Source organism: Arvicola amphibius, chromosome X (genome assembly GCF_903992535.2).
Source record: "Arvicola amphibius chromosome X, mArvAmp1.2, whole genome shotgun sequence".
Classification (NCBI taxonomy): Eukaryota; Metazoa; Chordata; class Mammalia; order Rodentia; family Cricetidae; genus Arvicola; species Arvicola amphibius.
The window spans coordinates 6122337-6389676 of NC_052065.1; the positions used below are offsets into that span (position 1 = coordinate 6122337).

Genomic DNA, 267340 nt, shown 5'->3' on the forward strand with positions numbered 1-267340 from the left:
TACCTGATGGGTACTGGGGTCTGCATTTAGAAAACGGCAGTGTGTGTAGGTCAGTCATTGTGTGGATTCAAGAACAATTACTACAGCAGAGATGATTTACGTTCTTGTGAGGGCAGAGGGAGAGAGGCTCTGGGTTACTTGCTAATTCAGTGGATATTTCCAGACGATCCTGTTAGCCCAGCCTTTAGTTCCAGGAGGACACAGGTTCCTTTTAATGAGGCAGTCATTTGAAAGGTAAATACATGGACGTGAAGGTGCCTTTTATAACACCAGCTTGTAAAATGTCTGAGTTCTCTATGAGATCTTGAAGTGAGAATTCAATTGCTAGAACTTGTTACACTGTGACCTGTCTCTTGCATTTGAGCTTCAACATACCGCCCTGTTTTTCTGTAATGCTTATTCTGCTGTAGACTGGAGTAAAACTGCTACTAATGGTTTAAAGAAGCAGACTGTAAACCAAGGAGTATCCAGCTCTTCAAATTCCTTACAGTCAAGCTGTAACTCCACTAACTCCACCACACTACTAGTGAATAATGATTGCTCAGTGCACGCAAGCGGGAATGGTATGTATGTCTGTCTCAATTTAGTTTTTCTCAAGCCAGTGGGTTTTTTTCTTTTTTTTGAAGTAGTTCTTTTTGGAAAACAAACTGAATGAGTACACTTATGACTAGTGGATCAAAATGGAGTTTTCCATATAAGCCAGGACATTTATAAATCCAAATTTATTTATTTTGAAGCTAATACAAGAATGACTTTTTAAAGAAGATGTAGAAATCTTTCTAAAGTTTCCCTTACTGGGAATTGACCATAACCTGAAAGGTTTTATATTCAAATCCTAAGTTAAATATTGCCCAAAGACTTCAGTGCTGCAGTATTTCTGTAAGAGCAGTACCTAAATTACCAAGCAATATGATTTTTAAAAATCACATCGATTAATCATGCAGATCCTTAGCACTTTGAAACCTTCCTGGGTTTGGGGTTTGTTTTTTGTTTTTTTGTGGTTTTTTTGCTTTTTATGTTTGTTAATCCTTTCCAACAAAGTGACTGCCTTATGACAGCACCCGCGTCCCCAAGAATATATCAAATGCTGGAAGATGAATTGTGAGCAATATTGGTCACTATCTGTGTTACCCAGATATGAACAGATTATTACAGTTAATGCTTCTTTCACTCATTAAGTCCAAAATTTCTAGCTAAAACTTCATTACATTTTCTTTTTCTCCAAGACTGGGCTGTTCATTACTCATAAAGCTTATCATGCTTATTTTTTCTTTCTTCTGCTTCTTAATATAGCTTTTGCATTTTTATTAAACACTTATGATATGCCAGTATATTTTATCTTTCCAGTGGAAGTCACCCTTTAGCCATTGTCTGAAGACATTAGTTCTTTCCCTTACTAATTCAAATCAGTTTGTGAGTAGATTCATGTCTGTACCAAATAGTTTTTTAGTCTCATAAAGATGAGGGATTCTGATAGTTTGATTTTAAAAAGTATAACTGAGGGTTGGCTGGGGATATGACTTCCCTGGTGCTGCACAAGGGTGAGGACCAGACCCCTAGAACTCATTGAAAAGCCCGGTGGGTGTGACAGCCCTGCTGAAATCCTAGAACACAAGAGACAGATGGAGACAGGAAACACCCAAGCAAATTGGCTGGCTAGACCAGCTGAAACAGTGAGCTCCAGTTTCAATGAGAAAGCCTGCCTCAACATAGAGTGGAAGGCTGTAGCATGATCAATAAAACCCAGAGACAGATATTGGGGTTCCACCTAAAGGTCAGAAGAGCAAAACAGCCAGCCACTCGCTCTTACTTCAACCTCAGTCTGAAATGGTGATCCTGCCTCCAGGAATCTCAGAATGAGACTGTGTCTGAGAGCTGTCTCCTCCCATTTTATATTCCTATCTAGGGATTAAAGGTGTGCACCACTACTGCCTGGTTTCTGTGGCAAACTGGTATGGCTACTAGGATGAAAGGTGTGTGTCACCACTGCCTGGTCTGTAAGGCTGACCAGTGCTGTTTTACTCTCTGAACTTCAGGCAAGCTTTATTTATTAAAATACAAATGAAATAGCATTACAGAAAGAATCCAGGAAGACACTCTCCATCAACCCCAGGAGTCCACATGCATGCATGCACACATTGCATGTGCGTTTCTGCACTTGCATGTGCTTATATACATGCTAGCATGCATGTGCATACATGCCACATATGCATTTTTACATAAAGAAAACACAACAAGATTCCTTGACATCAAGACCTCTCAATCTCAGGTGACATTTGGGGCTAGATAATTCTTTTTAAAAAATATTTATTTATTTATTATGGATACAATATTCTATCTGTGTGTATGCCTGCAGGCCAGAAGAGGACACCAGACCTCATTACAGATGGTTGTGAGCCACCATGTGGTTGCTGGGAATCAAACTCGGGTCCTTTGAAAGAGCAGGCAATGCTCTTAACCGCTGAGCCATCTCTCCAGCCCCCTAGATAATTCTTTTTAAAGAATCGCAAGATGCTCAACAGCATCCCTAGCTTCTCTGCCCACCAAAACCAGCAGTGCCCTGCCCCAAGTTGTGGCAATCAAAAATGCTCCCAGACACTGTCCACTGTGGGGGATAGGTGATAAATTGTCCTTCTTTGAGAACCATTGCTGTAAAAGATAAGAAATTGCTGCCATGTGGCTTTATATCGTCACTGTCAATGCCAAGAGTAAAGTTCTGGGCCCAATGCCAACTTGCCATATCAGGAATGATGCATTGGAGGTCCCTGGAGTAAAGACAGGGAGATGAAGGCTGCTTAATAAGAGTGAGAGAGCAGGTTGAAAGAGCAGAATGAAAGGATCAAGCTAGACCGTCTACAAATCTTAGACTCCTGTGTGTTCAGGGCTCTTGATCTATCCCTAGTTTTCCATTTTCTGAAAAGAGCTCAGAGGTGAAGCTTTATCTGCCTAGCCCCCCCCCCCACCAATACTATCATTCTTCAGGGACTCAGATCTCATAGAAGCAGCCTATCCTGACACAGATAGTTTTGATGTCAGACAGTGGCGGGGGAGGGAGCTTTATAGTCAACAGAATAGCTACGGGTTTCAGAAAGGATAATACGCTTGTCAGATGAACATGTCTGGCTTGTCAGCCCTCACACGAGATGAGGAATGGCACTGAGAATTTCAAAAAGTAACTGGCAGCTGGGTGCTTTATTATACTGGGACAAATTGTTCCTGCAACCAAAATGTCCTCAAACCAAGATGCCTAAGTCAGAACAGCTGCCTCAGACAGTCACATGCCCTTTTTGAGCCGTGGCGCAGATGGAGTTGTGCTATCCGTATCCACTGTCTTGTTCGCATGAATGTGACATATTTCTGTTCCGAACTGCCTTAGAGCCATATAATTTAGTACGCGGGGCTACAAGATCACCCTTTGAAAGCAACCTTCTCAAGTGTTCAGTCCGTCACTTTTGAGCCATAGAAGCTCAGGCAGAGCATTTAACGTCTACAAATTTGGTCATATCGTCTGTGAAATGGGGATAATAAATAACACCCATCCCTTAGCACTAACTATAAGTGAGACAATATGTATAATATGTTCAGTGCTATGCTCACCATTATTGTGATTATATTGTGAAATTATCAGTGGGCTTATTATTCAACTTTGCACATGGCTTCTCAGTGATACAGTGATCAGAAGGATGGTGCTAAGTAGCTAAAAGCTCGTGGGTGTTGTGTCCCGAGGATCTGAGAGTGCTGATGGAACTCACAGCTACCACTAAATACCCTGCTGTCCTCTGGCTGGACTCTTAGGTTGGAATCCATGGCTTTTTCTTGGGACATAGTTCTACTGGGATAGTCAGAAGACATATTCCACAATGGTTGAGAGAGATAATTTCTTCTTGCCATGACTGCTTGTAGCTGGTTCTTTAGGCTTATCTACTAATACAAAGTTTCATTTCGGAAGAATTATAGGGGACCAGGAGCCTATAAGAGTGCCTATAGGATGTCTGCTAATCTTAAATATTACTTACTGTAGGTTATTTTATACACAGTTTGATTCAGTGTGTTCAATTAGAGTTAGAAAATGGAGCTTTGAAAATAAAAAAAATGTCTTCCCACTTTGACTGTTTCTCTTTTTTTAAACTGCCATAGGAATTTTGTTTCTGATCAACCTCAAATTGTTGTGCTTACTGTCACTGACCTTAGAGAAGGAATAAAAACAAAATATGAAAACATAGGATGGGTATTTTTTTAAAGATTCATTTCCGGTATGCCTATTTAATATTGAGGTGGAGGTGATGCTTGCTTGTGCTTTAGCGTGTTCTCTGGCTACTTCGTGACACCAACTTTGATATTCCTTATCCAGGCAATGCATCTACAGAGAGGAATGGGGTTTCTTTCAGCGTTCAGAATGGAGACGTATGCCTTCACGATCTCACTGGGAAACAGCACATGTTTAGTGACAAAGAAGATTCCTGCAATGGTAAAGGTCGGATGGCCCTCAGAAGGACTTCAAAGCGGGGAAGCCTACACTTTATTGAGCAAATGTGATTCTCCTCTTCTAAAATCAAAGCATGATGCTGAGGGTGTGAAGTGTCCAGTTTTCCATTTACCCAATGTGAGATGTATGAAAGTCAGCTTGTTTTCTACTCAGCAGCCTCTAAAGAAACATAAGCTAATTGAGGCAATGATTTATTATTGAAAGAAGAAACCGTGGCATACTTATGGTCTTTAGACGTTTGCAGTTTGGTTTCTTACCTTTCATTTGGAAGAAGATTGGTGTTAAAAACCACAGAATAAGATCTAGAAAAAATAAAACGAATGTTCATTTCCTGTCACATTTTAAAGAGGGTGTTATCCTTGATAACATCCTAGAAAAAATGTTTACTTCAGTCTGTCGGTGAGTTTAGTTGTGCATGCCTTTTTTGTATATAAGCTTAGTGACTCCCATGTCAAAAATCTTATCTCTACCTTTTTTATATTTATTTTCTACTGTGTAAATGTATTCTTTTGTAGAATCATGGTTGTGTCTAATGTGAGGACTTACCAATTCAGTGAATTCTAACCCTCCTTTGGGAGATCATAGAGGATGTGAAATTCAGAAATGTTGCTGAAATCAAGACATAATGATAAAGGCAGACTGAACAGTTATAAACAGACAGTGCCACAGTTAGCTCAGAGAGTGCCTTTGAGCAATCAAGAAAAGGTACCCGCACTGGACAGACACAGCCTTATGAGCTTATGGTTTGGGAAGCAGTGGGGTCACATATTAACCCTTATCATCCTCTTGGGTACATCCTTATGCAGAGGGTGACTTGTGTGACCACGTTTGATCAGATCACAGAATCTGCATTAAGACGTTTAGATGAATGCCATGGTCATAGAGGATTACAACTGTAATCTAAACCATGTCAGGAAGATTGTGAAGGTGGAAAATATATACACTGCCACTTCTCAAATACCCAGAGCCTTGACAATGAGGGGATCAGAGTAGGATTACTTTTCAAGAGTGTATGTATGGCAAACAAATCAGTCCTTCAAAAGACAAACTGCATGGTATGCAATTGTTACAACTGCTACATTCTGGTCCAGTCGCATTTGTATGTATTTTTAAACACATGTCAAGTCTTGAAGAGTGTACAGTGACAAGGGGGGGGCAGCTACTGGGAATAGTGAACTATCCTGTGATATTGTGTGTATATATACATATGTATGTGTATATATCCAACTCTGATTGTTCCTAGTTACAGAGGGTCTATCCTGCTTCTCATCTCTACCTGCTTGAGAGATACCTCAAGCACAGTAAGTTCTTATTAGGGACATTTCAAATCCCTTTAGTTAGGTCTTTCACTAAGGCTCCCTTGCATATACTTCAAGAAAATGCTGCATCCCAGACTAACCATAGTAGGAATAGACATTTCTCTGTGTGTGCTCATTTGTCTTTGCAAAATTTCCTCTCTGAATTATTTAATTATTTTGTATTTATATGTTACAATCGACAAAAAATGTTAAAAATCAATGAAATAAATTTGCAATTAAGACCTTTAAGCTTGGTTTGCATTCTCCCCTCCCCTCCCCTCCCCTCCCTGGCAGCATGGCAAAGAAGTGGTAGGACAAACCTTCTGAAGATCTGGACTGTGAAGTTAGAAAAGGACTTGTCCTGCTTCGTGAGAGCAGTTTCCAAGGGTTATTTTGTATCATATCTTACTCTTTCAAAAGCTTCGTGTTGCCATCGAGCTGTAGGAAATGCACAAAACTCGGTTCAGATCCCATCCAAAGGTCTTCTTCCTCAGCCTCAAACAAGGGCATTTCAAGAAAGCGGAAAGATTTAAGAGGCTTTGAGTCTCTAGTTAGCTTGTGGAAGCCACGAATGGGGAGCAGAGCGCTGGCTGCATCTAGACAAGAATTGTCTGTGCAAGCTCTCCTTCCAGGCTCCTCAGGCCCTACAAGGAAACCAAGTTCCAAATTGATTGGGAAGGTGATGAGACACTCTCGATTGGAGGGTGGGGGTGAGAGTGGATGAGACCTCAGGAGTCAATCTCCTGAAACAACGTACATACCAGGGTGCACCCAAAAGGCACAGTGTCAAAGGTCCTTGAGTTCCTACCATCCTTGGTCTTTGTATTATGCTTCATGCCTGGTCCTTAAGCTAAATTCTCTTGGGTTTTCATTTGTTCGTAAGTTCAGAGAAATAACACGACAAGACAGAGACAAATGTTTCTGAGAAGCATCTTCCTCCAGTTTTAAAATCGGTCCTGAAAATTGAGTCTGCGGTGAGGGAGACAGAGGAGCTGCTATTGCTCAGGGAATGTCAAAGCAGTGCCCAGCGCTGGAAGTGTTTCCTCCGTTTACTAGAGAAATTTCCCCCAGAAAACACTGCAATCACTGGTTCTACATAGGAACTTTGCTGACTTTAATAAGCAGCACTGTAATTGTTCTCAACAGAAATGGTACAACTGTTCCACTTGGTGACTTGGGTTGTATCTAACAAGGTCACCTTGGAGGCAGGTGTCTTTTGAAGGGTATTTCAATGGAGAGCTCAACTTACTGAATGACACACACACCAAGCAGTCTTGTTTAGTGTGATATTTTTGTCTCCAGAACAGCAAAGAAAGACTATTCAGTTTGCTTCTATCTCAGCTCCTCCTTGGAGTTTGGGGGACAGAAAACAGGAAAACCTGAATAAGTACAATTAAAAACCTAATATTGGGACTGGAAAGGTGGCTCAGAACTTAAGAGCACTTGTTGCTCTCACAGAGGACCTGAGTTTGGTTCCCAGGGCCCTCATGGCAGCTCACACCCATCTGTAACTCCACTCCCAGGAGATCTGACCTCTTCTGACTTTTATAGGCACTAGACACAAACAGTACACATACATACATGTAGGGAAAACAGTCATACATAGCAAATAAAATGAATATTTTTAAAGGAACATAAAATTGAGTCAAGAATTCTTAGCAGTATATTCATTTTTCTTCCATATAAATTTCCAGATATAACCTGAAGAAATCAAAGCAAGCCTGGAGGTGGTGGTGCACGCCTTTAATCACTGCACTTGGGAGGCAGAGGCAGGTGGATCTCTATGAGTTCGAGGCCAGCCTGGTCTACAAGAGCTAGTTGCAGGACAGGCACCAAAGCTACAGAGAAACTTTGTCTCAAAAAAAAAAAAAGAAAGAAAAAAAGAGAAATCAAAGCAGATAAAATTAAATGTATTCTTATGAAACAAATAGCATTTAAAATATTTTATTGTTTGAGAATTTCATATAGTATATTTTATCATACTTATCTATATACAACCGTATAGTCTCAAATTCAGGACCCTCCAGACTTAGAATCCAGAGATCTGGGATTAAAAGTGTATATCACTGCTCCTGATTTTAAAATGTATAATATATATGTTCTTCACTGTGAAGAAACGCTATAGTCCCTGGTGTGTCTGCTCCATAACTCTCCATTTTATATAGCTGCAATAAGCTGGAACAGAGACAAATTTAGCAGTCTCTACACTATAGTAATATAAAAGTAGAATAATTCCAGGCCAACTAAACTCAATTGTTATAGAAATAACTTAATTTGGCTAATTGGTTAGCTTCAGCAAGTTGATTAAGAACGGAGCCTCTCTGGTCAGAGATGGGGTGCTTTAGAGTCAAAAGACATGAAATCTCCACTCTGGATGCTGACCTCTAAAAGAGATTCTTAAGCAACTCCAATGAGAACAAAAACCTTCTTTAAAAAAAAAGCAATGAAAAGCAATGAAGCCAGCTTTTAGAGACAAAAGAATATATGAAATCTCCAGTAAAGCTACCCGTGAAGATTACTAAAGGGATTCAATTGTGATAACGTAATGTTTAAATCTTATCTACTCCAGAGACCACAACAAATCCTGCATGGAAGTACAGGAGTATGAATGTACTGCTTCATAATTCAGCAAATAAAGAGGAGTTGAGAAAGGGGAACGGAGGGTAGGAGGTATCAGGGGAACTGCTCACCATACAACAAATACATGCGCCAAGGCTTGAAAACAACATTTAAAAGTCTCCGAGCTAGATGTGGTGGTGCATGCTTATTATCCCAGCAATTCGGATGCTGAGGAAAGGAATATTGCTATGAGTTTGTGGCCAGTCTTGGATATATACTGCAGTGGAGTCCAGCCTGGAATACATGACATGACTACTACGAGGCTGTCCCAGGAAAAAGTATATATGAGCTGATGAAGGGTTAACTTTTAATTAAGGACTCATCGTAAGGGGACTCAAATAAGCAGGACTAATTTTTATTCGATCAATATTGAGCCCTAAACACGTGTTCAATCAACACTGTTCCAGGCATGGTGGGAGATACCAGGCTATCCATAATCCAGTTAGAAAAATAAGCCTCGGTTGAAAACGTAAAAAAAAAAAAAAAAAAAAAAAAAAGATAATACATTATTTCCAAATGGTGATGAAAATAGTTTATTTAAGTCCTAGTCAATGAGCCAAGCGTGAGCCAAATGCTCTTGACCTCATCACTCTACCAGGTATGAGGGCTATCCCAACAGATAAAAATGCTACATTTCAAACAACCAGAACTGGAATAAAGTGCAGTTTGAACTGACTCTTTTGTCTTATCTTTACTAAAGAAATTGCTGCAGGAATCCAGAAAATGGGGAAAGCTAATAATAGGAACAAGGGTCTGACGTAGTCCTTAAGGCAAAGATAGGTTTCAGGCAATGAAGTGAGTCAACGTGGAGAATAGCAAAGTGCTTGTAGAAGCAATTACATTAGAATAGCTGTCCAGTCGAATTCAAATGTGGGCCAGATTTTGATGGACAACGGACACTAGGTAAAGAATGTAGCCTGCAGTTAGTTAGTGACCTTGACAACTAATAACAGCCAAGTTTCAAATTGTACTGCTGTAAAAGAGCTGAGCGACTCTCCCCAGAGGCCAAGGGTGCCAGGAGTGTATATGGGGGACGCTCTTCAGGCCTCCCCCCACTTTTATTTTCTTCCTTTCTGTGCTCCACTTCTGGATACAGTTCTCAGGTGAGGCTTAGGCCAGGACGGGTCTACAAGGGTGGATCATCAGAAGGATGCCAAGGTCTCGGATGGGTTTGGCGGCCCGCTCAGACCTTGCCTCTGCTGTTCTCTGCCTGGGTACAGGTTCTCCGAATCTCCCGCCGGCTGCCTCATTTTCCTTTCTCCTTCAGGCGGCGACAAGCAGGATTCCTTGCTCCCGAGGAGGCGGGCCAGGGGCGGGGCTGCGAGCAGAGGGTGCCACCTCCTAATGCGTGCCCTTCGGGCGGGACAGCACGAGTTCACCTTCGTGGCGCAAGCCTCTCTGAGGGGTAGCCGTGACACCCAGGTGGCCACGACCGAGGGGCGCTGTTCCTTTACCCTCAGATGGGGTTGAAGGCCGGTTGAGGTAGGAGAAAGCTCCATGACAAAACGTACTCCTACCCAGAGCCCGGCTCTCCGCGGCTCCCACGTACCTTCCTCTTTATACTCCCCCCCTTCGGTGGATACTTGGAGAATTCCACTACACGCGGGGGGCGGAGCCCAGTACGGCTCGGGTGGGCTTCCAGACAACCCGGAGCCACCTCTTAAAGCCCCCCAAACAAAAGGGTATGGCAAAGGCCTTTCTCCCCCCGAGTTCCCCATCACGTGTTTGTCCTGCACGGCTGGGCCGGAACTAGAAACCGTCGGGGGAAGCTGCGAGCTTGGTAGAGGTGGGGCCCCCGGTAGCGCCACCCCCGGTCTCCTCCCCCGCACCGCCCAGGGGTGCGAAACTCTGGTTGGCTTGCCTTGCAAGTCATACTTTGGTTCTATCATTTTGAAAAGTCTTGACCTCCTCCCGCCAGGCCCCATTCGGAGACCTCACCGAAGTCGTGTTTGGGCATCAGGCCGGCTTGGCGGCTGCAGCTTTAGCGGACACCACCGGGTAGATTCGGCGCCGCGGCCAGTGAGCGTGGGCGAGATGCGGAGCAGGAGCAATTCTGGGGTCCGCCTGGACGGGTACGCGAGGCTGGTGCAGCAAACCATCTTATGTTACCAGGTAAACAGACATCAGCCCAAGAGAAAGCCCTAAACTGCCCTCTGATGTGAGTCAATTCTCCTCCAGGCCTCTTCGCACTACTGTGACCTGAGAGCTTGCCGTTAGTTAAGAGGTTTTCTACTTTAATCCAGACCTTGCTAGCCAGTTATTAGCCTCCTTCCCCATTGCTATTCCTGTTCTCGTTACTCTCAAGTCAGGCCTTCTGGTCTTCGAACAGCTGCTGAGACTGTTTGACAGAGTTCTTGGACCCTTTTTTTCTTTCTTTCTTTTTTTTTTTTTTTTTTTTTTTTTTTTTTTGTCAGAATGGGCCCCCTCGATGTCCTTCCTGACTATTTCTTTTGGATGAAAAAGGTATGTCAGGTTGAACACTGAGTAAGAACAGTGAACTCTACTCTAGGGACAGTAGACAGGAATGAAAAAAAAACCTAAGGCTTGCATCTGTTTGAATGTGGGCAGCTGCCACTGTCTCTCCCATGAGTTACCTTGTTAGACAGCTTGTTATGAGAGGGCCCTATGACCCACTCTGGTTGCTACTTTACAACTTAGAAAACTTCCGAGCACATGGCATCCGCATCAAAAGCTGAGCATGTGATCTCAGGTGTGAGTATGCCTGCCATGTTTTGTCCTTGGCGAAAATTATGTGTGAGTCCCCAATGGAAGCCCACTGAGCTATTTTTGTTTCCAGTGAAGACATCAGCTATATTGCTTGCCTTCAGTCAACAGCAGCTATTTTTAGGGCCTTCAAAGAAGGAAGTAGCAGTTGGTGGTTTGAGGCTTGACCTACCAGTTGGAGACCCATGGTCATTTCCAAACCATTAACCATTTTTTTTCCTTCTTAGCTCAACCTTAGCTCCTCATTCAGGAAATACGTATTGCATTACATTTATATATATCCAGTCTTCAAGGCCGTCTACAAAGTGCCCCGCCTACATAAAATGAATGAGCAGTGCCGTTTCTGCTACTGGGGCTCAGTGCTATAGCAGCTTACCCGGCATTCTCAATGCCTTCCATTGCATTGCCACCACTACAAAAGAAAAACAGTGTTTATAGCACAGTGAAGTTTACGAGTGAGGTATAAGTTCAGTGTCCCTTGTTTGAAACACTTTGAAGCCAAATGCGGCTTTGCAAGCTAGAAATGTCTGGATGTTAACAAGTCATATGCATACATGCATATAATAGCCACAGTACTTCAGACGGTATCCTTTAGTTCCGTCCATTATTATTTCGGCATCAGAATATGAATATTCATGCTAAGTACAATAAGTAAAGGCTACAAAAGACTGTCACTTTAGACCAGCTTATCTTTTGCCACCCAAAAGAACTTTTGCAAACTTAGGAGAAGCACTTGCGTTTCCAAAGCTTATTGGCTTTGGGAATTACACATAAAGGACTGTAGTGTTTCTCTGGAGACCTTTGGAAAAAGACACGGCCACCTCTACCCCCACCGCCAGCCAAGCCATATTTGACTAGGAAGGAGTTCTGCAAGAAATGGCATTCTAATTGGGTGTTGAAGGAGTAAGCAGATGAAAGGAGGTTGCTTTTTCATAAAAACAACCAAGCAAGCTGGAACTGGAGAGATAGCAGAGTGGTTAAGAGCACTGACTGCTCCTCCAGAGGACCAGGGTTCAATTCCAGGGATTGGAATTGTCACAACTATCTGTAATTCCAGTTCCAAGCATTCTGACACCCATGGCAAAAACACTAATGCACGTAAAAATAACAACCAAAAGGAGGCTGCTTTTTGCTTTTACTCTCAGAATGTAATTACAAATTAACATTCTCAGAATTACAGCTATAAAATGTTTTAAAATCCCAGTTGAAAGCCTTTCCCTCCATTGCTATGATAGAAAGAGCTATAAGGAGAGCGGACAAAACTTAGCTTTTTTAGCTGGGTAATAGTGGCGCACACCTTTAATCCCAGCACTTGGGAGGCAGAGGCTGGTGGGTTTCTGTGAGTTTGAGGCCAGCCTGGGCTACAGAGAGAGTTTCAGGATAGCCAAGGCTACACAGGGAAACCCTATCATAAAAAAAAAGATAGAAAGAAACCCTTGATCTTCATGTCAGACCAGGGTTTGAATACCCAATTCTGCCTTGAGCAACATGTGTAACCTTTGATCATACTTTCTCTCTCTTTTTTGGACAGTGTCTCACTATGTAGTCCTGACTGGCCAAGAACTCACCTTGTAGACTAGGCTGGCCTCAGACTGACAGAGATCTACTGCCTTTGCTTCCTGAGTGCTGAGATTAAAGTTGTACTCTCCCATGTCCAGCTCTTTGTTTATCTTTCCTGAGCTAACACCTTCATCTGTAGAATGGGGATGGGATTATTAGAAAGAAAAATGAATGTCTAGTGTACTTCCTGGGACATTGTGTGAGATCAGTGAGTAGTGGGTGCTTTTGGTATAGGCCACATGTTGTTACTCAGTCCTTGCATGACCATTCTGGCCCAGGATGTTCCCTTTCCTGGAAGCCTTGATATAGCTACTAATTAATTGTTTTCTGGTCTTTGGGCATATTTATGTGTTCTATTGGTGCAGTCAGTTCCTAAGTACGGAACTTTGGTGTCTCCTTCCTATTCTTCAGCAGTGTCTCAGGCATGTTAACAGTATCCTTTAATCCTTTTAATTTTTTTTTAAAAAACTACTCCCTGTGGGTTCTCTGCCACCTCAATGCCACAGCTATTGGTCCAGGCTTGCTTTTGCTCAGAAGCACAACAACTGTCTTCTCACTAGAGCTGCAGGGTTGGACTTTCCTCCACAACATTTTAATGATTAAAAACCAGTTGTCTAATCTTTTATTTTATATTTATTTTGGGGGTAGTCAGTGAAAGGCCCTCATGATTTCTCTCTTTTCCTTTGGATAACCAGAATACTCCAGACAGTTCAGCTGGGACAGTCTGTGAATCTGCAAGTAGACAGTTGCATGCCTCGTTGTCCAGCACTCCCCTGCACCCATCCTGCCACAACAACTATTCAGTGTAGAGGCCCAACTGTTTTAGGGCCTTGTCATCTTTTCTGAGTGATAATAGGTAGGTCACCTGTGTTCTGTAATTTTTATCATAATAAAAAAATGAGCTAGGTTTCTGTAGTTTCTGCTATACTGTGCCATCTTTTATAGGTATGTGCATATTTCTACACATTTTTCAAGTCAGTTCCTATAAGCTCTGAACTCTGTTTTTATTTAGTTTTTGAATTGAGATCAGTTAATATTGGTTTCACTGGTTAGAAATATTTCATAACTATGTCAAACTGATCATTATTCTTCCTTCCAAATCAATAGTTTATGCACATCATCTAACATGTCCACTATATCTGTCAAGGAGAAGAACTTCCATCTGTCATTTGAAAGATATAGACTACTTGGCTACTATACATTATTTGAATCTTTAAGGCAAAAAGGAAAGACCTATGTCTATAAAAGGGTCATTTAGAAAGTTTCATTTTATGAATGTACATTCTGAGGAGTCTCTTCAGAAATCTATTGACTTTTAGAAAGAAATTTCTAGATTTATTTTAGCCCATATAAAATGTTTATTTTTAATATCTTTTCAGTAATGACTCTGTTTGAAGGCTCATTAATACGTGTGAAGTATGAAGTAGTGATAAGAGATTATGAACCAGAAAATAATAATCAAATCAATGTTCAGTATAGTTAGAAGTTATTGGGTATCATGACTCAGAAAAGAGACTAGGGCAGGAACTACATTGAAAATAGAATTTAAAAATGAAAAAAAAATAACACAAATAGATCATGGTATATGGAATAAATAACAGTAGTAAAGACTAATTGTAGAAGAGTTAAAAATAATATAATTGAGTCTAGGAAGCAGTATGACAGAAGACTGAGAAAAGACTGGGGTTAAAGTGTTCTAAGTCCTTTATTACCTTAGAAGTGAGAGTAAAAGAATTGTAATGTCTTTTAAGCCAAGAGATTAAGAATCACCATTAACGTAATATAAATGAAGAGACAAAAGCATAGCTCAGTTGGTAAGTCCTTGCTGTGCAATCATGAGGGCCCCAGTTCAGTCACTAGCACCCATGTAAAAGCCAGATGTAGCAATACGCACTTATAATCCCAGCACTGGGAAGGTATAAACTAGCCAGCTAGCCTAGCCTGATCAGAGAGCTTCAGGTCTGTCTTAGAGTTTTTATTGCTTTGAAGAGACACCACGACTGTGGCAACTCTTATAAAGAAAACATTTAATTACAGTAGCTGGCTTACAGTTTCAGAGGTTCAGTTCATTATCACCATGGTGGGAAGCATGGCGGCATGCAGGTAGATCTGGTGCTGGAGCGAAGAATCCTACATTTTGCAGGCAACAGGAAGTAGACTGTTACATGGAGGGAAGCTTGAGCAAAAGAGACCTCAAAGCCTGTTCCCACAGTGACATATTTCTTCCAACAAGGTCATACCTCCTAATAGTACCATTCCCTTTGGGGACTATTTTCTTCCAAACTCTCACATTCTACTCCCTGGCCCCCAAAGGTTTATAGCCATTTCATAGTACAAAAAATGTATTCAGTTCTACTTCAAAAGTTCCCATAGACTATAAAATCTAACTTGTTTCAGAGTCCAAAGTCTCTTCTAAGATGCATGACAATCTCTTAACTGTAATCCCCTCATAAAAAATCAAAATCAAAAAAGCAGATCACATACTTCCAACATATAATGGCACAGGATATACATTACCATTCCAAAATGCAGGGAAGGGAGCATAGTGAAGAAACATTGGAAAAAAGTAAGATCAAAACTCCAAAGTTCAAACTCCAAACACTGACGCTCCATTTCTAACATCAAAATGCTCTTCAGATTTCCAACTGTGTTCAGCTTGGTCTCTTGGGCTGGTTCCACTCTGTTAGTAGCTCTTTGAGGCAGGTATCCCACTACTCTGGCATCTCTAACATCTTAGGTTCTCCAAGGCCATCCAGGCTACAGCTTCACACGAAGGCGTCTCTCCTAGGCCTCCATTCAGGGACACCCCTGACACATGCCTGGCCTCGGTGGCTTTATTGCATGACTTCTTTCTTCTATCCTTAACTCTAAAGCCGTGGCTGAAGTTTCCAAGTTCTGCTGCTTGCTGGGGCTGGAACATGGCCCCTCATTCAATTACATCTTCACCAGCTTTCTGTCTGTCACTGACTAAGCTTGGCTATCCTGAAACTTGCTCTGTAGATCAGGCTGGCCTCCAACTCAGAGATCTCCCAGCCTCTGCCTTCCCAGTGCTAGGATTAAAGGTGTGCCCCCACCACATGTAGCTTTCCTTTAGTTCCTTTTCACAAATTGGAAACTTAGCTGGATTGAAAATGACTTGAGCTCCTGATCCTCCTGTCTCTACTTTCCAAGTCTGGGATTACAGGCATGCACCGCGCCACACTTGACTGAAAAAGAAATTATAATGGAAGTGATGAAATAACACTGAATCACAGTAAAAACGTTTTGAATAAAAATGTATGGGATTCAATTAAAATGGAGCTTGAGCCATGAATAAATATTAGAAAAGTTTGAATCCTTAAATATGTATGATAGGAAAGCAGGCAAAACTTAATAAACTCAAGATTGAGCAGGGTGGTGGTGGTGCACGCCTTTAATCCCAGCACTTGGTAGGCAGAGGCAGGAGGATCTCTGTGAGTTCAAGGCCAGCCTGGTCTACAAGAGCTAGCTCCAGGACAGGCTCCAAAGCCACAGAGAAACCCTGTCTCAAAAAACCAAAAAAAAAAAAAACAAAAACAAAACAAAAAAAAACAAGATTGAGAAAAAAAATATACCCAAGAAGATAAGTGATAGGATAGAGAACAGTAGGAGGCTAGAGATGTGGCTCAGTTGGTAGGGTTCTTACCTAGCATACATAAAGCCCTGGGTTCAATCCCCAACACTGTATAAATTGGGTATGGTGGTGTGTTGGTACATACCTGTAAATCTCAGCACTTGGGAGGTAGATGTAGGAGGATCAGATGCCCAAGGTCACCCTCAGCTACTTAATGAGTTCAAGGCCAACCTGAATGCAAAGAGCTTTTGGCTTTTATTCAGAGAAAACCACAAGAGAATATTACTAGTTCTTTTTTTTTTTCAGTTTTATAGCCAACAGATTTTAATTTCCTGAAGATAACGTGGTCACCTACTGAACTTCCAAAAGCTGCTGACTAACTTACCTTACAGTCATTTCTGTTTTTGTTTTAGTTTTTTAGTTTTTTGTTTTTTATTTTAGCATTTATTATTATTATTACAATTTTTGCCTCCTCCCTCCCTCCATTTCCCTCCCCCTCCCCCCATTATTAGTTCTTCTAAGACTAAATTAATAGGCATAATCTAAGAATAATCTGGAAACAAGCTTTGATTCCTTCTATTTTCTTATTCTACCTTCAATGGAAGGCATTCTCTAGTAAATGAAATGACTGAAGCATCTCCACTCTTCCTCCTGATTAGTTCCCTGCTCCCCATCTTGGCCTCTTGCTCAGAGCAGTAAGGGATCTTCCATTGACACAAAACTCCATTGCTATCTATTTACATCCTTCCCCGACCATCATTCTACTTAAGCTGGGTTCTTCCTGCGGCCTACTAGGACACTGGCTACCCGTTATGCTAGTGTCCCCTTGTTCACTCCCAGTGGTATCCCAATCAGTACTTAACAACAGGCTCCACTGACTTGTATGCTTTGCATCTATATCAAGGGTCATACCATGAGCAGTGGTTAAGGTGCTTGTTGCACAAGTGTGAGAACCAGACTTCAAATCTCCAGAACACATGTAAATTTTGAGTGGGCATGGCAGCCATTTGTAGTTTTTTATTTGTTTGTTTTTTTCAAGACAGAGTTTCTTTATGTAGCCCCGACTGTCCTGGAAGTTACTCTGTAGACCAGGTTGGCCTTGAACTCAGAGACCCACCTGCCTCTGTCCCTCCTTTCCCAGTGCCAGATGAAAGGTGGCTGGGATTAATGGTGCATGCCACCACCCAGCCTGTTTGTAATTCTGATGTTCAAAAGATGGAGATGGGATCCCTAGCAGGATTGCTGGCCAGATTAGCCGAAGTAGTGATATCTGAGTTCAAATGAGAGACCCTACCCCAAAGAATAAAGTGTAAAGTGATCAAAGATGACTCTGGGCATCTGCCTCAAGCCTCCACAGCATGCATATAGGCACACTAACACAACACACAGACACACTTTTAAAAAGTCATATACTAGGCTAGGAACAGTGGCATACACATGCAGTCGTAGCACCCAGGAGTCTGATGGAGGGATGATCAGTTCCAGACCAGTCTAGATTATATTGAGACCCAATAAAAGTGAAGAAATTTCTCATTCTTTCCAGCAAGCCTTTCCTTATAAGTCAGGGTACCATCACCCATTTGGGCTCCCAATTTGACAGCATGAGAGCTATTTGAAATTCTGCCTGTTCCTCTCCCAGCTGCATTCTTTTCATTACAGAACTGTAAATTTCGCCTCCTAAGCATCTCTAAGGTCTGTCCACTTCTTGTGCTCCTTGTATGGTCATCACTGCTTTTTTCTAAGACACTAGTCTTGTCACTCTCTAACTCTGATATTAGCTTCTGCATCCTCAGCCTCCTTCCAGACTTCCTCCCTGCTGGGACCAAAGCAAGCTTCTCCAAGGACCATCACCATCATTCTGGACCACACTGGGTTCAGGGGCCTAGAGAGATAGCTTGTGTGGTAATGTGTTTGCTGTGCAAACATTAGGACCTGGGTTTGATCCTTAGCACTCATAAAAATCAGGGTGTGGCCACACACACATACACACACACACACACACAGACACACACACACAGACACTTATAATCCTAGCACTTGGGAGACAAAGACAGTAGTATCCCTAGGGCTTGCTGACTAGCTACCCCTAACCTAATAAGTGAGCCATAGGTCCCCGTAGGCATCCCTGTCTGAAAAAAAAATAGGTGGATGATTCCTTAAGGAACAGCATCTGATGTTGACCTCTGGTCTCCCCATGCACGAACACAGATGTACATGTACACATACACACATAAACACACGTTTAAGGAGGGGCCTGGGGAGATGGATCAGCAGTTAAGAGCACCTCTTCCCTTTGTAGAGGACCTGAGTGTGCTTCCCAGCACCCATGTCAGATGACTCACAACTGCCTGAAACTCAAGCTCCGTGAGATCCAGTGCCCTCTTCATGACTGCATAGGCACCTGCACTCACATAAACATAATATACAAAATACATAATTAACAATGAAATCTTCTTCTAAAAATATACTGGGTTCAATAAAAGGCAGAAGCTATGTTAGCCCATGGTCATGCAAGTACCATATGAGAGACAGCTGTCTTGTTATATATTGTTTCAGGAAAGGAGGTACTCCATGGAAAGTTTTTTCCTTCCTGGTGCAATCTAGGGCCGTATGTTCTGGCACTTCCTACTGTAGCTTTTGAGGTAGCAACAAAGAGGAGAGCTTTTGCTGCGCCTTTTTCAGAGCAGCCTTAATTTAGTGTCAGATGAAAACATTCAAGTCATTTCAAAGCAGAAACACTCTTGACTCCTCCACTCACAAATAGACAGCTGCAATAGCCTGTGTAGGGAAGAGAGCTAAAAATCGTTTGAACGCTTGTAGGGATCCAAAATAACATCTCATCGAATCTCTCAGCTCACAGTGAAAGAACCACAGCACATAGAATCGAGGTCGTCCTTCTTGTGAGCTGACAGCCATCATAAGTACTCTGTCTGCTCTGTGCACGGAGCTGGAGTGTGGAGATGAATCCTTTAGCTGTCCCAGATTGCTGTGGATAACAAACGAAAATTGTGCTCTTTTAGTGTGCTAAAATGTGAAGCTTGAGTTGGCTGTTTTTTTTTTTAAATTTTCACCAAGTTTAGTTCTCCCATGTTATACTTGTCATTTATGCTTATATTTTAAATAATTTAAAGAATTCTAAGACTCGGGTTATCACTGTGTTGCCTAGGCTGGTCTGAAACTCCTAGGCTCAAGTGATCCTTCTGCCTTACCCTCTCGAGCAGCTGGAGTTCTGTAGGTTCACACCACGATGCCTAACTTAGATGAGACTGTTAGTTAATAGTAGTGTGACATCTGTCTCACAAAAGATAAAGAGATTGCAATTAATGTTCATAAAAGACAAGAAGCGCATGTAGACCTATTTGAGTACTTTATGAAGGCCAAATATCTTGTCCTCTCGAGAAAAACTCACACAATTTTCAGGAGTCTCATGACTCTTTGAGTCTCTATATTTCCCATCAGAATCCATTGTGAACTCCTGAAAGATCCTTTGGAGACCTCAAATCAAGAGCCCAAAGGTGCTGTGGAGGCCGAGGAGGATAATCACGAGTTCTAGGCCAGCCTGAGGATCTTATTAACACCCTGTCTGGGAAGAAAAAAAAAAAGATAATAGAGTGGTATACAGTGTCTCTAGGTGTAAAAGTCTGGATTGCAAGGATCAGATAATGGCTTCTACATTGTTGTGTTCTGATGAAAGTTTCCTGGCCTTATTATATCCAGTAGTCTATGGATACCTGAGGCGTCGGGTATTGGCCAGTGAGGGTCTGATAATTCCCTTGAGTTTGAACTCTTCCATGAGCTAACACAATACCAAACTGAATACTGATATCTTAGTATCCTCCTCCTCTTACTACAGGGATTGATGAGAGAGTAGCAAAAAATTAAACTCTCATATGAGAGTAGTTAAAGTACTTTGATGGACGTTAAGTGACTCGCACAGTTCCTGAAAGTTTGGAAATACCTAAGATGAGTGATCTGGGGTGAAGCAATTGCCTGAAGCAGCTCATTGTAGCTCCTGATTCATATGTTTGTAAAACTAGATGGAGAGGAGCTAATAAGCACAAAAAGTAACAAATGAAGATTGCATAACTTTTGTCTATTAGGCAAATACATGTAACAGCTCACATTCTCTTTCTCCTTGAACGTCAGTTTAAAAGATAGCTTTTGTAAAATCTGATTGGTAAATTTCAGGTGGAGTTTACTGAAAATGTGAGCTCTTGGGGCAGGAGAAATGGTTCAGCAAATCACATCACTGGAAGTTCAATTTCCAGCACCTTCTGTAGCTTCAGGGTAGCTGACACCCTCTTTTGGCCTCTTCAGGTACCAGGTACACACATTTGGTGCACAGACATACACACAGGCAAAACACTCATAAAAATAATTTTTATTGGTGTGTGTGTGTGTGTGTGTGTGTGTGTGTGTGTGTGTGTTTGTGAGAGAGAGAGGGAGGGAGGGAGGGAGGGAGGGAGGGAGGGAGGGAGATTTGTAATCTAAAGGGAAAAACACCAAAGGTAGATTATATTGCAGTCTCCAACATCTGTGAGAAAAGGAAATTGGTAATTTTGCAGTCAGGGACGGCTTCACAGAAAAGAGAACATGAACATGTGTACAGGCCCAAAACTGCAAGGAATACCCAGTGGATTTTTCGGGGGTAAAGAGTGAGTGTCAGAAATGGCATCACATTAGAAGATGTCCTGGGCTGGGGAGCGATGTTTAGCATTCCAAAATACTAATAACAATGAAATAAAATAAAAATGCTTTGTTGAGATTTGTAGTTCAAGATGACACTGGAAACAATGTTAAACATAAAGTCACGTTTTCAAAAAAAGAGAGAGTAAGTGTCAGGTGATTAAAAGAGGTAACACATGGGTTTGGGGTAGCAAAATAAGTGATTTCAACTCTGTAGACACTGGAGGATTTTGAGCAGAGTAATGAAGTCAAGTTTCTACGTCTTCCTGTTACTCCCCTTTGTGGAGGTCAGACCATAAGGAACTACTAGTAGAAGCAGGGACATCAACTACTAAAGAGCTTTTTTTGGTTCTATTATAGCGTAGGTAGAAGAAAGAGTCTGTGTGTTCTCTGTGCCAATTCAGGTGTGTAGATGTTGACACTCCTCTCTGTGACCCCACGCAGTGGATTTGGATTGCAGACTGTTAAATGTTAGTATGTTGGTGTTACTGTCAGGCATATATGTATTCTGCCTTACTGTTGGCTCGGTCTTGCATTGACACTGAGGCAATTGTATTGACCTCCTCTTACTGATCTCATCTTGTCTAAATATATCACCAAATAAATGTCTTACGGTGTCTAGTTCAGTATGTAGATATTTATTGTTGTGCTTCTCAGAATTCCTTGTTGTAAATGACAGAAATTCACCTCAGATAGCCTTAAAACACAAATGAGAATGTATTGCTCTTATAATTAAAAATCCTAGGAAGTTGTTCTAGATTCAGGAATAGCTGGATTCAGGAGCTTAAGGAATAAAATTTCACATTACATTTCTTTGCTTTACTTTGAGTGGGCATTATTCTCTTGTCTGGCCTATATTAGCTATCTCTGTCACTATGACAAACTATGTGAGATAATTCAACTTTTAAAAAAAGGATTATTTTGACTCGTAGTTTGAGAAATTTCAGCTCATAGTCACAGCAACATTGCTGTGGGTCTGTGACAGACAGCACAGTACATCATGCGGGAGCATCATGCGGGAGCATCATGCCGGAGCATCATGCGGGAGCAATGGTTGTTTACTCATGGCAGCTGGGAATCGAGAAAAGTGGGAAGGGGAGGTGCCTGTAGTAGTACTTTCTTGTTGGGACCACCAGCCTGCAAATAGTGTCATGGAAGCTTTTTATTAATTAGGAATGCTTGGCCATTAGCTGAGGTTTGTCCCACTAGCTCTTACAACCTAAATTAACCCGCTTTTATTAATCTGCATTCTTCCACATGGCTCGGTTACCTCTGTTCTGTACCATATGTTTGACCTTTTCAGTGTCTTCCTGTCGTAATCCATGCACCTAGATTCCTCCTCCTCTCCCTGGAAATCCTAGCTATCCTCTCCTGCCTAGCTATTGGTCATTCCGCTCTTTATTACACCAATCACAGCAATGCGGTATACAAATATCTCACAACAGGTACCCATTTCCTAATATGTCCTTCAGGGTTATGCTCCAGTGGTCTAACTTCTTAAGTCCTGCCTCCTAAAGTTTCTGCCTTCTCACAGTGATGCTACAGCTAATATTTTTGTTTCTGTGATAAAATATTCTGACAAGAAGCAACTGAGGGAGAAACCATTTCTTTTAGCTCACAAATCTAGGTTACAGTCTATCATAGCAAGAAAGTCAAAGTAGCAAGAACTTGAAACGGTTAGTCACATCATATCCATGCTGAATAGCAGAGAAAAATGGATGCATATATGCTCCTTTTTGCTTGCTCAGTTTCTCCACTCAAATAGCTCAGGATTTCCTGCCTAGGGAATGTTGCCACCCACAGTAGGCTGGATCTTCTTACATCAGTTAAGTCAGTCCTCACAAAGGTAACCATAGGAGACTATACATAACCATAGGCTAACCCAATGTAGACAATCCCTCATTGAGACTCTCTACCCAGGTAACTCTAGATTGTGGCAAGTTGACAAGGCTAACTATCACAACTGGGAATGCAGCTTGTCAGTCTGACTCTATTTCTCCTAGTTCTGGAAGCTCCTTTGTTTGGAGAGGGGAATGGGAGCTATAGGAGATTTAACTCGGGACATTATGTATGCTAAAGATGTGTTCTACCACTGGGCCACACACCCTGCCCTTCTACTTCTGTTAATACATTGGCTTTGTGGTATTGGCTACTCACACAATTAGGCGGTTGCTGTTAAAAGCTAAGTGCTCAGCAGATAAGTTTTCTTGTATGCAAGTATGAGAGCAGGCTGCATCCCTGGGTCACAGGGTGGCTATTGGAGTAGGGAGCAATTTGGAAGAGAGAAGACGCTCTGTGTAAAGATTCGCTGGTATCGTGAGGGTTGGGAGTTTATGTGTAAATGGAGCTGAGTCATTTGAAATGTGGAAGCGATGGCTAATAAAATTAGTTCAAAAGCTTTTTTCAACACAGGAGCCCAATAAATAAATCCTTGTTGAATTCCATCTAGTTTGGTTTGGTCTGTTGTCCAAGTCTGTAAGAGTCCTGCAGTTCTAGTGTTAGCTCAGCATCCACATAAAAAACTTTTCTAGCCCTCCGCTCACTTTAACATTCCCTCTGAAGAACAGAGGATGTTACTATCTCAGCATCTCCATTATCTTTCGTTGTTAACGTCTGTTCCATGCTCCGCCTTGGAGAATCACTCTGGCATTGCCACTAGCCAAGAAGATTGTGTGAACATGGTTTCTTAGCTTGGATGAAGACTTTAGTCCTTTGTTTTCATTTTACCAGAGCAAAATCATAGTGCTGAATATGTGTTTTAAGAGGATTTGTGCTAATCTAGGTAGTCATGTACCCTGGCTTCTCAGGTTACCCTCCCACATTGTCCCCCCCCCCCCCATCCAGTGAAATTTCCTGTCCCCTTAACCTCAGCCCTTTCTGACCCACAAAGGTACTAGTTTACCTTTCTCAACTCTGAGTTGAGCAATAAGCTGTATCTTACATTTGAAGCAGGTCCCCTTTTCTTACCTACAATTCTACTTTTAAAGCAAAATCAAAATTTCCCACTTGAAGCATTCCCAAAGTTCATGCTATGCGTGTCTAATGGACTTCTTCAGGGTTTCCTGAGACTCAGCAGACAAGCATACATACTAATGAAACAAGCTCTAGTAAATGGTAAAATCTTGTGTCCACTGGGCATATTACAGATGTCTATAGAGAGAGATCATATCTGTACTTTAAATGGCTGAAAAATATTTCGTTCTGTAAGTCAGTAAAGTCAGCATGTTTATTCTACATTCATTCAGCATCTAACTAGGCCAGGGTTCTCTAGAGTAGCAAACTATCTTTAGGAAGCTTATAGTGTGGTGTTAATGTATAATAGTGTATCAGTAAAGCTAGCCTGTGTGCATGGTCAGAATATTCAGTGTGGTTGAGAAGGCAAGCTGGTCTGCAAGTGTGAAATTTAGATTGAGGTCCGTTTTGCCTTTGTGTGTCTAACACTGTTATTTAAAAAGGCTTTTCTTTCTCCTGTGGACTATCTTTAGATCTTTGTCAGAACTCAGTTTGCCATATTCCCATGATTCCATTTCTGAAGTCGAATCTGTTCCATCCATCTGTGTTTCTATTCCTTTATGTTTCGTTAGATTCATGATTGTTGCACCTTTCTGGAGAATTGACTGTCGTGGGTAGTTGTCTGTCTACCCCACTGCCAGGAGATGGACAGTATTTCAGATACAGGCTGCTCAGTATCCTGGTTCCTAGAAGAAGCAACAGGAAAATCCTGTCTGATCAAGGGTGGATGCAAAACATCCATGAGAAAAAAGCATTTGGTATTAGAAGTCACTGAAATTTTAGTACAGTTTATTACCAGAACATAAGTTAAATCCTGGGATTATTAATGCATTCTAGACCTGTTCTTTAAATTTTTCTCTTTTTTTCATTCTCATTTACTTTCCCTAGATAGCAACTAAAAAGAAATGGAAAAGGGAAAAGGTAAGAGAGGCAAATGACTTGCACAAGGTTGAGCATTCTTCATGCAAGGTACACAGAATTTGGTATAGTAAACAGACAAAGATTTATATGAGTGAGCACAGCCGCCTGTAATCACAGAGCTTGGGAGGATGAGGCAAGAGGATTCTGAGTTCTAGACTCGTCTCATATACAAAGTGAGACTCTCTCAAAGAACTTTTTTCATTAGCAGTATTTTCAGTAATGATAAAAGGAAGACCCCCAAACCTTCTTTTAGCAATAACAATAATGGTTACATGGTACTTGCTGTGAATTCTTCCTCCTGGCAATGAATCTTTATCTGTTACCTCAAATTATGAGTATATGAAAAACAAATAGCATGAATAAAGACTGTTTAGTTCATTAATATTAAATGCATAGCTATTGTTCACATATATATCAGGTATTCCAAAGTGCTTAATACATATTAATTTGCTTAATCCTCAAAACTGCCTTATCAGGTAGAGGTAGAGGTATAATCCCCACTTTAGAGAGAGATGCTGCAGTCATTTGCTCAAGGTTACAGCCTGAGTCTAGAGCCTGTGCTCTTTTCAACCAGGAACTAGTACCACAACTTTCCATGTATCGTGTTGAAAAGAAACAGGAAGTTAGCCATCAGAAGAACAAATCCAACTGCCTCTTCCCAAAAGACAGATAAAATAAACTTGAGAGGGGCGGTGCCACCATTAGACTGACCAAAAAAATTGAAAATGTTAAAAATTATTTACAGGAAGGAAGAATAATTATTTTAGAAGTATGCATTACATGGAACCTGTCAATAGAGAAATTTTAATTTGGAGGTTTTACTCCATGCCATAAAAGCTCACTGTAGAGTAAGTGTTGCTTATGATGTGTACAAAGTGCCTGAAGCTGTGAATGCCCTATGCGCTAGGAATGATAGCCATTAGTATTTATAGTTACTTGCAAAGAATATCATTTATACTGAATGTTGAGATGCAGAGCTGAAATTGGCTGACTGTCTTTCTTTAAGGTGTTAGCATGCTAGCTGTGAATTAAATTGATACTAAAACAAGCGTCGTTTCAAACAAGAAGCAAAAGCTGATATGATGAGATTTGTGCTTTTACTCTCTAAGTATTAAATGAAGGCTTAACCCCACGGTGTCTATATACATCTACATATAGAGTCTTTAAGAAGGTTATTCAAGTTAAATTATGCCACAACAGTGGGTCCTGATTATAGATTTTACCTGGAGAGTTACTGAAAATTCATGCATGAAATCTTTAAGAAGCACTATCTTGTGGCTATCTTTAGGTCACTTCGGGGTGCCTCCTTGAGGGGAATTGTATAATCGAAGTCCCTTCACATTTTATTGTTGTTGTTGTTGTTGTTGCTTTTCCCTGACTATGATGTGATACATATTCTGAAGCCATTATCCCCATGGTAAGGGTACTGGGATAGAAACCTTTGGGATGCCATCAGATTGTGATGACGAAACCCTCTTGAACACAATTAATCCCTGTTTAAAAGGCCAAACCAAACCAAACAAAGAAAACCAAAAGCAAAACAAAACAAAAAAAGCAACTCCACTGTTGAAAACATCATCTTCGTAAGAACATTTATTGCTATATTTGTGAGTGGTAATGAAAGCCCTGTACTGTAAATGGAAACTTATCATAAGGGTAGACCTCTGGATGCATTATTAAGTGTATCTACCATAGAGTATTATGCAGCTCCAAGCTCTTGAATTTGAGTTATTGTAGGTAGCTTGAGGAAATCTCATCAGGTTCTGTTGAATGAGAAATGCCAGGTGATCCTATGATTCCTGTGTTATTAAAATCTGATACCCCCCTAAAAAAGTTTCTGTTTGAGCAAGAATTTATACCAAAGCATATGCATATGTATCATTTTATTGTAATATTTATTATATGATACCCAGTTTTAATGGCACAAAGAAAAAAGGGAATACATACATTGTCACAGGGACTGGGTTTTTTTTTTTCATTGCTAATATGAGTGGTAGGCAGCACACCTAAAGGAGTAAGTCACAAAACAATCCCACACCAGTTTGGAATTATGATTAATAAAAGGGTTATTTATTTAAAGGGAAAAAACTTACAGATCACCGTCCTAGACAACAGCCCCCTGCACGACCAGGAAAAGCATCCTGTAGCCAGCGTGCAGCTACTGCTGCTTTTTTCAAGCCAGAGAGACCACGCCCAAGTATCTTAAGGGCTATTGGCTGAATGAGCAGAAGGAGCTCCCGCAGCACCTCCCCATTTTGTTTAAGTAAGAGGGTTCTAAACCTACTACAAAATTATATACAGTAAGAACAAATATCCTATTCTAACTAGCTTAAGTCTTGTGTAAAAAATAATTTGGCCAAGTCATGAGAGTAAAGTAACTACGTTTACCTAGTCTCCAACCCCATCGAAGATCTGAGAAGGGAAATAATTTTACCTGAGTAATTAGGAAGTGCAATCAAACAACTTTCAAAACATGCAACAAATCACAGAGACAACTGGCTCCCTGGGCAATCACCCAAAGTCACATTTGCAGCGTTGAAGTAACCAACTTTGGCTAAGGCCTAGAATAACTGACAGATTATTTTTAAAGGCAAGAAATTTTTCAAAACCGTCTTACCCTGTCTTGGCTGACAGTTCTGCTTATCCATTTCTAGATACTATGTATTTTGTCAGTAGTTGAGGTATGGGCAGTTCCTTGCCCAGAGGCTGGTTTTGAGAAGAAGACAAGATCCAAGTGGGGTGTCTTTGGTGCTCATCAATCTCTCAGGAATAGATCAGTGTTGCCAGGAGCGATTGTGTCTCGCTACCACAGAACTCTAAGTTAGATTAAATGGCATTTTCTACAGCTCTTTGAAGAGGTTGAAGATTGGGGCTGGAGAGATGGCTCAGCGGTTAAGAGCATTGCCTGCTCTTCCAAAGTTCAATTCCCAGCAACCACATGGTGGCTCCCAACCATCCGTAATGAGGTCTGGTGCCCTCTTCTGGCCTTCAGGCATACATGCAGAGGGAATATTGTATACATAAATAAATATTTTTTAAAAAGAGATTGAAGATTATCTACTTATACAGAATATAATCTATATGTATCTAAAAAAACCCGATTAGTCTAACTATAAATATGACAAACATAGATGACTATTGATCTATAATTCTTAATACCTATCTAACTTAAAGACTAAGACAATAAAAAACTGTGCAATAAATGAGGACAATGTTCTCCAAATGTAAACAGTGTACAAGTATCTTGATCAGAGGTAGAAATGTACACTGCAAAATGGTAAATATATATATCAATATATAAAAAATATGTAAGTATCTTAATCAGAGGTAGAAGCATATGTGCATACAATATTCAATATAATTTAATTTTGTGTCCATACACAAGAATCTATGCCAATGTAATTATCTATAAACAATAACTCACAAATACCAATCTATTATCCCATCATGCAATTTTCCCTCCTTTTTGTTCAAAAAAATTTCCAGAGCTTATAAAATTCCTCCCCCAACCCTCAACCGTATACTAATTATAATCAACCCCTCTATAATGTCCCTAAGCCTGAGGACGAACCTTGCTGGGAGAGGGGACGTCATCCTCTAGAATTACTTCCAGCTGTTATGGGGGCGACGTTCTTTCTAGGGGATCCTGTGAGAGTAAAATGATGGTTAAATTTCAAGATTAATGTCTGGTAAGATTGCAAATAGCCTCTGAGTATTTTGTGCAGGTCTGGCCAGAACTTTGTAAAAGATGTGCACCATTTCAGCTAACCAAGTTGGAGCCGTCTTGTGCAGCTGGTATCCAAAACAGGTCTTGTAGTAGTGCTATCAGTATCATGACGTCATATCAACCAGGGGGAGTTGTTGTTATGGGGCCCCATCTTCTTCCTGGAAACTTCAAATGTCACTGCAGGAAAATTCATTGTTCATTGTGGAAGACTTAAACATTAATTACATAGACATATACAGACATACATATATTCAATGAAAGGTATGATATATATGAAGAAAAGCAAAGATGTTTTCTAAATTCTTTTTTCCTTCTGTCCCATATCATGGCTCTTGATATGAGACAGAAACTCCAGAAACTCTGGGTTTTTCTCTTAACAACAGGCTTGGAATTAGAGAGGGACTGAGCCAGAGTGCAACTCCAAAACCAGATCTGTATATTTAGAAATATAGATGCATATATATGTATATGTTTATACAAATAAACGTATATCTTTGATTTTTATACTTACAGAACCTATTCAGTTTTCTTGATGATCCCTATTGGGTAGTTATTTTTCCAACTGCCAGTATTCAAATATCCAGGATTCCTTGAATTTTTTGAAGATGAGTGTTTTCCTGCAAAGACAAGAACAGAACCCTGCCCCCATCCTGTATGTTTTTCTTACCACCTGTATGAATATCATCATTGTGGATGAGCTGTCATTTCTCCTTTCCAAGAGGTTTCTCCTCTTCAAACTGAACCTTTATTAATTTTGATGGTATCTACAATTTTTCTTCTCCTGTGGAAAAAAAGAGACAAGGAAAAGCTGAAAGAAATAGTTATGTAATTATAGCTATATATTTCTGCATCATTATATGAGGGTTTAGTTATAGTGAAACTATTTTTTATTGAAAATAGATTTTTTTCCATACAATATATTCTGATTATGGTTTCCCTTCCCCCAACTCCTCCCAGATCCTCTTCACCTTCCCCTCCACCCAAACTTAACTGGAAAGAAGCTTATAGTTAAAGTGATCGTATCAGAAATATAACCTTGACCTAGACAAATCTGTCCCCTTCCTCATTGTGATGTGCATTTGTCTTTGTCTTGGTTAGCTGGCGGATTGGCATCAGTTACCCCTCCACATGGAGGAGATACCAGTGTGTCAACCCAAGGCCCCAGACCTCTGAAAAAAATGAATCTGTTTGCGTGGTTCACAAGCCTCAGTGGGTGGAAATGCAGGGGATATGGGACAGAGTATCCCCAAGTAAGGGAAGAACAGAAAGACAAACTCCTGGCGCATCTTTATTAGAAAAGATAGCAGAACCTGGTGCACCAGAGTATCTGTAAGTTTATGGACATCTCAGTTTTTATGAGTCACACTGAATGGAAATTCCCACATCTTCTTGTTGCATAACACTGCCTGTTTTATAGATTTAGATCAGAATGTATTCTTTTTGTTTTGTGCAGTAACACCCCCATTTTTCCATGAGTTTGATGTCTGTAATTTTGAGTGTAAGGACCCCCAAAACACTCTTCCTGGTTCTCTGTAGTTGAATGAGGGGCACAGATAGTCTAGTCTTAGGTGAAGATGAGCTAAGGTGGAGATTAACTAAGCAGAATAAAAAAGCGAACTTTCAGTTAACAGGACAGTGACATTTCATAATCTAAACCACGCTTGACACTGTGTAAGCTGTCACTCCTGTGCTGTTGGAAAGCTGTTTTAGACTCAAGGTTAGTGGGGCATGCCACAAAGAGGTTGGTTTCTTAGGATCTCCTGATGTTTTCCTGTCCCGAGCTTACCCAACAGGCCTCAGAATAGATACAACTGCATATGCTAAGTGTGTAATGTTTGGGAATACTGATTCTTTTAGGCCCAGCAATCCCCTATAGCAATAACACTTACACTTTGAGCCCTTCGAGACTGAGTGGAAATTCCCGCATCTTCTTGTTGCATAACACATTCTGTTTTATAGATCTGAAGCAGTAAGCAAGTCAGAAAGTATTCTTTTTGTTGAGTGCAATAACACCCCAATTTTCTGTGGACTTTCATTGACTTTAAAGCCATTGATTTGTAGTTACTGACTGGAGAACGATTTTAGTACATTGAATGTTGTTGTTCCTGCAGGTAGTATCTGTTGAGTTTCAGATATTTGTATAGAGAGTATAGATTAGTTAAAAGAGAAAGTCAAATATTTAGTTTCTTGTGTGAGACCATGTGAAACATTGTTGATATATTTTTTTTTTACCTAGTAGCTTTGGCAGTGTCCTTTCAAAATTACCCAGTGGAATTTTTCATGACTCTTCCCATAGATAATATAGTGCCCTCTGAATAATGGTTGTTGTTTTGTTTTATGCTTAGATTAAACCCAGGGCCTCATGCATGCCAGCCAAGCACTGCACCACTGAGCTGTTCAATTTTTAGCTTGCAGAATAACCCCCCCATCCCTCCATTTTCATACCAGTGTCAAATAAAGACCCCGGGCCTCGATGATCTTGTCTGCTTCCAATTTCCAAAAGTTGGGAGCATGGGGGCTGGGAGGTAGTTAGTGGGAAAGGGAGGGTTGGGGGACCTTGGGGAAGTGGGATAGTTGAGATGGAGGAAGGACGGATATGGGAGCAGGGAAGGAGATATCTTAATTGAGGGAGCCATTTTGGGGTTGGCAAGTGGCTTGGCTCTGGAGGGGTTCCCAGGAGTCTACGGGATGACTCCAGATAGGACCCTGGACAGTGGAGGAGAGGGTGCCTGAACTGGCCTTGTCCCGTAGTCAGACTGATGAATATTTTGACTATCACCATAGAACCTTCATCCGGCAACAGATGGAGACTGAGACAGTCACATCAGAGCACTGGATTGAGCTCCCAAGGTCCAGTTGAAGAGCAGAAGGAGGGAGAATATGAGCAAGGAAGTCAGGACCACGAGGGGTTGGTTCACCCACAGAGACAGTGGGACTGATCTAATGGGAGCTCACCAAGGCCAGCTGGACTGGGACTGAACGAGCATGTGATTAGACCAGACTCTCTGAATGTGGCTGACAATGAGGGCTGACTGAGAAGCCAATGATAATGGAACTGGGATTTGTCTCTACTGCATGTACTGGCTCTTTGGGATCCTAGTCTATTTGGATGCATACCTTCCCAAGCCTGGATGGAGGGGGTGGGCCTTGGACTTCCCACATGGCAGGGTGCCCTGCCCTCTCTTAGAACTGGAGGGGGTAGGGTGAGGTGGGTAGGGGAGGCAGAGGGAAGTGGGAGGAGGGGAGGAAGTGGGAATTTTGATTGGTATTATTTATAAAGTAATAAAACAAAGAGGAAAAAAATAAGACCTCGGGCCTCTAAAGACATAGACCCGTCTGGGTGGCTCACAAAAGCCAGTGGGTAGGAAGAGTACAGGTAATGTAGTAAACTGGCAAGTAAGATATTTTTTTAAGGTGGCAAGGTTCTAATTGTGGAAGTATATTTTATTATATACATATTTCTTTGTATATTTTCAGGAGTCAGCCAACTTCATGTGACTCTTCTTAACCATTTTATTTATGGGCTCAGAGTCTTTATTAGGGTTGGCTTTAAAAATATTGGACTAGGGATATAGTTTGATGGTAGACTATTTACCTAACATGAAAGATGCTCCCGTTTCAATCCCCGGTAACCCCAAATATACAAATAGCTTTATTGACATTGTTTGGGTACTATAGAATTTGTTTATTTAAAGTACACAATTCTTTTTAGTATATTCATGGGGTCATTCATCCATCACCCCAATTAACTTTAATGTCCTTTATAAAGAAAAGAGAAAACCAGGCTGAGTGGCTTAGTGGTTAAGAACACTTGCTCTTGTAGAGGACCCAGGTTCAGTTCCCAACACCCACATGATTTGTAACCACCTTTAACTCCAGTTTTAGGGAATCTAGCACTCTCTTCTGACCTCTGTGGGTACCAGGCGTGCACATGGTGTACATACATACATGCAGGCAAAGCACACATACACATAAAATAAAATAATTTTTAAGAAAAAAGTGGAAAAATGTTTTTTCTTTTGTCAGTTGATAGATAACTTGCCACCTACTTTTCAGCATTTATGAGCAATGCTATTATGAACATTGTGTATAACTTTTCATAAGAAGGTCCAAACCTTTTTGTTGACTCTACTGATTTTCTCGACCACATCTGTGATGTCACATCTAATGAGGCCTCCCATATGCGCTCCTGCATAGCTTCTTCTGGTCACATGGATGAATTATCTGGATTGCAGACATGATAGCTGAGGTCTAGACAAGGCTGGTAGCTTTTCTGACCTCATAGAGCTAGGAGGTGGATTAGGGCCCTGAATTTTGTTCCCAGGCTCAGTGCCTTATCAACTGATTAGAAACATGAAGGCCAAAAAGACCTGAAGCCTGCAGTTCGCAGATTGGTAAAGCCTGGTAGACATTCTGTTTGGTGTTTCTTCTCTTTTAGACATTACAACAGTTTGGTATGGTCTAAAGGTTTGAAGAAGAACATAAAAATTAGAATGTTCCTTAGAGGTTTTCTTATCTCATCTCCTAATTACACGAGCAAGGCATCTAAGATACAGGGAGCAGGAACTCGGTTCTCTCTGTGCTCTGTGTTCTTGAGTCCCCATCCACCTGCGCAGGGAAACATTAATTGTATAGGAGATTTAGGAAGGGTGATGGATGCCAAGCATTTCTGTGTCTCTTCTCTAATTAGAACCCAGTCACTGGGCTGTTATCAGCCAGCCATGACCAGAAGGATGCCTGGGTACGGGACAACATCTACAGCATCCTGGCTGTTTGGGGCTTGGGCATGGCCTACCGCAAGAATGCTGACCGTGATGAGGATAAAGCAAAGGCCTATGAATTGGAACAGGTAATTGTGACTGACTTCAGTGTCTTGTCTGCTCAGTACCTTTTCTTGAACTAGAAAACCGATGAGCATATCATTGTATGTGCATAACAGGGTGCAGTCTTTCATTTCTGCAATAGAATACTTTGTGAAGGCATTCAGATGGTTGGCACCTCACATTTATCTTTGTGTTTGACATAAAATAATAACATCACAAAGCACATTAAATGGAAAACAAAACCATCCAGATTTCTACCCCCAACATGTTAATATGCCTACCTGGTTATATTTCTCTCTCATGGTATGATTATTTTTGAAGAATTGATGCATGGCCATCTACCACATGTACCAACTCTTCACCCTGGCCACCAAATGAGAAAAAAAATAGAAAGCAAAAAATCCAATGTATTGGAGCTAGACACCCCAAAGCATGTGCTTTTCAGGGTGGGTGGTTATATTCCAATGAATATTATCTAAATGCCCTTGCCATTGCTTAAAACAATTCTTAAATGGCCTTTAAAAATGCCTTTCTACTTTGTACCATTCTCCAGGAAGTGAGTCTTACTCTTTCATACTCACCCTTTAGGTCTGAGCCAAATTGGCATTATTTAATTTTTGTGCCTATGTTATTTGCCATGTAGCTCAATGAAGGTTTCCAATCTCAGAGGAAGGATGTAACCCAGTGCTAAAATGCTTACCTGGCATGTTATCAGCCTTGGGTTTAATCTCCAGTACTGGACAAATATTTTCCAAATGTTTTGAGTACTAGTGTTTAGGTAAGGAGCCCTGAAATAGAAAAGTGTAATCATCCTGGCATGAGAACATTTGAGATTTATCTTTATAAAGATTGAATTTAGGGGATGGGGACTGAACTTGGGGCCTCACACAAGATAAGCACACACTGTACCAAATGTCCTAGGATTTATCTTTAATTCATACATCCTTGGGCAACCTTCATAGCTACTGGATGATTGGGCCCAGTTGTTGCTTGTTTATAGTAACCCAAATGGGCATGAGTGATAAGCAGCATGAAGGAAATTTGATAACTGTGGGAAAGCTCAGAAAGGAAGCTTATCTCTGGGAGCAAAGCTTGGATTTGACCAGGGCTTGCTCAGTGTGAGGTGATGAAATCACTCAGTTTTTGAAGTATATAAAGTTTTTAAAATTACAAATAACAGTCACTGGCTGCTCCTCCAGAAAAAGGGATGGATGAGTGCATCAGTTATTTGCTGCTATAATAATTTTATGTCGAGTGTCTTCCAACTCTTCCATCATACACACACACACACACACACACACACACACACACACAAATGCACACAATCACTAAGGTTGATAAAATTTTCTGTTCCTTTACTGAAATTCAAACAGACCACAATGTTTCATACTTAATGTCTTTTACTATTTGATGTGTGGTTAATAAACTAAAAGCTAGGACTAGGCATAGTGGCACATGTCTTTAATCCTGCTACTCAGAAGACAGGCAGCTATATCTCTGAGTTTGAAGCCAGCCTGGTCTACATAGTGAGTTCCAGACCATCCAAGGCTGCATAGTGTTACTAAAGAAGTAAATACTAATGGAAATATCACCCTTGATTATGAAAAAATAATAATCAGTGGACATCTTTGAGTAATATTTATTTAAGTGGCACTTGGGGCTTGATTAACACAATCTTTCATTGTGTGAGATTGTCTTGTGCATTTGGGGATATTAGGGACTCTGACCTGATCATTAAGTTCCAATAATCTCCACCTCTGTCATTGTTCTGATTAGAATGCCCCTGCCCCACATTTCCGGGTACTTCCCCACGACTGGTGATTGGCACTATCAGTCCAAGTTGGAAATCACTCATTTCTTCTCATGGGAAATAGCTTTTCCTAGTTTGAAAGGAAGTCAGTTGACAAACGTGTATGCTGTGTACAGTTAACCATTATAACAGTGCTAACTTATATTTGAGGTAACATCTTCTTCCCCAACGGATTTTGTAACAAAAAAATGGAATTATCTTCTAGGATCCTAGGATTTTAGAGGAGGAAGGGTCTGACTTCCAGACTTTTCCCTGGCCATGAACTTTCAGGTCCCTTTACTCTGCTGCCCCCTATAAGGTGGAGTGTGTGTCATGATACACCCATGCCTATAAGTAGAAACTTCTTTTAGTCCATGATATCCGAGTATCTAGGTTCTGTTTCTCTACACCCCTTGTCATCACAGAGAGTTGAGAAATGTTACTTCATCTGCTTCAGGCTCAGGTTCCTCATGTAGAGACTGGGGTGAAAATGCTAACCACCTTATAAAGCTGGTGCTGGAATTCAAAATAATATAAATAAAATGTTTTTCACAGTGTCTGGATAGAGTATTTAATTAATTAATGTGGTATTATTATCATTTGGTCTATAGACCAGGCTGGCCTCGAACTCACAGAGATCCACCTGCCTCTGCCTCCCAAGTACTGGAATTAAAGTTGTGCACCACCACATTATTATGATTTGGAATGATAGTGATAGTAATCAGTTGCAATATTATTAATAATCATATTATTAAAAAATCTTGGATACCACTTATATTTTGTAAGGACTTTGCTCAATGGTCCAATAATGGTGTCACAAATTGCTCCTTTGGCAAAGTATCATTACTTTTGGACAGGCATGACAGGCTTAATTCGTCCTTTGTGTAACAAAAATAAATTACTAAGAAATGTACCATAGAGTTCCAGAATACAAAGCTCATAAAAATGTCAGAGCCCAAAGATGCATCCCTTTTATTCCAACCCTTTTATTTGAGATAAATCGCTTTGTCAAAACATTTATTTTATGATGGAGTAGAAAAGTCTCAATAATGTGATCAATCAGAATACTTTTGTATAGTTGGGAATCTGTCGGTTTTGGAATATTGCCAGACAACACTGGCTTTTTGGTCATGTATGAGTAATCGGTTTTCTTGAAGCCTTGTTCCTGATGCCGCTTTATTTCCACAGAACGTGGTGAAGCTGATGCGAGGTCTCCTCCAGTGCATGATGCGGCAGGTAGGTGGGACGTGACAGATTGGTACCTCCAGAGCACTGCAGTGTGCATTTGCGTCACTTTAATTGGGATGGCATCTTACATTTGGAACTTTCTCGAGAAAAAAACAGAAATATTTTTTGCTTACTTTCTTTTTCTAAAATTACCCTCAGTAATTTTTAGTGTGCTCAGGAACCATAGTTTCAAAGGACAGTTCTGAAAGTCCTCTTTCAAAGATTTATGTGTATAAAAGGAGAACATGTCTTTTTTTCAATTAAGAAAAAATGATATTAAAAGCACTCAGAGAAACCCATGCACTACTTATTTTTTATTCTGGGTGTTGTCATTATTGGAGCCCCCTAGATGAATCAGTCATTACTAAGCCTGTAGACCTGAGTCCAGTGCTAGCGCCCACATGCTAGTTGTCCTCTGCCCTCGCCCACATGCCTGCCTGCACACATACACACAGAAGATCAATAAATGTAACTCGTGTTTTAAAGTTGACATTGTTATTTACTTATATCTTTAGTGTAAGGCAAATGAAACTATTATAATCTTTATACACAGAACCTTCTACTAGGATCTGTACCAGTTCAGAGGGTCATGTGCTCTTTTTTTCTTTGCGATGTTAAGAAAAGTTGGCATTTAGACAGGTTCTTTTCCTTCCTTCCCTGTGTCCTTGAGAACATACCATTTGCCCCTGCTGGCGAGTCTTTTGACAAGGATACCTTTGACCTGAGCCTCCCCTATGATCTCTGGGCTGAGGTATTTCCATTGAGTGAGTGGGAAAGAAGCTCCATCATGGCCCCTGTGTGTAGTGCTCATCAGCAACCACTGCCCATCCTCCTGGATCCCAGAGGTGTCACATAAGAGGTCTAGAAGATTCAGTGATTATCCCTAGATATGCCGTCTGCCAGCTATGAACCTGTACAGTTATGTGAACCCAGCTTGCCTTTGTCCTCAGGTGGACAAAGTGGAGAAGTTCAAGCACACTCAGAGCACCAAGGACAGTCTGCATGCCAAGTATAACACTGCTACTTGCAGTACCGTGGTGGGTGATGACCAGTGGGGCCACCTCCAGGTGGATGCCACCTCCCTCTTCCTCCTGTTCCTGGCCCAGATGACAGCCTCAGGTGAGCCATGGCCATTCGAGTGGCATTTCAGAAAGTAAAGGGGGTAATGTCCATTTGTACTGTGATAACAAAATACCCAAGACTAGGGAATTCAAACAGTATAGAAGTTTCTTTTCTCACAACTCTAGAGGCTGAAAAGTCCAAAATTAATGTACCAACAAGTTGAGCTGTCTGGTGAGAACTGCCTCCTCTGAAGAAGTAGAAGGCTTTGTCTTTACACAACAGATGGATTAAGAACTGAACGCTGTGTGTAGCCTCTTTCACGAGGGCCCTCATTTATCTGTGCTCTAAACTCATATAGGCCCCCGCATCACTGTCACATTAGGACTGTCACATTAGTAACACTGAATTTCAGAGGGACACACTGAGAACATACCAACTACTATAAATGAGTAGTAGACTATACAGAGGAAAAGCGTACTTCCCTGTGGTGTCATGTGCATGGAATGCAGGGGCCCAGGCTGACACCTATAGACAGAAGTTAGCCTCTTCCTGGGCAGGTGCAGGTTTTCCTTTGGCTCACTCAAGGCTAGGGAATGATACTTCTGGACTCCAATCTTTACTTTGTTGGAATCTTCTCTGCACAAACAAAACATGTTCTAGAGAACCCATGCCTTACCTCTGAGCTTTCTTCCCATAGACACACCCTCAGTGATGGAGCTCCCCTCACTTTGTGAAGGACCTACTTCAGAGTTACTTCGGTGCCCAATAAGAAAAGGAAAGATAGGATCAAAAGACTTATCTGCTAGCAAAATGTTTGTGTATAACTGGCAGCTGTCTTCACGGTATCCCTTTTCTTTGTTAGGCTTGCGTATTATTTTCACCCTCGATGAAGTGGCCTTCATACAGAATCTTGTCTTTTACATAGAAGCTGCGTATAAAGTTGCTGTAAGTATCCATACTGGTAGTCTTTTTTTCTAGTTGTCAAAAATAATCAAATAAAATCATCCAGTTTTGTGAAAGCAGCTATTTTGTGGCTCACTAGAACGTCAGCAAAACTAGAGCTGTCAGAATGTGTCACCTTTGTGTGCAAAGTATTTAGTTTTTGTCCTGGGATATGGATTTCATTTTGGAATGTACCACACACTCTGTCTGAATACATTGCTGTATTCAGTAATGTATTAAAATGTCTTGTAGGATATGTATGAGCTGGCTTACATTGGGCTGCAAAAGGAGCCATGTTGATGCCTCAGTGGGAACTGGGGCACCATGGGGTTTATTTACACCATCAGCCCACAGGCAGAGAAGGCCACACTATCCATATAAACATGAACAGAGTTCACTTCCTCAAGGCTTCTGTCTATGTTGGAAGATGAGGCTTGATATACTTCTTGAACAGTGGTTCTCAGCCTTCCCAATGCTATGACCCTTTCTTCATGCTGTGGAGACACTCCCAACCATAAAATTGTTTTTGTTACTACTTCATCAATGTAATTTTGCTACTGTTATGAATTGTAATATAAATATCTGTTTTGGGGTTGAGTCTTAAGTGATCTTAAATGACCCCTTGAAAGGATTGTTTGACCTCTAAAGGGTTGCGACCCACAGGTTGAGAACCTTTGCTAATTTGCAAGGTGGACTATCGGGGCAGTAAGGAAAGGGCAGATGGCCCTAAGGCTTGTGCTACTTGACTGTGTGCAACAGGAAAGCTATGTAGATACTGTGTACACAGATGAACATAGCTGTGTCTCAAGTAGACTTCATGAAAAATGAGCAAGGGCCATAGTTTTCTAATCCCAGCTCTAAAGCAGTGATTTGTGTTCTCTCACGGGAGACATTGGTAGTATCTGGAAATATTTGGGGCAGTCACACTTAGGAGAGAGAGTGCATCTTGTGAGTGAAGGCCAGGAACTGCCTATAACATAAGAGAGCCACATCAACCCCATGTCTAGACTTACCTGTCTCAGAATGTCAGTAGTATCAAAGTTGACAGACCTGTCTAAAGAAACTACAGAGATTTTTGTGGGAAAGGTATGCTTTCAGGTAGACCTTGGGAGACAAGTAGGGTTTCCATAAGAAAGGGAGAGAATGAGAATTTGAGTGCAGGAATAGTGGAGTGATCAACAGGAACAGGCTGGGATGGGGAAGGTGTGATTTAGGGAGAGCAGAGGTTGCGAGCATTTGGAGTAGAGGGTGCAGAGTAAAGGCCCAGGTGGACATTGACGCTGGAAGTAGCGGAGTGTCTTGTCGACTTGCTGGCATGCTGAAGGTGGAAGCCAGACTCTAGCAGTTACGGCCATGCAGAGAATCATTGACGTGATGTGCTAGGGAAGAAGCTAGTGCTCAATCTGAAATAAAGGCTGAACGCATCACACAGTCTTCAAGGGTGAGTTTTCTAGCTGCTAGATTAGAGTGTTGAATGTTAGGAGCAAAAGAATGTGCAGGTATGAGAAAAGACACGCGGGGCTACCTACAAGGCCTGCTTGCCGGTCAGGGTCTGTACCGCCCGCCTGTACTACGTGACAGTACAGCACTACTCCTGTATTGCAGTGCCTGTACTACTCCTGTATTGTGGTGCCTGCACTACAGGACCATTCACGAGCCGGGCAAGGGCCTGGAGATTTAAATACACAAAGACACACAGAGACACGAGTCATCCCAAGAATGCCCCCTTTATTGTGTCCAGGGGCAGCTTATATAGGGATCCTTAACTGATAGCTATGCCCCAGCCAAACCCACCAGAAACCACTCCCCTGCCATCAGGAACTCCTGAGGGTCTCGTGCTCAGAGCAGCTGCAAGCTTAACACATTCCTTACAAGAAATTCAGGATCTAGGGGTTCACAGCTCCCAACAAGGGTCTACAATGACCCTGGTATATCTAGGTTTCTGTGTTCATATTTGTAAATGTTTTTCCTTGTTTTGTTTTGGTTTTTGTTTGTTCTTTTTTTTATTTTTACTCTTTTAGGTATATATTTTTGAGACACGATGATCTCAAACTCAGCAATTCTCCTGAGTGTTATGCCTGGTTTTCATATTTTTGAAGTCTTTACCACCCTTGAAGCCACGTCATTAGTCCCAATATTCAATTTTCATGATTTCACATAGTAAGAGCCACTATGTCCATCATTCTTCTTTGGATATTAAAAAATAAAGACTGATATTTTGGCATCAACCCTGCTCTTTTTAATTTTTTTTTGAGAGTATAATATAATTATGTCATTTCCTCCCTTCTTTCCTCCTTCCAAACCTTCCCATATACCCCCTTGCTCTCTTTCAAATTCATGGCCTTTTTCCATTAAATATCTAAATATAATCTAGTCAGTCTCTATGTTATCTGTGTGTATACATACATACATACACACATACATAAATACATACATATGTTTTCAGGACTGTTTGGTGTCAGATAACCAATTGGTGCGCTCCTCCTTGGAGAAGACTACTACTCCCACTGCCAGTGTTCCTTAATTGCCTGTAGTTCTTTGGATGGTTGAGGCTTCATGAACCTTTTCTCTTTCATTGTACATGTTTGTTGGTATCTTATTTGCTCATGGTGTCATGTTTAGGCAGTCATGTTGAATCTTGTTAGGTTTTTGCTCTTTCAGTAGTGTATGCAGTATTTTGAATCAACATGCGACAGGTGGGTTTTTTAATAAAAATATGAATCACCAGAGATAGGTATATATGTATTGAGTTTTCTGAATTAATTTGTATGAATAGGTCTTTAACACCTTGTGTGTTCAGTGAGTCATTTTTGACAACGGCTTTAGTTCCTTGATGAACATTTTCTTTACACAGGGGTAATGCTAAAAATAGTTTTTGAAATTGTTTTAAATAAGTTCAAAGGCATTGACCAAATAGAAAGGCAACACTTTAATTTTAAGATAAGTAAAATATATATGTTCACTGCAAATTGAGTTTGTTACAAATTAATGCCTTTTAGAAATAAGCCTTCAGAGGGTCTTTGTGTGTTCTTTTGGTTCCACTTGAGTATTTTCTTCTAAAATTCTGTACAGAGGCCTCCTGAGCTGAACTTGAGCAAGAACATATATAATATACAGCCACAGAGCCTTTGAGAAGCCATCCTCCTGTTTCATTGTGTTTGTGCTAGCAGAAAGAAATTGCTTTTCCATAGTATTTCTTATGTACCTCCCACCTCTGATAGCTGCCTTTTTCTCCCTAGGATTATGGAATGTGGGAACGTGGAGATAAGACTAATCAGGGCATTCCAGAACTGAACGCAAGCTCTGTGGGAATGGCCAAGGTGACAGTCCTGTTCTCCCTTCTGTGTGTGTTTACTTTTTGTCAGGTTCTCTTCTTCAGGAATTTGAATTTAATATGATTAGTACGTTTCTTTCGAAAGTCAGCAGCAAATATATGAAATCCAAGTGGCACCTGTACCCCAGCCAAGTGAAGTTATAGGTCAAGAAGACAGATTTCCAACACTGAAGTCTGAATGTGACAGAAACTAAGTTGTTCAACCCTTATTATTTGATGTGTCACCCATGGGTTCAAGCTCTTGCTGTTAAGCTGTGTTAGTAATGGCCAGTCTTCCTCTCTAGGTCATGGCGAAGGTTAAATAACATGAGAATTTTGTAGGTGAGATGCACAGCTTCAAGTCTACAAGGTCAGAGAAGTAACAATAATCAGTAAAGCTGCCCAGAGAAAAAGAGAACAGGGCAAGAGGGATACTGGGGATGCTGTGACCTTTCCTTGAAAGTATTTCAATTAAAAATCAGTTTTAAAAAATGGTCTTCAAGCCAGCACTGTAATGTGTGCCTCTAATTCCAACTTCACAGAGCACTGAAGCAGGAGTTTGGGGCCAACCTGGGCAGCACAGTGAGGCCCTGTTCTAAAAAGGAAAAAGAGAGGCAATGAGATAAGACAGGACAGAGATGGAGACAAGAAGAATGGAAACAGAAGACAAAATGGGTTGGGAGAACTCTCAAAGCTGAACAGTGGACCTGTGGGGCACATCCAGCCTGTAGGCCACTGGTGTGAATCTCTTGCTAAAGACATTCAGTGTGCAGCCTTCCCACCTCCTTCTCAACGTAGGCATGAACTGCTTAGACAGCATAAAGGTTCCAGAGCCACAGTTTTAAAAGCAACAAAACTATGCTCCATGTACTTTTTACTGAAAGCCTAATTAACTTTCTCAATTAACCATGAGGTAGGTTAACTGCAAAAATAGGTAACCGGAAAGCCAGTCCTGAGTTAATTTTTTGTGCCCCCACACATGATGTTAGTGTCTTGTTAATTTTCTATCTTTTGGTAGAATATCACTTTCATATGAGGAAATGTTTTTCTGTTTTCTTATTCATAGAATGGAAAGCTCTGAGCTACTGAAAATGAAGAGAGACCATGACGATACGACACTAGATAGATTTTAAAGACATTCTTCATCACCATTAGTAGAAATGTGTATGTTAGATTGCATAATGAAAAAGGAGTGCCAGATTAGGATGCATGTGTGCTTATTAAAAAGAACAGTAATTCTTACCCGTTTTTGTAGGCAGCACTTGAGGCAATTGATGAACTTGATCTTTTTGGAGCCCATGGAGGACGCAAGTCAGTCATCCATGTCCTGCCTGACGAAGTGGAGCACTGCCAGGTAACATCCAGTCTGTAGGCCGCTGGTGTGACTCTCAGGCTAAAGATACTTAGTATGCCTCCTCCTGACCTCCTCAACATAGGCTCCAGAAAATAGAGGAGGAGAATCCTAGCTAAGAACCCCTGGGGCCCCACTTCCGGTTACTGATGTGACCTCTTTGTGATTCAGCTTCCTCATCTATAAAGTGGTATAGGTGCCTTCCCTCCCGCCTCACAGAGTAACTGTAAGGAGCAGAGGAAATGAACCTGGCCAACTTGCCCAAGTGCTTTGTAGCCAGAAAGCACCATGCAGACATAAACCATGGAGAGTCTCTGTACATGAAGCTAACAGCCAAAGCGTCTTGGTTTTGCTAGAAGCAAAATCTGTTCTATGGTTTTTTTTTTTTTTTTTGAGTATGTAAGTGCTTTCCTCGCAGCTTCATTTCTTAGTGTCCCCAAATGGAGTGGCTCACAAGTGGCATTTCACTTGAAGTGAGGAGGCATGGTGTGCAGAGTAGGTGAGGGGAGAGGGGAAATGAGAGATGGCAAATTTATAGAACTTCTTTAAAATACAGATCACAGGAATGATTGGTACAGTGGAAGGGGTGCCATTAAGCAGAAAGTCCTTAACTATTATTAGCAATTATTAGTGTGGGCCTACCATGTGCTGCGACTAAAGTGAGTCAGAAACATAACTTGTAAGTAGTAAACCATGTTTGATGGTCCATGCCTGTAATCCCAGGAGGAAGAGGCAGGAGGATCAAAAGTCCAAGCTCATCTTCAGCTACTGAGGGAAGTAATTACCAGGTTCAAGGCTCGCTTAACTACAGCTTAACTAACTTAGGCTACATGAAACCCTGTCTCCAAAAAAACTAAGCCCTAAACACTTGTCAAAAGCTTCAAGTGAAAGTTTGTGTTTCCAGGCAGTGAAAGGCTGAAAATAAGTACTTCATAGTCTCATTTCGGCCCACGGCGGATGGCATATACTGTAGTGTCATATTGGATTTTGTCTGTTATTGACCAAAATGTACCACCCAGCCTGTGCGTGTAGTAAACTATGTGATCTAAGTGTTTGGAAGTATACTCTATGATATTTATGCAGTGATGAAATCACCCAATATTGTTTTTCTCAGAATGTGCCACTCATTAAGTGGTTCATGACTGTAGTTAAAGAACTGAGCCAAGAATTGGTTGACTGTAAAAAAGGTTTATTCTAGAGCTAAAGGGTTCCACTCAGCCCCACCTTACAGCTCATTCCATTTTCCTCACTAAGCATCGTCCTTAATGAAGTCTATGGTATTTTCTTACAGTGTACATTAATAAAGGAATACTGACTGGTACGTGTCTTAGTGGATATATAGTGTAATGGGAGAGTTTAAGTTGGGTTAGAATCCTAGCTCAATCACTGCCTACATGACGTGAGGCATGCATCCTGTGTCTCAGAGTCCTTGTGTATTAATTTGGTATAATACCGTATTTCTAGCTTCAGATAGAATATTTAATGAGCTTGTTTTTTATCTGTACATTTATCTCAACATTACTTCCTTTACTTTTCCAAACATTTCCTTATAATTCTAAACCCCTTCTACATTTATAGTGTTTAATCTAGCTACCTTACTGTTGAGGTCCTATCATAGTGCCTCCGATAATCTTTACAAGTTCTGGAACTAAAACTGTTTTGTCTGGCACTCAGGAGATCTTCTGAATTTTACTCCTCATTAAAGCAGTTTTTAACTTACCTAACTCATCTAGTCCCATTTCACAAAAGCATCTGCCTCTCTGTTGCTGGTCCTGTGTAAATGTTTTTGTCTGGTTTCTGTCTTGGTAGCGCCAGACGTCTTGGCCGCTGACACAAACAGCACTGTAGTTCTTCCCCATCAGTGAGCATGGAAAGAAGGGACATAGCAGTTCTGAGCACAAGCCTCAGACTGGCATGTTCTCTTCAACTCCCCCCTCCTCTCCTAAGGAAGAGGAAGCATTGTCTGGGTGGCTGGGTAAGCAGGGGTGGCTAGCCGATGCCATGCTGGTAAGACTGAGTCCTTCTCTAAATAGACAAACTCATTTGACCGTTTCCTGTAGTCTAAGGTGATGGTCCCTAGCTACTCCAGCTAGCTAGTCCTGCTTCTCTAGCTTAAACCACTTCTTTGTTTTTATTCAGTCAATTCTTTTCTCCATGTTGCCACGAGCATCAACATCTAAAGAAATCGATGCCGGACTTCTTCCTATTATTTCTTTCCCGGCCTTTGCAGTAGAAGATGTGAACCTTGTGAATGTGACCAAAAATGAAATTATTTCCAAACTTCAGGTAAGCATTGGCTAATGCCCCCCTGTTCTGCATTAAATTCCATGTTTATGTGATGACATGGGGCATCTAACTTACCCTTGTAGCTAATGGTGTGGTTTCCCTAGATCAGCGGTTCTCAGCCTGTAGCTCGTGAAAACCCCATAGTGGTTGCATATCAGATATCTTGCATATCAGACATTTACATTATGTTTCATAACAGTAGCAAAATTATAGCTATGAAGTAGCAACGAAAATAATGTTATGGTTGGCGTCACCACAACATGAGGAAATGTATGAAAGGGTCACAGCATTTGGAAAGTTGAGAACCACTGCTTAGAGGTTATAGGAAGAGTCCTTCCAGAATCTCTTGAAAGCTCTATAGACCCTGCCAGAACAAAAGCACATATACAAGTACTTGCTATACAAGCATGAGGATCTGAGTACAGATCCCCAGCAACCATTTCACAATCCAGCAGCACATCCATAATCCCAGCACTGGGGAGGAAGAGATGGGTGGATCCGTCAGGTTTGCTGGCCAACCAGTTTAGCAGAATTGGTACACTCCAGGTTCAGTGAGAGTCTCTGTCACAGAAAAATAAGGTGGATAGGGATTAAGTAAAATGGCTGATCTCTCTCTCTCTTTCTCTCTCTCTCTCACACACACACACACACACACACACATACACACACACACACACATGTCACATCAAAGGAGAAAGGTTGACTTTGAAAAGAGAAAAGAAATCAATGGAGGGAGAGAGGAAGACAAGCAAATAATAGTTACATGAGAACAAAATATAATAAAAATATTAAAATTATGAAATACAGTGAAACTCATATTTTTGTACTCCAGTAAGAATTTGAATGGTGAGACCCCATTACTGCATGCAGTAACAGATCACTAAGCTAAGACCATCTTACATTCTCAGCCAACAGAAATCTATAAAATTGTCCATGTGTGTAAGTTTCCTAAGTCAAAGCATCCATATTGATTGTCCCACCTATATTCAGTGAGAAATATCTTTGTCCGTTGCAAACAAAGGAATTGAAGTGTCTCCAATCATATTCCCAAAAGAAAGCAACTGGAAGGGTTAAGCCCTGTGGGGAAAGGGGGATGATTTGGGTAGCTGCAGCTGAAAGGGCAGTTGTGATGTGCTTATAGGACAAGTGGCTTCTATGTCGAGTTCCCTGGAATAATTCCCAGAACCACACAGAACTTGTACAGAACTCCTGGACAAGTGATAGCCAAGCCTGCCAGGACAACCCCACTTCCAAAAGAAACTGGGAAATAGGCATCCAGAGCTGCATCCAGGGATTAGGAATAAGGCACCATCGTACCCAGCCAACTTTCTTGACACCCAGAAAACTGGAGAGGAGCCATGACATCTGCAGCCAGTGAAGCAGCTACCACATAGTTCAGGAGGCCCCACCTCCATACTTCCACCTCATAACTCCTTCCCCCTCCTCCAGGTCTTGTGAGGCCTCTGAAGCAGACCGCCTTCAACATGCACAGCCTGAGTGCATTGAGTCTGTGGAGTAGCCTTTAGCATCCCAGATATACACAGAGCAGCCAACCATTTCAGATGTCAGTGCTTTCCTCACCGAGTGAGGTTACCTTTGCATCTCTGTCTGATACTGTAAACCTCACGGAAGGAATAGTCATTCACTGAGTCCCTGAGGAGCATATTTGCAGCCCCACCCCAGACTCTGATGGAATGCTTCTGTGTTCTCTTCTGAATGCTCATCAAGTCTGAATTTGCTTTGCTTAGTACTTAAAAAGAACTCTTTACATTAAAGCAAACAAGACTGGTGCATGTTTGCTCACCGAAAAACGCAAGGGAAAGGGGATGAAGTACTGACTTGAGTTGAAATTAAAAGGCAAAGAAAATTTCTTTGGATTTCATCAGCTCTGCTTTTTTTTTATTCACCTTACCAGGGGCGTTATGGATGTTGTCGCTTCCTTCGGGATGGTTATAAAACCCCAAGAGAGGTTGTATTTAAATATTGCTTCTTACGTTCCTTACTTGCTGCATATCTACTTGCCACTGTATCATTTTCCCTCTATTGCTTATAATTACATGTTGAATATTGGGAAGGAAAGTATTAATTTTGGAGTCAGCAAGCCTTGCGTTATATAGAAAAGAACGATCATCAGGTCAAGCCAGTAATGTGAAACCAACTTGTAAATCAAGGATGAGTAAGCCTGTGGCTCACACGTTATTTTCTAAAGATAATTTGTAGCCTTCTCTTGGGTTTTAATGCCACAGTGATTAATATTATGATATAAATTATGATATAAATGAAACACATCATCTGCCAAGCACTGCAATAGACAAATTGCTATTTTGTAGAGAGATGGGGTGCTTTAATGTCATAAGTCCTTTGTGTATTTTTGATTTAGTGTCTGAAATTTTGCCCTAACTAGCATTTCCCCATGATTGTAGACTCCTAATCATAACAAAACTGCACTGACTGAGACAGGCAAGTGAGGCAGAGTGGCATTGGGTAAGAAATGTAACATCCTTTTCTAAAGCTTTTATATATTGGCTTCTAGGACCCTCATCGACTGCATTATGACCCTGCTGAACTTAAGCTCTTTGAAAACATTGAATGTGAATGGCCCGTGTTCTGGACTTACTTAATCATAGATGGAATCTTCAATGGTGATGCTGTTCAGGTGAGAAAATGCTGGGCACCGTGCTCATAAGCCTGTTCATCCCACTGATGGGCTGATCACTATTAGCAGAGAGTCATTTTGTTTCTGCTATATGTTGCCATTTTAAAAACTTTTCTGAAGCCTAGTGAATTAAAGCAGCAGCTGTTTTATTTATTTGTCCATAATTCTGTTATTTTGGCAGAGCCAGTAGGAACAGATTGTCTCTGCTTCCCCCACGTTCCCCATGGGGCTAGAGGACCTACTCTTAAGATGGTCCCATTAACGTGGCTGGTGAGTGAAATCTGGCTGCCAGCTAAGGCTGGATGCTCAGCTGAGCTGCAGCAGGGACTTGGTTCTTATCCATGTGTCTCACTTGGGCTTTTCACAGCAGTAGAATCTCTGGGTCATTAGATTTTTCATCCCATAGTTGTCTTTTCCCCAGAAATGTAAACGCATAGGCTGCTAAGCTTTCTGAAGTCTTCTTACAGAACTGGCGAAGTGTTTCCATCACATACTTGGTTAAATGGATGGCACATACGCAAGAGTGGGAGTTGGGGGAACTAGACAAGGGCATGCGAGCTAGGAGGCATAGTTCCTGTCTATCTCAGACAGGTGTCCCTTTTATTCCTTTCAGAACAGATGGCAGCTTTGCTGTTTTTAGGTCTAGTTCAGAGGTACTCTGGATTAGAGATACTCTCAGATAACATTTTCTTTAGTGTATCAACCCCTAACTGTCTCCAAGCTCCAGCTTTACTCCCTGTTCTTTCCATTCTCTGCACCTGAGCCCGAGTAATTTTATTAAAAAGACAAGCTTAGATTGCGCTGCTGCCCTGTAGCGTTAGTCGCCTTCCTATTGCTGTGACAAAATATCTGAAATAAATGAGTTAAAAGGAGGGGAATCCGCTTTTGACTCACTGTTTCAGAGGTTTCAGCTCCTGGGTGGTTTTAGCCTCATTCCTTTTGGTCCTGCAGTGTGGTGATGCATTGTGGTAGGGAGCCTATAACAAAAGAAACCTGTTTCCCTCATATTGGCCAAGAAACAGGGTATGTGCTGGGGAAGAAGCTCCGGTCCCACTACACTCTCCCAAGAGCATAACAATAATGACTAATTTCCTCCAGGTACACCCTATCTGCTAGTTTCCACTACATTCAATAGTGCCAATAGATCCTGTTGACCAGGATCTCACTCTGGCTTCTCAGAGCCCATTCTGATCATATCCTGGGTCTGGAAGAGAAGGAGGTGAGCAGTAGTCTCATGCATTTTGGCTTTTGAAAGCCCAGTGTTCAGGAACATAGGCAGTAAACTTCGGATGGTAAGGTCCTTTCATTATTCACTCTTGTATTGTGTTTAAAGTTTGTTTTAGGCCTTCTTGTCTTTTATTCTAAGTACTGAAAGTTCTCAGAATGACTGACTTTGAGTTTCAGCAAAAATAGACTTAGAAATAATTAAGGGGACAGGGGAAATGAGATTAAAATCCCCATGCTTCATATTTTTTTAAGGGCACAAGAGATAGTTTACTCTGTAACCATTTTAAGTGTTCATGGTTCCGGAACACGTACTTAGGCTACTCCAAACTCCATGTTCCAACATGGAAACAGTTTCATGAAGTTTTTTAGTTTTGCAGAAGAAAGTAAGTCACAAATAAAGGCAAATTTAAAATAGAGTGCTGGGGTGGGTACACCAGAGAGGTGAGTACAGTGAGATAGGAGAAGCTTCTTTGTAAGCCCCAGATGCTAGTTGAGCTTTTAGGTTGGTGAAAGCCAGTGGTTTGCTAAATTAAAAAAATCCAGAAGGTTTTTATTATTAGTCACAGGATACTAATTCTACCAGAGAGGTGGTCAAGGAGTGGTTGTTCTGGAGGGCTACAACCAGTCCAAAATAGGGTCACTAGGCTTTGGAGCTGCAGCATTCCAGTCTGTCCACAGCACCGAATTCAAATCAATAATCAGTCTCTGCAGACACAGATTTCTTTCAAGAGCTTTTCGTTCACACTTCCCTCTGTTAGCCAAGCATCATATTTTGTGCATTCAGGGTCCACATATTATATATCAAATATTGTAAGTTCGCTCATAGCCAGGAAGGCCCTTTTCGAGGATCTGATACAGATGAGGCAGGAAGGAGATTGGTGCTGTCAGGAGCAGACATGTTTCATTGTCACGAAAAGCCTTATGTTATTAAAATATCTTAAATGTTGAATAAGTACATCTCTGAAGTATTTGAAGCAGCCCTGTCTATCTAAAATCTATCTCTGTTTGACCCTGAAAGCATACCTAACATGACTACAAGTTTGATTGATAAAAGTGACTACTAACCTGCATTTCTTTATTATCCTTAATTGTAACATGGGGTTCAGCTTATTGGGGTTTATGTCCTGCCCAGTTCCCCACAGCCGGCAAGCCCCAAACAAAATCACACAGGGATCTCCATAAGATTATAAACTGATTGGCCCATTAGCTTAGTCTTCTTATTAGCTCTTGTAGCTTATATTAACCCATTATTTTTATCTATGTTAGCCACATGGCTCTCGGTACCTTTCAGTTGGGCAGGTTACATCTTGCTTCTCGGTGGTCTAGGCTGGAATGGAAGGAATGGGCTTCCTCCTTCCTAGCATTCTCCTGTTCTCATCGCCCCGCCTCTACTTTCTTTCTGGTTGACCCACCTATACTTCCTGCCTGGCCAATCAGTGTTTATTTAAAACATGATTGACAAAATACAGACAATTCTCCCGCACCACTAAATAGTTTGTAGTAATAACTTTCAAAGATTAGAAATGCACGTTACTCTGTTAAATGAGCTGCATAGGTACAATACCTTAAACAAGAGTAGAAACATATGTACAGTATGTTCTAACCAAAATAACCTTAAATTTGTATCAATATACAAAAGTCCATACCAATGTAAAGACTAGTAGTTAGTCGTTTTTTAGTTTAAAAGTAGATTCAATAATCTACCTGTTTATCCTATCATTTCTATATCCCTCTTTTTCTTTTTGGAATGAGATCCCTAACTAATTTCCTTTGTTCAGCTTGTTTCTTGACCATTACCAATAACAACTTGTAACAAACTCACCTAAATAATGACAAATATCCATAACCCACCGAATGACCAAAACCCACCAAACCAATCTCTTGGGGATGTGGGTGTCTTGTTCTCTAGACTGCATCCTGATGTATGTGGAGCAATGGCATCTCTAGAGGACCCTGAGAAAATTGAAATAATGGTCAAGTACTGGGAGAGCTAGCTGTATCATTTGTTGCCAGTCTCTGTGTAATGGGAAAGTATAGGGCTTATTTGAAGTCCTTACTGGAGTAGTGCAGGAGGCTGGATCACCTCAGCTAGTCACCTTGAAATTTTCCTGATCAGTTTGTGGTCCAAAGCTGATCTTTGGGTGGTGTTTATCAGCTTAGTAGCATTAGCACGATCTAGGTGGAATTATTGTGGGTCCCCATCATCCTTTGGAAACTTAAAATGGTCATTGTTAGGAATGGCCATGGTTCACTGCAGAAAACTTAAACATTTTAAATGTCATATGCAGCAGATCTCGGAGAGGTTAAAGAACCACAATTTGTTAAATATAATCATGGTACACAAAAGAGGCTCTGGAAAATCTAATAATACCCTGAGACTAGCATATAATTCTGACTTTGGACAGAATCATAAGGACTTGGAGCTGCTTTACTTAAATTTCCTGACTTATAACTTGCCTTTTCTGATTTTTTTGCATCAGTATAGAATGTAGGCTCCAGAAATTGGTATTCCTTGTACAATGTAAGGAAGGATCCAATTAGTTCTCTTTATAAACTGAACTCTCTTGCTTTTGGGATATTTGTCGCTAATCCCTCCCAAAAATTACTGGAAACTCTTCGCCAATGTTCATTTTCTGTCCATAACGAGGAATTTTCAGCATTAGTAAAAGCTACCACAATTTCTGCCGAGTCTACTCCTACTAATTGACAAAGTCTTAATTTTCTTTTCAGAATCAATTCAGAAACGTTTTCTACATGGCTCTTTAATTTTTTTACTCTCTGTGTTAAAAATATCCATTCTAAGATATTAACTCTGCATAAGAATTCCTGTAGGAGTCCGATTTGGTCGCATGTTCCATCAGTCCCATTCCAAGTGGACTTGGTGGTCTCCCATTAGTTCTGTCCTGCCGTCTCAGTGGGTGAACACATCCCTCATGGTTCTGACTTTCTTTCTCATGATCTCTCTCCATCCGCTCCTCATCAGAACTTTGAGGGTGGCTGATGGTGGAGTCTGACCGAGGAGCCAAGGACAATGGCGATGGGCTTGGTCTCTACGACATGGACGGGCTCTGTGTGAGCCTTGTCAGTTTGGTTGCTCACCTTCCTGGACCTGGGGGGAGTTGGGAGGACCTTGGACTCAACATAGGGTAGAGAACCCTGATGGCTGTTTGGCCTCAAGAGGGAGGGAGTGGGGGTGTGGGGGGAGGGGAGGGGAGGGAAGGGGGAGGAGGAGGGGAGGAGATGGCAATTTTTAATAAAAAATAAATAAACTGGAAAAAAAAGCAAAAAAAAAAAAAAAAGAATTCCTGTAGGAGAATGCATAGAAGGTAAAATAATCAAAATACAATTAAGCTCTAGATCCAAATGATTGACATGATGTACATCCTGTAATTTATTTTCTACCAAAGCCAATTCTCTCTCAGCCTCAGCTGATAATTTTCTTGAACTATTTATGTCCTTATCACTGTGTAAGGTTTGAAGTAAATTGCTTTGTTCCTGGGTAGTCAATTGAGTTCTAGGCCATAGCTAGTTAACTATCTCCCAATAATTTTTTAAATCATTAAGACTGTAATTGATAACTCCTGGTACTTTCTATGGTTGAATTTTCTGTAAATCTATCTTATATCCTAGGTACTTAATAAAATATCCTCTTTTTATGTTTTCAGGAGCAATTTTGTAATTCCCAATAAGCCAAAATCTTCTTTACTTTTTCAAACATTTTCTCTAGGGTATCTGAATCTGAATCATCTCTTTACCACGTTTTCCATTGTAACTGAGGGTCAGCTTCCAATACTGCTATAATTAAAGCTTTTAAGTCTCGTGGAATAATACTGTTCCAAGTGGTCCATGAATTTAACATCTGCTTTACAAAAGGAGAATGCATACCATATGAAGCTATTGCTTCCCTAAATGTCTTCAAATATAAAATTTCTATAGGATTCCAGTTAACTTCTAAATAGCCTTGGAGATGCCTATCATCTGGTGGTCATTCTTGAATAGTATCTGGATAAATTAAGGTTGGTTTCCTAACAACCTTAGACTGCTTCTCTCCAGTTTCATAGTGCAGTGAGTGGTGTAGTAGGTTCTGCTCCAAACGCCTCTGTCTGTATGTGAGTATTTTTCCTAGTTTCATTAGTATGTCTTTCTAAGTAAGGATTGTATCTTACCAGTCAATTTTTTGTATTTGGCACCGACACCAAGCAACTTTTTAAAGGATAAAGCATGAATTACCAAACTGATAATGATTATAATTGACATTATGTCAATCCCAGTTAAGATGATTATCCCTTTATTTTGTTCCATTTTCAAACCATCCATTGTGGAACCATACAGGGACCTAATATCCTACATCATAATATTGTTTCCTATTTTTTACATGGGGAAATCTTAAAGTAATCCCTCCTTAAGAATTCCCAGGTGTCTCACCAGATCTGATGATGATGATGACAGTGAAGTGTGAGACTGGCTCTTGCTACATAGCATGGCTGGGCAGACCTGGTTGAGAGCTGCTCGTGTGTAGCTGGGGGTTGAGAGTGTGTGGTGGTCACAGCAGCAATAAAAGCCCAAGCAGGTGTCAAGGTGACTGACCTGGTATGGCAGTGTCTTAAAGAGGGCATTCAGGGCATCCAGGGGACGCACACAACTCACGGGGATAGGGACTCAGGCACCTAAAATGCTGACACAGGGAAATGTGTGGAAGAAGCATGCATGGCAGGAAGTGAGAACATGGGGCCACTTGAAGGCAGATCAGCCAGGGGTGGGTGATTAACACTTGTGGCATTTGGAGTCCAGGCACCTGTGGAGTTTGGGGCTGAGAATGGGCAGCAGCTGGAGGTTGTTGTGGAGAGGCTGCAACAGGAAAATTCCAGATTTGCCCAAAGGGCCTGGGCCAAGCAAGGAAAAGCCAGCCAACGGCAGTGGCTCTAGTGGCTGTAAAACCTGGGCGGAGGCGGCTACCTCCTGATGGCTACCTCCTGATTTAGTGCCCTGAGTTGGATGCCAGATGATGTGTTTATCTAATTATTCTTAAACAATAAAAACTCAGGATTCAGATATCAGGGTAAGAACCATAATGATCAGAGAAGCAGCAGTGACCCCCCCCTCCTCCATCCAAAAAGAGCGGAGGCCCTCTCTCAGCCCCACCATACTGCTAGTAGTTAGCACCACCCTTTGAATCAAAACAAACTTTGTTGACAGTCTTGGGAATTTCAGAAGGCAATCAAAATGTCACACAACAAGATCCACTTGGTCTCTGTCCCACCTCTCCCACCTCTTGGGGTCATAGATGTGCCACCACGTCTTTTATGAAGATGCTGGGGATCCAGACTTTATGTCCTCACATTTGTGCTTTACTGACTTGAACCATCGCTCCCAGATCCTTAAGAGAGAGGAAGGGAAAGGGGAGGGGAAGAGAGGGGGAGATGGAAAGGGAAGGAGGAGAGGGAGGAGGAATGGAAGGAAGGAAAGAAAGAATGAGCAAGAAAAAGGAAGGAAGGAAGGAAGGAAGGAAGGAAGGAAGGAAGGAAGGAAAGAAGGAAGAAGAAAAAGATTGATTACTGGAAAACTACCACTTAGGGCAGAAATAGAATATGCTGCCTAAGATAGGAATTCTAGCCCAAGATGTTTTAAACTTGTTAAGACAAATTTTACATATGAGAAAACTTAAGAGCAAATTATTTAAACTATAAGGGTATGGGAATGATATCTGGTATAGTATAAATAATAGTACAGTGAAAAGTTTAAGGACCAAACAGCTACTTCCTCGGGGGCTACCCTTCCCCTCTCCCTGGAAACTTGGCAAGTGTGGCTGGTCTCAGGGAGGGACAAGCAATGGTGTCCCCCCTTCTCCTAACACTGTCGGCAGGAGTCCCTCTCTGGTCTTCTACAGCCAAACATTTTAGTATGTTTTGCCCTATTTGTTGCCAAGAGGCCTAGCTTGTTGTTGGTTTCTAAGTTTTATTGCCATTGCATCATGAACTGACAACCTCTGTCACACTAAACGTGCTGGGGCTGTTTTCCAGGTCCAAGAATACCGAGAAGCTCTGGAGGGAATATTAATCAGAGGCAAGGATGGGATCCACTTGGTGCCAGAACTCTATGCCATCCCACCAGAAAAGGTAATCAATGATGCCACGCCCCTTGTGCTGCTCATCTAGGCCAAGTAGGTTCGTGCCTGACTTTCAGATATTCTCCACCCACCTTTTAGGCCAAATGACCTTTTTCTCCAAAAGTGCTTTCTAAAGACTAGTTTCCCTATCCATTCCTAGAAGGAGTTAAGGCTTTGAGAAACATGCGGAACATGCTTGACCATGAATATCCTAGGGAGGCAGCAGCTAAAGAGCTTTGGAGAATACATACCTGTATCTAATCTGTGTTTGAATAAGGCCCATACACACATGACCAAAGGCCATGAAAGAGCCTTTGGAACCTGTCCAGTCTAAGACAGCCCTGGAGCAGGGACCAGACTCCATTCACTCCTACCAGCCTAGACCTTTGGGTCTGAGGTTCCACCAAGTCCGTGTATTCGTTGTTGCATGAACAGACATTTTCACATTATCCAAACTTCCTTAGGATATGTTAAGGACAAGACTTCTGTCATGCCTCACCGTATAGATTAAGTTGCGAAATCTTCCAGGGATGTTTTCTATGTGTCAGGAAGTCTGCAAATTTCTTCATTTTATATTTGTGTCTGTTTGCCATGGATAGAGTGAATGCTGATGAGGGTGAAGGGTGTCTGGGGCACTTTCCTTAGTGACATTTTCATGTCCCTTGTTCATATTGCTCATTCCCTAGTACTGAGGCATCAATGTCAGGAAGGTGGAAAGCAAACAAGAGAAAATGCATACCTTCAATGGTAGTACCCCTATTTTATGGTAGAAACTAGCCATTCCTGCTCTCCCAAAATGTACATGCACTGACCATTGTCACTGCTTGGTGTCAGAGCTACACTTTGCTTCCTGGTGGATTATGCTGGTTGTGAATAATAAAATGTTACTGTACAACTCTCTCTGCTAAATATCACACTGACAGGTTTCTGATTGTAATCCAATATCCTCTTTATGCACTGTATTTAGCTTATATACTGGGTACCAGCATTTTACCTTAATTTCATTTTGTGTTGGCTTTGCAAGTTTGTGTTGGCAAGAGTCTTTGGTCGAATCAATAATACATACTGAGACCTCTGGGAAGGAATCTTGCAAGACACTACAAACCTCTATGGCAGCTTTGTGCAAATTAGAAAAAGTCTGGTATTGCGGTGGCATGCAGCCTGTATGCCTGGGCAAGGTGCCACTGTCTGGGGACCCTCAGTGCACAGCTGGGGACTAGTGAAGATATGTCCAGCAAACATGTAGTGAGCAGCCACTCCATGCCTGGCACAGCTTAGCGACTAGTAGTACACAAGGTGGTTCTGTTTCGTTGAGTATGTAGGCAAGGTGAAAGTGGAACTAGGCTGGGAGGTGGAGGCAGCTATAGGAGAGATGGAAGCAAAGATGGGGTACATATGCACCTATAAATAGTCGTTCAGAAGGACCAGAGTAGGGAAGAGATAGAATTGAACTCTAGGGGGAAAGAGAGCAGAACAAGTTTACTTTTTGACCTGGAAAGTTTGTCTGCTTTCTGTTCGTTAGATAGTTCTCATTCTAGATTCTTGCAGTCTTCCTTAATGATTGTATTTCAATGTATTTGATGTGTAGTTAATGTGCTAGCCAATTGTAAAAGTAATCCTATACATTGTAAAATCTATGCAGACTTCTGTAAAAAGAAGAAAGCATTTGTTATCCCTAAGGCTATGACTCGGTAGCAAGCACAGAATTACGTTCTGCAGAAGATCCCTCCACGCTGTTATTTCACTCTTGACTCTGTGACTACCAGTGACAACTCCATTCCGTGTGTGCAAAACTTGTTTTTTTAAAAAATATTTACTACCAAGAAATATAAATCTTTTCTAAGTATATTAATAATATCATTGATTAATCCACAGTACCAAGAATGAACCCCACATACACAAACATTTGTCATACCATTTTCCCCCTGTAGATGGATAAATGTTTTCTACTTCCTTTGAGTGACCACCCTAATCAACCTTAAAGGAAGCATGGGGTTTAGAAGAGCATCCCATATGTAGCTGACACTGTCCTCAGAACAAGCAGGCATTGCTAGAACAAAAAAAAAAAGCACAGAAGCTTATGCTGATGAGATAAAGCTCCTGGAAAATTCCACTTTCTGAAGGAGGTAGGCTGGGGAGTGGCAGCAGCACTAATTGGTTTTCCTCAACACATAGTGCCACCTTCTGGTAATTTTCTTGCATGGGCACACGTCCCTGGGGATGGTAAGCCACAAGAAGAAACCAGGCTTGACATCCAACTATGCACTCTGCTTATGCAGACTGCTGGTTGTTTTTTTATGAGAACACAACCACCCATAAACAAAAACTATGGCGCTTCCTGCTGCCGACAGCTGGGTATAGAGCAGGCAAGTCAAGCATCCAGCACCAGTGGCCGCAGGTAGGCTTATGGGAGGAGCACTGGCCTAGCACCAGATCAAGATTTGAAGTCCCCCTCTGTTGCTTATAGTCATGGGATGCTGAGAGAGGAGCTTTTGCCTTCTCAGTCCACCATCCTATATTGCACAGAAGTGGTCTGCAGGCTAAGAACTGCTTTATAAATCTTCAGTATGTTCCCCTAATATAAGATATTGCTAACCTTGAACTGTTCATTTTCTCTGCCAGGTGGATGAAGAATACAAGAATCCTCACACGGTAGACCGAATTCCACTGGGGAAGCTGCCCCATCTTTGGGGACAGTCCTTGTACATCCTTAGCTCCCTGCTGGCAGAGGTAGGGTTTCTAGGGTGGAAAGCCATCCATCTGATTGGAGTATAGGAAATTGGGAAAAGCACAGTGGTTCTCTGTACTGAGTGACTGCCAATAGCTTGTGCAGCTTCATTACCTTCAAGGTCGCCTGGGCTGTTTTGGGACCCTGTCTTTTCTCTGGCCTTACATATCCATATTTTAATAAACCAGGTCAGATCAGCTACATGCCATGCTTCCTGGCTCCCTCTCACCAGAATCTCTGGTATGTAGTTAGAATCTGTTTGCATTGTTGCTCAGCAGACATGAGAACATTTTCAGCCAAGATAAGCACATCTGATCTTAGAAGAGACAGGGTTTAGGAAATTATTAGATGGGCTAGAAGCTCTCTCAGCCCAACACACAGAAGCAGAAGGGCTCTTCAGATCTCTCTCTGGAAAGAAACAGAAGGCACACATCATCCTTCAGATACCGCAGCCCACGCCAACCCTCCTCTTGACCCGTACCCTCTTGCCCCCAGGCTTCTGTTGGAAAAGCTTTAAAATGCGTCTCCCAGTCTTGAGTGAGAAACTTCAGCTGAGAATTCTGGTGTGGGGAAGGAGCCTAAAGAAGAAAGGGACGGACCACATGAGGCTGGCCAGCCTGTATGCTTCGCCACCTATAAAAGTGGGGAAGCAGACAGTGCATCAGAATGTTACTGGGCACTGGAGTGGTAAAGACCGTGAAAGATAGCACAGTGGACACATCCCCTGGGAACACTGGTTGCTGAGGTGGTTCCCAGGTATGTTTAATCTCCCAAGTTTCACGGTCATAGCTTAATTTGTAGCAGTTCACATATATCCTTTTGTAAGCCAATCTTGTATCCAACCAGCTTAGTCTCTGGGCCTCAGTTGCCTCACCTGTAAAGTGAAAATTTGGGCTTAATTGTCTGCACGGTGCATTTCAGCTCAGATTTCAGTACATGTAAGGTGGGAAATAAAGAACTCCACTCCCCTGAGACCTCCTCTCCAATATAAAAGTCTCCCTATGGGCCCAGCAATAGGTCCATTCCATCTCATGTCACCTTCATCCCCTTTGGATGCTTGCATCATTCCTAGAAAGTGCAAGAAGGTATATTTTGAAAGAGCTCAGATAACAAGATGGCAAGAGTTTTATGTTCCAAAGCAGGCAGCCCTGAACCAAAGTCTCACTGTAGCGCTTTCGGCTTCCCCACCTGTAGAACAGTGATGGACACAGGAGACTTGAGTGCACATGCAGGAACTGGGCTAGCACTAGCCATAGCTTTCTTCCACTCACACAACGCGGGGGTATATTTGAGTAACCCTCAGAGCTAAGCACCAAGCATGCAATACATTGATCCGTAGCATTCTGAGTAGTATACTCTATTATGGAGAGAAAGACAATCAACAAATATGAAGAAAAGGTTTTTGACTGTTTGAGCCCCCAAATGTGTCGTTTTCAAGTGTAGGAACAAGGCAAAATCTTAGTTAAAGCAGTGTTTCATAATGTTAATGCTCCTCTCTTCTTAGGGATTCCTTGCCACTGGTGAAATCGATCCCTTAAATAGAAGATTTGCTACTTCAGTCAAACCTGATGTTGTAGTACAAGGTTTGTAAGCGTTTTTACTGTCCATCTTGAATGTATAAAATCAATGTTAATTTTCCATTAACATTGTTCCCTAGTTGTTGAAAACTTTTAAAGGGTGTTTAGCTGGGTTCTAGCAGTGCGTGCCTGTAATCCTAGTACTCAGGAGGCTGAAGCAGGAAGGCTCCCAGCATTAGGGAAGTAAGAGCAGTAGGATCAGAAGTCAAGGTCACCTTTGGCTTCCTAGAGAGTTTAAGGCCAGTCTAGCCCACATAGTAAGACCTTGACAAAGGAAAAGAGGGAGAGAGAAAGGAAGTGATTTTTGTACAATAAAATGTACGGATCTATGAGAAATTTTGTATAACTTAGGAGGCCCCAAAAGCAACAGGATTCTTCCCACCTACAAATTTACTTCCTACAAAGGAGCTGTTTTCTGGAATCTAAATCTTGATTATCACTGGAGCACAAATAAGTCATTCTTCATCACTGTCATTCTGACAAGTGGAGTCTGAGCCTGGTGCAAACTCAGAACCCAAGTGAAGTGGATCATTTGTCTCTTGAAGGTCTGGCCTATGGTATGCACCAAGAGCAGCAATCCCTTCTGTTTCCTCTACTAAGGGACTGGCAGCTCTGGCACATTTTGAGGACCTTGTAGCACTCAGGTGCTGTCAAATGTCAGCCACTGTGTATATAACACATTGCTCCTAAATTAAGCTACATACCTTTGTTCGTTTGCATATTCTTTGGTGCTTTGAAACAGAGTCTTACTTTGTAAAACTGGCTGACCTTGAATTCAATACATAGCCAAAGCTGGCCTTGTGCTCACAGACATCCTCCTGCCTCAGTCTTCCAAGTGCTGAGATTATAGGCATGGAACCACCATGTCTGGCTTAGGTTTTACACTTTGTAAGGATAAGGCTTGTATTCTCTTCTGTGTTGATTGACACCTGTGCACCCACACACTGAAGATCATGATTGAACAAATAAGAAAGCATTCCTCTTTGGGGCCACTGGCCCCTTTTAATGAGCATGCCATGATACAGTGAGAGGAGCTGGAAGCTGACATCTCATCAGTAGTGTATGCAGAGTACACCTAACCACCATAACATTCTCATTAGGTAACAATTGCGACATTGCTTATCTCCCTGAAGCTTAGAGGCTAACTTATTCATTCAGGGATCTCAGTTGACAGCTGGTGGTGGGAACCTATTATTGACAGCCTGGTAGGCTGATCCAACTGCACTTCTTAGTCTCCACACTTGGCCAACACATATTCTGCTAATTTGTCTCTTAAAACTACAAGAGTTCTTTTCCAGTGTGGGCCGGGATATATTAATAGCTCTCAACCAGCCTTTTAATCTATTGATTTTATTTTTAATTGTGTGTGTGTCTGTGTGTCTGTGTGTGTGTGTCTGTGTGCACCTGAGTAGGAATTTGTGCATATATTGTGCAGTGCCCAAGGAGACCAGAAGAAGGTGTTTGGATTTCTGGAGCTGGAGTTACAGGCAATTGTGAGCCACCTGATGTGGGTGCTGGGAATCAAACTTGGATCCTCTGGAAAAGCATTGGGTACCCTTAACTATTCAGCCATCTCTTTACCCCAGCATTTTTTTTTTTTTGATGTAGTAGAACAGAGCAACATTACCAGAAGATCTAGCATGAAGTAAGTTAGGGGCTGTTTCAGAAACTCATGCAAATCCAGTGAGATGCCTCAACAGATAATAGCACTTTGCCACCAAGCCTGACAGCCAGAGTTCAATCCCCGAAGCCCATATAGTAGAACAAGAGAATCGACTCCTGCAAGTTGCCCTTTTACCCCCACACACATGCTATAGCACATGCATCCCCCCCCACTCAGAATAGAGGAGGGGAGCTCATGTGATTGCATCAGACCATGAGGCTCTCCCCAGTGTCAGGTTACAACCACTCCCTGAAAGAGACAGTCTTCCAGAGACTGGGAGTGGTGCGACTTTGATAAATGTGCAGTTCTCTTTGTCAGTGGCAGTTTCAGAAGGGGTAGTTTTCAAAGTGTTGAGGGAAACCATGGTCAGTCCTGCAGAACGAGCAATCTCATTTATTTGAGACCTGGGGAAGAGGGGGGCTAGACTCAAGTTCTCCCTCATCTGTTTTGGGCTAATTAAGCATTCTCATGGCTTCTCTTAAGGTTCACTGGAGAGATCATGGGTATTAAAACCGTTTAAAAAGCGTCAGGTGGTATGTAAATGTAAGAGGGTAATGTTCAGCTCTCTGTGGCATTTATATGTATCGCATGTTCAGCACCCACCCCAGCCTGTGGATACAATGGTAGGATTTGGGGAAGGCACCCTAACAGTAGCTTAGCTTTTTTTCTCTGGACCGAGCATGGCCCTTGAGACCCTCTAGTTTCTGAAAGGCTCTGCTGCAGTTGGGTAAGATACCAGCCGCTTCCTGTGACTGGCTTCCTCTTCAGCAAGCCCCTTCCAGACCCCATCCCTTTGCCAGCACACTGCTTTCTCATAAAGACAGGCAGTGCTGGTATGATAGATACCGCCCAGCCATCACTGATGTGGCCCTAAGCTAAAACTAATTTCTGCATCAACTGCCAGGACCCGGATTCTTGGAGGTCCCTGCCAGCCAGAGAGCCAAGGACTCAAACCAGTTTGCTTGGGTGCTCTTTCTCATCTGTAGGGTTTTGTACTGTGCTTCTAAGATATCAGTAGAAGACTGCTTCTACTGCTATCTCCACCAGCAGGCGTACTTTCTTTTCTAGGGAAAAGAAAGGTATCTTCTCCTTCTCTTTCCCAGGCTAAAGCATTCACTGTAAGCAGACACTGTGGTATTCTCATTTCCTCTGCCTTTTGGGAGCAAGAGCACAGATTTCTGGCATCCCCTTGGGTAGCTGTTTGTACTCCCACCCCTGTGTGAAAGGACACAAGGCATATTTAGATAAATGTGGACCCAGAGAGAGGCAAGACATTATTTCAGATAGGTGTGGAACCTATTGAAGGCTATTTCTACAATCTCTCAGACTGTCCTGCGTAGTGAGGGCACTTGACAGATATGTATAGTGTGTGTGTGTTGATGTACAGTTAGGACAGAAACAGGGAGTGCAGCAGGACAGACACCACTGTTTTCAAAGCCAAGCACAGGGAATGTGCTAGCATGCCTGGTGCTGGGCAGAAGGGACAATCAGTTCCGTGTGTCAGTGTGCAGAGACAGCAGACACGGATCTGAAGCAGGTTCTTTGTTCTTGTTTGCAGTCGCTGTTTTGGCAGAAAACAGTCACATTAAGGGGCTGTTACGGCAACATGGGGTAAATGTCCAGAGCATCGCTGACGTGCATCCAGTTCGAGTCCAGCCAGGCCGGATTCTTAGTCACGTATATGCCAAACTTGGTAGGTCAGGGAAGCATTGGGGGTATATTTGGTTCTAGGGTTGGGCTAGAAGAAAACATTGTTCTAAGTTCTGAAGACCTGGGCAGAGCACTAAGCAGGTCAACCAGTTGTTCCTCTCCATTGTGAAGAATGGGCAGGCAAGCAAATTCCCCTCAGCTTGGTCAGCCCATACCACCATAGGAGGGCCCCACTGTCTAGTAGATCTATTGGAGTATAAGTAATCCCTTTGGAATGTCACAGTTGAAAGAGTCACTAGTATCTGGATACAGCTTCTAATTGTTATCTGTGGTGCCCCAAAATGCTCATTGTACCCACTAAAGTAGGAATCAGTTCTCTTTTCTTAGAATCTGAATTTGTTTAGTTTATAGCTGACTATTAAATAAATTCAAAGCCAGTATTAATAAAGCTCTTTTAGTAGTTGTGCTCCATCTAGAACAAACTGGCTGTGTTCGTGTCCATGCATGAAGAGAGGGGTGAGATGTGGTCTCTGTTCAGCTTTGTCCCACTTTTTAAGATGCCATGTGTGGTGTTAGGAAAGCAATCTCCTGAGTATATTGTCAGACACAAAATTAAGCCCAGACCTAGCCGACATCACTAGAAATAGCTCTTACTCTGTTATCTCTAACTCTGCTTTCTCCTTTATATTTCAAATAGGACGAAATAAGAACATGAAGTTGAGTGGTCGACCATATCGCCACATTGGTGTCCTAGGCACCTCTAAACTCTATGTGATTAGGAACCAGATCTTCACTTTTACACCGCAGGTAACAAGAACAGGCCAGCTGGCCATGCTGGTGCATGCCTTTCATTTCAGCACTGGGAAAGCAGAGACAGGTGAAACTCCAAGAGTTCAAGGCCAGTCTGGTCTATGTGAGTTTCAGACCGGCCACAGTTGAGACCCTGTCTCAAAAACAAACAAGCGAAAACTAAGTGAAGAAAAAAGTGGCAGCAGTAGAAATTAGCCAGCATCCTCTCATTAAGTTCTCTTTTCTGTCTGGTAAGCATTTCTACTTGAAACATGGCAAGATTTTACATGCCTGGGATCAGGCGGAGGGATAGAAAATGCTTACAGTAGGTACTCAATTGATGTTACTTGAATCAAATTGAATGTGTCATCACTTCCAGACATGAATACATGCTTTACAATTTGACACATCAGTTGGCTCATATCACCTAAACTTAATAGTCCGTAACCCTTGTGAAGGTTGTCATAGGACCCTCAGTATGATACACAAATGGACTGATGTGCAGGTCCCCAGCCCCTTAAACTGGCTGTGGTACTTATCTTCAGAATTTTTGTTCTTGAAGACAACTTGATGGAGGATTCTCATTGGCTAATAAACAAACTGCCTTGGCTTTTTGATAGGGCAAGATTTAGATAGGTGGAGTAGACAGAACAGGAAGTGAGGTAGATGGCTCAGACAATTGCCCTGCCCCTCCTCTCTGGGGCAAACTGCCATGCCTCACCTCAGAGACAGATGCGATGAAGCCAGCCGCCAGGTCAGACATGCTGAATCTTTCCTGGTAAGACACCACTTTGTGGTGTTACACAGATTATTAGATATGGGTTAGTCAAGAGATGTGAGAATTAGTTAATAAGAGGCTGGAACTAAGGGCCAGGCAGTGTTTAAAAGAATACAGTTTGTATGTTGTTATTTCGGGTTTTAAGCTAGCTGGTGGCTGAGAGCAGGGCGGTGGGAAGCCGCCCGCAGCTCCTCACTACAAAAACTAACCTAGTGGAAGCAGCTAGAAAGACAGACAGTGTGGTCACTTTGCCAGTTGTGAGACACAGCATGAACCCCTGCCCACCTGCACATGTGGTTGGCTGTAGGATCTTGCCTCGGTAGCTGCCACTTTAAACCTTGCAAACTATTTCCCTTAGTACCAAATTCTAAATGTAGAGCTGAGTGTGCACTAGCACAGAGGTCAGGAGAACAGTTGGATTTTTGTCTTCATTGTTGTGGCAGTGCCTCTGGTTGGCATTAGGCAGGCATCAGTCAGATGGACAGTCGTCCCAGCTCTCCCTCACCATGGAAGTATTTGCAAACCCAGAATCCCCCAAAGGGGTAGCAATTACCCCTTTGATTTGCCCTCTGTGGCGAGGACAGTCTTATCCCTGTGGGAGGAGCTGATGGCAGGTCTAGGAGCACACCTTTCCTGTCGTGCTCGTGTGGCTGCAGCTGCTAGGCATGGGACAGATTGTTATATCTCATCTCAGAGAAAGTGGCGGCCTGATTAAGGCCAATACCAAACATATTTCTAGCCAGCAGGTTCAGGATCAGCGCTGCCTTGAGTGACTGGTGTCGTGTGGGAATAAGTGAAGGGTGGCCCTTGACTTGGCCTGTTCTAACTTTCAGTTCACCGACCAGCATCACTTCTACCTGGCCCTGGACAATGAGATGATTGTGGAGATGCTGAGGATCGAGCTGGCCTATCTGTGCACCTGCTGGCGGATGACGGGCCGCCCCACACTCACCTTCCCTGTCACGCACACCATGCTCAGTAATTCCTTCCGTGAACTCCATCTGCTGGGTCATGGGCTCTTATCAAAATATTTAGGACAATTGCTGTGGACAGTGGCAAATACTGAAGGGGATCCTTAGTCATTTGGCCTCTCTGTCTCGGGAATCCTCTGTACCATAAGGGTTTTGATTGGGTCGTGCTGGTGAGAACATTGCAGTACATTGTACTCCCAGATGAAGAAAACTCACTCATTGTTTTTTTTTTTCATTAGCCAATGATGGATCAGACATTCATCCTGCAGTTCTTTCTACAATTAGGAAACTAGAAGATGGGTATTTTGGAGGTGCTAGGTAAGTTGGGATTTCTTTTCGTTGAATAAGAATAGCATTTACCTTTCTGAAAGTCTTTTACTGTCCTTTTCCCACTGTTTGCATCAGTTTCTGAAGCTAGACATGCAGAATTTTAGAGCAAGAAGGAAATTAATCTAATTCTGTCTCCCATGGAAAACTAGAATCGGGTCTAAAGAAACATTGGGGTGATGCCCTATTATTCCTTCCTGGGCTCTGGAAGTGCACCATCATAGAGAGGTGAACACAGCAGTCTCTCAGAGGGGTCCTGGAACATGACCTAGGGAGGGGCCAGAGGTGCGCAATTAAAGCTGACTTGACAGATTTCTCAAGGGCCCCCAGAAACAAAGCACCTTATTAGTCCTGCATGAGTCCACCAGCTTCAGTAGCATAAGACCTCTTTGGGTCTGTTATCCTACAGTATGACTCTCGGGTATGATACTTAGGCAACTTAGGTGAATAGGGTTGCTAACTCTACAGGAGTACCTTTCTCATTTTGTCCCTCTGAGTGGTGCATGGTAGATTTCTCTGTAGACTCTATATCCTCATCTCCATGAATCTCTTGGGAGTATGTCAGATATCTCCCCAGTGGAGCCTCAGCTGTGCAGACAGACCATGGTACCTTCCCCAGGCAGAGAGAGGAGTCTCTTGGGCCAGCTTAACAGCTGCTGACAGTGTTTGAAAGTCAAGTTACCTCTTCTCGCATCCTCCCACCTGTTGCAACAGGAAAAGCATGACCATTTTCTTAATTTCAGGTAAGGTACCTTTTACCTTGCCCTTTACACCATATCTAAGTAGGCAGACCAGTGTGCCAAATACATTTCCATCACGTGAGACTGATCTCTAGAACTTTCCATCTTGCAGAAGTAAAACACCATACATAAGAGCCAAGCCTCTGCTGCCCTGCCTGTCTACAGCACCATATCTTCTTGTGTCCCCATAGTTGGGGCAGATAACTTGTAGCATGTACGATCTTTTGACGACTGACTCATCTTACCACCTCACTTTTGTCCTTCCAAGGTGAACTTGACTGTTTTTATAACTTTGGACTCAACTGATTTTTTTTGCAGCTCCTAAAGTTGTCCTCTGGGTCCTTGTAGCTTCCTATGGGGCCCATTGTAGCCTAAAAGTGGCTTTCCCATGCAGGCTGTCCTTGGCCTCTTGGGAATATCAGTCAAGACAGTCCCCAATGTGGTGCTGTCTACATTTGCAGAGCTAGAATTGGAACTCCCATCAGCATCCACTTCGCAGCAGTCTGCCTCCAGCTTTGCTAAGTTGCCACCTAGTATATATAGCATCATGACCAAAAGAAAATATAGCCCTAGAATGAACCAGCTTACCAAATACATTATTTTATTGAAATCTGATCACTGTAAAAAGATTATAGTGTGTAGTTAGGAGTTTTGCAGTATGTCTTGAATGTTGTCTCATTTAGTCTTTGCTTTGTGGCAAGCTAGGGTCTCATCTGTGGACAAGGAACCATAAGCTCAGAGTGTCAGGACTGTAAGACAAATAGATACAAAGCACCAGGCAGAGAACCGTGGAAAAAATTGTAGTGCTAGGGCTCCCCAGCTACCTGTTGTACTCAATTGCAGTTTGTTTTGCAATGCTAGGAATCAAATCCAGGGCCTCAGGCTTATATGCTCTCTACCTCAGAGCAACACTCCAGCTCCCAATTCAGTTCTTGATAATTAAGGTTGAATCTCATTGGACTTCTTTATATTTAAGTCTGTTTTTGTTTGGTTTTGTTTCGTTGAAAAAAAAAAGTTGAACTCACCGTACAGACTGAACTCTACCCCTGGATCTGCTTGGAGTCTCATGCTACCAAAAGCTCTTTTTTGTTTGTTTGTTTGTTTTGTTTTTTCGAGACAGGGTTTCTCTGTGGCTTTGGAGCCCTGCAACTAGCTCTTGTAGACCAGGCTGGCCTCGAACTCACAGAGATCCACCTGCCTCTGCCTCCCGAGTGTTGGGATTAAAGGCGTGTGCCACCACCGCCCGGCCAAAAGCTTTTTAAGTGACTGTCTTCTTTCTTCAAACTCTCTTTAGCCTCATAAAGCCCACTCCTTTCACCTGTACCAGACAAGAGGTTTCCATTACATTTTGGTTTTCTGGCCTACTTCCCCAATCGCAGAGCAAAACAAAAGAAGCCTTGGAACTGGCCCTTGGCTCTCCACGAGAAGGCTTTTGTCCATTTAAGGGCAGGCTTCTCTTCCCCAGCTGTCATCTTGTTATATGCCTTTTGCCCATTGAAACATGGGCGTCTGTGAAGGTAACGGTTGTATGGCATACTCTCATTTCCTCCATAAACAATTATATCCTGAATTCTTAGGTTTTCACACATATTAACTAAATCCTGATCGGGTGCTGGTAGCTCAGAGGGAGGTCCTGTTGTCTCCCACTTTAGGATATGACATTTCTGTAGAGCAGAAACAATGTGGGCTCCCAGTACCTTGGTTGCTTATACCTCTTTAGCAAGACCCAAGCTGCCAGTTTTCAGTGTGGCATTTCTTAGCCCAATACAGTAGGGTCTGTGCACGGTGCACTGGTGTCAATCTGAAGATGCTAAATTAATTCAGTGACTCCCTTGTAGAGAGCACCTTAACTCTGAGGCATGTGTCTTCCATCAGAAATTCCCTGCACCCAGCTCACCATGTTTCATGGCAAAGACAAGCACACCAGGAAAATTATTGCTTCTAATCCAGTTGTTAAGAGAGAGAAATTATTTCTTCTAATCCAGTTGTTAAGGGAGAGAAATCCTGGAGGTTGGTTCTAACTAAAAGGGGTTTGCACAGTTTATTTTGTAAAGCTGTGAGCTGATCAGGAAAGTAGATTTGTATTTTTCGGCTTGGGAACAACAAGTTGTTATGACTCTTTTGACTTTTAAATGCTCCGTCCTTTTCACTTTATACTTGTGAATAAATTTTTTGATGCTTTTGCTTTTTGAGGCATAGTCTTTCATTGTTGAGGCTGGCTTCAAACTTTCTGTGATGCAGAAGATGGGCCCAGCCTTCTCTTCCTCCTGCTCCTACTTCCCAAGTGCTCGAAGTACAGGGCATTCTGCACCAGTCCTAACTTTTCTATTGAATTTTGGGTTTCTTTCTTGTCTTATATAGGGTCAGTAGTTACTGACTCCTACAGAAGTGTGAATTAGCTATTGAAGGGTTTCACAGGGATTCAAAGTGGAAGTCTGTGCAGTCCGCCTGTCGCCCTAACATAGTGCCTTCTCAACAGAGTAAAGCTAGGAAACCTGGCAGAGTTCCTCACTACCTCATTCTATACGTACCTGACCTTCTTGGATCCAGACTGTGACGAGAAGTTGTTTGATGACGTCAGTGACGGGAGCTTTAGCCCTGACAGCGAGTTCGAACTGGGCGGATACCTGGAAGACAACAGCCATCCAGGTACCTTCTGTCAGAATTCTGTCGAGTGTTGCTTGTATCGCTTTCAACCCTGGCACGGTGATAAAATTGCCTAAGACCCAAATACAGAAAATAATTGACAAGCAAATGAATGAAAACAAGGCTTCTGAAGATCGCGTTCACTCGAATGAATAAAGTGCTGGTGTAAGAGCCCAAATTACACTGGCGCCCTTGAAAGGAGGGCTTCATAGGCCCAGTAGGAAAGTCTCAGGTACAAAACTATTCATAAATTGATATTTTAAAAAGATGGTTCCCATTTATTTATGTACTCTCTTTTTCTCTATCTCTCTGTCCCTCTCTCTCTTCCTCTCTCTCTTCCTCCCTCTCTTCTCTCTCTCTCTCTGACATACCATGACATACATAACATATATGTAGAGGTTAAAGGACAACTTTTGGAATTGATTTTCTTGTTCTACCATGTGGATTCTGAGGATGGAGCTATGGGTGTCAAGCTTGGCAGCAGGCACCACTGCCCACTGAGCCATCTCGCTGGTCCTCTTTTTATTTTTATTTATTTTTTAATATGGTTCATTTGCACCAGCTGTTCCTGGTGCTCCTTAAGTGGGTTTTCACAGCTGTTTAAACTAAATGCTGACCTGAGAGTGAACCCAAAGCTTCACGCATGCCTGTACTGCTGAGCTGCACCACCAGGCCCTTATAAAATAGATTCCTAAAGGAGAAACACATTGCTTGATTTTTTTAAAGGAATGGTAGGAATGACCTAGTTTTGATTAGACATGAGCGGTGAAACCCCACACGTATATAGCATGTCTTAACCTGAATGTGGTTTCAGGTCAAAGCGACCCAGTTTTACTTTGTTTGTTGTTTTGTTTTGTTTTTCAAAAGAGTGTTTCTCTGTGTAACAGCCCTGGCTGGCCTAGAACTCACTACATAAACGAGACTGTCCTTGAACTCACAGAAATCCACCTGCCTCTACCTCCCAAGCGCTGGAATTAAAGACATGTGCCACTACCACCTGGCTCAGTTTTTACTTAGATAACATTTGAAAGTGTACAGAAAGCTCCATAAGGCTTAGCTTATTCTAAGATTAAAAGACAGGATTCAGCTGCTATTCTTCATGTTGTTTTCATATTCTGCTGCTTACCTTGGGAGGGTGTGACTTAAACACTGTCTCATTCTGGATCTCCTTGGTCTGGAACGAAGATTTTCAAACAATAAATTTATATACACATGTTATGTACCTGTCACTAGCTTATTCCTTTTAGTTTGAGTGGAGGAGCAAATTTATTCTGCTAATCGTTGTCTACTCAACAGCTTGTTTTTATTGATTCTTTTCCTTGGTTGTCCAATTGCAGAAAGCCAAGATGAACTTGACCAGTATATCAACCACCTTCTTCAGAGCACAGCCTTGAAGTGCTACCTGCCCCCTCTTTGTAAGAAGTCAGAAGACAACCATGTTTTCAGTGCTATCCATTCCACTCGGGACATACTTTCTGTGATGGCCAAAGCAAAGGGTTTGGAAACTCCATGTATGTTATTAAGCTCTTCTGCCTGTTAAGATATGTTTTTGTTGGTTTTTTTCGTGACAGGATTTCTCTGTAGCTTTGGAGCCTGTCCTGGAACTAGCTCTTGTAGACCAGGCTGGCCTCGAACTCACAGAGGTCCGTCTGCCTCTACCTCCTGAGTGCTGGGATTAAAGGCGTGTGCCACCACCGCCCAGCTAAGATACATTTTTTCATCAAAGTCATATAATTTGAGTCAATCCTAAACGACAAGATGTACCCCGTTCCCCAGCCTTCTATTTCAATGTGACCCCTTTCAGTTCTTCTACATGTTTCTTCTGGAATTTCCCTATCTCCATATTTCTAAAATAATGTGTTTACTTCTGTCCTTTGAGGTGTCATTTTAACCTATAATGTTATAGTGTACGATCAAGATTTTGTTGTCTTAAATTACCACTTCCCTACTTTGTTTCCTGACCTACAAAAGAAATGGTCTAAAAATTTAGTTCAGTCTTCACACTTTATAGGCTATGTACAGACAGTATTCTTAACTGAACATTATAGTGCACTATGATTACAGTCCTATTTTTACTTTATGCTTTTTCTGAAATGAACATCATCCTTTTTTGCTTGCCTATCTTCTTTCTAAGTCTTCCAATGTCCTCTTAATAAGATTTCTACAAGGCAAGTTATATTAATGAATCTCTTGAGTCTTTCTTAGTCTACAGAAAGTCTTCTTTCTGGACCAGCTGTGCTATAGGCCTGCTACCTTGACTTGCTTTTTGGGTTAGTGTTCCTGTTTTCTATACCTCAATTATCTCTCTTGGCAAAAGTTAATTTGGTGAAGGACATCCAGTAGCCTTTTTAGAAACGACAGGTAGTGGGTAACATTGAGCCTTTCCATGTCTGAAAATGCTTGCAAATATTTTATATCCACTTGACAGTTTGGCTGAATGGAGAATCTAGGTTAAAAATATATTTTTCTTCAGATTTTTGAAAGTATCACATCATAGAAGTAGTTGGTGTATACGTGTATGCACGTGTATTTGTTTGTGCATGCGTGTGTGAAGGCTGACAGTCCAACCTTGGCTGTTCCTCAACAAGGATGCTTGCCACCTTGTTATATTTATTTTGTTCTGTGTTTTTGAGATAGGGCCTCTCACTGGCCTGGGGCTCACTGATTAGGCTAGGCTGGCTGGTCAGCAAGCCTTAGGGATCTTTCTGTCTCCGCCTCCAAAGGATAAGTGCATGTAGGCATGTCCATCTCTCTCTGTAGGTATGGGAGCTCAGGTCCTCATACTTGTACTTCAGGCACTTTCCTGATGGAGTGCTCTTCAGTCCCTTGTTATATTCTTAGTACCAGCCTCAGATTTGGACTCCACAGCCTGCAAATAAATAAAGGAGAACCTTAGAATGTGTCACATAAACATAGAGAAGAAGGTTCTCTTCGGGTAATACTTTTGCTTTCTGGTATGTTCTCACTTGGCTTTTCCAAAATTTTGCCTTAAGCATACAGTTATTTTTCTGTGAACTCTTTATTAACCACACTGAATTTTAGTTACATTTATTTTTTTATTTGGTATGGGTGTGGGCACACATATGGAGGTCAGAGGGCAGCTTGTAGGAATTGGTTCTCCTTCTGTCATATGGGTTCCCAGGATTGAGCTCAGTTTATGAGGCTTGGCAATAAGCAATTTCCCCCACAGAGTCATCTCAATGGCCTATGTATAATTAATTTTGTAAGTAGAGAAAAGTAAAGAAATAAACATAAAGCACATCTTTTAGTCACCACATTTTAATCATTTGTTTTTGAAGCTCTAATATAATTACATCATTTCCTCTTTCCTTTCCTTCCTCCAAACCCTCCTGTATATCTCTCCTTACTCTCTTTGAAATCGTGACCTCCTTTTTAATCAATTATTGTTGTGTGCATGTATGTACATGTCCCAGAAAGCAACACCTCAGTTCCATTAACATTCCCAATTAGCTCCTTTCTTACTCCTAGGCAATCATTAATCTGTCTCTATATTTTGTTAATTTTGGATCCATAGAATAAACTGATGCATACCATATATGGTTTTTCATGATTGGCTTCATATATATATATATATATATATATGTGTGTGTGTGTGTGTGTGTGTGTGTGTGTGTGTGTGTGTATCCTGCTTGATCTGTATAATGTTACTTGTATGTACATTTTTAGGGCTAGCCATTTGGAATTGGATAACCAATTAGTATACTCTTCCCTGGAGAAGACTATTTCTATAGCTCTCAGCATTCTTTAGTTGACTGTATTATTTAGGGGGGGTTGGTTTGGTTTGGTTTTTTGTATGTATATTTGTGTGGGACTGAGAACTCATGGGCTTTCTCCTGTCTACTTTTGTTGTGAAATATTATTTTAAGATGTGTTATATTTGCTTATGCTGAAGAACATTTATTTAATGATGAAAAGATGTGGTGAATTCTTTTATGTTGCATTTGTTTAACTCTGTGAAGCTGTGTTTCTTTGCCCGTCTAAAACGCCGGATTGGTGTAATATAAAGCTGAACAGATAATAGCTAGGCAGGAGAAAGGATAGGCAGGGCTTACAGGCAGAGAGAATAAATAGGAGGAGAAATCTAGGGAGAGAAGATTGAGGAGAAAGAAAAGGAGAAGGAGAGGAGGACTCCAGGGGCTAGCACCCAACTGCACAGCAAGCCACAGAATAAGAAGTAAAGAAAGGCATATAGAATAGAGATAAAACCCCAGAGGGAAAAGGTAGATGGGATAATTTTATTGAGAAAAGCTGGCTAGAAATAAGCCAAGCTAAGGCCAGGTATTCATAAGAAAGAATAAGTCTTTCTGTGTGTAATTACTTGGAAGCTGAGTGGTGGACCCCCCAAAGAGTAAGCGTTAAAAAAAAAACAACAACATATTTTGGCATGTCTGTTTTTGTTGTCTGTTCGTCTCGTGTTTAGGTAGTGATGTTAGTGAGACTTCGTGGGTGTAGCTTCTGACATTACTAGGAGACAGCCTCACAGCAAACTCCTCGGTGCTCCAGCTCTTACAGTCTTTCTTCCTGCTCTTCTACAATGCTGTCCGAGCGTTACATGTGTGAGTGTTTTGTAGATGTGTTCATTGGAACTGAGATCCACAACTCTGCAGTTTGATTGGCAGTGCTTTTCTGTAATGGTCTCTTTCTGTTTCAAAGAGGTGTTTCCTTGATGAAGGGTAAGGACTACATTTTCTGTGGGTATAAGGATAAATGCTTAGATTGTTGTAGGGATTATGTTGCTTTACTAAAGAGGTGCTTGTAGGTTCTCCTCCAAGAATCGTAACTTCACTAATACTGAGGAATTTTCTAAGTTTCCAATACCAAATATGTTTTCCTTCTTGTTGAATGGATCTTAAGTCCAGTTAGAGAGCTTTAGGTTACCACCACGATATGTATGCCACCAAAGTATGCATAACCTTAGGGTTGTCGTGCCATGCTGGTTATTGGTGTGGTTCATAGGCATCATAGCTGCTGAGTAGGACTGTTGGTTGCTTCTCTCCTTTAAAAGTTTGCATGATGCCTTCTGGTACCATGAAAGCTAGTCCTCAGGGAGGATACACTGAGGTTAATTCTACCTTATGGAATTTATATTGTGGAAAGATTTTCTCTCTCCTTCACTTACAGTAGATAACTTTGCTGGGTATATTAGTCTAGTCTGGCTATCGTGGTCTTTTAGGATTTATAATGAATTACTCCAGGATAATCTGGCTTTCAAAGTTTCCATTGAGAATCAGCTGTTAATTCTGATGGGTTTTCCTTTATATGAAGCATTTGTCTAATTATTCTTTATCAATAAAATCTTTGGATTCACTAAGGAGGCAGAGGCAGGCAGATCTCTGTGAGTATGAGGCCAGCCTGGTCTACAAGAACTAGTTCTAGGACAGGCTCCAAAGCTACTGGGAAACCCTGTCTCAAAAAACCAAAATAAATAAATAAAAATAAAAAACTCAGGGTTCAAATATCACAGTAAGAACAACTGATCACAGAAGCAGCAGAGAAGTGACCAATGACCTCTCTCTCTCTCTCTCTCTCTCTCTCTCTCTCTCTCTCTCTCCTTCCTTGATCTAAAAAAGCTGAGCCTCTAGGCCTCACCCTACCACTTCCTATGTCTCTCTATATGTCCTTGGTCCTCCAAAACTTTTATGACTAATTTTGGTCTGCTAGTAGTTAACTTCATCCTCTGATTCAAGGTAAACTTTATTGATAGTCTCGGGAGTATCAAAGTACAATGAAAATATCTCACAACATTTATATGTAACTTGTGTTTTTTCTATGGTATGCTATGGTGATTTTCTTCTCTGATCTTTTCTATTTGGTGTACTTGTATGGGTATGTCTTTCCTTAGTTTGGGGAAGTTGTCTTCTGGATCTTGAAAATCTGGTGTATGCCATTGACTTTGGATTCTTCTCCCTCATCTATACCTATAATTCAAAGGTTGGTCTTTTCATGGTATCCCACATTTCCTGTACTTTTCCGTGTGTGTGTGTGTGTGTGTGTGTGTGTGTGTGTGTGTGTTTTAGTTCATGTTCCTTTTTATTTGGTTTCAAGCCTCTACTTTCTTTTCAAGTCCTGATACTCAATCTTCTGTTTGATTTCATTCTACTTGGAAGGCTTTCCTTTGAGTTTTCTAGTTAAATTGTTGAGGTTTTCAATTCTATCTTCATTTCAGCTTAAGTCCTCCTCAGTGTTTCTGTCTTCTTACTGAACTCCATTCCCAAGTGCTGAATTGTTTTCACCTTTTCTGGCAGCCTGTTTGTCTTTTCTTGTACATTGCTCGGGCATTTAGTCTCTTTAAGCTCTTTCTCCTTAATTTCATTTAGCAGTTTGTTTGTGTTTTCTTCAAACTCCTAGACAAAGTTTATGGTTCTTTTAAATTCTGTGTACTAGAATTCATCTAGGGAACTCTTCATCGGCAAAAATTTCTATAGGACTTGTAAGCTTCAGAAAGAAGGTACTAGCATGATCTCTCTCTCTCTCTCCCTCTCACACACACACACACACAGAGAGAAGGGGGGGGAAGAAATGGACTTGTAGAGTTCTTTTGTTAGTTCTGATATGGATAGGACAGCTTGGGATAGAAAAAAGATGTCTTGGTGAGATGGGCCTAGAGATTGGAAATGGCTTGGGTGGAATGAAGTCAGATGGATAAGTGGCATGGCAGTGGCCTTTGTGTTGGGAGGTAGCCAGAGCCCATCCTGTGGGAAACCGAGAGATAGAATGTTGTGCGGGCTGGGGTGGCCAGGCTAGGCTGGGGCACTGGATATGGGACCTGAGCTAAGTCTGGTGGGGTGAGAAGGTGGGTTGTTGAGGGAGAGACTCACCAAGCTAGAACCTGGAGAAAGATGTGGAGATATGGCTAGGTGAAGAGGGTCCTATATTGATTTTTTATTTCAAATATTAGCTGATTCCAAGTTCCTTCCACCTTCCCTCCTCCAGATCTACTCCATTTCCCTTCAGAAAAGGGCAGGCCTCTCAGGGTTCTCAGCTGAACACGCATAACAAGTTGCAGTAAGACTCAACACATACCCTCATATTAAGGCTGGATGAAGCAACCTAGCAGAAGGGAAAGGGGTCCCAAGAGCATGGAAAAGAGTCAGAGACAGCCCCTGCTCCCACTGTTAGGAGTCCCACACAAACACCAAACTGTCATCACCCTGACATATATGCAGGCCCCGTGTTTTCTAAATCACTTGTCTTTCAACCTTTGTCTTTGCTATTTCTGAAAATGCTATTATTGTCTTTCCTGTTTTTAACCGATTCTTGAGGATTTGTCCTTTGGAGGGGGGATCTTAGTTAGGTGGTTTTTGTTCAGTGGTTGTTTTGTATTTTTGGTGACAGTATCTTGTTGTGTGGTACGGGCTGGCCATGGACTCAGCTGACATTGAGTTTGTAGTTCTCAACAGAGTGCTGGGATTACAGATGTGAACCATTTAGCTTGCTTTAGGAATCCCTTTTGAGTATGCATTAGTGAGGGAGCTAGAAATATGGCTCTGTGGGTAAAGGGCTTGCTGAGCAAGCATGAAGGTCTGAGTTCATATGTCCAGCACCCGTGTAAAATCCAGGCATAGCAATGCACATCTGTAACTCCAGCACTACAGCTGTGGTAGTGGGGAGTGGGGGTCGGGAGGCAAATCTCTGGAGCTGAATGAGTGAACTACAGGTTCAGTGAAGAGACACTATCTCAAAACATAATGTGGAAAGAAACAGAGGAAGAAACGTAACGCAAAGCCCTGGCTTCCCCAATGGATGTGCACAACACAGAAAATACACATGAGCTACTTGTTAGTTTTCTGAGTTATAATATAACCTGAAAGACAGAGACATCATACTGCAGGACCACAGATAATAAAAACATCCAGAGATGATAAAAACTGAAATCCAGAGCAACCAGCAATGCTAGAAGGAAGCCCAGACACCTCAATCACGAAACCCTGTGACCTTGGGCAAATGTTCCACCTTCTCTAGGTCTCAATTTCCCCATCTAGAAAGTAAAAGAGAGAAGTGGGGTGCTGGAGAGATGACTCAACAGTTTAGAGCACTGGCTGTTCTTCCAGAGGCCCCGAGTTAAATCCAGCAACCACATGGTGACTCACAACCATTGATGGTGGGATTTGGTGCCCTCTTCTAGCATAAAATCATACATGTGGATAGAGCACGCATATAATAAATAAATAGGAAGCCAGATGTGGTGAGACAAGCCTTCAAAAGAGAGAGGGGGAGGGAGGAGTGAAGTCAGGCATCACCTCTTTTAAATTTGTTTGCAGGCCTAAAATGCCCCATTCCCACCAAAAGAAGGGCTTTGTCATTATCCTTCCTCACAAGCGCTTTCTTCATTGTTTTCTCTTCCAGTTTTTCCAATGGTTTTGCCAACTAAAGTTCTAAGTGGACACCGTAAGTCACTGAATCTTGTTGACTCCCCTCAGCCACTCCTAAAGAAGGTAAAGTGTTTTGAATTGTTTTGTTTTTGTTTTAATGTAATCCTTGATAATACTGGGTTAGTCCCAATAACTGTCTCAAATGATGACACTTAAAAAGCATATTTCTTTATACCCAGAGTTTCACAATTGAGACAGTCTACATGATGCTGTGAATCTAGGCACGTAGTTGTCTGGAATGCAGTTTGCATCACTGCATGCTCTGAGTTTGTTGCATACCTTTGCCTTTTGCCTGGAGGAAAAGTCCTCTTACTGCCTCTCTGCCTGCTCTTCAGAACACAGGAAGTAATAGAAGAAGCACACTTAATAACCTTCCTTATCTCATCTGAGCCAGCCAGAGCTCAGAACAGAGCATGGGACTTTATTACTTCATTACTCACACCCTTTGGTCTGGTTTTTGAAAAAAAAGGTCTCAGTTTTTGGCCCAGGCTGCTCTTGAATTCACAGTCCTCCTGTATTGGCCTGTCAAGCACCGTTTATAAACGTGTACCGCTACAACTGCTCCTTCATACTCCTAATGTCATGAGATTCTTAAAAACCATGACGTCTCGGGGTGTTGGGCCTTTTTTTTTTTTACTGTTTTATTCATACAGATTTCCTGATTTTATCCCATATGAATCAAAATATCTATTGGAGAATATTTTAATCTCACCTCATTTTTTAGGTAGTTTTAGACAAGTACTTTTTTTTTATTCTAAAAGATATTTCATTGAAAGCTTGGTGTGCTAGCATTGACTGTAATTCCAGGGCCATGGAGGCAGAGGCAGAAGACTGCAAATTTTCAGTCAGCTTGAGTTACATAACAGGTTCTAGGGAAGCCTGGGCTACATGATGCGAGCTTATTCAAGAAAGCGAACCAATATGTTCTTTTAGAGTATAACATATATACAGAAAAGCGCACTTACCAGTAGAGTGCAGTGAACTGCCCTTGTGCCTCCTCCTAGTTACCCCATCCTATAGTCTTCAGATAACTGCCGGGGCCTGGGGGTGTGACTCAGTAGTAGACTGTTTCCCTTGCAAGGTCCTGGGTTCCTTGACAAGAAGCACGGCTCTTAAGATCTGTAACAGTAGAAGTTGGTTTTGTCTGTTTTTGAGTTTTGCATAAATAAAACTGATATGTGTGTTAATCTGTTCAGTCTAGTCCCTTGCGAGTGTTGACTGACATAGATCACTATTGAAGATCATAAAGGCCTGTAAATAACATAGTACAAAAGATTTCCTGAAAAAAAAAAAAAAAAAAAAAAAGCCTAGCATAGTGCTAGCATTCAAAAGCAAAGTTGGTGTTTCACCTTATGGTCATCTAAAAGTTCCCATTATCAACCCCTTTCCCTCCATTTTGGCTTTTATATGGCCAGACTCCTGAATATGACTACCAGTGGCCCAGAGATGACCGTGGTGAAATGGACTGTGAGAAGCTAGTTGAGCAACTGAAAGACTGCTCAAACCTCCAGGACCAAGCAGACATTCTGTACATTCTTTATGTGATAAAGTAAGTGCCTTCATGCCTTTGGGCTACTATACCCCATCAGCTGCCATCATAAAGAACAGAAGCGGATCTCATAGTACACCGAGTACAGTGTAGGTGACAGCCTACTTCCTCATGGATGGCGCCTTTCCACCCTTCCTCACATGGTGGGAGGGAGGCACAGCAAGCTCTCTGGGAACTCTCATAATCTGATGGATTATGAGGATCTTTCTTCATGACCTCCTTACTTTCCAGAAACTCTACATGCCAATACCATAACTCTGAGGTTAGAATTTTCGTATGGGGATTTGAGGGGGACACAAGCATCCACGGTATAGCAGTAAGTTTATGGACTTCACCATGTTGAACTTAGTTTTCCATAATTCGTTTTCCTGATCTGTTGGCATTGCAACAGTGCCAGGCCATGATCACATTCACCCAAATTACCTAGGATCATTACACACGAGACTGCTGTCCCTTTCTCTGTCTCTTGATGCTGGCCTTCCAGAAGTCTGGGTGAGACCAGGATTCCATAGTGATGTGTGAACACTAGGCTTTTGTTTCAAAAGACATGGCATAGAAATGTTTGCTTAGCCTGAACCCTCTTGGTGAGCATCAGAGTTACTTAAAATGTCCAAATATTTGGCAAAATTCACGGCAATCCATGTTTCACCCAGCCTTGACAGTATGACCTTTATCTTTGTATTTTTCTGCCTCCTTTCAGGGGTCCCAGCTGGGATACCAATCTGTCTGGACAGCGTGGAGTCACTGTTCACAGTCTTCTCAGCGAGCTCTATGGAAAAGCTGGCCTAAACCAAGAATGGAGTTTGGTTCGCTACATTTCAGGCCTGCTCAGGAAGAAAGTAGAGGTCCTGGCTGAGGTCAGAATCCGCATGCGTGCCGGGTTGTCCATTTATTCTCTCTAGCCCCATGTTTCCTTCTTCCGATCTTCTAGTTATGGAAGCTCAAGGCAAGTGCCTCCTGTCACTAAAGGAACTCAGGGAACCTAACCCAGCACTGGACAGGCCCTCTCCTGACTTCACTGCTCTGGAAGGAGAGGAGAGGAGAAGGAATTTTCAAGTTTATTAGATTGTTTCTTTCTTAACTACAGAAAGCAATCACATGAAACAAAGTCCTTCTTTCTACATGTCACAGTACAGTAATCATTAGTGTTTATATCCCTGAGGCCCTACAAAATCCAGAACCACTTCCTGTGGCTTTAAGCAAGTGTTCTTAAGATGCTAGCCATTGTTACATGTGAATACTGAGGCACTTGTAAGCTAGGCACACAGTGTGGCTAGTAACTCTAATCTTTGCTCTATTAAGCCTCATCCCTGCCTTGTCCAAATAGCAGGGAGTCCGGGGTGTCTGTTCTAGTGGATGGATCAGGCCTGCGGCCCTACCTGGGAGACACAAAGATTACAGGAATCTAGCCTATGTGGGTTACTAAGACAGGGTTTTAGGTTTGAATTTCTCTGAAGGGCAATATGGATAATGAAGTTCATAAAGGCAAATTTCTGGTGCTGGTGGCACTTAACTGTCTCAGTTAGTTTTGCTAAATTTATATTCCTTTGTACACCTCTCCCTCCCCCACAAAAAAAATGTGCAGGCCTGTGCAGATCTGCTGTCCCACCAGAAGCAGCTTACAGTCGGCCTGCCCCCTGAGCCCCGGGAGAAGACCATCTCCGCGTGAGTCCCCACTGGAGGAGCTCCCCAGTCTGTAGAGGAACACGGAGAGAGCATTGCAGTTGGGGAGCTGTGGCAGCGGCTTTTGGAAGATACTCTGTCACATGGGTGCTTATAGTATAGAAAGCAGGAAACTTAAACTGAGAGCAAGGTGACCCTGCTCTGAGGCACCCATTTTGTGTAACCTGCTGCTCTTTCCTAGGCCTCTTCCCCCAGAGGAGCTCACAAAACTCATCTACGAGGCCAGTGGACAGGACATCAGCATTGCTGTCCTCACACAGGTCAGATGCTGATACAGGAAGGGCCTGCTGGGCCACAGCCTAACTCAGGGTGCCAGTAGGCCTCTCAGGTTCCCTGAAGCCCTCTTCCCATCTGCACCAGGAGATCGTGGTTTACCTGGCCATGTATGTCCGGGCCCAGCCTAGCCTCTTTGCAGAGATGCTCAGACTCCGGATTGGATTGATCATCCAGGTGATGGCCACAGAGTTGGCTCGGAGCTTGAACTGCTCAGGTAAATTGTCATGGCTTGCCAACCCTTCCATCTTAGCCCTACCTCAAGGCCTTTCCATGCAGAGAGCCACACTCAGGCACTTCTGAACAGACTTCCACTCTGGGCGATCTTAGGCCCAGGTTCCTTTGTGAGAGGTGCTTCCTGTCAGGCCACATAGCACAACAACGTTCTTCACTGGGGTTGGCAAAACAGCTGCCATGTTTTCCTGAGAACCTTTGCTGTACCTGACAGCTAAGCTCGAGTGATAGCCTCTCTGTAAGATGTCACCCTCTACTTCCTAGCACCTTCACTGAGAGAAATAAATATAAACATCATTTGCAAACCACATCCCAACAGCAGGGATCAGTGTAATGGGAAAAATTCTATGTCTAGGAGTTAAATGCATCTGTACTGACCTAAACAGAGGTGTTTGTATTTGCCAAGGATTAATGTTTTTCAGGCTTGCATCACCAGTCATGAGCAAGGAGACCCACCAATGCCTTCTATATCACCCTCTCCCACCCGAACTACCCACTACCAGCCCATGTCTTGGCCCCTTATAAGATGTTTGCTTCTAGGAGAAGAAGCCTCGGAGAGTTTGATGAACCTCAGCCCCTTTGACATGAAGAACCTCCTGCATCATATTCTGAGTGGGAAGGAGTTCGGTGTGGAGAGAAGCGGTGAGTCAGTGCCATGAGGCCTTCATGGGGCCCACGTGCAGATCAGCACCAGCGTCGACGGTTCCCTATAAGGAAGGGATTGTGCGCTTCCTCTTTCAGTGGGATGGACTGGGGCGTGGGCGCAAGGTTCTTGCCTGTAGAGCCAGGGAGCACCCTCAGAGGGTTGCATTCCTTTGTAGGTTATAGTGGTATGTGAGCTGAGTGAACTGCACACCTTTGTACCCTGCATCTCCTGCATCCCTGAGTGTCCTGAGGGGGAGCTAACCCCAAGTGTCAGGATCACAGGTCTGCCCCTACAAGATACCCCCTGTGGCCTGGCTTTTGGTTTGCATCAAAGCCTTTGTAGCCAGAGAGTAGAAGGCAATGCTGGATGACCTGTGGGGGCCGGTTCACTCACTGCAGCCCAGTGTTACTCATTTAGTCCTTAGCCGTCTTGGAAATCTGCTCACAGTGCTAGGAAATCTAATCACCCAAGTCCTGGTGTGCTTCTTGTTCCCAAATGTTCCCTAATTATAATTGAAGCAATTATCATTTCTCCTCATAAAAAAGCTAAATGATTTGCAGACACATTGGTGAATTTATTTCATCAAGCCAAAGAAACACACTGTGGGCTATCATTCTTTTTATTTAATAAGAGGGACACTGGGTACTCTGTATTTTTCCTGAGTGTGTGCCAGCTTCAGACAAAGCCGCATGGGGCAATCAGCTGTCTATTCGTGGTTTTCTGCTTTCTGGGGAGGACTGCTTGTGATCTGTACCCAAAAGTAATTTACAGTTATTTCAAGTACACAATCCCTGAAATGTAAATAGAAAAGATAAATAGTTAATGTGTTCGGTCCCTCATAATAGTATACATGGTTTGACAGGTAATTAAATGTAAAGCTTTATAGATGCTTGCAAAACCAAAAACTGAGGAATGTCATTTGAATGTCATAACGTGTCTCAATGTAAATAAGGACAGAAGACGTTATCTTTTCAAACATAACATTTCTTCATTATCTTGTAACTTGTCTTAGTTAGGGTTTCTATTGCTGTGAAGAGACACCATGACCATGGCAACTCTTATAAAAGAAAACGTTTAATTGAGGTGGCAGCTTACAGCTCAGAGGTCCAGTCCATTATCATCATGGTGGGGAGCATGGCAGTGTGCAGGCAGACAGAAATGGTGCTGACTACATCTTGATCAGAAGGCAGCTGGAAGTGAACTCAGACACTGAGCGAAACTTAAGCATATGAAATCTCAAAGCCTGCCCCCACAGTGACACACAACAACGCTACACTTATTCCAACAAGATCATGCCTCCTAATAGTGCCACTCCCTATGAGCTTATGGGGACCAATTACATTCAAACTAACACATAACTGTTCAGTTTTTATAAGCTAGGAAGCTAAAATTCTGACTAAATCTTAAAATTACTGTTTCCAAGAAACTTTCCCTCAAACACAGTGGAGCTTCCCACACCCCATTTGCCTTCTGTTTTCCATTTCTTTTGTGCCACCCATCGTTGGGTCTCCTTGGTGGCTTTTTATTCCAACTGCCCTCCATCTTCCTGGCTTCAGCACGGTTCCATAGAAAATGCTGGGTGGCACAAAATGGGAGAGTATTGTGTGCAGATGCCCACAGGGGGCCCCTATCAGAATGTCTTCCTGTGGCACCACAAAGACTGTTTAGGCTTTATCCTGAAGACAGATTTAGACCCAGGAGGATTCCAAGAGAACAATAATAGGATCACATTTGCCTTTCAGAATAATCCCTTATGACCACTGTCTTAGAGAGACCCCCCCCACACACACACACACAGAGAGAGAGAGAGAGAGAGAGAGAGAGAGAGAGAGAGAGAGAGAGAGAGAGAGAGAGAGAGAGAGAGAGAGCGCAGAGGACAGGTACTAAGTGCTAAGGCTGATGACATATAGTGGAAAGAGGTATTTGGCCTGGTGCCGTGGAAAGAGCGGCCTTGCCTCTGTTCTATTGCAGCACCATGTGCCTGGCTTTGGCTACTTTCCACCACACCCCTGAGCTCTCTAGCCAGCTCAGCCCCTGCTTCCTCCCAAAGGCCTGGGTTGAGATCTCTGTGCCCTGATTTCTATCCAGCATGTGTATCTGCACCCAAGCCGAGAAAAGGCCTGATGAGGGTACCACAGCAGTTCTGTCATTTTGCCAGGGACAGTTGGCATAAGAGAGCTTGGCAAGGTCAGTATGGATCCTACACGTTAGTCAAGATAAACTCTTTAGAAAATCACAGATAGAATCAGGTGTGCGCCTCACTCTGAGATGAGATGTCATGCAGTTATTAGACATGCGAGAGAATGTGTAAAGCTGTGGAAAAACACTCACAGAATATTAATTGCTGAAATAAAGCTTGTTTGCATATTATGTATGGATATGTCATGTACATAATATAAAGTTTTTCTTTGTACATATATGTGATATTGCATGAAGTAAAAACATGTATCCGGAGGGGAAAATTGGCATGTATATAATATAAAGTTTTTTCCTTGTACATATATGTGACATTGTATAAGGTAAAAACATGTATCCGGAGGGGAAAATTGGCATGTATATAATATAAAGTTTTTCCTTGTACATATATGTGACATTGTATAAGGTAAAACCATGTATCCAGAGGGGAAAATTGGCATGTATATAATATAAAGCTTTTCCTTGTACATATATGTGACATTGTATAAGGTAAAAACATGTATCCGGAGGGGAAAATTGGCATGTATATAATACAAAGTTTTTCCTTGTACATATATGTGACATTGTATAAGGTAAAAACATGTATCCGGAGGGGAAAATTGGCAGGAGAATGAGTGAAATGTCAACAGATGTTACTTCTGGCTTCCTTGGGTGGTCTCAGTTTTCCACAAAGAAAATGTGTTTTGGGTAAGTAAAAAAAAGAGTTTTCCAAACCATTTCAGTCAGCCAACAGTTTTCTGCCACCCTGTTCTGTGCCTGCTGCTCAACACTACCCACATGTGGGAGTCTGAGTGTAATTGGCCCCCATAACTCATAGGGAGTGGCACGATTTAGAGGTGTAGCCTTGTTGAAGGAAGTTTGTCACTGTTGGGGCTGGCTTTGAGGTCTCTTGCTTAAGCTTCACTCAGTGCTTAAGCCACTTCCTGTTACCTTCTGATCAACATGTAGCCAGTACCATGACTGCCTGCTCGCCACCATGTTTCCCACCATGATGGTAATGGACTGACCCTCTGAACTGTAAGCTGCCATCCCAATTAAATGTGTTCCTTTATAAGAGTTGCCATGGTCATGGTGTCTCTTCACAGCAACAGAAACACCACACTTACACAGCCCTGCAGGCCTCATGGTAAGCCTGTGCTACCTGCCTTCAGCACTGTAAGCCCAGGTCTGGTTGGGACAGGTAAGGCCTTCCTCATCAAGTTTACAGTCAAGTAGGGGAGAGGTACGGACCTCAGAAGCATGTTGTCCGTGGTGCCTCTCTGAAAGCAACTGCGATAGACTCCCTAATAACCTCATTTGTGTGTTTCCCTTCCAGTGCACCCAATTCAGTCCTCCACATCCAGCCCTGCCATCTCCATCCATGAGGTGGGTCACACTGGCGTCACCAAGACTGAGAGGAGTGGTATCACCAGACTAAGGAGTGAGATGAAACAGGTGAGAAGGCCTTAGCATGGCAGCCATAAGGGAGGGGTATACATGGTTCTTCTGCCAGGGCTCACCTCAGAAAGACAAGGGCATGAAGCTTTGACCTGCTCCCTGTAGAAGTCGTGGAATGGGAACACAGCCCTGTATCCCAGGAAGGTGCCCTGTAGGCATTCACATGCACTCGTGCCCACCAATTTCTCGCCTTCATGTGATGTTACATGCACATCCTAGGATAACCCCTTGTCCATCTTTGATTCTGTGCAGTCATGAGGTGGAGAAATGGATCAAAAGTTAAAAGCACTGGCTGATCTTGGAGAGGACTGGGTTCAGTTCCCAGCATCAACATGACAGCTTTTAGCTGTCTCTGAATCCATTTCTAGGGGCTCTGATGCCCTCCTCTGGCCTCCGCAAACAGTAGGCACATAAGTGACACACATGTAGACAAATACTCATATTAGAAGATAAAAATATTTTTTTAGAAAAGTGGAATAATGTCAAAAGACACAACCATTTCTCTATCAAATATGTTCTTCATGTGAAATAGCCAGGAGGATATGGAAGTAGACTAGGATAATCATGATACCTTTATTTACCACCGTTCACAGTTGTCTGTTTTCTAACTCACAGTAGAGATCTTTGGAGCTGACCCTCACAGGTCTGAAGTTCAATACCATTTCAGCCCTGATGTGCCTGATACTGAGCTAGGAGATGACCAGCACCCACCCTGAGAACAATCTGGTCATACACTAGTCACACTGGCTTAGGTCTGTGAGGCAATAAAGGGCAGCCCCTGAGGTGCGACCAGCATGCCCTGGCTTAGCAGAGGGAGCAGTACGGCTTTGTTAACTGGAAGCAGGCTTTGACTTCCTGATGTTTTTACTTGCAGATGACTAGGCGATCTAGTGCTGATGAGCAGGTGAAGTGTCTTGTTCTGTCTGTCCTTCTCTGTGGTCGCTACATGCTCTTTTGGGCTTGAGCATGGAAAGGGAAGCTGCAGATACAGAGTGTGGGTGTGGGTGTGGGCGCGTGGTGGGATGGCACAGTAGCTCAGGCAGCCAGCCCGGGAGACAGAGAGCAGGATGAGAAGGCAGGAGAGATGACCTTCCCTGGGCCTTTAAAAAAATCCATTTAGGGTGGCCAGTTAGAGCCATCATTTAGGGTGGCTCATTTTGTTAGCGCATGGTACTGATCAAAAGAATTCCATTTATCAAACTCAGCCTTTGTAAAGGTTCTTTGTGAAAGAGATGGTCCAGACTCTGTCTCCGCCAGCATTTCTGTTCAGAAAGAAGGAGCTGAGAGAGAGGAATGTGGTCTGTAATCTCATCAATAGAAAGAATAAGGCTCCTGCCCTTCTCCTACCTGGGGAGATTTAACCCCGGAAGGGAAAAAATGTTAGGACTCTGTCATCACCCTGCGATGTACTCCTTCTCTTCAGAAAAAAAAATGGGCATTTTTTAATTTATAGATTTATTTTTGAGATGGGAACCTTCATGCAGCTCTGGCTGTGCCCAAACTCCTGGGCTAAAGGGATCCTCATGCCTCAGCTTCTTAAATAGGTGGGACTGCAGCTGCACACTGCCGCATCTGGCTTTGGATTCTTATTTCTAATGATTTGCCATGTTTCTATGACCAGAGAAAGTACATGTATGATAGCACATAGAGCAGGCTGCATGTTTTCTCAGAGCATAGATCCTCCAGAGTGTCTCATTTATGCTCCTTCTAAGAAAATGGTTCTCCAAACATCTTCCTTTGTCAGCCACTCGGTGGCACCGTCCCGCTGGCTACCCACAGCTCAAAAGCCTGATCATGGATGAATGTGGGTGGCTTCTTCCATTTAGTGCTGCCCTTGCCTGTGATGGGGGTGAAATGATTACCTTCCTTCTTTGTTGTGTTTACATTCAGTCAGCCAGTACCAGTTTTGTGTCTGGCTACTCGTATCAAGACGAGTGTTCGCTGATGAGAATTTAACAGGTGTCATGGTGTTGTGTCTACTCATTTTTGCAAGCATACCACAGACCGGTATGCAAATTCAAGGTGCCATCTAGATTCTTAGATGAGGAAAGATGTTTGTGGTCCAAGGTCATCAGCCTGCTCTCCATGTACATTTAACAATAATCTATGGTATACCCGTTGGAAGACAGGTGTTAGTGAAAGCTAGGAATATTTTGACCTCTACGGTTGTTGTTGACAGTGCAACATAAAACATTAGCGTGGCTGTGACTTTGGAATGTGTGTCCTAGTTTGATTAGGCCTGCTCCACAAAGGAAAGGAACCTGGTAACACTTGCTATTTAAAGCCAAGCTGGGCTGCAAGGGAGCAGTGGGTCTGCATCTGTCACTGCTGCTTAATGAGAGCCTCGCTGGGCTGTGTCTCTGTCTTCAGTCTCTGCTTTTCACACTGCTCTGTTTCTTCACAACTGCTGGTTGTGTCCCTTGGTGTCACTGCACGTGACTGAGTCTGTTCTTTTTCTTTTGTAGTTCTTTCCTGTGGGCCAGGCTGTGTCCAACAGTTTGCATTCCTTCAAGTCTGCGGTAAATCTGTGTTGGCATCGCACCCCTCCCTGTGTCCTCCTCTGTGTCTGTAGTGTCCAAATTCTCTTGTGCCCTTACCCATGCTCCCACCTCGTCCACACTTATATGTAGGGTGTCTATGTGTGTGCACGTCTGTGTATGTGCGCGCGCACTCACACGTGTGTGTAAGGTCACGTGCAGTTTTGGACATGGAACTGAGGATCTCCCACATGCTAAGCAAACATTCCAGCACTAAACTTCGCCACAACCCTCATCCCTGACTTCTGAAGGTTTGAGTAAAGGCTAAGGCAGTAGTTATCAACCTGTGTGTCACAAACTATTTGGGAAAGAGTCAGACACTCCTTTTACATGGGTTGCATATCATTTATCATACCTGCATATCAAATATTTACATTATGATTCGTAACAGTGGCAAAATTGCAGTTATGAAGTAGCAATGAAAATAATTGTATAGTTGGGGGTCACCATAACATGAAGGGTCACAGCATTAGGAAGGTTGAGAGCCACTGGGTTAAGGGTTTTCAGTTGACACTGAAGGTACGTTCAACTGTAAGTTGAAGACAATTCTAGAAAAGTTTAAATATTCTTGAACTGAAGTTTCTTTGCCATCTCATGCTCTCAGATCTTGGCTTATAAAACTCAATACAGTGGGGTGGGGCATGCTTACCTTACGAACTCCCAGGGGTTTCTAGAGTTTTCAAAACCCTGGTTCTATGCCTGTTCCTTGTTTGTTTTGCAGTGCTGAGGGTGGAACTCAAGGATCTGAGCATGCTAGGCAGGCACTCCACCACTGACCCACATCCCAGCCCTCCTGCCTTTTTATTGAGTGTTGAGCTGCTGCCCCAGGGCATCATTTTCTGCTCTCCAGCCCCAGCTGAGCATGTGGCCCTAGCTCAAGTGGAGGCCCAGGAAATGTTCTAATTGCAGAGACGAGTCTGAATCTGCCTCCCAATGCCAGAAGGAGAAAATCAGCTGAGTCACTGATGAGTGTGGCTGTAATTACTTTTATTTGTAGCTAATTGTTGCCTTATTTAAATGGCAGTAATGAGCCCAGCAGAATAACCCAGCCTAACTAACTGCCTCTTCAAAATAAGATCTGTTGAAGGCAGAGTGAGTTCTGAAAGAAGGATCCCACCTCCTGCCCTGCTAGCGTGCTTAATATTTGGATTTTATTTTTAAACCTTCAAATTTGATGTTGCACACTGAGAAACAAAAGTGCCAAACAGTCCAAACAAAAATGTATGAAGCGATATGTGTTAGCCTTGTCCCAACCTGAGGAATCTCTCCACGGCACATCAGTGTGACTCCTACACCTGATCTCTGCCTGTTGAAAGGCCCTCCTCCATCCTGCCCCCAGGGGTCAGCAACCCTCCAGCACTTCCCTTGTGGAGGCTCGAGAACTCTAGCCTCCCACAAGGAAATGGAAAGCTGCCACCCTCTAACCCTGGTCAGCAGGTCCAAGCTGAAGGCCACCATAGCCTAGCCTTAGAAGAAAACTCAGGACCAGGAGCAGGACAGCAGAAATAAGGAAGGCAGAGGTAGATACCCAAAAACCAAGGACCCTCCTCGCCACTAAGCAAGCCTTCCTAGTTGACTCTCTGCCTTCGCTTCCTGGTCCTTTCTCCCTGTATAGGCCTGGCATTCTCTGTTGTATTCGTCATATGGGGAGGTGATGGTCACTTCCTTGTGGCACTGCTGAAGGAAATCAGGCCCTTGGGCATTTGCCTCCACCCCGGGTTGTCTTTCCCTCCCACCCAGCTCATTTTCTCTGAGACCGCCTCTCCCAAGTACTTGCTTCCCTTAAAATAGGCTTTACATGCCTGGCCAGTGACGTCTGAGGGAGTGGCCTTCTGGGTGACAGATGCCCTCTGAGCACTCATCACAAGCAACAAGGAGTCTCAGGGGTCTTTGTGTCTTCACTGAGTGAGTGGCAGCAGATAACTCCCTCAGGAAAATCATGTCCCCAATGACGCAGATCAACTGGTAGCGCAAGCACAGGGCACAGGCAGCCTCAGCCCAGGTGCTATCACAACGGCACTTAAGCATGGCGGTGCCAGCCAGATGGCAGAGCCCACACCTAGATCTGTTTGGCCTCTGTCATGTGAGTCCAGGGTCTCCTGACATTATACTCCTTCTTAGGGCCCAGGAAGAACTACTGGAGCAGAGCATGAAAACCTAAAGCCAACATCAAGTAGCCAACAGTGTGCAGTCCAAGAGCCCTGTGCCCCTGACTGGGTGACATGTGGAGGGAGACTATGACTCGCTTTCTGAGCTGGCCTCCAAGATGGGCACCTGCTTCTGAAGACCAAATGGTGTCTGTCTTGCAGAGGTCCAGCACCCCATCATCTCCAACGGGCACATCATCTACAGACTCCGGGGGACACCACATGGGCTGGGGCGAGCAGCAGGGCCAGTGGCTGCGCAGGAGAAGGCTGGATGGGGCCATCAACAGGGTCCCCGTGGGATTCTACCAGAGAGTGTGGAAGATTCTTCAGAAGGTGAGGTGGGGGCTGAGGAAACATAGACTTAGGGGAAATGAGCCAGACTCTACCTGCCCTCAGGAACCACAATGACCATGCCAGGTAGCGAGAAGCAGAGGGCTCTAGAACATGCAGCCCCAACCTTGAATGACTCAGCCTGGAGCAAGGGCTCGCTGTCTTGGCACTATGGCATCTAACACTAGGTCACTCTACTATGGTACTGTATTGTGCACTGTCACATAGGAAGCAGTGTCTGCCTACTGATTGCTAGTGGCATCTCCTGGCCCAGATATAGCACCAAAAGTAGCGTCAGACATTGTCAAGTGGTTCTGCAAGACACGACAAAATAGCAGCCCTGGTTGTGTGCAACCAACTTTGATGTAGTTTAGGATCATAGAAAACTAAAGATAGACAAAAAAAAAAGGACAAGGAAGACTTTGACCAAAAATGGTGCCATAAAGGCCCTGCAGCATTAACTCTGGGTCTGGCTTGAGGCTGACACACATGGCACGCATATCATTCAACAATGTAATGGAGCCCCTGCTGCCTCCTAGGTCTTGGGGGTACAGAGAAAAGATTCTAGCCTCACCCCAGGAGCCATGTGCCCTGAAGGCACACAATCCTCCTGCGCTGGGCTACCCCTGTTTCCACGGCTAGACTGTAGAGCCCCCAGAGCCCCCACTCCTTAGCCAGCCGCTCCTGTGGCAGTGAGATAGGGGCTGTGCTTCCTTTCCATCTGCCTAGAGGCTGCTAAGATTTCATCCCAGTTTGAAGTTTGAAACTGACAGGAAGTGACATCCACAGACTACACTGCACCACACATACACCTGAATACAGGGGGCCCTCTCTTAAACGCCCGCTGCTGAAGTTGGGGTAGCATGGGAAGATGGGGCCGCTTTGGTCCGTACACCCCACAATCTGTCTTCTCACACATTCATACTCCCCAGGCTCCACCAGAGCTTGCCCTGCCTCCCCCATGGAGGGCCAGTATGCCTCATTTAAAGGCTTTGCAAAGCAAGACAAATTTCTCCCCCTACCCATCATTCCGTTTTCACTCGTTTCGCAGTAGGAGAGGAAAGAACTGCTATAATCCCAAATGAGAACACATGCCAGCTCCTTTGTGAAGTCACAGCCCACTGTGTCTTTCTGCAGCAGGTGCCCAGGGCCAGCCACAGAGCTTCAATGGCTATGCCCTGTCAGCCAAGGCCTTGCTCAAGATACACTGGGGGGGGGGGGCGGGGGAGGCAGAGTGGGTATGCCCTCTGAGCCTGCAGAAGCTCCAAGTCGACCCTTCAAGATTTTTGTGGGGAGCCCTTAAGGCAGCTGTTGCCAACTGGAGGGTAAAAGATGGCCAGTTAGACAAGACTTAGCCATTCTTTGAAAATCTTCTAAGTCGTCTTGGGGCACCATACACTTCTGGCTAGACTTTCATTGGCCCAATACCAAGATACTTTTATTATGGAAAAGCATTTTGTATTGCGCCCCATTGGTATTTATATACATGGGTGTGCGTGTGTGTGCATGTGTTTCAGCCTTTTGTGATTGGTGCTTATTATAGAAATCTTGAAAATAGATGGCTACAAAGGCGCAGGAGCATAACTTCACCAATGGGAGCCATGAAAATCTCCCTTCATTATGGCACCAAAGGGGGCCTGGCAGGCACCCGGGCCTAGTTGCCAAGTGCACTGCAGAGTCTCTTGGGAGGAGGACGCAGCAGCTCCCTAGGACATTGTTCCTGCACTGATCTGAAAGATGCCTGCTGGTCTCCCTAGAATTGTTCCATCGAAAACACAGCCTGTGGGCAGTGAGAACAACGCTCTAAAAATAACCATGACAGTCTGGCATGTTCCAGCCCTCGTGCAGATTTCCAGGGCAAGGAAAGAGTGTGTGTGTGTGTGTGTGTGTGTGTGTGTGTGTGTGTGTGTGTGTATGCACACATGAGTGTGTGAGCAAGCACACACTTGTAGTTTTCTGGGATCTGACTAAAATATCTGTTCTGCTTCTAGTGCCATGGACTGTCCATCGATGGTTATGTCCTCCCGTCCTCAACAACCCAAGAGGTAGAGTAACAAAACTCAAACATCAGCCTCTCCATGGCTTCGCCTACTGACTGATTCTTCCTGGGCCTCCCAAGTTTGCTCTGTATAGCCAGGCAATCTGTAGGTCCTGATCACATCAACCACCTCACCCTCAAACTGGGCAAAGGTCCTTTCCTGCCATCCTTTCTCTTTCACTGCCCTCAGAAATACCATTCACAGACTATCTGGGTCCTTAAAACTCCATGCAGACACTATCCCACACACGCTAGACACATGCAGGGGCCACGCCACCCACATGCTGTCTTGCCTGTGCTGTATTTGCCTTCCATGCATTCTGGGGTATCTTTAGCCTTCCAAGCAGGAGGTACCCACGCCTTGCACGTCCAAGCATTCTTTAAGAGATTTTTGTCTTATTTTGCTTTTTACTCTGCCCAAGGTACCAGACTTTATGCCACAGGGAAGTTCTCTTCTTTTTAAGAGAAATAAGAAATGGTCCCTGTTCCCTAGAAGTCACAGTCCAGTAGGTAGACAAAAGGAGCTAGAACAATGCCAGCTGGCTCTTGGGGAAAAGCAGTCAGCCTCTGTTCCAGAGAGCATCTGTTAGAGAGTCAAGACAGTGTCCAGAAGCCAGGCAGCTCTTGAGATGAACCCCAGCAGTGCTAGGGGAAGCCTTGATTATAGGGCTCTGTCTGTCCCAGATCTCACCCTGAAAATCTACTGATCCCTTTGGTAGATGACCCCATATGAGATCAAGTTTGCTGTCCATGTGGAGTCAGTGCTCAACCGCGTGTCCCAGCCTGAGTATCGGCAGCTACTGGTAGAAGCCATCATGGTACTGACGCTGCTCTCAGATACGGAAATGGACAGTATTGGAGGCATCATCCATGTGGACCAGATTGTACAGATGGCCAATCAGCTGTTTCTGCAGGACCAGGTGGGTATGACTAGGCCACCCACTCGCCCCACTGCCAAAGCAGCGGAGTCAGTTTGGTTGCCATTTATCCCTGTTGAGGCTGGAGCTTGCATCCAATTGGAAGGCATATACTCAAACCAGGAAAATGTCATCCCAGATGGTGAACAAATGTCAACCATTTGGTTAGGAAATGGAAAAGTGGCCACTTGGGAAATCAGACAACCTTTGGGGAATCTGGTGTGCATTAGTGTAGGTTTTATTCCAGATACTACCACTTGCCACATACCCAACTCTTGGTAAACTACTTACCCTGTATACAAAATTGAGTCAGGGAAAGAAGCTGTCCTCTGGAAGAATTAGTGCTGAGCAGCCGAAGGAGGACTCTGAGGACACAGCATCCGCAGCAGAGGCAGACATTGCCATGCATTCTGCCACTATCTCACCTGCCTCGCGGCACCCCTGAGGTCTACCCTCCAGCCCCAGCCCCACCCGTCTGTAGTCCAGCAGAGCGCCTCTGACGTGCAGAGTGCTTTACGGAGGAGAAAGGTAGATTCCATTCATTTTTTCCCTGCTTTTTCTGACTGCAGGTGTCATTTGGAGCCGTAGACATCTTGGAAAAAGACCAAGCCACGGGAATTTGCCACTCCTTTTATGACAGTGCTCCTAGTGGCGCTTATGGTACAATGACCTACCTAACGAAAGCAGTGGCTTCTCATTTGCAGGAACTGCTGCCCAACTCAGGCTGCCAGATGCAATAGGGCCTTACCCATAAACATGAGCACCCTCTGAATGTGCCATTTGTCCCATAGCCTCATTGGGAATTTCCTTCTGCCTTCCACCCTAGATCCCCCGTTCTGTCCCCAAAGCATACCCCATCAGAAAGCTTCCCAGAGAGCAGATAACAGCGCTCAAGCTGCAAGCAGTGTGTTTAAGTCACTGATGAAGCCGATGAATCCCCCCCCCACCCCGCTCCCCTGAGGAGCACCCTGGGATCCTTTGCTAGGTTCATTTCCCTGGAACACTTGTCACCACATCTGGTCTCGTGGACGCCGGAAAGGAACTGGAAATGGGTCTCTTCTGAGCGCAGAGTGAACTGAGAAGCCAGCTTAAATTGGCTCTCACCAAGAGTTACAGAAATAGGTTCGATGAGCTAGTGACACATCTTGAAGGTGGAAAGATCCTTTCAGCAGCAGTAGCTAGACAGGCAGACCTTGACAGGGGCACATCTCAACAGAGTGCCGAGACCCAAGCTGTTTACCAAACAATAATTGTGTCTGCCTGGAATTTTTTCCTAAGCCCTCACTCTGTTCGGATTCATGTTCATTGCCCAGATGAACTAAATTGGCACTAGTTAATGCTGGCTGTAGCCTTCAGAGGATCTTGTCCTGTTGTCCAGTAAAATCCCTTATCTTCCAGGATCCAGAAAAAAACAACAACAAAGAAGAAGAAGGTGATAGGCAGACTGTTGTTTTAGAATTGGAACAGGCAGGGGTCCCGTGGAAAGAAAGGCCTGGGTCCCTGCACCCCCTGAGAGCACCACCATGCCTGCTCAGAATATGAGTCAGCATTTGCCATGGAAATTAGTGGTGTGTTCCTGCTGAAACAATGCTCCCTTAAAAATAGCCTGAGAGCCCCCAACCATTGCTCACAGAAGCACCCTCAAATGGGTAGAGTCAGGGCTCTATGGCAGAGAAGAAGGCTGAGTCCTGACAAGCTCCCATGAATCTTTCACCATTGTCCTGGTGAATGGAGTTTCTTTTTAAGCCTTGTCTTCCCCACATTGGGACAGAGTTAAAAATCTGAAAGTAGTTTCGGTGAATGATCGGGCCTGAAGGACCAAGTCACCGGTGTTGTGGCCAAGTGCTACATTCCCATCTGGTTGTGATAGGTTCCGATTCACAGTGACTCTTCACCTCAGAAATGAAAACAAGGCTGTTGGATCAGCTTCTGGAAGTTTTGTCGAGGAGAAGGGAAGATGGTGCTCGGAGGTGCTCAGTGTCCCCCAGAGTGGAGACTCAGGAATGACTTCACTTTATTCTCAAAGGAGAATATTCTCGAAGAAGAAGGTGGCAGAGTACCCTGCTGTTCTTGCCACTTCTAGGCATTTCTAAAAGAACATTTATCTGCTTGTGTGTATATGTCTGTGTGAGTGCATGCCATCTGTGTGGGAGTCCCTGCAGAGGCCAGAAGAGAGCATCAGCTCCCCAAGAGCTGGAGCTATTGGCAGTTGTGAAGCACCCTGACATAAGCAAACTCAGGCCCTCTGGAATAGCAGCAAGCACTCTTACCTGCTGAGCCATCTCTCCAGCCTTCTTGTAAAGCAGGGTCAGAGTCATGTAACTGACTGGCGGGTTCCCTGGTAGATAAAGTCAAACATGCCGTGAGAATGAAACAAGGCATGAAAGTGCCCAGTGCTAATGGGAGAAGTTCTAGAAGTGGAGCCCTTCAGACTGGGCCCAGTGCTAATTCTGAACACTCTTAGCCTACCAGGGATGTGGCTGTGACGTGAGAAGTGGCAGCTGCTGGGCTGGGCTCAAGATGAGATTCTGGCCAAGGAGATGAGCTGCAATAAGCAATTCACTGCAGCGTCCCAGCCACTCTGAAATCTCTTTCAAATGAAGTCCTGAAATAGGACTGCGTTTCCACAGGCAGCAAGCTGCCAGCTTCAAAGGAAGAGAGTCGGCTTCCGAGACAGACAATCCCTTTAGTGAACAGCTAAGGCCGTGCCCAAGAGGGACAGATGTTTTAGAGGATGATGACAGTCCCATCCTGACACCATCCTTGCCTAGAGGTACTGGTAGGGAGAAGGCCTCGTAGCCCCTGTGGACTTGGCTGGCTATTTCCCCAACTTCCTGGGGCATGGCAGGAAGTCTCTTTCCTGTCTTCCCTCCCAAAGCTGAAAAGCCAATTTTTAACATTTGCAGGGGACGAGAATGTGGTCTCAGAAGACTTATCAGTGAATGCAGGCATTAATTTACTATTTAGCATACCCAGTTGAAAGGGAGTAGGCTGCCCTATGGTCTACTTGCCCCAGTTTTGCCAAAGGTAAGCTCACTCCCCTGGCACTGACACCAGTATTTGATCTTGGGTGAGAGAGTTGCCCTTTGTGTGCCTAAGTTTACCCATCTGCAAAAAAGAGTAAGAGACCTCCCAACTGGAACAGAATCTTTCTTTGGCAGTTAGGTGACCGGACCCTAGGACAACACCAAGCCATCTGTGTGTGTGTGTGTGTGTGTGTGAGAGAGAGAGAGAGAGAGAGAGAGAGAGAGAGAGAGAGAGAGAGAGAGAGAGAGAGAGAGAGAGAGAGAGAGCGCTAGGCTATGTGTCCAGTAGCTTCAGGTGAAATTCTTCCAGGTTAGTCTGCCCTTCCTCTCCAGCAAAGGAAAGTGTGGGTGTCAGACCTCAGCTTCTCAGATAGGTAGAATGTGAATGCTTCTTGTAGAACAAAAAGGAGAGCCCACCAATCAAGAGGCAAGAGAAACACTTTGCCAGTTGATTGATGCCATTTATTTCTGGACAAGATGACAGGAGGTTTGGCCTCTCTTTCTATAAATACAGTGGAGCCATCTCTCCATTCTATTGACTTGTGCATAAGTCCAACAAATCACCTTTGACTTTTTTGCTTGCTTGTTGCCAAAGGGGACAGCTATCTCCCATCTCTCCCAGTGTGCCATTCTCTTTCAAGGTGACTCCAGCTTTTGAAGTCCCTGCCATCTGCCATGTGCAGCTCTGTACTTTGCAGGATGGAAGAACATCATGTTCCCAGAATGCCTTCTGTTCTCCCAGACATGGCCATTGATAGTTCTGCTTGTGAAGAAAAAGCAGCACTTTTACCTCAGAGCCCAGTCCCCCTTGTCTGTCTCCATCAGAAAGCCACTTAGGAAAAGTCATAACCTTGAGTTACTGGGAGAATTCTCAGAGGAATGAGATCAGTTACTAAGACTAGCTTCCAATCTTATGCTGTGTGCCTGATTGATGATAGGGAGAATTTTCATCAGAAAGCTATCTTTCTAAGAGAGTATATGTGTGTGCATTTTTAAGGGACTATAATGCCTTCTTAGAGGGACTGGAATCAATAGAACCAGTGAACTCTGAACTTGTGTGCCTTTCCCCTTGCCTCACTGCAGTTCAAAAATGTTCTGAAAAATGAGCAAATGTGTCTGAAGGCATGTACAGCATAGCAGGCCTTCCATGGCCAGGCATCGCTAACTAAGCACATAGAAACTTGGGCATGCACAGTGGCGGATAACAAGCAGCCTGCTCATTTCTGAAGCCCTCAGAGGAAGGGACACTGAGCAGGCTGCTGATCTGAGAGTTCTTCATGCTGATCTGTTGACATTCACATCTCAGTTCTAAATCTGGTGGCTGCTGAAGCCTTCCACCTCCAGTTAGGTGCCAAGCTTTGCAAAGGACAGGACTTGGGGTTGGCCATGTTGCATCTTCATTGGGCACAAGGGATAACTGCTTCCATAGCTCGTGTGTATGTGTGTGTGTGTGTGAGAGAGAGAGAGAGAGAGAGAGAGAGAGAGAGAGAGAGAGAGAGAGAGAGATGGGGGAGAGTGCATGTGTGTAGATGTGTGCACTGGTGCACATTTAGAGGCTAAAGGAAGACATTGTGTGTCCCTTATCGTTCTCCACATCCATCCCTTGAAGCAGGGTCTCACTGGGTCTGGAGATAAGCCAGAAGCTAGTGAGCCTCCGGTTTCTGCTCTCCCACATGCCCCACTCGTGTGTGCCTGCATCCAGGTGCACACATGATGTTGGAGCTAGAAGTGTGTGTGGCTGCACCTGACCTTTTCATGAGTTTGGGGGTCTAAACTCAGGTCCTTCTTGCATAGCAATCACTTTGACCTGCTGAGCCCCAGCACCACCCACATCTCCTATTTTGAAGGATCACCCCAGCTGCATATTCAGGATGGACTTACGAAGGAGAAATAGTAGCAATTGACTCAGGTCTCATGGCTATAGCATCACTTTTGGCCAAATGTCTCGGTTCTTATTTGCAAGTCACAGACTCAAACTCTAGCTGGGTGAATACAAACGATGTTCCATAAAGAAGCTTGGCTAAGTCACATATCACCAGGATCAAATCTCCAGATTGCTCACAGGCTAACGGATGCCCCTGATGCAGGAGACTGCCACCAAGACCAGTTGTGCCACTTCTGCCCTTCTGGAAACTGATTGGAGGGGTCTCCACCTGCCATTAGCCTGGACAGCAGTCACAAGCTGCCAGTACAAGGCCTTGGGCAGGAATGCAGTGTCAGCTGGTGGAAGAGGCCATTAGCTGGGCCTCTGCCTGCCTTCTACAGTTGGGGCAGACTCAACCTCACAATGTAGGGATAATGAATAGGGCTGAGGCCTGCCATCTGAAACAGATGTCATTCCAGCCAGGCGTCTAGTTTTTGTGCTGTGTCCAGAAAAGAACCCCTAGATCCCCCACTAACCCCCAGGTGTCTGAGCCAAACAACTGGCCATGGAAGTTGTGTGGCAAGAATGCAAAGAACACATGGGAATGCCACCCCTGGCTGGAAGCTAGACAATTGGATGGTCTCTTTGGAAGTACAACTGCCAAGTCACAGTTGTTAGATCACCACTGGTATCTAGGGACAACCTCCCTCCCCCATCACCACATAGTCGTTAGCTTCCAGCGAGCTGTCATGTACCCATCCAACAAAGCTTGGGGGAGTTGCTGATGGGCCACACATTCTTCGTGACCACAAGCCCAGTCCCATTAGGTTCTCTGGACCCTGAGTGACAGCCCATCTGGAACAAGATGCAAATGATTGTCACATCTTTCCTTCTAAGCCACTAGCCAGCTGGGGGATTTAAAAATAAAGAATTGGAACAGAATCCTGGTATAAGCCTCTCTCCTGACAGTGTGAATAATTTTCCCCAGCTGTCACCAGGACCCGCTCCTGCCTTCTTATGAGCATGGGAGGCCCTCCCCTTGGCTAGAGGGAGGCACAGCTATCTAGAGGAGGCTTCCTCCTCCCCCAGCTCCCTCGCCTTGTCTGGAGAGGCAGGCACCAGCTCCCCTGCATTTCTTTCCTCCTTATTAAGCACAATCTGCTGAGCTCCAGTGCAGACTGGCTGAGAGGTTTGGAACCGGCACTGTATCAGAGGAGTCCTCTGTACAGGGATTGAAGTGGCTGCACTGAGTGGGTCCTGTGACCCAGAAGGGTTGGGCTCTTGTGGCCTCAGCCCCTCCTTTTCCTACCCAGGGCCTGGAACTCATGGAAGACCTGCTCTGCTGATTGCACACTGAGGGGAAGGGTGGCACCAGCTGGCCACCAGCTTGGTCCTGCCAACACATGTATGCTGGTGCCAAGATAGACGGGCTGGGGTTCAGAGGCCCTGTGTTCAGTAAGTACACAAATGTCACCAGTACGAGAGAGGTCAAATGAAGGGATCAGAGGGAGCCTGTTTGCCTGGGCACTCCCAGTGCAGGCTTCTCGGTGTAAACAATGCTAGAACTGCAAGGTGTGCGCCTGAACAACAGAAGAAACAGCAACGTGCTGCAAGACAGTCTGGTAGCCGCTAGCTCTAGGCCAAGGGGATGCACAGGTTTCCGGGGGTGGAGCACAGCGTACATCCTCTGTTACTTAGTGCCAGGCATCCCACTCCTGGGCACATACCAGGGCAGCCATGTTTGCTCAGCAATGCAAGAGGGTAAGGGAACCACCGGCACTGCTGGGAAGAGTTCGCATGGTACCAGGCATGCTTCTTCCTCCAAACCCTCCCTGTGTGATGGGTGCAACCCCCTGCAAGATGATTAGTAAAGCACCTGTAGCAAGATGGGGATCCTGGAGCCACAGCTGCTTGTCAAAGCACAGTGTTCTATAGATAGTATAGCTGCATGAGGCCAAGCCATCTCTGTCTCCTGTAGTTTAACCAAGGGGGTGAGAGCCAACCCCCACTCCTCCCTCTCCCCACCCCAAGCAATAAAGGAAAGAGTAATTAGATGTGTTTGGGTGAGATGAAATGAGCCACGGACAAGAATAAAGCAGAGAGGTGAAAAGGGTGGGGCCTGTGGTATGGCAGGATTGGAGAGGGTCTCTGCTGATGCAAAACTTGGCCAGAGCTAAAAGAAGTGAGGGCCTGGGCCAGGCAGCAGATGGGGAAAGAGTGTTAGAATGAGCAGCCAGTGCAAAGTTCCTGAGGCAGAAGAACAGCCAAAATGTTCAAGGAAGCCAGGGATATGGGAGCATCCACTTTGCTTTTTGTCTCAAGTCACTGGGCCATTTGAGCAGAGGCATGACATAAATGCTTCCTGGGAGACTTGCTTTAAAGAGAATCAGAACAAGGAGGGTAGCTAGAGACAGGGGAGGAGGGGTCTGCTTTACACTGCACTGGCAAGGAGTATATCTATGAGAAGGTAAGGAAGGGGCAAGTACCCAGAGTGGCTGAACTTGCACCATGCGGGCGATGCCCACAATTTCTAGGAGCAGTGGCTCTGCCTTGGCAGCTCTGTCAGGTAAGATTCTGGCAGCTGGAGATGGCAGTGAGTTGAAGGCAGAGAGAGGGTAGAGTCCTTCCTATACGCTTCAGCTATCTTTCCTACTCAGGCCTAAAGACCCCAGTACTCCTAAGAACCTTCCCATGCACACAGAGCCATACATATCTGCACGTGCATGCGTACAGACCAAATGCCTAGTCTAGGCCCCTCAGGTGAGGCTGCACTTGCTATGTGGTCAAGGCAACAAAGGAGACAGTGACTGGAAACCAACCCTGGGCCGCTGGAAACTTCTGCTCCTACCTGCCCTTTCAAGATGTTTTCCTGTCTCACACCTGGTGTACTTCAAGCCTCTGATGTCCCCAAGCATCTGTGTGCCCTTCAAGCCAAGAGGCATGAGTTGCAGGCTTTGAACTGAGGTCTTTGCATTTTGCCAGTTGCTCAAAGGCTGCTCCCGTGCACTTTAACTGCATCACTGGGCTGCATTTTAAATTTGATGTAACCCCCCCCACACACACAAAAAGGCATATTCAGAAATAAAAGAGAAAGCAAGAAAGAAATGGGAGTCACTCACCAAAAGAAGGGAGGCCCTCCCTGAAGGAAGGTGGCCATAGGGAACATTCCAGAAGGTTAGCCAGGAGCATGTACCTTGAGGGGTAGAGGAAGTGGAGATGAGCAGAAATAGTCTAGGACAAGAGGACTGGCTCTCAGGAGGCCTTGGAATAAGTGGCCCAGTCCTGTGAGGTGTTTGCCTGGTATTCCTTGGGGTACTGGAAAAGCGAGGGAGGCAGAGCTGGTTTCATACGTGGTACGCATACTCCACCCACTCTACACCTTAAATCCAGCCTGGCATTTTGCAGTCATGTTAGCAAATGAGCTGCCAAGAGCACACAGTGTCCTGTCATGGCTCATGACCCCAGCATGCCCAGCTTTTGCTGGCCTCTAATACACAGAGATCAGGGAATCCTGGCTAAGTGTCTAGAGCTCGGCTGAGACCATTCATTTCTCCAAGTTGCCCTTCTCTCAAAGACCCACTTGAAGGTCAGAAGAAACAGCCGAAACTCTTAGCCAGGGTCTCTGTATTACTGTGTAATATAGACACAGTCAGCCTAGATACCTTGACTAGGTGGTAAGCCTTTGGCACCGCAGTAAGGGAGACAGCATTTAGTTTCTGATCTGGGCCCTAACTTCACTCACTGCCTGATCCCTGCCCTCCATTCTGTCTTCTCCAGAGGATCTGCCCGCAGACACATCTGAATTCCAGCCCCGGTGCTGCTTAGAGCACCTCTGACTAGATATAATCTCTCAGTTCCTCGGTTTCCTCTTCGGTGAAATACTATGGTGATTACATGAGCAATCTCTGTGTGGCGGGTCTACAAGTCGGGCAGACAATGAATGCAGGCAAAGGTGAATGCAGAACAATGCTATACTGTCTGTGAATCGCAGACCTATGGTGGAAGCTCAAGAGCCAGTTGTAGATGTCACTCTCTACGCCACCCACCTAGATCTGCAAGCACTTCTGTGCTTGGAAAAGCAGGCCAGGACGCTTCTGAAAGAGAAATTTGCATCCAGATATGTGACCCTTGCACTACCTCTAAACTGGTGACTCAGCTCTCCCAGTGTGTTTACTCCGTATGCAAATGGTGATAATTTGCATCATGGGAAGTTTTGGCTGGTCTTACAAAACAGCTAGTAGAAACAGAGTGAGAGGTTGGACTCTGGGGACCCCAAGCTGGCCTACCTGGTGCGAGGCCAATTTAACCGTCTGCTGTGAACACCTAGAATGGCCAAGGCCACGTCCTGTGCTCCACTCTGCAGGTCTCTCCCCTGCAGCCAGAGACAGCATGGCACTAGGGAAGGGGAGCAGATTCTGAGCTCCCCTTTCAGGTTTAACTGACATGCTTTCTTCCTCTTGGCACTAGGCACCCAAGGAGGGCTGGAGCTGCCTGCCTGCCTTCCTTGAGACAAACATGGATGCTCTTAAAAGAGAGAGTGGAAATGCCAAGATCGTCAGCGGGTTTGAGAGCCCTGGATAAATCCAGGTCTCCCCAAAGAAAGCCTTGGATAAATCCAGGTCCCCCCCCCCCCCCCCCACACACACACACATTCAGCAGGAAGAAAATAGCCAAAAATCTAAGCAGGAAGAGAAGAATCAGAAATCTAGGATTAGCCAGTTCAGTGATTGTGTTTCAGGAACAAGCTGAAGATAAAGTTAGATTGTAATCTTGAGAATAATCTTGAGAAACAGGGAGTTTCCCCCTTGTGATTATCATTGGTATTTTGGAATACTGTGTTTCAGGACCTAGCTGATTATGACCCTGAGAGTGATCTTGAGAGGCAGGGAGTTGCCCCCCTTGTGATCGTCACTGGTATTTTCGGAATTTTCTGTGATACCCTCCCTACCCCCTTGGATCACTAGGCTGTGGTTTCTTCCCTTAAAAACCCCTTCCCTCGGTCACTCGGGGTCAAACTCTTCCCCTGCGTGGGTTATGAGTCTCGGCCCCAGTGCACTGGTTCCCACCTCATCCCATTAAAGCTCGTGTGATTGCAGCAAGGATGGTCTCTCGTGAGTTACTGGGGGGGGGTCGTGTTATCCCAAGACTTGAGTGAGAGTCTCCCCAACACTGGGGGTCTTTCAGGTTAAGTGTTTGCCAATCAAACTTCGAGAACCTGAGTTTGGGTTCCCAGGACCCATGTGAAGCTGTATGCTGTAGTACCTCAGACAATGAGATGGGAGAATCCCAGAAAAGATGCAAGGAGAAAGACTACTAACCAAAGTCGTCAAGGTCAAATTAATTAAAGCAAGCACTTTTATTTGTGTAAATGGGCTGCCTCGCCTAAGGTGGGATTCAGGAGGTCAGCATTGTAGATGGAGAAGATAAGGCTTTTATAGCTCAGGGGTAAGAAGTTTCCAAATGGGTTTGTCAGGCAAATAAAAAGCACAAGTTGTAAAGACCTGAAACAAAGATGCGGTTGCAAGGTAGTCATAACAAAATAATAACAAGGTAGTCATAACAACTTTTTGAAACAAAGACATGATTGCTGTTCCTGGAACAGGCAGTACAGAACCATTTGTAGTTAAGGTTCAGGTAGGGCATAGACCAATCCTTGAGAAACAGAGGTTTAATCATAAGCAGGAAAAAAAATCTAGTTTGTCTTTACTATAAGATGGCTCTTAAGCCTAAAATGGAAGCAGGCTGGTTCATCAAGCTTGTGGGCCAGGTAGCCTGGCAGAAGCAGCAGTGAACAACAGAAAAAGACCCTCGCTCAAACAAAGTGGCCACCAAGGACTGACAGGGGTTATCCTCGGACCTCCACACTGTGCCTTACAGCACAGGTGCCTGCACTCTCACATGCACATGCTCAGACGGTGTGCACATGCGCGCGCACACACACACACACACACACACATACACACACCATAAACATAGAGAAGGAAAAGAGCTGCAGGAATGAACCTGGAATTCAGGGAGAAGGCTGGGGAACCAGACTTTGCCTTTTGTCTGGGCCACTGGGCACCCTTAGAACACATGGGGTGGGGTACCTGATTTACCTACCAGGGCCAACTGCAACTATGGAAGGATGAGGTCATGGGTACACAACAAACAGAACAACTTTTCCTCAACCTTCTGTCCTGACCCCCACAACCTTGGGCCGGGAGAAGTGCCCAGCACCAGAAGTGTTACAGAACACTGGTCCCAGATCAAGCCATGCATATTGCTGTGTGATGTTTGAATGAAAATAACCCCCATAGCCACAGGAAGGTAAGGCCTTGTTGGAGTAGGTGTGGCCTTATTGGAAGATGTGTGTTACTGGGGGGTGGGCTTTGAGGTTTCAGAAGCTTAAGCCTGTGGTTCATTCTCTCTTCCCGATGCCTATGGATCCAGATGTAGAACTCTTGGCTCCTTCTCCAGGCCCATGTCTTCCTGCACACCGCCATGCTTCCTGCCTTGATGATAATGGACTGAACCTCTGAACTGTAAGCCAGCCCCTTCAAATGTTTTCCTTTATAAGAGTTGCCGTGGTCATGATGTCTCTTCACAGCAATAGAAACCCTAACTAAGACAGGCTGCCTGCAATGCCACAGCGACTGGCTCTGGGATCACACCTGGGCTTCCTGTGGTTGTTGCAAGAGACAAACATTAGTATTGGTATAGTGCGTAGCTACTACTTAGTACAAGTAAATGCTAAATAAATGTTAAATTTTATCATATAGTTAGGGGTAAGGCTCCTGGAACCTAACAAACGTTCAGGGAATTCCTTTTAGAAACAGTCCCAAATGTCTTCTGTCCCCTCCACACACAGCAGCCAGCTCCTGCTGCCTCTGAGACACTCTATTTGCTGGGACAGAGCGGGAGCAAACCAGAGGTCCACTGTACATTTGTAAAATGATACCCTTCCCATGCCGGAACCCTGGCCTCTTCCCACTGCAATGGCGAAGTGCCTGTAAAGGGGACGGGACAGGGTTTGTTTCTCATTCTCTGTCCACTGTTACCAGGCCTTTGTGTAGAGCCACCCCCAAGCTCGTCAGGCAGCCTTGGAGTTCCCTCCACCCTCGCTTGAGGGAGCTTTGACTCAACCCTGTTTCTTTCTCTCAATTGATCACTGTAAACACCCACACTGGGTGCTTGTGACTCTCAACTCTACACAGAGGGGAAGCCCGAGGAGTATAAACTCCCTGAGAGCACACGCTTTTCTAACACCTTGGGGGAGACACCCCTCTCTGAGACCCCTGCAGAAGCTCTCCACCGTGTCATGTGACCGACAGCACCAGCAGAAAACCATTTGCAGTTTTCTCTCCCCGGGGAGGCGTTTTTAACTGGCAACTCTGGGGGGTGAGGGCCGGGTGCCTCCGGGGCTCACCAAGCCAGTGGCAGACCTAGGCTATAATTAAACCAGACTGCGAACATATTGTTCATGGAAACCTTAGCAGAACATGAGTCATGTTGGCGAAGTGAATCACACGGCCTCAGAATTTCCATTTCTATTTGCTGGATTGGAGGACTCGATGAATCCGTTCGGTATTATTAGCCCCTATTTCTTCCCTCTTGAAGGCAAAGCCTCAAGGATGGACATTGTTAAGGGGCAGTTGAGCAGCCAGGAAGGAGAACTCTGAGACTGGGGCTTAGCAGACACCGAGGGAATCATTTCCTAAATGCCAGGCTTTCCTTGCCTGGGGTGGATGGCACCCTAGACTTGCCAGGAAGGACAATAGGGAGAAATCTGATCATTTTGACTATTATAATATATGAAATTCCTTTTTAACGCAAAACTTGGGGAAAACGGAGGAGATTGAGATTCTGGGCTCAGATGAAGTCTCCTGAATAGCCTTTTGGCAATCCAGGGACCAGGATGGGACCTGGCATCCTGAACTAGTGAGCACATGTGGCCCTCAGTATCTGCCCAAGCTCTCTGGGTCTCTGTTTTCTCCTCTGTGAAGCGGGAGTGATGCCAACAGTCTTTCCCTCACAGGGTGGCTATAAAACGTTAATGAGTTTCGGTATGAGAAGTGCTGAGAACAGTGTTCAAAGGACACGCTGAAGGCCTGCTGGTTTTCATCACTGACAACAGTGTCACCAGCCCTTCAGTGGCATCCCTGAACACCAAGGGAACTCTGCAGAAAACCACAGTCAGGAGACCGGGCAGAGGTTGCGTTCCCAGGAAGGGGAGCTGCCTGGTTCTTCCCTAAAGCCTATCTAATCGGTTTTGCTACAAAGCAAGCCACTCATTGCGTCACACGCATTAGCAACAAAGCTGAGCAAGGCTCCCACATGCCCTCCACCACACTGGCGCTCTGGGAGAAGCCAGCAGCTTTCTCCCATGCGGAGATTTGCAGGATAGGGTTTATAGCAAATAGCGATGAGGGGGCATCGTCTGGCACTTTGGACCATGCCAGGCTATGGACTAAGTCCCTCCAGTTATGACAAAGCCGCACACTCATCGCTCAGCATACATAACTGAGGCACTTCCAGTTCTAACGCCTCATTTGGATCCCTCCATAGGTGGGGGCTGTACCACATGCAGATTTCCTGAGCGCTATTTAATCGATTCACACCCAACATGTGAGTAACCACAAAGAAGGGACTGCTTTATCATTCTGTATCTATGCTTTGGAAGGTTTGGGGACCAAGTTTCAAGTGATGGATTGACTCGTTCTCTTGTAATTTGTTAATTGGAGACAAACATAATACCCAAATGAAGTTTCCATTTGGTGTGGGATAAATGGTGTTCCCAAGCTGAGGAGCTGGCACAAAGGGATGTAACATTTTCATTGGCTCAAGATAATCCATTTGGAGCTCGAGAACATTCTCTGGAAGGCTTGTGGCAGTATCTGACAGGCTTCTTTTAAGAGAACTTCCATTCCAAGTGGTCCAGGGACCCCCAGAAGAGAGTCATGTGGCAGGGTAGGGATGGCCTCTGATCCCACCATAGGATATGCTCGAGTAAAGACAACAGATACGTCTCTTCCTCGAGAGAAAGGATGCTAGGGACAAAGCCTAGAACACAAATCCAAGGTAGACTACCCACTCTGACAATCCAGTCCTTACTTCTTGGTGGCGGCCATTAGAGGTGCCCTAGGATGCCACCATCTTAACCCTCTAGACACAGAGGTCTAAATCTCTGCCCTTGGCCTGAGAAGCCCCAAGTCCCATGCTAGAAAGACACATTGCTAAGATATCCAACTGCCTTATTATTGTTCCATAGCAATCATGTGGGCCCATTGAAGCTGGTGGTAAGTTGTTTCTGCCATGATTGCTCACCACGTACTGATATGCTCACCACGTGACCTGCTGATCCCCAAATACGCTCTCAACCTACTATGTGCACCACTTGCTATGCTTGCCCTCTGATATGCTTATTACCAAATATGCTCGCTTACCTAGTAAGCTCAGTCTGGCCCATCAGAGACCCTAGCTGATGGGCCAGAGCCACCCTACGCTGAGCTAAACTTGAGCCAGGCTCTTCAATTAGAAACGCCCACCTTTGCTCTGAATGCCCAGTATCATGGAAAGGGCACTTGGATTTGAGGCAACAGGACGTCAGTTTGACTTTCCAACTCCACCAATTCATCTGTTACATTTCATTTCAAATGTCATACAAAAGACTTTTTAGAGCCAGACACAGGCCTGTAATCCCTGGCACTGAAGAGGCAGAAGACATGATTTTGAGTTCAAGGACAGCCTAGCCTTCATAATGAGTTCAAAGCTAGCCCAAGTTACATCATAGAACTCTGCCCCCCACCCCCCCCCCAAAAGAACTCTGTCCCTAAACAAAACAAGAAAGTGAGACTTCACATCACACTGAAGGGTTATTCGTCAGCCATGTATGGTGGCACATGACTATAATCCCAGCACTTGAGAGGCAGAGGCGGGGGGGGGGGGGGGGATTGCAGAGTCCTCACCAGCCTGGGCCACTCAGAAAGATTCTGCCAAACAAAACAAAATGGTACAGAAAAGTATTTGTGTAGAGTATATATTAATAAGGGGGAAGTGAAATAGCAATGGAATAAAACTAGAAAAATCAAACTCTAAGTAAAATCAAACTTATCAGTCAATTTACCAAAGGTGAATAAATTGAATTTTCCCAGTAGAGGAGACTGTCAGAGTTCAAAATTAAAATCTAGATATATGCTACTTAGAGAGAGGAATGCATGAAATGATAGATTGAAAATAAAATGCACCCCCAAAACTTTCAGAAAGGAAGGTGGAGAGATGGCTCAATGTTTTTGAGTACTGACTGTTCTTACAGCGGACTCCAGTTCAATTCCTAGCTCCCACATGGTGGCTCGCAACCATCTGCAACTCTAGTTCCAGGTGATATAGTGCCCTCTCTGGCTTCTATGAGCACTGCATGCATGTGGTACACAGATATACATGTATGCAAAACACCTATTGAACTAAAATACAAATAAATAAATCTCAGAAACGTTTCAATTCAGAATGTTTGTTTTTAGAAAATATCAATAATAAGACAACAGCAAGAGCAGAAGTAAGAAGAAAGTATTAACTTTCTTAACTCCCAAAGCATACTCCAAAAGGACAATATATATGACAGAAATACAACTAAAAACACACAATATTTATAAACTAAAGGTATGCCAAAAACATAAAGTAGAAAATCTTTAGAAATATAAATAGGTCAAGATAAAATTCGGTTTTAGTGGGCTAATTAAATTCACACCTTGTAGAATTACATATACCTGGGACTGAGGCAATGATCCTGTAGGTAAAGTCCCTGTCATGCAAGTAGAAGAACCTGGGTTCAGATTCTACCATTCACATAAAACCAAAAGGGCAGTGTGTGTGTGTGTGTGTGTGTGTGTGTGTGTGTGTGTGTGTGTGTGTGTGTGTCTGTAACCAACAGAGTTAGGCAGACCCCCAGAATTCATTAACTAGCCAGTGTAGATGAATCTGGTAGCTGTAGGTTCAGCAAGAGACCTTGTGTCAAAAGGGTGGAAAGTATTAGCCTTTATTACCCAATATGAGCCTTTGGTCTACATATGGACACACACACACGTGTACACAGGTGCATATGCATCCAGCACACACATACAATAGAAATAAGAACTACATATATCCAATAAGCAAAAAGTTAGCAAGGGCATAACGTAACTGACACAATTAATAATTTATGTTAAAGCAAATAGATAGAGTCTGTGTGAGCAAAACAAAATATCCTTTTTTGCTCAAATTCAGTTTCTCCTACCATACTCTCACAGCCCAAAACAGTTCTGTTACCAGATGTTTGGGGAGGTCCCATACCCACCAAGAAGCAATTCTGTAGCAGACACCATCTGGGCATCCTCTGATTCAATTCAATCCTGACACTGTCTACCTGAAAGTAGGGTTAGACTCCACAGGCTAAGGGCTCAGTCTCACAAGACTGCACCAATTCCCCCTCCAGATGCCACTTGCACGCACTTCTGACCTAGCAGCTCGAAATCAGAGTTTCCACAGCCCCCTCCTTGGGTTTGATTAATATGCTGGAGTGTCTCCCATAACTCAGTGAAATACGGTTACTGGTTTAATAGAAAAGATGTCACAAGAGATATGAAGGTACCCAGAAACGGTCCTGCGGGGATGGACGTCTAAGAGACTAAATAGGTTTGCTTGTAAGAAACTCTCCAAGTCCTGTACTTTGGGGATTTCCTGGGATTTCCAAGGAAACTTCATTGCATATGCATAACTGATTAAAGTCTTGGCCGTTATTTATGAATTTAACCCCTCTCCCTCTCTGGAGTTTGGTGGGGGTAGAGCTCAAAGCCCCAGGACTCTAGCACTATCCTGCTCTTGCAGAGTTCAGCTCCCAATGAGAAACTTTCTTAGGCTGCCATGCATTGACATGCAAAAGGGCCATTACTGGGAAGATTGAAAGGGTTTTCAGAATTGTATGCCAGGAAATGGGGTGGAAACAAATACACATTCACAATATTATATATTCTTCCCATGAACTACATTTTGCCTATATGAAACATTTATAATCATAGATTGGGTTTGTGGCCGCAAAGATAATTAAAATTTTAAGGAAAAAAAATCAAACTGAAAAATTTTAAATATGAACTCCTTTAAACGTAGAAAATAAGGAACTTGCTTCCACAAAACTGTTAGAGAGAAAAATCAAAAGGGAAATTACTTCTTAGAAAAATAAGGTGAAGGAAAACATGTCACATTAAAATTGATGCATGCAATTAAAGCAGTGCTTGAAAATTCTAGAGTTTTAATATCGTCATTATTTTAAATAATCTGTACAAATTAAATATCTATGACAATCTTAGAAAAGTAGAAAAATAGCAAAATTATAACTCACCAGAAATCAGAATACAATTTTTAGGGGAAAGATCGGAAATGTCGGCAATGTGGAGCATGTCTGTCATCCCAACACTTGGGAGGTAGAGACCAGAGGATCAAGAATTTGAGGTTCTCTTCAGCTACACAATGAGTTTAAAGCCAACTTGGGCTATGTGATATACTGTCTGAAAAGAAAGAAATGAAAATAACTGGAATAAGGAACAAGTAAAAAGAAAAAAAAATCCCCCATAGCTCAAAGCACTTAGGGTTGAAGCCACAATTCAGTTGGTGGAGTGTTTGTGTAGCATGCACAAGCCCTTGGATTCTATTCCCAGGACCACAGAATCAGGGTGTGGTGGGACATACTTGTAATCTAAGTATTCAGGAGGTAGAGGCAGGAGAATCAGAAATTCAAAGTCATCCTTGGTTACGCAGTAAGTATGAGGCCATCCTGGACTACAAGAGACCTTGGGTTTTTAATTTTGTTTTTCCTTTTTTTTAAGTGCTCTGAAAAGACTCATAGTAGAGGATAATGAAACTGTCACTTAGAAAGTGCTTCGGGGACAGGCAGTGGTGGTGCACGCCTTTAATCCCAGTACGCAGGAGGCAGAAGCAGGTGGAGCTCTGAGTTTGAGAAAAGCCAAGGCTACACAGAGAAACACTGTCTTGAACTCTCCCTGCCCCACACACGCAAAAAAAAAAAAAGAAAGGAAGGAAGGGAGGGAGGGAGGAAGGAAGGAAGGAAGGAAGGAAGGAAGGAAGGAAGGAAGGAAGGAAGAAGCTGGTACCTCTGCCTTCCTTCCTTTCCACCTTTCTCTTTAACTTGGAGTCAGATTCTAAACACCCTTTGACACCTAACCTATTTCATTCCCTTTCAATGCTAAAAAAAAAAAAAAAAAAAAAATAGAAGTAAGTTATTGACTTAAACCTGCAGTCGCCTTGGATTTCAGGAAGAGCAATCCCTTGGAAGGCAGTCCACACTACCTGACCAGATAAGGGCAATTATCTATAATAGTGAGGCTGCAATCTAGAGAGATTCTATGCTGAGAACTAAATTGGATGATGGCCGCTGAAACAACATACTGGGCCAGCTTGCAGGATCAGCACTGAGACAACAATGAATATCAGGTCTTCACCAGGACTGTTGAAGTACATATGCCTTTGCTCCTTGCTCGAATTCGTCTTCTGTTAAACCTAAATTCATGTCTGCACTCTGAAGGCAGACCTGGGGTCACTGGGCCCCTTTATCTGTTCTTCCTAATATTACTGCATTTATTAAATGTCCCTTTCCTTTTTTCAGTACTCAACTTTGGTTGATATATTGGAATGAATATATATTGGTATGTTGGGATGGCTATATATTGGGTATATACGGATATATATTGGTATATTGAGATAGATATATTGGGTATATATAGATATATACTGGTATATTGGGATAGATATATTGGGTATATATGGATATATATTGGTATATTGGGATGGATATATATTGGTATGTTGGGATAGCTATATATTGGGTATATATGGATATATATTGGTATATTGGGATAGATATTTTGGGTATATATGGATATATATTGGTATATTGGGATGGATATATATTGGTATGTTGGGATAGCTATATATTGGGTATATATGGATATATATTGGTATATTGGGATAGATATTTTGGGTATATATGGATATATATTGGTATATTGGGATGGATATATATTGGGTATATATGGATATATATTGGTATATTGGGATAGATATTTTGGGTATATGTGGATATATATCGGTATATTGAGATGGATATATATTGTTATATTGGGATGGATATATATTGAGTATATATGGACATATATTGGATTGGGTATCAGCACCTAGTCTGCTGAGGCTTACAGTCCAGTTACAAAACTCTTCAAAAGCTAGGTCAAGGAGAAAAAAAGAGCAAAGAAGCAGAGCTTTACCAGAGGAGCTGAGGAACATAATTCAGCTAGCGATTTAGTAAAAATTAAAAGAACTGAGAGGACAGGTAAGAAGTAAATCTGTACAATTTACGAGGAAAGGATGATTGCTTTGCAAAATTGAAGCTACTGCAATTGACAAATGGACCAATTAGCACAGAAAAATTTTGAAAGGAATGTACCATTAAAAAAAATGCTCCAAGACCACACTGGTCCTAAACTGAATTTCATCTGAGCTTGGTGGACAAATGAATTGAGGGCTTCCTCTCCAACTAAATGTCTACCACAGAATCCAGAGCTCTCATTCCCAGCACCCATTTAAGTGCCTCACAACTGCCTGATACTCCAGCCAGCTACAGGGAATCTGGTGCCTCTGGCTTCCACAGGAACATGCACTCACATACATACACTTGTGCATGCGTGCACACGTGCACACACACATACACACAGACACTCACATGTTTACATATAAAAGTAAAATAAATCTTTTTTTAAACATTTATTTATTTATTTTTTTATGTATACAATATTCTTTCTGTGTGTATGCCTGAAGGCCAGAAGAGGGCACCAGACCTCATTACAGATGGTTATGAGCCACTATGTGGTTGCTGGGAATTGAACTCAGGACCTTTGGAAGAGCAGGCAATGCTCTTAACCGCTGAGCCATCTCTCCAGCCCCTAAAATAAATCTTTAAAATACATGATAAAAGCAACTATTTAAAATGGATCAGTTTGCTGGGAGGTGGTGGTGGCACATGCCTTTAATTCCAGCACTCAGGAGTCAAAAGCAGGCAGATCTCTGTAAGTTCGAGGCCAGCCTGGTCTACAAAGTGAGTTCCAGAACAGCCAGGCCTGTTACATAGGGAAGCCCTGTCTTGAAAAACCAATAAAATAGGTCAGTTAAGTAGTCAGATAAAATACTTATAAGGTATTGGGACTGGATCCCACTATATAATCAACTGCTTTTAAAAACAGAACTTAATGTTTGGAGGAACAGGACCTGACTTAACATCTCTAGCTTCAGGTAGAGTGCTGCCATGTTGAATTGCCTGGAAGTTTATTAATTATTTGTAGTGATGAGACGAGCAGGTCTGCTTTTCATCCTGCCCGGCTCCCACTCGGCTAGCTTTACACCCGAAATAACAACACACTAACTGTATTCATTTAAACACTGCCTGGCCCATTAGCTCTAGCCTCTTACTGGCTAATTCTTTCATTTTGCTTTAACCTATATTTAGTAATCTGTGTAACACCACGAGGTGGTGTCTTACCGGGATTCAGCACGTCTGACCTGGTGGCTGGCTTCATGGCATCTGTGTCAGAGAGGAGAGGCATGGCATCTGCTCAAGGCATCTACCTCACTCCCAGCATCCTGTTCTGTCTACTCCACCCACCTAAGGGCTGGCCTATCAAATGGGCCAAGGCAGTTTCTTTATTAACCAATGAAATCAACACAAACAGAAGACTCTCCCACATTAATTATTAATTCTCTCAACCCAGATCCTGATGGAGGAGAGTTATCTGTCTATGTTACTTTCATTGGTTAATTAATAAAGAAAACTGCCTTGGCCCTTTAAGAGACAGAAAATTAGGTAGGTGGAGTAGACAGAACAGAATTCTGGGAAAGAGAGGGGAGACGCTTCAGGCAGTCGCCATGATTCTCCTCTCTGAGATGGACACAGGTTAAGATCTCTCCTGGTAAGCCACACCTCGTGGTGCTATATAAATTACTAAATATGGGTTAAAGCAAGATATGAGAATCAACCAATAAGAAGCTACAGATAACGGGCCAGGGGCCAGGCAGTATTTAAATGAATACAGTTTCTGTGTAATTATTTTGGGTAAAGCTAGCCAGGTGGCGGGATGCAGCCCCACCGCTCCCTTCTACAAGATCCAAGATCCCTAAACCATATAAGGGTATTATGTAGTAGGAGGCTTTTTAATTTAAAGAAAGGAAACGATGGAAGGAGAGAAAGAGGGAAGGAGGGGGAAGGACAAACCATTGCCCTTTCTTCTAAGAGGCAGTTCAAATGGGCCTGCCAGTCACCTGGGCAGCAGTGTCTCTGACCAATGCCCACTATCATTCTGTGAGTGTTTCTCCCCACAGTGGCCCCTTTGGCCATCGCCCATTCTTACTCTATTATTCTGTAATAAAGTGCACTTATCTTCTACACTGTGGTCTGTGTGCCTGATCTGAACTCTTTCCATGGAAATGGCAGGGACAGAGGAGATGAGTCTAGAATGACAGTCCAGTGACAGATGAAACTATGTAAACAAAACTAAAATGTATTGAGCTTTTTGAGAATTTTTTATAATATGTATTTTGCCCATATTCCTTCTCCCTCCCCAACTCCTCCTGGATCTACCCCCCTTTCCTACCCATGCAACTTAGTGTCTGTCTTAGGGTTTCTACTGCTGTGAAGAGACACCATGACCACGGCAACTCTTATAAAGAAAACACTTAAGTGAAGGGCTGGCTTACAGTTCAGAGGTTCAGTCCATTGTCATCATGGTGGGGAGCATGGCAGTGTGCAGGCAGACATGGTACTGGAGGAGCTGAGAGTGTGACATCTTGCAGGCAACAGAAAGTCAACTGAAAGTCACACTGAGGGAAGCTTGAGCAAAAGAGTCCTCAAAGCCTGACTCCACAGTGACACACTTTCTCCAACAAGACCACACCTACTCCAACAAAGCTGCACCTCATAATAGTGCCTCCTCTCCATGGGCCAAGCATTCAAACTCATGAATCTATGGGACCATTCCTATTCAAACTACTACAGTATCTTTTTAAAAAAATTATCAAATCTATTTTTTGCTGCCCATATAGTCTTGGATATGGAGCCTTCCAGGGGAATGTATTTGACAGATTCTTTTCATTTTTGTATTTTTTTTAAAGACAGGATCTCACTGTGTGGCCTTGGACGTCCTGGAACTCACTTTGTGGATCAAGCTGGTCTTGAACTCGCATAGATCTACCTACCTCTGTCAAAGGCCTATAACACTGCACCTGACTTTTGACTTAGATTCTTTTTTTGTTTTTGTCATTTGTTTTTGTTTTTCAAGTCAGGGTTTCTCTGTATAACAGCTTTGGCTGTCCTGGAACTTGCTTTGTAGAACAGATTGGCCTGAAACTCAAGGAGATGTATCTGCCTCTGCCTCTGCCTCTGCCTCTGCCTCTGCCTCTGCCTCTGCCTCTGCCTCTGCCTCTGCCTCTGCCTCTGCCTCTGCCTCCCAAGTGTACCACCACCACCTGGTTTGACTTAGATTCTTATACACACTGACATCATGATTATTTAACATTAAGATATTGGCTTTCAACACTGTGTGTACGTTAGAATATTTTTTAAAGGTTTATTTATTAATTATGTATACAGCATCTGCCTACATGTATCCCTGAAGGCCAGAAGAGGGCACCAGATCTTATTACAGATGGTTGTGAGCCACCACGTGGTTGCTGGGAATTGAACTCAGGACCTTTGGAAAAGCAGTCAGTGCTCTTAACCCCTGAGCCATCTCTCCAGCCCGTACGTTAGAATATTTAGAAGACATTTAAAATGTATAGCTCTCTGGTTAACCATCTGAACCTAAGGACTTGCCATTGGAATTCTTAAAAAACAGATTCCTGAGGTCAGACAAGATCAGGTATGTTTCAGGTCTATCCTAAACAGAAACAGAGGGGTATATAGGGGGGTGGGGTGGGAACAGAGGGAGGGTGAAGGGGAGACACTGGGAGGATAGGAGGGAGGGAAAACAAACAAACAAACAAATAAATAAATAAATAAAACCATGACACCACCCAAAGGGAAAAATTTAATAACTATCTCTTGAATACAAACAAAACAAAGCAAAAAAAAATCCCAGATTCCTGGTTCATGCTATGGTGTACCCTAGATGAGAGGTACAGTCTTTATAGAGATCAGCAAATGCAGTCTAAAGAGAAAATCAAAGAGCAGGTATCACCACTGGCACCTGATGAAGTGCATGCCATCCAGATTAACTGGAATTTCAAGCTAACAATGAATACTTGCCAACATATGTCTCAAATATAAAATAGGGTAGATCACACCTATAAGACCAGCCCTTGGCAGGCTGAGGCAGGAAGATTGACAGACTTCAAGTTAGAAACCAGCCTGGACTATGTAGTAAAATTTTGTCTCCAAACACAAAACAAAAATCACATACTTTCATTAAAAAAAAAACCCTTTTCGTTGTTTACATGAAATTCGGCTTCTGATCATTCTTTGTTTGTGCTAAATGTGACAACCTAAAATAAGAAGTATCAATTAATTCTACTTCTGTTGTAATTGATTAGCCTGAAAATGCAAACGATACTAGAATTACTAGCAGTGTTTGGTAAGGAGAATGGAAACCAGATGAAACAATAAATCACTAAACAGCCTTTTTCCTCTGTTACTTTAACAGTAAATACCTAGAAATGCAAGCAAAACTGAAAGATCCCCTTTAAAATAGTGGGGAAAATATAAATATGGATAAAGAAAACATAAGACATAAAAAAGAAAATATATGAACAAATGATAGGAATAGTTGTTATCATAAAAAAAACATACACTTTTCTGAATGTAATAGATAAATTGTATTCCATTAAAGTTAGAATCTTTTGGAGACTTTTGTTTTGTTTGTTGGTTTTGTTTTTGGAGCTCCATGCTGGACTGGAATTCACTGTGTAGCCCAGGCAACACTCAAACTTGCTGTAATTCTTTTGCGTTACAGGCATGCACAATCATGCCCAGTTCGTTAACACTAACAGGGCTTTTGTTTTTAATTTCATTAAGAATATTAAACTTGAATAGAGAAATAAATGTCTGGAAATAGCTTAAAAAGCTAAAAAGTACTATAGAATGAGTCTTGCATTATTAGAGATCATGGCAGTATATCCAGTCACCAAAACAGAATAAATATAATAATAGTATGAAAAGGACCAAAAATTAACAGATGCATCAATAAATTAGTACATGAAAACTACAGCCATTCAGCTCAGGAGGAAAATGTGAGCTATCAATAAAGGAAGTTGGCACGGCAGGGCACCTGTGTAGAATAATACAAAATTAAACCATAGGGCTGAGGGGAGCAACTAGATCAGGGGTAGAGTATTTGCCTGACTCAAGACCTGGGGTCCACTCCCCATTACTGAAAAAGGAGGAAAACCATAGAAATATAGAAATAAAGTACACAACATACCATATAAAAATAAATTATGGTACTATATAGTCTTAAATTAAAAATGAAGATCTTGTGAGACCATTACAGACAATAAATATATCCTCTAGAGACATTGGAGACACCTTCTATAAAAACAGAAGTAATTAAAGAAAAATATGGATATAATTACTATTTTAAAATATAAAACTTTTATGTAGCCGAAAGTAACGTAAATGAAGTTAATAAGGAAATAAGAGACATGGTAATAGTTTTTAATTAAAGCAACTAGCGTGTTAACTTTTTTTACTTAGCATCTCACTAGCTCAGGCTAACCAGGAGCTTGCAATCCTCCTGCCTCAGCCTCCAGAGTTGTTGGGATTATTGATAGGGGTCGTTATACCCAAGTAGGATTAATTTACAAATTAGTGAGAAAAAGGATGTTTAAACTAAAAGAAAAGCTAACCAAAACATGAAGAAACAATTTATCAAAGAGAAAATCTAGGCACAAAATATCCTTACATTCTCCAGCCACTCAAGGAATATGAGAACCTGGTAAAATGTCATTTCGTAGCCATCAGATTTATAAGCACGGAAAGAGCTGTAACCGCTGCTGCTAGCAGAGCTGAGGGAAAAGGGATTTTCAGACGGTGTTGATGATAAAACTATCGCCACAGGTTTGCTTTGTTTTATTCTTTTAATATACGCTCAAGAAACAGCTCTTAATTTTTAAAGGCAATTGCTGCACCGAGACAAATACACAACTCACCAGAACACTGCCTAATTAATTTCCACACACAAAGAGCACACAGATCAAGAAACAGATCACCAGTTCCCCCAGAATGCCCCTCACCCTTGCTTTTTTCCATTGACCTCCCACGTCCCCAAGCGTAGTCAGTTTGATCTCAGGTAGTCTTACCCACCATTAGGGCTAGATCAGCATTTCTTTTGTGTGTGCTCAATATATATATATAATACTTATTGAATTTTTACCTTAGTGGTCAAAAACAGGAAACAAAATTAATAATTTATTTGATAACTTTTCTCGTTGCTAGGATAAAATACCCGACAAAATAAACCTATGTTCATTTTGACTCACGGTTTGAGGGTATAGTTCATCATGGCAAGGAAGTCATGGGCACAGGAGCATAAGGTAGCTTGCTGGTAACATCACATCTACTTCTGGGAAACAGAGTGGTTACTGGTTACGCTCAGCTTTCTCCTGTTTATGCAATCACGGACCCAATCCTAGGGAATGGTGCCATCCACGGTTATGGAAGGTAGGGTCTTCCCACTCCAATTAACACAACGTAAATAATCCCTCATACATGTGTCCAGAGACTTGTCTCCAAGATGATTCTAGATGCTGTCAAGTGGACAGTCAATACAAACTATCAGAAGCCCATCCCTTGCCAACTTGGTACCCAAACGCATCACTCTCCAGCCATCACATTCTACTTCATGTCTCAATAGGCTTATGGCCACCTCATAATGCAAAATGCATTCAATCTAACTTTAAAATGACCATGGTCTTGAACAGTTCCAGCACTACTCAAGAGTGTCACTGCAGAATTTCTTCTAAGACTCAGGCAGTCTTTTAACTGTGAACTCCTTTTTTCCATATTCCTAGAACACAGTGGCACAGAGGAAACATTCCCTTTCCCCAAGGGAGGAATTGTGGACATAGCATGGAAAGATCAGACCTCAATAAGCTAGAAACTTAGAAGGGAAAACCCCAGATCCTACAGATCCCTGTTAAGCATCTGGGATGCTAATGGAATAGGGCTCCTTTAAAAGGATTGAGTAGCTCCAACCCCTCCAGCTCTGCTGCCTGTATATAGCCTTTCTCATTGGTTGGCTCTACTCCACAGCTGAAGTTTTCCTTGGCATATGCCCCATGACCCAGGCAGCATTCTGAACTTTCCATTTCAATTCCGGCTTTACCTTTTCTGTTTTAGGCAATGGGCTCTCAGGGTCTTCTTACAGAGAATCTGACCCTGTTGGACATTCTCTAGCCTCAGCCGCCTTCTTGAACTTTGGCACAAACTTCCAGAAGTCCAGCATCCTTACATCTTTCATACCTGTAACGCCAGTACCACGTGGATGATGATGATGCTGTGTTCTGCTGCCAGGCTGAGATGCAGCCTCGTCCCATTAGATCCTGGTTGCCATGTTTTCTATCTGAACCTGCAGTTATTTTAGAGCAAGGGACCACTTCCGTGTCATTTTCAGTTGGCACTCTCAAATGGATTTGCATTCTCATAGCCCACGGCCTTCACTGTCTACAATTTTGCCCTCAGGACACTTTTCCTATTGTCCACCCCTTTCCTCGGAGTTTGACCTCTCTGACTCTGTCTGTTCTCTGTTGTCTTTGTCATCTCTGTTCTCTCTCTTTTTCTCTCTCTACTGTGTGTATGTGTATCCTCTCTCCTTGCTCCACTTTTTTTCCTCCTGATAAAGTCTTTCTTCTCCCCTAGAATCTCATGAGCCGAGTCTCCAGTGGCTGTGTTTCTTTGGGCGTTCCTCTCTTTGAGACTCCCACCAGAATGGACCTTTGATCTCTGCTTACAGCACTGTAGAGCTTTTCTAGTCAAAGTTCCAAATTCTTCCCTGGTCCTCCTGTAACCCAGTTTCAATAGCCTAAGCATCACATGGTCAGAATTGTCATAGCAATGACCCCACTCTCTGTTTCAAGCTTCTTTGTAAGTTCCCTTTCTTGTGGCTATGATCAAATACCTGACAACGTCAACTTAAGGAAAAAAAATGGGCTAGTTTGAGGATACAGTTCATCATAGCAAAGAAACCGCAGTATTGGGACCATAGCTAACTAGCTTGATCACACTGCATCTCCAGTTGGGAAGCAGAGTGATGAGTGCTTAGGCTCAGCCTTCTCATTTTGAGGCAGTCCAGGACACCAGCCCAGGGAATGGTGCTGCCCAGTTAAGGCAAGTCTTTCTATCCCAATTAACCTAGTATAGATGATTCTTCACACACATGCCCACAGATTTGTCTCCAAAGTAATTCTAGGTCCTGTCAAGTTTATCATCAATATACAAGCAGCCCATTAATGAAAGCAGAGTGACTGAATTAAAAGTAGTCCTCCACAACACAAAATATGTTACAGTTGTTAAAAAGAATAAGTCAATGAACAAAATGTTCATGGCAGCACTGTCCGTAATAGTTCAAAGGTCTACCGGTAGATGGATAAATAAATTCTGATATAGTCACATCAGAATAAATAACTAAATACAAGTGCATTATGAACAATAATGGTATATTATAGAATACTATCAAATGGGGTTTTTTCCCCATAGAATCCAAAAAAAAAAAAAAGGCTAAAGAAATCTATGTTGTTAAAGTCAGGATGATCCTTAAGTGGAGGTACAGGTGGGAGTGGTTCTGGGATACTGGTTGTTAGGCATATTTCCTAACGCAAGCTCCCTGCCAACGCAAAATTCCCAATCAAGCCAAATCAAAACAAGCCAAATTAAGAAATATCCAGGTTTAATGGGAGTTCTGTGCTCTCGGATGGCCCCGAGGGGGAACTGGGAGGCACTAACGTGACCACTGGGAGGAAGGAAAAGGGACCTCGTGTTCCTCTTTTGGGGGCTCATTTAAATACCCAGGGGAAAAAGTGGTCCTTACCCCACCCCCAGAGAGGGGTCAGAACCTGGCCTGCTGGGATTTGGAGTCCAGACCAAGCTTTGGGGGCTGGGATAGATGCGAGGGGCTGGGGCCTATGCTCTCAACTTGACACTGGTGATATTCTATTTTGTTTTAAATTATCTTCATATTGACTTATTGTATATGTGTTTGTGCATGTATGTGAGTACACACATGCCATGTACATGTGGACATCAGAGAACAAGTTGGAGAGTAAGGTCTCTCTTGCCACCACGTAGGTTCCAGGGATCACACTCAGGTCACCAGGCTTGGTGGCAAGTGTCCTTATTCCCTTAGCCATCTTGACAGCACAAGATTCTGTTTCTGCAACTGGGTGCTTGTTGCGTGTAGAAATTCCTTAAGCAGTATACTGATGACTTGTGCATTTATCTTGATCCATTTTCTGTTGCCTAGAACTAAATTCCTGAAACTGGATGATTTAGAAACAATAGAAATATATATACATATGGGACATGGCTTTGAAGGCTGGGAAGTTCAAGAGTATGGCCTTGGAGTCTTTTTAGCATCTGGCACAGGCCTTCTTGCTACGTCTAACAGGACAGGAGTGAGCACATGGCAGGGAAGCCCTGTCCTAGCTGGTCTCTCTTCCTCTAATCAATTAACTAATGTCATAATGAAGCCCTCACTCTGATGACCTTTTCTAATTCGGCCTACTTAACAAAAGCCCTTTCTCTAAAAACCATTAACATATGAATTTTGAGATTAAGTTTTCAACACACTAACCTGTGGGGGGCACATTCAAATATATTATCATTCAAAAGATAAAAGAGCAGGAACTGGAACAGCTCCCTGGGCCTTCAGCACCCTATAACAGTAAAAGCAGAATGCAAAAAAGCGACTAATTCCATTTTCAATGCAGCATAAAATACTCTGCAGTTGTCTTCAAGTGTATATGAATATACACATATAAGGGGGTATAAATGGTTCTATACAGATTTATATGCAGAGAGTAAAAATATGTAAAGTCCTATAGTGGCTTGATATGGCTTCTGTATGTGAGGAAAATGAATGGGGACCATGCTAACGCTGGGAAAAGCAAAGTGAAAGGAGAAAATGTGTGGTCTTGTTTTTTAAAAAATATAAAATATGATACCAGTTATGTAAAAACTGTTACAGAAATTCAGTAGACCTACCAAGGTTTTGAAATTGTGGTCCAATAAATGACACACTTATATAATCCAAATGCATTGCATATTACTAAGATTTAATCATTAGATAAAAATATGAAGTCTAAAGATTATTAACAAATACTGAGAATGCAGCCCACACTAAAGAATACAAAAGCTCTATCCCTGCTAGTAATATAGCAACTCAGACAACATGAAAATCCTTTTACTATAATCACCTAGATACACTGAGTAAAATCTCCCGTGATTATTTTAAATGTACAACTAGGCTCACAAATAATAAAAGCCAACCCCTAGGTGTCAGAAACAAAAGGAAAAAAGAAAAAGCAGAAGCGTGAATACTTAAGATAACAGGGGGTATTTGTCTCCAGAACCTAGGGGTTTGGGATTTAATACCCCTACATAGGCACAAGAAATGAGGCTTTGGGCTCTAGGGGGTAGAGAATTAAACAGAGAACTTCACATAAAGCCAAGACCCTCAAAGAACTATTTTATTTATGAAAAGATTTAAAAACAAGAGAGAGCACACAGGGCAACTGGGCTTTGGGTGGGAGAATAATGAAAGCTCTCTGAGAATTTCAAAGCACAGGACCACAAGTCCTACTGCTTTCACTCTACCCACACAATTCCCAGACTTCAGACTAAAAAGTTACATAAGAACAGTTCCTTAAACACCGATACCCCCGGGAACAAGTCGAACAAAGACATGGAAGCAAAGCTCCCACATCCCAAATATCATGGACTGTTCCAGACATACGAAGCTGTGGAGCAACAACAAAGCTCTGCTAATGATGAGTTCATGATGAAAACTTACAAAGCTCACAAGTGAACAACCCAGACTGATCAAGTGTATGCACATAGTACAAACACATAACTAGGTTCTCCTCCACAAGCACACACAGATCATACAAGAAACACATACAGTAACTGGAGAATAGAGAAGACTCAAACTCTAAAGATAGAACTCTGTGTGGAGGAAAGATAAAAAGAGGAGGAAGAATACCAAAACTTACATAGTATATTTTGGCATAAACTATTTTTATTTATTTTTTGAGATTATAATTACATCGTTTCCCCCCTCTCTTCCCTTTCTTCTCTCCAAAGCCTCCCATGTACCCCTACTCAGCATAAATCACGTTTAAAGATTATGAAATGGCATAAAACTCTTTGTTAAAATAGGTGAGCAAATTCTAAAATGATTGGAAACTGTCATCTTTCTGAGCAGGAAGGGTCACTATAGCAAAGGCTAACTTGGAAATTAACATGCCTATCAATTGCCGCTAGCCGATTCTACAAACTTCACAAGCTGATTCCAATGTGCATACAGAAGGCAAAAGGACCAAAAAGAGTCAAAGAAGTCAGGTGACGGCAAGGTTCATGCTACCAGAAAGCAAGAAAAATATAAACCTATAGTATTTGGTACATGAAGCATTTGCAAGAAAATAGCTCCAGAGATCAGTGGATGGTAACAAGGAGCCACATGCCTCTAGGGTCTTGCTATATGACGGAAGTGTCATTATAAATGAGCCAAAACAAATATATTATTCAATAAGTAGCCCTAAATCTTTTGCAGTGAATTAAGCAGATAAATGACCTTGAAAGGCAAAATTTAAAAAAAATAGAAAAAGAAAATCTTCAGAGAACCCACTTGATTCTCATTATTCATAGTATTTTGGATCTATGTATTCTAAATGAACACTGGATTAGCAAATACTGAAAGAATGCTCTTTGGGGGAAATATAGAGTTGGGTTCCTGCCAGGCTTTGGCCCCCATTTCTATCAACTGATCAATATATACCTTGTTTTACAAGTATTTTTCTTTAAGTATAATCCATTTACTGTGTATTGTCGATTTGTTAACACTAAACTCATGCCAACAGTACTATTGCGCATGCTTGAATTATTTTTACTTAGCACATGTATCTTCTCCATAAGGCACCTCACAATTTTGTTATTCTTAGGGAATAGTAAGCAACACTTCACCACTGAGCTTGGGAGCCATTTTCAATAGCAAACTCTTTAAGAAAAGACACACACACACACACACACACACACACACACACACACACACAGACATATGAAAAGCATGATGCATAAGTTTATCTCTGGAAGGACACTTGGTTACGATCTGGAAACTTAAACAAAAAGGCAGTGTCACCATGTTTGACCTCAACTGGAACCATGCATTTGACCCATATTTTCCACCACCTTCGCACATGACAATTGCATGTATTAATTTTGGATTATGAATAAGTTTTAGTGATCAGGGAAATTTGTAAATATGAGATCTGAGCATGAGGATCAACTACACCTCTATGGTTTTTCTAGGGTTCTAGAAAAAAATATTGAGAATAAATAACCAAATGATATTCACAAAATAACAACAAAAAAAAACCAGTCATCAGAGATGGCCTGAGGTTTAGACATTTTGCAAACCCTACATTATCCGTCAGTTTTAATATGAGATAAGAGGAAAGGAGTTTTGTACACATAAGTTGAAGACCTCGGCTTTGTTTTCATAGCTGCTGCCCTGCCCATTATGGATGGCACCATTCCCTAGACAGGAGAAAGCGACATGAAAAACCAGTAGACGCAAGCAGGAGTGTGCATATTCTCCCTTCCTCTTGACTGTGATGTGATGTGACTAGCTGATTGATTTCCTGTCTTGACTTCCCTGAAAAGATGAACTGGGAGCTGAAATTGTAAGCCGAATAAACCCTTTCCTCCTCTGTGGTGCTTCCAGTCAGGGTATTTTATCTCAGCAACTGAAATCTTTTCATGTAGCAGCTGTTTTTGTTGCTGTTGTTTTTGTTGTTAAGATTTAGCGTAAAGTTACAGAATTTTTGTGAATTTCTTTTTAAAGTTTTATGGTAAATCTATAGTTATATTCTTTTGTAGTCTTCATTAATATGGCTAGCTTTTTACGTTTTTTTTTTCAGCTCAAACCTAGGGCCTTGTGCATATTTACTTTGAATTTAATTGCATTAGAATCAGAGAATGTAATATGTTTCTCATTGATTGGTAATTGTGATCTGTTTTGTGGTCAGTTGTTATAAATGCTTAAACTATGTATTCTTTAGAGTTGATCTTAAAAATTACAAAAAAATTACAAAAGTTGATTTGAGTTCCAGAAATGTTTGCACATGCACATATCTATATAGTATATACATATGCATTTATAGATACTCATATGATGCATCAGGTTAGTTAGACTGTCCAATATTTCATACTTTTATACTTCCATGACAAGTTATTGACAAAGATATCACAAGGCTTTCTCTATCAATATAGCCTAGCATTTGTGCAAATTTCTGTATTAATTTTAAAGCTTTGTGATTAGATGTATATACATCTAAATTTTTTTTCTTCATGGTGAATTATTCCCTTTGCATTTAGTAATAATCTTTTTTTTAAAATTCTCAACAATATTCTTTGTATTGTGAACTGAAGTTCCCAGGGGGAAGGGAAAAAGAGCTGCATCTGTGTTAAAGATTATACAGTGTCAAATGACTTAGTTTTGTGATTATGGAAAATTAAAATATTTCAGCCCAAGTCAAATTATTTTGGGCTATTTTCAGTCCCTTTAAGTCATTCATTGCCCATTTCTAAGTTTGACAGAATGCCATGGACCGAGAGAGAACAGGGGAGGGGGGCATTCCTGGGAGGGGTTACAGGGAGGAAAGGGAAGGGGAAACAGGATGTAATTATATTTTAATTAAAAATTAATGAAACAAACACTTTATTTTATTTTTAGACAGCCACTAGCTTCCATCCATCCACTCTAACAGTATCTCCTATATTGTGTGAGGCCTATGATGGAGATTTCCACACTCAGCTATAACTCTCATAACCTGATGTTTCTACCAATGTATTAATGTGTTTTGATGTATGCTTTTCTTTTTTCTGTCACTGTACAGATTTATAAAAAACTGTTGCCATGTTAGAACATAGAATTAGAGGTAATGCAGGTTTCTTGGCATGACCATACATATTTAAATAAATGATCACTTGTTCATTGAGGTGAAAATTATATTTTTACAACACCATTAATACCTATCTTGTCTGATGCTAGAATTACCATAATTTCTGTTATGGTCTTTTCCTGCCTCTGGGAGTTTCTTTTGCTTTTTTACAAGTTTAGATATTCATTTCAAAAGATATCTGATACAATTCATCCATTATTTCTGATATATGTAGCAGGCAGACTTGTATGATCTGGATTGTTTCTCGATCTTGAAGTTCTAAAGTTGTAAAAATAATAAAATATAGCCTAACCTTTAGACAGAAATTAATTGTCTGATATGCAATCAGAACAGCAGAGTAAGTTGTAGTATATATAACCAAGACCCTGTCTTATCAGTCAGGTTGTCAAAATTATAGGGCTCTATCTGAATATACTTATTTTATAATTCCAACAAACATAAGAAATAAGGGCTTTGTTGTTGGTCTCACGGTCTCTCTCAAGATTCTGGTATGACCCTCATCCCTGAAGGTGGTCCCCCATCAACAGAAGATCGCTGGTTATGGACTCTCCAAAAATGATGACAGCTTGAGGATGGAAATACTTTATTTCAATAACAGTTTAACATTCTTCTTATCCTCAGCCACTCATAGATGTTATCCCTAATAGTTTTCTCTCCTGCTCTGTGGGTTCCTTCCAGTATGCTTCCGAATTGCTCCAGTCTTCTGGTTAGGTATGATCTAAAAGCAGCAGGCTCAAACCCAGTTCATTTACAGGCAGTGTATGGATCCTAATACTGGAAGTAAATCTCATCAACAGATTTTTAACCTAGTCTTACCAATAGTGGTTTGCTAAGGACTGCCAACACTCACTCTCTGCATCTCCTTGTTCTACGAATTAGGGTCTACTTTGCCTGATTACTATGGATTTCAAAGGTCCTGGTTAAGTCTAGAGGTTGGGATCAGCTATTTTCAAAGAGGCTGGGAGAAGTTTTTGTTCATCTTAAGCAAGACGGCTCTGTGACTTCTCATGTTTATGTACTACATAGAAAGCCTTTAGGAATTCATTAAAGTCTATGTTTCCATCTTTGTTGAGGTCCATTATGTTGGCAAGCTCATCAATTTGGGAATCATCAATTTGAACATTGTAGTGAGTGTTGAAAAGTTTCCACATGGTTCGGAATTCATCCAAGGAAATGAGACCTAAAAGGAAACAAGAGAAAGTTAAATGCTAATGTTAAGACACCCCCCCCCCCCCGAAAGAGTAGGGGAGAAGCCACACTGAATAGTCCCAATTACAAACTCACTAACATGCCTGAGAATCAAAATATTGAAGGAAACAGAAGAATAAGATCATAAGTGTAAGAAACAGTATGTTACTTGCAACTACCAAGGATCCTGGGAATACGTTAATGCCAAAAAGAGTAACAGGTGAAGAAATAGTGAGCAGATATGGACGAAAGTGGTGTAGAAATTCTCTAAACTAAAATCTAAGGGTACAAGATACAGAGAAGGATGGCAGAAGAGATAGCAACATTAAACAGGAAAAAGTACCCCGAGAGTCAATATGATGATGACGATGAGTGTGTGTGTGTGTGTGTGTGTGTGTGTATGTGTGCACACGCGCGCACATGCAGCCTAAGCCATACTGCACATGCTGAGGTCAGAGGACAACTTGAGAGTCAGTTCCCCCTTCCACCCTCCTACCACGTGAGTCTCAGGGATTGAATTCAGATCATCATAGTCAGCAGCGAGCACCTTTGCCTGATGGGTCATCTCATAAACCCATGGGTGCTGTTTTTATATGCAATAATCTATTTTCCTGGATCATTATTGATACTTTTTCACACTCAGATGTCTACGCACAGAGGTTTTAGGGGCAGGGTGCTGAGGATGGTACCCAGAGCCTCATACATAACAGGCAATCTCTCTACAACTGAGCTATATTCCCAGCCCTGCATTTTTAAATCACAAAATCAGTAATCATATATTAAAGCTAAATCAAAACCGAGTTTTCAGTCCCTTAAAGAAAATCAGCACTCTTTTCCTGTTAACTAAGATACTAAAGCAGAAAGTGAATTATCTTTAATTGGTTCTCAGTCTTATGGCTATGATCAAGTGAGCTGTCTTTCTCATCCCTGCTGGTGGTTTATATAAAGGAGCTATTCGGTGAGACCAATGATTATAAAGGTTTCTGGAGAACTCTATGGTCTCCAGTACAGAATTTGTAGCCAAACTAAATGACCAATAATATTAAATATTCGTTTATTTTTTTCTTTACATTTCCCCAAGTTGGATGAAGAATGAAATCAATGAAAACTGAGTCCTGAACTCAAAGAAACAAACTAGCCTTTGCTTTGTATTACTCCTAAACCAATCGGTGTTCAGTATTACTCCTGAGCCAATCAACATTCACTTACCTGAGTGATCAGTGTCGATGACATTAAATATGATTTTCAGGTCAGATCGGTATCTGTACAGAGTTTCAAGTAGACTAGATTTCATCTAGAATCAAGATTTTTTTAAGTGTTAGAATACTGAGGATTAATTTCATTTTACCTTCAACCAATCTCCCTCCCATCCTTCCTCACTCTCCCCCCTCACCTCCCTCCCAGCCTACCCCTCATCCACTCCTCCCAAAGGGTTAGGCCTCCCACGGGGAGTCAACAGAGTCTGCCACATTTAAGTTGAGGCAGGACCAAGCTCTTCCCCTCTGCATTGAGTCTGAGCAAGGCATCCCTCCATAGGGAATGGGCTCCAAAAAGCCAGCTCATACACCATGGGTAGATTCTGGTGCCACTGAGAGGGGCCCCTAAAATAGACCAAGCTACACAACTGTCTCCCACATGCAAAGGGCCTAGTTGGGTCCCATGGAGGTTCCACGGCTGTCAGTGATGAGTTCCCACGAGCTTGAATAAGAAAGGACTACCAAATGTAAGCAAGCTGCACATTGTAGAAAGCTTGGCAGAAATACCTTCACTATTGTAAATAGTTTAGCTGTGTTAGAGTTAAGTCCTTTCCTTTTAGACAAAAAGGAAGAAATATTACAGGACATTTGATCACACTGTGAACCCGGAGATTGCGTTGTTTGCTGGACAAGCCTGTTTCTAGTTGTGGTGTCCCTCCGCACTAGCACACACCTTTCATCCAAGAGCCTCCTTCATGAATATCGTAAACAGGATTAAACAAAGTCAACCATAGGTCAAGAGGCAGAGCAAGCAACCAGTTCACAGGAAGTAGACATAGAAAAAAACAACAGAGACTACAGGGGAGTAAGGAGGATGAACAGAGAGATGCACAGGAAATAGAGGGGAGGGATATTTTAGTTTGAGGAGGCTTGTTGGAGACAGAGTAGGAGAAGGAGCCTTCTGGGACATCTGCAGAGGAGGAAGGTCGGCTGGGTGCTTTCTTTGTCTCTTTGAGCTAACAGGTTTTCACCCCTTTCCCCTCCCCTCCCCCCCAAAAAAACTCAATACGGAATAATTTCAGCAAACACAACAAATACAAAATAACCTCATAAATTCTTTTTATCTCTTTATGGTGCTAAGGGATAAATCCAATAAGCATGCTGGGCTTATTTACCACTGAAGTAGGTCTTAAGACCACCAATTCACATATGAGAAGGCAAGCTGTCCCTTGGCCTAACCACTTTGAGTCTGATTAAAGACTTGCCCGTGTGTTCTACAGGGACAAAGACTCAATACGACAGCAGGAAATAACAGCTGCAAATCTGCAGAAAAGTCTACAGGGATTGTTCCATTTCATCTTCTATAATCTTAAAGAATAAGGACAGAAAAGAAAAAGATAAAGCAATTTTCCCAGAGGTCAGGTAGTGATATTTGGATCCTAGCCCCTCAGTGCTGAAGCCTATGATCTGAATTGCCATGGTAAACTGTCGCTACCATCCAAGGCCTTCTTCCTAGAGATATTTTCCCATCTAATCTACATGATTCTCTTTGTTCTTCTCATCTTCCCTACAAAGGATCACCCAAGTTCCCATCTGCTGTCTTATAACTAATAACTGATGAATTGCTAACTAGTTAGATGGGATCTGATCAGTGTCCCTGTGGTACTGTCATTTTAATAAGATATTTTATATCTTCTAATACTTTAAGGCATAGTCTAGGGCATGTTAGCAAGTCTGTACATGCATGTTGAGTATTTGAGTGGTATTTTTCATGAGAGACTGTGGTGATGTTGTTACAGCTGCCCTGGACAACACCTGAAACTAAAGAATGTCAGATTTGACATAGATTTGCATACAAAGCTTTTGGTTTTTTATTTTGTCTGTTCTACAGAGAATATACACATTTCCCAACCTCCTCACCATGTTCCCTGGAGATTCCCTTCTGGCCTTTCTTGAGACTGTCATTCCCATTCATTAGATGACTCCAACCCTAACTTCTGAAAGCACTAAGTTGCTTAGAGGTTGTCCGAAGGGTGTTGTGATGGAGCCAGATTTTTAGCTGGAACTAATATGTCACTCACCTCCTTGAAAGGCTTTTCAATGTGGACATCCTGGAAGCTGGACATGTAGTCAACATTTCCATCTTCGTCTATGTGTACCAGGTGTGAACTCAGAGATCTCCATGGTAAGTTCAGCCCCAAAATGCTCTCCATAGAAAAAGCCCACTGCGCCAATGAAATCTTCCCTAACAGCAACAACAAAGGCCCATATGATTGGTACATAATTTGACAAAATAAAAGCGCAAGCTCCTTCACAGAGCTAGTGACAGCCTGGGATTTTGAGGACTGAGGGCCCCCTCCTCTCCTCCACGATCTGTCTGACTAGGTTCTAGCACCTCAAGTAAAGAATAAGTTAAAAAAGTTTTTGTTCTGTAAATCTTACTGTCACATGAAAGAAATTCTCCTTGTACTCAGGCACTGGATGGCAAAGACAGGTGGATCTCTGTGAGTTCGAGGCCAGCCTGGTCTATAGGGAAAGTTCCAGGACAGGTGAGACTGCACAGGGAAACTCTGTCTCAGAAAACAAAAACAAAAACAAAAAAGCAAAAAAAAAAAAGAAAAAGAAAAAGAAAAAGCCCCTTTCCCATTATCTAATACATAAAGTAAGATTTGAAAACAGAAGAGAGACTTACTTTCATTTTTAATATTTTAGCATATCATTTTCCCAACTGTTTTGATTTAATATTATATTGTAATTTTTTAAACCATAAGTATTTTTATTTTTCTGATTATTGAAAATATATATTCATTTGAGGCAATTTTTTGTTGGGGATGAAGCCTAGTATATACAACAAGCAAGCATTCTACCACCAAGCTATCTATATTGCCAAACCTTGGCTTTTGAGACAGTAACTCAGGCTAGCCTTGAACTCACTATATAGCTCAGGCTAGCCTCAAACTTACAATCTTCCTTTCATCTTCTGACAGGTATGAGCCACCATGTCCAGCACTCAATGATTCTGAATAAACAATTTTATTATTTCTAGTGTTTTTGCTAAGTATATAAATATTCATATATATATATAAATACATGTATATATAGTGTCTCTTTTATCTTTAGACTTATTTTATGTATTGAATGTTTTGCCTGCATGTATGTCTGAGTACCATGTATACAGTGCTCATACGTTGAATACAATATGTAGCTGAAGCTGTCCTTGAATTCTTTATCCTCCTGCCTCCACCTCCCTAGTGCTAGAATTATAGGCATGAGCCACCACATTCAACACTTATTCTTAATTGTCTAAATGTTTTTACAAACCATGAAACCAGATCACAGGATGGAGCTCAGTTGGTAGAGTGTTTGTCTAGCATGTACTGAGCCCTGGGTTTGATCCCCAGTACCACATAAATCAAGCATGCTGGCATAAATCTATAATCTCAGCACAGAGGAGGTGGAGGCAGGAAGATCCACAGTTCAGGTATCCATCCTCAGCTACATAGGGAGTTTGAGGCCAGATTGTTTTAGAGACTTTGTCTCAAAAATTTTAAATAAACTGGCCTGTAGTGGTGCACACCTTTAATCCCAGCACTTGGGAGACAGAGGCAGGAGGATCTCTGTGAGTTGAGGCCAGCCTGGTCTACTGATCTATAAAGTGAGTTCCAGGATTGTCAGGGCTACACACAGAGAAGCTCTGTCTTGAAAAACCTAAAAAAATTTAAATAAAATTAAACCATAAAACAGGGTTAAATATACCAAATAATTATTTTTAAGTACATTATAGGATATCTTTATTAAAATAGTGAATTATACTGACTGGGTTTGGAATGACAAAACAGCTTGGAACTCCTACTATTCATAGCAAAAGCCAAACTTGATTTTGATATTCTAATATTTGACTATTTCGTTTATTTTTTTATATAAATTTATCAATAAGATCAGTCCTTAATTGTCCTTCTCCATATTCTTGTTAGGTTTAAGCCCAAAGGTTAGGTTGACCTCCTAAAATACTCTGTCCCTGTTCTCTAGAAAAGGGATCTAATCTAATTACTTTCTTGTTTTCTTAAATGCCTGCCACCATGTTGAATGAAGCTGTTATAGAAACTTTCGAATTTTCTGATTCAGTTTCTTTAACAGTTACAGTCATTAAGCTTTTTGGTTTATTTCTGTCTCTGTTTAGAATGTGTGTGTAGATGTATTTATTTTAGGACTATGTCCATTTGATATAAAGTTCTAATTCATTGCTAGATAAATTTTCATAATGTATCTAATGATCTTAATGATTATAAATTCCATAATAGCATCTCTTTCTATCTTACTCTTGGTTATTTGTACTTGAATATGTATTCTCTAATTTGTGTGCTAAGGGCCTGGAGAGATGGCTCAGAGGTTAAGAGCATTGACTGTTCTTCCAGAGGTCCTGAGTTCAATTCCCAGCAACCACATGGTGGCTCACAACCACCTGTAATGAGATCTGGTGCCCTCTTCTGGCATGCAAGCATACATGGAAGGAATGTTATATATACATAATAAATAAATAAATCTAATTTGTGTGCTAGCTTGTTCCCCCGTCTCTTTCTCTCTCTCTGTTTTATCAAGTTTACCAGTTTCTTCAAAGAACTATTTTCTTATTAGTTGATAACAGTTTCATCTTTTAAAATAGATGCATTCAAAGTGACCAATGTTTCTGTGATTTGTAGTCTGTAAACTTTACATGTGAATTTCCATTATCATTCAGCTTGAGTATTTTAATTTCTACTATGATTTCTTCTTTGATCTAAGGACTATTCAGAAGTACATTTCTCATTTCCAAAAGTGTTTCTGTGTGTGCACGTGTGTGTGTGCACGTGTGTGTGCATGCATATGTGTGCGCGCATGTGTGTGCTTTTGTTATATATCACAGGCTAGCATCAAAATAATGATTCCATTGCCTCTGCCTCGAGTGCTGACTGGAATTACAGGAGTGTGCCACCAAAAGGAATTTTCATGTTTAGATTCTACAGAGTGGTAGCACTTGTCAGGGTATTTTCTTTGGTCTGTCTCTTCAGTTACTAAAGAAGGAATATTAAAATCTCCCACTATGATGGCAAATTTTGCTATTTCTGCTCATTGCTCTGTCAGTTTTGTTTCACATATTTTGAGGTTATATCAGTAGGAACATAAACATGCAGAATAAATTCGAGTGGCAAATTAAATGTTTGCTATCATGAAGTGTCCCTTTTCATGTCTAGCAACATATATTTCCTCAGAATCTACTTTGTTTGCTATTAACAGAGTAGTTCCAGCTGTGTTTCTGTTAATGTTTTCATGCTATTTTTCTAAATATAACTTTCAATCTTTGTTTATATGATCCACTATCTACTGGCTTTTTTTTCTCAGTTGCTGATTAGTCTATCAGTCTAACTGCTGTGTCTTTTTAGCAATCTGTGTTTCCTCTCTGCTTGCATTTGAATGCCCTCTTCCCTATTGGTGCTCTGCATCTTCATTACAAGTGAATGCGAGTGCGGATTTCATTTTATTTATCCTGTTTGAGAATCATTGTTCCTCTTTATTTCTAGGAATCTGTCACGGGTCTGTAGGCATTATCATGTTAAATATAGTCTGCCTCCCTTACACTCTCTCTAGTCTTCCTTCCTTGTATCCTGATATGCGATAGACTTGGATCCTGACTATATGTTTTGTTCATTTTTGCTGTCCATAATAATTTTTTGAGATGGGGTGTGAGTGACTATATAGCTCAGGCTATCCTTGGGGTTACTATACAGTTTAGGCTAGCCTTGGAAGTTCCTAGCTCTCAATCTAATTCTTGATGCTAACCTTGTCTTAAACACATTCATTACGAACACTCTCTCACTCTCTTGGGTTTTGTTTTGGGTTTGAGGCCAGGACTCATGTAGCCCAGCTGGCCTCAAATTCCTGACTTCCTGCCACCACTTGCCAACTGCTGGCACTACAGGCAGGCGGCAACAGCGCCGTTTCCTCTTTATTTTAATGAACATAGTGCTATAAGTATTTGATACTTCTTCAAACCATATCATATTTCCCATCTTTCAAGCACATATCCGTGGCTCTCATCCGTGCCTTTCTTGGGTATTTTCTATTTTGTATTTGACAATTCCCACAGCTGGTTTCCTTGGGAGAAACTAGCTCTGTTATTTGCTGGGTTTTGTTCTTGCCGCTGTTATCTCTCAGTCATTTCAGATCACCTCATTTATTTAGTAGTCAGGCCTTGATTGCAAGCTCACACTAATTGATGCTAACCCCTGAATACACCAGTGGCTACAATTAAGGATGTTCTCCTCAAAGAGGCAGTTGGGGACATTATTTAGTCACTTTGAAGGCACACAAATCCAAAATTCATCTTTTCTCTCTTTCTACCGTGCTAGAATCTCATGTCAGGATGGTTGCTAGAGCAACATTAGCCTTCATGCCAGGACAGTCTAGCCTTTGGTGCTTAATTGTTGCTTCATGCCTCCACACATGATTCAAATCATCTTTTTGTTACGACTGTACATTTTAAAGACAGAATCTCTCCGTGTAGCCCAAGCTGACCTCATACTCATAATTCTCCTGCCTCAGCCTCAGTCTGGGAATTTCAGGCATGTGCCTTTATACCAGGCTCAAATAATTGTTCAAAACAATGGCAGTCATGAGACTAAGATACGGGGAAGCTGACAAACACATTATGATTCTGCATCCTCCAGAAGAGAAGTCTAATTCAGGGCTGTTAGTTTCTTAAATTCAAAGAAGCTTACTGAAAAGGAGATATATTCTGATATTTTTAGTGAATGGATTCTTTATTTTCTATCATTCCTTTCTAGCAACAAAGAAGAACTAAAATCCCATTGAAGAAAACCTGCTCTGTATATAGGCAGAATGTTAAGAAATGATAAATGTTATTACCTGTTCTTCTATAGTCACGGAGTTGGAAAGCACTAATGAGATCAGTTTTTCGTGAAAGCATTCTTTCTTTCAATATCTTGAAGGCACTGAATTCCATAGCACTCACCCTATGTTAAGAAAACAGCATTTCAGTGAAACTTAAATAAATCATTAGCTTCTACTTAATTTTAATGTGCTATGTTACCATATACCAGTTTCCACATTAAAAAAATTGTCTGTTTATACATACTATATTGCTAGATAGTAAATGTAGTATATTTGTGTATACATTTTGGAGATTTGTTAAACATTTGAAAAATTATTAGTAGTAGTATTGGTATATTGTTCATTTTTCATTTCTTAGACATTTTATGTTTTGTATTTAACAACTTGATATGGTGAGGGGGTTGTGTACAGTATATGTGTACAAATCAGATGACAATTTTGTGGAGCTGGTTCTTCCCTTATACATTTATGTATATTCCAGGACTTGAACACACGGCACTAACTAGGCTTGCACAGCAAGTGCTTTTACCTGCTGAGCCATCTTGATGACCTGAAAATTCTTTTTAAAACAGAGTTTAAACTAGCCTATAATCCAAAGTCCTCCTGCCTCTTACTCCTGTGTGCTGGGATTACATGCATACACCATCATGCTCAGCCATTTTGTTAATTTCTTTTATTTTGTATTTCATTTATGATCCAGTTTCACATTCTCACAGGGTAGGCAATTATAACAGCCAGAAGAAATTTTTTCTTGTAATTTTTTAAGATTATAGATAGAGTTTTCTGGAATTTGAAAGATTCATGTGACTATTGAATAATTATTTGATAAAAGGAACTTGTTATATGAGATACCAAATTTTTTAAAATTGGTTTTCTTGATTTTATTGAGCTATATATTTTTCTCTACTCCCCTCCCTTCCTCCCCCTTTCCCTTCTACCCTCTTCCATAGTTCCCATGCTCCCAATTTACTCAGGAGATCTTGTATTTTTCTACTTCTCATGTAGATTAGATCCATGGAGATACCAAAATTTACCATTACATTAGTGCCATGGAATAATCTTTTTGTACATTGAGAATATTTGTTGATCTCATTTGTCTAATAAAGGGCTGAATGGCCAATAGCTGGGCAGGTAGAGGTTAAGCAGGACTTGCAAACCAAAAGAGAGCATGGGAAAGAAGGAGGGAGGCTTGAGTTGCCAGGAGACAAGGAGAGAAGCAAGATGAACATGCCATGCTAAATAAAAAGGTATTGCCACATGGTAGAGCATGGATAAGAAATATGGGTTAATTTAAGTTGTAAGAGCTAACTAGAAACAAGCCTGAGCTATTGGTTGAGCATTTATAATTAATATTAAGTCTCTGTGCATTTATTGGGAAACTGGCAGTCCTGACAGAAAAACTCTGCCATTCTCACTGTGATAAAAGAAAATACGTACATGAGTAGAACATAACAGGAACTTCAAAAAATAGATCCAACTATTATAAAAAAACATATGGCAACAGAGGTAGAACAATTTAGTAGAAAAGACAATTCTTTGATGATAGAACACTTAGTTAACTACCTCAACATAAACTTCTACCTCAATCATTATAAAAAATGAGTTTGAAGGAAGAACAGAAGAACAGAGGAGTCCTGAGATACAGACATCTTCTGTGTCCACAGAGTGTAGATTCTAGGATACAAAATAAATTTTAAAAATCTAAGGCTTGGTGTGTGGAAGGAATGGGAAGAGGAGAGGGAGTGGGAATTTGGACTGGCCTTTTAAAAAAATCTAATAAAATAAAATAAAATAAAAAAAGAATAAAAGAGAAATGAAAAAAATCTAGGGCTTTTCTCCAGGACAGTCAGGGTTACAAAGAGAAACCCTTACTCAAACAAACAAATAAACAAAAAGATAGATTTTCAGAAACTGAATGATCCTAATTTTGTCATGTGGTCATTGCTGGGTTTATCATTTAGGTTTTATGAAGAAAGTGATCTGGTTTAATTGTGACTTTTGTTTTTAGGGAAGCAAAGGAGACTCCCCATGTTTTGATAATTTCACTTCTTCCCCAACTTAAAGGCATGTTGAGGGGCTCCACTCCCAGTTCCTGGGTAACAGTGAACTAACCCCTAAGTTGGAGCACTGGAATCTGTCATTTGCAAACAATGCTGATACCATTTAGAAAGATGTGCACTATCTAAATTCTGTCTCTTAAGAAAAGCTATCCACCTATGTATGGAAAGTTCCCTTGACACAACAGTTCTGGTTTGATAGCCATTTGTTTAAGCATGTATGCAAGGTGGATCCTGGCTGCGCCAACATTGCACTGTGGATATGTATCTGTGTTTACATATGATTAGACAGAAGGCACTGTACATAGGAGTGTTGCTCTCAAGCAGTATTTACAAAACATGCAAACTTCTGTATCTGGAAACAACAATGCAGGCTCTTGTTGCTATGCATCTGTCACATAAAAAAAATCTAAGGCTTCTCAATTTTCTTAAATAAACTGATACCATATTTACATATAATTGATATACAACTTCTTATGTACCTTAATTTATCGAGTGTTTATAATTTATTTAATATAAATAGTTGGTGTATTATATTATTTGGGGATATGATAACAAAAATGTCTGTACATTTATAGAACTGACTTTTTAAAAATATTTTCAATGTGGGACTCACTAATACAAAGTGTAGGCTATGTATCAAAAAGATAAAATGACAGATGAAAATATGAATAATAACAGCATATGTAAGTAAATTAAGTAAACAACTAAAAAGACAGGGATTATGAGACTCAAACAAGGCTTCAAAGTGAAGACTGTCATGCTAATAGGAGACAAAAATAGACATTAGATGAAAAGTATAACTAGAAACTGTAACTAAAATCTAGAGATGGGGGGGCAATTCTTAATGATAGAAGATAATGAACCTAATAGCAAAACCTAAAATTACATGAAGCACAAACTAAAAGAATTAAAGAAACAGATAACTCAATAACAAAGGCTATAAACTTCAATGGCAAAGCTGTTCTTAGTCACTCAGGTCTGGTTCTACTTTGTCACCAATACAGTCCTTAGTATTTTTAGGGCTATCTACCTTTGGTGAAGAGGGCTCAGGCATGATGAACTAGTTACTTGGTACTGGAAAAATTGTGGAGTTGTACCATAACTTAGTCTGATGTAAGCTCCTCGGTTGCTGCCTTCTTCGTAATAATTAGAAGCAGAAAATACAGTAATGACCTGATTAAAGAAAAAGAGGATCACGTTCATTAAGTTAATTCTCAAAAGGTCATTCAATATAAGCCAGAAATAGCTCAATTCTCAAAAAAAAAACCCAAACACCTCATAATCTGCAAATTATCTGGGTCTGACATAATTTCATATGATTCCCTTGAAGGAAAAGTCTCCAGTCGGTGTCTCCATTACTAACTCCTAGCTTTTTGTCCAATGCCCCAGGTATGGCCCTGAATTCCTACACATTATCTAGTGCCAGATCTTAGAATTATCTTTAATGTTAAGTTTCATAAATTCTAATTTTCAACAAAGATAAATTCCATATTTTCTTACCTTGTGATATCTGTGGGTTCAAAATAAAATTTGGTTAGAAGCTCATGCTTTTTCTTTTGCAAAAAGCTGAGTGATTTAGAAGGTTCAGAGCTGTACGAAACCAGTGTTTTAAGAGCAGAGACATAATGGGACTGTGGCCACTACCTTAGGAAGAAGTCAGCCTGGGAGGCATGGTAGGTAGATTATAGAAAGATAATACTTGCTGGTGACAGGAAACTGGGTTTAATCCAGTTCTGGTCTAATAAGGATGTCACTTCAGATGAACCACTGCTGCTTTCTAATTACAAATACATTCTAAATAATACTTTGCTTATTTATCCTGCGGTGTTAGTATGAGCCAAAAATGAATTAATAGAGTTAAGAAATCAGAGTAGAAGGAAATGCCATAGGATTCCATATTCATTGTTACTTGCTTCTGTTCACGAAAAAAGAAAAAGAAAAAAGAACCACCTAGGAGAACTGAGGGTAAGAACCAGTTTCTTAGTCCTCTTCTAGCATTGACACAATTGGAGAACAAGACACTCCATTTTGATGGCAGTAGTTAAACTGACCACAGTAAGCAACTTGCTAGTGATCACCTCCTCAATGAGCTGGAAGAAGTGTGCTGTCTTTTCTGTCCTATACAGGAATGTGCAAAAGAAGAGAGAAAACGGGATTGGATATGCTTTGTAAGGAGAAGTGCAGTCTGTGGGAATTGCACTATGTATTGTGAGAACTGGCTTACCATTAGTAAAAAATAAAGTGTGTGTGCATATGTGTGTGTGTGTGAGAGAGAGAGAGAGAGAGACAGAGAGAGAGAGAGAGAGAGAGAGACAGAGAGAGAGAGAGAGAGAGAGAGAGAGAGAGAGAGAGCGCAAGAATACTTAGTGTCACTGTTATGGTTTAAAGTAATATATTTGGGTATTGAGTTGGAAAGAGGTACAATTGTGATATACACTTGTGAGGGTTCATTTCATCTGTCAACTAGATCACATTCCTGAGCAGAGCACAGTTCTGGGTGTGTCTCTGAGGACATTTCCAGAAAGGATTAATTGAGGGAGGAAGATTTTCCCTGAATGTGGATGGCGTCACGGCTTAGTATGGGGTCTTGGACAGAACTAAAAGGGGGTAAGGGGGAAAAGGAAGACTCGTGCCTTTAATCCCAGCACTCGGGAGGCAGAGGCAGGCAGATCTCTGTGAGTTCAAGGCCAGCCTAATCTACAGAACAAGTTCCAGGGCAGCCAGGGCTTCATAGAGAAACCCTGTCTCAAAAAAGGTGTAAGGAGAATGTCAGCTGAGCATCAACATCTCTCTCTACCTCCTGGTCACCTGAGATGGGACAAGTGGCCTGCCACCATGTCTTCTCCATCATGTGACTATACTCTCGAACTGTGAGGCAAAATAAAGCCTTCCTTAAGCTGCTTCTCATCACTTGGTTATAACACCGAGAAGAGTAATTACTACATTCACACATCAGAATCTCTGCTTCTGGAAGTAGTGAAGATGGAGGAAGAAGTCAAATATTTCTAAAGATAAGGAAGCATGAAGCCCCTTCAGTCTCTATTTTCTGTTTGGAAGTAGTGACGACATTGCTTGGCCCCTTTAGGTAGGGCAACACAGTGGAGAAGAGCAGGCTGTGGCAAGGATGGCTATGAGGATTTCAAAGTCATGATGCCAGCTCACCTTTCCATCGTGACAGATTTCATAGCCATCGGGTTTACACTCATGAGACCTAATGAGCATCTTCAACTTGTTTTTATTAAGAATCTTGGAAGTAACGTCTGGTCCAAAATAGCAGCCCCCTCCTCGGCTCGTGTTTGGATAACAGCCTTTTCTGCCTCTGGGGTCACTCCACAGAAGGTCAATAATCTTGGAACAATAAAATAAATTAGAGTTATACTTACAAGTAACAGTCTATCATCTTTTTTCTATCCCATCTTATTTAGTAGAAATATTAAAGGTAACTGGTGTTATAGGCATGAACCGCCATGCCTGGCTAAATTCAGAAGAGAAAGTAGTGCCTTCCACTGAACACGTATTAGGTGTTCTTAATACTGACTCAGGTTTTTGACCTGTTGGACTTATTAAGGAAACCTAATAAGTGTTTATTGGAAGGAACTACTTTCTCTTCTGAATTGAGCTGGGCATGGTGGTTCATGTTTCCCCAAGAACATCCCTTAAAGCTTCTTTGATCTTTGGCCTCCATAAGACCATTTTCCAATTCAGCAGTAGGTTCACCTATTGACTGGATTCCAGCAGGTGTTCTAAACCCACAATGATTTTTTTTCAGCTTAATATTTCCTTTGGTGGCTGAAAGAAGCAAATACAGGTCACACAATACCCAGGACTGAAGACTCAAATTTCTAAGAACGTTTTCACAGAAAATCAGAGGTTGTATAGTCTCTAATCTTTAATATTTTACTAAATTTTTAAAACTACTACTGTAACACAAACTTAAGAAAGAGTGGTTTAAAAAAACCTGCAAACCTCTTTATCACTAAAGAGTGACAACCTTGAGAAATCTGTCTATCCCTCAATCAGGCATTTGGGTCAACTAACCTGCAAAGTATGTCAGGATTCTAATAGACAATTATTCTAAAAGTCTACTAGTTTCCATAGTTTTCCCTGTTGTTCCCTGTTGTGCAGAGAATCGAATCCAGGGCCTCATGTAGGCTAGGCCAGTATAATCCTTTTGAGCTACACCCCAGCCCCTCCACATCTGCATGTTTCTTTGGAGAAAAAACACACAACTGAAATTTTTATGTGTGTAGAAGCCAGGTCTACATCAGGTGTCTTCTTCAACTACTCTCCTCTCTCACTAAACCCATACCTTAACAATTAGTTAGATTGACTGGCCAACCAGCCCCAGAGAGCCACCTGCCTTTGCCTCCCCAGTGCTGGGATTACAGTTGGGTGCTGCCACAACCAACTTTTTTATGTCAGTGCTGGGGATGTGAAGTTGGGACCTCATGGTTGCACACCAAGCTGAGCCATCTTGTGAAGTCCCTTCAATAGAAAATCTCTGGTTATTCTAGTAAATTTAAAGCAAGTCTTGAGAAGAGGTTCAGATACTGCTGCTGCCCTAAACTGGACTCTGCAATCATTTATAGGTTTGATATAAAGGGAGACCTGGAGATAAATGAAAGAGAAGACAGAGTGGCAGAAAGAAGAGCATAAGGGGAAGAAGCATTCTGGAAGGATCAGTACCTGCTCCGCACTAGAGCCGCTCTGTACCAGGCTCAGATCAGACAGCGAGTATTTGATGACTAGTTGAGGTGAGAATTAAAATCTCCCAAAGAAGAATCACCCCAAGGGCCTCCTTCCTTCTCACTGAATTCCAATACTGGCACAATTGTACCCCCCCACCACACACACATAAATACAATGTAACACCTTTAAGTTCTGGTTCTTATGACAAAAACACTTGTATTTCAAACTGAATTATATCTGGCTCCTGTAGAATGAATTCACATTGTGTGTGTGTGACTTGACGCAGTATAATAAAGGAGGAAACATGGAAGATAAGGGGCCATATTTTATTAGGAAAGGATTAAGCTTTCAATTCCTACGCGAACATAGAGTTTAAAGGTAAAATTTCATCTGGAAAGCATCCTAACTTACCCTTGAAGTACAGCATACATTATTTTAGGTACGTAACCCTATATAGGAATATATATATAAGAAAATATTTCATGTATATGATAACGGATGAGCAGTCCATTATAAAGTGTATGAAAGTAAATTCCCACTGAATCTTTCTTCTTCCTTTTTACCACTACTATGACTACTCAAAATTTACATAAAGTAAATGTACATATGAGGGGAACATGATGGTGCGTGCTTTAGGGAGGCAGAGGCAGAAGGATTGCAAATTCCAGGCCACCGGGGCTATGCACCAAGTCCCTGTCTCAAAAAACTAAAGACTACCATATATAGTGTATTATTAGAGTGCTTTCCTAGCCTACACAAAGCTTGTGTTCAATCTCTAGCAGTATAAAAAAATACAAATAACATTGCAGGGACTAAACAGGATGTATGCATTATTTAGGTCGTAGATAGATAAATATAGATACATGCAACAACAATTGAAGCAGTGGTTCTCAACCTGGACCTGGAGGTCATGACTCCTTTGGAGGGTTGAACAACCCTTTCACAGAGGTCTCTCTCTTTTTTTTTGGGGGGGGGTTTCGAGACAGGGTTTCTCTGTGGCTTTAGAGCCTTTCCTGGAACTAGCTCTTGTAGACCAGAGACCATTAGAAAACACAGAGATTTACATTATGGTTCATAACAACAGCAAAATTTATGAAGTAAAAGCAAATTATGAAGTAGCAATGAAAATAATTTTATGGCTGGGGATTAGCAAAACATGAGGAACTATATTAAAGGGTTACAGTATTAGGAATGTTGAGAACCACTGAATTAAAGGAAAAGAGGCCATGAATTTAAATGAAAGCAATGGGTCCATGGGAGGAGTTTGAGGGAAGAAAGGGAAGGGGGAGATGATGTTATTATAATCTTAAAAAATTAAATCTTTTAAAAATACATACGGCTGGAACTCCATCGAGGCAGAATAAATGCTAGTCAAATGGCTTCTTCAGTAATTATTTAAGTTGCCATAGGTGAACCACTTTACCTATTTTAGTGTTGTCGTTACCAACAAACAAAGGAGTATCTAGTATTCATTTTTAATGGACTTAAAATCACAAGGGCTGTTTTAAGAAATGAGTTTCTCTTTCAGAATGAATTCCATGAGTTCTAGGTTTCTTTTTTGAGTCTAGAAATAAACTTGGTTGTATGCACAGTATAGAGATGGCTTCAGAGAAGATGATCGATCCATCGTGCTTACAGAGGTGGAATCACTTTAACCTGCATTTCGTAAGAGACAACATCATCACAAGCTGATGCTACCACTCTGGTGAATGTTTCCGTTACCTACTTGTTCCCATTCATGCTTTGTTAGCTGTTCCGTAGAAGACCTCTCTGATTCAGCTTTCCCATGGGCACAAGTGCTCAAACCTGCTTTATTTCTTTTTAAGTCGGCGGCATGTTCTCGATTTATTGACATCGGTGGCATCAACACAGATCTCATCTGTAGAACATAGAATCATGCTTTAGTTAAATGCTGTACGCAGGCACTTCGGTTACAGTTGGAAATCTGTCTGTACTGTGTGCAGTCAACTAGGAAAAAATGCAGCCCCCCCCCCTCATCTCACTCACCTCATACTCATTGTTAATTTACTAATGCCTCTAAGGTGGGCCTGTTAAAATAGTTTCTGTATTTTGCAACTAAAGATGTTACCTTATGGGGAAAGCTTCGCATCAGAAATTCTAAGAGACCCCAGAGGCCTGCGTGTAGGTGCTGGACATACTGCATGGCACTGTAGAAGGAAATAGAAGATGCGAAATGTAGGAGAGACTGGCCTCCTTCTGCACCTTTCTCTATGCCTGGGGCTTTCAGGAGTTCGGAAACAGATATTTTGTTTGTTTGCTTTTTGAGACAAGGTTCCATTGTGTAGCCCTGACTGCCCTGGAACTCTGCAGACCAGGCTGGTCCCAAACTCACAGAGATCCACCTGCGTCTCCCTCCTGAGTACTGGAATTAAAGGCCTGTGCTACCATGCCTGGCTCAGAAACATCTTTCAAAAGGGGGTATGCATTTGATTTGCTTGTTGTATTTTCCCAGATAAACGAGGGGGAAAAAAACCCACATCCATGTCCATGAAAGTTCTCACAGGGGACACAGGTTGAAAACCTGGAAGCTCTTCGACCTAAATTCAGTATAGTTCTTAGCCAGACCTGTCAGCAGCTGATGATGTTGTCTAAGCCTAGTTGTAAACCTGTTTCTTTGCAAAGGAAAGCTGGGCAATGGTGGTGTATGCCTTTAATCACAGCACTTGGGAGGCAAAGGCAGGCAGATCTCTTGAGAGTTTGAGGTCAGCCTGGTCTACAAAGTGACTTCCAGGACAACTTGGGCTACACAGAAAAACCCTGTCTTGGAAAACCAAAAAAGAAAATGGTTTAAAAATACAACATGATAAGCCCACTTGATTGCCTTATATAATCTGAGATTATAATTTTGTTCTTGTCTCTTCTAAGTATTATACTTTCATTCAAAGCAATTAAAAGGTTTTACATTTATTTATTTATTTGTGTGTGTGTGTGTGTGTGTGTGTGTGTGTGTGTGTGCGTGCGTGTGTGCGCGCGCCACACTCCACAGCACACAATGGAGGTCAGAAGACAACTTTTACCAAGTAAATTCCAGGGACTGAGCTCAGGTTTTTAGGCTTGGGGACAAACATCTTCATCTGCAGAGCCGTTTCCATTCTACTGGCCCACAGATGCTTCTTATAACACTTTAATTAAACTTTAAATAATACTTCTGTTACACTGGTGGCTGTGGTTTAGTGATGGACATCTCTGTGGCAGATACTTAGCTTCTCCAATAACCCATGGTATGAAATTTTGTTTTTATTTTTCAAAACTAAAACTAAGTCTTCTTCTATCGTGGCCTCATAAAGTCAGTTTAGAAACTCAATCTCAGCTACTAATCACTAGTTCATAGCCTACATTTTCTTCCCCAAGTAAATGATTGTAGGCAGAACAGAATATTCCGGGAAGACCTTCCAGGATTACGTCCACATAATTTATTTCTGATAGGCTCATTAGGCATGGCCTCATGACCACTTTAGAAGACGGAGCTCTGTAGTTTTCAAAGCTATTTAGGATCAGGCTGCTTTCCCTAGACCACCATAGGCACCGATTTCTCTTGGGAGTCCTGCTAACCATCCTTCTCTATACTCCTATTTGGGAATTTGAACACTATGAAACCAGAGCCTTTGTCTTACAGAATCTTACTTGGACATCTTGAGGCCTTGCTCGTGGTGAAGACTGCCCCCCTCGGGGCATCACCATAGACCAGGGAAAGAAGTTCTAAGAAAATTCCTATCCATTTTTACTTTGCCCTGCTTTGGTCTTCAATTTCTAAAGAAGTATTCAACAAATAAGACATACTTATTACATCTCAGGTACTGGGGTTTTGGCAGGGATTGGAGAAGCATACGAATATAGTAAGAAAATAGAATTACCATTCCCTACTTAAATTTGGCAACTTATGAAAGCTATGCATAAAGGTCTTGAGAGTGCATAAAGAGGAGCTATCTAGCCTAGAGGTTAAAGTGGAAAGTTAATGAGAAGATGGCAATATTATCATTCACATACGTACAAAAGTATGGAGGCTCCCACGCCTCAAGGTGCAACTGAGATCACATTTCTGTCTCTATCAGTTTCAGACCCCACCTTCCCAGAATGACTGGATAGTTACTATTGGTCTGTAAAGACGGTGGCTAAAGTTTCCCACTTGGACCATATAGCACCCTCTGTTCTATAGCTGCTACTGGTCTCCATGCCCACCTGGCCCCTTGTTTACTTCTAGGCTTGGGGCTTCAGTTTGCCTTTGGTAAAGGAGGAAAATAGCTCTCGTTGTGTGTAAGGTACAGCCCAGCAACCCTTTAGTAGGTGTGGAATCCTACAGCTACCATAGAGCCAGTTGCCTGAGAGGGTCTGTATAGGCTCCTGTCCTGGCTGTGTTGTATTGAGTGATTATTTAGAGTTAAAATAATCTGAAGATAGTTCCTCTGCCCAGTTGAAAGAAAGGGACAGGATAGTAATTCAGAAATAAATTCTATATGAGTCTCCTTATATGAGTTACCTAGAGCTCATACAAGAAATATTGGTCATCAGGGCTAGAAGGAGAGGGAAGGAGCTGTTGCTGTTTTATGGGCATGGTTTCAGTCAAGGAAGTTCTGTGAGTGCATGGTGGTCACAGCAGTGACAGTAGGGACAATAGGGATTGCCAAGGAAGTTTATACTTACTTACAAGACAACAGTGCTGAACTACAGTGTAAGTGAATTCATGTAAACTGTACTTTTGAAACCTCACTTTTAGAAACTATCTGATGTGCTAATGCATCCCGGCTTTCCATTGTCAACAGGATTCCCTGTTGAAAATGCATGGTACACAGAAAAACCTCCTAGTTGTCATGCATGCAGTTATAGCTTTTCTTCAGACTTTTACTAATTGTCTCATCTACACCACCAAAGCACATAACTCTTTAAAATGCGGGATAAAAAGAAGCATATTCCATTATAAATGTCTGATCCGTGCACATAGTACTTCTTACTTTATTTCTTTGTATGTGGTGGAGTGTATTCAAGTCCGTGGACTCTGATATCCCACCATGTATGACCAGGATTTCATCATCAATAATTGTGCCAATTGGGAGCCAGGTATAGACTTCTTCCAGGACTTGCAAGATTTTTCTTCCATGTAGCTGTAAATAAGAGCCTGAGTAAGTTTTATTTTCCTGATACGTCCAGTTAAGTGAATAGTCTCAATATGTAGACAAAAACCAAGTTTTTCATACCAACCAAAGGAAACGGTCAGGGAGCTATCAACCAGCTAGCAAGTATTTAGCATGGGACGTTTCCATCCTGTATTTTTGATACTTTGACATTTTTGGGTCTTCCTCGGGGAGGAGACTGCCCCTGTCAGAGCTAATCCCTAGAGATCCTACATGACGAGTCTCATGTACAAACCAGCCATTTCAGATCCCACACTAAGGAATTCTTTTCCTGGACTCTAACTCAGGGCCACTTCTCTGGTGTGCTAACCAATCAACCCAGAGCAAGATAGTAGACAGCTACCGACAACCCTTGCGCCTCATAGCTGGCTGCTGTTGTGCCAGCTACTCAGCTTTCAACACTGAGCGGCTTTGCCCTTTCTCTCCCATGAAACCTAATAAATGTCCTCATGTATCTTCTGGCTTCATCTGCCCCCCCCCCCTCTCTGACTCTGGTACTTCCCTATGTGGTATCCCCAATGTGGGATGCTATGCCTCCTGCATGTATAAACCCCCTCCTCTATACTGGTAATTTCTCTGTCTGCCTGCCTGAATTAAATATCAAGGATGGGTAGCTTTAAAGCAATGGAATATATTCATAGCTCTACTGAAACTGATCCAACAGTCATAATGAAAAAGAAAATCTAAGATTCTATCACGGTGAGGGGTTCCGGCTGTGCTTATTATTTTATTGGCACAGATTCTGACTAATTAGCCCATCACCTTTCTTAAAGCAACAATCTGGTCTTCATTAGCTCTTTTTTTTTTCCACAGAAAAACAAGTATGAGTCTTACCTTGTACTTATGTAAAATTTCTCTTGTGAAGCCATACCTGAAAAACATATTTTAAACCATTAATTATTGCTAAAAGGAGAGCCATTGATGTCTTACTATTACCAAATAGTAGAAACTCAAGAAACTATAGACTTCAGTGGTACTTTGCAGAGTCTCTCTGGAGCATTGTGAGAAGGAACAAAAGCAATCAATAGCACAACCTCTCTTCTCAAGAAGTCTAGAGTATAACTGGGGAAAGAAGAACAATGCAAGACAACTTAACACATGCGCACCATGGCTATGGAAAGGCTACAAGTATTTTGACAGGCATGCAATGACATTTAGAGAAAGCTGTATGGAGAAGAGTTTTCATCTAAAAAACATTGCTGTGACATGGATCATGTGAATGAATGGTTTTAATAGAAAGTATCAGGAATTTTAATGCCTGGCTAAGAAAAGCTAAGGGGAGAGTTTTCAATTATTTTTTCTTGCTTTAGGATAATATTGTGTACCCTTTTCAGGAAGCCCTTTCTCCTTAACGCTGGGATTAAAGATATGCAACACCACACCCAGATAATAATGTGTACTCTTCATAGCCAACAGATAAAGGAGGAACAAAGCACACTCACCACTCATTTCCCTACAAACCACATCATGTCAGGTTTCTCCAGTATAAGACTGCGTTTTTCAAGATGAATTCCCTCCCTGTACTCACCAAAGGCATCACATTGTTAGACCAATATACATCCTGCCATCTGTGGTGGTTTGAATGAGAATGGCCCCCATAGGCTCATATATGTAATGTTTGGTTCCCAGTTGGTAGACTGTTAGACTGTTTAGGAAGGATTAGGAGGTGTGGCCTTGTTAGAGAAAGTGTATCAAGCCAGGCCTCATCTCTTCTCTCTTCTCTCTCTCTCTCTCTCTCTCTCTCTCTCTCTCTCTCTCTCTCTCTCTCTCTCTCTCTCTCTCTCTCTCTCTCTCTTTCTGTATGTATCTGTCTTTCTGTGTGTGTCTGTCTCTGTTTTTATTTCTCTTCTGTGTCTGTCATTGTCTGTGTCTGTCTGTCTGTATCTCTCTCTCTCTCACTCCATCTCTCTCTCTCTGCTGCTGCTGCTTATGGATAGTATGTGAGCTATGTACATTTTCAGCTTCTACTCCAGCACCATGCCTACCAGCCTGCCACCATGCTTCCCACCATGATGATCATGGACTCACCCTCTGAAACTGTAAACAAGCCCCCAATTAAATAACTTCCTTTATAAGTTGTCTTCATCATTGTTTGTAGTCATAGCAACAGAGAAGTAACTAAGACAGCATCATTATCTTTCTGGCCCTTTTTGAAACACTAAATATCATTGTCTGTACCATGCTTCTAGAAAACTTCCTCCCTTTCATTTTGAGACAGACGTTTAGGGTGTTCTGAAATAACCTCACAGCGTTAACTTCTTCCACATAACCTTTATTGTTAGAATTTTTCATATTCTGTCCTAGGCTATCCATTGCCTTCAATTTCTTCCTTAGTACTCTCACCCCTAGCTAGCTAGGCTTTCAGTTGATATCTAGTATCAATAAATACATAGAGTGACACTCCAGGTTATACTTCATATTTATCTCTGGACCCATACTCAACAATACATCAAATAAATCTACCTCAGACTAAATCCATTCCCATTCAGAATGATGCTGTTATGCCCTTAAACTCAAGCCTGCTCATCCTTAATTAATTCCTCAGTTAAGGCCTCCCTATCAAGTTTGGGTGCTTAACTGCTATTGCCTAAAGTCTAGGTCTATTTTGGCCATTGCCAGCCATCGCTATCAGGCTAGTCTAAATAGGATGCTACCATTTCTTCAACTACTTCTTAATTGAACTCCCTGGAGCCATTCTTGGCCCTCCTCCAAATTACCCTTCTTTTTAAAACAGGTGCAGTATTCTTCAATGATATTCTCTTATCCTTAGATACATGCTCATATACCTTCTCAACACTCAACCATCTTTTACATCTCCAATCCTACCAGGCCCAATCCTATTTGGGTCTCTATTGCTGTGCTAAAACACCATGATCAAAGGCAACTTGGAGAGGAAAAGGTTTATTTGCTTACATGTCCCAGTCACAATATATCATGAAGGGAACTCAAGGCAGAAACCCGGACATGGAAGATCTCTGTTGACTGACTTGCTCCCCATGTTTGCTCAGCCTTCCTTCTTATAGCACCCAGGAACAGGCTTCCTATAACACCTATGGATTCCTGTTCTTTAGAGAGTCTGCATTTGCAAACTACACCTCGAGAATTAGAGCTGCAGCTCTGTGCTTGAGTCAGGTGTTGAAACTACCCAGAAGACAAAGGGGATTTGCTGAGCTTTGACCACAGCACCCAAAAGCTTAGGACCCAAAGCGGGAGACATTTCCTAGCCTCCGTTGTTCTAGAACAAATTGATTTCTGTTTGCCATAAAAAGAAAAGAAAAAGAAAGAAGGAAACATTTACTACCTACTGTGCCTTTCAGACAAAATTCACAAACCATTTAAGCAGTCTTTATCCCTCAAATCTCCAGTGAGTCAGATAGTCCAAATGCTATGTTACAGCTGTTCTCAAAAATGTTTATGAGCAGCTATGCCAGAAGCAATTAGCAGGACACACACACACAAAAACGCGCGCAGCAATGTAAAACACTGTGCTAGCTTCTGAGACAGAACTTGAAGCAAGCCAAAAGAGGCAACAGAAACTTCCATCTAAGTACGCTCATACCACCTACCAGACCTACAAACCTGACCTGGCATGCCCACCCAGCGTGCAGTCTGGACAGTGAAGGGGAAGTATGGCAGAAAAAAGGACATAGTAAAGAGGAAGCAAAGACATGACTGGAAGGAGACGTAGGGGAGCTTCAAAGCAGCTGACACTTAGCTGAAAGATGGGGGTTGGTAAACGAGGGTGAGAACTTGGAGACTTTCCTTGCGATTCATCTTCTCTCTCCTTCTATACAGCTAACTTTACACATATCATCTGGGAAACTAAACAGAGCAGCAGTTCCAGAGGGAGAATAAAAGATGAAGTCTAAAGTCAGTGTTACCTCAGGTTCATCATGAAGTCTTCATGGTTTCCCCTATTCAGGTGCAGGTCAGTGGGGTAGACGAGAAAACTAACGAGCAGGATCATGAGGATCTCCATGGAATTGTTCCCTCGATCTACAAAGTCACCATTGAAAACATACGGATTGTTCTCTGAAGGCAGGCCATTCTGGGAAGGAGAGGGGGAGAAAACAAGGAGTTAAAAGGATGTTCTTTTAAAAGTAGGGCTATGTGTTTGTTCCTGCGGAAACAGAGAAGAGGCCCAGTCATTTGTTTCACTGGGAAGAATCTGCTCACTGGCTAGAGCTTCATCCAGGGCATCTATCAACAAGGGACCTGGAACCAAAGAGTAAGCTTGCAACAAGAAGATTTCAGGGAGGATGGGGATTGTTTATTCGACCCATCACATGAGTTTTCTCTGAAAGGAGCTAGTATTTGTCCAGTCAAAAGTAGACACCCTCGTGGGGGAAGGGAAACTGAGAAGAGTATACTGTATGAAAAAATCCAATGAAAAAGAAAACACATAATGTAACTATCCTGCCCCTTTTTCTCTGAAAAGAGGGAAACTTCTACCCAGAGAAAAACACTAAGTTAGCAAACAGTCGGAGCGCTTTCATTCAAAGGGCCGTATGTTTAAATTCCCTGGGTTGTAATTATCTCAATTTGCAGAGTGGAGATGACGATATATCACTTGCCAAATCACCTGTGATAATGGACATGTGAGAACTCAGGCAAGCCGGGCAGTGGTCATGTACACCTTTGATCAGGAGGCAGAAACAAGCAGATTTCTGTGTGTTTGAGGTCAGCCTGGTCTACAAAGGGAGTTCCAGGACAGTCAGAACTGTTACACAGAGAAACCCTGTCTTAAAAAAAAAAAACCACACAAACCACAAAACCAAAACCAAACCAAACCAAACCAAACCAAACCAAAACAAAACAAAAGAACTCAGGCAAGGGGACTGTTTTGTTAGCTATGACTGGGACAGGACTGAATAATAGTGGGCAGATATAACCATACCTGGTGCCTCTACTCAGTATGTGTTCTGATTGATTGATTTATGACCAGGCCATATCAGATATCAGCCCCTTTGAGTATCACTCCGAATATGAGGTACTATTTCTATTTATTTCTTTATTGTTAAGATTGTACTTATAGCCGGGCGGTGGTGGCGCACGCCTTTAATCCCAGCACTCGGGAGGCAGAGGCAGGCGGATCTCTGAGTTCGAGGCCAGCCTGGTCTACAAGAGCTAGTTCCAGGACAGGTTCTAGAAACTACAGGGAAACCCTGTCTCGAAAAACCAAAAAAAAAAAAAAGATTGTACTTATAAAAACAGTATTAGTATGAAAAGAAACTGAGAGCGAGCAGGGCAAGCACTAGTTTTAAAATAGCTACTAGCTTGTTCAGCTCCTCACTGCAAAACTCTCAAACAAAACATACATAATATGACATGGCTACATTTTCTCAGTGCCATACTTGATAAGGAAATAGCCAAGTGCATTCCTACTGCACAGCAAGATACAGTCAAATGTTTTGAAATGTTTTACAAAGAGGAGAGTCATATCAAATACACACTTTTCTCAGAAATGTTATCTTTGGGAAAGAATACACATATTATAATTATTTTAATGTTTCAAACTATTTTCAAATTCTTCTTTTGTTAGATTTCAAACAAGGTAAGAAAACCTTATTACTTTATTTCAAAATTCTACCATTTATGGGCATTTTAAATCATACATCACATTATAATAAGTAATTTAAAACAATACAGGTTATAATACACAACAGGGGATTCCAAAAATTATCTTCACAGTATAATGTGTTCTGGAGATAAGTGGGGGAGGGACGCAGTGGCATATTGTAATAAGATGATTAATATCACAGTCCAGTTTCATGTATAACACAGTTATCTTTGAGCAAGCCATTTAACCTTTCCTTCATCTGAAAAATGGAAATGAAACCCCTCTTTAATTACCATGCAATAATATTTAGGAACTAAACATTATATGTACAAATAATTCCATGCAAATCATAAACACAAATAGAGTCATTAATTATTATCTCCATGCTATTTATAATTTTAAGAATGCATTATTTAATATTTTCCTTTTTAAACTTTTTTTATTTATTCTTTGTGTCTTTCACATCATGCCTCCTGGTTCCCCCATCTCCCTCGCCCCATGCCTCACAGAATAAAACAAAATAAAGTTTAAGACAAAAAAGGGAATAAAAGGAGGAAAAGAAAGTCTTGTCATAGAAGCTGCAGTGTGACACAGTGAACCATGCAGTAAACCCCTTTATCCATACATTTTTACATGTAAGCATTCATCACAAAAGATCACTGGTCTGGTTCAAGACCCTTGGTCTCTGCTACACCATCAACATCGGGCCCTCACTGGGACTCTTCCTGGACATCCACTGCTTGTCTGTGTCATGGAGGTCCTGCAGCCCTAGGTCCACAGGACTGACCTCCTCAACCTCATATTCCAGCAGATCACAAATGGAGTGGATGTTGGGGTTGGTCAACACATTACCTTGGTTCTGGGCCTGGGCAGTTACAGGGTTGGTCAGCCCGCCAGCTCCCCCCCCGACCCGTCTTTACCACCAGAGTGAGCTCTCCTGCATTGCTTTGGCTACTTCACCCCTGCAGTGATGAGCAAGGGCTGTGGCCAGTTCTCTAGCTTTCACATCCTCAGGGTCGGTTCTCTCAGATCTACACCTTCAGGGCCAGCTCTACTGTGTGGTCCAGGTGAGGCATCCGGGCCACTCTCCCAGGTGCTGCAGCTGATGAGGGACAGGGACAGTTCTCCTGCTCTTATGACCTCAGGGTCAGCTCTTCACCTGCCTCAGGAGTTGATGGGAGGGGGTGGGGGCATCTCTCCACAGTTCATGCCACCACATGACAGATAAGTAATGGGGATTCTCCCATGCTCACAACTTTAGGGCTGGCTTGCCCATACCTCTGCCAGCAGGGTTGGCTATATTGTGCTGCCCAGGCAAAATGTAGGGTCCACTTTCCCAAGTGCGCTGGTAAGGGGGCGGAAGGGGGTAATCAGCTCTCTTGCTCTTAAGACCTTAGGGCCAGCTTTCCCACCTGCCTCAGGTGTTGATGGGTGATGGCAGGGGTGGGGGTGGGTTGGGAGGGTGGTGAGGGAGTGGGGGGTGGAGAACATTTTCTTAATGGGGCTCAGATAGGGTAAACTGTTACAAAAATATAAGCTACACTCATCAGAACTTACAGAAAGAGAGAAGGATTCGGTACCTCTGATATTTGTCCTTTCCCTAGCCCTCAGCTGGTTAGAATAAAGAGCTGGGAGGACTGACAGACTCTGCTGAGATGTACCTTCTCTGGAAGAGGTTAGGGGGAACAGCAGCAGAGAGTCCTGGGGCAAGACCATGGAAGGACTAAGCCTGAAGGGAAAGAAGGAACCCATGACAAAGGATGATTGCCTCACAGGAAGAGGACAGTCCTGGTTGGGCTTTAGGGAATGTTGGATCTTCCTGGGAAAAGAGTAGGAACTGCTTTCAAGTAACAAAAGTCAAAGAGCAACTTTATTTCAGAAGAAAATTGTAAGACACGTATGAAGCATAAAAGGTCTCAAAAGTCATGGGAAAGGCTGTAGAGATGGCTCAACAGTTAAGAACAAGTACTGCCTAATACAGGGACCAACACACCACTGGACAACATGCGGAGTGAGACCTTGAAATATTCTGTGCTAAATGGGATGACTTCATCAAAGCCCTTCCCTTAGGGCTCAGGAAGTTTGCAGAAGAGGAGGCAAAAATATTCTAAGAGTCAGAGAGGATGGAGGACACCAAGAGAAATAAAGCCTTCTAGATATAACAGGACTAATGTACATATGAACTCGCAGAGACTGTGGCAGCATTAACAGGTACAAGCCAGACAGCATTCTAGCAACTGGATGGGGAAGAGGTCATGAGCTCCCATCCCTAACCAAGAAGCTATCCCTAGTTGGCAACCTCTTACAAAGGAAAAAACAGTTTTCTTGAATAAAGTCTCATGGGGTATAGAAACCACACTTAAATATAGGCCCCGGGCCCAGCAGTAGATGGCCAACACAAAGTAAACTCAATGGTGGTTTTGGAGATATCTTTTTTTGTCTCATAATGCTTTGGGGGGCAACTTTTAGCTTACCTTATTGTCTTTTTTTTCCTTTGCATAGTATGGTTTCCAATGTTGTGCACACACACACACACACACACACACATATATATATATATACATATATATGTGTGTGTGTATACATACATATATATGTGTATATATATATATATAGGCACGTGTGTTGTGTATGTGTTTCTCATGCTTTTTTTCATATTCTAGTCCTTTTTCTTTTTTCCTGTGTGTTTTCTAAGGAGAGAGAGAAAGAAGGCATAGAGTTGGATGGATGAGGAGGTAGGAGGATCAGGCAAATGAAGGAGGAGAAACTATGATCAGAATATAGTGCATGAAAAAATATATCTTCAATAAAAATTAAAGTAAGAAATACTGTTCTAGCAGAGGATCCAAATTCTTGTCCCAGAACTACATCCAGTGGCTCACTTGCAGCTCCAGCTGCAGGAGATGTGATGTTTCTGGCCTCCAAGGGCACATGATTTCGACAACATAAACACACACACACACACACACACACACACACACATACACACACAAAATGTAAATAAATCTTAAAATTTGTGGGATAAAAATAAGATATTTAAGTTTTAAAAATTAATAGATTAAAGATAACTAAAGAAGAGATAAAAATATTACTGACTTGAAAGAGCAAATAGATTTTTAAAAAGCAAAAATGGTGAAATTCATAAAGAATAAATAGAAGCCATGCATGGTGATGTATGCCTAGAATCTCAGCATTTGGGTGTGAGAAAGAGGCAGGGGTAACAGGAATTCAAGGTCATCCTTGACTACATACTGAGATTAAGGCCTGCTTAAGAAACATAAGGCCCTTCAAAAGAATAAAAAGAAAAAGAAAAAGAACAAAGGAATGAAGAAAAATAAGAATAAAGGAAAAAAGGGAGGTAGGGAGGGAGAAAGAGCTCAAAAACCAAGAAACTAATATACTAATAATAGACACTTCATATTAGAAGAGAATAAGTAATTAAAATAATAATAAAAACTTTTCAATGGCTAGAAGCTAGAGAGATGGCTCAGTGGTTAAGAAAGATTGTTGCTTTTGCAGAGGATCCAGCACCCACACTGAGCATCTCAAACAACCTGAAACTCCAGAGGAAGAGAATCCAATGCCTCCTTCTGTCCTTTATATGTATCCATATTCATGTGCATGCACAGATGTGTGCAGATACACAGACAAAAATAATTTTTTAAAAGAAAATTTCAGTTTGATGTTTGAAAGAGCTCATTACTCTTAGATATAATGAGGGAGAAACTCTATTACTTGTTAAAGGCCTTAGAAGATGCCAACAAAAAAAAAATAACAAAGGGGAAAGAATAAGCCTGGTATTATACTGACCATGTGACATAGAGAAAGGCAGAAGATGTTAGAATAAAATCTACAAATTAAAAAGAAAAAGGGACTATGACTCAAGAATTCTATATCAACAAAGATATCATTAACATCTAAGGATAGCAGAAAAAATATTTACAGATATGTGAGGGCTCAGAGGTTCTTCAGGGTAGAAAAAAATATGGAGTAGTTTAGTAACACAAAAGCAATGAGCATGTATACATGTATACCAAGCATAGTTTTAGGTATAAGGAACAACCAAGTTGATAATACAAAGCCATTGTATTCAATGAGCTTGTACTCAGAGAGATAGCCCTCATAGGTTTCACAATGGAAAACACTCAACAAAATACTCTAACCAAGTTACAAAAATAACAATTAAAATGTCTTCAAGTCAGGAAAAGACTAAGAGGAAAGAATACTGTTGTGGAATAATCTTTTTGTACACTGTGAAGATGTATCTTTGACAAAGTGCCTTGTGATTGGTTTAATAAAGATCTGAATGGCCAATAGTTAGGTAGGAAAAGAGGCTAGGCAGGACTTCTGGGGACACAGAGGTCTCAGAAAAAGACAAAAAGGCAGACCAGCCAGATGTAGAGGAAGAAGGATATGTAGGAGGAGAGATAAAAGCCACGAGCCACGTGGCAGCACATAGATTAATAGAAATGGGTTAACTTAAGTTATATGAGCCAGTTAGAAACAAGACTAAACAAAGATCGAACTTTCATAATTAATAGGAAGTCTCCATGTGGTTATTTGGGAGCTGGCAGGCAGGACTGAGAAAGACTCATTACACATGGTACCCAACATCTGGCCAGATATATTCACATAAGGCCTAAGAAAAGTAAAAAAAAAAAAAAAAGTTTGGAAGACAGAGCCAAATGAGGCTTTCGGGTGACCAAGTTCTCTTGGGTAGGCTTGACATACAGAGCTACAGCTACTGGCTACTGCCTGCATGTTGAAACCAGTCACCAGTACCATGTGCCAGTACCATGTGCTAAACTGAGCTGTGTGGCAGCTGGCATGACAGTTCAGGATTTGTCTCATGCAGTCAAAGTACACTGCAGGTGCTCAGTAAAGATAGAGCCAGGTGGGGGAAAAACCTTCTAAACAGCTTACAGTGTGTTTAAAAAAAATGTGTGTAGGCTTAAAAAGAAAAGAAAATGGGTATAGACAGTCATAGAAAAACATAAATGGTGTATAAATAATAAGGTAAGTACTTAAAGACAGAATAAAATAATATTAAAAAAGGATAAACCACATAAACTTGGAAAATACACAGTCAGAATCTTATATGTTGTCTTGTTGACTTTGGGTTTTTTTTTTAAGATTTTTATTTATTTATTATGTATACAACATTCTGCCTCCATGTATGCCCGCACGCCAGAAGAGGATACCAGATCTCATTACAGATGGTTGTAAGCCACCATGTGGTTGCTGGGAATTGAACTCACGACCTCTGGAAGAGCAGCCAGTGCTCTTAACCACTGAGCCATCTCTCCAGCCCTGACTTTGAGTTTTTTGATTCCTGATGAATAACAGCTGCTGAGCTGGGCGGTGGTGGCACACGCCTTTATTCCCAGCACTCGGGAGGCAGAGGCATGCGGATCTCTGTGAGTTCGAGACCAGCCTGGTCTACAAGAGCTAGTTCCAGGACAGGCTCCAAAGCTACAGAGAAACCCTGTCTCGAAAAACCAAAATAAATAAATAAATAAAAAATAACAGCTGCTGAGAGACATGGGATTGTAAGAGGGGGTGCTGAATTAAACCAGCTTAGATACTATAGGAATGCCTTAACTTTAAAATGGAAGTCAGAAAATATATTGCTTTGGGGAGAGGGTATGCTTTTGTTTCCACAGAAAATGAAAGGCTGTGGATTCCTTCAAGGTTGATAGAGATCAGGTTTGATCAGGAAAGGCCCCCTGAAAATCCTGGCTACAACATAAAGAAATAAACCTAGAGAAACTACAAGACAGGTTACATATAATTTACCTACTCAGACATAAAACAAAAAAAAATCATCTATGGCTGACTTGTGGGATATATATATATATATATATATATATATATATATATTTGTGTTAACACAGATATGTATGTTACCTTTGAAAGTTTGTGTGTTAGAGCAACAGGTGGCCTAGGTGATAGTGCCTCTGTTGCAATTTCCTCAGGGTTCTGCATCCACAACAGCTTCAAAGCTGCTGGCTGAGATTGTCCAGCCTCACAGACAATTCTGGCCGGGGCTACAGATAAGCCTTGCACTTTCCCATTGCACAAAGAACAGACAGCAAATGTCATGGCTAGTTTTCCCAGGACTTGACCATTAAATCTCAATTTTATCAGTACCCTAAAGATGTGATCACCCACAGAGAACAGGAAGCAGTCTAGAGAATACAACACCCACATTCCCCATAGGTATGGTGGGATATTTTTGGTTGGCAGGTGGACTATGGATGTTTGTCATCATTTGGGGGGGGTAGGTTACACATTGTTACTGGTCATGGTCAGGGAGAAAGCTAAGCAAAGGAGATTAGATTCAGGAATCTCTTTCTGAAGGGAAACGGGGGGATATAATATAGAAATAATGAGATAAAAGGGTGGATTGTTGAGTCTCCTTTTGAACAACTACTAGTTTCAAATATTTTAATATTGGTATGGATTTTTGTAAATTAATACAAATTTAAGGTTATTTTTGTTATACTATATATGTTTCTATTTTTGTTTAAGGTATTGTACCTATACAGTTCATTTAAAAATGTAAAGTTTTAGTCCTTAAAAGCTATTTAAGATAATAAAGACAGGTTATTAGTTAGCTGTCTATAACAATCAAGTTTATAGTCATATTAGGTGTGTTTTCAAGGTCAAACACAGATATATTCTAAATATATAGATGGTCTTCAAACACTTCAAATACATAAATAATTTGGCATTTAAACTGTTTTAATAACATAAGTCTTTTCATGAGAATAAGAGACATCTACTCTTGGCAGCACCAATTTACTTCAGAAAAGAATGATGGACATTGAAGAACCTCCATATGGAGCTTGCTTTTATTAAGGCAAAGCTAGCCATTTGTGCAAGAAACTTCCCTTGCATTGACTGCTGACAGTATGCTGTACAAAGTGGACATGCAGGACACAAAGAAAAGTGACTACTGAACTTTGACAAGACTTGGTAAGACAGTCCCTCAAACTACTGCTTCACAGAAAGATCTGTCAGGTCTTCTAGGCCGGTAGGTCAAAGATAGATGTTCCAATGTTACAGAGGAACTTTGGGTGACTGTCCAGGCAGCCAGCAGTTTTTGTCATTTCCCATAGTTTTGAAAGTTGTTTTCTCTGTAATTCCTGCTTACCCGAGTAATATTTTATCCTTCTTAGGTCTCTGGTGGGAATTGAAGATTAAGTAGTTATAGTTTTATATTTTTTCTTGTTACCTAATTCAGAAAAAAGTATATAAGAGATGTAAAGTTTATAAGATTGAGAGACATAAAAGCTTAGTTTATCTAAGAAAATGTTTTGAAGTCTAAAATGATAGTTTTAAGATGGTAATGCAAGTTATGATAGAAAATGTTTTAGGAATAAAACTTTAGATTCATTGAGATAAGATAAATAATATAGTATTTTCTCTGAATTTGCCAAATACAAATGTACTGGATATTGTAATATAATTCTTGATGGAGGAGTGTTTATGTGTTACTTTTATTATTAATAAAAAAAACTGCCTTGGCCCTTTAAGAAAAAATTAGGTAGGTGGAGTAGACAGAACAAAATTGTGGGAACAAGGAAGTAGAGTGGGAGAGACGCTTTAGGCAGTCGCGTGGTGAGTCTCCAGGCTGCTCCTCTCCGAGATGGACGCAGGTTAAGATCTCTCCTGGTAAGCCACACCTCGTGGTGTTACCCAGATTGCTAAATATGGGTTAAAGAAAGATGTGAGAATTAGCCAATAAGAGGCTAAAACTATGGGCCAGGCAGTGTTTTAAAAAAATACAGTTTTTGTGTAATTATTTTGGGTGTAAAGCTAGCCAGCGGCGGGTGGCGGGTGGCAGCCCGCCGCTGCCGCTTTACACTACAGATTGGCGCCCAACGTGGGGCTAAATCCACTTAAAAACCTTGCCCGCTTGGGATCAAAAAAAAAGTACTCTGAGACCATGCCAATGGCTCACTGCTCCCTGCCTGCACCTGGACAGATGGAAAAATCAGGCTTAGGCGAGCGGTACAACATTTGCGGATTCCTGCCGCCATAGAGAGAGAGATGTTTTCAGACTACACGGTGCTCTGCGCTTCAGATTCGGCTGTGACTTGGATTAAGAGAGTTTCTGTGCTGCACGCTCAGTATCAAAATTAAACTGCTGAGTGCAGCTCCAATGTGGACTGCTGTACACCTGAAACTTTGTGCAGCTCAGGGGCACCAAATGACTGAGACAGTAGCAGCTTTGGCTCTGCTCCGCCATGCTAAACTGTACTGAGCTCAGACAAAATCTATCGTAATTACCATGATAACAGCACAGTTAAGGTTTAGACTTGGCTAAAAACAGACAGTACCATATTACCTATAAGTGACACAACTTAAGTTTTTAAAAAGTGCTTAACATTTTAAAAAATGCTCCTAGATAGTAAAAAATTACAGATTCACAATAGGACAGATTCAGACATATAAGACCCCCATATGGGTCACAATGTTGGATGACTGTACGTAGGCTTAAAAAAAAAATAAATATATAAAAAATAAAGTTAATGCCTTAAAAAAGGGATAAAGTCTTTAAAGAGACAAAATAAAGTAAAGTGATAGAGTAAAAATAAGCCACATAAAAATAAAAAATTCACAAAAAATCTAGATTATGTATTTTGTTGTGTTTTCTTTGATTTTTTTGACTATAAAGGAGCTAAGTACAGAGAGACATTTCATTATATGGGCTGCCAGGCTAGACCAAAATGGACATCTTAACGGTATGACTTCAGGATTTAGATCTAAAAACATGATGCTTTAAAAAAGAGTTTCTTCTTTTGTTTTCACAGAGGACGAGACTCTGTGGATTGCTTCTATCCCAATATGGTATGATAGACCACGCCCTCCTAAAAGGTTGCTGTAAACATCTTCAAAAAATTACTTCACTCAACTGCCAACTAAAAAAAACCTAACACACAGGTTACACCATAAAAGACCTAAATAACAGCGCCCCCATTCAACAAAAAACAGTTTAAAAAAAAAACTGCGCCCATTTTCCCAAATATTGTTTATAAATGTTCTTTTACATTTAAAGGGGGGGATGATATAGATATGAATAATTTGCATTGGTATAGATTTTAAGGTCAATTTTGTTATATGTATATGTATTTCTGCTTTTGATTAGGTATTGTGATTGTGTAGTTCATTTAAGAATGTAATGTATAATTAGGAAATATAGGTTAATAAATAATCATCAATAATAGTTAAGCTTGTAGTCATGTTAATTAGATTTTCTAGATATGTAGAGATATATTTCAGTTAGATAGACATTCTTCATATCTTTCAAAGACTGCAGAATATGGCATTTAATGTTTTAATAACTTAGGGTTTTTCATGACAATGAGACACGTCTGCTCCTGGCAGCACCAATCTACTTCAAGAGGAAGATGGGCATCAAAGAGGCTACTTATAGAGTTTGTTAGCCATTTGGGCAAGAAACTGCTCTTGGCTGGACTGTTCCATAAACTGGACACAAAGAACCCGCAGAGAGAGGACTGCTAAACTTGCCTAAAGGTGAGATGGTCTTTCGGAGTTCCTGATTCATGAAAGAGTCTGTGAGACGTTCTGCAGGACACAGCAAAAAGTGACTAAACTGTCTTTGAAATTTCCTGCTTCATGAAAATGTCTGCTGGACAATATGGGCCTGAAGGCTGAAGATGGATGCCCCAACGGTACAGAGAAACTTTGGGTGACTGTCTAGGCAGCGAGTTGTCTCTGTCATTTCTAGAGTTTTATAAGTTACTTATTTCTTGTTTACTTAGGTAACATTATATCCTTCTAGAGTCTTTGATAGAGTTAAAAAATAAATAGATAGTTATAGCTTTCCTTAGTTATGATAAAAGATAAAATAGATTTAAATATTGTAACTGTAATACTTGCTTGATAACTGTTTTGTTACATGTAATTTTACTATGTTAAAGTTAAAGCCTTTCTTTTTTGTTTAAACAGAAAAAGGGGAAATGATGGAGGAGTGTTTATGTGTTACTTTCATTATTAATAAAAAAAACTGCCTTGGCCCTTTAAGAAAAAATTAGGTAGGTGGAGTAGACAGAACAAAATTGTGGGAACAAGGAAGTAGAGTGGGAGAGACGCTTCAGGCAGTCGCGTGGTGAGTCTCCATGCTGCTCCTCTCCGAGATGGACGCAGGTTAAGATCTCTCCTGGTAAGCCACACCTCGTGGTGCTACCCAGATTGCTAAATATGGGTTAAAGAAAGATGTGAGAATTAGCCAATAAGAGGCTAAAACTATGGGCCAGGCAGTGTTTTAAAAAAATACAGTTTCCGTGTAATTATTTCGGGCGTAAAGCTAGCCAGCGGCGGGTGGCGGGTGGCAGCCCGCCGCTGCCGCTTCACACTACAAATTCTTACCTGATAATTGTTCTTATTGTATATAGTTTTACAGTGTTAAATACCTTTCTTTTTTATTTAAACAAAAAAGGGGAAATATTGTGGAAAAATCTTTTTATACACTGTAAAGATGTGTCTTTGCCATGATTGGTTTAATAAAGAGCCGAATGGCCAACAGTTAGGCAGGGAAAGAGGTTTGGTGGGACTTCTGGGGACAGAGAGGTCTTGAGAGAAGAAGAAAGGTGGACTTGCCAACCAGACACAGAAGAAGCAGGAGGAGCAAAATGGAGATGAGACAATGAGCCTGTGGAAAGACATAGATTAAAAAATACGGGTTCATTCAAGTTATAAGAGCTAGCTAGAAACAAGTTTAAGCTAAGGCTGAGTTTTCCTAATTAAAAATAAGTTTCCATGTTGTTTTTATTGCGCGGAGCTAGTAGCCCAAGAAAAATCTGTTTACAGAATACAACTATGAACTGTTAGCCTTCAAATATATCATTAAATATAACTCAATATGAAATTATCAAACTTGCATTTAAGCACTAAGCAAGAATTCTAGAAACAGAAGAGGAAATTGTTTAAAAGTACAAATACATTATTCAGATTGAAGAGACAGAAATTAATCAAGCTCAGGATCTAAAAAAAAATAGGGCTGGAGATGTAGAATGTTAGCTTGTGTCTTAGGGTGTCTATTGTGAAGAGACACCATGACCATGGCAACTCTTATAAAGAGGACATCTAATTGGGATGGCTTGCTTACAGTTCAAAGGTTCAGTCCATTATCATCATGGCAGGGAGTATGGTGGCATGCAGGCAGACATGGTGCTGGAGCTTAGAATATGACATCTTGCAGGTAACAAAAAGTTGACTGATAGTCACACTGAAGGAAGCTTGCGCAAAAGAGACCTCAAAACCTGACTCCACAGTGACATACTTTCTCCAACAAGGCCACACCTCCTAATAGTGCCACTCTTTTTGGGGACATTTTCTTTCAAACCACCACAGTATGCATGAAGTCCTTAGCACCACACAAAACTGTGGTGCTAAGGCACTTGGCAGTCACTTGCAATTTCAGGACTTGAGACAAGTTGGTAGGAGAATCAGATATTCAAAGTCATTCTCAGCTACATAGAAAGTCCAAAGCCAGTCTAAGCTAAATAACATGAGACCTGGTCTCAAAAATAAATAAACGAATGAATGAATGAATGAATGAATGAATGAATGAATAAATAAATAAATAGCATAAGAAATGGATGCTGTGCTCAGTAAAAGAGAACCATGATATACTAGCTAGTTTTATATCAACTTGGCACAAGCTAGAGCCATCAGAGAGGAAGAGGGAGCCTCAGCTGAGAAAATACCTCCATAAATTCAGACTATAAGCAAGCCTGTAGGGCATTTTCTTTAGTGATTGGTGGGGAAGGGTGCAGCCCATTTTGAGTGGTGCCACCCCCAGGTTGGTGGTCCTGTGCTCTATAAGAAAGCAGGCTGAGCAAGTCATGAGGAGTAAGCCTGTAAGCAGCACTACTCCATAGCCTCTGCATAAGCTCCTGCATGCAGGCTCCTGCCCTGCTTGAGTTCCTGTCCTGATTTCCTTTGGTGATGGACCGTGCTGTGGATGCAGAAGCCAAAAAACAAAAACAAACAAAAAACGTTCCTACCCAACTTGCTTTTGCTTGTGGTGTTTTATCACAGCAGTAAAAAAAAAACCCTAAATAAGAAATATGGTGTAAAAATAAATGTATAACTATTTAATAAATACACACAATGGTTAGAAATATCAAGAATAAGAAGGTAATCAAAATAAATGGGGAAAAGCTAAATTTTCAAACACAACTTTAAAAATTAGTTTTAAAAGTTCAAATATAATAATAATACAAAAAGAAAGTCACCAAAACAACATAAAGGAAAAACACAAAACAAAGCAAAATAAATGGTAAAGAAGAAAAATTTCAAACATGCAAACATTAAGATATGAAAGATGTATTAAAACAAAAACTCAGGTAAATATTATTATAAAAATAGATAAATATATAAATAGGTTAGAGGAGATTGAAAACAGGTAAATACAACAAATGGAAAACAAGAATAGAAATATTAACAGAAGACAAAATGGAATTTAAGATTAAAATGTTAACTGAGTGTTTTATCAGCATCTACAATTCTAGTACTGGGGAACAGAAGGATCACAAGTTTTAGGCTAATTCAGGCTACAGAACAAGTTCAAGGCCAGCTTGATTGACATAGTGAGAACCTGGTAGAATACTTGTCTAGCACACAGAAGGCTTGGGTATGATCCCTAGCACCCTAAAAATTGAAGTATTTAACAAAATCACAAAGCTTAATTATAAAATGATAAAAAGCACTTTATAAGCAATATACATTTTATGAGCTTGTAATCAACATTCAGAGAAGAAATATTTGCCTCATATTCTAACCACAAGTGCAAGAATTGTTTAACAATACAAAGGTAGTGAATGTTTGCCTTTAATCACTGCTTTAAAATAACCTCCATAAATTCTTGACACTTTTTTGAAAGATTAAGTCTAATCGTCTTCCCCTTGAGTGAGACAGACTTAATGACATGCTTCTAATAAACAGAAAAAAAAATGGAAGTGATTATGTGAAACTTTAGAGACTTAAATTACAGAAGACAGTGAAGCTTTCTGTTTCTCCTCTTAGATTGCTCACTTTGGGGAAAACAAACTGCCACGTTGTGAGAAGGTTCTACCAGCCTTGTGGAGAGGTCCATGGGTTTAGGAATGAAGTGAAGTGCTATATCCAGAGCCATATGAGTTAGCCATCTCTTTTTGTACTTTTAAAAGATTTAAAGATTTATTCATTTTATGTGTATATGTGCTTGTCTGTATGTGTATACACTATGCATACACTATGTGTGTACAGTGCCCTCAGAGGTCAAAAAATGGTATCAGATCCCCTAGAGCTGGAATTAAAAATGGTTGTGCACCGTCACGTGGGTACTGGGAACCAAACATGGGTCTTGTGCAGGAGTAGCAAGTGCTCTTAACTACTGTGTTCCTTCTCTAGCCCTGAGTTAGTCTTCTTGAAAATGGGTTCTTTTGATAGTCAACCTCTCAGATGACCACAGCCCTGGACAATAGCTTATGGATAATCCTCTGAGAAACCCTGGACCAGAAGCATACAGCTAAGCTGCACCCACACTTCAGACCCACATAAACTCTTAGATACTAAATTTTGTGATTTCAAGGCGCTAAGTATTGAGGTGATTATTTATAGTAATCTATAATACACATACTTAGACAACTAAAATAAAAAATATATGCAAATTGAAAAAACAAACATAGATATATAGAAAATTGTACAAATCAGTATAACTGATTTTTCAGATACCCATGTCACCTTTGTGAAAATTAACTTTATACTTGGCCTAAAAGAAATCTTTATTAAATTCAAGCTGAAAAATATCTCACATGGCATTTTCTTATACAATCCAGTAAGGTCTGAAATAAATAATACAATATGACTAGAAAAATTCTTGCTCCATGAATCTATTCTTAGAAATTAACAGCTGTATTCTTGATAAGCAGAGGATCAAAGAAAAAAATTAAAGCAAGATTCAGGTTTCACACGAGGAATGAGGAGAAGGTACTTGGTAGGCAAGCGTGAGGCTCTGAGTTGAGATTTCCAGAACTTGCAGTAAAGATGTACTGGCACAGGTGTGTAAGCACACCCCAGGGAGACCAGTGGATCCTGGGACTCAGTGGTTAGCCAGCCTAGCCAACAGTAAGCATCAGGGACGTTGAAAGACCCTGTCTTAAAATATCATGTAGAAAGTGACGAAGACACCGATGGCAACCTCTAGCCTGCACATATGCTAGCCGAGGTGAGTATACACACACATACACACACATACACACATGCACACACATGCGCATACAGGCACACACACCAGTGCATGCACAAACACCCCCATCACTTCCCCACACCACTTCCACAATTAAAAGAAAAATCTTAAATGTATACTGACCTCTTCTGTTAAGCCTCTTAAGGCAATGGCTCTAAGAAAGGCAAGATTTATTTGGATGTATTTCTACCTTGCTTGTTGCATAATCTAAGTTAGAACACATTTTAGTCTTCAAATAATAAAAGAACTAAGTATCCGTAGTTACATGAGTCTCTAGGCTCTTTAGGTTCCTGCTACTGAGAGCTCTCTCCCATTCCTTTTCAAAGAGCAAAAATTCTTCACTCACTTCCAATAAACTCAGATTTCTGCTGTAGCTAATAAGTAACATATCACGTATGATGTGGAGATTAAACCAAAATTTATAGAAAACCAGGGTAACTACAAATTTAAAAAGCACTCAGATGATCTGTGAGGGAAAAAGAAAAAGAAGCAGAACATAACTTGAAAAGACACACACACAAAAATGAGACATTCCTATAGTCTCACCTCCTTCCTACTGAAGCATTTTTATAATAGACACCAGGAGGGGATTTCAACATATCTGGAAATTTTCATAAGGCATACCAAACAATAACTTCTGGACTTCAACTCCATAATATTGCAACTTTGATTTTTCCAACCTCAATCTTGAGGAGTATCTAGTCTTCTGAGAAAGGAAATGACTTTATCCCGGCGGCAGCAGGAAGCACCCGGGTGCTGGGAATAAAAGGTTTGATTACCTTGCCAGCAGGAAAGGTATGGGCGGGGGCTGAGGTGGAGGAATGTGGGGCAGAAAGCGAGAAAAGTAAAGCAAGAATCCCAACAAACAACATCAGCAGGCTACCCACTGGGTTAAGAGTTAATTAGCTGCCCTGTGTCCATGGCCAGCTCCTCTGCAGCTTCAGGAGCGCCACTCTCAACTCCAATTTAACCAACTAATTCACTAACACTTGATCTGCAGCTTCAAGCTCTCCATTCCGTGAGGGAAAATGTCTTGGAATGCTAGCAAGGCTGAGGCTCTAAATGAAGTATTTCAAATTGGTCACTCCAATTAAGCAAAAGTGGCTGATTAGAATTAACCTTTTCAGAAAATAAAATCTAAAAACGCAACCTAACTAATGATATGCAAATTGCTTCACTTGATGATAAAATTACATTTGAAGACAGAAAGTGGAGGTGCCCTTTTAAGCAAATGTCTGTTGTGGTTAAGAGTATGGTACCTAGAGGGGAAAAATTCTTTTCCAATCAGATGAGATTGTGTGAGCTGAAAATATATCAGTATTGAAGTGCTAAATGACAAAAATTTTAAGGATAGTCAAATACTAAACAAACAAACAAAAATTCAACTAAGAGCAATTCCTCTGAAATCCAAAATTTATTGAAGTATACCACATGAAAGTATGTAACAAAATCCTCCCTACCCTTCAAGACTTTTCTTCATGATTTTTGGGCCCTTACTAAATTATTAAACTTCCTTAAAAGGCTTGTCAAAACTGGCATCCCTTAATCCAGGCATAGAAGTACATGCTTGTAATCCCAGGAGTACTCAGAATGCTAAACAATAAAGATTTTGAGTTCAAGGCTAGCCTGGGCTGTATAGTGAGGCTGTCTCAAGATAAAATAAAATGATAAATGAGGCGTGATGCCACACATCTGGATTTGCCAGCACTTGGGAAGTTGAGGCAGGAATGCTACAAGTCAAACTTGGTCAAAGTTGGTTCCACAGCAAGATCCTGTCTCAAACACAAAAACTAGCCACTTCACCCAGGAAGTCTTCAGTGAAGTTAGTGTCCCACCAATAAGTTCCCTTAGAACTCCAAACTCATCCCAATCAAAATACATCTTCTCTCAATTATCTTTTGTTTGTTGTGGTCCCCACCTCCATCCCTGTGCTAGGAACGGATCCCAGGGTATCTTGTCTTTCTTATCCATCAAATTCCCACTGAACCCATCTGTCAGTGCAACAATTTTCTCTTAGTCATGTTATGTTGTCATGTTTTAGCATATTGGTGTGGGAAAATTGTCTGTATTCTATCAATCATGTTTTAAATAAATGCTGATTGGCCAGGCAGGAGGTAAAGGTGGGAAAACCAGACAGGAAATAGAAATGATACAATGAGAACAGGAGAATTCTGGGAAGGAGGAAGCTGATTCCTCCCACTCCTGCCCAGATCACCAAAGCAGCAGGATGTGATCTGCCTCATTGAAAAAGGTACTGAGCCACATGGCTAAAATAGATCAGAAAAATGGGTTAATCAAGATGTGAGAGTTAGCCAGTAAGAGGCTAGAGCTAATTGGCTAATCAGCTTTATAACTTATAGAGATCTCTGTGTTATTTCTTTGGGGCTTGCCGGCTGTGGGGTATCGGGCAGGACAGAAACCCCAACAAACAGGCCCCTTCATTGTTACAGCATATCATATATGACTGGTATAGATAGCATATATATAGCATTTCATATGTAACTGGTATTTAATATGTATGAAATGAATGGACCCTATAGTCCATCTTTGTATGTTGCTCTACTTTTTACATAATCCTTATGCCTTCAGCACCACAGAGACCAGATAAAAAACCTATTAAATGAATAAATTCATGGAAAGATTCATTTTTTTGTACGCGATCAGTTATAATGATAAAAGTTTTGACCCTGAAATGCCACGACTCAAGAGGATGAGGCTAGAAGATCACAAGTTCTAGGGGGTGAGTCTAATGTCTTAAACTTAAAAAGATGAAACAGGATTGAGGATATAGTTCAGCGGTGGTATGCCTGACTAGCATATGGGAGCCTCTAGGTTCAGTTCCTGGTACTGTAAAACAAAGTCTTGAGCCAAACCCACCACCTGGAAGAGAAAAGTGAACTGGTAAGGCATTCCAGTAATGCTCTTTTCTCAGACTTGATTGACCCGGACCAAACCTGAGCAGATAGTCCTACTCATATTAGAATGCACAGAGGAACCGAAGAGGAAGAAAGTGTATAGCAAAATGCCAACTGAGAGATGCATAAGTTTTCATTAAAGCAAAGCTTCTGGTTTCTTGAGGATTGATGATGAAGAAGAATTTAGCTACAAGAAGGCAAAACATCAGGAATCTTTCGCTTTAAAATTTTCCAACAGGATACAGTTGAGCAAACTGTTCTGCAAAACACAAAATTTGTTTCCCTTAAAGTATAACAATCAAATCAACATGAGTTAAAGTGTGACCACTAGCTAGCTCTAAACAAGCTTTGGAGATCAGGGTTCACAGCAACATGACTCAACTCACAGCTCCTGTAGATGAGCCAAAGTGAATCATTGCACCGGACAGGAATTCGGGGGAGCTCTTGTTGCACTGATTAAGAACAACAACAACAACAACAACAACAAATCACAGTGAGAATCCGAGCCCATCACAGAAATCCCACCATGTCCTGAGGCTATCACTTAGCTCATAGCGATGCACCTGCTACAACCCTGTGCAGAAAACCTTTGTATCTGATGCCACAACAATATTTGTTCCTGCGTACATTGTTTATATGAATTATCCAGATCATGGAAACTTGCTTCTTTAAAAGTTAAAATATTTGGTGGGTTACTTTAAGCTTTTGGGTTGGGAATTTGAAAAATGTTCTTGCTTCTTAACAGACTATGCCACATGACCTAAAACTTTCCTGATCACACAGGCTAATCATCCCCTTAGGTGCTGCTGCAGAGTCAAACATGGTTCACAGGCTATTACTGCCTAATTTCCTCTCTTGTTTTTATAATTACACACCTCCTCTTACCATAAGGAAGTATGCTCACTTTTCGTTGTTGCCATTGTATCTGACTTCTGCCTAGTCTCTTCCTACTGACCAATCATCTGTAGCCAGACAGGCAAATTTATGCAGCCCTTGTGTGAGGAAATATTTCCCTGATATATGATTAATGATCTTTGAGTTAGGGCCTATGGTCTGTCCTATGAATAAAGTTGAATGAATTCAGGACTATGTCAGGAGGTCAAGAGATAAGATTTGAAACCGGTCCTGCTGGAAACCAGAGGAGCGATGGTGAAGAAAGCAAGGCAGCTGGGAGCCTGACAACCTGAGAGATGAGGTAGCCTTTTCCTCATACGGAAACACTGTTTCTATTCCTAGACCGGTTTGCATTCTTGGTTTTATTGTAGGACCAGCCTCATGCAAATATAATTATAATTCTGCATTTAAATTAGAGGCCAAAATGAGACAGAAAGGGCCAAAATATTGACTTTTGGAAATTAGAGAGTGCTTCTTTGGATGTGTCTTTTGTCCCGACTCTTCATCTCACTGCTTTCATCTAAGTACTCATTTGTCACATGCTAACAGACCCTGTACCATCATCATACAATTATCCTGGCATTTTCTTTTCTCAGATGCCATTAAACTGCAACTTTCGGGGTATTTTTCCCAGTTAGATAAAAAAGAATCTCTTTATCCAACTAGTACAAATTCCTTTAAAATAATATGAGGCTTGGCAGGATGGCACATGTCTATAATCTCAGCACTTGGGAGGCAGCGGCAGGTGGACCTCTGTGAGTTCAAAGCCAGCCTGGTCTACAGGGTGAGTTCCAAGCCAACCAATGCAACAGTGAGACCCTGTCTCCAAACAGTAGTAGTAGTGGTAGTCATATAAGCTGAGCATGGCGATTCAGACCTGTAATCTCAGCACTCAAAGGAGTATCATCCTGAGGTTTAGGGAAGCCTGGTCTTGAGGGCAGCCTGGATTACAAAGCAAGATCCTGTCTCAAAAAACTGAGCCCATACACACACACACACACACACACACACACACACACACACACACACATGCATACACACACACACATACATGCATACACACGCACACACATACATGCATACACACGCACACACATACACACACGCACACACACACATGTAGGTATGTATGGTTTCAGCACTTTTTCTTGTGCCTTTGTTAAAAACGCTAATGATATTAGTTTCCAACTCCCCCCTTGCCCTCACTACCTTATCATAGTTACTCCCGACTTCCTTTTAAAGGTTTTAAAAGGCAATTATTTCTTTTTAAATTAAAAACATTTAAACATTCAAAAAATAGTTCTTCCTTTTAAAAGGTTATTGTTGTATATGTTTCAGCTATATAGCATGATGTGACTGGCAACATACAAAGACTAATAAAGGAACCACAGTGAAGCAAATCGGCATGCCTGTCATCTCACACAGCCGTTCATTTTTGGCACTAAGCACTCACATCAACTCATTTTAGCATGAATCTCAGACACAGTCAGCAACTGAGCACAGTGGTTTCACAACTCGGTGAGCATGAAACCAAAACAGGCATGACCAAGAAATGACAGCGAGGGAAGTCTGCTCCCTGTAGCATCGCTTTGTTCCTCAAGCAGCATCCTCTCTCAGGGTGCGCATGCTCTGGAACACTCACTCAGGGAGTACATTTCTGAGCATGTTCAGTTTAAGAAAGAAAGACAGCAGGCACATTTTCGAGTATGCTCAGCTCAGGGTTATGAGGCACACATTTCAAAGGTCAACATGGTAGAAGGGACACTTTGGGGTATGCTCAACTTGTATCACATAAAGACAGCCAAGAAGGAAAGCACCTGGGCATGCTCACTTCCCACATAAGGTTTTAGCTGCAGAAGGGAAAGGGTACTTTTTGAAAATACATGAATACAGGAGTTTTTCCCTAAAAGGTACCTACCTCATAACTCAGCAGTCAAGAAATATATTTTTATTAATATAGTTCTCATGTTGTACATAGATCTCTTTTCAGTTTCTTAAAGTGAAACCTTAGCCAGGCGATGGGGTACATGCCTTTAATCCCAGCCCTTGGGAGGAAGAGGCAGATGGATCTCTGAGCTCGAGTTTGAGGCCAGCCCGGTCTACAGAGCGAGTTCCAGGACAGTCAGCCAAGGCTGTTACACAGAGAACCCTGTCTTGAAAAATCAAACAAACAAACAAAATTCTTAGCCAGATAGTAGTGGCGCACGCCTTTAATCCCAGCACTCGGGAGGCAGAGGCAGGCTGATCTCTGTGAGTTCGAGGCCAGCCTGGTCTACAAGAACTAGTTCCAGGACAGGCTCCAGAGCTGCACAGAGAAACCCAGTCTCAAAAAAAGTGAAATCTTGCCATTATCAATGATCCTTCTCTCCATTCCTTATTAAATCAAGCAAGTTATGTGTATAGTTAGTTCCAGACCCACTCAGCGTTTACCTCTCATCTTGAGTTTGGCAACATTCTAACCCATGCCTCTTATATATCACCCCCAAATGTCCCCCAATCCATGCCAGAGTAGTTTCCTTCTCTGTTATTTCAGGCCTGTAATCTCCATTTTCCCTGAATAATGTCACTGGAGAACTCTTGAGATGTTTCTTGCTTCCATTTGAATGCTATATTTTCACCTTGAGTTCTTTTTCTGCTTCTTCCCGCCCACCTCCTCCTGTTCAGTCTTTACATTAGCACCTTCCAGTTTTATATGCTCCGTGTCACTTTGCCAGTGCAATTAAAGCATTGTGTCAGAATACTCTGTCCTGACCTCTCTTCTCCAGGACTCGGTCTGTGATCACACCTCAACACCTTCAGCTCCCCTTGAAAATGGTTCTTTTCCCAATGTCTTGGAATTTAGTGACCACATTCCCCATTTCACTTGGTCAGCCATTTTCCTTTTTACATATTTTCCAAAGTCTCTAGGTAAAGACTTGCCAGATCATTTTGGTTCTTGCCAGATTCTTTTGACTACTGCCAGATTGTTTTGGTTATTGATCTCCGAATCCCCATCCTCAGATCGTACCTGTCAGCAATAACAGAGCCGGACTTTTGGACATTTAGCATGCAGTACTAGGGAAAGTCAGGCAAATAGTCCTCACAAGGGGCAACCTGACACTTCCCTTCACCACTCCATCTTTATCTCCTACACCTTTTCAGTCTGGCCAGGAATAGTCCTATGCTATGGTAAAATACTCCCTCTAATTCACCTCATCCAGAAAGAATTCTCTCCACAAATGTGGGCCTCTCTTAAGGATGCTGCTGGACCCCTGATTCCAGCACCGCTCTGGAAGAATAGAATCCATTTCCTGCAAGGGTGAACACTTCAGGGTCAGGGTAGGGGAAGTTCTAAAACTTTCCCTGCTTCCTTTCAGACCCAGGACCTTTGACTAAATGTCTTCCTCAGCTCCTCAGCTATAGCTGGGTCTACGGGGTCAACTCATTCGACACCTGGTACGTGTTCTCCTTGTTGCTCATACTCTTTTACACATCCTAATAGCTTGTCTTCTGGGTTCCGCCTCAGATCCTCATTTCACCTGGCAATATTTTTCTCCAGCAATTTTCCATCCCTCCTGCTTCCTAAAGCCCTTCCAGCTACTCCCTGACCCTAGTGAGCATCCTAATCCTTCAGTTCTCCCATTCCTCCCACACTGGCCTCCCTTCCTTCTCTAGTTTGACTCCTATGGTTGATATCCAGAAGTTCTCTTTACTAACTCCCTCAGTTCCCTACCAGTAATAAGCCTTGGTCTGGAATTCCTATACCACTGCATGGGGAGTTCCCAACTTCCTATGAACACCCTCTGTAATCTTGTTTTTAGGCTCCTGGAAGTCTCATCCAAATCCCTCCAAAGTCCCAGATCTGGTGACCTACTTTTAGCTTGGCCTATCCCATTTTCTTCCAAGTTGCCATTATGGATGAATGAAACAAAATATTACATTCCTGTTATAATGCAGTTCTTTAAAAATGCTATTGGGCCAGCTGGGCATGGCCTTTAATCCCACCACTCAGAGGGAGAGGCAGGCAGATCTCTGTGAGTTTGAGGTCAACCTGGTCTACAAAGAGAGCTCTAGGACTGCTAGAGATGTTTGCTACACAGAGAAACCCTGTCTTGAAATACCAGTAAAATTGCTATGGGGTCAGAGAGAGAGAAACGCTAGAACATAAACTTGAAGTTGGGTTGGTAGGGACATGGGGAGGATCTAGGAGAAGCTGGGAGAGGGGGGAAAATACGATCAGAATATATTATATGGAAAAATTCAAATAAAATATACTAAGTAAGCATTAAAAATAAAAATACTCTTGGATAATTCCATTATTTTATCTATAAAATAATGTATGGAATGGAAGCCCAAGGTAATATGGGAGCTGAAAACTGAATTGTGGTTAATCTTGCTGGTCATGAGGATGACATAGATGGGTAATTAATGCATTAAACAAAAAAGAGAGAGATTTATAAGACCATTGTTAAAAGATAGCGCTGGAATCCTAGGATCCGTTTTCTAGATGTCATCGTCCTAGAAGCAAACATTCAGTAGCAACTGTTGACTTAGAGAGAAGAACAAATCCCATCAAAGGGATACGGGTCAACTCCCCGCCAACCACACTATTTTACATCCTCTGTGCAAAAGAAGACACACCAGCAGAGCTGCTGAACTCAGAGCTGATGAGTCAAGGAAGAAAAGTTATCAATTTGAAATTTACCAAAGGAATCTCTTTTCACACATAATTAGTGTGTGATCAAAGTGAAGACTTGCTATACAACGTGTTAATTTCCAAGCAAAATAAAACAGAGTGCATTTCTCTTCATCCTGCACTACTTCAACCTTTATGACATAATAAAGACAGGCAGATACACATTCTAACTGATATACAGATAGCCACAATGTTGAACAAATAATCTAATTTCATTTTTTAGCAAATCTCAGATGTGTGAAAAAAAAATCAAAAGACATATCTCTACGAATCCTTGAGTTTCTAAGATGAAAAAAACCTGTTCTATTACATTTATATTTGTGGTATAGACATGCATACAACAAAACTAATATTGTTATATGCCCTAAGACTGCCTTCACTCAACAAAAGCACGAATAGTTAGAATAGCAATCGTTTACCTTATAGAAGATCAACAAAAGATCATCCAGTTTCCCATGCAAATCTCCTGAAATACAAATGAAAAAACATCACTATTCAGTAGGCACCAAGATGCAATGCTTACTTTGTTATAAAATTTTAAATCTCAAATACCTCAAGTGCTCTCGTGGGATTGGGTTTTCACCTTGTGTTGATGATACTAATTGAATATGCACTTCTCTTCTGTGAACTCTTACTTCCCCTCCTATGGTGCGAATGGGTGGGGAGCAGCATCTAGAACCTGTTTTCTCTAGTCTTTTATAGGGCTTCATTCCTTCTGAGCTAAACTCTATACTAAGAAATTTATGTTTATTTTCTTATTCAATCCTCATCAAACATTTTATGAGATGCGTAGTAATGTCATTCTTATATTCCAAATGAGGCCCAGAGTAGTTAAGAAACATGTATGACTGCCCAGTCACCAAAATCAGAGCTAGAATTCAAACCCAGCATGTTCTCACCTCAAAATTGAAACTCTGTGATTTACTCTGTTCTGCCTATGTTTTCATGCTCAGGAGAGCAGCAAAAATACCTATCACAAGAAGCATTAACTCTCCAAGGACCTACCATAGAACCCAGGGAGTTAAAAACACGAACTCTTCAAAGACCTACCATAGAACCTAGGAAATTGCCGGCACTCAATATGTGGCATGCATTTAATCGCTAAATCCATAGCCATTCACAAAATCTAAACCACTGCTGGGTTTTGCTTTATTTTACTTCTAACTTTAAAAGTTTAAAAAGTACGACTAGATAGTTGAAAGTCTTTTGACAAGACAGTTATAGGGAAAACAAATCCAACTAAGGCAAACTATTGAATATATGACTCATTAATTAAAAAGTGAGTGACTATATGAATATTCAACATTTCTATTTGGATAAATAGTTTTAAGTAAAATATCTATCTTTTATAATCTATGCTCAAAATTTCAACTTAATTACCATGTAATTTAATTTAGGAACTTTTTTCCCAGTTTAAAATCCCACAAGCAAGATAAATCAAGTCTATGTGACAGAAGTTTGAATTACACTAGAAAGAATAAAGCTAAGTCCTACATCACCAGCACTTATTTATAAAATTGTCATAATATTAACAATAAAATAAAGGGCATATTGATGTTAGTGGATACTTAAATGTCAATACCTTTAGATAGTCTCCCTCCAAAAGCTAAACAATTAAAAACTTCATATATTTTGCTAATTATTTTGCTTTCCTAATTTGCTTCAGAGTCATTTGCCTTTTAAAAATATGAGTATTTTGGCAGTGTAGATGATTCAGTGAGTATAGAGCTTGCGATTCAAGCCTGACAACCTGAGTTCGGGTCCCCATTAACCAAGTGAAAAACAGCGTGCAGTGGCTTCCCTCTATAACCTCAGTACTGGGGGCAGCAGAGCCAAGCAGAGTCCTGGAGCTTACTGGCCAGCCAGCCTTACTAATTAGTGAGCTCCAGCTTCAGAGAAAGACCCTGTCTCAAAAAGTAAAGTGGACAGCAATGGAGAAAGACACCTATCATCAATCTCTGGTCTCCACATACATGCACACACACATTCCCATGTGCATGTGTGTGCACATGCATGTGCGAGCACGTACGCACACACACACACACACACCACCACCACCGCTGCCACTACCACCACCATAAACACCACCAACACTACCATCAGCACATGTACAGAAATCTGAATATAAAGTACTACAATAGCTGGCATGCTGAAATACGAAGTTGTTTTAGCATATTAGGAGTTGAGGATCCTTGGTTTGAGTCACAGCAGACAGGAACAAAGGAAACTATAAAAATATTTTTAGTTTCTAGTTGGACATAAGATCAACATGCAATGGGAAGGCAGACATAAAGATATTTTCCCTGCAAACAATGACATGAGTACAGAATTGATTATGATTTGTAGCATGAATTGGAAACTAAACAACAAAACTTCAAGAAGCTAAGACAGAAGGATCAAGAGTTCAAGACCACCCTATATTACTCAGTGAGTTCCAGGCAAGAATCAGTAACAAATGAGACACAATCTAAAAATTATTTTTCTTAAAAATGAAGAGGGGGACAGAAAACACTAATTTACGTTAAGGAAATCTACTGGTTTTTGGCTTTTCTCTTTACCAAAGGTGCTATGTATGTTTGTGTGGGGGGGGATATGGAAATAAATGCCCCAAATGTAGGGTCCCTTAAGTGAATGGACTTGCCTAGTCTACCTAGTCTCTGATAATTTTCTGATGATGGCAAGTGAAAAATAGCCAGACAAGTGCAAAGGTGGCCTTCTCCTTAGTCTGGAATGTAGCAGATCTCACTTTTAATCCTAATCCTATCACTGACTAGCTGAACAAGCTGGGGTACAGGGTACTATATAGAAGTACATTGGTGACAATATGTATTTCCCTCTGGGCCTCTGTTTCACCCATAAGAACAGGATATGGGGCTGGGAATATAGTTAGTGATAGAGTGCTTGCCTAGCATGTGCAAAGTCCTGGGTTTAATCTCTAACACAGGAGAAAAAAGAAGTTGAAAAACTTAACTTTTAGTAAAGGGACCAGAACATCTCTGTAAGAGATTTTTGGTTCTCATACTGTGGAATTCTGGGACCTCCCGGCCCTCTAACTCATTTCTTCTTCTAGGATGCAGTGGCACACATCTGTGACCTCATTGCCGCTAGATCTGCAAAGGCGACCGGGGGGCTAATGGAAAATGCATGGGAGCAGATCCTAACATCTGGTTTGGACTGTTAAAGTACATTCGACTAGAAAATCTAGCCCCTGGCTTCAGAGGCTTCACAGGTTGGCACGGTTTACTGAGCCTTTATGACCCACAGTTCTTTATTTCCATCAAAAGCAAAGCTTGCTCTGGCTTTGAATAAAAGGTCTCTTTGCTGAGGTATATTATTGTCTTGAGAGAGCTGGTGGCCTGATTAGGTTGAATTAAACCACTGGAGACTCTTCAAAAACTGGAGTCAAGCCATGTCATGAGGTATATACTGCTACATCAAGTTCCCGTCACCACTATGAGCTGCTGGGGATGGAAAGGGTTTAATTAGGTTGCCAAATCCACTTCTACCTGCCACCATAAGAGAACGTGGGCTAAAAACTGATTTGGAAAATAACAATCACTGTTTTGTAACCTAAAGCCTTAATTAGAAGTTAGGGAATTGCTGTTCCTTCCATGCACCACGCTCTCAGACAGTGTAAGCACGCTGAGCACCAACTGTGATGAATTTCAATGTGTACTGTTTCTCGAAGCAATATCCTGCCAGGCTGGCCTATAAGATAACAAAATCTCAAATCTTGTTATTTAGAAGAACAAGAAACAGATTTTGGGGACATTCCCACTCCTTTAAAAACTGCAAAGACCAGTTGAAAAAAATCTAAAACAATAGCCAAGGGCAGAAAAGAATTTAATCTCCACCCTGCGTTGGGTGTTTCTCTTCCCAGTAGAAGAGGCATGCATACAGAGACCCACCTGGAAAAAGCAACATGGGACGGAGATAATGAGAGCTAGGCAGAGGGCAAAGAACACTTATTCTACCCATCAGTGGCTTTCCATATTAAAATGCTATCTGCCTTTAGAAAAAGCTACAAGAGTTCTTTAATTTCCCACATAATTAATTCCTGCCAGCTGGTATGCAAAACAAAGACAAGATGGGGAACAGTATTATCATGATAGATAATTCTATATTAACATTTTCCCCTTAACACAATCCAATTTCCATAGTTTTCAAGTTAGGCAAATGACACAGGACCAAGAGGCTCCGAAATATTAATGTGCCAACTCTACTCTGAAACTTACCGCAGATTGTTATCTCTTTGGAGGGAAAGGTTTTTATGTGACTGAAATTCGGCATCTGCTTCAGGATTTTCCTAGCTTCAAATAGCACCTCTAAGACGTAATGAGCATGAAGTGTCTGTGAAGGGGAAGCAGAGGAGATGGAGATAATGAACAAGGGCGAAAGACATGACGGTAGAAAACTGTAAAACCAAAACGTATGAGCACATTTCAGGATAATCCTTATTCTCAAATAGATGATTCTAACATAGTGTCTACTATATAAAATGCCCTCAGGAGTTATTTGTAATTGAATAAATGAATGGTTCCTCAAATTATTTATAGTCTCGTGTTCTTTTTTTTTTTTGACATTATCCCTTTGCTTAGAATATTTTTGGTTATTTTTGGTTCTTAGATCCCAAGAGGAAAGCTAGGGGAAATGGGGGTGAGGTTCACGTGCCTGAAGAAAGGGTTCAGACAAAAGAGTAACAGTCAGAATCATTTCAAAGGGAGGACAAAAGGAAACAAGGAAGGAAAAGAAAGGCAAAGAGCCTGTGAATGAGGTGTGGCTCTTTATTTGTTGAGACAACCTACCACTTGTGTAGTAGGTGTTGCTGAGCATGGAGACCTCACTAGGTAGCCACACAAGCTCCCAAGCCTCCTAAGGATGGCTCCAGAATTTGGTGTACAGAATGCTCAGGACAAGAAGCACATTGCAATAAAAGGCTAACTATAGAAAATATTCCAGTCTCAAAATACATGGACTATTTGCTACTGCCTTATCATAATTCCTCCAGTTACAGCATCCATAGGGTCATTGCTTCCTACACATTTACTCCGTGTTCTCCCTGAAGCTTTTAAAAATCTAATGTGTATTTCTCCTTGGTTTTAAATTATGAATTTTCCAAACACATATTCGACAAAGAAAAGATAACAAATATGTGATTATCACACAAACTTAACTGATATCAACACAGTTTTAAGAGTCAGGTTGGCTTAGAATTGGGATGTTCACTATGGTAGTTATTTGCAGTATTAGATATCAGAGTACTTAAAATGGAGGCCACTGAGAATTGAGATGTGCTATAAGAACAAAATTTAGGCATGGTGGTGGTGGCGCACATACTAGGGAGGCAGAGGCAGGTGGATCTCTGAGTTCGAGGTCAACCTGGACTACAGTGTGAGTTCCAGGACAGCCAGGACTACCCAGAGATATCCTGTCTCAAACAACAACAACAAAGAACAAAATTCAAACTGGATTTCAAAGACTTAGTATGAAAATAAGCACAACAAACCTCAATGATTTTAATATGATTATATATATTAAATATTTCATATACTGAAGTGTACGGAATTAAATATATTGTTAAAATTGATTTTGTCTTCTTTCTTTTTTTAATGTGAATACTAGAAAATTCGAAATATATGGTCCATATGTTTCCATTAGACCATCATTTCCTGCCCATGTCTTTTCCCTACAATAGTATTCTAATAGTATTCTAATAATAGATTGAATGTGACATTCAATCCACAGCCACATCTTTAACTTTCCGCTTTTCTGTTTGTTTATTTAGGTTTGTAACACAGGTTGGCTCAAGCATCATGACAACCCTCCTGCCTCAGCTTCCCAAGTCTCTGGATTAACATTTTCTTTGTAGTTTTACATTTTGTTATATATTTTGGGGGGGGGGAGCACATCCATGTCACAGCACGTGTGGGAAGGTCAGAGGACAACCTATTGAGAGCTGTTTCTCTCCTTCCACCATATTCTTCAGCTTGGTGGTATGTGCCTTTGCCCATTGATCAATCTCAATGGCCCCTGGATAAGTATTTTTAAAGAATGGGCAAAAATGCTGCTTTTTACTGTCTTGCTGTCTGTACATTTAATCTACAGATTTCTAATACTGGTTTAACGTGCAATTGTAGCTTTTCTGGCCCATTGTACCACTCTCAGAGTAACTGCATCTAAAGGCATATTTCTTTTCTTTTTTATTTTATTTACTTATATTTTATGTATATATATATACATATACATATATATATTCTGCATGTACACCTATATGCCAGAAGAGGGTATCAGATACTATTATAGATGGTTGTGAGTCACCATGTGGTTGCTGGGAATTGGATCTCTGGAAGAGCAGCCAGTGCTCTTATCAGCTGAGCCATCTCTCCAGTCCTCATTTTGTTTTTTAATGTTAACAAATTTCACTGAAAATATCTTATGAACAGAAAATTCTTAAAATTAATATAATTTTCTCTTTTCTTGTTTTAGTTTTTTGAGACAGGGTTTCTCTGTGTAGCTCTGGCTGTCCTGGAACTTGCTTTGCTAGCCTCGTACTCACTGAGATTTGCCTGCCTCTACCTCCCAAGTGCTGGGAATAAAGGCTCATGCCTTTATTACCACCTGGCGTAATATAGTTTTCTTGAGCATCCTTAAGATTGGATAAATTGGTCAATATTAGTACTTGTTTAGAAAGCTATATATCAGCAGGATTACAATTGTTGTTAAAAAATGTTAAATATTCAAAGTAGTTTATTCAAATGTTTCTTTTTGCATTTATAAATATATCAGATAAACTCTACTTTGAAAGGATATTTTCTTCTTTGTGTGTGTTTGTGTGTATATGTGTTTGTATGTATGAGAGAGAGAACAAAACAGAGAAACAGAAAGACAGAGAGGGAGATGAGACAAAGAGAGAGATTGGTTGTTGTAGAACTAGCTATGTAGACTAAGCTAGTCTTGAACTTGGAGCAATCCTTCTGTCTCTGTCTTCATACCAAGTTCTGGAATGCAGACATATGCTATCATGTCTGGCTTATTTCTGCTTTTAAGTTGTTTGTTGAAACAGGGTCTCACTATATAGCCTTGACTGACCTAGAAGTCACTATATAGACCAAATTAGCCTTGAACTTATAGTGACCCTATTGCCTCCACCTCCCAAGTACTGGGATTAAAAGCACGTGTCACCATAAATGGCTCAAATAGTTTTTAAATGACAAACAATATGTTGTTTTTACTGAATTAAAAAAATATCATTAAAAAGGAGGTGGAATAAACCGGGCAGTAGAGGCACACACCTTTAATCCCAGCACTTGGGAGCCAGAGACATGCAGATCTTTGTGAGTTCAAGGCCAGCCTGGTCTATAGAGCAAGTTCCAGGATGGGTTCCAAAAGATACAGAGAAACAATGTCTCAAAATAACCTAAGGGGGGGCATGGAATAATGAAAAATTATTTTCCCTTTTAATTTCTGTCCCTAGAGATAGCTAATGTTGATAATGTTTTGAATATCTTTCCCCCAAATATTCTTTGTTTATGAGCATATAAAAATTAATATAACCATACATTAATATTCAAATGTAGGTATAAATGTTCAATCCCTTAGCTAAACGTGATATTATACATCAAAGTAACTGTACATTATCTTAAAAATTAGGACTAAAGCACATGGATGAACTCTAACAGCATTATGACAAGTGAAAGAAGCCAAACACCAAGGACCATGTATGTTCCACTAACATGAAATATCCATATTAGTGACTGCCAGGAGCCAAAGTTTGGAGGAAAGAGAGGGGCTGCTAATGAGTAGAAAGTTTCATTTTGAGATGACAAAAACATTTGGAAAATAGGAGTCCTTGCCCAGTATATACAAGGCTGGGGGTTCAATCCCTAATACTGAAAAATAAATATATTTATTTAAAAAAAAAGTTCTAGGACTAAATAGCATTGACAGTTGTATAGCATTTTAATATACCCCCAAACCATCTTCTTTGCAATTGCTGTAACAAAACAACATGACCAAGGGAAACGGTTCCAGAGGATGAGAGTTCATGACTGTCATAGCAGGGAGCATAGCAGCAGGCCGGCAGGCGGTACTGAGGCAGTAGCTGAGTGCTTTAGGTCTCCACAATCAACAAGAACTAGGCAGAGAGAATGGCTCTAAGCTTTTTAAATTTCAAAGCCCACCCCAAGTGATACCCTCCTCCAATAAGCCACACCTAATCTCTTCAAACAGTTTCATCAATGTGTGTGTTGGGGGGAGCAAATATTCAAATATATTGGCCTATGGGGGCCATTCTTATTCACACCACCACAGCCACCAAAGCATATACTTTGAAATAGTTAAAATGACCAATTTTATGGGATTTTTATCTCAATTTTAAATATATATTTCTTGATTTATTTTTACATCGAGAACAGTGCTTAACATTGATTCTTCTTTTAATATAATTTTTCTATATTTTTAGAACCCAAATCATCAAACGTCTATATAATGATTGCACATTTTATCTACTTGAACATACTATCCATGTTTGTTTTAACTCGGACTCTAATGATGTAATTATTTAAATACTCTACAAGTCTGTTGCCATTGTTTCTTATTTGCGTCAGTTTTATTTCTTGTAGTTTGTATCCTCATAGGCCTGGTTATATTGATACTGAGTTCTGGATATTATATATGAAAAACTATAAAAATATTTTAGGCCTATTTTCTCCCAGAGAATTTAAATTTGCTGTTGGCAGGTGGCCAGAAGAACTAGCTATCTAGTGTGATCTCAAATCATTTTTAGGAATTAGATGATTCAAAGGCCTGCTGCACTTCCAGCAAAGCCAATCTACCACTTCCAGTTCACTCTTATTTCTGGGCTATGCCTTCTAGTGTCCTAATCTGAGAATGAGGGTTTGGGATGATGTCAAAGAAAAGGGTAGTATAGGGAAATCCAAGACCCAATCTTTCCAGAAAATATTGAAAAATCAAGCAAAATTTATTTTATTTTCCTTTCCCTTTTTCTCTCTTGCTTGCTCTTGTCTTTTGGTGTTTAAGGCAATCTCTGTTAAAATATTAACTGTACACAAGCTATAGGAACAAGCTGTAGTAGCAAAACTGTTCACAACCAGACTTAATAGACATCTATAAAACACTTTACCCAGCAAAAGAACATTATACATTTACCTTAAACACATGTGGAAAATTCTCCAGGGTAGACTAGATGATAGGCCACAAAATAAACCTCAGAATTTTTTTTTATATTTTTATAAGTTTTTTTAAATTTATTTGATTTTTAAAAAACAATCCAAGTTCCCACTCCCTCCCCTCCTCCCATTCCCTCCACACACTCTCCCACCTCACCTCCATCCACTCCTCAGAGAGGGTAAGGCACATTGCTTTGTGGAAGGTTCAAGGTCCCCCCTACTATATCTAGGCTGAGCAAGGTATCCATCCAAAGAGAATAGGTTCCAAAAAGGCCAGTACAAACAGTAGGGATAAATCCTGGTGCCACTGCCAGTGGCCCTGTAGTCTGCCCCAGCCATACAACTGTCAACCACATTTAACATGAATTTTGCATGCAAATGGATGGAATTAGAAAACACTATCCTTGGTGAGGTAACCCAGACCCCAAAAGATGAATATGGTATGGACTCATGAGAGGATACTAGCTATAAACAAAGGATATTGAGCCTCAGAATATTTTTTAAAAATTGAGATTGAAAGCAAGCAGAGTAGCTTCTCTGATCAGAATGGAAAGAAATCAGTAACAAAATTAGCAAATTTATAAATATGTGAAAATTATACAACAAATCCCTAACCAATGGATTAAAAAAGACAAATTATAAAAAATGAGGACATTGTTAGAGCCCATGGGCCCCAACATAGGTAACTATTTTCCCTAACTGGACTGGTATGGAGCTGCAAGGAATAACTAGACACAGCTTACACCATCATCACAGAAGGGCATCTCAGGGTTCTCTTCTCCTCAAGATCTACCGGCGTTTATTATCCAAACAGCTTTTATACCAACACACAAACTGAGTGGGGAAAATACACCAGGCCTGTCTCCTAGGTAACCAGGTGAATGGCGTTTTGTCACATTCGCATCTACCTGTCTGCTGTGTACGCTAGCTGTCACGTAGGCTTAAATCAGCATCTCTACAAGGCATCCTCCAAATTACAAAGGAGCAACAACATCCTGACCCTTTGTTAGGCAGAGACAGCCTGTCTGCAGGGCTACATGACCACCTCAGGTGGGGCCTATGGCTTTAGAGCCTGGCTGCCACACCATATAGAAATATGGGCCTATCGGACATGAACAGAAATGAAAGCACAATTTACCAAAACTTACAGGATACAGAAACAAACATGCTCAAAAAGAAATATATATTGCATTTTTTTAAAAAAAGGCTCTTAAATCATTAACATAAGAAGGCTTTAAGGTGGGATGGAGAGCTAGCTCATCAGTCAAGAACATGTACTGCTCTTGCAGAGGACCCAGGTTTGGTTCCAGCACCTAGATGAGGGCTCACAACCATCCATTACTCCAGTTCCTGCGACTCCAATGCCCTGATGCCCTTCTCTGATCTCTGTGGGGGTGATGCACTCCCACACATAAAAAATAAAAGACAAGCATCATCAGCAGGTAGGACTTCTGCAGGCAGGCTGATCTACCACCCCCACCACACATCGGACTCTGTAACCTACAAGTCCCACTCAGGCCCCCGAAGCCACAGAACCCATCCCCCCACAAACAGCCCTTCCTCATGCATCAGCGGCCCCCAAGGCATAGGCACCACAAGCACAGATTGGTGGGAGAGGTGGATGATTGGTCTCCTGGCTGTACAACTGCGGTCTCTAGGTCTTAGGCCTTGGGGTACATCCTGTGCCCTTACCCCTCCCATCACAACCCCAGCAGCCAGACAGCAGGGAAGACTACTGTAGACAGGCTGCTTCACCATCCCCACCACCCATTGGGCCCTGTAGCCTACAAGTCCCACTCCACCCCTACAAACCCATGGAACCCATCATCCCCCCCCCCCACCTCTGCCAACCATTCCCCAAGGCATTAGTGGCCCAGAGGCACAGACACCACCTGCACAGATTGGAGGAAGAATCAACACCTGTATCTATAATTACCCCAAACCCAGATGGGTAGATAGCAGTGTAAGAATACATTCAAAAAAATAAAGAACAATATAGCACCACCAAAACCTAGTGGTTCTACGACAGCAAGAACTGAACATCCCAACACAGATGAAATATAAGAAAATAACCTTAAAAATAGCTTTAAGATGATGATAGAGGCGCTTAAAGAGGAAATGAAAAATTCCCTTAAAGAAATGGAGGGAAAGATGAACAAAAAAATTGGAAAAAATCAATAAAGCCCTTAAGCCAATAAAAAAAACAATCAAACAGGTGAAGGAAACAATTCAAGATTTGAAAATTGAAATAGAGACATAAAGAAGACACAAACTGAGGGAATTCTGGAAATGGAAACTGTGGGTAAAGAAACAGGAACTACAGATGCAAGCATAACCCAAGAGATGGAAGAGATATCTCAGGTGTTGAAGATACAATAGAAGTAGATTTATCAGTCAAAAAAACTACTAAATCCAACAAATTCTTAACACAAAACATCCAGGAAATCTGAGACACCATGAAGAGACCAAACCTAATAATAATAGGTATAGAAGAACTCCAGCTCAAAGGCACAGAAAATATATTCAACAAAATCATAGAAGAAAACTTTCCCAACCTAAAGAAGGACATACCTATGAAGATACAAGAAACTTACAGACTACCAAATGCACTGGACCAAAAACAAAAAGTCTCCTTGCCACATAATAATCACAACACTAAACATATACAATAAAGAAAGACTATTAAGAGCTATAAAGGAAAAAGGTCAAGTAGCACATAAAGGCAGACCCATCCGAATAACATCTGACTTCTCAGTGGAGAATCTGAAAGCCAGAAAGTCCTGGACAGATGTTATGCAGACACTAAGAGACCACAGATGCCAGCCTAGACTACTATACCTATCAAAGCTTTTAATCACCATAGATGGAGAAAACAAGATGTTCCATGACAAAACGAGATTTTCAACAATATCTATCCACAAATTCAGTCTTACAGAAAGTACTAGAAAAAAACTTCAACCCAAGGAAGTTAGCGGCATCCACAAAAACACAGGCAATAGATAGTACTACACCAGCAAATCATAAAGAAAGAAAACACACATACAGATTACCACCACCACCAACAAAACCACAAAATAATAGGAATTAACAATCACCAATCATTAATATCCCTTTATATCAATGGACTCAATTCATCTACAAAAAGGCACAAGATAACATAATAGGTATAAAAACAGGAGCTGTCCTTCTGCTGCATATGAGACAACTTCAAAGACAGATATCACCTCAGAATAAGGGGTTGGGAAAAGATTTTCCAATCAAATGGACCTAAGAAGCAAGCTGGTGTGGCTATCCTAATATTTAATAAAATAGACTTCAAACTAAAATCAATCAAAAGAGATGAAGGATGTTTCATAGTCATTACAGGAAAAATCCATCAAGATGAAATATTAATTCTGAATACTTATACCCCAAATATAAGGGTACCCACATTTATAAAAGAAACATTACTAAAGCTTAAAGCACACACTCTAATAGTGGGAGACTTCAATACCCCACTCTCACCAATGGACAGGTCTGCCAGACAAATTTAAAAGAGAAATAAGAGAACTAACAGATGTTATAACTCAAATGGGCTTAACAGTCATCTATAGAATATTCTACCCAAACACAAAAAGAATATACCTCCTTCTCAGCACCTCATGGAACCTTCTCTGAAATTGACCACATATTCGCATACAAAGCAAATCTTAAAAGATACAAAAATTTGGAATAACTTCCTGTATCTTATCAGATCACCATGATTTAAAGTTAGAATACAACAACAACACAAATTACAGAACACCTACAAACTCATGGAAACTGAATAATGCTCAACTGAATTACCCCCGGGTCAAGGAAGAAATAAGAAAGAAATCAAAGACTTCCTAGAATTCAATGAAAATGAAGGCACAACGTACCCAAACTTATGGGACACTATGAAAGCAGTGCTAAGTGGAAAGTTCATAGCACTAAGTGCCTACATAAAGAAGTTGGAGAAATCTCATACTAGTTTCTTAACAGCACACCTGAAAGCTCTAGAACCAAAGAAGCAAACTCACCCAGGAGGAGTAGACAACAGGAAATAATCAAATTGAGGACTGAAATCAATAAAAAAGAAACAAAGAAAACAACACAAAGAATCAATGAAACAAAGAGTTAGTTCTTCAAGAAAATCAACAAGAAAAACAAATCCTTATCCAAACTAACCAAAAGACAGAGAGAATATGCAAATTAATAAAAATCAGGAATGAAAAGGGGGACATAACAACAGACACCGAGGAAATTCAGAGAATCATTAGGTCATACTTAAAAAACCTGTGTTCCACAAAACTGGAAACTCTAAAAAATGGATAATTTTTCTGGATAGGTACCACATACCAAAATTAAATCAAAACCAGATTTAAATAGACCTATAACCCCTATGGATTTAGAAGCAGTCATTAAAAGTCTCCCAACCAAAAAAAAGCCCAGGGTCAGATGGTTTCAGCACAGAATTTTACCAGATTCTCAAAGAAGAGCTAATACCTGTACTCCTCAAATTGTTCCACACAATAGAAACAGAAAGAACGTTGCCAAACTCTTTTTATGAGGCTACAGTTTACCCTGCATTCCAAGTCACACAATGATACAGCAGAGAAAGAGAATTACAGACCAATCTCCCTCATGAACATTGATGCAAAATTACTCAATAAAATACTGGCAAACCAAATCCAAGAATACATAAAAAATTATCCATTATGATCAAGTAGGTTTCATTCCAGAGATGCAGCGATGGCTCAACATACAAAATTCTGTCAATGTAATCCAATTTATAAACAAATTGAAAGAAAAGAAACCACATGGGTGGGTAGGAGGTAGAGGGAGAGGAAAAGGAGGGAGAGGGAAATGTGGTTGGTATGTAAAAGGAATAAAAAATTAAATAAAAAAAAACAGAAATCAAGTAAATGGAAAGAATTTAATGCATTAGAAAAAGAATAGACTGAAATCAAAGCTAGCAGTTGAATGAAAATAAGGATTATAGAAGAGATAATAGCGTTTTTTAAAAGCAATCAAGAGTCAACCATAATTGATTCTTTAAAAACCATCAACAATTTTTTCTAAAAAAAATATTTACCTATAGTAAAGTAACTGTGGTAAGGGAAGGAGAGAAGGAGGGAGGGAGGGATGAGGGAGAGACAGAGAAATAATGAACTTGGGTATATATGGAGGTAAAAAATCAGAACAAAGTGAGAAATCACTATCAACATTCAAGACATTTCAAAGGGTTATGACAATACTATGAGTTACTGTATACCAATAAATTTGGTAAGTTGGATGAAATAAAACCACATCTGAATGGGCCTTGAAAAAAATGCAGAGATTAGATCAGTAACCAAAACCCTCTAACAAAGAAAGTTCAAGACCTTGGGCTGAAGAGATGGCATAGCAGTTAAAAGCGCTTGCTGGCTGGGTGGTGATGTCACACACCTTTAATCCCAGCACTCGGGAGGCAGAAGCAGAGGCAGGGAGATCTCTGTGAGTTCAAGGCCAGCCTGGTCTACAGAGTGCCAAGACTGGCTCTACAGCTACTAGAAACCCTGTCTCAAAAAATCACACACACACACACACCCACACACACACACACACACACACACACAGCACTTGCTGCTTTTACAAAGAACATAAGCTGCTTCCCAGTATACACATGTTAGTTTCCTGTCTATAATTCCAACTCTAGGAGATCCCATACTCTCTTCTGACTTTCATACATACCAGGTATTCACATGTAGCACACACATACATGAAGGCAAACACTTATATACATAAAATAAAAATAAATATGAAGATAGAAAATTAATCAATGTGTTTTAAGATATGAGCAGAATGAAAGAACACACACACACATGCACACACACAAACTCACTACAGTTGACATAAGAAAAACATTTAACCAAATCCAACATCTTTTATGTGAAAACTACGTAAAAAACTATGAGTAAAAGGCAACTTCCTCAGCATGAGAAAGGGGAAAACCTGCAGCTAACATGAAACTCAAAGACAAAATATTCAACACTGTTTTAAGACCTGCAACCAAATAACTGTGCCCACTTTTGTTATATGTTAACTCTAAAGAGGTCATGAACCTAAATGTAACAGATAAAAAATTTTTTAAAATTCTTAGAAGAAGACACATGGAAATCTTCATGATCATGAGTTTGGCAATGGATTACAAAAATACACACACACACACACACTCACACACACACACACACACACATATATATACATGCATATATATATATATATATATATATTTCAAAAAAATTTAAAACTTTTGTATATCAAAGCGTATTACCAAGAAAGGACCATTTGGTACATACAACCAAGTAACATTATACATACTGATCAGGTTATCCTTAGGAATGTATATGAGTATACATGTGCTTGTAACAGCAATTAGTGAAAAAGAGGCCAAGAAATTGAAGAGTAGTGAGGGATACATGGGAGGGATTGGAAAGAGGGAAAGGGAGGGAAGGAAAGAGAAGGAAAAGGAAGGGAAGGGAGAAACGCTGTAATTACATTATAATCTCAAAAATAAAAAATACAAAGTGAAAGACAAACTAAAGAAAGGGGAATATAGTTCCAAGTCATATATGTGGTAGGGCACTTATATCTAGAGAGAATCCTTACAACTCAGTAATAAAAAGATAACTGATATTTAAAACTGGCAAAGGTTCTATATAGATATTTCTCCAAATGTTTACAAATGGCTGGTAGATTAAAAGACTGAACATTATTAGAAAAACGGCAGTCAAAACTAGAATTAGACATCACTTCAAATACATTAGGAGAGCCATTACCAAATTAAATAGTAAGTATCAAAAAGATATAGCTGGGAGAATGTAAAACTATTCAGCTGCTTGCAGAAAAACTTGAGCAGTTATTCAAAAACTTAGACATAGAGTTAGCTATATAACCTCAGAATTCCTCTCCTAGGCATATACACAACCAAGTGAATGGGGGCACAGCCAGAAAAAAACATTGTATGTGAATTTGCTAGCAGCATTATTTATAGAAGCCGAAAGGTATAAAATATTCAAATATCAATGTGCTGAGAAATCAGTAAACAAATGTGTAGTATACAATGAAATATTATGCAGCCATAAAAAGAAATGATGTATTGATATGTGCTCCAACATGGACAAATATTAGAAACACTGTGTTTAGTGTAGGAAGCCAAACATAAAACAAACCAATATAATACAACTTCATTCATGTATATGAAATATCTGGAATAGGCAAATCAGCAGAGACTGAAAGTGGAACAGTAGCTATTTAGGGGAAAGGAAGGAATAATAGGTGGAAATGATGAAAATGTTCTATAATTAGTGCTAATAAGGATACAACCCTGTGATCACATTAAAATTGCTGAGCCATATCTTTTAAATATCAAACTGTACTGTTTGTGCACTCTTCTCAGAAAATGAAAAGGGAGATGCTGCAGACACCTGAGGAGACATCTATTTTTTTAGGTTAAACAAAGAGAGTGACTGTCACAAAATGTAAACCATTTTCCATGGAAATACATGTTACAACATTTTCCCCCATGCATCTGATAGGTGTGAACAAGAACCAGAGCAGCTTCTGTTGAGGTTACCTGGTGTTTCTTGAAGGCTCGAAGAAGTAAATCAATGTCAGTAAACGTGAGAGGAAACTGCAGTCGAGGACCATCGTAAGAGTCGGGCACTTCTATCACCCCCAAATATTCCTGTCTATCCTTGTTTTCCTGGATAGGTTTTTCAAAAAGTTGACTTACTAATGCTGGAAAGGAAAGATAAAGAGGTATCAGATGGGGATTCAGCAGTCTAATGTCTCAAAAACACTCTTAAATATCTGTGCAAGACACTATACTGCTATGAATGCCGACAGAGCGCACCTAAAACTATGATGAATATCTAATTCTGAAGTTGGTACCCGCCATCATCCCTTTCTGGAACTACGCTTCATCAAAGCAGTGAGTCCATAATCAATGGGGAGAAGACCACGAAGCACATGAAAAACTGGTCAGTCAAGGTATTTTGATGTTCTGAAGTTGAAGTCTGATCCTTTGGTTCACTCTTACCAGATCCTTACGAGCAAGGCTAAAAGTATGAACAATGTGCTGCATTTGGTTTAAGCAGCTGCTGCTATTCATGATCTACACGAAATTAAACCGCAACATTCAATTTTCCCCTTGTTAAATACTTCAGAGGATTTTACTTAGCATTAATTGATTTGTTTCTATGTACAATGTTTCTTCTGTGGTTTTCTTTTTTTCTTGGGAACAAAGCAGATACAACTTAAATGACAAACCATAGGCAAAAAATAACCAAAGGCCACTCCCTCTCTCTTAGATATTTCTGTATGGTAACAGTCTGCCAGCATTGCCCATTTACTAAGGCAATTTAGTGTAGCTGAGACCCACAATCATTTCTTGCCAAGTTGCCAATGAAACAGGCCCCTGAACAGAAACCTAGACAATTCAGGCAGAGAAAGGTGCAAGAGAATGTGATAGAGTAGCTGCAAAGTGGCCTCAACATTGCATCCTAACGTCTATCCATATGCTTCTTTTGTTTTTTTTTTTTTTTTTTTTTTGGCCCTTTAGAAGACAGATTTATTGGCTAGTAGTGAATCCTGGGTGCCTTTTTATTGCCCTGGGCTGGTTGTCTCCTCATCTCGAGGGTTTGCATCCTCATCTGAGAAGGCTCCAGTAGGCACCCCTATCTATGCTTCTTACAACGTGATCTTCCTCAAGAGAATCTTTCCCTTGCTTTCGAGATGAGTTAGGCTAATTACTTTAAACTATTCTGAAAAAAATGTGCTTCAAGAGCTACCTACCAGCTCCAAGTCCAGGTCTCAAGAGGCCTTATATGATTCCGTGTTCTCTGTTTGGGAACACAGCCATTTCCACTCAGCCCAAGCTTTCCTACCGAAAGGCCATGATTAAATGGAACAGAGCAGATAAACCGAGCCAACGATGTCCTAGATCAGCTAACAGCCAGCAGATCTCTAGACACATCAATAAACTCCAGCCAATATTAAAAATTCTGTCAAATCGACTGTGCCAATGTCAGAAATGTTCAGCTAAGTTATAGACTTGCTAGGAAAAAAAACACATTTTTTCCTATGTCACTGAGATATTGTGGCTCCTTTGCGGTATCATAACCACATGTTTGTTATTAAGGCTATCACCCTAAGTTCTCTGCAAAAAAAAACAAAAACAAAAAAACCAAAACCATATCTTTTCTGAATATCTAAAGTTGGTCACCGATAAAAGATAGGATGCTATCTGATGTAGACAGAGTATATGTTTTCCATGATCAATTATGATGAGCAGTAAGTCAAAAAGTAAATTTGAAAACTTGTTCTAAACTAGGAAATAACATTTAACAATTTCATTAAAATATATTATAAATTGTTATGTAATCCCAGTATATTTTGGTGATAGTAGATAATACTTTATAAAAAGTGGAACTGAGGTATAATAACATTTATTCAATGTGGTCAGCAGACATTTTTCTCCTTTGATTTTGGTCTGATATTTAGGGAAAACTGAATTTTTCAATTTATGCTAGAAACCAGAAGTGCAGGACATCCTCTTTAATTTGATTTCAGATTCATCATGTAGGCAGTGAGGCCTAAATAGTTTCCTTAACTATCCTAATGATCACGCCATCTATTTTATTTGGGAATTGTCCTTCTGCAAAGGAAAGATGAAATATCAGGCAACTCTTAGGAATATAACACCTCTGTCCACAGAAACCCCAACAGTTTCACTGCATCAGCTAACAGAGACAAAGTTTTTGTTATAGACTCTAGGAAAGAAAGCAAACATGGAGCACATGTGATTCTAACTGAGGGACCTTGTGTTTTAGGTGAGGTATATTTATGGCATGACTGTAGTGTTCATGGAAGACTGTAGAACTTTTGAAATGCACTTGACTAAAACATGGATGCTAGCAGAAAAGAGAAAGCAGTTGAGTATATAGATTTGTAGATGCCAATACATATGGAGAACCCCCCTCCCCACATGCGGGCCCTTTCCAAGTCTTCAGAAGCTTGGCAGCCTGGGGAGTCACTTTCTATTGTCTCCATCTTCAGTGTAACCCTCTCTTTAGGCTTTGTAATACAATAAAACATAGCCAAAGACATCTCTAATTTAAAACACTATCCCTGGATCACATATCTGCTTAGATGGACATTTCTACATTTACTACTCCTAGTATTTTTTTTTTCTACCCTGGGCCAATTCTTTCTTCTTTATCTTTATGCTTTGGATAATTATCTTCATCCTTCAAAACTCAGCAGGCTTCCCAGGTCGGGTCCCAAACTCTACTGTTTCAATAACAAAATTGATGATGATGATGACCGCGACAATGACAAGAAGACAATAGATAGCTCTGACTTACTGAATGCTTGCTAAGTATCAGGCAGTGTTATAAGAAGGGGAGGATTGCTAATTTCTCATTAAATGCGCTGATATTGATAAATAAGGAACTACATCAGCAATAAAGACTGTTGATTGTGCATTAACTAAAAGAATTAATTTTAATAGATCATGAAAAATGCTAACAATTTTTAATTTAGGAAAATATTCTATTTTCCTGGTCACTGCCTTCACACATGCTGCCATTTCTCCCCTTCCCATTGGCTAGTAACAAATACATTCTATCAATGCTAGTCAGTGCTGAAAACTCGAGTTCAATTATTTTAAGAACAAAACAAAGTATTCTTTTCAAATCAATAGCTTAGTATAGTCCTTTCTTCCAGATATTTAATGACCCTTATTTCATAAAAAGTTTAATGATAAATTAATGCAAATTCTACTTCTCTAAGTCAATTCTTCAGTAAAACTATGCAATATGAAATACTTGAGATTAATTTATTTTAATTTTAGTTTGTGTATATGAATTTCTGCCTGCACATGTATCTTTGCATCACATACATATATGGTGTCCACAGAGGCAAGAAGATGACATTGGACTCCCTAGCACTGGAGTTACTGAAGATTGTGAGCTGCCATGTGGGCACTAGGAAATGAACCAGGGCCCTCTGCAAGAGCAGCAAATGCTGTTCACTGTTGAGCTATTTCTCCAGCCCCAATATCAAGTATTAATCTATATTAAATCATTATCCTTCTGTTGGGTTTTTGGCAAGATAAAAATTAGTAACAGAGATTCTCTTCTAATAACTAGTGTGTATAATGTATGAAAACTGAGTCTTTAATTTATTCATCTGGCTGTCCTGGAACTCACTTTCTAGACCAGGCTGGCCTTGAACTCACGGAGATCCACCTTCCTCTGCCTCCTGAGTGCTGGGATTAAAGTCATGCACCATCGCTGCCTGACATGCTTTAACATTTCTAATGCATATATTGTCCTTACGGCCCATAACTAATAAGCAATAATTCAATGAATGCAAGCAATATATGAAAATTCATACAACATTAAATTGGAATTAATCCTTAGTTATTTGATTTATAACTTTGTAAACACAGATCTAAACTAATTAAATATAATAAAATATTAACACAAACAAATGATACTTCTACAAGTTGTTATAAGAAAATAACTTTTAAACCCTTGCCTTCACCCATGTTGCCATTTCTCTCTTTCCCACTAGCTAATAACAAGCAAATTTCATCACTGCTAGTGATTAAAACTTGAATAAAAAATCTTTTCTTTCATCTGAAAAAGGGCAAAAGTATAAAAATTGAAGTCCATAATTTTTGCCCATAGATAATATCAGCTTATACCACCCACACATTACTTTGAAAAAAAAAACCACATGTTTCTGAACAAGGAAAAGCATCATTTGGCAACATTTATAGTTGTTTCATTTCCTAATTATAAGTCTGTGTCAAAATCATTAGTGTCCATATACTAAATTCAACAGATGCCAAATGACAGCTAATAAAGTTAACCTTAAATCTGTGTCAAAATCATTAGTGTTCATATATTAAATTCAATGGGTACCAAAATGATAGTTAATAAAGTTAACTATCAATTTTTGATTAAAAAAATGGAATGGAAGGATATATTCTTGGCATAAATTTTAAATTAAATAAGTGTATTGGTTTCCATTAAATCAACAAAAAATGCTACCTACTTTCATTTGTTTTTAATATACTTCTGCTATCTTAACCAATGCAATAAGACATGAAGCTGAAACAAGAAGAGTTTAACTATTATACAAAAATATATAATAACAAAATCTGTTGATGTGATTAAAAAATAAACTCAAGAAAAAATCCAAAATTTGATCAGGAAATTAAATACAATACAGAGATTAATCTCACAGGCTTGAATCACATTTTTATCCCTGATAAGTAACCTTGGAAGGGTACCCTCAGACCCTCATTCTTATAAAAGGTAAATAATTAATACTAGTAATCTTTTTAGTTTGTCATGAATACTAAATGAAATGATATAAATTATTGAAACACATGGTGAAGTTTACTGAAAAAAATATATGAGCTACTAATAATATTCAGTAAAAGCACAAGATGAGATATAAATATAAATATTTAATGGGATATTCCAAATAAGTAATGGGAAGATAGCATGCTGGAAAATATTTTATTCACCATAATAACAAAAATTAAAATATTCTAGTGCCACAAAAGTTAAAAATATAAATACATATATACATACATACATACATTCTTTAAGAATGTATGTATGTATGTATGTATGTATGTATATGTGTATGTATGTATGTAAACTATGTGGCCTGAGGGGACACTTTGGCTGATGGTGAGTTCAAAGAAAAGTCTAAACAACATTTGCACCTGACTCAGCCTACTCCCACCAGTCTCTGTATAAACCTAAGACAACTTTGCCTTTTTTTTTTTTTTGACTGTAGAAGGCATTGTTGTAAAATGCAGACTGGGAACGTGTATGTGCACTCTACTCTCTCTCAAGTCTATGAATCTGTTTTAGCTCTGCAAGTAGAAGAACATGGACATAAGCTAGTAGAAGTAAGTTTTGCATAAGATGCAGTATGTTTGCCAGCACGAATACTACATTAGGACCCCTCTTTCAGAACCAAAATGTCTTGAGATACTATGCACTTCAAAAAATCAATCACTAACCTGGATTCTATATCTTGGAATGCTAAATGACTTTCTAGCTGCTAAAAGATCGTAGTACTTCAATTAAACAGGCCAAGGTGGAGGCGTTCTAGAATCCTCCCACCAAAGCATGAGAAATCAACTTACAAAGTACACGCATAATGACATATGCCTGTCATTCCAGTGCTCAATATGCTGAGGCAGGATGATTATGAGATCAAAGTCAGTTTGATCTACATAGATAAAGTCACCTTATACATACTTAAATTTTGCCTCTGGCAATGAAAAGAAGGTGAAGAGGAGAGGAGAGGGAGGCAGGAGAATGGAGAAGGAGGGAGTGAAGAGAAGAATGTGTATGTTCGCCAAAAGGGACATGTACATAAATACATTTACACAGCAGCACAACTGTACTGCAAACAACCCAAGCACACATAAACAATAGGATGAATAAACTATAGTACATTGCTAAAATGGAATGTTAGCCAACAACAGGAGTGACTAAATTACAATAACATGAATGATCTCACAAGTATAATGTTGAGTAAGATAAGCTAGATTCAAGGTCTATTCTGGATGTTTCTACTAATAAATAAATTTTAAAAACAAGCACAATTAACTAGCTTATGGTATAGACGTTCAAAACTAGTTTCATAGTGCAGTAGACGTCGGGTTGCAGCCAGAAGAGGCAGAAGGGAGGCTTCTGTGACTCCAACAATGGTTTGAGGGTATATTTTCGGTTTTTGAGACAAGGTCTCATGTAGCAAGGATGACCTTGAATTTCTGGTCCTCCTACTTCCTCCTCAAAAGCTGAGACTGCAAGCATGTGTCACTGTGCTTGATTTCTGCAGTGCTGGGGACTGAGCCCAGGGCCCCTGCATGCCAACCGAGCTCCATCCCCAGCCATTCTGCTTTGTTTCTTGTTCTGAGTACCTGTTTTCTGGGCATGTTTTCTTTGAGAAAATTTCAGTCATATATTATTTGTATACTTTCCTATAATGTATTTTGTATTCCAAGGAAAACACTGTTCCCTTCTTTGAGAAGAAACATTCTGTTATATTTTTAAATCATCTGCAAAGTTTTTTTCAAAATGCAGATTTTGAAAAATCGAGAATCTGAATAAATATCTCTGAGCTGTAACCCAGCCATCTGTGGTTCTGAAACCCATATAAGCGACTCTGATGAAGTGAGTCTAGATTGAAATAGTAGATGATTAGCAGAGAGAGACACGCTTCATTTCATCATTATTATATTTCTCCCCCAAACATTTTTGACCAAGAACACGAAGCACAAATGACTGTCTTTAAACTGCAGCTACCTAAAATGGAGAGAATGGCAAAGAACCTACTTTCATGCGGTTCCCCCTCCTCAGGTTTGGCTATTCTACCACTCAGAAAGCCTCTGTGGATCCTTAAATGCGTTCTTTAGTTTCATACATATGTACTTGACTCGAACTATGCTACTACCTCTCTCCTCACCCCTTTAAAGAGCATTTAAAGGTTGGGAAGATGGCTCAGTGGCTAAAGTGCCTGCTGCCAAGCCTGATGACCTGAATTTAATTCCTAAGACCCACATGGTAGAGAAAACCAAATCCTGCAAGTTGTCTTCTGACCTCCACACATACACCAAGGCACATTTGTGAGCTCTCTCTCTCTCTCTCTCTCTCTCTCTCTCTCTCTCTCTCTCTCTCTCTCTCTCTCTCTCTCTCTCTATCTGTGTGTGTGTGTGTATGTGTGTGTGTTAAGGAAATTTTAGGGAAAAATCATTTATCAGATTATTTAAAGATGCTCTTAGCGGGTTAGGCAGATGGCTCCGTGGGCAAGTTTGAAGACCTAAGTGTGGCCACTCCAGTCCCACATAAAAAGTCAGGTGTGGCTGCACACTCTGTGACTCCATCACTGGTAGAAGCCAGAAATATGAGGCTTGCTGGCCAGTCAGCCTACTTAAAATATGGTGAATTCCACGCTCAATGAGAGACTCTATGTTAAAGGGATAAGGTAGAAAGTGACTGAGCAGGTAACCTGACATCCTCTGTTGGCCTCTGAATGTGTGTGCGCGCGCACACACACACACACACACACACACAGAGGCACACATGCACATGCATATACAGAGTAGGGCTCCTAAACACTTTGCACATTGTTAGAATTAAAAATGGTTTACCCAAGGTGGTTTTCCTTCTTAACAGCTTTTGGGTTTGACATCTACTTTGGAAGTAACAGACAGATTTTATTTAGCATGAGAAATATATGTCTTATGAATAATTATAATTTTAAACTCCTATATTGGCTGTATCAATTCAAAATGATTATATAGTTGATAGATAAGTAGATAATATAAACTATAAAAAACATCACAGAAAGTACCTTAGTCTAGTTTATAGTATTATAACAGAATACCACAAACTGGATAATTTAAAGCAAACACAAGTTTATGAATGGGCCTAGTTGTTTTTGGATTCCTTTAAATTCTTGTTCAGACAAAAAATCAAACTAAAGTGAGTTCTCATGTACCTTAAGTCTGAAACTGTTGCCAATTTTTAAAGGAAATTAAAAAAACAATTATAATATATTATGGATTTAAAAATTTTAAGTATAAATGAGAAATAAAAGAAAAATCACCCACAGTCTCCATACCAGAACCAAATTATTTGACTACGGGTTCTAAAGTCTTGGAAATCTAAGATTAAGGAGAAATGTTTGGTGAGGACTTTGTGCTCTAAGTTATAACATGACTGAAAACATCACAGCAAAAGACCAGGTGCAAGGAAGAGGAATGAGCGATCATAATTTATAAGGTCACCACTGTTCAAATAATCCGGTATGGGGGAAGAGTCTCTAACTTCAACAGCTCTTACAGGTCCCACTTTCACCATGTTGCATGAACTTTGGGGGAAAGACTGAAGACACAGCAGACAGACTGAGTGGAAAGAGGGAAAGATATTACATTTAATCTACCATTTTCACCTAGACTCCACTGCATGCACTACTCAAAATACTTAGATTTCTTAGCATAAAACTTCTGTAGGTAAAACACAAGATCCTCATTACTAAGCTTCTGTTGTGTATTAATAGATTGTGGTTCAAGACAAAATATTTAACCAAGGAATGCTGAATTTTGTTTTTTAATTAAAGGCTGACTTAGTAAATTCCATCCAGATGGGGAATAAAAACAAGTTGAGCAAAGTTTAGTTGCTAGGTGTCACACAGACAAGAAAGGGGATCATCTTTAATTGCATAGCCTCTCTTGTCTTCGTTTACATTTTAATGAAGACAATTCAATATATAAAACTGCTTTTCAAAAGACTACATTTTAGAAGTGGAATGATTGTTTGGCAGTTACGAGAACATACTATTCCTGCAGAAGACCTGAGTTCGGTTCCCAGCACCCACATTGCATGGCTCATAACCTCCTGTCACTCCAGCTCCAGAGAGTCTGATGTCCTCTTTTGGCTCCCATGGACTCTGTACTCACCTGCACATACACACACCTATCCACCCACCCACGCATCACCCCACACACATAATTTAAAAAGAAAAGTAAATAAAACCTTAACAGGCTAAAACTTTTTTTTTTGCTTACCTGACTCTTCATTATGTGTCTTTGTGTAGTTTTCCAACATGAAGGAAAAGAAGTTGGACAGCTGAACAAGATAAAATGATATAAATCATTAATAAAGTCTGAGCCACTGCAGCAAACAGCAAAGTTCTGTGCAAGTCCCTTATTCTCCTGTTGTGCTCATCTTCCTGCTACAGCACATGCCAAGAGTCACAGATGGGCAGCACCACACTGAGCTGCATAGAAATTATATATGCATCCCTCCTGGGAAGCTGCCCATACGGAACTGGCTAAAGCAAACGTGTAACAACCCAGCTCTCCACCTCCTTGCCATGCATGGGACAAATGATAATGTAATTCACATTTAAAGTGTCCATGGGATCGGCTGAAGTTAGCCTTGTCCAGAAGGTATTGTTCTTCCTGACTTCTTTGTTCCTTATGGTCTCCTTGTGATCTCTTTGGTATCAAAATTCATACTGTTTAAATTGACAGCCTACATGGGCTTGGGGAGATTGCTCAGTGGCTAAGAGCACTGACTGCTTTCTCAGAGAAACAGAGTTCAATGGGCAGCATCCACATAGCAAGCAGTTTATAACTACCTGTGACTCCAGGCTCAGGGGATGCAATGCTCTCTTTTGGCCTCCATGGGCACTGAACACACAAGGTGAACAGATATACATGAAAGCAAAACACACATACACAAAAAAACTAAATACTTTTAAAAAGACAGCCAACTCTATGAGGTCCTAATCAAAGCAAAGGGAACACTGAATGCCCTATGTCTTTTGTTGTTGTTGGGATTTTTGTTGGTGGTGGTGGTAGTGGTAGTGTGTTTTTGTTTTTATTTTTTTTTTTTTTTGAGACAGGCCTCACTATATAGCCCTGGCTGTACTCAGACTCACTATATTGACCAGGTTGGCCTCAAACTCAGAGATCTTCCTACTTCTGTCTCCTGAGTGCTGAAATTTAAGACATGTATCATCATGCCTGGCCTAACCGATATCATTTTAATAGCTACCAAGAAGAGATTTGCCAACTTAACTCCTTTTGAAATTTGTTTATTTTTAAGGACCATAACCTGATATTTAAATATGGTTGTTAAAACTTTAAAAAACACCAAAGGAAAATGAGGTCTCCCTTAATAAATATCACTACCCACTCACCCTTGTCCCTGCCAGTAGCCACTATGCAGAATCTGCTGTGTATGTTTTTCTAGAATTTGGTTGAATGGTTAGGTTTTTTTTTTTTGCATACATGAGATAAACTCTAGGTAGTACTATGTAAGTTTGGTCTTACATTAATAACTATATTGGGGATCTTTCTAAGATCATTTTATAGGTAAAAGGTACTCGTTTTTTATTAGTGAATATCAAAGCAAGAGTTATGAATTTGTACCACCAGTTTTATAAAGGACTTTCACATTCATATAGTTTCTTTTATAACTTTCATAGGCTTGTTCCCTGGAAAACCTTCTGTTCTTAAGGTCTAAAAGTAGCCTGTCTGAAGGGCTTTGGAGGTTAGCTTAGTTGGCAAAGTGCTTGCCATGAGAACCTAAGTTTGAGCCTCAGAACTTATATAAAAACAGGGCAGTATCCACTTGTAATCCCAGAACTGGGGAGGCTGAGATAAGATGGTCCCCAGGAATCACTTCCCTCATAGCCAACCCTGTTGGGAAGTTTTAGATCTTAATGAAAGATGCTATCTCTAAAAAGCCAAGGTGGACAGCTCTTGAGGAATGATACCCATTCCACACACATACGCTTGGATGTGCACACGCCCCTGCACCTACATACACAAGAACATATGCAAACATAGCTATTCTTTCGGGGTTGGGGATATATAGTTCAGTGGTACAGTGTTTTCCTAACTTGCACAAGGCTCTGGGTTCAACCCTCCCGCTTCCATTTTTTTATTTTTCCATTCATAAAGTAATAAGTTCATTTACCATTATGGAATATGCTCAAAAAATAGAAAAAATACTTTCTATTAGTTAGCTAGACATCTGGCATTGTTCTAAAAATGGGAGCTTCAAAATGGAGAAATACCATCTCCCCAAATCAGAATCTCTCAACAACTAGTTCCAAACCAATGTCACTGCAGCCTCTATGGAAGCCTTTCATCAAGGCTCCTCAGCTTCAAACAGACCCACAGTTGCATTCTTTCAATAACAAGAAGAGGGGAGAGCGCCAGAGAGGAGGGGAGGGAAGGAGGAGGAGAGGGAAACAAAGAGATGCTTGCCAAACCAACCTGCATTTGGCCTTGCTCATCAGCGTATTCGACAGACTGGAAGATGGCGAGGGCATAATGCTGTCTAGCCCTGAGTCGAGCTCTGTACCGCCGGTACCAGTTCTGGATGACTAACGCTGCTTCCAGCGCTGCAGACCCACAGGATATGAAAGGCAGAGAAAGACAATTACATTATAGCTTTGAGGGAAGCAGGTGTTTTAACCAAAACAATAATTTCTTCGTCCTAAAAAAAAAATAGGAACATCATAAACAATGAGATTGACCTTTATGCTTTATATAAAATGTTCTTAAGGCTCAAACATTCAGAGAGCTCAGAGCACAACGATGTCATAACCATTAAGGGTAGAAGCTTTAAGGTAAAATTGCCTGAACGCCATGCTTCCTGCCTGTCAGTCACTAGAAAAAGGAGTGTAGACTTGCAGCGAATACATTTCCATGGGGGTATCTTGCCACCGTTAGAAGGAACGGATTAAATAAACCCTGGGAAATGTGAGTGCACTGGTTGGTTTTTGTCAATATGATACAAATCTAGACATATACAGGAACAGGGAAACCTGTCTGGAAAAAAAAATGCCTCCATAGGATTGGCCCATAGGGTATTATCTTGATGAGTGATCGATGTGGGAGGGTTAAGCCCATTGTGGGTGGTGTCACCTCTGGGCAGGTAGGTGGTCCTCGAGGGTTTAAGAAATCAAACTAAATATGCCAAGAGGAGCAAGCCATTAATTGGCTCTACTCCATGTCCTCTCTATCAGCTCCCATTTCCAGGTTCAGTCTCAGTTTCCTCGAGAGTTCTTGTATTCACCAAGCGCAGAGCTACTGTTCAACAAAGTTCACCAAATAATTAGGGAGTCCCTGCAGTCCTCCCAACACCGTGAAGCTAAGAGAGGTCAAAGTACCCACTTAGCTCACTTAGTCACTAAGTAGAAATGTACAGGGAAAATCTGAACACAGATCTGACCCCAAGGCCCAAGCTTTTCACCTCCAAAGAGATGCTGACTGATTGCTGTACATCAGTGTCCCCATTTATACAATGATACAGCAGAAAGAATGATCACTGGAGTTTCATCTACTTAGAATTAACAATGTCAAATAATATAATGTTAATAATAGATAACCGAGCTGATTTCTGTTTAATAATAGAACAGTCTGCTTTGAAACTTTCAGTGCCCACAAACATCATCAGCTCCATGCCACATGTAAGGAAACTGAGTTCAGAGCAGCGAGTCTGTTGTTCAAAGTCACCTAGCATAGACATCTGAGTCCAAACCCTGAGTTCTTTCCACTAGGGCCAGTTACTTTATTCCCTGACTCATTTGGATCTTTCTTTTCATTGACTAATAACAAACACCGTATACTAAAAGACTACTAACTGCAGTAACTGGACACTACATATACCACCCTTTCTGCTCCTTCCCAACACAAGGAGGAATGGGAGCTAACGTCCTTCTGTCTCTGCTTGGTCTCTGTGCAGGGCATGGTTGAAATTCTACCCCACATGGGAGGAGTCATTGTTTTCTCAGGTAAACACCTGCATTCATTGGGTTCTATTCTGAGGCACGATGGAAAGACAGGGATGTGGAAGGGAAAGGAGCCTCTCATCCTGGTGTCTAGTGAAAGTCTTCAGACAGCAGTGAGTCAGATATTCCACAGGTATAGGATGGTCAGAGAGATCCCAGAGGTGTCCCCCCCCCCAAATAACACAGTCTGTTGTTACTACTCTTGTTTACCCACCAAAACTAGATGACAAGCCCCTATTTCTGGAGACCTGGTGTGCGTTTGCTACATCGCTCATGTAATTCAATTGGTAAATCAAGTTGGAAGCTTCCTCCCTGATGGCCAGCTAGTTTAGTGCCAGAAGGTGCTATGTACAATTTGAGAGGAGAAAAGTCATCAATAGTCTTAGCCAGCTGTGAACTCTGAAGGCTATAATACACTACCCCAAGCAAGAGTGGTATGGTTGTTAAGGGGGGGGTAACTAACCAGTTCCTGATGGGATTTGAGGTCCACTCTAAAAGAGGAAGGTCCTTCCTGGTAGTATAGATCTGGCTGGTAGCTCATGGCCAAGAAGGTCATAGGCTCCAGGAGGAAATTTACTATTATTTGGCTAAATGGACATGATGTCAAACTGCCTTCTAAAGATTTATGTTTATACCCATAGATTGGTGCTGCCTTCAGTCTGGGTCAGAGAAATTCTGTGTGAGTGGGACATGATTAATGCAAAGATTCACAAGTAGTCAAAGAGCTGTTAATAAGAGACTTTAAAAATCTATTTTAAAATTATATGTATGAGTGTTTTGCCTACATGTATGTATATGCATCAGATGCATGCCTGGTGCCCACAGAGGTCAGAAGAGGGTGTTAGATCCCTGAAAGTGGAGTTACAGGTGGTTGTGGGTCATGATGTTGTTGCCTGGAACAAAATCTGGGTCTTCTGTAAGAACAACAGGTGCTTGTTAACTGCTGAGCCATCTCTCTATCCCCATAAGTGACTATTATGTGCTCATCCCCAAGTGGCACATCTAGATTACCCCCTCCAAAGCTAAGGAAGCATCGAGGAACAGGGAGCAAGAAGTATGTAAGAGCCAGATAATGGAGAAGAGCATTGTGAAATGCTGTCATTTGGACGTGACTGGATGTCACATCTAGTGCATCCATGAACTCACATCAGTGCCGATTACCTGCACATGACTAGACTCCTCAACATCCCACCATGAGGAGCTACAGGCATTTAATGACTGATATGGGACGGGGGGGTCATATTCCTTTATAGTCTAGCCAGTGGTAAACCCATGCTCATGCAAACAACCCTAATTAAATGTGTGACCCCCCCCCCAAAAAAAGTTAGAAAAGTAGGAAGGGGATTTGTAGGGGAAAAGAAGTTCAGTGGGGGGGGGGTAAAAGAGAAAATGGGGTAATATGATCAAAATACATTTTCTATGAAATAGATTATTAGAGAAACAAAAATGGTTAAGACAACAAAAGAAAAGAAAAGAAAAAGAAAAAATGAAGGAAGGAAGGAAAGAAGGAAGGAAGGAAGGAAGGAAGGAAGGAAGGAAGGAAGGAAGGAAGGAAGGAAGGAAGGAAGGAAAGAAGAGAATCACAGTATATTTGACGTTGGAGGACTATACCTCAATTGCCTGTAATGCACAAAACCCTGGGTTCAATGCCCAGTATTGTGTAAAACCAGGTGTGGTGGTTACCATGTATAATCCCAGCACTTAGAAAGCAGAGACAGAGCAGCAAAAGTTCAGTGGTCCTTGGCTACAAGGCAAGTTAAAGGGCAACCTGGACTATCTGACACTCTATCTTAACAAAGAGAGAATCCCAGGTCAGTTCATATTTACTGTGAGGGTTACCGCAGAGTGACATCATTCCTTTTATGTAGAGATGTTTCTACAGAGAAGAGTACAACCCATGATGAGAAGAGGGACCCATTCTACACGCTGCCTTGTGATTTGTGGCTGATCCCAAATGCCATGTTGGGGTTCTACAGAACAATGATCATGCACCCAGGTTCTAGAATTTGAGATCCGCATTCTCTCTCACTGCCAAGCAGGGTAACCTCCAACAATTTATCTCTGGACCTCAGTGGCCTTATTTTGCAAACTGTGGCTGATGACAATTCATAGGAAGGAGGAAATCAAATCATCTACATCACGATGTCCGGCACAAAGCAAATGTTCACCAACCTTTTACTTGATTTTTTTAATTTTAAAAATTTCTTTCAAAATGTCACAATAATGACCATCACCAGAGATAAGAGTCTATTAAAAAACAAACAAAAACAACTTGGCAATAAAAAAAAAAGCCATGCATGTTGGGGATAAAAAAAATGGCTTGATACCTTAACTAAATCTATGCTGTTGCTTCCCAAAGGTTACATATGGCAGTAACTTTTTTCTCCTCCTGCAGAGGATTAATAAGACCAGGAAGACAGACCTTCTTACACATTGACCTGAAGCAGCTCTAAGCTGTCAAGCAAGGTGAGTGCTAGACAACACAGATCTTCACCTCCTTGGGCTGGATGGATTGAAGCTAACAACCCCTCAGTTCTACCTGGCACTACTTTGGAATTTTCAAACCAAGAGGAGGGGCTGTGTTACCCTGCAGCATGTAGGTGGACTCTCTGCCACCAAATAAGGTCTTAGGGGCCTGCTGTTGGTATGCCTAATCTTGTCTGTCGATCTCCTAACCTCTCCTGGAGAGGTTCTGAGGAAGTTAAATGCTCAAAAAGATAACAGTAAGGTACGGATCAAAACCCACTTTATTGGTCAACTGTGGCCCAAGTATTCAAAATACCAGTGTAGAACTCTAATAGGGCCTAGGTTGGAGGATCCAGGAAGTCGGAAGCTTGATATCTAAGCATGTCCTGTTTTTCTTACTCCACGGGGACCAGGCCCCACCAAATGCCCTCCGATTCCATTCATCTCTCCCCATACTTTCCCCCTGTTCCTTTTCTGCCACTTAATTCCTCCTGTTCCCATTCCCACCTGCCCAGTCCACTAGTAAAATCTCCTCCATTTCTCCTTCCTAAGGAGATACACGTGTTCCCCTTAGAGCCTTCCTTGTTACTTAGCCTCTCTGGGGTTGTGGATTGTAGCGTGGCTATCCTTTACTTTACAGCTAACATCCACTTATCAGTGAGTACATACCATGTTTGCCTTTCTGGGTCTGGGTTACCTCCTTCATTCATTCATTTTTAAAAAATATAACAAAATAAAATATAGTAAGATAAAATAAAAGCTACCACATTGAAGTTGAACACAACAAACCAACAAAAGGAAAAGAGCTCAAGGATCAGAGGTTCTCCCTTTCTATATGTGTTTCTCTTTATGCTGACTGGTAGAGATGTCTTATCTTGCTTGGTTCTTGTTTTTTTTTTTTTTTTTTTTTTAATCAAGAGTTTCCTTGGCAGGCAGTTCCTTAAAACAGAAGTTTTGTATTTGGAATGATAAGGCATTCAGACTCTGCTTTTGAGATGCCACTGGCAGAGGCCTTCTGAGGAAGCACCAGGAGGAGCACACTCTTAATGTCCCTTTAAGGATCCTGGCAGCCAGTCAGGAAGACACGGAGCACAAGGGCAATAGAGTTGATTAAAAGGAATTCAAATGAACTGGAAAGAGAATGGATCCTCTCGTGACAAAAGGCTTTAATTGAGAAGGAAAAGCACCTATTCCCTCAACTGCTCAAAGCAGAGTAAGAATAGAGCACGGTTTGCCTTTGTGGGGAGCACAGGTGTCATTATTGTTAGCTTTGTTTAGCTATGTTCTATAGCTGCCACCTGCAAGAGCGCATGCTTTGCAGACATGAGATGGTCACAAAGCCTACTCCTTGAACAGTGCCATGGCTTCTGTGTCAAACGTCACAGTCATGCAAGGCATGGTGATTCCCAGTTGGAGCCCCAGCGCTTTGGAGGCCAAGGCAGTAAGTTCAAATGCAGCCTGAACTACACAGTTAGTTCTAGACCATCCTGGGCAACATAATGAGGCACTGGTGCACACACATGCACACTAAAACAAAATAAACAAAAAAGGAATGTAACCGCTAGCATGACAATATTGAGAGGTAAGAGTTCTGGGGTGTCCTTAGGTCCCTCATGAATAGATTAGTACTTTTATCTTAGGAGTGGCTTCCTGAGGAAAGGATGGTGTAGCTCCATTCGTCTGAGTGCACAGGCTCTCTGACCACACAATGTCCTTAGTCATGTTATGAGGCAGCAAGAAGTCCCTCGCCAGATGGCAATGCCTTAATATTTGACTTCCCAGTCTCCAGCACTGCGAGAAATGCCTTTTCTTTATAAATTCCACAGTCTGCAGTATTCTGTCAGATCAGTAGAAAATGACTAAACTAGGAGGCGAGGAAAGCAAAGAGCTTATTAAGATTTGCTCATCCCACAAACTCTGGTCTGGCTCCCCTGCAGAGCAAGGGATGGTCCTGAAAGACATAAGTTTGCATTTTTACACTACACTTATTTATTTACTGGTGTCCATGGTGGTGGTGGTGGTGGTGGTGGTGGTGGTGGTGGTGGTGGTGGTGTGTGTGTGCTAGAATACACATATGGGAGTCAGAGGACAACTTACAGGAGTCAATTTTCTCCTGTCATTCATTATATGGGTGCCAGGGAACAAACTCAGGTCTTTAGACACTAAATCAGCTTGCCAGTCCCTGAAAGGCGTTTTTTAAAAAGATTTTTGAATTGTGAGTGTGCGCATGCGTATGCGTGTTTACGTGTGATTGTACGTGCCCATGGAGCTAGAAGTATTAGACCCTCGGAAAGCGAGTGACAGCTGCTTTTGAGCTGTCTTATATGGGTGCATTCCTCTACAAAAGCACTGTGTACTGTTGACCACTGAGCCATCATCCCAGCTCCAGACCTGTTCTTAAACAAGAAACTAAAGCCATCTCCAAATGATGATGGGTGTTTTAGAACCATCGCTTTCCTCAAGTGACAATGGAGATGATCATTTTATCCTTGTCAGAAACCTCTGGCTTTCCAGTTAGAGAAGAGTAAGAATTAAAATTCATGTGTTTTACACTCTATATACTTGCTCATTCACCTACCTGTAAGAGTTAAAACAAAACCCAAACCAGCTAAGTTCTGAATTTGTAATTAGAAAACTTTCCATTTTGGTCTTTACTGAACCAGGTGCCAGGTGTAACTTCAGGCAAATCATGTGACCTCTCTGGTCATCATTTCTCCGGTGAACGCTGGCAACGCTGGGTTTATGTGCTCTCTAAGATCATTTCCAATTAGAAAATATTCAAACCATCTGCTTTTTTAGGGACACAGCTGCAGCCAACCTATTATTGCACACAGCAAAGTTGAAAATAACTACTGAAGGGCAAACTATGATGAGTAAAACTTCATGCTCAAGCAGAAACTTCTGAAAAAACAAGACAAATTCGAAAGGCTATTCGATTCTACATAGGACTTGATACAGATGTAGCTCAGCGGAAGACCACTTGACTACTATGTGTAAGACCCTGCTTTTCATCCCTAGAACTCCTAAATGTAACTAAATAAACAACGAATAAATAAATTATCCCTGTAGAAAAACATAAGTAAAACTACAAACAACTCTGGTTTTGCTATCAAGGAACTGTGGCCAAAGTCGATAACAATTGTTTCAAGAACATTATTTTTTTTCCTAGTATTATCTTTTGTCTCAAGTCTTGTTTGATTTTGTTGATTGTTTGCTTTATGGCAGGTTCTTTCTCTACAGTCATGGAATTTGCAATCCTCATCTCTGTCTCCAAGTGTTAAGATTATACGCATGTGCCACCACTCCCCATATACCTCTTTAAGTACTCTACAATGTGATTGCCGTGGCTAATGTGTTCACTGGCAGGGGCAAGGGGAGGGGAGGATGAATGGAGAAGAAAATGAAGAGCAGAGGGAACTGAAGCTAACAAATATACAGGCAGAGTCTGAGGCATAGAGGCCTCGGTGTAGACAAAATGTAAGCGGAAGAGATGATAACTACAAAGGATTCAGAGGTAAGCCACTGTGGCAGGGAATGAAAGTAAGCAACTGAATCTGAGTAGCAGAGGTGGTTGCTCAACTCAGGAGGTCAAAGAACTGAGGCCTCGAAAAGCATTGTAGGGCCAAGGGGTGTATCAGAATGATGAATTATTGAAGAATTACAAGTTAAGGGAAATTTCCCGACCGAACAATCTCTTCAGCCCATCTCTTCAACACTGAAATTGTTGAAGAGTATTGGATAGTTGTTTATAAAATATCCCTCAATTTTATTTTTTTCTGCTATTTCTTCTCAATTCAATTTGGGCTATATATTTTTTCTGGAATAAGCCATATGTCTTTTTCGGGACAGTTCCATCAAGAAGCACATGATGGAGCTGAAAAACTGGCTCAATAGTTAAGAGCACTATTGTTCTCGCAGAGGACCAGGGTTCAGTTCCCAGCATCCACATGATGGCTAACAAGTATGCATAACTCCAATTCCAGATCAGGTGCCCTCTTCTGACCTCCACAGGCACCAGGCAAGCCTATGATGCACATGCATACATGCATGCAAAACATTCATACACATAAAATAATAAGTGAATCTTAAAAAATGTAAAAAGCAACAATTAAAAAAATAAGCACATGATGTTCAGTCTCATTAATGATTATGCTAACTTGGATAGCTTGATAAAGGTGGTATTCACAGGACCAGAAATCCTCTACCAAAGAAGTACTGTTTTGTATCCTCTTAATGAACAATTGGCAGTAACTTGCTTGGAGACTATGTGTATAGTCTATCCGACAAAGTATCTACTGGGTTTTGCTTAAAGCAATTGCTTCTGTGGTGGTCACAGAACAGTTATGTTCCAACTCATTATTTTTCTTTCTTTCTTTCTTTCTTTCTTTCTTTCTTTCTTTCTTTCTTTCTTTCTTTCTTTCTTTCTCTTTCTTCCTTTCTTTCTTTCTTCCTTCCTTCCTTCCTTCCTTCCTTCCTTCCTTTCTTTATTAAAAATTTCCACCTCCTCCCCACCTCCCATTTCTTTCCCCCTCCCCCTCCCTCTCCAGTCCTAAGAGCAGTCAGGGTTCCCTGCCCCATGGGAAGTCCAAGGTCCTCCCCGCTCCACCCAGGTCTAGGAAGGTGAGCATGGAAACAGACTAGGCTCCCACTAAGCCAGTACATACAGTAGAATCAAAACCCACTGCCATTGTCCTTGGCTTCTCAGTCAGCCCTCATTGACAACCACATTCAGAGAGTCTGGTTTGATCACATGCTCCATCAGTCCCAGTCCAGCTGCCCTTGGTGAGCTCCCATTAGATCAGTCCCACCATCTCAGTGGGTGGACGCACCCCTCACGGTCCTGACTTCCTTGCTCATGTTCTCCCTCCTTCTGCTCCTCATTTGGACCTTGGGAGCCCAACTCATTCTTCTATATTTATTAAGACTTGGATTTTTAAACACCCCATTTGAAGCCCTATTTTATCTAGTAGGGAGATGACCCAGCACAAAGATTACAAACAGCTATCTTATGCAAGTTTACATTACAAATGTAATCATTGGCTATACCCCTAGTTTAGGAAAATGTGAAGATATATCTAGGTAACATCAAAATAAAACAGGACAGCTCAGTAAAGTGCTCAGAGAAGGACAAAAGCAATATCCAATTTTCTAAAAGAATCATTATTGTGAAGATAACTAATTTATAATGCTATTATATTCTTAACTATCTAAAAAATGTAGCTAGGTTAAAGTATCAACATCATTGTCAACTATTTAAAATTTTTCTCATAGGAAATGTGCCCTATGCACCAATCCAGTAGTGATCTTTAATCTTACTTAAAAATATTAAATATCTTTGATGACAATTCTGTTTTGTCTCCCTTGGTATTAATTACTAATCTGAGTTATATTGCCACATTTGTTATTCAAAGGTCAAAAACAATCAGTATTTTGTCATTTCCACTTGCTAAAAGCCTAATAGAATATGAATTGTAATTATATAAATGTTCTGATTTTGGAAAATAATTGGCAACTGGAGCTTAGGCACTGCCCTTTATTAATTTGAAACATGTCTCTCTGTAACAGGATTTTCTAATGATTAACAGGATGCAACCATAAATATGGCACATTATCTAGTAGAAACTTTAAGCTGGTGGAAAAAAGTCGCTTAGACAGATAATATCACATCACTTAAGAGGTATTGAAAGTATTTAGGGTTTTTTGTTTGTTTGTTTTGTTTTGTTTTGTTTTGCTTTTTTGAGACAGGGTGTCTCTGTAGCTTTGGAGCCTGTCCTGGAACTAGCTCTTATAGACCAGGCTGGCCTCGAACTCACAGAGATCCACCTTCCTCCTCTTCCTGAGTACTGGGATTAAAGCCATGTGCCTCCACCACCCGGTTGAAAATACTTAGGATTTTAAAAGCAAAGGTGGGCTAATCACACAGAAAATAAAGAAAAAATTGAAAATCCATTTAATTGATATATAGAATACGAACGTTGTTGGAACTAGGTTGTTATTTTGACTTGATTTGAGATTTTTTTCTATTTTACTTAAACATCAATATGTTTGTAATATCAACCCTACACAAATCTTGAGGCAAACATATCACCATATCAAAAAGTGATTGATTCACTATAATTGAGAGGAAAAAACAAGTAATCTCCTTTTAGAAAGAAAAGTTCTTACGATAATTTTCAATAAAGTAGGAATTATAATATATGATGTGATGAAAAGTGAAAGCCATAATTAAAGTCATAATGCCACCAAAGGTGAGCATAAGGGTGACAAAGTCAGAGGCCCAAGAGGAACCCAGAAGCATTCCAATATTTAAAAATTGGAAGAAAATGGAACCAGTGTGAACAATTAAGACAAAGACGTAAAAGGAAACGCAGGAGAATGTGTTGTCACCAAAGCCAAGGGCAATGGCTGTTTGAAGGAAGGGGTGTGCAGCAATGCCATTTTCTGCCAGGAAGCTGAACAAAATCAAACCAGACATGCTCCATTGAATTTTGAAGATGCTTAAGTATCTCTCAGATCATTTTCCCTGGTCTAGGGCTGATTCAGTAGAGGACAGCAATTTTGGACAATAGGGAAAGTCTGAATACAATATTATCTATTTGTAGATATAATCACTAATGTTACATTTCTTCAAAGCAATTCAGTTTTGTAATTATATAAGAGAATACCTCTCTTTTTAGGACATTCATGGTGATATATATATATAGGTTGCCATCATAATGGCTCTGGGTACTTTTTTCTTTTCAAATGAAAAAGAAGAGAGAGGATGGAAAGAGAGAAAGGACAGGAAAATGTGAACAGGTGATGGTAGGTAATGAGTAGACAGGTATTCACTAGCCTTTGGTTTTCAAGAATAAGTTAGAGGGAAAGCAAAAGTAAAGCAAAGCTAAACAAAATTTCATGAGAACAATGACTCAGTGGGTTAAGAGTACCCACTGTACGAATCTGAGGACCTGAGTTCAGACCTCAGCACCCAAGTAAAAAGCCATGTTGAGCCAAGCTTGCCTGTAAGCCCAACCCTGTAGGGAGTGGAGACAGGAGGATGGGGTAGGAAGGCTTCTTGGGTGTCAGCCTAGCTCTAGATTCAGAGGCCTTGTCTCAAAAGAATAAGGAGGAAAGAGGTAAAACAAGGCACAGTCTAGGTCATCCTCCTGGTCTCCATTCATGCAGAGGTATGCTCATGTACACACAGAGACACATGCCACTCAAACACACACACACACACACACACACACACACACACACACACATACATGCTCACACATATACACAAAAAAGAGAAAAGTTAAAGCACAAGAACTTAACATATCAAGGTTAAGCAAAAGAGGCAGAATGGTAGAAAACAGAGGCCCTGCAGCTCCATGCAGTCCAGCAGACTTTCAGGGACAGACGTTACAATGCAGCTAATCTGCTGTCTGTATTTCATGAACGGGGAAAACAAGGAAGGTCCCAGCTCAGATGACTTCTGCTGCACTTCCCAGTGCCAGTAAAGACTGCCCAATGGCAACTATAATGACAACAATAACAGGAGTGGCAAAAAAGTCTCTAAACTGGGGAGAACATTCTTTAGGGAATGCCAGAGAAGGAATGTTAGAATCCATTTTCCATATGGTCCTCAATTTAAATATACATTTAAAATTGGGAGTGAGGGACTGGGGACACAGGACTCGAAGTGACCATAGAGAGTCTCTCCAGCCGTTGGGAACAGCTTGTAAGTAAGTAAATTAAGCTTAAGTTAATGAACTATTTTTTTTCCTAAATTCAAGAAATTTTATCAAGAATTATAGAAATGTTTGATTTGCTTTAAGTATTTTTCAGATTTTTATTTCATATCTGTGTGTATGCATATGCACGTGTGTACTTAGATGCACAAGTACAGGTATGTGCATGCACATGGAAGTCAGAGATCAGTGACAGGTATCTTCCTCAATTGCTTCCTGCCTTATTTTTGGGCCTCAGTGTCTGGCTGAATCTGAAGCCCATGTACTTAGCTAGAATGGTTGGCCAATAAGCCCTAGAGCTACTCTATCTATACAGTGCTGAGATTACAGAAATTTGCCATCACATTTTTTTATACGGTTACTGGAAACTGAACTCAGGCGCTCATGCTTGCGTGGTAAGCACTTTGCTATACTGTTTCCTTAATCTGCTCCCCATTTTATTTTCAGATTTTAAAGTAAAAACAAAGAACAAATAGTTTTATTTAAAAAAAAATCTCCATTAGAAAAATTTTCTGTTAGAGCTTAGGAATCAAACTTCAAAGCCAAAGAGGCATGGGTCTCTTTCTGCTTTTTAGCATTTAAAGAGATAAGTGGTCTCGAGGGCAGAAATAAAAGAGCATGTATTAGTGCTCTCAGAGTGCTCTGTGTAGAACAAAAGGCAGTGGATGATCAACTGAAAGCCCAGAGACATAAAAGTATAAGTACAAAGTGCATTTCAGCAGAAAGAAAATATGTTTAATTTCTGTGCATTGCATAAATTCCAATTCTCCAAGTCAGGATAGCATATGACATGGGACTTAAGTGTTGGGATGGGGGTAATAGCCTAGTCACTGTGAATACATGAGGACCCAACTTTGACACCCTAGAATGCTGGGCATGGTGGCTTGCACTTGTAATCTCAGAGCAAATGAGGCAGAGACGGGCAGCTCCCTGGAACTCAGTTTGTCCAGCCTCGCCTACTTTGTGAGCTCCAGGTCAGTGAAAAACCTTATCTCAAAATAACATGGATACTGTTTGAGGAACAACAGCCAAAGTTGCCTAACGGCCTCCACAGGTATATATATACATGCACCCGAGCACACACATGGAATTAAACTTCGAACTCCGATAGAGCTGCCAACAATTAGTGCATAATACTGTAGAATTCTTTAATTCAAGGCTAAGTTTCTTTGTCTATGACAAAGCTTCCTCTAAGAGCTTTAGTGAAAATGAGTGAATGCAGTTAAGTACCCAATGAATGATAGCTATGACTTGTATTCTCTTACCTGTTACAAAAGAAGCAAAGTAATAATCATAGCAATAGTACAAGTCTAGTTCTTATTTCTGTTTATAGATTTTGCCTAACTCACAAGAAGATGGCCTTGATTTTTTATTTTTTATTTTTCAAGACAGGGTTTCTTTGTGCAGCTTTGGAGTCTGTCCTGGAACTCTACAAAGACTATTCTTCCTCAAAATTGCCACAATACACAGAGCCAGAGTACTGTGATGGAGCTGAGTGATCCCATGATAAAACACAACATAACACAACAAAACAAACACACAGCCAGACCCCAAGAAATAAGAATTAAGTTTTGGCCATGGTCCTGGTGATAATTAATTAGCTATGTATTCTGGAGAAAAACAGTTTCCCTCTTAAAACCCCATTCTGACAAGAATAAACTTTCATAGCAGGTTATGAAGATTGATTATACATGAAAGGGCCTGGCCTATACGTAAGTATTACAGAAATAGAAGGTATTTTTAGATAAGCCAATTTAATTAAAGCTAATTTTAGGGCTGACGATGTGACTTGGTTGGTAGAGAGTACAGGCCTAGAATGTACAAAGCCCAGAGTTTGATCCTCAGCACCAAGTAAACGAGATTTAGTGATAGATGTCTGTAATCCCAACTCTCCACAGGAAGAGACAGAAGGATCAAAAGCAGTTCAAAGTCATCTTCAGCTACATTGTGAATTCAAGAGAAGCCTAGAATACATGAGACTGCCTCAAGAAAACAAAATAAAATAAAAAGACAATTTCTGAAAGAAGCAACTGTGGGAGGCATAGGAAGGTGGAATGGCCAGTAGCAAAGCTACTTTGTAGCAAAAATGTCTGAGCTCCAACATCGTTAGCCATCAGGAAAATGAAAATCAAAACAACTCTAAAATACCATTATACACCTGTCAGCGTGGCTAAGATCAAAACAAAGATGAAAGCTTATGCTGGAGAGGATGTAGAGTAAGGGGAACACTCCTCCTTTGCTGGTGGGAGTGCAAACTTGTATTGCTGCTTTGGAAATCAGTATGGCGGTTTCTCAGAAAACTGGGAATCAATCTACCTCAAGGCCCAGCAATACCACACTCTTGGGCATATACCCAAAGGATGCATGCTGATACCACAGGGACATTTGCTCAACTATGTTCACAGCAACATTATTTGTAATAGCCAGAACCTGGAAACAATCTGTATGCCCCTCAACCAAAGAATGACTAAAGAAAATGTGGTCCATTTACACAATGGAGTACTACTCAGTGGGGGAAAAAAGACATCCTGAAATTTGCATGCAAATGAATGGAACTAGAAAAAAACATCCTGAGTGAGGTAACCCAGACCCAGAAAGACAAAGTATGTACTCACTCATAAGAGAACATTAGACATAAAACCAGGGATAACCAGCCTACAGTCCGCAACCCCAGAGAAGACTGGAAACAAGGAGAACACTAAGAGGGACACACATGGATCCTCCCTAGAAGGAGACTTAGACAAGATCTCCTTAGTAAATTGGCGCAGTGGGGGAGGGCAAGTATGGTAGGGGAGTAGGAAAGGGAGAAGGGGAGGAGGAAAGAGAACACGAAGGATCAGAATAGTCCAGATGGGTGAAGGACAGAGAGGGAGAGCAAGGAAAGAGATACCTTGAAAGAGGGAGCCATTATTGGGTTAGCGAGAAACCAGGCACTAGGGAAATTTCCAGGAATCTAATAGGATGACTAAGCTAAGAATCTAAGTGGAGAGGGTGCCTGAACTGCCCTTCCCATGTAATCAGATTGATGACTACCTTAATTGTCATCATAGAACCATCATCCAGTAACTGACGGAAGCAGATGCAGAGATCCACAGCTAAGCTCTGGGCCAAGCTCCTGGAGTCCAGTCACAGCAAGGGAGGAGCGATAGTATGAGCAAAGGGGCCAAGACCGTGATGGGGAAATGCACAGAGACAGCTGACCTGAGCAAGTGGGAGCTCACTGACTTCAGACTGATAGCTGGGGAACCTGCATAAGACTGAACTAGGTCCTCTGAATGTGGGTGACAGTCATGTGACTTGGGCAGTTTGTGCGGACACTAGCAATGGAACTAGGATTTATCCCTAGTGCATGAACTGGCTTTTGGAACCCATTCCCTATGGAGGGATACCTTGCTCCGCCTAGATACAGGGGGAAGGGCCTTGGTCCTGCTTCAAGTGATCTGGTAGACTTTGTTGACTCCCCATGGGGAGCCTCACCCTCTCTGAGGATTGGATGGGGGGCTACGGTAGGGAAAAGAGGGGGAGAAGAATGGGAGGGAGAGGGAACTGGGATTGATATGTAAAATAAGACTGTTTTTAAACAATTAAAAATATATAATTAAAAAATGCATGAGCTCAAATCTCAACTCTCCTAGCCGAAAGCTGTGCAAATGTCAAATATTTGCCCTCAGCTGCTTCAGCTATACAAAGAGGAATGAGGTGGGAGCAGGGAAGCATATATCCTAATTAAGGGAGCCATCTTAGGGTTGTTAAGAGACTTGACTCTAGAGGGGTTCCCAAGTATCCAGGGAGATGCCCCTAGCTAGTTCCGTGGGCAGCTGAGGAGAGGGAGCCTGAAAAGGCCAGATCCTATAGCCATACTGATGAATATCTTGTATATCACCATAGAACCTTCACCTGGCGATGGATGGAGATAGAGACAGAGCCCCACATTGGAGCACTGGACTGAGCTCCCAAGGTCCCGATGAAGAGCAGAAGGAGGGAGAACATTAGAAAGAAAGTCAAGACTGTAAGGGAACCTTCATCTGGCGATGGATGGAGATACAGAGCCAGACATTGGTGCACCGGACTGAGCTCCCAAGGCCCAAATGAGGAGCAGAAGGAGGGAGAACATGAGCAAGAAGTCTGGACTGTGAGGGGTGCACCCATCCACTGAGATGGTGAGGCTGATCTATTCGGAGCTCACCAAGGCCAGCTGGACTGGGACTGAATAAGCATGGGATAAAGCCGGACTCCCTGAACGTGGCGGACAATGAGGGCTGCTGAGAAGCCAAGGACAATGACACTGGATTTGGATCCTACTACGCATACTGGCTTTGGGGGGGGTGGGGTGGGGCTAGCCTGTTTGGATGCTCACCTTCCTGGACCTGGATGGAGGGGGGGAGGAACTTGGACTTTCCACAGGGTAGGGAACCCTTACTGCTCTTTGGACAAGAGAGGGAGGGGGAGTGGAGGAGGGAGGGGGGTAAATGGGAGGCGGGGAGGAGGCGGAAATTTTTAATAAAAAAAAAACAAAGAGGAATGAGGAAACTTCCCTCAGGAGCAGGGCATGGCGCCTCTTGCTAGACTCACAACGGGCTGCCAGGCTGAGGAGCAGAATTAACATAGATTTGAGGCCAGCCTGGGCTACATAGTGAAACATTGAGTGTCCCAAAAGAAAAGAAAACTAAAATATTTTCAGGTTTACTGTAAGCAGTAAATAAAATGCACACACAATATGGAGTACACTTTCTAGAATACTCAGGAACTAAATTCTGTTATTTCCTATCAAAAATTTTCAAATTATCCTTAGCCCTTGACACAGTAATTTCATATCCTATCACCTGATTGTGGAAGCAATCTGAAATAAACAGCTTTGCATGAAGAAATTCTTCAAAAGTGTTATTTATATTTAGCATAAAGCTGCAATATTAGAAAAATACTTCAGCACAGTATAATCATCTATGAAATCATGTATTTATCAATGCAGAAAATGTCTACAAAACACTTATAAAAATTGAGAAATATTTCTATATAATAATATCTTGTGTTGCAAGCAAAGCTTCAGAAAAAAATTTAGGATGATTAAAATATCTTAAGAAAATGTCTGGAGTTTGTAATCTATGGGGAGAAGAATGATGAGTATTAGCTAGTTTTAATTGCTTCTATATCTTCCAAAATTTCTAAGGAGAGTTTATGGGGACAAGGATCTGGTTCCGTAGGTAAAGTGTTTGTTCCCCAAGGAGAAGGATTTGAATTTGGATCCCCAGCCCTTACACATAAAGCCAAGCATGGAGATATCACCATGCTCAGGAGGTGGAGACAAAGGACCTCTGAAATTCACTGGTCAGTCTTGCTGAACCGATGAGCTACAGGCTAACTCAGTGGTCCTCTCTCAAAACATACAGACGACACAGAAAATCAATCTCTGGCCTCTAAATGCAGGCACACGCACATGTGCACACAGACACCACAGATGCAAGACTCTTTTTTACTAAAACGTTAGTCTATGAATGAATAGGGTAGCAGCGCCGTATTAGCATTTCAGAGGGTTATTATATGAAGTCATAATAAACCTTGACACACTGGTTGAACACGAGATAATGAAAGCATAAAAAGAATTATAAATAGACTGTGATGATTGGTGTGGTCATCTTGACAGAATCTAGAATCACCTGAAAATAGGCCTTTGGGGCATTATCTTGATTACTTTAATTACTAAATCTGGGCAAGGGACCCGCTCTGTGCAAATGGAGAAGAGATGAGCAGAGCCATGCATTCATCTTGCTCTGTTTCTTGTCTGCAGATGAGTAGGATCCACTGCCTCAAGTTCTTGTCTCTATGACTTCCCCATCTCCATTCCTTTGTGTTTCCCACTGACCCTGAAAAACACTCTACCAGGGACCCCACAACCCTAAAAGCTATTCTTTTCTATCAAGATCTTTCAGTTTATCCCTAGTCCTTGACACAGTAAGTTCATATCTAATCACCTGATGGTGGAAGTAATCTAAAAACCTTAATTAAGATCCAGAAAGGACAACAACAACCAACAGAGCAAGACCAGATATCTGCACCAAAGAGCACCTCAAACATAACTCCAGATATCTAGATCCCAGCAAAAAAAAAAAAAAAAACACAATCATGAACAACCAAGCTAATATGCTTCCTACAGAAGTCATCAACACTATGCAACAGGCCTTGAGAAAAGCAATTTAGCTGAAGCACAAGACAAGGACTCAAAAATAGCAATTGTGACTATATTCAAGGACTTAAAAAAGGTTATGAACAAATGCCTTCAAGAAAACACAAAAGCTAAACAAAATAATGAAAACAATTCAAGCCATGAAAGCAGAATTTAACAAAGAAGTGGAATCACTAAAGAAACTCAAACAGGACTGCAACTGGAAATGAAGAATTTAGAAAGTCAAACAAAAACCTCAGAGGTAAGCCTCACCAATAGATTACAAGACTTGAAGACAAAGAAGAAGAAAGCTCAGTCAAAGAAAATATTTAATCTTTTAAAAATGCAGGCACAAAACTTCCAGGAAATTTAGGACACTATGAAAAAGATCAAATCTATAAATGATAGGTATAGAGGAGGAACAAAACCAGGTTAAAGGCCCCAAAATATTTTCAACATAATCATAGAAGAAAACTTTTTCCTAACCTAAAGAAGGAAATGTCTATAAAGGTAGAAAAAGTTTACAGAACACCAAATAGACTGCATCAGAAAACAAATTCCACACAGCACATAATAATCAAAACAGTAAATGTACAGAACAAAGAAAAATACGAAAAGCTGCAAATGAAAAAGACCAAGTAACACACAGAGTCAGGCCAACCTATTAGAATAACACACGAGAGAGAGAGAAAGAGAGAGAGAGACAGAGACAGAGAGAGACAGAGAGAGTCAGAGACAGAGAGAGACAGAGACAGAGAGAGACAGAGAGATACAGAGACAGAGAGAGAGAGACAGAGAGGGAGAGAGAGAGGGAGAGAATGGAAACCAGCACATAAAGATAGGCTATGGCTATGGAGGTGAGGAGGATCTGGATGAGTTGGGGGAGAGGAAACATAATCAAGATATATTATACAAAAATTAAAATAAAATAATACATTTTATCCAAGCTCCAGCCCTTGGGATGGTGCTGCCCACATTCAAAGCTGGTCTTCTCCCATCAGTTAATCCATCTTGAAATGCCCTCACAGAAGTATGCTCAATCTACTAAGTGATTCTCAGTCCAGTCAAGTTGACAAGGAAATTTACTCTCTTGTTTCTATTCAGTATTTAAACAAAGTATCTAGCCAGAATAATTAAGTAATAATATAATATGAAAAGTATTGGAAAGAAAGAAGTAAAACTAATCCTATTTGCACATGACATGACATAAAAATTCCTAAATAAGTAGCTCTTCATGCTAATAACTCAAGTTAGAAAAACTGATACAAAGATCAGTTATTAGCCAGGTACTGGTGGCATACACTTTTAATCCCAGCATTCGGGAGACAGAGGCAGGTAATCTCTGAGTTCAAGGCCAGTCTGATCTACAAAGCTAGTTCCAGGACAGCCAGGGCCACTCAATGAAACCGTGTCTTGAAAAAAAAAGTTATTTTCATACACACTTGCCATGAATATTTTTTAAAAGTTAAGAGATTAATCTTATTCATAGCAGCACCCAAAACTAAATAAATGAGAAGACATACTATGTTCACAGATCTTGTGGTTCAGTTGTTATGCTGGCAATATTCCCCAAACACATTCCGTATAATCCCCCTGAACATTTCATATGAATTTTTAAAATATGTTGACAAATTAACTATAAAATCCTTATGAAAATGCAAAAGATCCAAAATGCCTAGAGCAACCTTGTAAAAGAGACACAAAGTCTAAGAGACAGGTTTCATGTAAAACAGGTTGGCCTCAAAATTGCAAGGTAGCCAAGGATGACCTTGAATTTCTGATCCTCCTGTCTCTGTCTCCCAAGTGCTGGGATTATGGGTGTGTGCTCTATGCCTGGCTTCAGGTCATGCTGTAGATCAAACACAGGACTTTGAGCACGCTACACAGGTACTGTTAACAACTGAGGTACATCTGAAGCCCCATATTGTTTTTTGTAGTGCTAGGAATAGAACCCAGGCCTTTCCCACACGCTAGGCAGTCTCCCCCTAAGCTCCAAGCCCCAGTCCTCAAGTTAGTTCATTTTAGGAGAGTGTCAAGACAATAAAAAAGCAGTCTCTTCAACAAATGGGAGCAACAGATATCCACAGACAAGGAACGTGTTTATACCCATACCGTGTATAAGTGAAAATAACTCAAAATGGATCAAAACCTCTAAATATAAGAATTAAAACTACAAAGACTTTACAGGCTAAATATGAGCATAAATCACTTTATTTTTAGCAGTAATTATTGCAGGTGACATCAAAAGCAAAAGAAAGCAAAAATTAAACGTAAGCTATACTTTGTCAAAATGGAAAATTTTTTCATTACGAAGAACATCATAAATTATGTTAAAAATCTCCTCTGCTTTGCTTCCTCTCTGTGTGCTTGCTGTATCCATGCATGCCTGACTCCCAATAAAGGCCTTTCTTTAGTAGATGATGCTGACTGCTATGTCTGAGAATTTCCCCCACTGCTACCTTTTGAGCTTGAGATTCCCCATGCCTTCTACTTCTTTAATTGAACCTGATAAAGACCTCTACGTGGTAACACCTACATGGTAACAGAATGGACCTCAGGATTCAGATGTAGAGTGTCTCCAGCTCCAGCCCATCATAATGCCCTACAGGATGAGGTGGGTTTACCAAGCAGTAGAGCTACATTATTTCCCACAAAGTGCGGGGTTTTAGAAATGAAGCCTTTATTCTGTCCTATTTTCTTTAATTCATAACATTTTATTTGAACTTACTTTCTGGTATTGAATTTATATTGAAATCCAGAAGATTTCAAAGATTCCCTTCAGAAAGAAAACAGATTCTCTGTCTCTCTGTCTCTGTCTTTGTCTCTCACACACACACCTACACACCTACCTACCTACCTCCCAGCCAGGGAATATAAACCTGGGTCTCTAGGATGACACCACTAAACTCACAAGGGCGACAGTTAAATGGCAGCTAAAAAAATGTGCTGCTCTTTGATTTTATATATATATATATATATATATATATATATATTCCAATTAAAACTATATATTTTTAAAATCAATCTTTTTTCATTTTACATACCTAGCCCAGTTCCCACTTCCTCCTCTTCTCCTGCTTCCCCTAACATCCCCCCACCCCAGCCCCCATCCACTCCCCAGAGAGGGTAAGGCTTCCCAAGTGGAGTCAACAAAGTCTGATACTTCACGCTGAGGCAGGACAGAGGCCTTCCTCCCTATATCTAGGCTGAGCAAAAGAATGGGTCCAAAACCCCAGTTCAAGCACTAAAGATAAATTCTGGTCCCACAGACTGCCCAAGCCACACAACTATCACCCTATCACCCACATTTAGAGGGCCTAGTTTGGTGCTATGCAGGTTCCCCCACTGTCAGTCCAGAGTCAGTGAGCTCCCACTAGCTCGGGTCAGTTATTTCTGTGGGTATTCCTATCATGGTCATGATCCCTTTGCTCTATTATCACTCCTCCCTCTCTATGGCTGAACTCCAGAAGCTTGACTCAGTGCTTAGCTGTGGATCTCTGCATCTGCTTCCATTATGGTTCTATGATGACAATTAAGGTAGTCATCAATCTGCTTACAGGGGAAGGCCAGTTCAGGCACCCTCTCCACTGTTTCTTAGGGACTTTTGATGTTATACTTTAACTTCATAGTAAAGAAATTTAAAGAGTAAGGGTTCATGAGTTCCAGCCCCTCCCTGGGATCTATAGGCAGTTAACAATTGCAGAAGGCAGGAGATATTCTTCAGCAGTATAGCTACTGATAAAGTGTCCGTGGTTCTGTAAATACCCCTCACCTGTTTTTCAGTAAATGACACAAAGTACTGTCATTTTCCAATTCAAAAGAAGAGGAAGAAGAGGAGGAGGAGGAGGAGGAGGAGGAGGAGGAGGAGGAGGAGGAGGAGGAGGAGGAGGAGGAGAAGGAGGAAGAGGAAGAGGAAGAGGAAGAAGAAGAAGAAGAAGAAGAAGAAGAAGAAGAAGAAGAAGAAGAAGAAGAAGAAGAAGAAGAAGAAATAAAAAAGGCCACATGGTAGTAGGCAACCGCTAAAAAATATAAAGCAGAAAGATTAGTAGTTCAAAGTCAGCCTGGACCATGCCTTAAACCAGACATGGTGGTACACACTTGGGAGGTGGGGGCAGACAGATCAGGAGTTCAAAGTTAGCCTCAGCTAAATAGTGAGTTCAAGGCCAGCCTGAACTACAGATACCACCTCAAAAACAATAACAACAAAATTTGAAGACAAGTCATTGAGTGAGAAAAATACTTACAATTACATATTTGAGTGATAGGTGGGCAAACATTGGTAAGTATAGCTACTTTCCAAAGTATATATTTGATAAGAGCTTTTTATATAGCATACAAAAATAACTCTTACAACAACAACAAAATAGCATAAAATAATGACCTTTTAAAAATGGGTGTTCTGGGGCTGGAGAGATAGCTCAGAGGTTAAGAGCATTGCGTGCTCTTCCAAAGGTCTTGAGTTCAATTCCCAGTCAACCACATGATGGCTCACAACCATCTGTAATGGGGTCTGGTGCCCTCTTCTGGCCTGTGGTCATACACACAGAATATTGTATACATAATAAATAAATAAATAAATAAATAAATAAATAAATAAATAAATAAATTTTTTTAAAAATCTTTAAAAAAATAAAAAAATAAAAATGGGTGTTCTGCCGGGCAGTGGTGGTGCACGCCTTTAATCCCAGCACTTGGGAGGCAGAGGCAGGCAGATCTCTGTGAGTTCGAGACCAGCCTGGTCTACAAGAGCTAACTCCAGGACAGGCTCCAAAGCTACAGAGAAACCCTGTCTCAAAAATAAATAAATAAATAAATAAATAAATAAATAAATAAATAATAAAATGGGTGTTTGGGCATGGTAACACATGCTTGTAATTCTAGCACTCAGGAAGTTACAGGCCCCATGGACTCCCTAGTGACATCCTGGCTCAAAAAAGTGGGGTGTGAATGATCTTAATAGATATTTACTTATCTAAAGAGTCTGGTAAACGTGGTCTATAAACACATGAAAAGAAGGCCCAAATCATTAGTCATTAGGCAAGTATGAATAAATACTATAATGAGATGTTTCTTGATACCCACTAGTATAATTTTAAAAAGACAATAAAAATGTTGCCAAGGATGTGGAAAATTTGTAACACTAACACATTGTTGGTAGGAAAACAAAATGATTTAGTCACTTGAGGAAATAGTTTGGAGGTTTCTCAAAATGTGAAGCCTTTTGACCCAGCAAGTCTACTCATGGGTATATGCCTAAGAAAAGTGAAAGTCTATGTTTATACAAGACTTATATATGAATGTTCATAGAAGCATTGTTCATAATAGCAAAAAGTGTGCAAAGCATAAACAACTTAGAACCTAGCATCTACTAATTAATAAATGGGATAAACATAATATGGCCTATTCTTACAGTGAAGTATTATCTAAAAAGGAAGTAAATACTGATCGATGTTACAACAAGAATGAAACCAAACACAAAAGGCAGCATAGTATATGGCTCCATTGAAATAAGACGTCTGGACTGGGTCAGTTCATAGAGATAGATTACAAGTTGACAGTTGTTATAGATTGAGAGGAGATGGAAATAGACAAAAAACTATTGCGGTTTGACTTTGAAGTCATAGAAACATTTTGGAACTAGACAAGGGTGGTGACTAGACAATATTGTAAATACACTAAATGCCACTAGGTTGTTTATGATGGATAATTTCATGTTATGTGAATTTTATCTCTACGTTACTTAAAAATCAATACAAAACCTAAGCTAATATTTCCATTTATAAATAACATTTGAAAAGTTGAAAAGCAATTCAAAGAGCTAGACTAGAACTTACTTAGGTCCCCTGGAACTGGAGTTACAGATATTGAAGATATCATGTGGGCGCTGGGAAACGGACCTGGGTACTCTGTAAGAGCAACAAGTGCTCTTAAGCACTAACCCATCTCTTCAGCCCTTAAACATATGATCTTTTAAAAATATTTATTAATTTTTTTTTATTTTATGCATATGTTTGCCTGCATGTATATATGTGTCCCATGAGTACGTGGTGCCTGTGGAAGCCAGAAGAGACCATCATTTTTTTCTGGAACTGGAGTTACAGATGGTTGTGAGCTACGGTGTGGGTTCTGGAACCAAACCCAGGTCCTCTGTTAGAGTAGCGATTACTCTTACCCACTGAGCCCTCTCTCCAGCCTAAGCTTATTGTTTCATAAAACCAAGAAATCAGACAAAATGTAAAGGAGTTGGTAGGAGAAGATGATATGAAGGTCATTTTGAGCAAAATACATGTGAGCATAATAAAGTAAATGATGTGCATAGAAAGGTATCATAATAAAATCCTTTATTTGTCCAACCATTTTGTAACAACAAATAAGGCAAAGAGTCTCCTCTGTTTGTGTTAATAAACTACTACTATGGAATGAGTTTTGGGCATACTTAGATTCCAAACAGCGCACCTGTCATGTTCCTTCCTACTTTCAGAAATTAGCTTGCAAACCTCGCACAATTCAGTTGATTCCCAAAGGAAAATACCCTAGACTAACTCTGCACTCAAAGCTTTCTACCATAAATCTAGGGTAAACTTTGAACCAAGATACAGGATAAAAACCAATAAAAGAATTTGTAACTTAGATAACAAAAGAATGGAACTTAAGAGCAAAGTGTTCATATAGCTGCCCCAGCTTGTTATTTTAGTTTGCTTGCACAAGCTAGATGTCTTAAACATGCAAGTGAGTTTCAGCTAGATTTCAGTAGCCATGGAAAAGCACCTCCACACAAAGGAAACAAAGGGAACATCTAAGTCTCTCTATAAAGGTAAAAGTAGGTATGTCGTGTATGCAGAAGCAATGGACTTCTTTTGGATACAGACTAGCTGGCATTCTCACTAGAATATTTTTAAATTATAAGGCAAATCTCATGAAGTTCTGCAATGAATAGATATTTTTAAAAATGTAATCATTGAGCTATAAAATTTAATTAAATTTAATGCCACCACTAAATGTCACATAGGTATGGTACACCTATTACATGAGTGATAGAAGATGTAGATATACAGATTCATTTGTCTTTCCCTTTCCCTGTCACTGCGATATAAATTGATACTTTCTCCTGGGACATTTTAACTGAAATTAAATCAAACACATGTCTTAAATAATACTTTGTAGTGTATCATAAACGAAAAACGACATCTTTTTTTACAGGTGTTTTCCCATATTCCCCCAATATTTCACCTTCAGTCCACATATTGATCTTTTAGTACAGAATTTGACAGGGCATCTTGAGAACCATGGGAATAAACAAGAAAGAGAAAGGATTGTGAGTCTAGCTTACTCCTTCTTTTTCATTCATAAAAACCGGCTTGTTCCCAGCACTCACCTTTCTCCGATTTGTTGGCTTTTGCTGAAGAACTGCCACAGCCCATGTCTTCTAGATCATATTACGCTTACAAATTCAACTTCTGGTTCCAAGAGAGAGTGTGAAGTCCCTCCCTTTATGCTTCAAGAAGTCACTCAACTGACTCCCTTTAGTCCATAGATACTAATGAGAAAGACAAAGAAGGGAGAGAAAGCACTCGTCAACAACGTGGGAGCTAAGGCCCTGCCCAGCAGGATGCATCTTATGCTTCTGAATTGCGTTCATCATGGGATGTGAACAGTGATTACATATCATCTGATTCTTGTTTATTTTTCAAACCACAGGAAGAGCTATAAAACAGCTATAGATAGTTTTTGTTGCTACACCAAAATGATAGTTTCCCACGTTCAGGTCACCTCAAGCTTTGTATAAATTCAGGCACTAAAACTGAAAAGAAACATTGAAATGCAAGCGTGTATAATTTTCTAATTAAAATACAGGGGATGGAATATGGAGGAGCTAACATAATTTGGTTGTTTTGGCTTTAAAACGGAAAGTAATTAAATCTATCTAGGCTTTTAAGCTGAAACAACACATTTAACTATGCCAAAAATCAAATCAAAGTGAATTTTTGGCAATATTCCTTAGAATCAGTCAAGAAACGCCTTCCTGGCAAAACAGAAGGCTCAAGGCCTCCCCTAAAACTTACAAGTCATAATTTGAGTGCACCCTTAAGCAAGCTTCCAGATGTGGCAGAGGCAGCCCCCAAAGCTTTGCCATCTCCCCTCATACTTACTACATTCTTCAGATAAGGCCACCCAACCAGTGCTTTTGGAATCGCCAGATGAAGGCTTTCCACAGGCTTCCTCTATGCAACATAGCGTCTCCTTATCTCATTGTTTGTTGCTAGGGTTCATTTCTCTTATTTTGTGACACTTTCAGATGGCCTATTTACATTTATTGACAACTGTGTTTTTTCTTTCACTTCTATACTAAAAACTTTAAAAATTTTCAACTCAGCTAAAGAAAGAAAACATTAAAATGACCAAGCTAGAAATTACCTCATGTTCTTGGCACGCCTGATGCTTTAATTTCAAGTCCAAGCACCAAAATCAAATAAATAAAATTTAACTATGGAATTATTCATAATCAATAATAACCTTAACAACCAGATTTTCTATTCAGAACTGATTTCATTATATATTGTGTGAATTAATCCTTCTAAATATTGGGTCATTCCAAGTTGGATGGGAATTTCTTTTGTGGGTTGTTTCGTTGGTGGCTTGTCTTGCTTCATTTTGAGATTGAGTTTTATGTGACCCAGGCTTGCCTCAAATTTCCTATGCAACCAAGGATGACCTAGACTCCTCCTAATCCTCCTCCTCCACTTTGCAAGCCTTAGGAGAACAGATAATGCACCGCTCAGTTTATGCAGTGCTGGAGGCTTCGTGCATGTTAGGCAAGCACTCTACCAATTGAACTAATATAATTCAATTTCTTTGGCTTTAAGTTAAAAGCAATTAAACGTATCAGTGCTTTTAACCATAAATTGGAGGCTGGCTATGAGACGAAAACATTTAACTATGCCAAAAAACCCAAGTTAAAGTGAAATTTTTGGCTATTCCTTAGAAACACTAAGGACAGAGGCTCCTTACAAGACAACAGCAACAACAGAACAGCCGAGGCCCAAGACCTCCCTCAAATTCATAATCTGAAATCCTTAAATTCCCCTTTTGCATATTTGTATTCTAAATCATGGTGTTATATAACAGCTTCTACCAAGAAATATCCTATCCTGCAGGAAAGCTCTTTAAACAGGGAGGTAAACAACTCAAAATAGCTTTAGGAAGTCCCTGAAACTGACCAGATTCTTACTATGCTCCTTGGGCTAGGGTAAGCAAGGAAGGCTACCTAGAGTCATCTCAGACAAGCTGCTCATTATCAGAGGAACCAAACAGTAAAGACTCTGAGACCAGACCAGCTGCCTGAAAGAAGCAGAAACTAGCCAAGCTGCCTGGAAGAGGTTTAGACCAATGGAGACATCTGGAAAGGACTCTCCAACCTGATGGGCTGCCTGCAGGCTGTGCAGTGTGCTCCAGGTTCCCAGCTTTTGTGAGCTGTCACCCATGCTAGGGTGGGCTTTGTGATGTAGCTGTCTTCAAGCCATTTCTGCTCTTGTAACCTCTCACCCATACCTGTAAGTGACCCCAATTAAATTCAATGGTTTACCAAGTTGGACTTTGGTGGTATCCATACTTTGGTCTGTCATGGGCTTCCTATCTGGGGTGGGTAGACTCGTGGGTTGCATCTCTCCAGGAAAAGTTTTGTCACACAACACATGGATAGAAATGTTTACGAGCTCAAGTTCAAAGGCAGAAAAAGCCTTCTGACAGCCCACATCGTTCTTTGGGATTACTATAGATCCACTACAGTCATAATCTATAAGCCTAAGAATATGTGTTCAGGAGGTGGGGAAGAGGAAGTAGAGGAGATGAAGGAGGAGGTAGTCTGGGAAAGGAGGGAGGAAAACAGTCAGTTTGTTGAGACTTTAATAAAGGAACCACACACATTTAAAGGTGTCAAAATGATCTTTACAATTAGTATGTATACCAAGTATAAGGAGGTTAAGCAACTTGCTTAGTGTCATATAGACCTATAGTCAAATTTTGTTAGCAATTAGAATTATCTAATGAGCTTTTTTAAAACTCCCAATGCTCAGCCTGAACCATTAAATCAGAATCTCTAGGAGTTTAAAAAAGACTGATGCCCAGGAGCAACCCATTGAGATTTGTTACTGGATGGTGATTAAACATCAGATGAGGGCGGCTAGGGAGATGGCTCAGTCAGTACTGTTCTTGCTGTGGAAGTGGAAGAACCTGGATTTCATCTCCAGGACCCTGGTTAAAAACAAAACAAACCAGGTGTGGTAGTGCATTCTTGTAAAGCAAGCAATGAGAAGGCAAAATATGAACAGATTCCTCTGTCTCGGTGATCAGCCAGCCTAGCCTAACCAAAAATTTCTAGGCCTATAAGAGACCCTGTCTCAAAAAACAATGTGGACAGCTTCTGAGAAATAATACATAAAATTGTCCTTTGGCCTCCACAACATACACAGTGTACCTACACATAGATTAACATATACATACCTACCTAAACAATAATATATAACGTATGTACATATACATACTCATTATATATTCAATATATATTATATATTAGAATAAAGGTGCTGTTAAAGTTTTCCACATAATAATAATTCTAATATGCAACCAAGTTTGACTGTCTTTACTACAGAGCGAGTGTTAGCAAACCCGTGATTCCACCTAGCAATCATTTTCCTAGAAATGTTTTCAATCTGTCTGTTTGAAAGTGAATGTTTCCAGTAGCAATTACAAGCCTGTAGCTTGGGGCACCTATTCTTTCCTAAGTTTTTTTAATTAGGACACCATTTCCACTCTCTGGAATTTCTCAAAGGTCATTTGTGGTTACCTATGAGAAAGCAAGTTCTTTCCCCACCCTTTGAAGTTATGATTCTAGACCTAGCAGCTATTTCCAATTTAGTGCTTTCCAATGGGGAGATGGGTTAAAATGCAGATCCCCAGGCCTTACCAATAAAATCAGACATTTTTTTTTTAACCTGGGGTCTTGGAATCTTCCCTGAAACAGAGCAATGGGCTGGGGGTGTAGCTGAGTGGTAGAACTCTTTCCTAGCATGCCCAAGAACCTCAAGTTCAATCCCCAGAACTATTAAAAGAAACAATAAAGTGTACCCTTCTGGGAACTTTGATGGAGGCAACCTACATTTCCCAAGCCAAAAGCACTATCTTCCCATAGTATCCATACTCCCATTGGGTTTTGCTTCATCCTTATGCTAGTTCCTTTATCCCTTTTTGTGAATTGTAAGAGTAGGACCTTGAGAGGCTGGAAAGATGGCTCAGTGGTTAAGAGCACTGGTTGCTCCTCCAAAGTATTCGAGGTGTATTCCCATCACCCTCATGTTGACTCCCAATCATCTTAACTCCAGGACCAGGAGCCAATGGTCTCTTCTAGCCTCCATGGGTACCAGACATGCACATGGTACATAGTCATACATATAGGCAAAACACTAATACACATAACTTGTAAAATATTTTTAAGAGTTGGGCCTTGAGCAGACAACAAACAGACTGGATAACAGGAAGTGATACAGCTTAATACTGATGTTTTTCTTTGCAAAAAAAAAAAAAAAACCAGTGCATCTCCAAAGCTATTTGGATCTAAGCCCCCCTCAAAGTTAATTCATCACAGAACAAAATGACACAAGATTCATTAACACATGCCTATAATCTCAGCATTCAGACTCAAGAGTTTGAAGCGCAGGAAAGAACTGGCCCTGTCAGGACCCAGCATCAGATGGAGGATAGGCACACGGGGCCCTATCTCTCACTGCTGAACTAATGGCTACTGCAGGATTCTGGATGAGGTCAATCATTGTCTTCGGTGATGTACTCACCCAGTAGGCCCGTCAGGCTTCATTAGCTAGTTCCATACCCAAGGACACACCAACGACCCTGGTTAAACTCGGTGGGCCACAAAATAAAATGAAAGGACATGAACATGGTGAAGGGACCAACAGGGAGAAAGGAGTGTGACAGGGATGGGAAGGCAGTAAGAGAGAGTGAAGATGAGAATCAGAATGTACTACATACATGTATGAAACTGTCCAAAAGGGCTGGCAAGATGGCACAGCAGGGAAAGGCACTTGCCACCAAGCCTGACGACCTGAATTCAATCCCTGGAACTCACACAGTGGAAAAGAACTAACCTCACAGTCCTGACTTCTAACCTCCAATACATGTTGTAACAGGTCCCACATATTTACACAAAATAAACATATGCAATAGAAAAAAATGTAAAGAACTTCTGAGAGAAGAAATTTCATTAATTTGTAAAAATAAGAGCTTGAGGCCATCCTAAGAGACACAGGAAGAGCTTGTCTCAAAAAAATTAAAAACAGAACAAAAGAGTCACTAGTAACTTAAAAAGCTTGCAACTTGAGTCCACTTCTGTACACTGTGGGCTCCAAGCTCAAAACTTTCTCCCTGAATGCCCCTTGAATCATAGGCATCTGTACATTGCATTCACTTAGACTGTGTTTGATAAATGCTGAATATTTCTAAGCCAGAGTTCCTTAAAATTTAATTACTAAAAATCATTATTATTGCATCATTGTATACACAGATATGTGCTATTTTGATGGTCTAAAAGCCTTTTATTAAAGTAGAAGTGGGTAGTCCTTATCTAGCCTTTGTTAAAGCATATTTTAAAGTCATAATGGAAAGAAATAATTGTTCTAGAATCATTTGGTTGTTAGAAACAGTAACTGACTATTATAATTGTATGTTATAAATTATTAAATTATTTTAAGCCTTTTATTCTCTCTCCATTAATGGACGAGGAATAAAGGAAGGGAGGAGGACAAAGAGACAAACAGTTCTGTTTAGCTCTCACCAGAACATGAGCCAATTAAGGACTGGAAAAGCTGTCTCAGGCTACCCAACCTAGACTTTGAAACAGAGAGGGAAACAGCTTGTGACCCGTGTCCATGTGCCTCTGAGGACACCTCTGACTGAACAACTGATAAAGATGATTTAGAGACTTGCCACTCGGTGCAGCCTGAGCTGCTTCGATCCCCACCCCTTGTCCTTGCTAGCAGAGCTCTTAGTGCCCGAACACAGCCTGAAGAAGCGATTCCCTGAGGAACTCTCAGGCTCAGGGGGGCATGGGTTTCTCAGGCATTTCTAAAGCTCCACTTGGGCTGACAACTTGTGAAAATTTCTCTAAAACCATACCAAGGATGCTTTAAAAGGGCGAACACGAAATAATGAGTCATGGGACAGTCATGGACAGTCTGCAAAAGGAAGGGCTTCTACTAGGTTTGTACAGTGTACTTCAGGGAGGCCTGGAGGGTGGGACTGTTTGGTGTTTTCTCTTTCCCCTGAAAGACTGAAAATGCATGGAAAGAACAAAAGCTGACCCCTGGAGTCAGCTTCATCTCTGGAGCTTCCTAAGTGCTAGCCCAGCCTCCCCAACTTGCCCTTATTTCTTCTTGGCATTCGTTTTTATTACAAAGTGTATCTCAGTCCAACTCCCACACCTTGGCTCAGCCGCCCTGACCATGAGTCCCCTTCTGACAATGCTTTGGATGTCAGCTCTGCAGCACCCTACCCGCTCTCCTGCCATGTCAGTACAACTTTTCTTTCCTAAAGGGGTTGGTTTGGTGGAAAATTGCTACTCAAGCTCTGGCCCTACAGAAGTAAAATCGGGAACCTGACCCTGTCATCAAGCCCTTCCTCGCCATCATAATGGGAATTTGGCAGGAAGGCGTAATTTATTTTCCATGAAATGTGTAGACATTCACTGGGAAGAAAGAGGGACAGGTATCTCATCAGGCTCTCATTCTGCATTTTTCTTAGCACTTGCTGAAACAGAGGCTCTGCAGCCTGCTGCCTGTGGTCTAGATATACTAAAGGAGATGGCGTCGGGTAGAGAGATGGCTGGCAGATTGTACTAAGTCCGTCCTTTCCGCAGCTCTCTTCTACCAAGAATATTATACCATTTGCCTATGTTCAGGATCTTAAATGAACAAGGAGAGACATGCGAGACTGATGTGCTGATTCTTCCTTGAACCCATCAGATGAAAGAATAGAAGACAATCAGGAAACTGTCTCAGCTCCTGGAAAGGGCCTGAAAGTAGCTGTTTGTGCATCTGAAATTCTCATAGCCAGGCAACAGTTTGCACTGGCTTCGGGTTACCAAAAGTTTGACTGTCTCTGTGCATTATGAGTTTAGAGGGACAGGTCCCACCATCTGAGAAGTTCAGGAGAGGAAAGGTTAACAGGTTTCCTTACTGGAGGACTCATAATAATAGGCGTTGTGACTCTCTAAGCCGATTACTGTTGTCCAAAGAGCCTAGCAAGGGACTCTTGAAGGAAAGCATCTCACAAAAAAATCTGTTGTTCCTAACCACTTAACGCTGGCCCAGAGAGCCTTGTTTTTAAAGTCTGATGAAGCAGAATTTGAATTCGGCTTGTTTTTCATTCCCTTCTACTTCGGATCGCGCAGAAGAAAACCGGGGAAGGGCACGTATCTGACGGGGCTTGTACTCCGTACTTAGTGAAGAGCTTGCCGAAAACAAAGCTGGCTTAAACAAAGAGCAACCCTTCTTAGAGGGCGTAAGACTAGGAGGGGCTGTGTGTGGCAGGTACCCACTGTGTATGCTCAGCTCACTTCCTTCAGAACGACTTTTAGGGGGCCTCTCAGAGGCTAAACCCCCATGGCTATCTAAAGAATTTGGGATAACCAAAGATTCACAAAGAAATGGGATCTCCTAGTCCCCAGCAGGGTGCTAAAATCTGTGCTAAGCAAAACCGACAATAAGCTAAATCACTACTATTCACTTTATATTTAGAGTATTCTAGTGAATTTTCAGAACACATCTTCAAGGTAGAATCATCATTCCATTTTATGAAGAAAATAAGACTCACAAACTAAATATCATATTCCTTGGCACAGGTTATTAGTGGTAGCACTAAAACCTCTTAGCAATCATTAAAGACTGATGATAGCAGGTAGCCCATACCTATGATCCTGGCACTTGGGAGGTGGAGGCAGGAGAATAAGGAGTTCGAAAACAACCTCAGTAAGTTTAAAGCCAGCCGGGTATACATAAGCCACGGCAAAGAGGCAGTCAGGGAGTGGGGTGGGGTGGGGAGAGTAGACCTAAACTGGGCATGGCGGTTCACATTAGAATCCCTGTATTTCAGAGAAACACCTTGAGTTCCAAGCCAGGCCAGGCCACATTGTAAGGTCCAGGTCAATCCGTATTCTAAAGTGAGACTGTGTCTAGAAAACAAACAAAAATGAAAAGGCTTGTCTACTAAAGGCCAGCTAGACCTTCATTTCAGGGTCTGGTCTGTCATTCTACAGAAGAACTAAATCAACAAACAGAATTCTTGACCACTGCAAGGAAAGAGTGCCAATTAATTCTTACACACAGATATAAATGTGGCAGTCTTCTGAGATTATATGGGGCCAAAGGAAAGGGAAAATTCCAAATATGAAATTGGATAGATGAATGAGGAAAATACTCCATGAAGGACCTGCCTTGAAGGTCCTTTCCTCATTTATCTCTTGCCTCATTTCTTAGCCTTTACCCAAGGAAACCATAGAGTTCTTCCGAAAATCAAATTCATTTGGGATAGGCTACAAGTCTTTAGAGTACAAAGTACACTCTTGTTAAATGATGCCACTTGCTTTACAAACAGCAACGCTGAAAAAAAACATTCTGAGAAATTACAAAGCCATAAAATATACTCTAAGGAGTACTTATTCCCTCTCTCCGTATGATATACATTTACAGTATATGATTTTGCCTAAGTGCAAAAGAAACCTATTACCTGTATCTTCCGCTGGGCCACTGCAGAGGTTTTCCTCACTCCAGGTGTTTGGGAGGAGCAAAGATGAAAAGCCTTGCTTGTGAAAGAAGAATTCAGAGGTCTGAAAAGAAAGAGGTACAGTTTCATCAGTCTCTAGAGCGTCCGTCACACACATACATACAAAGCCACACTTCACATCTTTGTAGGGTAAGTTTTTGCTTAAATAAACACACACACACACAGACAAAGAGAGGGAGGGAGGGAGAGAGAGGGGGGAGAGGGAGAGGGGGAGGGGGAGGGGGAGGGGGAGGGGGAGGGAGAGGGAGAGGGAGAGGGAGAGAGAGAGAGAGAGAGAGAGAGAGAGAGAGAGAGAGAGAGAGAGAGAGAGAGAGAGAGAGAGAGTACAATAGCTAGAAACTGGGCCCAACTACTGTGTCTTCCAGTGTGGAAGGCAAGCCCGGATATACACACCCTAGAGAAGCTGATCAAGCCTCTAAGGCATGGCTGTCTGCCACAACCCTGCTGTTTCTGGCTTGGCTATAGAGGGGTGTGCCCAAGTAATGGGCTGCAATCTCAGCAGTCACATGACTACTTCCAAGGGGACGATACTCCACCCAGGCAGGACCAGACTGCTGTTTGCAAAGGCAAGCCACATCAGTATAAAATAGAAAAGAAAAATTGAATAAATGAGGGGAGAAAATCGTTCTTTGGGTCAAAAGAAGGTGAATTTTAGAAAGCATTGATGTAATTTGTGGATAATTAGGAGAAAGAAATAGGAAAATATTCCTTAAGACTAGAATGACATGGGTTTAAAGGAAAGCATTTGAAAACACTGTCAAAAACTATTGCATGCGACATTTATATTGCTTCAGCTGTTCAATTAACTCCTTATTATCAAAAAGGAGACAGAAACCTGATCTGTGGTCTGCGGGGTTTTCAGAAGGAAGAGGTGGAAATTCAAAGCAATGATATCATTAACAGATGCCAGTAGCAACAGCTCATCTACCTTCTGGAACAATCCTCGGCCATCGTTCCCAGAGGCTCTACTCCTAGAGACTCATGCTGGCTATTGGCTACACCACCAGCAATTTTTCTCTCAGGCTCTCACAAGGTGGTCACATCCATATATGTTTTCACACTTAACTGGCTTTAGGCTTTGGCAACCAAGATTGACAGGACTCTGGATAGAACCATTTTATAACCCTACCCAAACTGTTCTTTAGTCCAATGTCTTTCACAATTGAGAGCCACAGGAGAACGAACAAAATAGTGGCTAGTTTTCTATTTAATCTAATGGAGTCACTTAAAAAGAAAACTGGGAAGGCAGTTTGAAGTTTCTGTATTTTATTAGCATATTTAATAGTACCAGAGAGTCTCATTATGAGGCACTACAACCATACAGGTTTTCAGGGCAGAAATGCCAAAGCTAGAATCTGATGAGACTGCCACACACATTGTAAATGATAGCATAATTACCCAGGCTCCCCCGCAAAATTGTGGACCATGTAGCTACATGGCTAGCTTTCCAGCCAAGTGCCTGTTCAATCCACAGTGATTAAATGATGGCTATGCCTGGCTGTAGTTGTTCAAATGTCACCTCCTCTGTGTGAAGCCTTTTCTGAATCACCAAAGGGGAATTAGTCATTCTGTCTCCTGTCTCGCAAAGCCACAGGCATGTCCAATCACCGAGTTTCCCAAAGTGTGCTCTAATTTGTCCTTTTACAAAATTAAACCCTAACGAGAAGGGTTCATGCTAGTCCTCTTGGCATCCATAGCCTTGGATACACAAAAGGTACTCAATAATTATTTGGTTAATCACAGAAAGAAAGAAAAGAAGGAAAAGAACTATGATGATTATTTTAACAGCCAGCCTCTGCACCATGGATTCGATTAGCTATATCCTTAATATAATTTTTTAAAAACATAGGGTAACTTCTGAGGTAGGACAGCAGATTGGAAGCTGCCTCTATGTGACAAGTGGATGAGTGCAGTCAGGGTGACAAAGAATAGATATGAGAAATCACAAATAGGATAGTTAGGGTACTCGAAGAGTACAGAGAAACCAAAAAGGAAAATGGCTTCTAGCATAGCTCCCAAGAGAGGGGAGGGGACAGAATCTCATATAAAAGCAGTTTGCCTTCACCCCAAGTGGTCCTTTGTGCACATATACATATATTTATATATACATATGCATATGGGTTTGTATACACACACATGTAACAAAATAAGGAAAAAAGAGGCAGTGAATTTGAGAGAAACTGGGGAGAGGGAGTTAGAATGATTAGAGGGAGGAAATGGAAGGAAGAAAATTATGTAATTATATTTTGATTGAAAACGTTTTGAAAAGAGTGGGTTGCTAGCCAGGCCTGATGGCACAGGCCTGTATTCCCAGCAATTTTGTAGGCTGAGGTAAGAGAATCACATGGTCCAAATCTGCCTGGCTTAGAGAGTGAGCTGAAGCCTAACCTGGGCATCCTACTGAGATCCTCTGTCTCAAGGTGACTGAGGATAGAGTTCAAGGGTAGAGGACTTACCTGGCATGCATGGGTAGCTAGGTTGTATCTCAATAGTGGGAAGAAAAGAAAAGAAATGTCTAGGTTTCTCACAAGTACTGTTTCCAAAGAAAGGATGAAATATTCAAACCAACACATGCACATCTCACAGCACAGAAACACAATAAGAAAAAGTATGCAGCCCAATCCCTCCAAAAAAAAACATTATTGAATCCAAAGATACTGAAATGGTTGATATACTAAACAAAACATTCAAAAGTCTATTTTATACAATCAGTCAATGATGCTGAGTGTGGTGACATACACTTTTTAACCCCAGAGCTTTGGCAGCAGAGACAGACAGATCTCTGCAAGTTGAGGCCACCCTGGGCTACATAATGAATTCCCGGACAGCCAAAGTTATATGATGAGACGCTGTTTAAAACAATAGCTAACTTATTTCAAAGAGGAAATAGATGAATTAAGTAAAAAAGTCAATTCAAGACATGGATAAGAAAAGCCAGCGAGTGTGGTGGTTTGAAATAAAATGGCCCCCAGAGACTCATAAGTTTGAAATATTGGTATCTAGAAGGTGGAACTGTTAGGGGGAAAATAAGAGGTGTGGTTTTGCTGGAGGAGGTGTGACGCTCGGGTGGACTTTGAGGTTTTTAAAAGACTGGCACCATTCCCAGTGCTCTCTTTCTGCTTCCCGTCTGTGGATCAAGATGTGAGCTTTCAGCTGTTCCTGCTGCCATGCCTTTGCTCTGCCATGACTTGTTGGGTTGCACTGCAGCTTCCAGGATGAGATTTTGAATTCCTTCCCTTTTTTATTTTTCTCATTTTATTGACTTTTCCTTTTTTCTCTTGAATTTTTTTTTATTCCGGGGGTGTGCAGAGGCGGAGGGCGGATGTGAAGGGACAGGGAAATGGGTTAAAGACACATGATGTGAAAAACACATAGAATAAAAAAAGATTTGCTGTTCTCATAGACATGCATGTTCTACAGTGCTTAGCAAGGATGTGGAACTGGAGAGGAGAATAAAAAATCAGAATGAATCACATTCATCATCATCATCATCATCATCATAGAAAAACTGTCCTACCCATCTCTACACAAGGAATTGATGCTTCACAGCCTGCCTCTTCTCAGTTCCCAACTTCCCTGCTGGTTTTGCTTTCATCTTACGGGCATAGTGGGTTACACACACACACACACACACACACACACACACACACCTTTAATCCCAGAATTTGGGCAGCAGAGACAGGCAGATCTCTTGATTTCATGGCCAACCTGGTCTGCATAATGAGTTCTAGTATAGCCAGGGTTTACATAGTGCGACTGCCCCTTAAAAAAAAAAAAGCCCACAAGACTTATTGTTCTAAAATGTTGGTCTCAGGCTCTGCTACTGAGGGTCCCCAAACTAGGATATTTGGTTAGTCAGATGGTAGTAACAAACTTCAAAAGGACAGAAAAGGAATAGAAAATGTTGGCTGCTAGCTGAGGCAAGAAAGCAGGAATTGCTCTCCTATTTCACATACTTTTTTGAACTGGCCACAGTTCTAATTTCTGCCAAAGGAAAGTATTTCTAATAAGTAGCTGCCATTATGAATCATGACATGCCCTGAGGAATATGATAGAATCTAGGCACAGTGGCAGGGTTGAATAGATTGAGAAATAGCAACATTCACCTATCTGTTTGACTGGAAGTGTTTAAGGAGTCTATCCACTCATGGTCCCTGACGCTTTCAAGTTTAATAGCACCAAAGGGATGAGAAATTAGTTCAGGCTTCCAACCCCTAGAAATGAATAGAGATCTGCTAGTAGAAAACAAAACACTAAAATTTATGTATTTATCTGTTTTCTTTATCACTGGGTTTTCTATTTTATGTGCATTTTATCATGTATACAAAATGTGACTTTAGTGGTCTGGCTCTAGATAACCATAAATGTCTATATCACAGATCCATCCTCAAAAAAACATTTATGGCAACAGAGTTAATTTATCCAAAAAAATGCAAAGAACTTTGATATAGAAGGTCTGATCTCTTTTTGAAGAGACTAAAAGACTACCAAGTAATTGTATTTAAATAAATAAAAGGGTTTAAGCATATCTCCAAGGATGAATTCTAAGTATTGAAAAAACAATCATACTGCAAAAGAGAAGCGAGAGGTTAGATTTGACTAGTCACAGAAAGTAATTAAAAGAGCTCTTGCCAGTGACAGGTAAGGGCCCTCCTGAGACCCAACTATTCACTTTACATTCCTGGCCCACTGAGCTACAACCCCCAAGTAGGTAAGGGACCCTGGCACCAACAACTCAGCCCACACTACTTAGGCAACCAAGTGTTCAATGCCAACAGGTAAGTGACCCCCAGACCCAAATCACTGGACCCAAACTTTCCCTATCTGCCCAGTTCATGGTGCTGACTTATAAGAAGTCCTCAACCCCAAACCAATTATTCACACCTCTGAAGTTTCCCTACTTCCTAACACTGAAAGACAATGGTCCCTAGACCATTAGTCCTAGCCCAGCACTCATTCAACCAACTCCAAATGCACAAATCTCAGTCCCAAACCAGAAACATGAAAATCGAAGAAAACATGTCTAATTACTAATGCCATAATATGGACCCAAATGAGAATGACTTCAAAGAACTTCCCATAATATGGACCCAAATGAGAATGACTTCAAAAAACTCCCAGAGAAAGAATTCAAAAGATGATTGTAACTTTTTTCAAATAACTCAAAGAAGACAAAAGCAAAGAGATAAATGAAATAAAGAAGTCAAGATAAGATATTAAAGTAGAATTCAGCAAAGAGAATTACTGAAGAAAAGCCAAACCAGAATGATACTAGAAATGAAAAACTCGATAATGCAAATAAAAACCTTGGTGGAAACTTTTATCAATAGAATGGACCCTGAGGAAAAGAGCATCAAGGTTGGAAGACAAGGTAAAGGAATTGTATCCGTCAGTAAAAGTCAGTGACAAATTTATAAAAAGCGGTGAGCAGAACATGGGAGAGCTTTGGGACACCATGAAAATCTATTGCCATCAGATCATGGAAATAGAAGGAGAAGAATACCACCATGCAAAAAGACATGGAATATATTTTCAGTAAAATCATAGAAGAAAAACTTCCACCTAGAATAAGAAATGTAAATCTAGGTATGAGAGGCCTAGAGAACTCTAAATGGACAGGACCAGAAAAGAAATTCCTCTTGTGTCTTTGTTACATTTCTAGTGCTGTGAAGAGACTTACAGAAGAATTCACTGAGGCTTATAGTTTCAGAGGATGAGTCCATGACCATCATCATGGTGGGGAGCATGGTAGGAAGCAGACAGGCATGGTGCTGGAGCAGTAGCTCAGAGCTTACATCCTTTTCAGCAAGTGCAAAGTAGAGAGACAGAGAAAAGGACAAGAGGTAGAGCTACCAAGGAATGTCCTGGGCTCTTGAAACCTTAAATCCCACTCCCAGTGATACACTCCCTCCATCAAGGCCACACCTCTTAGTCCTTCCCAAACAGTTCCACCAACTGGGGACAAAGTTTGCAAACCTATGGGCCTAAGGGTATTATTCTCATTCAAACCACCATATCATGACATAGGTAAATTATTAGAAACACAGGATAAAGAATGGGTATTGAAAGTTGCAGGAATGATCAAGTCATTTGTATAAAAGCAGAGCCATCAGAATAACATGGTTATTTAACAGAAATTTTTAAAGACAAAAAGGTCTGTAAAGATGTATTTCAAGTTATGAAAGATCACAACTGTCAACCCAGAATATTATAACCAACAAAATTATCTATTAAAAATTGAAGGAGAAATAAAAATCAAAATAAAAACAGATTAGGGGAAATTATGACCACTAATTCAGCACTAGAGAGGATACTTGAATGAATACTTTACTGTGAACAGGAGGAGAAACACACCCAATGGTGTCACAGGCAAGAAATAAACAGTACCAGGAAAGTTATTTTTTTAAAAAAAAAGTCAAAGGAAACACCACAAAATCAACAAAAGTATAAGAATTAACATTCATTATTCATAATAATAACTCTGAATATTAACTATCTCGATGACCTAATAAAAGGACACAGCCTAGCCGATTGGATCAGAAAACCATCAGTAGGCACATCAAGAAACCACTAAGCATAACCAAACTCCTTGGAAAAGAAATAGCAGCTTTAATAGACAAAACTCCTGGGCCTCCTCAGATAGTGCAGTACAGTGTCCAGCTAGGAAAACTTGTTGGGTTATAATGGGACAAATAGTGGGGGTAGGGGCATCTCAGATGCTGGGCTAGCCAGGTGGGTTAGTATGGAGACTCTTGTTAGACAAAGAAGATGGGTCAGCTACGGTCAGAAGCATTCAAGTGTGCCTGTTCCGGTCAGGAGTGCTTACCCAGCCATTAAGGACTTTGCAAGAAGTGCTTCAGGTTTCTGTTTCTTAGCTATGTCATTTGGGGGGCCTTGTCTTGAAGGCCTAATAAAAACAAGATCTAGCTTTGCATTACCTCTAAGAAACACACTTTACCATCAACGACAGATACCACCTTAGGGTGGGAACAGGATGTAAAATCAAATAGGTCCTGAGAAACTTAATCTTGAAAGTGGGTCCTTCCTCAATCAAGCCTTCCTATGGCTGCAGCTCAGCCAACTCCTTGACTGCAGTAGCTCACCCTGATCCTGAAGTAGAGGGCCGGCTAAGCTGTGCCTGAGTCCAAACCCACAGAAACAGTGCAATCCCCAATGTGTGTCGTTTTCAGTGGCTGTCTTAGTTAAGTTTCTACTGCTGTGATACCATGACCAAAAGCAAATTGTGGAGGAAAATGTTTATTTCCACTTACAGGTTACACAGTCCACCATCAGGGGAAGGTAAGACAGAAACTCAAGCAAGAACCTGGAGGCAAGAACTAAAGCAGAGGCCATAGAGGACTACGGCTCTCACTGTCTTGCTCCCCATGGCTTGCTCCCAAGGCCACCAGCCCAGGGATGACACCACACACAATGGTGTGCTGGGCCCTCCCACATCAACCACCAATCAGTCAAGAAAATGTTCTCACTGACATGCCTATAGGACAATCTAATGAAGGCATTTTCTCAATTAAGTCTCCCTCTCCCCAGCTGTGTCTTGTTTTGTGTTAATTAAAAGCCAACCAACAGTCACTGCAATGTTAGTCTGTTACATAGAAAACTATAAGGCTTCCTCTGGAAATTAAGTAGTAAAAGGTAGATTAAGTCAACAAATCAGTTTGAAGTGCCTCTGAGTTTGCTTTGTTTTCTCTTTCAATTCTTTCAGACTGGATTCAAGGCATCATAACTTCAAATTTAGACCCCAAAGAAGATACACTATTCACCTACTAGTATAGTTAATTGTTTAAAATATATTAACAATGTCCAGAACTAGCTAGAATGGTGAATAACGGAAACTTTAGTACCTTGTTGGTAGGAGCACAATGCGGTATGATCACCCTGAAAAAGAGTTGGGTAGTATCCTGGCTAGTGTTTCTATTGATGTGATGAACACTGTAACCAAAAGCAACTTGAAGAGAAAAGGCTTTATACGGCATACATGATTGGATCACAGTAGGAAGCCAAGGTAGGAACTAAAGCAGGACGGGAACTTGGAGGTAGGAACTGAAACATAGACAATAAAGGAACGCAGCTTTCCATGGCTGGCTCAGCTTGCTTTCTTGTGTAACCCAGGACCACCTTCCCAGGAATGGTACTGGTCCCAGTGCACTCGGCCCTCCTACATCAGTCATTAATCAAGAAAATGCCCCACAGATTTGCAATCTGCAAGCTAAACTGACAGGGATTTTATCAGTTGAGGTCCCTCTTCCCTGATGACACAAGCTTGTGTTAAGTTGACAACAAACCAATTAGCACAGATATTTACTTATAAAGTTGAACATTTACCTACCATATGACAACAGTTCTACTACAGACCAGTTCCTCTAGAGAAATCAAATTGCTCACACAAAAACCTATATACAGGTTCAGGTAACAAATACTGAAAACAACCAACGTACCCAGGCAAAGTAACGTACAACTGTAATTCAAGCAATTAAAAAGTGTGGACAAGAATATCAGGAGTTTAAGGCTAACCTCAACTATATAATGAATTAAAAAAAACAGGTTGGAGAGATAGCTCAGTGATTTAGAATCCTGGCTGTTCTAACAGAGGACCTCAGTTCAATTCCCAACACCTACATAATGACCCACAACTGTCTGTAACTCCAGTTCTAGGAAAACCTGTCTTCTTCTGACCTCTAAGGACGCCAGGAATACGTGTGTGATGCACATACGTACATGCAGGCAAAAATCCTCCTACACACAAACAAAATAAATAAATCTTTTAAAAAATTCAAAGCAAAACAAGAACAAGAGAGAAAACACAAAAGGGGCAGCCCATCTTTTTCTCATCTAACAGATAACTGCCGGATCTGTTCCAGCTACGAAAGAGCGGGGCAGTGGTGAATCAATTGATGGTGCCCTCTCCTACATACTCACAGTAGGACGAAGGGCATGGGGCAGGAACACAATTTTTTAAAATGAGGTGTAAGCATAGCAATATGCCCACATACTACTGGAGTCCAGAAATAAAATAGCTATGCCTGGGAAAGCCAGGAAATACTTCATGAAAAATAGAAGGTAGGAAAGGCATCCCAAAGGTCATGAAAGCATCTTAATATGTAAGTAATGCTTCCTGAGATTAAGGAATAAAAAGTATATAGAACAGAGATGGAAGCATTAACTTGGGGAGGTAGGTTAGGGACAACTGTGAGCATTCTTATAAATCACAGCCAAAAAATGTAATTAGCTTACTGGTCAGGAAAGGTAATTTCAAGATTCTTAATGGGGCTGGAGTAGATAACCTGGGTAGAAACGACAGACGCTGCAGAGAATCTTTATCTAAATAAGGCAGCCACCACTTGCCAGTGACTCCATCTCAGGCTACCATCCAGAGATTCTGGGCCAGTGTTGCCTAATGCATTTTTTTTTTCAAGAAGAGCTAAGCAGCATACTTCTATATGCACAATCTTCTATTTTTAAATGTCCACATGAATACATCTCAGCACAATCAGGATGCCATAGATTACAGGATACATCACAATTTTATGTACTAGTAAGAAAGAAAACGATCAGCAATCAAACCATGACACTGTCAATTTAAAGGCATTCCCAAATCAGAGATGCTAAAATGTGAAAAAAATAAGCATCTTAGAATCAACAAAATACAGTAATTTTCATTTTCTCAAAACCATGAATAGACTGTTTGGATTCATTTTGAAGCTGCCAGATTGCACTCTGTTTAAATCCAGGGGATCCTGAGGGTAATCTGATTAAATTCAAGCTTCAGGACAGTCACTCTCGGGGTCAGCTGGTGATGAACCAGGAGAAAGCTGGCAGCAGGAAGACCAATGAGGTGACTCCTGCAATAATCCAGGAGATAAGTGATAACAGCTGAAATACATAGGGAAAAATAATATGGCTGTGAAGAGCATGAATAGATAAGAAGGCTATAATAGTGTAAAAACAGAACACGAGGGAACCAAGATGAGGGGGGGAGGGAGGGGGGAGGGAGGGAGGGAGGAAGGGAGGGAGGAAGAAGGAGAAGGAGAAGAAAGGAGCAGACAGGGATGCTAACAAAAAACAATCTGCAAAGTTAAAGACTGATGCAAGTGGTATCTGTCAACTAAGGGAGACTCTCAGTCCCGTGTGAGTGACACCTACCTTTATCTGCAATTCAGCACAGAAGTCATTACTTGGCAATGTACGATTTCGATTTTCAGAGTCCATGGGTGTTTTGCCTGAACTCCAAGTAGGTTTATCAGAACTGCTTCTTATTTAAAGAGCTATGATATTTTAAGTATTGCTACAATCTGTTCCTTTATCCTGTAAGTGCTTACATTTTGCATGTATCTCAGTTTGACATCTAGAATATGAGTCAATGGCAGAATGGTAGCAATTCCCTATTTCTTCTTATTTTCCTTCTGTGGGAGCTCAAATCTGCCTATTCCAAGACAAAAGCAAAGCAGAGCTTATGTGGGGATGCATGTCCCTTTCATGGGAACACAATAGGCATAAGTGACTTAGGCGTAGACGTCAAGGTATCATTGTGAGACCATCTTGACAACATTCTTGAACCTGTGATATATGAGGAAACCTCTGGTCTTTTAGACTTGTTCAGACATCTCCAATTTAGAAGTGTGAAGAAGCAGGCCTAGAGCTGATGAGGCGGCTCCATGAGTAAAGGCATATGCTACCACACCTGCTGGCTTGAGTTTGATTCCCAAGCTCAACACGGTGAAAGGAGACAACCAACTCCCATAAGTTGTCCTCTGACCTTTTGTGCTATACCACATGCACTCAGACTTGTGCACAAGTGTGCACACGCACTTGCCCACGCATGCGTACACACGCACACGTACACAAATGTAATTTAAAACATTAAAACAGAAGCAGGCCTAGAGAAGTTACACAGCCTCCCTGAAATCAAAGTCTTGTAACTTAGTAGCTAGTTGGTACTTTTTCCATCCCATCAAGATGACACAATTTCTACCGTGTGTGTGTGTGTGTGTGTGTGTGTGTATCATATACCTAAAACATGAAGTTCACAAGAGCTGGGCCAAATTAACCAGAGAGGAAGCAGATTCAAAGCTCAAATGGTCCCTTGCCTAGCCAGTGCTCACTCACTGCATCTGTCCACTAAGGTCTCTTACCGTTCCCTCTAGGTTTTATGTTCCACACAGGCTCAAGGAAGCGAGACTCCTAGATCTTCATTTTCCTGGTGGCTGAAACTTTCAGCCTGACCTGCAGGCCCAGGGCACAATTCATCTTCACGTTTACAGGTCTTACTTAGGTTTCCCTGGCCTTCTCTGGAATCTTTCAGAGAGAAATTCTAGAATGACTCTTAAATAGGTTGCCTTGACAACTCCACAATGTAGGATAGAGATATGACAATATCTGCCAATGACATGTGGGCAATGTAACCCAGATGAGAGAACTATTTGTGGCTTATGATAAGGTTCCTTAAGCTTTCTGTGGTCATCATTACCTCCCTAACAACCAGTGTGTGTATGTGTGTGTGCATGCACTCGTGTTTATGTGAACATAAAGAACAGTTTGTTTCTTAGGAAAATGTCAAAACTATTAGTAAAAACATGCCCTATGGAAGAGCCATAGCTTTGTTTTGAAAATTCTCTCTACTTCTTCAATGACTAAGAGTTTATGAAAAGGCCTTTGAGAAAGCTTTAAAAGCATTTTATTTTAGAGCAAATATTCTTGTCTTGGTGTCATTCATATATTCATCAACAAGTATTTGTTCAGCATCTATTGTTACTGTTGCAACCCCTAGGGTAGAACAGTTAATAAAATTAACAAGATCTCTTTCATCTTGAAGTTTAAAGTCTTGTGGGGGAAATACATATTAAATAACTAAAATTTGAAGTTGCAGAAAAAAAACCCAAACCAACAAATCAGGGATACATACTGTGAGAGTAAATTAAGAGGTAAGGAAAAGCTGTGCATGATGGCACACACCTTTAATCCCAGCACTCGGGATGCAGAAGCAGCAGGATCTCTGTGAGTTTGAGGTCAGCCTGGTCCACAGAATGAGTTCCAGGACAACCAAGGTTACATAATGAAACCCTGTCTCAATTTTTTTTTAAAAAAAGAAGGAAAAAAAAAGAGGTAAGGGAAGGTTCCTCTGAAGGATGAAGGTATTATGAAAGAGATGTACATAAGTATAAAAAGGCTTTTTTATCCTACCTGCTAGTTCCCAAATAATGACACAGAGACTTCTTAGCAATTATGAAAGCTTGGCCTATAGCTTAGGCTTGTCTCTAACTAGCTCTTATACCTTAGATTATCCCTTTTATATTAATCTGTGTTCTATCACATAGCATTACCTCTCTTCCATCTTGCACCTCCTGTTTTCTCTCTGTGTCTCCTGGCATCTCCTGCATGCTTAGATTAATCTCCTACTTTCTGCCCAGAAGTTCTGCCTATACCTCTTGCCTAGCTATTGGCTGTTCAGCTCTTTATTAAACCAATCACAGCAGTATGTATTCACAAAGTGTACAAATATCCCACAAGACACAAGTCAAGGCCTCTTACCTGTAGTAGGTAAATGAAGTCTCTCATTTAAGGTCTTTCAACATCAGATGTTTTCTAAAGCTGAGTTGGTTAGTTGGTTGGTTGGTTGGTTGTTTTCCAGTATGGAGGATTGAACCCAGGGCCTCATATGTGTTAGGTTAGCACCCTACCACCACTACCACAACCTCCACCACCTCTACCACCACCAGTGCTTGCTTGTACTCTCCCTTCCCTGATAGATCTTTGAGACAAGGTCTCTGTTGTTTTCAAAGTGTTGAATACTGAATATTCTCTGAGTTCACTCGGGCTCTTCTCATGATGTAGGATTCCCTCTGTATGTTGTGATTACCATTAATGAATAAAGAACTGCTTTGAGCCTATAGCAGAGTAGGGTGGGGTAGAGCAGAGCTAGGCAAAGAGGACTGGACTAAATGCTGGGAGACAGAAGGACAGAGTCAGATAGACTCCATGTAGCCCTACCCGAGATAGACGCCAGAACTGTAGCTGGTAACCCACAGCCATGCAGCGATACACAGACTACTAGAAATGGGTTCAATTAATATGTAAGAGTTAGCCAATAAGAGGCTAGAACTAATGGGCCAAGCAGTGATTTAAATAATATAGTTTCTGTGTGGTTATTTTGGTTCTGGGTGGCCAGAATGAACAAGCGGCCTTCTTACTACAAATTGGCACCCACATGGCCAACTAAAATCCACTTATAACTTCAGATAGCTTGAAAAGGAATTCTACAAACACAAAAATACAGAGTTTAACACAGCTTCTTGCTGTTTGCTGGTGGCATGCTGCAGCTCCTTTAAGAGAGGTTTTCCTTATTCAGCAGCAGCAGAGCAGCTGTTTTAAAATGCCAGCTTTCTGGGCCCTGCTGCCAGTGCGACCTCTGGTTCTGTCAGAAGACCATTTAAATGGAGTTTGTGAGCAACATGCCATGGCTTACTTGGTGGCAACATGGACTGGCTGTGTGCCTAGAGATGGGGAATTGTGCATGGCTCTTGGAGGCAGTGAGCAGCTCCACTATGCTGGGCTGGGCGGGGCAAGCAGACAGTACCATAAATGTCACAGCTTAAGATTTTAAGAAGCACTTAGCATTTTAAGAAGGGCACCTGGACAGTAAATAATTACAGATACACAATAGGACAAATTCAGACATAAAAGACCTCTAAATGGGTCACAGTGTTGGATAAATGTAAGTAGGCTTGGGAGAGAGAGGAAAAAGAATAAAGACAGTTATAAAAAGAAGTAAATGGTATTAAAAAGGTAAAGTCTTTAAAGAGACAGTACAGTCATAGATTAAAAGAGTAAAAAAATAATAAGCCACGTAAAAATGGAATATACACAGACTGTTGATTATGTATATCATTGTGTTTTCTTTGAATTTTTTGACTGTGAAAGAGCTAAGTACAGAGAGACATTTCAATGTATGGGCTGCTAAGCTAAACCAGCATGTATATTATAAAGGATTCTTGACTTCAAAGTTTGAGTCTATGGATATGTTGCTTCTTTTGTTTCCACAGAGGATAAGAACCTGTAGATTGTTTCCAGACTAATATGGTTTTATGGACCAAAATCCCCTGAAAGATTGCTGTGAACACCCTCAAAAAATTACTTCACCCAATAAACAGTAGAAAGAAGTTTGGACAGAACTATACCCATATTTCCAAATATTGTCTATAAATGTTTCTTTACATTTAAAGGGGGATATGCTCTAGAGATTTCCATGGGTATAAATTTTGGTTTATTAATACAAATTTAAGGTCAATTTTGTTATATTGTGTACATGTATTTCTGCTCTAGGTTAAGGTATTGTGTTTGTGCAGCTCATTTAAAAATGTAATGCATAATTAAGAAATATGGATTAATAGATGTATTTCAGATGGATAGGAATTCTTCAAATCTTTCAAAGACTACAAAATATGACATTTAAAGTGTTTTAAGAAGTTAGGACTTAAGCCGGGCGGTGGTGGCTCACGCCTTTAATCCCAGCACTCGGGAGGCAGAGGCAGGCGGATCTCTGTGAGTTCGAGGCCAGCCTGGTCTACAAGAGCTAGTTCCAGGACAGGCTCTAAAAAAGCTGCAGAGAAACCCTGTCTCGGAAAACCAAAAAAAAAAAAAAAAAAAAAAAAGAAAAGAAAAAGAAGTTAGGACTTTTCATGACAATGAGACACATCTACTCCTGGCAGCACCAATTTCTTCACGAGGACGATGGGCCTTGAAGGGGCTCCTTATGGAGTTTGCTGGCCATTTGGGCAAGAAACTGCTCTTGTTTGGACTGTTTGATGAATTGGACATACAGGACCCACAGAGGAATGACTGTTGAACTTGTTTAAAGGTGAGATGAGCCTTTGGGGTTCCTGCTTCATGAAAGAGTCTGCAAGGCATTCTGTAGAACACAGAAGAAAGTTACTGACAAACTGTTAATATAGGCAGAACTGTCTTTGAAATTTCCTGCTTCATGAAAAAGTCTGCCAGATACTGTTACAAGGAGAGAGGGCCTGCTTTTCATCCTGACCGCCTGGCTAGCTTTCACCCAAAATAATCACACAGAAACTGTATTCATTTAAACACTGCCTGGCCCAGTAGTTCTAGCCTCTTATTGGCTAACTCTCACATCTTGATTCAACCAATTTCTAATAATCTGTATGTCATCACGAGGTTGTGGCTTACCAGGAAAGGTTCAGCATGTCTGACCTGGCAGCTCCATGGTGGCTCTCTGTCTACCTCTTATTCCCAGCATTCAGTTCTGTCTACTCCGCCTACCTAAGTGCTGCCCTATCAAAAGGCCAAGACAGTTTCTTTATTCAACCAATAAAAGCAACACATAGAAGAACCTCCCACACCAGGATACTATGGGCCTGTAGGCTGAAGATGGTACAGAAGAACTTTGGGTGACTGTCCAGGCAGTGAGATGTCTCTGTTAATTCTAGAGTTTTGGAAGTTGCTTACAATGAACTTATTAACTTAGGTAATATTGCATCCATCTGGAGTCTTTGATGCAGTTGAAGAATAGATATAGTTATAGTTATAGTTTTCCTTGTGCATGCAGTGCCTGCAGAGGCCAGATGATAGCGTAGCATCCTCTAGAACTGGAGTGACAGATAGTTGTGAACTGCCATGTGGATGCTGGAAACAGAACCCAGCCCTTCTGCATAGACAGCCAGTGCTCATTTTTCAAATGAGGAAGCAGAGCCCCAGAGGAGACTATGTAAATTGTTAAAGGTTATGAGTGGCAGAACCAATCCTGTTTTGAAATTATAAAATCTTCATCCTAATTCTTTCTTAATCTTCCCACTTGTTCATGTACTGAGAACTTCATTTTTAATTAAAAAAAATAAGACAGTGTTTTGTTCAAGGCCTTATATTAACTTCACGATCTTCCTAGCAAAACAAAAGCAATTAAGAAAAAATCTTGAATCTTTTACCAACTTGATTGCATAGTGTCCTTCTCATGTCGCCACACTAGCAAGAACATGGCATATCAGCAGGAATTGTGTTCATTAATAAACAACAGAGATTTAAAAGGGAGGTGAAAGCCCTAAGAGATAGCTCAGTGATTTAAGGTACCTCCCTACAAGCCTGAAGACCTTGAGGGAGCCACAATGCCTGGCTCCCTCTAAACATTGTTACACTTACTTAGCGGGTGGAAGAGTGGGGGGGGGGGGCATGTGCCACAGCATGAGCGTGGAGGTCAGAAGACAACTTGCCAGGGTCTGTTTTGTCCTTCAGTGTGGTTCCCTTGGACCAAATTCAGTATTTTTAATAATATCTTTAAATATTATTTTTATTTAAAATATTTTTATTTTATGCATACACTTAAAAAAATTCAATAGAAATTTATTATACGTTATAAAGTGCTACATATGCCTGAGATACAGAGAACAAAGTGAAACTGCCTATTTCTTGGCTTCATATAACGTAAGATTAAAAATACAACCCTTCAGTGTTCAACTTCTGCCATTTCACTATTTGAAGCCATATACTTTTTCTAACCAATATATTTGGAAAATGATATAAGTAGCATCTGGTTTATATTAGTCCATAACTACAATTATTGTTATAAGACCAGCAAATATTTCCTTGACCGCCTCGCAATAGAACCTCTTTCCTTTTTGAAGCCAACCTTCTCCAGTTTCTCAGATGTGTGTTTTTGCATGAGATTAATACCACTCCACACTAACTGTGGGTTCTGATGACTTATGTCAATTAATAATGTCTACTTCCCAAGCAATGGTGATTGTTCAGGGCTGGGCATATATCTCAGACCTAAGGCAGTTAGTACATGCTCTTCTCCTGCTAGAGGATTTGGGCAAAACACATAACTGGAAAGGGAACATGAATTAATCTCAGGGCTCCTGGAAAGAGAATTGGGACCAAGACTCAGCGTACTCAGCCCAGTATGGTGCTCTGAGCAATATTGTCACTATAAGCACAGTCTACTGAGAGAGTGAACTTGGTACGTGGGGAAGACCAAAAGAAGGTCAGAGAAATGGAGTCAGATCCTCAATCTCTGTATCAGATCTTACTTTGGGAATTTCAAAACAGATTTGTTTGAAGTTTGTTTTGCAAAGTCAGTTGGGTATGGGATATCCAGTCGTTTGGAACTATAAAAATTGCTGTACTTACATGTATAAGATCGTGCATGTGCACATTTGTAAATGAGGGTCAAAGTCAAACATCAGGTGTCTTAAACATTTTTCCATCTTATTATTTTCTAAAACATTTTCTTTAGTGTGTGTGTGCATGTGTGTGTGTGTGGTGTGGTGAGTGTGGTGTGTGTGTGGTGAGTGTGTGTTGTGTGTGTACATGTGTGTGTGCATGTGTGTTGTGAGTGTGTGTGTGGTAAGTGTGGTGTGTGTGGTATATGTGTGATTAGTATGGTGTGTATGTAGTGAGTGTGTATGATGTGTGTGGTGTGTGTATGGTGAGTGTATGTGCATGTGTGATGTGTGTGTTGAGTGTATGTGTGGTGTATGTGTGGTGAGTGTATGTGGTGTGTGTGGTGTGTGTGTGGTGAGTGTGTGGTGAGTGTGTATAGTGTGTGGGGGTGTGTGTGTGCGGTGAGTGTGTAGTCAGTGTGTGTGTGGTGAATGTGGTGTGTGTGTGGTGTGTGTGGTGAGTGTGATGTGTGTGGTGAGTGTGTGTGGTGTGTGTGGTGAGTGTGGTGTGTGTGTAGTGAGTGTGAGTGTGTGGTGAGCGTGTGTGGTGAGTGTGGTGTGTTTGTAGTGAGTGTGAGTGTGTGTGGTGAGTGTGTGGACTTCCGTGTGCCATGGCGCATGTGTGGAGTAGAGGACAGCTGTATGGAGTTCTCCTTCTACCTTTATATGGGCTCCAGGGGTCAAACTCAAGTTGTTAGGTGTAGCGGGCGTAGTCAGTCAGCAATTGGAAATAACCAAACTAGCCTTATATAAAATGCTCAGCTTTAATAAAAGGGGAAAATGGGAGAAACTTACAGAGCCAGAGTTTCAGCAAAAAGCAGGGAACCAAGAGACAAAACAAACAAAACACAGATCTTTTAAAGGTATTTTGTGCCCCAGAGGGGTCACGCCCCTCAGACAAGGGATTGGTCAGCTTCCCCAACCATCAGGCGCCTACAAGCCTCTGTAGCTGTAAAGCTCTCGCCAGCCCTCCACCTTATCTTTTGAGCCTGTCTCTGTCTCCCAGCACTGAGATTCCGGGAGCACACCACTCCACCAGGCTGTTTACACAGGTGCTAGAGATCCGAACTCAGCTCCTTATGCTTGCATAGCAGCAAATACTTTACCAACTGAACCATCTCCTCATCCCCAAAATACAGTTTTTAAACACATGAACTGCTTCTCTAAAGGGAAACTTCTTCCTTAACTCTGATCGAGTGCAGCTATTTAATGAAATCTACAGTTGAGCTCAATACAAATTTATGTCCAAATCATCTTTTCCAGGAGAAAGGTAAAAATCAGCAATACAAATCCATAACCAACTTGCAATTGTATATATTCATTCAAATTTCTCTTTGAAAAGACAGAGTCAGTCAGTTGCAAGTGTGGTTTTGTTTTTTTGTAAACATGTTCAGGAGAACTCCATTAAGAATGGATGTGCATCTGGGTTTTAGAATGAACATTGGACCCAGAGGCAGCTACTGGAAACTAATGATGAATAGTAAAATAATATTCACAGACAGTTGTCATGGCAGCTGGCTCATTTTGCACAAAATAGAACCCATTGCATTTTAGCAGACTTTAACAGAGAAAACTGCTAGCCTGAAGACAGCCTTTAACTGGGTTTTTTTTAAATCTATCCATTGATCTTGGTTTTATTATTATTGTACATAGCCTTCAGACTATGCTCTAATTGTATTTTTAAAATCCCAAATATTTTAAATCGCTAATAGAAATACACATATGATTTGGGTTGGGAGGCACCTGCGCCACTCTTGAAATCTTTCCATCAGGCTGTGGAGAGGAGCTCAGCAGCAGTTTTGAGTGTGTGTACAGTTGAACTCATGTGGCCACTTGAACAAGGCAGTGAATGTTGAGGAAGTAGAGGGACTGGCACGTTTTCAAATATTTCCCTTTAAATCATGCACTATGGAAGTGGGGAGTAGCCAGTTTTTCTTGTGTCTACTTACATGGTCCCAGGGAGTGACCCTAGGCATTAGAGGTAGATCAAGACAGGTGAGAAGGGGGGCGGTAAAGTATTTGGGCATGATCTTTTCCTGGAATGGCTGTTTATATATAATCTCATCACACTGAATGTGACTGTAGATAATTTTGAAGATTGTAGATAGCTAGTCTCGAGAGGAATATGATGCAGAGTACTTGACTGTTAAGACAGGCTCTTGCCTATCAATCACGCTGTCTCCTATCCCATCTGCCTTTTTCTCTTTGCATTTTTTTTTCTTTAAGAGAAAGGACACATGACCCTAATCATTCATTAACAAAATCAATTTATCATCCTAAATTAGAAAACCCATACAAATCATTATCTTCCATTAACATCTTAGAACAAATTAGTCCTTTGAATTAACAAATGTTCTTTAAACTTCTTGAAATGGGCCATGTCTTAGGCTTAAAAAAAGACCTCCTGCACCATCCAACACTGATGCAAGACATCTTCCCCACATAAGCAGGGATGCAAAACAGTCCATCAGCAGCTGGAGAGCAGATTAAAGACATTGTCAAAGTGATGTAGGAAAGAGCTGCCAGTGGGAAACATGGGGATCGCCACTCAGTAGGGCTTGGATTTTCCCTCGTATAACTGAAACTCCCACTTAACCGCGAAATTGCAAATGAGGGGCTTTTATTTATCATCGCATAACAAGGAGTCTGATAGTAGGAGATGCAGCTACTTTTCTTCTTTTGACCAAACCACGTAGTTTGCTTCTTAATACTTGCCCACACATGATCACAACCGCCCATCCACTGGCAGCATGGCATACGCATTCTGGACAGAATGAGAATGGCCGCTTTTAGGAGGATAATGTTTTAGTTCACAGCAGTTCTCAAATGCAGCAAGCTCAGTGTGCAGAGCTAATGCAAAAGAGGCACATGCCAACAGTCTACTTCCTTCTAAAGAAAAGGTTTTGGACGCCCACACACCTGCGATTGGCCAGAATTATGTCACCTCATCTCTCCCAGCTGTGAGGGACACGGGAAATAAAACATTGCAAGATCAAAATTAAGCTGTGTAATGTAGAAATTAAACACATCTTAGGGAGTTTAAACATGGCCTGCTTTTCAAACCCTGCTCATTTTATTTACTCGCTGTGTGGCTGAGTTGAGTTGCCCCCTGTAAACCAGAGTTAATGGTTGTTTTTTCTAGGGCTGTGGCGAGGATTAAAGGAGTGAATTCATTCTCTGACCTCTGTCCCTCCCCTTCTTTCTCTCTCTCTCCATAATGTTGATCTCGAGCGGGGTTTTTCAACCGTGCCACTGCTGTCATCAAGGCCAGGTAACTGTCTCTAGTCAGGAGATCTGTGTTTTGGAGGATATTAAACCGCACCCTTGCCCTTTATCCACTGGGTGTCAACAGCATTCTTCTCCCAGTCCTGACAAACAGGAGGATCCCGAGCATTGTCAAAGAGGCCTTATAAGATATCCCCTCCCCCCAGGGTGCTTTGAATCGTCACAATCAGGAGCTGAGGTTGGGTGCTGTAGGCATTTAGTGAATAGAGGCTGGAAATGACACAAAGCACATTAATGCTTATTACACAGTCCAGTGCACAGCACTAAAGAAAGAAGTGGATGAGGCAAAGGCAGGGGCAGGTGTTCCTTGTAGTTCTCTTCAGATTGCTTTCAGTTTTTTCTCTTCAGATTTGGGAAGGAGGTGGGACAGGGGGTTAGTCCATGATCATCATGGTGGGGACAAGACAGGCATGGCACTAGAGCCGTAGCTGAGAGCCTTACACACTGATCCACAGGTAGCAGGTAGAGAGAGACACTAGGCCTGGTGTGGGCTTTTGAAACCTCAAAGCCTATACCCAGTGACACACCTCCTCCATCAAGGCCACACCTCCTAATCCCTCTCAAACAGCTCCACTAACTGGAGTCCAAGCATTCACACAGGCGAGCCTATGGGGGCCTTTCTCATTCAAACCACCATAGGGAGGTAGAGAATGAATACCAGAAGTAACCGCCATGCTGTGCTACAGGGCTTACTTGAGCTATGTAGCAATGAGGTCAGTAGAAAACCACTGGGCCGGTGTTTATGTTTTCCTTGAGCCAGAGGCAGTGGATCAAGTTGAACTGAAGAGATTCTACTTTTGTCAACAGTTTAAGGAAGCAGCCCAGTGGGATGGTACACACCTGGAATCTCGACATCTGGGAGGCAGAGGCCGGTGTATCAATATCAGTTCAAGGCCAGGTGGTCTTTGTGCCAAGTTCCAGCCCAGCCATAGCTTCACAGTGAGGTCCTGTCTCAGAAACTAAAAACAGTCAGGCATGGTGGTGCAGGACTTTAATCCCAGCACTCAGGAGGCAGAGTCAGGTGGTCTCTGAGTTCAAGTCCCACCTGGTCTGCACAGCAAATTTCAGGCCAGCCAAGTTTACATAGAGAGACCCAGTCTCAAAACACTAATAAAATGAAAACACACACATATGTGTGTGTCTATCTATCTATCTATCTATCTATCTATCTATCTATCTATCTATCTATCTACACACATACATGTACATTCATATATATCTGGAAGCAATGAAGCAGGCAAGAAGTAATAAAAATGGTTAGAGAATCTTAGTTGAATGAGAAGACAGATATAAGGAACCATGGAAAACTAAGACTCCAAAGCAACAAGACTATATAATAGCAGGTAGTTTCAAAGTGTTTTGAACATGGTGAACTAGAAGAGGCAAGGTAAGCTCTGCCATGCTGTAGCAGTGATTTGCTTTCCCAAGAAAATTCTCTGTTCTCACTAAGGACAGAGCGGGACAGTCTGCAAAGGCAATCTGATAAACTAGGCATCCTAACTGGGGCTAGGGTTTCTTAAATGAAACTGTTTTCCACCGATAAAGCCAAACACTAGGGAAGCAACACAAACCGTCTGAGAAATCAGGGAACTCCAAACCTCTGAGGTGACTTCTTGCCTTCATTATTAATTTATTTACATAGCGTTCCTACAGCTGTTTCAGATACTTGTAAGTACACAGGGTGGGGGCGGGGAAGGTGTTGGGCCTCACATATTTAACCTAGAAAACGGAAACTCCAACTCCAGGCAAAACAATCACCCCCGGAGACCTCACCAAAGTCATCAGCAATTGTTTCTAGCATGTTCATAGCTCCTATTTTTGGAAATCTTGTTTGAAAATTGCAAAAGATTAAGATATGTATATCCACTTCCCTACTTTCACATGGAGAAAATATACAAGAGGTCAAACCACCCTTAGGAGAACATGTAGCCTTTATGGACTTGATCCCTGTATGGACATGATCTCTTAAGCATCAGCAGTGTGAATACCAACCAAGCCCCTACCACTCACCAGCTGCAAGGTCATGGAGAAGGTACTTCAACTCCTCAGCTTCAGTTCCTTCAACGTAAAAATGGAGCTAGCAATGCACGGCTGCCTCACAGGGCTATTACCCAAGAATCCTTTGTAAGCCGCCCTGTACTTGACTGATAATAGTCACGATGATTGTTCTTTGAGAGGGACAGGGAGTCTCCCCTTCTGGTTAGAACGGAGAAAAGGAAGAGAAAACATTTTCTTCCAAGTAGCAGAAATCTCTGTTACGTGCATTAGTGGAGCTCCAGGCTCATTTGTCCGCCAAGAGTAAGTGCGGGGACTTGACTGTAACTTGCACCTGGCAAATGACCCTTGTAGCCAAGGGCAGAGTCAGAAATCTGGGGCACAGCAAAGCGTTCCCTAGAGACACAGCCTGAAACACAACTGGTGGGTATAATTTGAGGGCCGACTCTTGAGCAGTTGTTTTGGATTCATAGCGAGTTTGGAAATAGGTGGGTTCTAGCCACTGGCGAGCAGGAAGCACAGCTTTTGTAACTTCATCCTATACCTGGTGGTTGGCCACTCAGGACTCTTTCATAGCACACAACTAGGCATCAACTGCTCAGAAGGCCTCACAAAAATGTATCAAAGAAAAGGCAGGCTGGAGCAGAGGGCATAGCCCAGTTGGTAGTGTGCTTGCCTAGTATCCATAAAGCCCTGGGCTCACTCTCCACTTCTTAAAACTGGCCATGGTGGCATGGGCCTGTAATCATAGACCTCAGGAGATAGAAGCAGGCGGATCTGAAGTCAATCCTTGGCTACGGAGCCAGTTTGAGGACGATCTGGACTACATGACATCCGGCCTTTAAAACACAACCAACTCAGATCATTTCACTAACTGTATGTAAGCTTGCCTTTAACTAGGTCCGTGGAGAAACAAAAGATAACAACTGTCTTCATTTTTCTGTCTGGAAAAGGAAGCTAATATTTAGATATTAAAATATCTAAATATCTGCGAGTAGAGATGTCTAGTTCAGCCCTTGTACTTCCTAAAGGAGATGAGGATTAGCTGGACTGACCAGCTTGGGTGCATAGCTGGTGAAGAGCAACAACGGTACTAAGAATCCACCCACCTCCACGTTTGTGTTCACCCCACCCTACCCCGTTGCTTTCCTCAGTGTTAGCAGCAAAATAGAGGTTGGTGGAAGGGTCTTATTTGTAATCAGTATGATATCTCCATTATCCTGCCAGCCTCAGAGGAAGATGCCAGGAGAAACAACAACTGCCAGCCTAGGTCGTGTCCACCATGATGGCTAAAGACACCCCCAAATGGTTTTTAGTAGATTTTAAAGCTTGAGGGTGCTGAGCAATCCTAGGATGATGACAAAGGTCTATTCAGAAGCCCTAGAGAAAGCAAAAGGACACAATGCAAAGCAAGCAAGCAACCTGGGAGCCTTGGTGATGGAGAGTCCCAAAATCTTACATTCCTTGAAGCAGGGTCAGCGCGCTGGATGTAAGGCACTGTGGCCACCATTTAAATCATTCAAAACCTCACAAACACTAGGATCCTTTTCATTTTGCACCAAACCTCTCAAGTTATGTGGCTGGCGCTATTCTGTGACAACCACCAAGAGCTGGCCTGGATACCACATACCACTTCTAGCCCTAGACAAATGGGACTGAAGGAAAAGCCGTGAGAATCTTACCCCTTGGTGACTTCAGAAAGGGGAACATGCTGGGAGAGGTAAGAGAGCTGCAGCCTTGGTCCCTTTTCAATCCTGGCAAGTCAGATGTCATCATAAATATGACCCCAAGCACACTCTGCAGTGCCTGATTCTTCATCTTGGGCAGTCCCGGTCTAATCCTCCTTGCTAAGAGCCTAGATGCTGCCGCGAGCGGCGCCATTTCCCAGGACTTCCTTCGGGCAGCGCTAGTCAGTGCAGCCGCTTTAACTGGGAAAGGAAGACACAGCCGAGGGAAAGTACCAGAGGCAGCGGTGCCTAAATAGGGGAAACCCCATCCTTCAGATGGCCTCGCCACTGCTGAGGAAAAGTTTGGGGTCAGGAAGTTATTTCAGGTGGCCGCGACTCTGGGGCCACGAGGTGGGCTTTCTCCCGAGCCAAAGGGTCAAAATCCGGCTTTGAACTCCGCGCCTCTGAGAAGGGGCGGAGCCACGGCGGAGGGAAGGGTTTCCTGTGGTGCCTCTGCGTCTGGCTGCACCCTCTGAAAAGGCTTGTTATACGGCAGCGGAGGTATGAGGGTTCCATAGTGTAGCGGTTATCACGTCTGCTTTACACGCAGAAGGTCCTGGGTTCGAGCCCCAGTGGAACCACAGCTCTGCTTTTTTTTTCTCTAAATACTAATTGTCAGCATAAAACCAAAAGCCTGAGACAATATTTTTTTTTCTTTCTTCTACCTGTATTTTTCCTGACACCTTTCTATCTCAGAAGCGAAGCGACAGACACCTCCTTCGTCTCAATCAAGGTCGCAGCCTCTATTGCCTGGTCGGAGAAATAACCCAGAGTGGAAGCAGGGCGGGTTGGAGCCTTTAGCTGTTGTTTACTTCACCTCCAAGGTGCTCTGGAATGCAGTAGCCCTTCCTCCCGAGCCAGAACAAGTTGACCTCCAAAACTTCCCACGAAAATACATCAGCATAGAACGCTTGGACTGCAACTAAGTTTTTAAAGGTTGATTATGATTAAAGATTTAGGATCTGGCTCAACTTTTTGATAGCTTATTCAACTCTAAAATATGGAGCAAGAACAAAAGCACCCTCCCTTCCCATGTAGCTGGAGGGTTAGTGGAACGAATTTTCCTCTCTTTAAATAAAAATTCACATACAGTTTAGAGTAAGTGTCATGCTTTCAAATTTATTAATTAAATGTGGTCTTTGACAGTTTCATACACGTATATAATGCATCCTGACCAGTCTCGCTCCCCAGCCATGTGTTGATGGATGACTAAATAAATGTTTCTTCAGTTCGCTTTTGCTCTTATTATTAGGGTTTTGTTGCAGGGAGAAGAACTTTCTAGGGGTGGAGGGATGTTTTTATTTTTGGCAAAAGTATGAGAGAAAGGTTTCTGGGATCCTGGGGGGTCAAGGGTAAGACGATGGTAGGAGAGAACTAAATGAGGAAGGGACACATTAAGGGTTGTTTTTTTCTTGCCTTCTCCCACCCCCAGTTTCGATTATACATTATATGAATTTACATTATTTTTCTAGCTCAGAAATATGAAATGATGTTCCCGTTAACAGTAAATTTACTCTTTTTAAACCTCATCCAGTAAAATGCAGTGAGGAGCCAGGCAGTGGTGGTGCACGCCTTTAATCCCAGCACTCGGGAGGCAGAGGCAGGCAGATGTCTGAGTTCGAGGCCAGCCTGGTCTACAAGAGCTAGTTCCAGAACAGGCTCTAGAAACTACAGGGAAACCCTGTCTCGAAAAACCAAAAAAAAAAAAAAAAAATGCAGTGAGGAACTGTTAAGTATTCACATTGCTGTGAACACATTTCCAGAATTTTCTCTTGCAAAACTGAAACTCTACATCCATTCACCTTGTTCCTCCCATCAACTTGATTTTTAATGGCCATATAATAATGGTGGCTAAGTACACCAGACACTGACCTAAGTACTTCGTTTTGTTTAGTTATGCTCAGAATCAAATGTGAGCCTCCTGCCCCCATAGTCAAAGCAAGGCTCACCATCCTAAGCTAAGCTCCACCTTCAGTCTTACCGTGTGCTTTGTGACATCATCCCATCTCAACTGCAGTAGAGTTCTGGGAAGTAGCTATTATTGCCATCATTTTACAGGCAGCAAATTTGCCTTCAAGTCACTCAGTTACAAGTGGATGCTAGGGAATTTCCTCCCAGCTCAACTTGAGAATCTTTGCACTTAGCCAGCTTCCGAACCTTGGACATTCTGATTGTCCCCATGCTGTCATTATCATAAGTCACTCAACACCGCACATCCTTATGTATACATGAGCCGCCACCACCAAAGATAGTGTTTTCCTGAGTGAGCAGATGTCAGCCTAGTGCCAGTTTCTTCTGGGAGAGAACACTGGGACACAAACAGAAGCTGTGAAACTGTTCAAGGTCACTCCCTAGAAAATGATGCTGGAGAAAGAATTAGGGACTGAGGTCCAATTCTAGTTTCCATTTCCTTCCCTTGCTTGCTTTACCTTAAAAGGGACGAACACCAGTCCCTTCTTTGCTAACCCAACCTATGCTTCAACAATATCTTCTGAGGCTTCCTGTTGAGGCAGGGAACTGTGTGGGTTAAGTAGAGGTGGGCTGAGTGGAAGACCTAAGACCGAACTGGAATAAGATGCTTAGTGAGGCCAATGGCTCAAGTTAATCACCTGCTCCTAGGCCAGCTCCCCACTTCAGTTAGGCAGAGCTGTGGCCAAGGACAAGGGGAAAATGCCACACAAGATCAAAGGCTTCTTCTTATTACTTCTCTTTGGCTATGAAGGTATGTGTCACTCTGTCATTGACATTTATTTAATATTTAATAATGTTATTTAATTAAGAAAATAGTTGAAAAATTGAAATACAACCTGAATAATAGAAATTGTTGGGTAGCACTGTGTGAATTAGTTAACAGCTTATTAATTTTAAAAGTCATTTTTGTGTGGCAATTTTGTCGCTGTCTTATTACTAACATGCTGGTTCCGTGAGGAGCCTTCTAAAGTTCAAATGGTGTTTATAATCTGACGGAAAGAAAGGCCTCAAAATTTCTATAAAACTAGTGTAAATTGCAACAATTAATGAGAGATCATGTGTTCTTGGAAAGTTTAGGAGGCGAAGTTCGAGCAGTTGTAGAATTTCATATTCTAAACCCGACTTTTACTGAGGGTTAAGGATGAAGCTATTAATAGATCCGCTGGGACAAGTGTAAACGAGGACTGTCCTAGGCAAATCAGGACAAAGGGTCACCCTAGTTTAAATATGGATTAGCATAAGGCCAAGTACCACTGGAGTCTAATAAAATAATCCAAAGACAGTCAAGAAAGCCTAAACACTCATATACTCTGCCACTTTTCAATTTCTAAATGTGGCCCTAGCAGGCATAATATACTTAAATAAGGATAGATTGAAGTCAAATCTCTAAAATGTCCATCAAATAAATTTTAAATTCTCTCTCAATCTTAGAAATCATACTCGTTCATGATGCTCTCGACTCTCATCAAATCAGGATTCCTTCTAAAGTTCATACTTTCAAACACTAAAATTTGGTTGAAGGGCTGGGGATGTAGCTCAGCGGTACAGCCCAGCCCAGTCTTCCTGAGGCCCTGGGTTCAATCCCCAGAAGTACTATAAAGCAAACAAATTAAAGCCCTATTTTATCCTTTATCTGGGGTAGCTATGCATACCTGCAATCCTAGTACGGGGCAAACTAAAGCAGGAAGGTCATGAGTTCAATGCCAACCTCAGCTATTTAAGTTTGAGGCTAACCTGGGCAACCTAAGACCCTGTCTCAAAACAGAAAGGAAGTCTAGGCTATATAGGAAGGTCTTGTCAGAGAGAGAGAAAAAAAAGGAAGGAAGGAAGGAAGGAAGAAAGCAAGTGGGAGGGAGGGAGAAAGCAGGTGGAATTACTCTTGTGAACATTGCGTGTTTATGAGTGTTAGTCGGAATGACCTGTCAATCAGACAACATGAATACACATAAGGGTCAGAATTCCTGGCTTATGTCATTCTCTTCTGTTTTCTCCAAATATATATATATATATATATCTTATAGTTATAAGATATAATTATAACTATAATACACAATATAACACAACATGTATAATTATATGGGTTTGACTATAATTAAATAACCATTATATATAATATATAATACCCATTTTCATGATCTATCAGTCTTGTGACTTTCATTATATAGTTGTATTTCTAGTGTTTAGAAAGACTCATAAAAATAAAATCCCAAGGTCATACTGCAAATCCTAAGATACGGGTTTTTTTTCTTAGTTTTCTTTGTAAATTCTTTGTGTTGTCATTATTTTGAGGCAAGATACCATATTGAAGCCCAGGCTAGTCTTCAACTCACTATGTAGTCCAGGCTGGGTGTGACTTCATAGTAATCAGCCTGCCTTCACCTCCCGAGTGCTAAAATTACAGGCATGAGCCACCACACCCAATTTCTAAGATAGGTTTTTAAGGAGAGTTCATGCAACCGGTTGTCAGAATTCCATCCTTGCCCTTTGCAATTAAGAGTCAGAAAATTCCCTGAGATATAGAGCCCACGCCTCCCACAAATTTTCCTAGGCTTTCTGATAATTTTCGTTGCTACTCTTTTGTTCCTCGTCCTTTCGTCACACACAAGAAGCTGTAAGCAAAGTCTTTGATCCAGACACCCCTGGCTCTCAGACAGAAATTCACGGAGATCACACTTCATTTCTCTTTCAGATGGTCGCCGTTGAGATTCATTTGGTCACTGCTCTGTTCTTTTGAGAGCCCTTTGTCTGGGCTTGGAGAGAGAGCTTAGTCTGTAAAGTGTTTACAGCTCACACAGGAAGGGTTTGATCCCCAGAACCCTTGTTGAAAAAAAAAAAAAACCAGGCATGGGAGCTGAAGAGGTGGCTTAGTAGTTGAGAACACTTGCTGGAGAGTACCTAGGTTTGTGCTCTAACTCCAGTTTCGGGGGCTCAGACAGTTTCTTCGAACCTCCTCCGGCACCAGGCACGGTGCATATCCATGCAAGTAAAACACCAAAGACATAAAATGAAAATAAATAAGTTGAAAACAAGCCAAACGTAGTGTTACATGCTAATAATCACATGTAACTGGAGAGGCAGATGCCTGAGCCTTGTTGGCCTGCCAGCCTGGCCTGCTGGGTGAGCTCCAGACCT

At 41.3% G+C, this 267340-nt stretch overlaps 3 protein-coding genes and 1 non-coding gene across 7 annotated transcripts in view; 3 read left to right on the forward strand and 1 right to left on the reverse strand.

Annotated features, from left to right (window-relative positions):
• The window catches only part of Adgrg2 (adhesion G protein-coupled receptor G2), a 122060-nt gene extending 117484 nt beyond the window's left edge, over positions 1 to 4576 (forward strand). The window contains exons 26-27 of the mRNA XM_038316468.1: positions 411 to 563; positions 4352 to 4576. Coding sequence (XP_038172396.1) covers positions 411 to 563; positions 4352 to 4536 — 338 coding nt within the window. The 3' untranslated portion in view covers positions 4537 to 4576. The remainder of the gene's footprint in view (positions 1 to 410; positions 564 to 4351) is intronic.
• Positions 4577 to 9747: 5171 nt separating this feature from the next.
• On the forward strand, positions 9748 to 94432 carry Phka2 (phosphorylase kinase regulatory subunit alpha 2). Of its 4 annotated transcripts, XM_038315962.2 has the most exons (34): positions 9748 to 9885; positions 10322 to 10515; positions 33316 to 33474; positions 36426 to 36473; positions 37415 to 37583; positions 38389 to 38471; positions 41708 to 41788; positions 43037 to 43135; positions 45272 to 45418; positions 47334 to 47387; positions 47952 to 48074; positions 55322 to 55417; positions 58030 to 58137; positions 59640 to 59718; positions 62934 to 63068; positions 63723 to 63832; positions 65426 to 65570; positions 65803 to 65881; positions 69110 to 69279; positions 70614 to 70787; positions 77644 to 77732; positions 79085 to 79218; positions 79919 to 80075; positions 80804 to 80883; positions 81083 to 81161; positions 81262 to 81391; positions 81949 to 82050; positions 85566 to 85684; positions 86562 to 86591; positions 88153 to 88206; positions 90534 to 90704; positions 92693 to 92746; positions 93459 to 93659; positions 94226 to 94432. In XM_038315962.2, exons 2-34 carry the CDS (start codon positions 10438 to 10440, stop codon positions 94394 to 94396), a joined length of 3708 nt encoding a protein of 1235 aa, XP_038171890.1. In that variant the 5' UTR covers positions 9748 to 9885; positions 10322 to 10437; the 3' UTR covers positions 94397 to 94432. The 4 variants fall into 4 exon arrangements, with proteins under 4 accessions (XP_038171890.1, XP_038171891.1, XP_038171893.1 ...); XM_038315963.2 differs by lacking the exons at positions 86562 to 86591; positions 88153 to 88206; XM_038315965.2 differs by lacking the exons at positions 92693 to 92746; positions 93459 to 93659; positions 94226 to 94432 and having other exon boundaries at positions 90346 to 90607.
• Positions 94433 to 127762: 33330 nt separating this feature from the next.
• Ppef1 (protein phosphatase with EF-hand domain 1) lies at positions 127763 to 229607 on the reverse strand. The gene is made up of 16 exons (XM_038316719.1): positions 229562 to 229607; positions 204323 to 204450; positions 202100 to 202160; positions 193067 to 193230; positions 180496 to 180610; positions 176680 to 176726; positions 151835 to 152001; positions 148788 to 148824; positions 147774 to 147923; positions 144530 to 144682; positions 141277 to 141462; positions 139145 to 139287; positions 136070 to 136176; positions 131248 to 131411; positions 129180 to 129264; positions 127763 to 127962 (listed from the first exon to the last, which is right to left on the reverse strand). Exons 1-16 carry the CDS (start codon positions 229605 to 229607, stop codon positions 127763 to 127765), a joined length of 1953 nt encoding a protein of 650 aa, XP_038172647.1.
• A 33138-nt stretch (positions 229608 to 262745) lies between these two features.
• On the forward strand, positions 262746 to 262818 carry Trnav-uac. Its single transcript has one exon. It is a non-coding gene; the product is annotated as a tRNA-Val (tRNA).
• The last annotated feature ends 4522 nt before the right edge of the window (positions 262819 to 267340 follow it).

What these genes read in the sequence shown, in the direction of transcription:
- Phka2 (XM_038315962.2), top strand. Translation starts at nt 10,438, where the DNA reads ATGCGGAGCAGGAGCAATTCTGGGGTCCGCCTGGACGGGTACGCGAGG. An exon ending in GTTATAAAACCCCAAGAGAG is followed by an intron (nt 47,388 to 47,951) that starts GTTGTATTTAAA and finishes ATTGGCTTCTAG; the next exon opens with GACCCTCATCGACTGCATTA. An exon ending in GGAAGACAACAGCCATCCAG is followed by an intron (nt 69,280 to 70,613) that starts GTACCTTCTGTC and finishes GTCCAATTGCAG; the next exon opens with AAAGCCAAGATGAACTTGAC.
- Ppef1 (XM_038316719.1), bottom strand. Translation starts at nt 229,607, where the DNA reads ATGGGCTGTGGCAGTTCTTCAGCAAAAGCCAACAAATCGGAGAAAG. An exon ending in AAATTTTACATAAGTACAAG is followed by an intron (nt 147,924 to 148,787) that starts GTAAGACTCATA and finishes TCTTATTTACAG; the next exon opens with CTACATGGAAGAAAAATCTT. An exon ending in CAAAGCATGAATGGGAACAA is followed by an intron (nt 141,463 to 144,529) that starts GTAGGTAACGGA and finishes TATTGTTCCAAG; the next exon opens with ATTATTGACCTTCTGTGGAG.